Here is a 288,358-nt window from a genome sequence, read left to right on the forward strand (position 1 = left end):
AAGAACCAGACCCACTACTAGATTTTTGGGTGTCCAATATTTAATTTTCAGGGTACAAGGCCTCCAAACCAGAGCCTAGTATTCATGTTAAGTGTTCAAGTTTACACACACACAGAATGGGAGTGCTGAGAGTGGATAGTTATTAAAACACTTCTCTCATGAAGAAAACTAGTAGAAAGGGTTCTTCTCAACCATCTCCAGTTTGGGTATTTCTGTATAGTGCACATGAATGTGTCAATAGCCATCCAATGTGTCAGTGCCTTTGGAGCCTCAACCTTCCTGCTTAGTCCCCTGAGTCTGCACATTTTAAACAATAGTGAAAATGTAACAAATCCCCCGTCTTTAATGCCTATATAGTCTAAGAAAATTTCTTTCACAGTATCCCATGTAGCCATAGTGTCAGCTGTCAGAATGTTTAACTTCTGATATTTCTAGCTTCCGTGCAGTTTTTCAAACACCTAATTTCCAGGAGGCTGCTTAATGTTTCACCCCAAAAAAACCCAACAACTCATGTTTGGTACATATATAGATTTTACTGAGACAACAGTGCCACTTGTAAAGAGGCAGGGAGGAATCTTTGTTAATAAGAATTGAGAAATACTGACAAGCAGATGTGTGATCTGCACTGCAGAAAACAAGGTGGACGTCTAGAACATGATGAATCCCAGGAGTGCAAACCCGTCAGCGCTGCAGGTGGGGAGACGTCATTGCCTGCAAGGGGTGGGCCATGATTTTTACAAGATTTGACTTGTCTGGAACTAACCAGCACCTGCGCTGATGCATAGGTACATAGGAGAACAAACAGACTATGCACTTTCCCCAATCCACTAGACCTCCCTGGTTCAACATATGCCAGGATTTACCCACGTTTTGGGGCTGTTATGGACACATGGGTTTGTGAGCTGTCATTAACAAGCCCATGCAGTGAAACTAAGAAGGTGTTTCAAATCAGGAAAAACTAATTATGGCAGCAGCATTTACATTTAATTTGATTTATTGACTTTCTTACAATATATAAAAGCCAAAGTAATACAAAGAAAGTGAAGAAAAAGAAGTAAAAACCAATGGGGCTTCAGCTGCCTAAACCACACTTCTAGTGCTGCTTCAGGTGATTTGCTATAACCCACTTGGCCTCCAGTCGCTATGTCATATCTTCCAGTTCTGTGTTCTCCCATGTCTCTGCTGCCTTATGACATATAAAGTGGTCTAGACACCTATGTTTAAGCAGCTGAATTTTACGTACTCATAGAGGTTACAGAGAGACAAACAAATTGAAACAATGAAGATTTCATATCTTTATAGCCAATACAAACCCTGTTTAAACTACTAATCTGATTTCTGACACAGATAATCAACTCATAAAAGGGATGGAAAGCAAGAAGACAAAATAGTCTGTGGAAAACTGAGGAACAGTGTAATACTAAGAGCCTGCAGGCTGACATGTCAAATGAATTAGAAACATTTTCATTACAAATGGCAGTCTCTGTGATTCTGGAGCAATCTGACCTATGAGTAACTGGAAGAGCAATCACCATGCTCAGCAAGGAATAACTGATGCAGAGGTTCACTGAAACCACACACTGAACATACAAATTACCTATTTTCCCAGTTCTACTTTTTTTATCAAAGAACCTGCTGCAATTTTTCAGGTGCTACTTTGGGTAACTTCTGTAGACTCACTAAAAAAGTGTTTTCTCTGGATTAGGATGTATCCCAGATCAAAGCCTCAAATTTAGATACCATGGACATTTGTGTATTTGTGTGTGTGTGCATTCAGAACTGAAATTGCAGCTTTGCACTTCAAGAGGAAGAAAAATTGAAGTTCTCAGTGGTTTGATATTGTGGATTCTGATGCTGAAATCTGAATATTGTGGCTGGAGCTTTCATAATATATTAACTTTGATATATCCTATGTAATTTCTTTGTCTCATCTTAGGTTACAAATATATACATACTTCAAATTTAATAACAGCAGAATTTCTGTTACCATTTAATACAGAGCTGCTTTATATTTTCCTGTTTTCTCCAGCTGCTACTACTTGGGTGTGGTCATATCTCACTGCACCCTAGGCAGCATCAGGTGACTGATTTTTGCAGATCACCTTTTAATCTCATGTTTTTTCTATCTTCTTTATCATAGGAGTGGCCAAGGCTGGGAGAAAACTAATGACTGTATGTAATGGCTCATTATAGTCCTAAGCACAGGATTAAGCACTGCTTAAGAATCCTTTCCAGAGACAGGTTCATCCAGTCTCCTATTCAAAGCACACTGAAACGCCATGTGAGTTTTCCCATTAAGGTCAGAGGCTTTTGGCTTGCTCCATGAGAAAAAGAAACCTTTCAGTAGAAATTACAACTAAGTGATTACAACTTTTGGGATAAAATTAGTCTGCTATAAATGTAAGTCAGCCATAGCAATTTGCCTGGCATAGCAAAAGAAAAACATAACTCTTGTTTCTTGCATGTTTTTAACACAAAGATGTCTGTGCCAAAAGAATCTAAAGGAGCTTTACTACAGATCAGAGCATCACTTCTGATCAAAAAGGTACAGAATCCAACAAACAAGGTTCTGATTCTTCAACAGGGAAAGATCTCTGCACTCACACTCCACTGCAAGGCTCACATCTAAATTAGAAAATTAGCTGAAGTCATTAAAAAATAATTTATCATATAAAGTTTTTAAGTGTAGTAAGTGGCAGTAATTTATCTAACATACCTTTACACTTCATCCTAACTTTCTTCTCCTGCAGCATTTGAGCTGAGCTGTTCAGCAGATCTTTCTGTTGACTATATATGCTTCTAATGCAGGAGATGTATTTGTAGCAATTAAATGCAGTAATTTAGGCTAAGTACTATAATGAATATACTGGATGGAGAATGAAGATAGGGATAGAAGATAAAATATGCATCTTTTTGGTAGCTGATTCTGTTCTGAAGATGAGAAAATATATTTATCTGTGTGTTGATTAGTGGGTATTGCAGCAGTAAATCACTTCTTCATTCCATTCTGTTCCATTCAGGTCTCGTGCACTCTGGCTTGTCATTCACACAGATACGGCCTGAGGAGTGGATGAAGCAGATTTGTCATTTGTCATCTAAGAGAACCAGCAAGAAATTTAAAAAGTGACTTGTTAATATTATTTGACTGGCCAGCTCCCAATATAGCTCTTATCAGGTGCTTCCAAGTCACTCAGCAGCGTGTTCCACAGGAGATATCCACAGAAGGAGGCTGGAACGAAGGTCAGTGATAACTGGGATCAGGGCCAAACAGCGATGGAGAAGCATGGTCTCTGCACTGGTGGACCTCACCTCCCACAAGATCTTGTGATGAGAGTAAGCCCAAGAACCTATTGATTTCGGGTCCAGTGATGCCCCACCACAACCACAGAAATGCTATGGGAGTAATTTGTGAGTGAGAGCGCAGGGGCTTCCAGGGCAGAGCCTCAGAGGTTCAGGGCACAGAATGGATTTACATGCTGGCAAGGACCTTGCTTCACAGGTATTGTAGGCTGAATAAAAGCTTACACAGAAAAAGAATTGTAATAGCAGTGGGAACATGATTACAGTGAACGTTTGCAGAAAACATGAAGGATCAGCATTATAAGAATTGTATTGCCTCATTTTTTTTCTCCTGTATCCCTCTGTTAGCTCTGAGTTAATTATTTTTCTCCCAAAGAGTACCAGGCATAGCAAGGTCACCAGAATGAGGTGACAGTGCCAGAGGGCAAGTCAGCGGGGGAAAGCACCTGGAAGGAGACTGATGATGCTTGGAGGCTGATCCATTTCATGTCAATAAGAGGAGCTATTTAAATCTCCATGGGATGTGACATACAGAAGAGAGGAGGAAGCTTCACAGAAAGAGGGATTGTAAAAATTATGTAAATTTCAAAGAAAAAAAAAGAAACAAAATCAGCGAAATTCCAATACAATGCTTGAATGGCATTTGTTGAATAACTTGTGTGAGTGAGACCTGTTACCAGACATTTCAATTACAAGGAGCCATATGATATTACTGTATACAAAGTGTGACCAATCAGAGAAATCATTAGGCACCCCACCATTCAAGGGTGCCAAAAGCAGTATGCACTTCTACCCAGAGATACTTAAATAGACCCTTCCCTTACCTTCCTATTACCATCTCAGTAAAGTCATCCATGCAGCCTGCCCGTATTTGTTCAGCGGTCAGAGGGCTGTTTGGTGTAAAGGTCTTTTTCAGACCCCTTTCATTCCTCGCACTTGTTACTGCGTCTCTCAAAGCAAAGAACACAGAGCATCCCAAGAAAAGTCCTGCCTCACCTATACCCTGAAAAAGAAAAAAAAAAAGTCAGATAGGTGTAGGTTTTGAGCAAATGAGAAGAGTACATGCCATATCAGCATCAACTAAAATGCTCAAAATTCAGTCACTCGAAAAGTGTTTCATCCTTCAGTAAGGAACATTATTTTAGATTTAGTGGAAGCTAGCTTAGATCATGCCGAGTCTTCTGATGGTGGCTGCCTCCAGGGAAATAAAAAGGTTGATTTCAAATATTGGCTATTGATTTTAGAATCTTTTTGGTTCATTGTTAAACTGAAATTTAGAATAACTGGCAGATAAAATTAAAACAATCCAAACCCAGGTACAGATACAACATAGCAACAAAGCCTGAACTCATGATGATTCCCTACAGACAATCACCACTGACCTCAGTGGGCTTGGCATCTTCTCACTGGTTCTGATATAAGATTCACATTTGTTCCTTATCTCAAAGATATGTCAAACCCACCCTTATTCCATAGTTCTCTCAGTGCTGTTGTATTGAACATTTTAATTTGGACTGGATTGGGATATCACAATTGAATATCTCCTTGCTAAAATCTGAGAACCAAATGTCTTCCCCAAACATGGTGCATGAAGTCAGAATCACACCTTCTTACAGTGCATTTTAAGGTAAATATAGGAGATTAATTCACAGAAAAGGATAAAAGCTCGGTTTGAAGAGGCATATTAATACCAGCTCTCTACATCAGCTCCAAATCAGCTATGTAACTACATCACCTAGATAATTTTTTTTTCAAACACTTTTCTAATTATATATTACTGAGACAGCTTTAAATAATTTTAAAGGAACTATTTGTTCTTTAATAACTTTTGCTATAAAATATGCTTTTTCCTCCTGTCATGCTGTTTTATTTTACTGTATTCTAAAAGTGTACCTAATCCTTGAAACAGCTGGGAAAAAAAGAAGAGGAACTGAAAACTTCTATATGTTTTATATCAGAGTAATTCTCTGTTTGTTGTGGGATCTAAGAATCTGGCACTGTGATGGTTTGCTTACCTTGGATGAATAGATGGCATAAGGATTTTGGGAAGATGACAGCAGGGAAACACTAAACTGTTCTGGAATATCACAAACAGCAGGGATCTTATACTGATCTGGACCACGAGTATAGAGGACTCCTTCTGGAGAGTACTTTAATTCTTCCATTGTGTACAGTCCAATGCCTTGAACAAAGGCACCTTCGATCTTTAAATAAGAAAAGAAATAGCATTTATGTTCTCATGTTTGGTAAAATGCATAAAACTTTGGCAAGAACTGACTTGTATCACTAGCTGTTAGAAGATAATTTTCTTTCCTGTTTGCCTAATGGGATTCTTCAACATTTTGGGACTACCGTGATGGGAAAAGCTTTCACACTCCTCTCTCATTCCAGACAGAGACAAATGCTTTCATGTTGAAGTGATGAGATCTGTGGACCAGCCTGAAATGAAGAAAGGTGTTTCCCTGCTATCAGGTGGGAAGGCAAGTCAAACAGGAGAATCTGGAGACTGTAGATCACAAACAGGATTTAAGTCGCACAGATAGTGGGCATATATACATACAGGAATTACTATAGGTTAACACCATGGGTAAAATTCAAGATTCACTGACATCTGAAAACCTCTGGCACTGACTCACTTGGAACAAGTTTAAAAGTAAAGGACCTTTTAATATGATCTATGACTTATAACATTATCTAGTAAGAAATTAACTTTTTCTGAATTAATGGGGTAATCTTCACTTCAGATAAGGCTATCAGTGTAAAAGAAATAAGACAGCAGGAAATTCTTGCCACATACCTGTCCTATATCCACAGCTGGATTTATGCTGCATCCAACGTCCATAACAATGTCTGTTCTGAGGTTCTGTCAATAAAATTCAAATGCATGTTACTGAGAGAGACGCATGGAGCAGAGGCATTAAAATATAATGTGGGTTAGAGTTGGTATTCAGTGGAATAATATATGCTAAGACAGAGGCCCCTCCATGTACACAATTTCAAAGGAATTTCCAATACCACATCACAAGCAAAACAGTTTGTCTCAACTTTAATGGAAGTTTAGCCAGAGACAGTTCTGCCAGATTTTTCCCATTGCACAAGGAAATCCCCCCATAAATAAGTACAGATAGAGGGCATATGATCAGCAGCCTGTGACATTTAGCTGTCAAGATGGTCAAAAGCCTGGAAATAGAATGTTTAGCTCTGTAGTAATTTGTTTGCTGGCAAACAGGGAGAGAACAAGCGAAGAACATGTCAGCTGTCTGTCATAAACCCAAAGGTGAACCCATATGACATTAATACAGAAGTGCCAAAAGCTGGCTAACACTGCACAGCTTTCATTCTGCTCCACCTGTAATTCGCATTACACTGTTGTTATATACATATAACATATATATATAAATACACTGTTGTTATATTTACTATCATGTGAAAGCAGGTGACTTATTAATGCAAAACTTGAATGGTTGTTGGAGCATCCAGTGATACAAACAAACCTCATTCATATTATTTACAAAACTTCTATTACACTCAGTTATTACCTTGTGATCCCCTGTTAGACAGTTAATTTCAACCTCTGAACAAGCAGCTCCATAAAGAAAATATGTGAATGGCTGCCCTTCCCCTTTCTCCCAATCCATGTTTTCATTGTAACCTCTGATGGAACAAACAAAGTCCGCAAGAAGAAAATTAATGAACGTTTGCATCATAACAAAGCAGATGAGCACATGAAAGTTTGAAACTACTTCAAATGAAATCTTAAATAATAGGACAGAACCCCAACAGTTAAGCTCCATGAAAACCTACAAAGCACTAGTAGTTTAGGTTTGATGGAGCTGGTATTCACAAAAAATTTAGCAATCAAGCAAGCTATTTCAGTTCAGGAGAGTCTATAACCAGCATAATCCCAGAAAAATACTAATAAAGAAACAGTAATCAAGCACAGTATACAAATTTAACGTAATGGTTGCTGAGGTAATAGCACATAAGAGAATTCAGAAAAAAGGAGGAAAACTGGTCAGGACCAATGAAAGAATAATTTACAAGAGAAATTAAAGAGTTAAAATCACAGAAACTGCCGACAGAATGAGTCAGAGGGTTAAAACAGGAATATTGAAATAAAGGTGTAATTACTTAAAAGGGACTGGGACTAACTGAGGAGACTATAGTACTCAGGACTGATGGGGTAAAATCAGTGGACACAAGAGGACAGTGAGATGCAGTATCTCCCAACCTTGTAAGCTATGTGACCAAGGCATATTATCTGACCATATATGACTGAAAAGTCTTTGTTGAGCATATATTATACTCCATAAAACCATTATAGTATAATTCAGAGCATTGAACCATGCACTGAAAAAGGGATACACAAAATCCACATATTCAACTTCTCACATCCCATCTACCTCAGTTGGCTTTGAGATTCTTGGAACATGACTGGATAAGAACCAGATCAATACAGATTTGAGGCTCAGGGATCTGCAGATGTTTTTGGACACCATCAAATGTCAATAGCAAAGTATGACTGTTGCTCATGGCTTTGGAGATATCAACATTCCTAAAGGGCTGCATAAGCAGAAAACATACTTGAACAGACTTCACAGCAGGAAGGGACATTTTCTTTGGGCTTTTCTTGGTGTTTTAAATAAGTACGGGTTTGTGAAGTGACTCTTCAACTTGCTCCATACTGCCTGAACACTTGAAAAGTTGCTGTTGATAAATAGGTAAATAGAGGTGGAGGGAGAGAAGACAAAAGGCACGGCAGGCTAAGAGGGAGGCTTTGATTTGAATCCCACCTGAGTTATAGCACAGGAAATTTTCCTTTCTGGTTCTTTATAAACACTGTGAAAGAATTCAGAGGAAAAGAACCACGAGACTGCACTGAGAGAGAGCAGTGGGAACTGTGTTTAAGATTACTGTGTCCTACAACAGTATGCTGTTGTGAATATATCTATATCTAAGAGTATATTAGGTGGGAATTTTCTGAGCCTCAAGAAGCAAAGAGGTCAAAACGATGACTCCAAAACAGTAAGCAACCCCGCTTCCAACGTGAGCACTAAGTCTCCCCCTAGCTTTCAATTAGTGCTGAATCATGGCATCTGATTCCTGAGTTAGTTTTTAAAAAAGAAATAAATTACCATCAGCTTTCTCTTAAACTCAACCAGACATTTTAAATTCTCCTTCCTCTAAAGAGAAATAACCTTAAGGTCCAAATCTAGAATTAAATGGTTCTAATTTTCCACATGCACCTGGTTCCTAATTACAGGTGTGTGCTGGATAAATATTTTAATGCTGCCACTTGTTCTTCCTGTCATGCAACTTGGTGTGACCATGTTTGTGGGTAAAAGTGTAAATAATTTGTAGTACAACAATATTTATAGCTTATAGCAATACAGTCTCCAGTAAATAAGCTACATTCCACTTTGCACACCTACTGTTATGGGAGCAGTATCTTTCTTGATGCTTTCTGGTTTGCTGATGGCCAAATCATAGAGAAAATACGGGACAAAGTATTGTTTTGATACTTTCTGGAGAGTCCATACAGGGCTAGGCATGAATTAGCACTTAACCTCTTTCTCCACCCCCCATATATCAAAAAATTACATAAAACATAAACTGAGCCACTAGAAAGAACTATTGGTCAGGATCTTCACTTCATGGCATTGGTTATCTTCAGAAGTCAGTCCTCATCTAACCTATGCATTTTTAAGGAAGAAAAATATATTACCTGAAGTAGCCAGTAGCTGACAGACTCACACTCTGTTCAAAAGCTTCTTTAATCTGTAAAATACAGCAGTGTTTGTGATAAACCAGGGAAGGAGTCAGGAAGGAACACAGCATACATATATTTCCTTAATTTACATATATTGACATGTATTTCCTTAAAAACCTAACTGTAACAAATTGTAAAGAAAGGAAGACCAGCTGAGTTAAGGGTGTTTAGCTGCACATGGGGCCTAATACTGTAGAACTAAACCCCCTTTAGACGAGCAATCTGAATCCTTTTGGCAATACAGTAAGGAATGGACCTGTCAACAATGGTGTTCTTACAGAATCTTTATTACTGGTAATGCCATAGTCAGAAAGGGCCCTGCTGAATTTTTCTGCTCAACCTCAACAGCAACAGACCCCTTTTCATTAATTGAACAGATCTGGTTTATAAGTCACTGAGATAAAAGATCTGCATGACCTATTTGCACAAAAATGACAGTTGACAAGAGAAATGTTCTTCACAGTGTTCTTCTGCCAGTGGTAAAAATGACAGTGCGAGGTCCTAAATCTATTCCCTTTCAGTGATTCTCATCTTAGATTTACTCAGTTTGCAAGTCAATAATTTTTTTTTAAATACTTTTACTTAATTGTAATTTACTGACTTTGCAAGATATAAAACTACTTCTCTACATATATTAACATTCTTTCTTAGATCAGCTATTTCTGCGAATATTTTGGGTGTGTCTGAATTATCCAAATTAATTTGGCACCTATTAGAGGAGAACTGGATTTAATCTTTGCATACATAGTTGTCAGTTATCAAGTGACCACATGTATTTCAACATTATTTGCTGTTGCTAGGAATTACTACTGCCAAGAAAGTGTTTACATTTTTGCAGTTATTATAGTATTTAATCGCTTGAGATTAAATACCCTAGTGTACTGGATCTGTAAATGCCTCAAGGCAGGGATTGTCCTTTTCATTAGGCCACAAATTACAAGCAATACTAGATAAGAAGACATAACAAACAGGTCTTCTGTTAACATCTCAATACACAGACGACTAGATTCCTAGACATATCTTCATAAAAAGAGTTGATATTATAGCAGAAAGCTTTTAGTTAAGAAAATTTAGTTTCTAGCCCTAAAATTCTATTCCAGTTTCAAGTGGGCACCAGACAGGGGCCATTTCTACAAATAGCTTTAGCACTACTTCAGTACTACCCTACTGCAAATATAACTAAAATTATAACTAATTACATACTAGACCAATGGGAGCAAGGATTCCTGCTACCTTTTTTGCAGTTCTGTAATATACTGCATATGGGAGAGAGATGGGAGGAAGAGGTCGAGAAGGCTTCTCTTATTGATTAGGTAAAATAAAGAACAGCTATGTAGGAAAACTGACACCGTACACATATACCCTGTCAATCTTTTGGCAACAGCTTGTCTGAGCATAAGCTGGGCTGCATTATGTTATTGCACAAGCTGATATTTTTGGTATATTAAAAGCTTCTGTGCCTCCAAACATGACTTCACTGATAGCTTCCCCTTCTTTCCAACTAGGTATGATCTGGGGATTGTTTCCCATATATCTAAACCAAGCACCTACACTCCATCTGTCTGTGAAATAACCTGTTCCTGTAGTTTTTAACTTTACAATTATTAGGCTGAGCAGACTGATAGACTACAATACATATATCACAGTGTCTGCAAGCACACAAAACACATTTATAGGATTTACATGTCTTACCCAATCATTCCAAGTCCCTTTTGGGTTCTTGTTGATGATAGGCTGCAAACGTTTCAGAAGAGTTTGGCAAGCATCCTGGTGAGAGGTCAGGAGAATATACCACAAAATTAACACAGATATGTTTGGTTCTAGTCAAGATATGTTCTAGTTAGTATTTAATTAGTATATGCTTTACTGTTATCTCGGTTTGAAAAGGTATGGTAGGAGATGTTGTTTTAACTGCATAGGCACAAACCTTATGAAGGGTTAAGTTACAAGAGCTGGAATCTGCGTGAATCAGTAGATTTAGAACAAGATCAGGGTACAAGATTTGTATGGGACTAGTTAATTTGTTAGATGAAACAAGGATTTTGTCAAACATAAGCCTTTTGGGGAAAGCTCGGATCATATTCTGAAAACTCATAAGCACCATTACTGAGAAACTGTCAACAACTCGTATTTCTTCTTGGCAATCTCCAGTAGTATTATTGGTAATCTCAAACTTGTTTTCTATGGGATCACTACTGCTTAAAGTTTGGCAGGCATTAAATACCACGAGGGACAGGGTCTTTTGTTAAACTAAATACTACTTTTTACCTTCACAGCCATGCCATTGACATCTGTCCCTGCAGATCCTACTGAGGCACAGGCATTAGGAACAGTTGTTGTGCTCGTTTCACAGAAGTGAATGTATGACATAGGGATGTTCAATTCCCGACTAGCAACCTGTTTCAGGAAGAACAACATATTCTTTTCTGTTTTAGAAGCATTCTAAACACTCCAACAGTTTCCCAGTACTTGCTAGAAGTCAGTGATACCAGCAAAGATAAAGCTTTAGCAAGTCCTCTTCCAACCTTCAGTTGAAATAATTCTGCCTAGTTTGTCAGCTCAAAGAAACAGAAAAGAAAGCCAATGTTTTAGCTGTACTCAAACTCTGGATTGAGACTCTGGAGTCCGACATTTCATTCCTGATTTTGCTGCTTATGTCCTGTATGACTTAGGGCAAACTATGCAGGCCCAGATCCAAAGCTTTCACTGACTTGATAAATATCTTTACAGATCTGTCTCTCAATTATCTATTAAACAAATATGATCATAATAATATCTTCTGGACTGTATATTAATCTGAACACTGACTGTCTTTTTTTACCATGGGTTTTATCGATCAGCCCCAAAAAATCTTGTTTCTAATAAGCCTCTTCACATACCATTGGAAGAATAAAAAACAATCTGTTTTTTCTTTCTGCTGTCTCTATGACTCTTAATGAAGTCATCTTTGCTTTCTAATTCTATCAATACAAAGAAGCAGTGGCTATGCTGATAAAGAAACTGTCCTACTGGTACGCTAACTAACCAAGAAGAAAGCCTTCACACTGTCACACTTCACACTGTGTGACAGATAAAGCATAAGGTAGTATTTGTTTGGATCACCTGTTACCTGGATCATTTTTGTATGAATACCCTGCCCCATTTCAATTCCACCATGTGTCAGAAGCACAGATCCATCAGTATAAATATGAACCAGAGCAGCAGCCTAAAAAAGAAAAACAAAATCAAGATTAGACTAGTGAGAGATATGTTGTATACTGTGATGAACTGATGAATCAAAAAGGACATAGTTTTGAAGTTTATTTCAAATTATCTGTTTAATGCTTTTGAATAGAAGGCTAAATTTGGAACGCTAGTCCCTGCTTTTAATCTGTAAGGAACTTCAAAAGAAAAAGATACAAATCCTTGGAGGTCTTCTTTTTCTGTTACTAGATCCTAAAATAAATCTACATCAGGCAACAGTATCTCAATGGATCAAGAAGAAGCTGGAGGATGTCCTGCACTAGTGGCTGTACATGCAAATTGCTGCAAGTTCCATTTTTGCTGCAAGTTCCATGTTTGAGAGCCTTTGGACACAGGTTTTTCAACTGCATGGGCAGGCTCTGTCAGCATTAGACACAGGAGGAAGGTTCTGACTGAGATTTTCCTCCTGGACTCAGTTGGAAGGAGCACTGTAGACCCCGTGACTTTAGAGATAGCCAGCTTGATATGATACAAGCCAGTCAATTAATTTTCAATTGATGAAATGCTGTCTGTTCCAGAAATACTGGACACCTACATTAAGCAAAATACGAAGACCAAAAATACTGTTGTCCTTTTTTTCCTTAAACTTAGTCTTCGATGACATCAAAGGGTTAGGTCTTTAAGAACAGCATCCTGTAGCATCCCTATGTTCAGAAAGAGTAAGCTCAGTTCTATATCTAGAACGGATAACTTATCCAATGACACTTTGCCATCAGTCTTCAAAATGTTTTCATAAAAGTGTTCAACTCATCTATACCAATACTGCATCACAAGAGATAGACTAGTAGGTCTAGATAGGTACCCTAGACCAAGTAAGCAGGGTCCAAGCTGCCTGGGTCCTGAAAACCAAACAACTTTGATCTCAGCTAGAAGCTAGCGTAGCCTTCAGGGAACAACCATTAGGAGGATGATAGTTTTGCAGAAGGTGAAAGATAACACATTTTGCATCCTAAGGTAGAGTAACTGTAATCTTCTATGGATAAAAAGTTTAGCTCACTTATTCCTTAAAGAAACTAACCTGAGAAAGATAACGTGTGCCTAGTCCAATCGGAAACTTCATTGGTACAATGGCAATCCCTTTTTTCTTCCAGTAATTTTGTTTGTTAAATTCATTGACAGCTGTTTTCCTACTGTAGTATGCAGATTTCTCCATACATTCATTCCAACACCGCATTAAGTTTTGTGGATCAAGCTTTTGTTTGAAGTGTGTCTGCTCGTTCTCCTTATACATATTTATTTCCCTAATCTGAAATAATAAAATTAACAGCTATCACACAGTCCTGTTGAAGGCAGACTGACCATTTGCAGGGACTTGTAAACAACAAGAAGATTACCATATATTTTTTGAACAATTACCAGTTGGTTCAGTTTGTAAGAGCATGCTATTCATTCAACAACCAGACATTGATTAAAAAAGAGTATGAATTTTAGCACAAATTATGTTTGACTTAGAAAAGATTTGTTCAAACAGTTGAGCTAATCTAAAGGGTTTTAACTTTCCAGTTGCATAGACTTCATTTCAGGAGAGAAGACGCCTTCATTTTGTCACCTTTTCTGGTGATAAACCGGTTTTATCTGCAACTCCTGTTATCCAAGTTTCTGTCACCAGTGCTGCCTGGGGAAAGCCAAACCCTCGGAATGCTGTGTTTGATGGCAAGTTTGTTTTGCATGCATAAGCCCAGCATCTTAAGTTGGGAATCTTGTACGCATTGTCCATTTTTAATAAGGATACTTCTGCCACCTGAGGTAGGGGACAAACAGGTATAGTTAAATGTCAGAACAGTGCTTCTTTCAAATTCACATTTACATCTTCCTCACCTCATTTAAAGACCTTGAGACAATTAGCTTTAAAATTGGGTTTCTGTCAATCACTGGTAGTAAGGATTCTCTGACAGACACAAACAGACTTCATTTGTACATTTCTCAGGCAGCATATTAGTTTTCAGTTCCTTTTTGATATTCACAGAACACAGCTGATGTTACTAGTAGTTGAGTGCTGGTGAGTAGTTAAGGATGTAAAAGATATTTCATTTTGCAATTTATTTTGCTCCTACTTCAATGTGAAAAGCCACACAGAACTAAAAACAGATTAGATTTAAAGTGATAGAAGCTATGAAGGGAACTGATGAAAACATTTTGAATTATCACATCCTGTGGAAATTCACAGTTCAGATTTACTTCCAGAAAGCACCTGTACTGCAGTCTACCATGTCTTCCGGTTCTTACATTTTTCTTTTAGAGATTTCACATGACAAACACAAAAACCCAAGAAAAGGAAAAATAAAAAAAACCCCTCAAATTAGGTTCTAGGATGCAGTATCAAAATAAATAAATAAGTTTAAAAATGTTTTTATGCCTCAGGAAGAGGCCACAGGCTCTCTTCATTGTTAAGTAGATTTCTCAGAATAGCAACTTTAAGCTTGTATTCCTACTGTACCCACTGAGCTCTAAACAATAAACTTCAAAACTTTTCTGCATAGAAACAACTGAAGATAGTTTTGCTCTAATAACTATGCATATGAATAATGTCATATAATGCTACCTTTTCACTTAAGAAATATAAGTTGAAATGTTATTTGCGGAATGAAAAGAAAAAAGAGTCATATTTTGTTGTTTGGGCTTTTAAAATTATTTATTATGACCACACTTCTATGGACTTCAGAGAAAGTATGTGAATATATGAAGCTGATCAGTCTTAAGAGGGTTATTGGTAAATCAGAGTGAATACAATGTGTTGTTATAATACAACTCTTAGCTATGCCAAAGTTTCTTCCCAGAAATGTCTGTTCTAACCTTGATGCAATCACAGAGAGTTAAAATAAATTATTAATTCTTGACTGAACAATAACTAAGTTAATCGTAGATTGTTGGTATTCAGCGCCCATGCTGGAAGACCAGTCTTTATTACAACGAGCATCAAGCATCCTGGCTCTCTAGGGCCAGGTTCCCATACAATTAAGCCCTCTCTAAAGAAAGAATAAATCCCAAAATACCACCTTGGGAACACACAGGTAAGTCGTACTGGCTCAGAAATAAATGGGGACTTATTATAAGCTTTGGTAAAGCTTATAATTTTATTTCTAATAAACATATTTCTGCTTTTAGAAGTGTTGAATTATTAATGCTATACTAATAGAACCAAATGAAATCACAGAGCTAGACCACTGGTTATTGATCTAATTAATTAGGGAGCGATGTTAGAGGGTTAGGCTGTTATCACATGTGCTATTCCAGCTGCAGCTGAGTTGGGTGGAAAGGTTACTCAGCTATCTCTACCTCCAATTCTAGGTACACCAGCTTCACTGTATCATTGTAGAATTTCATCTTAAGATGGTTCTGACATGTTATCTGCATTAATGTACATGCTTTTAATAATGGAATTTTTTTCTAACCCAGGTTATTTTTCAAAACCAGGTTAGGCAGCAATAGCATGGGCAGTTACACTGACAGATTTCAGACTGCAGAAAATACCTATAGGTGGGGCAATGACAAGCAGATGATGGGCAGTAACCTCAGCAAACATTTCAGTTACAGCTAGAATAGCCTATGCAAACACAAATAGCTAGTGAGTGATATTAAAGCAAGGAACATTTTATTCTTTGAAGACCTGTAAGAAAGGAACTGAGGTATAGAGCACAATAAATGCAGACCCAGGACAGAAATGCATAGAGATAGTAACAGAATAACGATCACTATGAATTTTCTGAAGGCTAAGAAAGCCTTGTAGACATAAAGCTTTAGGCAGGCACAAATGCAGGTACTATGTAGTTTAAAAGGAATATGTTGTTAGTTGCCATGTTTATAATGGGAAAATAAGCCTGAGAAAACAGTCATGAAGTGAATATGTAGAAAAATGTCAAAAAGTAGCATAGTGCTTCACTGAACTAAATAAGGAAAGGTTAAACTACTAGGTGTAGATTTTCCAAAAACCCACAATCCCTACATCAAAAGGCTATATGATTAACAATACACGTGCAAGGGAATTTGGCCTTCATCATTTTCCAGCTAATTATTCCTCCATATTATAAGATTTGTCAGCTTATAAAATCCTTACCACTACAGATTCATCAGGGGTGCATCCTCCATTAATGTAATATTTGGCATCCAAAGCTCTGATCCTACCATCATTCATGAAGCCAACCTAGAATGATCAACAATAATCTATTTAGATTTTGGCATTCATTTATTTCTTCAGTGCTTGTATATTTTGCAAAAGAATGTAACCCACACAGTTAGAGTCATACTCACTATTACCTTCTGGGCAGCATTCACTGAAATTATAGAAGGGCAAAAGAGAAAGAAACAGTGTTCCTAGGATATTGGCTTTCCCACATGGCACCTGTGATCTGTATAGGTACAGCATATAACAAGCAACACCAGCCCATTGGGAAAGGAAGAAGCAGGGAAGCCCAGTGGCTTCCTGTGGATTTCCTGAGATGGCTGATGAGTGCGTCATCTAGGAATGTTAACTAGATAAAGTCAAATCCTGCCCTGACTGCAAGAACAGTGTCTGGCAGATGGAGCATGGCATTTGTTTCTCTTAATGAAGAAATGTTACCTTTATCTCATACCCCTCTTTTCACCTGTTGCCACTAATAGTTCCTGAATTCTCCACGTAAGCTACAGCTCATGTCCAACTTAAGGGAAGCATCTTATAAAACCTCTCTTACTTTACCTATGTAGTAGAGATGGAAGGGCAGCAGATATTGTCCTAATGGATAGTTACGACTGATGACAGTGCATGAGGAGGGAAGAGATTAGTTTCCTCCATAGGGTGTGTATTCCCATATGACACTTTCTGTGAAAAACTAGCTGCTTCTTTGTGTGAACCTAACCGTATGGACAGTAAAAAATAAACCTCTGCAGAAAAAGTCTGAGCTAGTTTGGCTTCCCATTCCCAGAAAGAAAAAGAAAGAGCTATAAAAGGAAAAGGACACAAAGAGACCACAAAAACCAATCAAACAAAAAACCTGCAGAGAGAGAAGCAGAAGCAGAGAAAAGGCTGTGCAGCAACTTTATATCTTGGTTTTCTGGCTAGTAGTTTTGTTTTAAAATTGAATTGTTTATACTCATTTTCATTAATAGAACAAATATTAACCAGTAATGCTGAAATACTTATTCACAGAAAATGGGCGGATATTTTTTCATTGAATACTTGTGGCACTCACTTTATATTTACCAATAAAAGGATGTCGGCCACCAGTGATTAACATATCATCCCCTCGGCTCAGAATAAGACGGACGGCTCTGTTGGTTCTAAATCAACAGAAGAAAAGTCAAATTTCAGTCAAAACAAGAGATGTTATTGACAAGATGGCTATTCGTCACTTATCCAGATCTAGCCATGCATATAAACATGCATTTAGATTAAACTTAACTTTAATAGGCTTAAATATATGCTTAAAGCTACATCCAGAGTTCATATTTTTTGCACTTAGAATCATGTCAGAATTTTAATTTCATCTCCTGAAAGCCAGCAAGATAACTCAGTGCAAACTTCTGAAGAAATTGTTATTTCAGTATTAAGACTGAACTGTGTAATGAGCTAATAGCAGTTAGCATTCAACCTTAAGCAAGAAATAGTTACCTCTTAGCTATTCAGAATTGTACTGACATGGGGTGCCGTGAAATAAAATCAAAGCATAGATAATAATAAAAATAGGAAAATTAGTCTACAAACGCATATACAATTTAAAATAGTTACTTTTGAAAAAATGGACATAAGATGTAAAATAAAGTCCTAACAATAAAAAAAGATTGTTTAAACTATTAAAAAAAGGAGTATTTTTAGCATGGCCTCAAAACACAGATAACATGGCCAAAAATAACCAAAAAAAGAGCAGTTTGTACAACAGTGACAGTAGTAACAAGAGAAATGCATCGCATTAACCTCTCAGATTACAAGATAATTTTGGCTAAAACAGGATGTAGCCTGATGTGCATTCTGCAGCAAATCAGCTATGCTTATAAAAGAGGTTACTATCCCCTGACAGCTAATGGCAATATTGTCCTGCCAAATTTGGAGGGTAGGGGATGGAGCTTTATGTGATAAGATTCCTAAACTAAGTAGTATCAGCAAAAACATGATACCTAATAGATTTAAGCTAATTTTTTCTGAAAGATGTTGGGGATTGAACTAGAATTACTTGTTCTTAAAAGCAGTTCCATTCATGAACTCTTCCTTCTGCATCCTGCTGTGCCAGTGAAGTTCACACCTGGGTGGTTAATGTCATGTTTTGAAGACACATACAAAGCCTTGGTAGTTGGGGACTGGTCCTTTTGAAATGCTCAATCATTTCAAGAGTATTTCTGGCTTATACTAATACCAATACACTTATACTAATACTAATTTCTTCAAGTCCCATTAATTTAGTTGAGGCTAGAGCTGCTTAACGTGAGCAGTCACAAAACAAAACAAAGAAATGCACTGAATAGTCTTACAGTCAGGATTTTATTACTTTTTGGCTAGGAACTCTGGGAAAGGAAAAAGCATTTTAGCCAAAATGCAAAACTTGTTCACCCCATTTTCTCTTCATATACCAATAAACATGTACCACACTTACTTGTTTGCTGCCACTGCAGCAACTGATGCCAGTAACCCAGCTTTCAGGAGTTTCCCACCAAAAGCTCCACCAACTCGCTTAACATGGCACATGATCCTGTTGGCTGGAACACCTAAACTTGCAGCTACCATCTCCTGTAAAACCAGTTTTAATCTTTTATGCCAACTCAAACTAAGCTTAAAAGTCATGTTCTAGAAAAGGGTTCCATAGATGTTTCTAGTTGTTTAGGGTTTTTTCTTTAATCAGATTAAAATAATTTTTCCTTTACCCTAGGTTAAAAAGCAAGAAAAAGATAGCAACAAACAGTGAATGTGAACAGTGTTCACATTTAAAATCTCTACCATGGAGACTTTAAAATGGCCATGACAGAAGTGAAGAATAATACCCTTGGATTTTATTACCTGAACAGTAAGAAGCTTTGGGTTAAGAAAAAGGGACTAGAATACAGTTTTTATTATTTTTATTACTAGGAAAATAAATTTGATTTTTAATTTTTAATTCAGATAAGACAATTTGTTTTTTAATAATCTTCTAATGTTTTGCTAGTGTCAGGAATATTCTTGCTTCAAATAATTTTCTCAAACACAAAGTTCTTCATGCTTCTTGGCTATTGCCAATACAATAATAATGGAAATGATAAAAGGAGCTGAACTGTGTTGAAATACCAGTGTTGAGTCTGAAATACTATCAGTTTCATGCACCATAGCTATTGCTATGTATACCACACACTACACCAGTGTTTGCTTTACCATTTACCATCATGAAAATGATCAGAGGGCTGGAACACCTCTCCTACGCAGAAAGGCTGAGAGAGTTGGAGTTGTTCAGCCTGCAGAAGAGAAGGCTCCAGGGAGACCTTATGGTGGCCTTTCAATACATAAAGGGGGCTTGTAAGAAACAGAAAGACTTTTTACCAAGGCCTGTACCGACAGGACAAGGGGCAATGGTTTTAAACTGAAAGAGGGTAGGTTTAGATTGGACATAAGGAAGAAATTTTTTACAGTGAGGGTGGTGAGACACTGGAACAGGTTGTCCAGAGAAGTTGTGGACACCCCATCATTGGAAGTGTTCAGGGTCAGGTTGGATGGGGCTTTGAGAAGCTTGATGTAGTGAAAGATAAGCCTGTCCATGGCATGGGGTTTGGATTAGATGATCTTTAAAGGTTCCTTCAAACACAAACCATTCTATGTTTATGATTTTGGCATGGAGCAGCAGTCTCACCTACAGCTATTAGCACTGATCAAATTAAATTCCTGGTTGATCCAAACATAGACCCACCATCAGTGAAGGAAGAGTTAGTACGTGAATTATTACAGGAGCTCGACCACTACAAACTGATGGGCCCTGACGCCATCCACCCAATGGTGTTGAGAGAGCTGGCTGACATCATTGCGAGGCCACTCTCCATCATCTTCAAGAAGTCATGGAGAATGGGGGATGTCCCAGAGGACTGGAGGAAGGCAAATGTTACCCCTATCTACAAGAATGGCTCGAGGGAGGATCCGGGTAACTATAGGCCCATCAGCCTTACTTCAATCCCAGGGAAAGTTATGGAACAAATCCTCCTGGGGGCCATCACAAGTCAAATGAAGCACGTGATTGGGAAAAGCCAACATGGCTTCACTAAGGGCAGATTGTGCTTGACAAACCTGGTGGCCTTCTATGACAGAGTGACTTGCCTGATTGACATGGGGCAGGCGTGGACATTGTCTACCTGGACTTCTCCAAGGCTTTTGATATGGATCCCCACGGCCTCCTTCTGGAGAAATTAATGCGTTATGGCCTAGACAAGTGGTCTGTGCAGTGGGTGGGAAACTGGCTGACAGGCCACACCCAAAGGGTGGTGGTAAATAGCTCTTTTTCAAAGTGGCAACCTGTCACAAGTGGCATCCCCCGGGGATCGATATTGGGCCCAACGTTATTCAACATCTTCATAAGTGATCTGGATAATGGGATCAATTGTAGCCTGGTGAATTTTGTGGATGACACCAAACTGAGTCGGGAAGTAGACACTCCAGAAAGGAGAGCTGCTCTGCAGGAAGATCTGGATAGGCTGGAAGAGTGGACTAACAAGAACCTTACGAAATTCAACAAGGACAAGTGTAAGGTCTTGCACCTGGGAAAACATGATCCGGGAGTGCAGCACAGACTGGGATCCACCTGGCTGGAGAGCAGCTCTGTGGAAAGGGACCTGGGGGTCCTGGTAGACAGGAAGCTCAAAATGAGCGAACAGTGTGCTGCTGCGGCCAAGAAGGCCAACAGGGTGCTGGGTTGCATCAAAAAGGGCATCACCAGCAGAGATAAAGAAATCATTATCCCACTCTACTCAGCGCTTGTCAGGCCACACCTGGAGTACTGCGTACAGTTCTGGTCCCCGCTATACAACAAAATGTGGACAGGCTGGAAGGGGTCCAGAGAAGGGCCACCAAGAGGATCAGAGGACTGGGAAGCCTGCCATACGAGGATAGGCTGGAAGAACAGGGTTTGTTCAGCCTTGAGAAAAGGAGGCTCAGAGGGGATCTCATCACCGTGTACCAGTACTTAAGGGGTAGCTACAAAGAAGATGGAGGTTCCCTTTTTACAAGGAGTCACATGGAGAGGACAAGGGGGAATGGATATAAATTGCTCTTGGGGAGATTCTGATTGGACATGAGAGGGAAATTTTTCACAGTGAGGGCAGTCACCCGTTGGAATAATCTCCCCAGGGAAGCGGTTGACTTTGGCACATTGGACACTTTTAAGATTCGGCTGGAGAGGATGCTGGGCCATCTTGTCTAGACTGTGCTCTTCCTAGAAAGGTTGGACTAGATGATCGCTGAGGTCTCTTCCAGCCTGTGATTCTGTGTGAAACCCTCAGCAGACTCAGACTCTGCAGGGTGCTGATTTCCTCAGTGGAAAGCTAATGGAGATGGAGACGCCTCAGAACTTCATAGGGAGGTTTTCATGCCTACAATAGTGGGGCATGAGGTACTTTGTTCAAAGGAAAATAAGGGACTTTTACTTCCTCCTTATCCTCACAGTCAGTGTTTATCAGGATTCAGCAGGACTAGAAAGCAGCTGTTGTGGATAATCCAGATGTGCAATTTCATGTTCCTACTGCTTCTAAACTCTTAAGACGGATTTGTAAACCAAACTTGAAAAAGAACGCTCTGTATTACCTGAATAATTGCTGGATGCTGTGTTGACACATACACATCCATTTCTTTATCCTCTCCTTTTGGAATGGCAAGCACACTCTGAGTCTCCATGTAAAAGTGTTCCTGTCCCCCAATGCGAATCTCTCCTGATCCAAAGAGAAAAACACAAGTGTTACTGAGGGAAAAGGGCAGAAGAAATGAACCAGGAAAGAACTAATTGCCCATTGTCATGTAAATTATGGTAATCAGCATCAAATCTTATGATGCTTCTTGTATGAAGGAGCAACTTCTAAAATAAAAACACGGATGTAACTCCTTGCAGGATTAAATTGATCTTGTTCCAGTAGCATCACCAGAACTTGGTTAATAGCAGGCAATATTGTCTACGAGTGGTGACAATATTAAATAAAACATAGATATATTAAACAAAGCATGGACATACTGGACCAGGTCAAGAAGAAGGCCACCAAGATGGTCAGGGGGCTGGACCACAGCATGTGTCATAAGAGTTTGAAAGAACTGGATTTATTCATCCATAAGAAGAAAAGGGTTAAGGGGAGATATTATTGCTCTCTACAACTATCTAATGGGAGGGTGTAGAGAAGAGTGAGCCAGACTGTTCTCAGAGATGCTCAGTGGAAGGATAAGAGGCAATGAATGTAAGAAACTCCAACTCAATGTGAGAAAAAAAAATTTCACCATGAAAGTGGTCAGACATTAGAAGAGGTGCCTGTAGAGTTTGTGGAATCTCCATCTTTGGAGGCATTCAAACCCTGACTAGACATGGCCCTTAGTAACCTGCTCAAAGTGCAGCTCCTTTAAGCAGGAGGTTGGACTAGATGACCCCCTTACAACCTAACTGTTTTGTGATTCTGTTTCAAGGACAAAGTATGCAGAAAGCTTGAATGTAGTAGCAGGACCACAAGACCACTAGGTTTAATCACACTTTCTTCCAGGTGACCAAGAGCTTTCTCAGGCCTAATGGCTAAATGGAAAAAAAGGTAGAACTGGGACTTCAAGAACAGACAGACAACCAAAAATACTGACCACAACTTCTCATCAAATGTATTCTGAAGGTTACCTTCAATGATATTATCAACTGTTTCAAATGCCTGGTCAACATCTCCGTGTTCTAATGTTCTTTTTGGCTCAAAGAATGAGTTATGTTTTATAGCTTCCTGCAGTGGAGAAAAGAGAAAGAGGGGTTTTTTTAAAAGTCTTTTAAGGGTTCTTAGCTTGTTGTGGCATTTTACTCTCAGAAGAAACACCTTTCTCTTCAGTGACTTGAACCTTCAGCTATCAAAGTCAACGAACAACTGTATTTCATCACTTTACTGTCATTGTTGATGAGTTTCTGCATTCAGTTCCAGCAATTCTTTCCCGATGTATCTTGTGTTACTGATGACAGCAGTTTCTCAAGGAAATGCACTCAGTTTATTCAACCTGCTCTTCCATCTCATTCATCTAGCGAGTGACCAAGAGATCACAGAATAAGAATGCAACCCACCATCCAAAGAGTGATACCACAAGGACTAAGTAAAAGTAGAATATATTTATTAAATATTATTTGTTTTATCTCTAATAAGACTTCATTGGAGTTTCAACTGTAATGAAATATTAGTAAAACCTGCCAGTCTTTAAAAAAAGACTACTTCTGTTTTTGTACCAGAAGGACTGTTCTGCTACACCCCACATGCATTATGGAAACAAGCTGTAAAATGAGAACCAGAACTCATGCCGCTTCCCTGCAAATGTGTCCTTAGTCCCTTACTTCCACTCACCTCATTAACCCAGCATAAGTCCATTTCCCCTATGACTCCCACATCACGTTTCTAAAATGTTCTATATCTTAACACCTAACACCTATATCCTAACACCTTTTCCCTCACATTCCCCTAACAGTTCCTATGTCTCCAGCCTAACTTTGTTGGCTTGCTAGCCTTGACAACAGATACAAAATGCTACATATAATCCAGGAGCTGATTGTTCAGCCAATATACACACCCTGATTAACTGGCAGCTGCCAAAGGAATTATAAACAATGAGTGTGCTCATTCGCTTTTCCTCACTGGGGACATTAAAAGAATTCTTTTCTACTTTCATTATTATGAAACTTGTGGGATTTTAATACCTTTAAGACTGTTGCCTATCTAGCACAAGTTGTCAAAATTATCCAAAAGGTTGAAAAATTATTTATAGGGAGACTGACGACTGTTTAATTGGATGTTCATGTTCACCTTCTTTCCTTAGAAAATCATGTTTAAAAAGCAAAAGCGTGAACGGCTTCTTCCATTAATTATACAGACAAAACAATTAAAAAGCAAGAAAAAAGAAATTATTACTACCTCAATTGTTAAGATCACTGGTTCCAGCGGTTCATATTCTATCTTCACTTTTGCAGCTGCTTGTTTGACATGAACATCTGAATCCGCAACCACAGCACAGACAACCTGACCCACACAAATCACCTGTAGAATATACATTACTTAATAGAACAGTGGATTCAAATTATTCCCATATTTGATGCTGATATTCTTCTTTCACGTAACCACTATTCATGTTTCATTTTTAGAATTTTGTTTTGACTTATGATCTTTGGATTTTTTAGATCATTCATGAAGCTAACCAATTATTAGAAATACCAGTATAACTGGGGAATCGAGGCAAATACAGTATTCAAAAATGGGTAAGTGGTTTGGGAGCCTATCTTTCAATGAAATATACTATTCCAACAACTCAGATGGTTTTGTGAGGTTTAATCTCTATTCTTTTGATTTATATATTTTTCTCTAGGCAGAATGTAATGCACATCAGCTATTTTCAAGTTGAAAAGGGAGTGGGAAAAAATAGTAAGAATTTACCCTTGTTATATGCCTAAAATGATTCCCTGACATACACATGACAGAAATTCAAGAGTCAGCAAGTAAAATTTCATTATAAAAATCTGAAGAATAGCAGTAAAAATGAAGAAAATCCATTTTAAAAAGATTGTAGCTATACCTCATTTCTTGCAAATATAATCTCCGGATCATCGGAGTAGTAAAACTCGTTTGTAGCTGGTACATCATGAGCTGTTATGACATCGAACACACCTGCTCCTTTTAGAGCCTCTGAGGTATCTATAGATCTGTTTGGGATATGGGAAGAGAGAGTGTAGTTCATTAGTTTTGCAAAGCATTGCAGAGAAGAAGGGAACACAACACAGAGGTATGTTTCTTGTACTGCCGGGATCTGCTCATAGGTTCAGACATGTCTTTTCCTTCTATCTCTGGCATGTGAAGAAGTGCAGGTAAAAGGCAATTTAAAAATTCTACTGACCTGTTTCGTTTCTAGAGAATACTCTAGATGCAACAGGGAAATCATTGGCCTGTTAGACTGCCTGAACTGCGTTGATTTAATAAATAACACTGCACAATTATGATGCTTCAATTGCAACTTTCTAAGACCTCACAGCCTACACAGATACCAAACTGATACAAATAAGGATCTAGAAATGGAGAGTTCATGTAAAGAATTATAATAAAAATGGCAAGACCAGTATAAATGGGCAATGAATGGGAATGTTTGGGTGTATAAGGATCAGAAAGGATGGCAGAAGACCTATAAGAATGGCATGTTTTCACAGCACCTAGTTTAGCAGGTCATCAAGATCCCAGCACATCTATAGGCGTCTTCTCTGGACGCCCAGATCAGAAGGCAAAGGAGAGTGAATAAATCCTACAGACTCACACGGTGATGTCAGCTACTTGATGGTACCAAAAAGAGCACATCCAAATCCAACCTATCATCACCAACCTAAGACTAAGCCAGGAAATATGACAAGGACCCTAGAGCTGTCAGTCCCAGTCCTCTCTGTCATCACAGTTAATCCTGACCAGACCGCCTGACATGGATACATGGTTTAGTGTCTGAATGCTGGGCAGGCAACTTGGATATGTGCATTTTGGTGCCTGAATGTTGTACAAACTGCTGGAATAGGTGTGTCTTGGCAGTATAAAAACATAAGTGAAAACAGTTCTTTCAAAATAAAATCCTCTTCCCATCTTGCTCTTCCATAATGCTTCATATGTGTTTTGCTACCTTGTTGCTGCAATGTTACAACACTATTTGCTACGTTTTGAACAATATTTTTTTCTTCCTAGGAGTCGAGATTTCAAAGCTGTGTTGGTAAAGCTGAGTTTCGGTGCCTGCTTGCACTGCACAGCTCAGCGCTTTGTGGAGGTACCTAGGCTAGCTCTAGGCTGGCTTATGGACCAGAAACAGTTCAGCCTTATTAGTACAGTAATATGGAGCGAGACACTCAAATCCAGAGCCTTCTACTAGAGTGACAATATTGCTTCTAGAACCTGAGCCAGTGCGGGTATCAGGTGTCCTGTTCTGTATACATATAAGTCATTAGTCTGCTCTAAATATCTCAGACAGCAATTCACAATAACACTTTCTTCAGATATATTTTGAACACTTACACAATCTTAGCATGAGCTCTGGAACTAGTGACGACAGCCAGGAAGAGCTCCCCATCCACAGAAGGAAGGTCATCAATGTAAACTGCTTCACCAGTGGCATGCTTAATTCCAGACTGGTGCATAATGGGCCGTCCTACAGGATCCTGGGGAGACTGATTTGGCTCTATGTCCTGTACAATCAAAAATGCACACACCCCACCCCCAAACAGTTAAAAAATAATAGTCATTCTATTCTTACAGTAATCAGAAAATCAGATGAAGGAACAACTGTTCATATTATCATCTTCTCATTCAATATTGAAAACAGATGTGGATGCAGGGCCTGGGGATTTTTTCAATTTCTTCTCTTAAGTTGCCTTCTGAGAGCCCTGCATAGGTTTGTCTACTTGGATTTTTTCCCTTAACTGTTTACCATCAAAGTGATACAAACAGCACTACTTTTTCAGAAGGACAGTTTCCTCCCCTACTGATTGGTCTTGTGAAGCTTTGATAATTTTCTGAATTACTCTGACAAGATTCTGCTCTGTGTTTTACCAGTGTCTGGTGTTATATTTTGAGCTATTTGCAGTGAGTCCTAGGACCTGTTTTCCTTGCTGAAAGATTACAACTCATCAGTGTAAATCAGTGAGAAAGTGTTGTTTAAATATTTCCTTCCCAATTTTATTTCCTTGCACCTATGTATTAATTTAGTGCCTTATTAACCTTGTTTTGCTAAGTCTTTCCTGAAAGTTAATTCAGTGTTACCAGTTAATTCTGCCACACCAACTAATTGTTGCCAGCTTCCAGAACACTTTTCCAATTTCTGGGTCAGTGTTCACACTAACTTTTTCCTTTTCTACATTTAGAACTAGTTAATTGCTCACAAATTAATACCTTTTTTCTTCTATATCTTCTATATTTCTACCTCCCGCACTTTCTGGCACACTGTTATTAGCCCAAGGCCAAGAACAGATATTTTTCACTTGATTGCCTACAGTTCCTCAAATGCTGTCTCAGCCCAACCATCTCAACTTTTCCACTAGCAGAATGACCAGGTATTTATTTTTCAGGATATGATTGTTTTTTTCCCCTTAAGATTAAATGCTTAATAATGTTCAGATTAAGAACTCCAGGCAAATGATAGGGACTTGCAAAAGTTAGGTAGAAATTCACGTGAAACCCAGATTTTCTGAGGTTCTAAATAATTTCTGTTGCTCAGTGCTGACCAATCTGAGTAACAAATTGTTTCCATTTCTGTTGTTTAGTCACTTCCTTGCAGCTGGGGAATAAATTGCTGAAAGGCATAAAGAACTAGTTTCTTTGATACTGGCCCCTTTTATAAGACTGCAGTGTCTTTTTTTTTTTTTAATTATGATAACTCTTAAGTTAGCCAAATATAACAACTTGAACAAATTTGAAGTATTTAAAGCTAAAATGCAATTCTAAAGAATATCTAAAAATGAAAAAAGATGTTTATCTACATTTTGTTTTAATTTTCTTGAGGTTTTAAAACACTTGAGATTTTACTTGTGTATTGAGAGTATCAAAATATCAAAATCTTTGCAAGAGTTCCCACCATGATCAAGTCACAAGGGTTAGCTCATAAAATCCAGAAGGTGTTCTTTGCTGCCCTCTACTGCTGACTTCTCCTTGAATACTCTTGCTAATATGATCAGCCAGCTATCACAAACTCCATCCTGATTCCTAAATCTACAGTAAGACATAAGAGCCCTCTGAGATCTTAAGAAAAGTGTATCTTGAGACAAGAATACCATAGTGTTAGGTATAGACTTGTGCTCTTCAATCTTTTTCATTTTCTTCTAATTTTTTTCCAGTTGGGTTGCACACTGCAATATACCAAGTTTAAGCAGTGTGACAACGGAATTTGTTCAGCACATTTATCTTTTGAGAACAGTTTAGAAGAAGTGCATACATCTGCATGAGTCTATTTTTCAGACAAGGTTTTTCTAATTGAGATGCAGTTCAAATCGACCACTAACAGACTGTTGCCTTCAGCCCTTTGGAAAATTTGTACCTGAGCTTCGCAGCAAGGGTCACGCTTGAACTGTGGCTTTTAAAAGCACAGAACAATCTTAGAATAAAATCACTTGCCTGGTATATTTGGATGCCCTGGGGCATTTTTGTTTTGAAATCTTGTAGGATGCTCCTATATTCCATAGGTATGCCAGGATAGTGGCAAGGATCCTGAAAAGGAAGTGAAGTACTACTAAAACTCACATTTTGAACACTCCAATTAAAAAAGCTAACCAACAAAATAATCAAATACAAACTCTTTATACAGGAGATTCCTTCAAGAGTCTCACAAGTTAGAAAGGCTTTAAAATAACAATTTTGAAACAGTGTAGAATTTTGGTATTTCACTAAATAATATTTTAAAATATATTGGATTCAACAAATATGCTTCTTTAAAGTAAGCAACATAAAGAAGGGATAGTCAGAAGAGCTTTGATCTGGGGTCTGATCAAAACTGGCACAGAATCACTCCTGGTAATAATAAATTACCTGGTAATGGTAATTCTGAGAAAAGAGATATTTTTCCTCATAAGAATGGAATTAAGACAAAAATAAGTGAATTACACCTAGAATGTATTGGGAAGTGAAATTTTAGAGTTTAACACCTACAGTTGCTTTCCAAAGCTTTTAATTCTATTCTATTCTGTCTGTTTATGTTTTGAACTACAGACAGATGGAGTAAAACCTCATGTATGTTTTCTTTGAGCCTGGGAGCTCTATACTGATATATTGTTGCATTAACATCGATCAATTTTTTTTTTTAAAGCCTAACGTCCATGGTAAAGATATCTGAGCATCTAAAAGTTAAATGGGCATCTTGCCATCAATCTCTTTGGGAGTTAAGTGCTTACATTCTTCTGTAGATCTCACCCCAAAGACAACATTTAGCACATTGTACAAATTGAAAGCATTAATAGATAGAAAAAACCCTTCCATTTGCTTGCAGAAAAGCAGACATGAACTATTTTACCGTTATCCTTAATGACTGCAATACTTCCAGAAAAAATCTGTAGAAGAAACTGACTACCAAAGTTTTCTTATAGTCTACTTCTTCACCACCAGCTGAGCATGGAAGAGCAATTTCTTTAAGAATTAGTCTGCAAGCTTCATCCAACATTTGTTCATTCCAGTGTCTGTCAGGAAGAATAATAGATAGAATCAGATGAGGACTCAAAAAAATAAATACAAACTGCAATAATACATTTGTACCATGGACAACAGACATAGTCCTGCTCACAATGAAGCCAAAACATTGCTTCTAATAATGGCCTGCAATTTTGAAAATGGTGTAGGTCAATGTTGCTCACAGAAGTGAGGTCCCTTAAGTCTATGAAATTGAGTACTATGCCAGGCTTTTAAAAATCAACTAATTAATAAAACCTATTACAGCTTTAAAGTGGATTTAACAGTCTTACAGATTATCACTAATCTGCAGATACTGTCCTATCTTTAAAGAAAAGATGGATAACAATATTGATGCAAACTACAGGTGCTTTCAAGGGATCTGATTACTGCTGGATAGTTGTTACATTTTCTGAAAAGGCTGTGTCCTTGAAGTATCTCAACACAGTTAATTCTCCATAGTTACACAACCCTAGATATCAAAATATACATGTTAGAATAAATATAATCATGTAAAGGAGCAAAAAATAATGAGTACTTCAACTAATTAAACAGTTACATATTAAATGGTAAAACAGTCCAGTGGGACGCCATTTAGATAAATGGTTTTATACTGCTTGATTTGCAATTTTTTCTCTCCAAACCTTGGAAAGATGCTGCAACATGGGATGGAATGTCAGGGATTAACTTCAGAGATTATTAGGATCTTGTAGATGAAGAGCTATTGAAAAGGTTGAGGCTTGACTTGTGCTCCTAAGTTTATTTGGCACATCTGAAGTTCTCAAACTTTGTATCTATTAGAGCCAAACTGAAGGACTCAAGAACACTGACACTAGGGGATTATCAAACCTACAGGATACAGCATCATTTGCCAATGCTTGGGCTCAGGTGCACAACCGATTATGTATATCTCATCCACCTGTCTCACAGCTCATAGCTCTCATTTCTCTGCATACTTCACACTGGTGTTTCACCTGTGTGCAGACTCCATAACAATCCCGAAAAGTCATCATTAAGGTTTGAGCAGATCATTCAATTGAACATACATGGCATCAGCCAGGCAAGTGGAATCTTTCTGTACTTCCATGCTCCAAGAAAGTACACCCAAGCCCTCAAAGTCCCTTCATTCAGAGATACAGAGAAGGCAGAAAAATTCTACCTTCTGATAAGTGTCCAACAGGTTTGTTTTGTACAGATTGTGGTTGAAACAGCACCTCCATAGAAAATGCTTAAGTCCTTTATTATGTCTGTACCCTCTTCAAAAAGGACTCTCATTCCAGCATTGGTTATTGGGAGAGCATTTTCCCGCCTCGGTGCTTGTCGAAATGCAGAGATATACTCTCCCTGAGCAAGATCAGACAGAAACGGGTAACCTGCAGACATGTAAGTATCTGAAAGCAGAATTTGTTATTGCACTGCATGAAGCAAGAGCATAAAAAAAAAAAAAATGAAGAGCACAAATTCAACTTCCTGAGCATTCAAGATGATACACTTCCTTCTCTTGACCTTTCAGTAGCTTTACCATCTTTGATTTTCTAGCAGCCCATACAAAATCCTCCATCATCTACACAGTTCAGATGACCTAGATTTTTTCATGGTAGATGGAAGACAGGGATATTGTGGAGTGGAGCTGCATTTATAATAAGATAAAAAGCTTAGAGGCTTCTAAGTATTGCCAAAGTTCAGTACTCAGATAATGTGACCTATAATTCTCTTATAAGATCCCATATCCACTCTTGCAAACACAATACCAGTTAAAGACTATTATTAAATTCGGCAACATTTATGGAAGCAACACACACACGTCCAATCTTATCTTATTTTAAGAAAAATCCTCAAGAGATGACAAGGCTCTTCTTGCTTGATGCCAACCATACCATAGGTAAGCAGCCTGCTTTGGTGAGGACTATGGCAGCTTGTTCAAGACCCCTTTCTGTAGGGTGTCTAGGCAATTGCTATTGCCCTCATCATTTTAGGGTAAATTTTGTCTGAATATCACTGTTTATATATCACCAGCTACCAGCTGAATTGTGGTTTTTGGCTGAAATTGGGAGATAGTATGGCACTGACAGGATCACATGTAAGGAATTCAGAAAGTGACAGGTAATAGTGTTACTTTAAACATAGGGATCACACTCCCTCCGCCCTTTATTTAATAGTCTTTAACTCTGCATAAAGCAAATCTAAACAAACTAGAAACTTACCTTCCTAGAATGGGGAATATGAACAGACACTAAGATCTCTTCTGGTGTAATGGCATTGTTACCAAGTCCATCTGCAAAAATACCACTCAAAGGAATCTGTCGCTTTCTTCCTAAAAAAAAAACAACACAAAAAATCCCAAATCCACAAACTTCTGTATAATTGTGCAATTAACATACATAGATCATATTTTAATTGGCAATAAATACCTACAGGCTTCCTGAGTAAATAATAAAAATAATAACTGCTGAGCTTAGACAGCAAATTATCAGCGGTATGCTCTATAAATACAGGTGTCTGCTCCATCTTCCATAGTATCATAACAACAGAGTCCTAAGAAAGTGCCCATTCTGTAATTTTCCCTTCTGATACTGCCACAGTGATCCCATCCCCACACCTGCCAATGTGTTCCAAATCTCTGCAGCTCCTGTCATCACTACCTTTCTTTCTAAAACAAAAAGAATAAGGAAGAAAACTGAATGGGAGAGAACTGCTCCAAAAGTACGATTTTTTTTTTTTCCCCCTGAGATTCTGAACATTCTAGGAGTCCAGAAGGGAATAAATGATATTGCCTTTTCTTTTCTCTTTTTGGTAGATTATTCTAAAAGTGACTACATTTGTCATTCTATGATATATACTATTAAAGACGGGATTTTCAAAAGGGAAGAGGACAAAATTCTGCAAGGAACCCTAAATCTGTAAGAGCCCTTTGAACACTTAAACGTCATCTATGCTGCATCGGGTTTGCCAATATCACTACACAGTTAAGCTAGCAAGCCTTCTGGAAATGCAACATTTTAACACATATAATTGATTCTATTAATTAAACAAGCTCCATAGGCTCAAGGAGTTTTGTTGGTAGACTGCAACTGTAGCAGTAACACAATTGTCAAGTAGCATTGTCATTCTGCAAGAATACAGAGGCATAAATATTTTACAGATGGAAATCCATGGTGATTCACCAGTGTGGAATTTAACCATGTGTGTTTGACAGACTAGGTCAAAGTGTATCTTTTACTAGTTGTCTGTGTCCTTTGTACTTTTCACATGCTACCTAAGGGTCCAATGCATTTTTAAAGAAATTGTTTCTTATTACTAGAAACTCTTTATCTTGCAGTAGCCCTGACCTATCCCAAGACTTTCTATAACCAGATAATCTTCTGCACCATTTTTAACAGGTTCATGTATTAAAATATCCCCTCACATTCAATGAACATTATGCTTCAAGACTGGCTGCTTTATAGCAAGATATTCAGTTCATGTTTTTCATGTTACATGTGATGAAGACACTGTAATCTGTTCATCGTAGAATATCATTTGGCATTAAAATTGCATTTGTCAAAAGTAACTAGTTTGATAGCAAAATTTTAGTAATGGAATTTTGTTTTGCTGAAGTGTGAATTTTAAAAATAACACTGTTAAGAATAACAGCACTGGCATTTCTGGATTTTTGCCTTTGCAATTCCATCCAGAATACACTTGATTTACGTACACAAAGATTATTGCCCAATCCCACCTCTGAGACTGCCAAGATCTAGGAAGGTGCATTTTCTCTTATACTGTGATCTAAGATAAATACTGAGAACTAAAAGTATTTCTGCAACCTCCTTTTCTTGAACTGTCCACTTTTCCTATGTTTCACTGACTACCATTTGGTAAATAAATATGTTAAAAACCTTTGAAAACACCTAAAACTCTCTCCCAGCAGTAAAATTCTGCCAGGTTTACAGAACGAGATATCCATCAGTGATCCTATTCATCACTCAAATAAGTAGGCACACCATTAGAATTGTTAAGAAGATGCAAATGTTCATACTTCCACTTGTCAGAACAACTCTCTGACAGGTATTTTTCCTCTCAGTGCCAAACTATGCAGGAAGAAGTCATGGAAATCCACAGCATAAGTTTTTGTGTATCTGTTCCAAGAAATCCTGGCTCAGAAACCACCCCTTAAAGAATGTGTATTTCAGGGTGTTGAGTGGAGCATTACATGGTCTGAAATGGCAGCATGCACCCTGTCTGGATCAAGGGCAAAAAGGACGTAAGCCTTCTAGAAGGGAGAGCATGCAATTCCAAGGCCACCTGATAGCTCATGTTTACCAATAATTTCATCAACCTTCCAATGGTAAGGTATTGCACAAGAAAAGAAGCAGGTAGAGGGGTGTATATGTACAGTGATGGAAGGAAACTGAGTACTTCAACTAGTGAAAATAGTAGGGAAAACGTGCTGGACTAGTGGCTCCTGTATCAGAAGTAAGTATCTGTGAGCAGTGAGAAGCCAAATTTCTCAGAGCCAGAGGGTGATTTTAAAACCAGGGCAAAGCATAAGTTACAGAAAAAAACTGCCAGGAAGGTGGGGAGGTAGTATACCACTACTCAAATTGTGAGGTTTTATGAGTGTTTATAGTAACTCCCTGCCCACAGAAGTACATGTGATCTGGTTGGTCTGAATGCTTACCCTTGACATGAGAATCTTTGATACGTTCTTTGTTTGCAAATTGCTTCTCTTGCAGATGTGATCTTGTGTGAGAGTGGGGAAAGGGTTCCTTAAGAAATGCTCACTGGTTGTTATTTCCCCTCTCCCCATATAACAGCATCCTGTACCTCTGGCACTACTACAGAGGCAGGCTATCTCCACTTACCTCTTGAAGCCAGATTGAGTATACTGTTGCTGGCTGCCAGAATAGGATTCAAGTCTGAGGTTGATTTTTTACTTATGATGTTTCCACCTAATGACTTGAAAAAAAGAAATTTATGTCATCTTTCTCCATCACCTTCACATTTGTATGTTAGGTGACAATATTACACGCAGACTAGACATAAATGTATACACACTGAAAGCTGAAAAAAGATCTATTGATAGAAAAATCTCTGCTAAAAACAGAATTTAAAATGCAAGTCTTACATGTGGCCAGGAGAATTTCACAGTTGTTACAGTTAGTTACAATTGTTATTGCAAGTAATGAACAACTTACAGCAACGTTTCTTATCTGTTCTCCACCCAGAGTTCTTAACTGCTGCAAGACAGCACGGAAAACCTTTGTCTTCTCTTCAGGGAACTCTGAGATTGCATTTGTCAAGATGTCTTTCATTAGAGAGAGGCTACAGGCAGCTCCCAGAGTTAATCCTGTAACCAAAATATTATGAAAGTGTAATGTGCACATAGGTTTAAACCCAGGCAATAAAGCAATGTTCAGACTACAGACCTAGGACCGCTCATGTGGAATACAGGCAGATATAAGAAGAGGGACCTTTACATATTAATGGCACTGTGACCTTTCATTTCAGGAGACTGAGGGTAAAATTTCATTAAATGACGGAATTGAGCTAACAGCTAACAGAATTAATTTAGGCTATTATAGTAAGTAACTAAAAGAAACCTATGCTTATCTTAAATATATCAACTGAGGTACAAAATGATTAATCTACAATAATTAATGCTGTTATGATTGAGAACAAGATTAGTTAATACATATTAGCTATGCCAGTTTAATCACAGACCTTTTTCTAGCATAGACAAGCATGCAATGTTGCTAACTCTCTCTGTGGTTCTGTATCGGTCTTTCTCTGCTATATAGCATAGCATGGTACAGAGATCACAAAGCAAATATTACATGACTTAGCACCAGAACCAGTATTACTAGAATAATTACCCTTGCACTATAATGACTAATGCAGCCCAAGAAAATATTGCTGGTCAGTTCTGCAATGTGTCATGAAGACAAAACTGTATCATGCACTGGGAGGTGGCAGCAGCCACCTTGACCTAGGAAAGAACCAGGCATGCTTAGGAACGCATTGCGCAGCACTTCACACCTTCAGCACTATGCAATGGAGCAGCACTTCCTACTGCAGAGGAATCTCCTATGTCTGAATGAAGTAAAGTCTACTGACCGTCATCCGTGCATTTCACCACATTCAGATCGGGGATCCTTGCAGGAGCAATAACAATTGGATGGAACACACCTTTAAATTTCATCTCAGGTCCTACCAGATAGGAATAGACTCAGACAAAAGACATTTTCCGTAATGACAACTCCAACATAGTGGAGAGTAAGCTTAAGGACAAAAATGCAAAAGGAATTATAAACATAGCCCCACTCCTCCCAAGAACACTGGAACTATGGCAACAGGAGCCATTCTGATTGTATACATACCAACAGTGGTGTTCCCAACCACAAGAGGTGCTTTGGGGTAGGCAGCTTTCAGATCCAGTAATTCATCTAAGCTGACAGGAGAAATCCATGTCATTCGCTCCCCATGAAAAAACAGAGTTCTTTTTGGTTGATTTTCAGCCATTCTCTGGTGGGGAAATATGGCAGATTTAAATGTTTAGACATATGGACAGGTGCAAGGTCTAATAGACAAGACTGAAAGTGAAAAGAAGTTCTTAAACAATGGCAGTTCTACTTAATCCTTCAAAATTGGACAGAAATGGGACTGTTATACTGCCTCTTTGCACAATGGAGAATTCCTAGACTGCATGGGTGAAGTGTCTTCAGTTAATTCCAATAGCTCCTAAGCAAAAAATGGAGTAATAGATCCTGCAATTGCTGAAACTATTATAAAAGCAATTAAAAAATACTTAGGGAGGTGTTTGCACACTTAGCTTGCTTGGATGTCACCAAAGACACTGGTAGCAGCATCACTTTCTAGATTAAGCATGCATATGGATATCTCTTGCTGTTCTAGCACTGTTCACTGATCACTTGGAAATAGCTTGTGAACTAGTGGTAGTAGAAATACAAGGTCAAGAATCCCTGTGCCCAAATTAACAACCTTTCTCCATTAGCAACCAGCTAGTTACAGAGGATTTCGCTTTGAATATATAGATTGACAATAATGTAAAGCAAACAGCTTTCAGTTTTTCTAGGGGAAATACCACTGTCAGTATTTAAGGATGCCTGAACTTTCCATTCCAGTGCCCTTATTTCAGCTGCTTAGATTTTTGCCATACTTTAGTCACTAGAGCTAAACACTGCGCCATCTGAGGGGCTATCTGAGGCTGACATTTTGACAGAAAAGACCAACAAAACTATTAAGCCACAAAATGGGGAAAATGCATTTTTTTACCAATGTTAAAAAGTGTTTGCCATTCAGTTTGCTGAGAAGCATTTGTATCTTCAGCTGCTGCACTGAAAACTGAGTTTAGGTTACTTCTTTTTTCTTCTCACCTAATACCTAACTCTGCAACTTCATTTTCCCAATATGATTATTTTTTTTGTATCTGAATATTCAATAAGGTCACTGGGAAAAAAAAGTAATATAATTTTGAATTTATATTAAAATGTTATGACATTTCTTCTGATAAATTACTGCTAAGCAGGGCTTCAGAATGAGTTATGAACTATGGACTACTAAGGAAAAGGCAGAGATAAATAACAGTCTGTAAGCAGCAAAAATTACCATTAGTTCTGGAGGGAATATAAGCTCCTGGGTGGGATCTAAGGGCTGGAATTCATCTGTTGAAAATAGTCTGGTGGAAACCTTAAAAAGAAAGAAAACAAGCAGAGACCAAGATTTTTCTGTCATCATTAATCCCATTTAAAAAAAAAAGCAAAATGAAAAACAAACCATGAGAGTCCCACTGAAGTCAGCAGAAAATTAGTAATTCCATTATAATTTGGATTTGGTGTTAAAAAAACATGCAGCATTTGGAGCTGCTGAGGTGAAGGAAGTGCTCGTAACAATTTCTCAAAGTTCACTGATAACACAAATGACAGTGTAGAGGCAAGCAACTGAAAGACTAACTGCATAATTCCTGCAGTCCTACTATAAGAAAGTAGCTGGTTTCATACCAACCTACAGTACTCAAAAAGCAAAGAGGTAGACCAGATATTTTTGAAAGAATATTGACTGTATCAGTCCTTCAGATTCAAGCCAGCAGTTAGGTTCCTAAGAGATCAGTGGCTACATTCAGATCATCACTGATCATTGATTTAAGGCAGTTCCAGATATGTCCTGATTTCTTGCACAGTATGGTGATCACTGTATGAGCAGAGCTGAGACTATTAATATTCCTGAACTTGAAGAACTGCTCAAATCTCAGCTCTGGAGATCCAAACTACGTTATACCAACTACCTGCCACATCATTGCCTGCTCATACAAACATACACAATCCTTAACTTGTAGAAATATCTCCAAATTTCTTGCAAGGAATAATAAAATATCTTATTTTACAAATAATATTATGTAAGGTGAATAAGGTGGAGGATAAAAATGGCGAAGTATACTGCATTTACTTTAATTACAAGAAAAAAAGCCATGCAACATTCTTTCTATAAGTTTTATATCTAAATAGGACAGGTAAAATACTTAAAACCCTACCTTTGCTTCCTTGTCAAACAAATCATCTTTGTGATCCAAGCAACACTTTCCATTTGTTTTCCTTTCACAACAAACAGATTCCTGAAGTAGGAATACTCCATTAGTGAAATATTGCTCAGAATGGCAATGAGCTGAAGCCTGCTTAAGCCAATAAGTGTCACTTTATATTTTAATAAAGTTATAGATGAAGTTTAATAATAAGCTACATTGGAAGGATTATGTGTTAAAGAAGTGATATTCAAAAACAGCTTAAAATAATCAGATGCTGAAGTCCTTAATATGAGACAATTCATACTGCGTGCAATTCTGTTGACCTTGTGAGACCACACATAGATGGTCTGCATTATTTCTTTTACCCACTGTTCAGTCTCCTGTTTCTTTCACTGTAGGCTTCTGACATATTGCATTACATGATAAATTACTAAGAACATTGATCCAAATTGCACTTTTATTTATGCTGGTACTGACTCACAGTAAAACACATGGAGTTACTTCAGATTACTTTACCTTATTTAGACCTAACTCTCTTAACAGAGGAAAGAGGTGATCTTAATGAAAATGCTGATGGTTTGTATACATATATACGCTAATAGGCACAATCTAGTATTCCTATCATCACTACTTCTTACCTTACAGAAGGTTTTACAGGCATCTAGGATCGGCCTATATCCGGTACAGCGGCATAAGTTCCCTGAAAAAAGGAAATCGGTAAGAAAAAGCTTTGTTCTAAAGCATGTGGCTTTAAAATATCATGTCTTTATACGAGGTTTGCATTTTTGAAGCTTAAGGAGAAGTGTTAGCTCTCCGAAAGACAAAAAAGATCAGTGTCACAAGACTTAGGACCCTGCAGCTCCTGAGGAAAAGGCTATTGTTTCAAGCGGAGTATGAAATACTTGAGAGCTGCACTAGGGGAATGCTGACTACACCTTAGTATGCAGGAGAATAAGAGATTGTACAATATTCTTCACACACTCAAAATGTTTTTCCCCTTCCCCCTGACTTTTTTCTAATAGTGAAGGAGGTTAGCATTATAACTCCATCTAAGTTCATCTCATAGTAACAGGAAATACCTCTGGGTCCACTGTAACTCTAGAGCACAAGGGATGACAGGCAGCTATTCTACCTGCAGTAAATGCTCACACTTTTCCTTAGTGAAGATGGTCTGCATCCCTCTACCTGATTTGACTGTTTTATTCCTACCACAAAGGGGCTCTCCTGTGAGCCTAATGACATTCTCAACTCCAGATGTAACAGGATCCCAGAGACCTTCAGATGCAGCTACTTCTCCAATATGGCATCAGTTTGCACATTTGATTTAAAGCACTTCAAAGGACACGTATGGGGGTGTTTTGAACACTGTCCCTGAAATAATCCACAGCTCCATGTTTCATTTTCCAGGAGAAAAGGATGACAGAGAATACAAAGTCTGTATGTATCCAGTAGAAGCTCTGCTAGGAAGCACCAATTGCATAGACTACATACATATGTGCGTGCATGTGTACTCATACAGACATGCACTCACATATACAAAGTATGTGAAGAAAATGGTTCAAGGACATACCTACAAATTAAAAAGTGACAATATTTACCAGCCAGAGCCTCCATCATCTGCTCTGAAGTTGGTTCTGGGTGGTTTCTTAGCAAAGTGTATATGGACATCACTATCCCAGGGGTGCAGAAACCGCACTGGGATCCATGGCACTTGGCAAGCCTTTCCTGAAATGAAACACCACAAATAGCACTCCTTCCAGTGTATATCACCATTCTAATGGACTCGCTCTTAAACAGGAGACACCATACTAAATGTTGTCTTTATAGTAAATCAGACTTTTTGAGTAAAACAATTTATGCAATCTCAAATAAGAATAATTATTTTGGTTGTGATGCCCAGGCACATCTTAATTAACCTTCAGTGGACTTCTGTCTTTTTTGCATTCATACTAAAACATCAGCTAAAGGGGTACTGTCCAAGATGTGCTGTTAGCCCAAATAGAGCACAAGCCTGATCTACTCCAACAATTCTTACATACTGTTTGATCCACCTGTCAGTATTAAAGCAAGATCCATCATGAGCCATATCTCATCAGCCTTGATCAACCAACAATCAGAAACCTATGCTGTCTTTTGTTACCATTTAGTAGAAAGAATAATCATCATGTGAAATTCCCGTGCCCTAGAAGCACTGCCACTCAAGCCAGCCCATACAATGGAAGAAATCAGTAATCCTCTTACCCGGTGATATTGTACTCTCACCTGAACTGGATGAACCCTGGTTTTTGTACTTCCAATACCTTCCACTGTGGTGACTGCCGCACCATACAAGGAGCAAATGGGAAGCAAACATGCATTTGCTGAATAATGTCTTTGGAACATAAAGGAGGATAAAGTACATTAATATTATTTTATTATAATAAAGGTGCATGAATATTATTTTGTGGTCAATCAAGACATAATTTATACTTACAAAGCAATCATCATAATAATTTGGAATGAGAAGAGAGTAAGCTTTATAGAGGGGCTCACTTACTAGCTGTGTCTCTTGTCCCCAATATAAAAACTGTATCTTTGAGGACAGTTCTGTAGAATTTATGTCTTCCTTAACACTTCAGTCTTTTCTAATTGCCCTCAATTGCACACAAGCAACCTGTCAAGTGTGTTTTGGAGGAGGAAGATGGGGAAGGCAGGGTTGGTGTAGTCATCTGCAGGAAGTAAAGAGTTACTGCTGAAAATTTGTCATCAAATTTCAGACCCAAAGGAAATTCTGATGTAAAAGAAATATTATTCTAAATAGGAACAATATACCAATATGAAAAATCCTCAGAGCTCTTCATCTTTAGCAATAAAATGTGTTGTTTTACTATAGTTGAAATGTTTCAAGTGTTCTTCTGACTGTTTTAATTTCAGTCCTTATAATAACTTTAAAGATTTTGATTTGTATTGCATTCCAATGTAATGCAATTGTCAGAAGAAACAACTGCAACATTTTTACTTTTTCCCCACCGAAAAATATTCAATTGACAATGAGATGTTACCATTTAACAATTTGACTGGAGTTTTCTCAATTTAAAAGTAATTTATTCCAATTTTTAGCCTAACAAATCTCTGGCTTTGAGTTTCAAAGTCCTCCTTTTTGTGGATGGGGTGTAGGGAGGGAGTTCAGTATTAAAAGGCTGGTAAGACTGAAACTTCTGCCTGCCCTATCTTCCTATCAGTCATATGACAGAGCTGCAGGTAGCAGCCACATTCCAGCAGTCAATACAAAGGGTGTTAGATGCATGCCTCCTAAAGAGAAAACTCCTTGCAGGATCTGTCAGCATATATGAACAAATTAAGCATTTGAGCATGATATTTCAGCAAATTTAGAACACAGCTGAATGAACAGTATTTTTAAAGCATTCTCTTTTGGATTAAAGTGACCCTTCCTTTGCATTATTTTAGTATTAAGTACAACTTTTACAACTTTGTTTTTACAGTTTTATATGTGGAAATGGTATCTACAGTCATAAAATTCTGTGTTGTTTTCAAAATTTTCTGTTAAGGTTACCGTATCTTCTTTGAAGCTGGCTCATAAGTGGATATCATCACTGTGCAGGCACCACAGCCACCTCCTCCACAGCCATACTTAGTTCCTGTAAGATGGACTGAAAATGCTGTCATTAGGGAAAAGATAAAATTAGCAGGTTTCACTTTGGTCTTTATTCTGCTCAAAAGCTTGAGGCCACCCTTTTTGCTGAACTGCTAAGGAACACAGAATTGGTTTGGTATCGTAGCACGTGTATCAGACTCCTTTCTATATTGGATTAAAATTTTCAGTGAAAATAAGATTGAAGCTAAGGAATGACATGACCAAAATCCTGTTCCCAAGAAAACAGAAAACTTGGCTCTGACTTCTTTTGGAAGAGGAGTAAGTTGGGACAGACAGAGGAAGTGAAAAATAGTTTTCCAAGTGAAAATATGAAAGGAAAAAATGTGTAATGGGCAAAATAGCTATATATCAGAAGTTCCAGTGGAACACTAAAACCAGTGCCCCAGTTTTTCGCAGAAGGCCCATTTAGAGTCAGGATATTAACCTTGCACCCCATCTGAAAGATCACATGAGAAAAGTGCTTGTTTCTATGAATTTGGAACAGTGGCCATTCTGAAGCTATGAATCAACAAACACCTAATTTAATGTTCTACAGCCACCAAAAGGAAGATGCCTCACTCCCCATTTCTTCTTCCTCTTCTGTCCTTCTTCTTCCCATTACCTGCTCCAATGCCCAAGACCTCTTGCACCAAGTCTTTTTCTTACCAGTCACTTCCATGAGTTGACTAATTAGCAACCGAGTCCCTAATCCAGTGAAAGCCTCTATTTTTCCTGGGTTAGTTTTTTGCTGGCCTCATGAGTGGAATTAATACACAGAGAGGGCTGAGGAACTCCACAGCTGGCACAAGGTGCAGGAACAGACCTGTCTACCAGGGGAATGGGATTGATGAAGGGGAAACAGGCTGCCTTCTTTTCACACCACACCATCAAAAGAAAAAAATGTTTGTCAATGTGAGGGTTAGCACTCTTCACTTACAATAAAGCTTTGAGATGTGTATTTTGATTTAAGGTCTTATCTAATTAAGCTCTACAACTTTTTCCACTGTAAAGTGCTTTACTGAGCCCTTTCACAGACATCCTAACCTGTCAGATAAAGCAAATACAGTTTAAGATACAGTTTCTTCCCTTCTTGCACTTCTATTCACTAGTTAATTTACAATGGGCCTTTCAGTTATTAACAGCAGTCTAATGTGCTGATTCCTATGGCATTTAGCCTCAAAAAAAAAAGATGGCAGGATGCTTAGAGAGGTATTATACCGTACCTTGCAACTATAAAACACATTACTGGAAGATGCTAAAGTTCTTCATGCTCACTCAGGCAATCATTTCACATTATAGAGCTTGGCAACATCAGCATAAGCTATTCCTGTCCCACATTTTCGTTCCCTGGCATTAATTTTTCTCTCTTTACCAAAGTTAGCTGTCCCCCTAGCTATGTTAACTCAACTATATATGGAGACTTGCTATGAAAAGAATCAGTTCTATTCGGCTAACAAAGTGGTCTTAGACACAGCTGGGAAGGAAGGAACACAGATACACACACACATTATGCCTGATTGTGTAACTGTGTTACAAAACTGGGCTAAAAATACAGCCACTGACTGAAGAGTATTTGGCTCAAGACACACACATCATTTAACATGGTTGTTTAAGGGATTCACAACTTTAACCTGGTAAACCCCCTTTTAATTATCATTTATGAGAACTTTGGCTGAATAAGATTTTCAATTGAGAGACTTAAGGGAACAGACAAGAAAAGGATACGTCTCTTTCGCAGATAAGACAACAGCATTTGTTCAGGATCAGCATTTTGCTCTATTATCTGCAGTAAGAAATTAAAAACAAGGTTTAACTAAGAAACCAAGGCTTTTCAGAACTCAGGGCACAGACTATGTTCCCACAAAGTCAAGAAGAGAATCCTTCTCTGGTTCCCTCTCATAGAACTACACTAATAGGAGAATTTGGGCTCCTTCTGGAAATTCCGTTTCAGACAGATATGTTTCCAGGAAAGAAGTGCCAGGGCCTCTTGCAGCTACTAAAAATAACTGCTGCTCAGTGAAAGGTCATATTGAGGGAATTTACCTTCAGCCACACTAGAAATAAAAATGCAGCAGAACTTTGCCACAATAGAAGCAGCATAGCATAAAGAATGATTTGCAGATTTTAGAGTCTCCCTAGCATTTTAACCTTCTGGGATGAACACCAGAGGAAGCCTGTAAGCCTATCAGCAGGAACCACTTTTCATCTAGGTTTGTTCATATAAACCTTCACTTGCCATAACAGACTAACAACAGAGAGCAACAGAAATGCCTACATTGTTGACTGATTACAGTATCTCTTACTCTGTTGCTTAGAATCAACTATTTCCTTCCAGTTGCATTGAATCAACAATCAATCTTAATTTTGTTCTTATTATCTCTATGTTGGTCGTATTTTGGCACCTGAGTCTTGCTAACTTTCTGTTGTGCTTCTGAAAATCGGATACCATCTGATGTCTCTTCTCTGATCCATCAAAGATGAGAAGCCAGACATGTACAAAAGAAAAACTAACTTGCTCACCAGCCAAATTTGATACCCAGCTGAAAGTCCATTTCACTCTGATGTGTTTTGCCCACCAAACGCAGCAGAGCTAGCTAAAATGGGATGTTATAATCATGTTTATCCTCCTCTGCTGCTTCTCCCCTTCTAACGGCACTTGCTGCACGCAGAAGAGTCTTAGCTAACTTAAGTAATACTTGGAGTCACATTCGCTTCTTACCCAGCACGGACGAGATGGGAAGGAATACTTCGGGAGGCTTGCATGAGGATTCGGTTATACTCCCGTGAGAAAGAAGTCTGAGGAAACCCAATCTGTGCCAACACTCTTAGGGGTTACTTCTGGAGCAGCAGCCCCCCTTTCTCAACGCTCTTTCCGGGCGACACTTACCTTCCTCCCATTCACATAGAAAATCAGCTCCTCAGCCCCTGCCGCCCCTCGCAGAGACATGGTGTCCCAGCCCCGCAGCCGGCGGCAGGCCGCGGGCAGCCGCAGCCGGAGAGCCCGCGGCCGGCAGGGGCGGGGGCGGGCCGCAGCGGGCGGCGGGGGCGGCGGCGGGGCCCGCGGGACCGAAGCGGCGCTGCGGTGCCCCGAGAAGTTACGAGTCAATTGTTCTTAACACATTTACTGGATCCTTTTACGGTATAATCGAACACTGAGGCGTACCTCACACTTTCTCTAAGGACGCGTGTGTTCCTCCAGAGCAAAAGGCCAACATTAGCGATGTGAACTGTTGTTACCTTCTAACAATACTATCCCCAAAGTAATTTTAAATTGTGATAAAATCCAGCAATGTAGTGATCATGAGCCCATCGGGAATTGTGCATAAATGTGCACTCACAAAATAATGGGCAGTAACTTCCGGGTATTATAAGCATTTGTAAGGGCTACTTGTGCAAGCAAGGGTTTACAGAACCATGATTTTTTTCCTCTTCCTGTTTAATCTAGATGTATAGAATTAATTTTAAAACAATCACAATTTTTATTACTGGTAAATTAAAGTATTAAATGTAAAAAAAAACAAAACAAAACCAAAAAAACCCACCCCACAGATTGAATAAACACGAGCAAAAGCAACTTTGGAGCTATAAAAAGAAGTTCAAATTACCTTATCCTCAGCAAAATAATCTTAATCCCTGTGACAGCTACAGATTAATTTTTAACTGGAATATCATGAGCTGTTTTTCCATCTTTTTTCCTGGCAAGAGCTAATATATCAGCTGATCTGGGAAAAGAAGCACATTTAGTGAAGATTCAACAGACAATGTAACATTATTTATGCAGTACCTGAAGTAAGCGACCATTTTTGCAGAACAGTTAAAAGAAATGCGTCCTAGAAAATAACAAAGTAAATTTTCTCTGTGCTTAGAACATCAAGTTGAGCAACAAAACCAGTAAGGATGGAGAAAACAAGCAAAGAAGGGCAGTAGCAACAATAATGTGATTTCAGAGTTATTTTAAGTAAATTCTATGCATCTTCAGGTAATTTGCTTTATCCACTGTTACTGTGAAAGATATCTATACAGAAATGGAAAAAACCAAGGCTGAAAGCCCTAGACCTTGTACTTTTATTGCAAATCACATACTTCATTTGGGACACCATACTGGTCTAGCTGGTAACACCTGAGGCTGTGTGGAACAACAGGACCTTCATTGAAAAAATAATTAAGACCATGCCCAAAAAGATTTTTTTTCTTTCTGAGAAAATGAATCATGTGCTTCTGTTCCTAGCTTTCAAACCACAGGCAATAGAGAGAAACAACTATTTAAAAAACACTGTGTTTTGCTGCAGCAGTGCCAGCACAGGGAACACAAGCTGTAAGATACTTCTTTTGGATTTCTAATGACACAGTGAGGTTGAGAAACAGTGAAAGCTAGCAAGAACATTTCAATTTAAAAATACCCAATTAATTACAAACTTCATAAAAATATACAAGAAATAATGTATAAAAATATTCTATATGTAATTCTTTTTAAAATAACATTGAATCAGTACAGAATCTCTCTTCCCAACCATTTCTGCACCTCTTCATAATGGTCTTGGGGATGTAGTGACATTCACAGCATGCTTCAGAAAGAAAAAGTCTGTTTGCTGAAACTTCTCAGACAGTAATTTTAACAACTCTGTTTTGCAATACAGATCATGTTGCCTGGGTGATAAGGTAAGTTTCATATTGGAAGAATTTTCACACTGATGGAATACTCTTTTTTCTGGTGAGGTTCTGTATGAAAACCTCTTGCTCTCCTTATTGCTGTACATTCACAATTTTGTGTGGCCTCTGGGACTGGTCACCACAGCTAGCCAAGATCTCCATTTAGAGGATAAAGGTCCTTTATGCAAACTGTCTCACTAGTGGCGTATTTAACTCTAAATTCATACATGGAATGTTCTACAGGATCTTGGGGAAGCTGCCTTGGGGCTACAGACCTTCATAAAAAACACACAACAGAAAACAGTTGTATTACTTAAATATTTGTAAATAACGCTTTTGTGCCTCTTACTGTTTATGGTTGTAGTTCAAGACTTGCATGTAGAATGAACACACCTGCAAGCTATATCCAGGTGTACATTTTGGTACGTATGACTCATTTTTATGTCAAAATACACAGCTGAAACTTTGGCAACTCACAGGAGAATGATGTAAGTTCCCTTTGTTGAACGTCATGAGATTTCTCTTGCCCCATTTCTCCGGCTTGTCCAGGTCCCTCTGAATGGCAGCACAACCATCCAGTGTTTCAGCCACTCCTCCCAGTCAACTGCAAATTTGTGTCGGTTGCGCTCTGTCCCATCACACAGGTGATGAAGGAAGATGTTAAACAATACTGGCCCCAGTATGAAACCCTAGCGAGCTCTAGTGTTTTGCCTCCAACTGGACTGTATGCCGCTGATCACAACCCTCTGGGACTGGCGGTTCAGATGGTTTTCCACCCACCTCACTGCGCACTTAACTAACCCATACTTCTTCAGCTTGTCTGTGGGATGTTATCAGAGATAATACCAAAAGCCTTACTGAAGTTGAGGTAAACAACATCTACTGGCCTCCCCTCACCCACCAAGGTAGTTGTCTCACTGTAGAAGGCTACCAGGTTAATAAAGCATGATTTCCCCTTTGTAAATCAATGCCAACTACTCCCAATCACCTTCTTGTCTTTAACATGCATGGAAACAGTTTCCAGGACTATTTTCTCCATCACCTTCCCAGGTTACAATGGGAGCTACAATGAAGTACAAAGAGTACAGTTTGGTTCGGTATTTTTAAGAATACATTATAAATTTAAGAGTATCACTTACACCTCTTAAAAACAGTATAAGACCAAAGGTCTAGCTAACCAAAGAACTGGTCTCTGAAGGTTTCAACAGCGAATGCCCTTGGAAGAAGTAAAAAAATTGGTAAAATGCATAGTAACACTTCTCCAGAATGCTCTTCCAGGCTTCAGCAATTTGCAGGTCAGGGCCATCCTGTTCCAAAAATGGTGTTTCTGGTAATTCCTCACAGATTTTAACTCCACTAATTTGTCCAATCATTTTTTAATCCCATGTAAACTAATAACATCTACTCCTGTAGTAAGGAATTCCTCAGCATAACTGCATCTGTGTGAAGAAACATCTTCTATAACCAAAAGAAGTTAACTTATTTGTATCTCATTAAAAATGAGCTATGGTTATCTTGGTTGCAAAATGAACCTGAACCTTATCCAATGTAATCTGTAAAAGTTGTGTGGGCTGTGAGCTACAGCCTGCAGCTGGCAGCATCTGCAATTCAGATAATGCCAGAAAACTGTTTGTCAGCTGACACTGCATTCTAGAATGCAGAAGTGATTAATGAGAATCCGACGGGGAAGCAGTACAAACACATGACAGCTGAATGGTATGATGTGGTTGTATTTGTCATCACACTAGCACTCTCCCAACTGGAAACTCAAGGTGTTGCTTTGTCTGGATCCTATTTACTACTGAATTTCTATTGCAGTGCTATTTTCTTTCTGGCTGCCTCTGGCACATACTCTGGACCCTAGACTTCTCTCTACTATTCGTCAAAATGAGAGTTCCTCATTCAAATTTCAGTACAATTCTGTCAAATCCAAAAGCCAACTATTAAAAAACCATGGATTGTCTCCATCTATTTCAGAACATTTATTAAGATTTTGGATGCTTGTGTCTGTTCCAACCAGCACTGAGAAATGGTTCTACACGTGGTAAATATGAAAAACTCGCATTAGAATTCCCAAAAGTGATTTATTTTTAATTCTTATTAAAACATACACTTTTCTTACAAATTAAGAAGTGCTGCAAACCCTTTGAACAGATCATAAATTACTGGCCAGAAATGCAAAACAAAAGAGTGGAGCCTAACCTGTATTTGCCTTCTTCAGTAAAGTGTCTATGTCCCTTATATAGGGGCTCCTTTCCAGGAAATTCCACTTTGGAAGACCTTTACTAAGCAAAGAACAATAAGCACCCTACACTGCTAAACATTTCTAGATATATTTTAAAATTGTACCCATTTAGAAGTATTGTTCATAAAGGCAATTCTCTTGTCGTCTTCAAATACATTTTGATTTACTTTTAAAACTTCTTTTATTTTTTACTTTATAGACTGGGGAATCCAGAAATTTTGTATCTGTAAACTGATCCCCACGCCTTAATTTGCTGTAAACAAAAGAAATAAGACATCATGTATGAATATCACCAAGCACCTATGTATCTATAATAATTATGTAATTAAAATAACAATTCCAAATGGTAAATACTCTCAATGAAAACTTGATACACTAAAGAAATTAAATGTTTGGAAAATAAATCTATCTCAATTAGCAAAGCACACATAACTACTGTTTTTCAAAACAATGCTAAAATAATAGTTGTCTTATGTGGTCTGTATCATATTAATATGTGAGTAATCATAACTTATAAGACAAAACTCAAAAATTATTTAAACCAAGAGCTTAACAGTATCCATTCAGGACAGTGTACTTGAAAATAAAATATAGGTAGGAGACAGGAATCTAAAATCTTGAGTGACATCCACATCATTTGCTGTTACTAGTTACTGTCTCTCTCCAGAAATACAGAGCGTTATCATTGTGAGATAAAAGAGGAGAATGTGTCAATAGCATAATATTACAGCATTTTAGCATCCAATTCAATTAGTAAAAGAAAAATGTTACTAATGCCTTTGCATTTCTTTTACAATCTATCTGGCATAAATATTTCCTTCATTACTTTTAGCTCCTACTTGTCCTCAGTCTCATTGTTTCAATTAATTGTTTGCTTGCTTAGAGGTAAACAAAAATATTTTGAGGGTGTATAAGAATATTGTCCTATTTTTTTTAGTTTGTGGGCTTATTTTCTTCTCCTCCCAGTGTTGCCAGAAAAGGAAGACATACTCCTTTTACACCATTGTCATAAAGTGAGTCGCTATAATCCTTTCACTCTCAGCACTATTAGTGGGAAATCTTGATACTCTCTTTACCTCATGAATATGCATTCTACTAATACACATACAACATGGCATAATTTTTCCTTAAATTAATATTATACTTAAAACCAAAACAAAAAGCCTCACAAATTTTGTGGCAAAAAATATTTTCAGAAGTTATCAACTTAAAGGTCCATTGGGATTTAGATCTATTCACGTAAGTGCAAATATATTTGTTTTCTTAATGGAAGTTTGACTTTAAAATCCTCTTCTTAAATTTTAATAGTTATTACACAATTTATGTCTTGTCTTTTAACAATCTCAGAAATCCTGTCCCACTAAATTTGTGGAGAACACTGAGAGGTAAATAACTAATTATAAAATAAATATATCTTATGATTTCTTATATTAGATACAGCTAGTTAAAGCAAAATGAGTTAATTATATAATATTAGTGCATAAATTAGCTTGCCACTTGACAATGTTACAAGGACATTATTATGGTATGGGTTTACATTTAAGTATAACATTTACAATTATCCACCTCTAAAGGGATTTATCTCATGATAAACAATAAGAATACACCATTATTTATTACTGGTATAAAATGTTATATTCTATGCTATATTTAATTTCTGAGACTTCAATACTGTTGGTGTCTGTCTTTGGCACTTGGACATCCTGCCACACTAACAGGAAATGTTTTATATCAACACTGAAGTATCTTTGTGAAAGAGATTTGTGAAAGAAATAGTTCACTGTTTATTTGGGTGTTTAATATCAAATCTTTACTGGGGATTGTTATGTACTCAAAAAAAAAAACAAACCCCAAAAGCCCTAATTTATGTATACCTACCTGTTTAGATTAGGTTCTTTGTAGCAAATAGAGCTTCTTACTCGTCTAGATGGTGCTGTGGAGTCTTCTTCTGAAGTTTTGGGCGGTTTAGGTAAAGAAGTCTGAGAGCATATACTAGTATTTGTCAGATCTTGCAAAGCCTTTCTCCCTGTGAATACAGTAGTTTATATGCCTCATTTTAAATATTTTCTGAATCATTAAGTAAACTCTCAGTTCCTAATTATTTTTAATTAGCATTTCTTAGTTTGGGTACTTTGGTTACTGCTCTTAGTCTAAAGATGCTCAACAAAAAATGGGATAGATGACCAAAGAAAATGCCACTACAGCAGCTTTCAACTTACCCAAGTCTGGGGCTGTCTGAGGTCTGCCATGGCTCTTGGGACAATTTAAGAAAGCCCAATAAGTGCTGTAACTTGCAGCTAGCTGCTTAAGACTCCCAAGAGTTATTACAGTAAAAAGAAAAAAAAATCTGCACACAGCTCATGGCCTTCAATGCAGAGGAGGGCATACATGTACAACCTGAAGACTCAACCTGTACAAGAGTTCTCTAGGACTGCATTTTCCGACTTCATTCCTGCTCGTTGAGCATACACGCATAAAATGAGCATAGCAAGGTGCGCCTCATCTTCAAACCTATATCCTACCAAACTATTTACAATGCCTTGTATTTTGAACCACTGAACATGCCCAAGAGGAATACTCCATTAAAAAAGGTAATCAGCCTTGGTAGAAGTAGTACTCTCTGTGTCAGCTTTCTGTAATCCTTTAAAACCAATTCAGAATGCTAGACTAAACAATCAATATTGAATTTGTAGACAAATCTTTTGATAACTTGGAAGAAATATTGAAATTACTATTTAGCCCACATTTCAAAAAACTTGAAAACATTTATAGACCACAGTCACTCTGAAAAGCACTAAGATTTAATGCAGACAGCAATCCAAGATTAAAGAAATAGTCTTGATCTGCATTCCTTAAAAGTTCATCCACAAGTGTACATTCCTCATTGATACAGGTCAAGTTTTAGGTTTACTGCATCCATTTAGAATGTAGTTTTTCAAAGGAACTGAATTTAAAACTCTCTTGTCTTCACTTCTTGAGTTTGAACGCTTTACCTTAAATTGTCTGTGGCAGCAAATGGATGCTATTGATCTCACAGAGGAAATTCATACACATATAGGACAAATGCTGAATTTTTTGTTGTGCCTACCTTGAGACTAACAAATTATATTACTGTATATTTACATACCTGCCAAAAAAGTGAGGGTTTTCTTTATTATAGCATCTGAATGTCTTGTACAGTCTAGCACGCACACTCTTAACTGATGGTCAAGCTGATAGTGCAAAATTACTATTTCCAGGTAGTAGAATTCTGTGCTGAGATCGAGTAAAATATCTCAGTGGGTAAGACTTATCATTTTATCAATAGTTTTCTGAAACTTGTTAAGCAGAGACATAAAGCCAGAGGTTCTTCATTGTATTTCTGCTAACTTTACTTCTAAGAATGAGACACATATTAAGGTGACTTTGGGCTGCTTCAAGCAAATCCCTCCTGATTTATGAAGGAAAAACAAAAAACATTGTCTTTTGAAGGAGTTCATTAAACCAAATGAGCGTTGCTCTTCCTTAAATGAGAGGGCTCTCCAATCATGAAAAACCTCCCAAGTCTGGCTGCCTCACAAATCAATCTTGATTTGTATTAGCTTTAAAGTGAAAGTAAACTGTTATTCTGAGTTTTTCCTAAAACTTAAGGTTACAGATCAGGTCAGCTTCTCTTTAAGCAGCAAGAGTCCTGAGACTTCTGTGACTCTGCATTATTTAGGAAAGCTGGATGCCTTTGAGTGTGAATATTTATGTTCATGTAGATCTAACTATATATGGAGACTTTAATTACAGCAGACTTTCAAGGTATATTTCTATTGACAGCTCAAGGTAGTGATCAGAAGAGCTGGCATCATCAGAAAGGATGGCATTTCCTTGCTTTCTTTTAATTCAGGATATGGATTTGGATGTAGGATGAAAAATGAACTGGTTTTTGATCTATGCTTTAATGGATGAAGATCAAATGATTAGCTTGCTTTTTATGTCAGTAGTCTCTGATACTGCTGATCACAAGGGTTTACTAATTTATCATTAAAGCTAATAAAATTATAGGAACTGAAGATGAGAAGATGCAACTGCAAATTACCATGACTAATACCTTTCACAATGGTCTAAAACTGCCAGTGTTGCTATCCTGTGGTCGTGTAAAATAGATTTTTTTTTTTTTTGGCCATTGTGTCCTAGCATTCAAATGAAGCCAAGGCAGTATTTGCTTGATAGTTTGGGATTTAAACTAATAATTTGAGCTAGGAAACTGGCTAGGTGTTGGGACATTGTCAGAGACAATGAAGTAAATATGAACTCCTTGAGAATAAATATGTTTACAAAACAGATCCCTCATGCTAGGGAATTTCAAAGCTACATTTTAAAGCATATTTGAACGTAGCATAGACATGTTAGTCATACATTCCTTTAGCTCCTTCGCAGTAATTTCACTGTCTGATAGAAGAATCTAAACCTATGTTCCAGACTACACTAAAGTTAGATTATTTTCTAACTTAATGTATCTTAACTTAAAGAAGAGGTTGCCACATGCTCATGGGCAGATTCTAGAGAAAACCTGCTCAAAGTACTTTTTTTTAGATCTAAGAATTCCTGTTGAACTAGTGTTTCTAAATAAATACAAATTAAATCTTTAAGTCCAGCTATGTTCTTCATTTATGAAGGGAACAGTGTAGTTCACACTTATTTCCCTTGTATAAAAGCTTAAGCCATTGTATCTTTTCTATGCCCAATTTCCTGAATTCCATCACATTCTTAAAAAAACTAATACAGGCTCCAACTATAACTGCTCCTCAAGAATGTAGACTACTTACATCTGCCCAACTAAATTTCATCTTAGAATATACTGAAAAGTAACAAGGATGTTAGTTATCACAATCAAAAAATATATTGTGACTGATATATGATATAGAATACAAATCATTTTAGTAATCTTCAGCCTTACCTTTTTCCATTCCTGTTTCCTCCACTTTAAGCAAGCAATAAGAGTAGGACAGTATTAAGAGAAGATACCTTACCACCATTTCAGGCACTACTTAATTCAAAATACCTTTTTTTCCCTCACCCATACACTTACCATGATAAGGTGTCAGAGTCTTTTTGTAGGTCTCTTTAGAAATATCATCCAGGTTTTGGTCTGCTTTTCCAGCATCCAGTGCTTTATTATGACCATTTTCCCCACAGATTTCAGAGTTTTCCAGTATAGAGAAGTTCATGGAAGCATTATGGTTATCAAGAGCTGGGAGCTCCACATTAGAACAAGCTTCCTGGAAAAAGCTATCTACATTTAATGGACTATTCTTAGAACATTCGACAGGTAAGAATGTTAAAAATTCTGATTTTTGAACCATAGGCTTTAGCTTGCTCATAGAGGAATCTACCTCATGAGGGACTTCCTCATTATCCAAAATATTCTGCCCCCCCTGATCAATATGCCTGAAATAATTTTCCTCTGGTCTGGTTTCAGTAATATCAGAACTAAACCTCTGTTTGCACTTTACATGATTATCAGGAGAATTACTAATGTGAGGGATTTTATCTGCCACTGATGAGGAATCTACTTTCTTTAACAAATTAGCATCATCATCAACTTGTTCTTTAGCTTGTGGTGTATTCATAGCTACACAATTCTGAGTAACTAAAGCTACTTGCATTTGCTGAGTTTCAGTTATTTCATTTCCGAGATCAGCCTCTGCATGCAAGGCATCCTTATTTTTGAATTCTTCATTTTTACAAAGTGATAACTGTGTAAGATTTTCTTTTGGTATTATACATGCTTTCCGGCTAGCCTTTGCCAATGTACGTTTTAATCTTCTGTGTGAAAAATGGCTACTCTTCTGGACATCTTTCTGACTAATTTTATGAATGCTGTGACTTTCAGTTTCTCCACTTTGTCCGTAACTACTCTCTTTGTTGTATTTTTTCTTTATAATATGCTTCTGGTCTTGTTTTCTCTTGCTGTCATGTTGGCGTATCTCTGTTTGAGGCTTTTTTGAAATATGTTCTCCATGCTGCCCACTTTCCTCTCCACAGTATTTTGCTGTGTTCATTTTAGAAGGGTTTATTTTTGGTCCACTACGTTTCTCATTTGTATGCACAAAGTCCCACTGCAAAGGCAATACATTAGAAGCGTTCTCCTGGAATGGTAAATTTTCAGCACAATAAAATTCTGGTGAGATCTTGTTAATAGATGAGTTTGAGTCTGCTTTATGTGTTTTGCTTTCCGTGTCTTCAAACGTTTCTGAGAAAGTTTCTTTATTTGTCTCCTGTTTTCTTGGACTCCTTAAGTTAACCTGGTATGTCCTTCTTGTATCTTTATCTTTACTTGGACAATTTTGTGCTTGATAACATTTGCTGGTATTTAGCAAACTCTGGTTCCTTACAGGATTTCCTGCAGGTAGCTCTTCTCTCTGACTTTGTACTAGTGGAGTTGGTGAGTCAGTAGCTTTTGAAATTTTACTACTGTCAGCCCTAGTGTGCCTTTCTTCTGAATACAGATTTGAACTGTCTTCAGTCTTGCATTTAATTTTCTCTTTATCCTTCTTAGAATATTTCACTTTTCTGAAATTTCCTAATATTTTATCAGACCTGGCATTACTATTTTTATTTTGATGTAATTTATCTTTGTCTTTCGCTGTAACTGTGAGTAGTTCACCCACATCACTGGTAGTCAACTCCATATCAGCATCATAAACAGTTTCCTCAGGCTTCATCTTGTTAGTAAAAAGCATCTTCTTAAAATCTGTCTTATTTTCATTGCTAAATTCAAGAGGTGAAAGAACAATGCGAGACAAGTTACTGGAACTTTCCTGCAAATTCATGTCATTGGTGTTGCTGCTGCTGTTGATACCATAATGAGGCAGATTATTTGAGCTACATTTTTTATCAAAATCCTTTATATTAGGTTGAGTTTCTGACTCACAAAGTACTGCATGTTTCTTCCTTTCAGTCACATTTCCACAGAATGACAATGAACTATCATTATATTGTTTTGTAAGCTCCTCAGACTGTCTTAAAGACTCTGTATTTTTGACATGAGTCAGGAAGGCACTATTGCAAGTTAGTTCTGTGCATAATTGATTTTCTGCAAAGAGAAAAATTTCAGCAGCTTGGGGAAAGAGAGCATAGAGCATAGTTATCAGAATAAGACAGATTACTGAAGGTTGGACTAGAAGCACAGAAAATTACAAACTGCAACTTTAAATGTATATTTTTTTTACTGAATACACACATTCTGTGCTTGGTCCTTAAAAGTTTAGTTAACTAGACCTAATGGAATATTTTAACAAAGTTGGACTTCTGAAATTGGGTATAAATAAAAATGTATTTTTCTATAACTTCTTCAGTTATTATTTGGTTATCTTATCAAAGTTCTATTCTGTTCACATTAATTTTATTATGTTTCAGCTGTGTTATTTCAATGAACATTTTTCTACAAGTAGTTGTCAGGACACCTCTACTTATGGGTGAGCATTCTATTTTTTATTAGTTTATTACAGTTTAGGAATCTTACTACACCTTCTGTCACCAAGTAATGAATTATTAAACTAATTTTCAGACAGGTCTGAAAAATACATCACCTGTGCAGAAATACATCATACCTCTGAAAAATAAATTTCTGTCAATGCTTGTTTCCACTGGGTCTATTTCAATTAACTTCTGATTACTTGCACCAGAAGGTAATGATAATGCAAACTTGACTTGATCTGAATGCATTTCCTTTGAGAAAATAATGGTACGCTTATAAAAATTCGGTATTTCACACACAGAAGGGCTATCTTGCTGTTTTGCATTAGCTTTTGCAGTTAAAGGAGGCTTCATGGGCAATTCTACAGATCTGAAAAGAGGAAATTTTACTGTGAAGATTTTAATGACATTTTATGCTACAACATTCAATTGTTTAAAATATTCCCTTAATAATGTATAAAAGCAGAAAACAAGAACACAAGTATGAAATCTGGTTCTATCTTAGGGGCAAATGTATTTTATGTGATAGAGAATCCTGCTTTGTGCTGGTGAGATCTTGTGAAGAAAGAAGCAAGTTATTCAAATGCAAGTTTTGTTAACCACTTTACGTATATAGACATTCCAAGCTGCAAATAGGTAATTTCTGAATTAGACGGGAAGTTGTTTCTCATTACCTCAAAAATCCCTAGGGCAATATACAAAGATTAGTTGTAAAAAATCCACACTTACCAACTTCCACATTTAATATAACCACCTACCTAGCAAACTGACAGGCACTCTTGAACTGGTGGTCATCAGCAGGGCTACTTGGACCAGATGGCAGAGGAAGAGAACTCTGAAGATTCTTTCAAAAGAACAACAGTGGGGAAGTACAAACGGTTCACTATTCTTTATATGTTTTAAGTATCAGAAATATCCACAAGAAAAAAAAATAATGAAGGGGCCAAAAAGTACTGATGAAAGGTGCATGATATTCAAACACACAAAATAATTTAGAAAAAAAATTTTGTAGCAAAACTTATAAAAATCTGTAACCTACTTGCTTCCCAAAGCAATGTGTGGACTTCTTAAATGTAGCTACAATGAATCCAAAGTGCATTATAGATATAGAAGCACAAAGCAACACTAAGCATCTGTTTAGAACAGAAAATAAAAATAATATTTTTTTAAAATTAACTGTAATTTTGCCACAACACAAGGACTAACATGGACTGTGTTTTCTGATGAAGTTTCCACATGCAAGATATTTATAGCAGCACTAAGCAAGGAAGGCAAGTAGCTTGCTCATTAGTGAAGAATACCATGTAGTGAAGTACTATGCTTTTTTTTTTAACCCCATGACTTCATCAGGGCTAACTGATATTTAACTTTTGGGTACTTTGTAAACAAGATTAAATCCTAAATTTTCAGTGCAAGCAACAGCAAAATTTAATTGATTTCACTAGACTTGGGGTTTATCCCAAGTTTTACGGAATTGGGGTAAATGTTTTAAGATGCTTATATGATTTCAACATTGCACTCATTTAGATGCTGGGAAAATATTATCCTGGAAAATGGGTTCAATATGGTAATAGTTCAAAAAACTTCTTACCTCGGAAGGACTGCTTATTTCTATTGCGGTTAAGAGGTTATCGTTCAAAAATGCTTCTATTTCTATTAGAGTTTTATTCTACATGTAAAAGAAAAAGTAATTTAAAAAATACATATTTTAAGTGGCATCTGGCTTAAGAAAAGACAAGATATAAATGTGAATCTATGTTGTAATGTCCACACACACACACTCAGTTTTCTCCTCAAACTGATTATTAATGCCATCTCAATACCCATAAAGGTGAAGCTGACCCTAAAATAGCTATGGATAGACTGATGGACAAAATATTAAGTACAAAAAAATCCCTATGAAAGATAAATCCCACTTGAATACCATGCTATCATATGATAGAACTTCACAAATCTGAAATGTACATTTTAAATCACCTTTTTAAGAAGGAATACTAAGTTTCCAAAAAAGATAAAAGCTTGGTTTAGCTGATCTAAGTTTAAATTATATTATTTGCAGCATACCAAAGAGTTTAGTTTTTGACGAAGCAGGATATTGTGAAGCTGCAGCTTTTCTACTTCCTTCTGAAGAAAAATCTTCTCATTCTTTAGCTTCCGAGAATTTTCTTTCTCCACACTCAAAGCCACAGCTAATGCTTTATTATTTTGTTTTAAAGATACTTTAAACACAGATGAGTTATCTAAAGGAGACAAAATCATATTATTTTCAACAGCTTCAATTGCAGGCCCTCTCTGCATGAACTATCACTATATAACAACATTTTTATCAGTAGGTCTCATGTAAAACTGTTTCTGCTGGCTGTCATTCTGATGACTACTCCGTCAGCTTCAAGTTCAAATTTATTTCATGCATGGATTCTGCTCCATTCTGGATTTTTAAAAAAATAAGGTTATTTTAAGAAGAAAGCATTTAAAAATTGATAGTTTCACAGGCATGAAAATGTTTCCAGATTTCTAAAATAAAAATAAAAAGTTCAAACATTTTGAGCATAAATGTGAGTTTTGACAACAGAAAAAGCTTTACATTAGAAAAATACCTTCCACTGTCCTAATGAAAACCTGCCTACTCATATCTGTTACAGAATGTTTTAGGAACTTAAGTCCTTTTTTTTCCCAGTGACACTGCATATTACTGAGATGATTTTTTTTTGCCTCACTTGAACCCGAGGTAGAGACAAGTCTGACCATACAAAAAGAAGCTAGGTTAGCTTGAAATCTGCTCCAACTGCACCTCTGTTGTCTTAAGTTATTACTTCTGTAATCTCTAATCCAAAATTTGCAAAGTCTTGTTTCTTTGCTTTGGGAAACAGGCAACAACAGTGGAACCTTGTTAATCCAAACATTGTTATTCAGCTTAGTGAATTATTTGCATTACTGCAGTGTGAAGATTTCTAAAGAACGTGAGTATTATTCAGTAACACTGTTTATTTTTCACTGAAAAATAGTGTTTTTGACATAAAGCCACAGTAAGTTCAAATATATACAAACAGCAAAAAATATGTAAATATATTATGTATATACAAACAACAAAAATTCTTGCCGCAGCAATCATAGAAAGAGAAGCAGAAGTCAACATTCACTTACCATGCTGTTTGAATGAGAGAACTCTGAAATAGTGTGTTTCACTACATGTATAGTTTCCCTACATTTTGAAGAAGATCTGAGATGTTCCATAGTTTTGCTTTTGTCAGCACGAGAAACAAAACCCAGCCATCTACCGTGACAAACCTATGTTTGAATTTAATCTTGACTTACTGGGAAAACAAAGTAACTTCTGGCAAATTATTAAATCAGCAGATTAATATTTGTAGTTTTCCTCAATTCAGTAAATGACTCAATGAAGAATTTAATATAAATCCCATTTTGAAAATGGGAACACTAGCTATTTTACTATGGCAACTATATTTTAAAAGGTCATTGATTTTACTCATTTTGGTACGTCAGGTTTTTAGATGCCCCAAATGGATATAGATGTTAGAAATGCACTTGAGTATACTCTTAAAAAAACCCTGGCATGCCAAAGACCAAGTACTGAAAATACTCAGAGAATTAAATAAACAACTTAAAATTGTGTGTTTTAACTTTCCAACTCTCCTAAAATTCTCAGCATACTACATTAATATTTTTAACAGGCAGCAATTCCTTTTGAAGTCATACATTCTAAGTACAGTAAATGGCTTCAGTTTTACTTTGACTTACTTATTAATTTAGTTTTGATTTTAGATGCTACAGAAGCATTCCGTTTTGCAGCTTGTAATGTTCCATCCCTCTTCTTCAGATGTACTTTAACAGCATCCGAGGTAAAAATGGTAGATGATTTAGCAGCTGCCTGTTTATCCATCATAAGAATGAATCTGTATACAGTTAAGAGGAATGCCCAAATAATACATGATCTTTCTCACACTTTTTAAGTTTCATTACCTCTTATCAGGACTTTTTATCTCTGAAGTTGAGAAAATTGCTTCAGTCTTTACCTTTGTTAATCAATTCAATCAGGTTAATGAGTTGTTCCTTGAGACTTAAGTCATATCACCACAGAGCAGCAAAATATTTAATAATCATGAAGGCTAAAAGGATAGCAGATTTTTTTTATCTTGCCTGTTCCCTCAAGTTATGTCTCCAAATTCGCACTTAAAAGGGAAAAACCCCAAGGTTCTATCACTTCACAATATGACCAGACCAGCTTTTGCTTTCTTAGGACATATTTTAAATTGAAGCATTTAAACGAACTGGATTATAAACGCTATAAATAACGATGGAGCGAGGCCGGCTGGCAAGCGCAGCCAGCAGAAGGAGCGGTATCCCGGCGAACACCTTCGCGGAGGCAGCCCCGCCGCCAGCCGCCCCCCTGCTCCCTCACGCCCGCAGAGGACGAGGCTTCCGCCTCGGGCCGTTGGGCGGCGGCCGTTGGGCCGGGCCCGGCGACGCGCGGCGGGAGGGCGGGCTGGTCCCCGCCCGCGCTTTGCGTTGCGTGAAGGGGTATTTAGAATTCAGACTTTGTGCTTCGTAAATCAAAGACCAAATGCATAGCCAGGCCTCAATTGTTGGACACAAACCCCACCCATATCTGCAGCTGGATTTATACCACAACCAACATCCACTGCTGTGTCTTTTTTGATGCCTTGTTGATAAAACAGGAAAGGCGCTGTTGCAGTTTTGTCACCTACGTGCAAAATCAACCATGGTAAAATAGCTGACACGTACTCTTCACATATGGCCACATACATTCATTTTCAGAAATGGGATATGCATAAGTCATTAACCTTTAATCCACAGTTCCAGTTCTTTAGTGACATTCCTGGGTGTTTTAAAAAGAAGGAGTGGGATGCATGAGAGTTTTCAACTATGTGCCTTTGCAAAACCGTTTTAAATACCAATGATTAATAATGCTGAAATTAAAAGCAAATATTAATTGTGTACACACTTGGCATCAATCCCAGTACACTGTGAGGTAGGGAGTAGGGAACTGCAGATGTTCCACCTGGCTGTCCAGAGATTTTTAGGAAGAGTTTGAGGTTTTCTCTTCAACAAGTTCCTTTAGGTTAAAAGGAGAAATCCATGCAATTCCTTCTCAGTAGAAAGTTAAATTTCTTTTTGGCTGATCTTTAGCTATTAGTAATAGATGAAATAATAAACAATTAATAGACAGTTATCAAGACAGTTATGAAAACAAAAACGATACATTTAAAAATCAATAGATAATAGCAAGTATGCATGCTGCCTGCATACTTACCAACTTGTAAAGGTAGGAGTCTTCAATGTCAGAACTTGAACAAGCCCACTTTTAGTTTGGTTTAGGTAATATTAGGACTGGAAATTGCAAGGAATTTCAATTCAATTGCAAGTATTTATTCTAGTAAAATGCTTTTCCTCAAAATCTGTTCTGAGCCCAAAAGCCCTTGCTCTTTAAGACTGCCCTCACATACATTCTCTTTCACTGGCTACATGTGCCCAGTCTTACCATTAGTTCAGGTGGACATTAGTTCCTAAATCTGATCCAGGAATCAGTAAATTTATAGTAAACAGTTTTGTGAAAATCTTAAAAGAGAGTTAATGTTTTCATTTAATTGAAGATTTAAAGAGATGTGGAAGGTTGAAATAAAAACCAGCATTAGGTTCTGTAATGCAGTAATCACCACAAAAATCTTATGTTTCCATATGCTAACATTACAATATGCTATAAAGGAATTAAAAAAATCAAAAGGAATTGCACAATAAGTATCAGTAGTAGTATTTGAAAATATATCTTTAGGAACTTATTATTTTCATAATCTGCTGTAAACAGCATCTGGAGAGTCTCTTTTCTACCTTTTCTTAACTTGTGTATGACATATGGCACAATTTCTCAGGGTGCCCCTGAAGGAGCAAAACCCTGTGCTTCTATGCAATCCCCTTAAAATACAGATTTGATCCAGCACGCCTTATATACCTTTGGTACATTTCTGCTTCCAAGGTAACTTGGAAGTGACTGTAGCCACTGTAAAACTCTGGCCAAATAAAAGAGCAAATAACGTGACATAACTTTAAAAATAGAAATCCAGTCAAATAAATCTTACCTCCTTATTCTTTCCAGAACACAGTGTTTTCCTCCAGATCCAACCATGAGTTTTTGCTTCCTCCAGTTTTACAACAGTCCCAAGTCCTGAAGGGGCAATCACCAATTTTCTTCCATTTAATGTTTATGGCAGTACTGCAGGCAATAATTATAAAACAAAACATCGAGTATTGTATTTTCACCTGTGGTCATACTTTACACTCTGCTGAGGAACTCCCACACTGTAACATTTTACATGTAAAAACCTTCAGTTAATTGCCATCCGGTCAAAGTGGGGAAGAGATTAAAGCACTGCCAAGTTTCACAGCCTATATATCTTAAATATATATTAAGAGCAGAATTCTGGTTTTTGGTCATTTGGAATCCTATGACTGGTCTTTAAACTGAAGAGAAATGAGAGGGAGTGAGGGAAAGACAGACAGACCTGTTGTAAAAACCCTAAGAGTGTGGGAAGAGTGGTGTTGAATTTGTATCTTTCTAGATACTTGCAAATCCATCTTCAAGAAAAATCATGGTTGAGGAGCTAATTTCATAGGGTCTAGCAAGGCATAAACTATGAATAAAGCACTCTCCAGTGTGTAGATGACGTAGAACAGCTTCTCCCTCTGTGGATTCTCTGATGTCCAGCAAGACTCAAGTTCATGCTATAGTTTTTCCTGAAATTATAGCATTAAGAACACATCTTCCTCTAATCACACCCTTTCAAGCACAAGCTTGATGAAAATTCATTTCTTAATATCTCTTCCCCTCTGACAATTTTGACTGGAATTAGTAAATTGAAACACAAATATAGAGGATGAGTGTGTAAGCCTGGCTTCCTTTGGAAACTAGTTAAAGAAAAACCAAAAATTCCCTGTGTTCATTTCCCAAGAACATGCAGCTCAAACGGCACTTTGCGTGTGCAGGTCGGTTATGCTGCATGCTTCTATACCAAGTACATGCTGTACTAAGCTTGAACAGTAATGATATTCCACATGGTTAAATCTGAGCTCCAAACCTTATGTATTGGTGAGACTGGGGTGTGTGGGAGGGTGTGTGTGCATGTGTATACACCTGACACCAACCCCCTCCCCAGCTGAAACCATATACATTGTTTTGGTGTCCAAATGCAAAAATACATGAAGGAACATTGTTCAGACTTTTGAGGCAAAACCAAGCCATCTTAAAGGAGAAAACAAGCATGGAAAGCTGCAGCTTCATTACGTGAATGTTTCAGAGTGAGAAAGACTAGCAGTTATAACTTAAAATACATTGTAACATTTGACAACAGTGGCCACGTTTAAGTTGCAGCTGCCGTGTATGAACTATTCCCAGTGAGTAAGGGGCAACACACAAAAAATACTAAAAATATAGTTAAACCAGAGACCATTATTCCACAAAATAGATCTATTATACTTATTTTCACTTATTTTATAGTAAGTCCAACATCCATGAATTATCAGTCTGTATTGCGTTCAGTGGCATGTTGTAACTTGTGTGCTTATTTAATTAATTAGACACCTGGCTTCTGGGTACATTTCTTTGCCAAGAACTATTCAGAGAGCACATGAGAGCGGTAGTGCTTGGCATGCCATTTCCTCTCTTGCTGCAACTGTAGCATGCTTAGTTGCTAAGAAAAATGAAACATCTGAAGCCTTTACCGTAACTTTAACTGCCATTGTAATGCAAATCGTCATTGAGATAAAAAGAAGTGAGTTCTAAGTAGTAAGTGACCACTCAGAATTACACAGTTTCAAAGAGAATTTATTCTCTCTCTACTAGGACCAGACGCAACATGATTTAGATGGTTCTTTCCTTTAATGCCCTTCATTTGGCTGAAGAGAAGTCTGAATTACAAGTCTATGGTTCTAAACGGTAACTGAAAACACAGTAGCCTATGAATATTTATGTATACTCAAAATCAAAATGTAGTAACAGACCAGAATACAGCAAGCTATGCAGCTGGAACTGTGGCTGCTCTGTGATTATTTGTTACAGATCCTTTGATTATCCCGCTCTACTCAGCACTTGTCAGGCCACACCTGGAATGCTGTGTACAGTTCTGGTCCCCGCTATACAAAAAAATGTGGACAGGCTGGAAGGGGTCCAGAGAAGGGCCACTAAGGTGATCAGAGGACTGGGAAGCCTGCCATATGAGGATAGGCTGGGAGAACTGGGTTTGTTCAGCCTTGAGAAAAGGAGGCTCAGAGGGGATCTCATCACCATGTACCAGTACTTAAGGGGTAGCTACAAAGAAGATGGAGGCTCCCTTTTCACAAGGAGTCACATGGAGAGGACAAGGGGGAATGGATATAAATTGCTCTTGGGGAGATTCTGATTGGACATGAGAGGGAAATTTTTCACAGTGAGGGCAGTCACCCATTGGAATAATCTCCCCAGGGAAGTGGTTGACTCGGCCAAGTTGGACACCTTCAAGAGTCTTCTGGACAGGGTGCTGGGCCGTCTTGTCGAGACTGCGCTCCTCCTAGAAAGGTTGGACTAGATGATCCCTGAAGACCCTTCCAACCTGGGATTCTGTGTGATTCTATGATTTGACCCTTTAACAAGTGATCTTGCAGTTGAAGTTTTAAACATGGTAACAAAACACCTCCAAAGGGAAACAGTGAGTAAAAAACCAAATACGATACAAGACAAAAAATCAATAGGAATTATAACCAAGTTAATTTGCTAAGGTAAATACAGAAAAACTATTTAAATACAATATTTCTTATATGTGCAGTGTACAGTTTACTGGCTTTTTACTGGACTTCAGATAGCAATAAAAATATACTGTTAACATTTGGGATTTAGTTATCTCTTATTATATTTTCTAAGCATATAATTGGCTTATAACCTGAGAAAGTTTGCAGAAACCTAGAGTTTGGCCCTGTTAACTTTTGTACACCACTACTAATTATTTGACAGTTGTACCCATAGGGATAGGTTCTTACTGTATGTTACGGCAAAAAAGAGATTATTGTTTATTTGCTTACAAATTAAGTGGGAACTAGACATATAAACTTTTTTTTTCATATAGCTGCATGTTAGAACCATTTTTCATGTGTGCAGAAGTTTTTATAATGACGCCAAGACAAAAGCATAATGAGGATCTAATTTTTTTTCACCTTTACATTGATTATATATGCATTTTGGTGAGCAAGCAACTCTGTGTCAGACATAAGCAATTCCTTTTAACAGGACACTGTTTCTGCAAGTCTGTAAAATGGCTGTATGAGGGTGAAGCACCTTGCCTGCATTCATCCATGCTATTTTAATGCATTAACAGTTTGCTCTAAAAATGCATGCAAGTCTGAAGCAAGAAAACACCTCCCCACCCCCCCCCCCCCCCCTTATTTCACAGGCAAGCAACAGGAAAACAAATTAAAAGCTATGATGCCTGCATTCAATATTAGGTAGAACTAAACAGACTTCTGCTGGTGCCCACAAGCTAGTGAGTTAATCTGCTCAAGGGGACAAGCAGTCATGTCAAAACAGGCCAGAAAACACCAACTGACCTGAGGCTAATTTTTTCTGCCTTTGGCCCCCATTTTAACCACAGTAGGCCTGTCCGTCTTCAGACTAGGAGCATGTACCAGCATCACATCCTTGTGAAAGCACCCGTCTCAGTGCTGTAAGTCAGGATGGGCAGCTGCATGAGAACACAGTGCCCACCACTCGGGCTTCCACCTTGGGCCAAAGCCACTGCCCTGGCTGACCAGAAAGGCTCCGAGACCACGGAGAAATAAAGCGGGAGCGTTGCGGGTTAGAAGAATAGCTCAGGCTATGATATTCTTGAGCCAACAGAACAAGCAATTCAACTAACCCACTTAGAGTAAACGTTTACTTGTAATTTAAAGAAAAAAAAAATATCAGGAAAGGTTTCTGCCTTACAGAGTACCCGAGTTTACGTGGGTCAGCTTCACTTCAGAGGACGCAGACACCCAAGCTGTGCCTGAGGGACCCCGCCCGCGTAAAACGGGGGAAGCCAGGGCAGCAGATCCATGGGGGTCCCTACGCCCGGCTGATCGGCTGTAACCGTGGGCAGAGAAGCCCGGGCGGCCGGCGGTGCCCCGAGGAGGGAGATAGCGCCGCGGGCACACAGGCCGTCCCTCGCCTTTCGCCGCGCGGCTCCGGCGCGGCCCAGCCAGCCCAGCTCTTCCTGCCGCCCGTCCGCCATTTTGCGGAGCCGAGGCGGCCCCTCAGACAGCCCAGCCTGCTCTAGGCCCGGCGCGGCGGCCCCGCTGCGGGACATGGTGGAGCAGGTAACGGGGGATGGCGGCCTCCTCCGCCCCGCGGCGGGACCCGCTGCCCGCCGGCGGCCCTGGGCGGGAAGCTGAGCCGCCCTCCCCCGCTGGCTCCCGGGGAGAGGGGGAGGGGAGCCTTCCCCTTTTTTGGCGGAGCAGCGCCCCGCGGAAGGGAGGGAGCGCCCCTGCCTGTTGCGGGGGTATCTCCCGGCCGGCTCCCCAGCCGGCTGCGAGCTCCTCGGTTGATTTTGGTGAAACAATAGCAGGTGCGGAGTGGAGTGGGAGTTAGTACCCCTCAAAGGGCGTGGTACGGGAAACCCCCACCGTTTTGGAGATTTTTGTTCTGTTTCTTGTGACAATGTTTTTGTGCCTAGACAGGGCCCCCCCTCCTCTAGGGAGCTTAAGGCAGGCACAAGTAAGAGCAGTTATTGATTGGCAATGTGGCATTAATGACGTGACAGCTTCAACAACTAGATTAAGCACCCCTAATGAAAGATAGCGTTTTAAAGAAGGCAAGTTGTTGTTAGTACAAAATTAGTGCATTTAACTATACTCAAAGCAAGATTTCCCAGAATGTCCTTCCAGCGCTCTGCTCATGCATACTGACCACATAATTCTGCTTACCTGTTTGTCTCAAAAGAGTAACCTCTGTGTTTCCTAGCAAAGTAAAATGCCATAGTTTTTTATAGTAAAGGTATAGAATATTTGGCTATTTGCACTAATATGTCTCCAGAACTGTTTTCAAAGCTGTTTTACTGTATTGTGTAACAAACATGTAAGAGCTGAGCTAATGCTTAGGCCTTGTATATAACATGTTCAGTCTTAACTGGCATTAGATTTACTTTTGTTTCTATCTGTTACAGGTTTGAATAGCTGGTAATTAACATAATCATTTGCAAATGCAATGGAAGAGGGCAAGACTGAAGACGTCCAGGGTATTCTACGACTTAATGTGCGAGGATGTTTATATACAGCCAGGCATGAGTCTTTATGCCGCTTTAAGGATTCAATGCTAGCTTCTATGTTTAGTGGACGCTTTCCTCTAAAAGTAGATGAATCAGGTAAATATGTTCAAGCTGTAAATGTGGCATTTTGATCAGGGAGCCCTGTGGCAAATACGTGCTTTTATATATATGTATACATTTTATAGTATATCTCTGTTCCCAATCTGCTGAGCACCAGCTGGCTTTTTAAATTCCAGGACATAAAACAATTATGCATGCATGACTTAATACTTATGAGTAATTAATCTGAATTCCACAAGAGTACTCATGTTTGCAAGCATACAGGTTTGTACAGTGCTTAGCCCTGCCTTCATACTTCTTCAGTATGAATACAAAAATAGCTAAAATTGAAGTTGGCAGAGTGTTTGGCATTTAACTTGGATCCTGTTTTGACACTATGTTTTTTATATATATATATATATATAGTTATGACCCTATGTTCTTCAGAGGCATCTCACTCTCTCTGTTCATTACGGGAGATCTTGGTCTGATATTTGTTTCAGAATACTTCATTACCCGGTAAAGGCTGCATTTTTCACCACCATGGCTTGATATGAAGGCTTGAATAAAACTATTATTCATCGGTCAAATTTCATACTTGTGACTTGGAAATCCTGCCAAAGTATGCCCAGTTTAAAGATATGATGGATGGAGAATAGTAATTCCTTGTTGTACACTTTTGACTATTTAAAATATCTGAAATGTTTAACATTTTTAGGGGCAGGGTTTTGCTACCATCTTTCAGTTGCAGTGAACAGCCTATTGTATACATCGGTGTATAGTTCAGACAGTTTCCATAGTGGTCCTTGAGCCCAGCAGGCAAAGGAGAGAAAAAGGAACAAAAAAGTATTTTAAAACTTGAGCAATATTCAGGGAAGGTTTGATTAGGTGTGTACTGGAGCTGATGTTACTTTTAACTGTTTTAAATTGCCTATATCCAAAACTGAAAAAAACTCTGCAATAGTGAGAAAAGACGTATCTGCAGTTAGAATTAGAAATGCATCTAGAATTAGATTTTAGCATTTTAAGTGGAATGCAGTACAGCTGAGGTTGTATGTTGGCATGGTCCTACGCAGATTAGTGATTTCACTGAAATTCCAAAGAAATGTTGGCTGCACTAAGAATTTTATCTGCAAATAATAAATATTCCAGGGAAACAAAATAGTAGTTTTAAAATAATAGAGAAAGTATATTTACTCCTCCTAAGTAAGTAAAGCTAGTACAAAAGTTTTATATAAGGGCATTACTTGATAATCTGGTAGAATGTGACAAGTCTGTTTTCACTTGCTGGAAACAGTATCTTAAATAATTTTATTTATGCTTTCAGGAGCATGTCTAATTGATCGAGATGGAAGCCTGTTTAAATATCTTTTGGATTACCTTCATGGAGAAGTTCGGATTCCCGAAGATGAACAAATTCGAATTGCACTGCAGGAGGAAGCAGATTATTTTGGCATCCCTTATCCATACAGTCTGTCTGACCATTTGGCCAATGAAATGGAGACATATTCTTTAAGGTCAAATATAGAGCTTAAAAAGGTCTTGACATTTCTTAAATTTTTAAAGATGTACTTTCTAATCCACACCACTCACTAGCACCAGATACTAAAACTACAGTATATGCTATTTAGCACTTTTTAATCAGCACGTTAAATCACTAGTAAATTCAGAGTTATATGTTAAGAAATCCTAAAGTTGATAATGCAGTCATAGCAGTTAAGGACATTGGCTTTTCCCATCATTGCAGTACAGCAACAGTTTAAATTTGAGTCTGTTTTACATGCAAGTCTGCTGTACAACTTGCATAGGAGGAATGGCATTGTTTAGTTCCCTGTTTGGCTTCAAATTTTACTTGAAATTAGGTTTGCTCCCATCAAGATGTTTGAGTATTTTTTTTTCAGTTTCACAAACTCATCCTAAAACTGGAAAGATAAAATGTACTTTGCCATTGTTTTAGAACAAGAAAGGAGAAACAAAAATTCTTATATTATTTAAAATCCTAAGGTTTGTCTATTTTAGAGTATTTCAACTTTAAAGCTAATCCTAATTAACTGATTGGAAATTAACTCATATTACCAGGTATGGCTGTGTTAGTCCTGACAGTCATCTGTGTTCTCTTAGTAAGCTAGTGTTCCATGTATTTCACATTCTCCCTTATTAATTTCCTTTAGAAAAGCATAAAACATTTCCAGGCCTTTCAGTTTTTCTTCATATTAGGGATTTGCCATGCCTTTAAGTATTTCTGTTGCCTTTCTGTGAATTTCTCCTAGTTTTATAAAATGGTCTGTTAACATCAGATAAGAAATACTGCACACATTATTCTAGATAAACTACATCCTTGATTTACTTAAAAGACCTTGCTACTACAGTTAAGAAAACTTAAATGTGAAAGCTTATTCGACCAAAAATACTGTATTCTTTTTAATATCCTGTATTTGGTGTTCTATGTTTTTTTCCAGGCTTTGTTAGATTTCTGCGATTCTTATGATTTAGTTTGTACCAAGCCTACAGTTTGGGTCCTGCACTATCTCAACACTTCTGGAGCAAGCTGTGAAAGTAAAATTATTGGTGTGTATGCCACAAGAGCTGATGGGACTGATGCAATTAATAAGGCGCTAGGAACAAAAATTCATAGTAAAAGCATTTACAAAAGGTAAGATGACTGTCAAACACATGAAAGCACTATGAAGTGAGAATGAACACTCACATATTATAATAATACCTAAATATTATTATATGTGGCATAATATAGCATTATTGTACTCTAAATCTGTGGAAGGAATCAGATTCTTTCCAGCTTTGAAAACAGCTGGGTAATACAATGGTCAGGTTAAACAAACAGAAAATTAAAACGAAGCATGGAGTACAAGAATTTGAGAGAGTACACAAAATGTAGCTAGCATGCAGTTGCTGTAAGTTCTCATTATGTTTTTGTTGCTGTTTTTAAAATGTCTCAACCATTTAAAATTGCTTTCTAATTTAGGATGATTTTTACACTAAATACAGTGAATAATCCCCTTCCAGAAAAAGTTCCAGAAATATTCACAAGTTGGTTTTGATTCATGCAGTTCTATTGCGCAGTCTTCTAAGACAGCTGAAAGAAATACTTAACACCGAAAAGAACTGAAGATGAAAGGAAATGGTTTTAATTCATTAAAGGACATGTACATCTCTACTACACTATTAATGTATTCTTATGACAGCAATTATTGGTAGACCTGTACTTCTGAGTGTCTGGAAGCAATTTGTCTTTCTCTTGGCCCCACAGTACAGTGTCAGGAGTGTACTTCACTGTGTACCTTTTGAAACGTGATTAAGAGAGAGCTTTTGATGTTTCATCGTCTTTATAATTAAGATGCTTGTTTTCCTAAATTTAGGCTGGGAACATTAGTATTTATTCCAAGAGTATTTGGATACATAGTATCAGGTATCTGTCCTTCTACTGTGTTTTCCCTTTGAATAAATGATTGAGATATAGAAGAATAGATTTTACACCATTAATCATGTTGTTCTTTTATGAACATCTGCTCTTTCATAAATACCAATTTTTAGCAATAGGTGCTCGCAGGCATGCAGATTGCAGGAGGATGGCTATTTAGAACCTCTTATACAAATGAAAATGAAATTTAAGTAACATTTTCCTTTCTACTTCACAAAATATTTACTACTAAGTCCTTATAGTTACGATTTGATAAAAAGAATGATACATTTTATCAGTGGTACATTTTTAAGGACTTAGCTAGATTTACCACATAACTGCTACCTTTAAAACAATATTTCTAGAGAAGCTGGAAATAATGTCCAATACATCTGGAGCTATTACGCAGTAGCTGAGTTGAAAAAGATGATGGATGCTTTCGATGCCTGGGAAGGGAGAGGTAGAGTATTATATTTTTTTCTTTTATTACAGTACTACTACTACTTTACAGAAAAATAAGAAGAATGTTTGCCAATTAACTATAATAGAAACTCTGCATATGTTTTCACTCATTTATTTAGTAACATGTAAAATATTCCATAGTAGTGGTTATTTGGGGGTGGGGTGGGAGAAGAGTCTTAAGGGATGTTCCAAGAAGGTGACATGAGTTGACATGAATGAACAGATGGAGCGAGAGCCACCACATGCAAGGGCCGACAGCCTGCTAGCATTGGGCACTCCGGTGGAAGCCCTAGTACATGTTGGCTGTAAGCAGTGTTCATGTCAGCACAGTTTCAAAGCTGAAATTCTACATAATAAAATACATGTATTTAGTCAGCTGTATATACATTTAGTATTGACTGTGTTCTTTCAGCTCATCAATGCAATGTCCCTTTGAAATGCAGGTGTCAGCTACTGGAGAGTGCCTCAGGGGCTGATTGAATGTTGGACTCTTGAAGAGCGCCCTTTGAAAGGCAGTTTGCATCATATGCCTCCAGTTCATAAAAGGTTTGCTGATTTGCATAGGTGGCTTAAAATAAAGCAGAAACACTGCATGATATATATATTTTTTAATAATTTTAGGTGGAATGAAATATCTATGAATGGTGAGCATTCTCTGTTTTTTCTATTTACATTTTTATAAAATGTCTTAGAGAGCTTAATTGCACTGAACTTGCTAGAAACAAATTACCTTTCTTAGGCTGCTGAAACTCTTTCCTATTCTATTCTACTTCTTCAGCCTTTAAAACATCATTTTAGAGTGGGAAGGAGTAATTTCAAAAAGTAGAGAGCAGTATTAGTTAAATGGACTGCTGAAAAAGAAATGTAACTGAAAACTTTAAATGGTGAACTGATTTTCACATTTGAGATGCCTTCTTTTTAGAAGGAATTTCTAGAATTTCTTCTTTGCAGTTTTACAGCAACACTTTTGACTACACCTCCATTCTCAATACATTACCTAAAAGCAGCCTTTGCAGGTGCAGCTATACAGTTGATCTGAGCCACCCTACAGTCGCTTTGCTGGTAGATGGAAGAGGATCCCACTGACCTTCCTTGTCCCTGGCCGCACTGTCATTTCAGCAGCAGCCACAGCGGCACATCAGCACAATGAACCAACTGAAAACTCCTATCTCCCCATTATTTTTTTTTTTTTGGATACCACATTCTCTGCTTTTCATAGCTCAGATCAGAAGGACTGTGATCTTTTCATCCCTGGATTGCCAAACAGCCTACATACATTCCTGAATGCTCCTCTACTACCATTGCCTGTTTAATCCCCCATCTGTCTGCTTTGATTTGTCTTCTCTGTTCTTCTGCACCCTCAAAAAAGCTATGTTCAGGTTTCAGCTAAAACTCCTGATGTACCACAGTGATCCTGGTGAGACCATATACTGTCTTGAAATATTGTAAGTGAACCTAGTTACTGATTATATTTTACCTATACTTCATTGCTACTATTAAAGCACCAAATCTTTGAATGTTTAAGCTTTCTTTTTTGTTTTAGTGGTTCTTTTGATCTAGCATGTGCAGTCGTTGAGAATACGTTCTCACCTTATGGCTCGGAGGAAAGCCTCCCTGGACTCATTATGTACTAGGTTATTTACAGGCTTTCTGTTTGAACAGTGTCACCAGTTTTCGAAGAGCAATAATACGAAATATTACTTTCAGATATTGTTTATTCTTTTGGTACGAATCCCTGTGGCATTTCACAGATCTTTCCAAATCCAAAATGCAAGTACCCTGAAGAATATCAGCGCTTTTGTAGTGTGTCTTCTAAGCTGTTCTTTAGTAGCTCACACAGTTCATACCCTGTTTACAGCACTGACCTGCCAGCTAAATGTTTCTTCATTCCTGACCATCAGGTCAGTTAAAGCTACAGCTTTTCTTTGTCAGCTCAAAACCTATATATATATATATAGGTTTTATGATAGATAGGTATAATCTGATTTATACGTGTTCTTTTACTACCAGCTTTTAGTAGTTTTACCCTATGTAGGAGCCAGCAGTAAAGCCATGGTTTGACAGCGTTTGTTTTGATACATTTTCAAATATGTTAACATTCTCTGAGTTTAATTTGGTCTTTGTATTCTTTCCTCTACCCCCCATCTCCCCCCAAAATTATTTTGATTTATATTTACTGATCATCCCTCTGACCTGGCCTGGCCTAGCTTTTGTTTTGTTGGGTTTCAGGTTTTCTAACGTCCCGTTCAGCTGTTTTAGTGTGACCTCAATTTCTATGGCATCATTTATTTTCTTAAGGAATTAAAATCTTCTAGGTGTCTTTGTCTTTGCCAACACTGAGAAATAGCATTTGTGTAATACTTCTAAAATGCTGTCTACTTGTACCTGTGAGAGGTGCCATGGGACTCCGTAGGCTTTCTTACATAAGTTCTTCTTGGCTTTTTTTTTTTTAAACATTTTCTCTTAAAAGATTATCCGTAATCATGTGTATTGAAAATAAATGGGGGAGGAATAAAGAACAATATCTTTCTTCTTTTCCCAAATTACATACTGTGAAACTCTGTTTTGTGTTTATGTGCAGTTGGGTGTTACATTTTTGTAGATAACTCAAAACACATCAGACTAGTATTTAGTGGATTTTGTATCTGATGGAATCTGTAGCATTTAACTACCTCCTTTCTATAACTCCTCCAGCCTTCTTTCTCGCTAACTTCCACTTAGCAGTGTGTGCACCATATCTCTCTCAGTTTTTAATGTGTAATATTACTTACACAGGTAGAAGACACTGATGGTACTATTCATATAAAGGCAAGCCTGATTGCGGTAATGAACAGTTGTGAACCGTAAATGATATTGGAACAACCCAAAATTAAAGGAACTTCAGATTTGTGGATGGCTGTCGCAGATTGTTTTGTAAGAATGTTATAAAAATAATTTATAAACATAGTTTGTTTCTTTAATTGAAGTTGTTCATTTTTACAGGCGATTAACCGACTTTACTGAAGAGGAAGACTATTTACCATGTAAAGCAGGTCCCAAGCCAATTAGATTCTCAGGTCCCTCAACAAGTACTGATATCAAAGTTAAGAATTCAGCTTCATTAAAGGTAGCTGCTGGCAACGCGTCATGTTCTGCAGTGACTCTTAAACGACCCCATCGCAAAAGTCTGACGCTGCACAAAGTAGCTTCTGAAACTGTATCCACGACATGCATGTCGGCGCCCAGCAATTCCCAGGTGCCCTGTGGAAGGCAGAGTGCTGATGACGGGGCACCATGTCAGATGACACTCAAGACAGCAGCATCTACAAAGCCCGTCAGCAATCGTGTAGTAAAGCTGAAGCGAACTCCACTTTTTCGTGTGACGCCATCTCAGCCATCATCTTCTGTATCCAGAAAAACAAGTGAACAGGACAGAGCTGCTGTTGAAATTCCTGCTACTTCTATGGTATTAAACAAGAAAGAACCAGCTGTATTAGCAGAGAGTATTAAGCTTAAGAATGATAAAGTGGATGGATAATGTTTGACTCAGCCGGGCAAACTAGGTAGCTTTGCATCATCTGGTCAAAGAAGAGATCATCGTCTCATGTGGTCGTTTATTCAAAGATTTGGTAGAAAAATTTATGATGAAGTAGTTTGTGAAAAACATAGGGAGAAGTTATTTTAAGTGAGCACTGTTTTCTGCTTTATTTCTAAATATTTCTTAGATGTTGGGAAGGGAGGAAGAAAAATGGATTAAAAAACCCCTCAAACACAGAGCATGTGCAGTCCAATAACACAGTATCTCATGTTTGTATTTCGGTTGGGCTGTACTAATACAAATGATCTTGTTAAAGGGAGTACTTGCACAGCATAAAAGCAGACCTCTTTATCAACTTTAACTAGCTAACATTAACTAGAGTTAATTTCCTTAGTTTGTATTTTAAAAGTGGTGGAAAACAGATAACAGTAAGTAGCTTTTATTAGCTACAAGTTTGCCACAAGTATGCAAAATACTGAGTACTGTGAAGATTCCTGAAGTTGAATGAATGTACTTACTGGTACTGCTGGTGAGGGTAAGTCACCATTGTGTTATTAACAGCAATGAAAGGGCCCACATATGCTTATACACAGTGCAAAAATTCAGAAATACAGGAAGGTAAGAAGCACCCCTAGCGAGTAACAAGGCAATTTTTTCCATAGACCTGCAACATACACGTAACTACTTCCCTAACAGGGTGTGACCTGCCACTGGGGTGAGCTGCTGCAGACAGCCCGTGCAGCCTTGGCGTTTTGTTTCGCACCACTGTGAGGTGTGTTTTCTGCAGCTGCAGGGAACTTCACAGGCCCTTCCGGTGTCCTTCTGCAGGTCCTTTCAAATGAGGAGGGGACGACCTCAACTCCTGTGCAGCAGAGCAGTGTTAACAGAGGTGCCCTGGCTTGAAGAAAGCTAAAAGAACCCCTCCTTCCCCTGAGCAGGATAGAGGAGATCTTGTACCAGGGTAAATTCTGAGTAATGATGCTGAAGTGAAGAGCTGCTCTATGTTTCTGTCAGCAGAGGAAAGCTGATCTGGGCTCACTGATTTTAAAAAGCCCTTTTAGTTGTTTAAATCAGTGAACGAAACCTGGCTTTGTTTTGTGCCTTTACTTGCTTACAGTTGGGTGCTGGGGTTTTTTTTTGTTGGTTTTGCTACTGTTTTTGTTTTTCCAGCACAGTAAATACAGCTGTCCCTAAATGTCGATTAGTCATATCACATTGCCAAAATGCAATGTTTCTAAATTTCTGAGACTATGAGAATTAGAGGAGGGTTCTTTAAGTAAGTGTGTTACTTTCTAGATCATTTAGAAGCCATCACATTTTCAGACTTTTCTCCTAACCACAAGGACTTGAAACTTTTGCACAAGTGAAAAACCCAAATTTTCATGTACTGATGTATTTTTAAGGAGACACTTTAGCGAGAACAGTAGTCACCATAAAGGTGACTGTAATTTTCTGCTATCGGGATGTATATTGAAGACCAGCTTACCTTTAGAATCTTTAAGCTAATGGTTTTTCTTAAAAAATAAACCCAAAGAGCAACATCTCCAAGGCTTTTCCTATCCCAACAAAATTTCACTAAAGAAAGAACAAGGCAAAAATTATGGAAAGATACTAACACAATGTAATCTCCTATTCCTTGAGCATGCAATTCATTGTTGACACTAAGTTTGTGAAATTTATTTTTCATAGTAATCTGATTGAAAAGCAGTTTTTAATACTTATCTTCTGTGTGACTTCACTATTTATTGAATAACTGAGGCACTTTACCATGCGCCTTTAAATCTTTTCACAATGCTTCCTAAAGCCGATTTTCTTCCTCTTCAACTTTGATGAATTTCGAAGGCTTCTACGAACATACAATAGCAGAATCGTAGAATCATTTAGGTTGGAAAAGACCCTTAAGATTGAGTCCAACATCACACTAAAGTTCATAAAAAGTATGGAATTTTGCACGCGTACAAGGAAAAAGCTTTGAGAATGATCCTCCAGGACTCTGACTTTGCACTAGCTCAGTGTTTGTTTAATTATTCTGGTAGCACAATATTTTTTGAGTAACATGCATGTAATTTGCCTTACAGTGGCTTTAATGAGAGTTTTCTCTTTGTCCTAGACCTACAGGCTTGTGGTTAAAAGAGGGGAAAAAAACCCCAAACAAACAAAAAACCAACTCCCTTGAATTTCAGAGATGAAATGGGAAGGTGGCTGTGGTAAGGAGGTGGAGCAAGATTGATGTTTTTTTTTGAGGGACTTGATTTTATTTATTTAATTGGATGATGTGCAAACATGGCCTTTCAGCTTATCTGGGTAGGCACTTTTTGTGTGGGTTTTTTATACCTGTGAATCTTGCTAAGTTTCTCTTAACTGAGGGACTGATATTAAACAGTTTTATAATAGCTAACCTTCATGGTGACTTTCACTACAAAAATAGCCTTGCCCTTATCTACCCAAAGCCTTTTAAAATGTGTCTGTAAAACAGAATTTCATCTTTTCTATGGGAGGCCAGTAGCTGAAAACAGATGAAACTTGCCAGTCCAAGGACGAGTCATCCCTCAACCTGGCTAACGGACTGATTTTTGAGGCCTGGAACAAGGAACAGGAATTCTGCGAGTCTGAATTACCTGCAGGTTGAAACTTCCTCAAAAGTCTATGTTCCCCAGTTTCTTGAAAGTCTGCAGTTTTCTTACCATTTCACTTGTCTAACTTGGATCACGAAGTACTGTCTGGTACTGCATTTGCACTGATAAGCTGTGATTCAGTGATTTACTGTGAAAAGTGAGCTTGGGATGCAGAGGGCCTATTATCACTAAGATGTGATTCAAATAGATGTAATTCTATCTGCGTGCTTTAGAGTATGGAGAACTCATTTGTACTTGATGTAAGCAAGCAGACGTTATTTCGTGGATAGGCATATGTTACCACTGGTCCTCAGGGAGAGCTTTCATCAGGCTTGTTTTCAGTTGAAAAGCCAAGGAAATACCAAAGCTACCTCTTTCTTTTTTTTCCTTTCAAACAGTTCCAGTTATTCCCATACCAGTTCTTCCAGAGCAGAAAAATACTCTTTTAAACCAGCTACCATTAAATTGCTTAGATAATAAATATTACGTAGTTTAAACCTTACTATGGCTAAAAAGAAACACTAACGTTACCCAGGAGTAAGCAGATTTCATTTACTTGGTTCTTACCAATCCACGAAGGACAAATTCTCACCTGATAAAAACAGGAGGCTAGTTGTGCCATCAAAAACTTGGGAGTGAAGCTGTCTGTCCCTCAGCTGCAGTTACAGACTCAAAGTGTGGTTAGAAGTAAAATTCTAAATACTCTGTGATAATAAAGTCCCACAAAAGTCTAGATTAATTCTGGGCAATAGCTTTTAATAAAAGATGTTAAGCAGTAGAAACAAATAAGGCTGACAGTACAGACCTTTGCTGCTTTCTAAGCGTTCTGGATATCTCTTCTTACAGAATTTTCTTCTTGCCAAAAGTCTGGTTGTTTATACCAGAATTGATCACTCTTGTCTGAAAATTACTTTGCAAATTCACAGGGTCACATGATCAGCTGTGTGGCCTGCCCAGAATTTGCATCAAGGATGTGGCTCTTTTCAAAATTGCCAATTTCAAAACTGCCAAAATTCCCAACCCACCCCCCTGTCTCTGGTACAACATACGCGAACATTTTCGTATAGTTTGGTTTAGTAGTTTGCCATAATAAAATAGCTGTATTGTCTCAAATTTCTGGGAAATTTCTATTACATGCTCATGTGGGTAATTGGGAGTGGTACTGGGACTTGAGACCTCTGGGTCCCGTGGTGCATCTGCTGTAGTCACAAGTATATGAACAGGAGGGATGTAGCTGATTATAAAACACTGATGCGGCCCAGTCACTGCATGGGGAGGCAGACTCAGACTAAGAACTGCCACTCATACAAGCTCAGACGAGGTGTTCTCCTACAACAACAGGGTCCAGGAAAGTGCTACAAGATCAACACTTCCCTGCCAGAACGATTAGTTTCTCTTTCAGGGTGACATTTTCAAACACATTAAGTGATTTTATTTTTTTAATGTGGTTTTTTTTCAAAACATGCCTAAATAAGTTTTCCAACTAGCTTGGCTGTGTTAAGTGACCTTCTCTTTTTGGTTTTCCAACTGCATATTTGGTCCTTTAATTTGCTGAGTTCTGCCCTTACTCCGAGCTTAATCTTACACAGAAGATAAACAGTTCCAACCTGCTTCAAAATACTGCCCTTTAAGGTGCATTTCCGCTTTTGAAAGAGTGTACAAAGTGCAGTAGGAATTCCACGTCTGTGTTTGAGTGATGCCAAGCAGCTGTATTTGCTTTGCAAATTGAGGGTGCTTTTTAAAAAAGATGGCTGGCCTGAAAGTCAAGCTGTGTCCTGCCTGTAATTCCCTCACTGACTCCCGTACAAATCCCTTTCATTAAAAGGAGTATCACACGTAGCTAGCTCTTTAATTAGAAGATTAAAAAAAGAGTTCTGTTGAAGATGGACCAAGAGCATCTGATTACTTACAAGTATTGTGAACAGTAAAACACTCCTAGCTATTGGCGGATATAATTCCAAGCACAGAGAGACATAAGAAATGAAAGATGGAGAGATACTGTTCTGACACAGCCACGCTTCAGAGCACAGCCACATAATGTAGTCAAAAACGCATACTGCAATACTAAACCACACTTGGCGTGCTAAGACTGCAATGTTCCCAGAACCAGCCCGTTCTCCAGCCCAACCAAACCCATTCTTGCATCTCTCATCAAAGAAAATGTGTCTGCACCACAGTCTGAAGAGAAATACTGTGTCTCACCTTTTAGTCCTGGGTCTGTCACATTCTGAACCTCCAATACATCAAAGGTTAGCTGGTACTGTTGGTGGTCCTGTTGTGCTGAGTTATGACTTACGTTACAGATTTTATTTATTTGCAGAAGCCTGCTTGTGAGAAGCCAACTTGGGGAATAAAACAACTTTCAATAATCCTGTCAAGTGGAGAAGCTCTAAGGAAGGAGTAAAAGTCACTATAGAGAAGTTAGTTTTTTTTTTTTCTTTTAGGAGGGGTTATAAGAAGAGACATAAATTTCACAACTTATCTAAGGACAATGTAAGAAGATTCCTGTGTAATATCTGCATGGAAATTATATTTACATCTCTTACAGAGAGGTTACAGGTCAAACTGTAAGGCAGCAGATGAATTTTGAAAAGCTACCTATCTGATGGGTGGGCACAACACAGATTCTGGAATTTCATTTCCATTTACTCAAAACATTCAGCTTAAAAGCATGGTAGATAATTAACTAGGATAGAAGCTGTGCTTGCAATCCTAAGAAAGCCAGTGTTTACCTATGCCCGTTTATTTTTCTTTCACCACTCTTCCAGATGAAGATGAGTTATTTGCCTTTTAGAATCAGGTTTTACCAATATTGACATGTGGAAAACTGCATACACATATCAAAAGAAATAAAAATTAAGCAAAATCACCCATAAGCAATGCACCTCACTCTACACTTTGAGATTATTTTTCAAGGGCTACAGAGGAAAATTAAATCAGTCACTACTAAGGAAGTGTGCAGTCAGCTAACAGAAATTAGGCAGAGGAAATCGGTAAAAAGCAATAGCAACCAATAACCTAGGAATAAACTTTTAAAGATACTCACGTGTCCTGCTCTTCCTGACCTCAGCGGGAGGTCAGTCTTACTGCTTACACCTTTCTGATTCTGACGCTTAGGCCACTAGTTTACTCAATGCCATGTCTGGATTCTGACACCTCACTATGTTAAATAATAACTTATATTAAAAGCATGCCCAGGAGGGAAGTGGCAGCTCTCATGGGAAGGTTCTGTTCCGTGCACTTGCGGCATTAGAACCTAACTAAAAGCAAAAGCCCAATCCAATGCACACTCAGCTGAAAGCCTCCCACTGATACCAGTTGAATTAAGCAAATACAGTTTGAGTAAGATCACAAAGGTTAGGCACTGCAAAGCAGCAAAAACCAGAATATTTTAGAAAGAAGATTTTAATTTTTTGGAAGAAACAGGTTTTCTGAAATACAGAATCAGAACATTAAGACTAAGTAAGATTTTTATTTTAATAGAAAACTTGGAAGGATGTAGTATCTGCTCAAATAGGTACCTCCACATTCTCCTGCATGTTGCTGTAACAAATTTATTAATCATAGCTCTCGTTATGGACAGATGGTTCCTACAGCAAAAATATAGAAAAATAATTTGGATTCAAGTCTAGAACACCTGCAACTTTTCATATGCAAAAAATAAATCCAACTAGTCATAGAAAAGTGGCTGATAAGGATGGAGAATAGGGCTGTGCATCTGAATAGCTGTGACTATATACATTCCAAACTTAAGAAATGAGCTTTTTTCCTCGGCCTCATAAAAATAGTTTGTCAATGAAAAATACCAATATGTAATACATTTAATACAATTTATACTTGAATTTAAAGATCTCAGATTATGGAATAATAAGCTAAAATGTACTGCTTTTTCAAATGTTCTTGCATATAACAATACTCTCTGTGTATACAGTGTGCATGCATGTACATGTATACATGCACAGAAAGAAAGAGGTGTATAGAGATTTGCTGAAAAATTCTACAAGATTATCTGATTTCATTGCAGACCACAGCATACAGACTTCCTGGGATCCTTCTAACACAGGCTGCTCTAAAAAACAATAATGTTGACTGGTATTACCACATATCTACAACAGGTTTTTACTATTATGAATTTCATTATCAATTTATTTTTCCAATCTAGGTTTCATTTTTCTAAGAAGTAAATGCTGCTTTGGTAAGATTCCGTACTGCCATGACAAAAGAACTGTGAACATATTGGGCAAAGCATTGAAAGTATGAATTAATTTTGATAATTAGTAAGTAATAAGGATACCAACAAGTTTTAAGCAGCAACAGATTTAAAATGACTATGTTCTGACTTATTTTCTTCACCAACAAGCATCTTGAGCAAGAAACTAAAATGAAGAGATGAAATTTCTCTGCCTGCCATCACCGTGACATTTTAAGCCACCAAAGTCACAGCTGGCACTGAAAGAACAGCGGCATCAGCAGAGACCTCCATCCTTGCAGGACATAAATTGCATTGCGACACCCGGCCAACGCTGCCTTGGAAAGGCCTGTGATCTGCGGTGTCTGGTGTATGATGCTTTCGTCGGGTCTTTTCTGAATGTGTTGGATTCTCTGTGGTCCTTGTAGTTGTGGACTGCTCTTGATTTTTCATAGCTCCTTTATTTTTAGATCTGAAGCTGTTGTGCTGCTGTCTTCTGTGTTCAGACCTGGAACCACTCTTTATATTATTTTGATCTGCCTCATTATTGGCACCTTGTGACTTAAGAGATCCATTGAACCGGATGTTTTGGTGCTGTGGGTTGAATCTTCGTCTCTGGCTGGAAGGCCCATTCTACCCAGAAAGAAATTGGATAGATTTTAGATTATGTGAACCCTTCCAACATGACAAGAAAAACAGCAATCAGAATTAACAAAAATTGCAGAATAAAATGTTCAGTGTAACTAGGAGAGTCAAAACACCATACAGTTTTAATTGTTGCCAGAGGTCCCTATTTATAACGCTTAAAAACTCAACTATGAGTAACACGCTACATCTGAGCAGCCTGGAAATACTGATGGCAGGCTCACCACTGATGGCAAGTTAAAATCTGCCATGATTCAAGAGAATACAGAAAAGGGGATGAAATACTAGACATCTCAACAGCAGCAGTTAAGAAGCACTGAAGAACTTGATACTGACTTATTTTTTCCAAAATCTCAAAAATACCTTTCCTAGGAAAGTATTGTGTAAATACTACAGTAAGACTGCAGGAAGAACAGAAATTTGCATGTAAATTAAAGTCAAGTTTAGAATCCACGTGGTGGGAGAGATGTCCACTGTGGTAGCTTACTCAGAGGAAGCTTTGATCCTTCATGGGAAGCGGCTGAATTGCTTTATTTGCATGACTGCCAGGGCAGTTGATTCCATACATGCACTGACATTACATAATGCTCCTACGTTTCTCTGCAGGCACCTACCTGAGCCTACAAAATCCAGACCAGCTTCAGTGGCGGCTTTACCTAAGCACAACAGTACAAGGACATTCTAAGGTGCTCTTACAGTGAAATAGCTACCAGTATAGCACAATACTATATGCTGTATTATTCAGCTTCTGAAATAATATGCTTTTAAACGTGGCAGGATTCCACTTTCAAAGTCTATCTAATAATCATGCTTCAACAGCACATCAACAGATCATTTGTCAAGGATCAGGAATAAATGTTTCTCCATTGTAGCATGTAGGGCAATTGGCTATTATGGAGGGTTTTTAAAAATTTTTCAGTCTATTGCCACTAGTCATTTTGGAACACCACACAGCAGTATTTGCTGGTACGCATTTCTGGTAGTTCCACTTTGTATGTTCACACTGCCTTGAAAATGAAGTTGGAAAACATATACTTGCATATTTTCGAAAATTATTAATGCAGTATACAGACTGCAAACCAGTATTTCATTTTATTTTAGCAACTTTCAATGCTGCATCTTTTTCTGAAATTTTAAAAATAATTTACTTACCTGCTTGTTTGTCAGAATTCCTTGGGAAGAAGATTCTGTAGGATTGGAAGAATGATGACTTTGTACTTTAGTGCTGGCTGTTTTATTATCAGAGTTCTTGGCATTACTAGAGGACTTTCGGGTGTGCGTATTTTGCTTGCCAGTTGTTGCATGTGAGGTCATTGAAGACAGCACTGAACTACATGGTGTTCTTGAGGAATAGTTGTTCTTTGGGTGAGAAACTATAAAAAAAATTTCTGTGTTAGCAGTTATATGATCAACATCTAAACATAAGGCTGTATTCTTACCCTGCTTACAGTTAATTCTGGTAGGATTGTTCCAGCCTTACTTTAAATAATGAAGTAAGCTAGATAAATTGGGTTGGAATTAGGCCATAGTGTTTTACTTCTGTGAAACTGCCTCACCTGAAGCACTTCTGGAAACAACAGAGTCAATGTGGTGGAACTGCGCTAAAACTGGAAGGAGCCTGGCAGAAGGGTAGGCTTTGGTAATCCAAGAAAACTTTTCAAAATTCATTGCACCTGTCGGTTTGCTGGTGAACTTTTAACCAGTTGAGCTGAACACATGTGCTGTCAGGACTGCCCCACGCGCTGCTGTCCTATCAATAATGCTCCTAGGGGGAGTCTTCAGGCAACAAAGGAAGAAACATGGGAAGGAAACGAGCGGTACGCCAGCAACTCTCTTGACTGCTTGAGGCCAAAGGAAGTAGTGCCTGCAGACACCATAGACTAAATTCGATTCCAAATTATTCTTTTATCATGGGAGGCTGAAGAGGCTTACGTTTGCTGCCTATACACAGCTACAACACAGGTAACAGCCATGAGAGCTTCCTTAGTATGTTTAAGTATTTTTTAAGAAAAAAAAAAAGTCTAGTGCATGTTGCTCATTTGTCGCTAAAGAGGTGGTTAACAAAGGTTCTTCTGTACCATGAATATCTATAAAAACTGGAACTGAATGCAGTGCACTAATTCACTTCATGTAGATCACAACAGTCAGCACCGTCAGGAACCATTATTGCTCATCTCAGTATATTCCTGCTCTGTACTTCTTAGTATTTTGAGACTGCCTGATCTCTTATTCACTTCCATGTCTGGATGTGAAGTGCACCGAACAAACCCTTGATTCCTACCTCTCTGCATTTCCACAAGCTCTTCAAGCTGCCTGCTTCTGTGCAATGGCCCCTTGTCAGTCCCAAAGACGACTCTGAAGCTATTGAAGTAAAGTTCTTGATCTTAATCTGCTGTTCTGATTTTTGTGATTATGGAATTTTCCTCTTTCCTTCTGGTGCAGATGACAAACCAGAGGCTCAGTTCAATGAGACACGTGTTGTTTTATTGAAGAGGTATTTCTATTTTTCCACTTTTTGTACAGAGAAAGATGCGGAACAATTGTATCAACTGAGCATCATCTTTTAGGTTTTTTGAGGCTCTTATTCACTTACACCAACATCAGCTATTTCCCCCACTAGGTAGAAAACCAACACAATGATCTGCACAATGAACTGAATTTTCTGTCCTAAGTTCAGTGAGCCCAGCTGTCACTGAATTCTACTGCTCTCTCTTGTCTAAAACAGACTGCTGCACATGGAAGCCCATATAAAAATCCAGGTGCTTGTCATAAAAATATATTTTTAACAAAAAAGATGTACAAGGAAGGCGTACAGCCCACTGTCAGGCATTCTTTGCACAAGTTCTGTGGTTTTGGTTATTGTTTTTGTTAAAGCCCTCAAGAGTGGCTGTTCTTAGCTATAGGCCTGGTATAATCTCTGTCTGAGGAGTATTTGCGCCTCCTAGCAAGGTATGGGGCCTCATTGTGAGATGCTCCAAAAAGAAACATCTTTTGCACTGAAGAGCTCTTATCAAAGACATGCCAACAGCATCAGTTGCTCATCTAAGGTCACTGAGGGCAGATTAGAGCTAAGTTCCTCAGACAGCCAGTGCACTGTCAGTCATCTGTAAGGTGACACTGCTTCCTGGCTAATAGCTGTTCTTTTGACTTCACTGACCTGATCTCAACAGGTCTGCATCAAACCATGCTTAAGTAATGCCCTACTGAAATGAGGTATAAATAATTACCTTGCAGAATTAACTGCAGCTGGAAGTTATTTAGGAAAGTAGTTCAATGAGTTTATAGAAAAATAGTCTATAGTTGTATCAATAGCAGCTGTGGTTATATTAGCCAGGATAATCTTTACAGAATTTCAATCTCTTAAGCTTCAGGGTATGAGATAGGGTCTATGAGGTGACAGTGAACAATTAGATGCATTACTAGGAAGCTTATGCCTTCCTTTGAAACATCCTGGGTTGGCTTCAGTGAGAAACAGGATATGGGGTTAGATGGATCTTCAAAGTGTTCTGCAAAAGCAATTCTTACGGTCTAGTGAATTGAACTGGTTACGCCTCAAAGGAGTCAGTTCTTTAGCTATGCAGTCAGAAGACTGTACTGGCAGACTGTGTGACATTTTTTTTCCCTATTTCTAGTAACTCCTTAAAAATGTTAATTATTTTTCTTCCTGAAATTGTTTTTCTTCCTCCAGGATGCACTAGTTCAGTACTGTGTTAACAGTTTTTCTCCTGAGTAGATGGTACTGATGGGATCTCATGGGACAGCAGAACATTTGGGGCAAAGCATTTACTTTTTTTAGGGAAAAAAAACATGACAGAGATGAGAAACAGGCTATCTCCTATTTTGCAACAGGGATATGATACTTGGAGCAGAAAATGAACCTGAATTTCCAAGTAGAAGGGCAGATGATTTGGAAACAGGAACATTTGGGACTACCTTTAGCTCCTGAAAAACCCACAGAATACTATTATAAAGCTGGGGAGTTACTTCCTAGCAGGAGAGATTTGAATTGGTCTCATAACATTATGCTCACACAGAGAAGTTTCCAGTTGACTAGTTGTTCATAAATTACTGAATTTTAGCGGTCCCCCATCTGACTTTTAGTTCCACTTGGAAATCCTGTTCAGATGGAAAACTCCAACTAATCTGAGCAATACCCTGGAAATCTCTGACAAAGAGGGCACTGTGCACATGCAGGTGGACTGTGCAGCACATGTACAGAGTCTAACATGCAAAGTTGACTTGTGCATGTTAGGCAAGCCTGCTGCATCCAGATATACCACTCATGTCCGGCACACACAGGCTGGCAGTACACATGCCATTCTTTCTGATGGCATTTCCTGAATAGGTATGTGGAACACTATGTTCTGAGAACTTTGGTGTGAGAAATCACCAGCACTTACTTTCTCCACAGAGCTGAATTTGGGTCTTCAGCTGTTCTGTATCGCAGGAAAATCTGGCAGACCTGCCCAGCTCTTCATCATATTTCCGTTCACTCACAAAGTGCTGCAACAATACAGACAAGTTAACAGCAATTGGCATTCTGAGCAAAAGACTATATGGATGGTATAGAAACCAATCAATGCTTATCCTAAGTTCACTTTTAAGACTCAGCAAACTCTTGACCCTGCCCTGTACACAGGGTCTCTATGCAGAACCAAGTATTTTCCCATCCTTACCAAATTACATGTCTCACAGCTCAGCAATGGGTGGATCACTCCTGCACTTGGGAAGTGGGTCATTTCATTGCAGTATAAGCACTTGATCACTGAACCTGAAGCTATCAGATTTACTTGTTAACTGGGTCTGATAAATCATACACAAACAGCAAAACTCCCCACTGCTCCACTTAAGAGGGGATAGCTTATGCTTCTCTGACAGTGTCTTGGTTCACTGCTCAGAGGTGCTATAACGCTTTAGGAAGGTATGCTTTCCCCATAGAAAGCTAGTTACCCTTTGAGCCATAGAAGGAATGCACAGCCTGGGCACATTAACCTGACAGCTCTTTCTTGGATTTATACAAATGGCTAAAATACCCAAGCAAAAGTGAATGCCTGACCTTAATTTCAGCCCTGAGTTCAGACAGTTGTGCTTCAGCCATCTGACTGGCTAGGTCCGTCAGTCTCTTCAGCTCCTCAGCTTTTTTCTGCCGAGCAGTCAGGATTTCCACTGCCAAATACCAATAGTCATTAATTAATGCTAGGAAGGTAAATTGCTCTGTAATTCATTACTCTTTGGGCATTAACACTGTACATCACATGTGAGACAAATACACACATCTCAGACCCCCAACTGCAACTGGACTTCCAGTATGCTGCTTGCATAGATTAAGTCAATCAGCATATTTAACTGAACTGATGTTGAAAAAGATCTGGAAATGGGATAGCTGTCAAAAACCAAAGTTAAACCAATCCTTCAACATTTAGAGAAACAGGGGCAGAGACATGTTGTTCTGAGTTTTCTAGTGTTTTATTTTTAAGCACAAAACCAGGGAGACTTCCATGGAGACATGGAAAGAAGCATTACACTGAGTCAACAGCCTGTTGACTTGCTATATTTTATCAATTTTGCTTTCAAGTACAGAATGTACACAGTTGCCAATTCTACAGCAAAGCAGTATTACAAAGGCGAAAGTCTTCATGAAAAAATACTAAATATTCACTGCTTCCCGCCTGGTATATATTCTATACGTAAGGAGTGAATAGTTATGTTCTTATAGGAAAAGATTAACTCTGAACCACAAAGCAGCAGTCCACTTACATGAAGGATATTAAAACATTACAACTTTGGTGGAAAATTAAATATATGCAAACTGTTACCTATGTGGTGACTCAATGTAAAAGCAACAACTGATGAATTGGCTGGTGGGATCCACAGTTATGGCAAAAAGGAAAGATAGTATATAAATGTAAAATAATAACAATCATAGTCTTTTGAGTAGAGCTTATGTCTACATGCAGGGTGAGTGGTAGTTGTTGTAAACTATCCTAAGGCCAGACTCCATTACAGCTGTGGAGACTTTAGCTGCTTTGTCTTCTTTTGCCACAAATTTCCAGAGCAGACTTGGCAAGCCACCTAACAGGCTTATACCTTGTAATGCCATTTTTAGGGGTGAGAATTAATGATATTTCACAGAGAGTTTATTTCTCAACCCATTATAATTTATTTAATCAGATGGCACCTTCTTTTGAAAGTATTACAGAATGATAGAATAGTTTAGGTTGGAAGAGACCTTTGGAGGTCATCTAGTCCACCCCCCCTGCAGTGAGCAGGAACAACTTCAACTATATCAGGTTGCTCAGAGCTCCACCCTGACCTTGAAATGTTGCCAGGGATGGGGCATCTACCACCTCCCTGGGTTACTCGTTCCAGTGTTTCACCAAGTACAGCATGGTCCAGCAGGCACAGGGGGACAGAGCTGCGGCTGTACAGCTGTGTGGGAGCAACCAAACCGTATGATAGAGAAGCAGGTGTCATACAGGGCAGGGAAGGCAGAGGGTGTCTACAGTTCTTTTAGCCCCATTGGTAAATTTGTGCCTATGCTATTACTTATGCTAAGAACAGGTGTGTATGTCTCTCTCTAGCTGATCTTTTAATTTCATTTTTGTGGAATATGGTCTACAAGTGAGTAACTTTTATCAGATTAAATGAACAGTTTACTAGTTCTTTTTGCTTTGTCCAACAGTTCTACTTTATTGCTTATTTTAGGTAATGCTAATATCGTTACTCCCCAAGGTCAGCATCCCTTTTGCTGAAGTGACTGCCCAAACCATACGATCTCACCTCATACTGGAACCTATTTCCGTGTGAGATGCCAGCCAAATACCCGTTTTGTTTTTTTTTAATTGAAATTATCATATTTGGAAATTTTCCCAGTATTGACAGTAAGAGTAAGATTACCCACTGTAAAATAGTCCTCCAATGCAGCAAAGAGATGTGAAAATAAATAATAATGTAAATCTTGGTTAGCATGTTACAGTCCTATAACAACTTCTGCCTAAAGTTCTGAAGGCACTTTACAAGCCTACAACAGCCTTGAGACAGCAGAAACTACACTGTTAAAGACAGGTACAGGGGCCATCCAGTGTCACATGTGGAGTCGGCATGAAAGCAGGGAAACGGATCCTGCCATGTGCAAATGCAGCACTTCGTGAGCCTGTAGATAAGGATTAGGTTTACTTTCCACAAAAGTTACTACTTATATCTGGCCAGGATTAATGAAGGGGTCCTATGATACCATCAGTCCCGGACGGTGGATTTTCAAAATATGTTTTTGTTTATGCAGTTAGGACTTAGATCCAGGTCTGCTGATATCAATGGGAATTTTACCATTAGTTTTCCTGGGAGTGAGTGCATGCCCTGTAGGTGACGATGGCTACCTGGTCTCTACAGGTAACCAAAAAGATACCGATATGTTTCCATCCACAACTCCCCAGAAAAACACAGAACTCCAAATCCACATCTATTTTGTGTTACTACCAGAAAAGTTAGCAGACACAATTCCAAACACAAACTAATGCCAATCTTTGCTGTAACAACCCATACCTTTTAGTTTCCATGCATATACAACTGCAAGAGACTTAGTTAGCAATGGAGGATTTAGATTATTTTTTTTTTAAGAAGAATTTAACTGGTTTACATTTGTGAACTGAGAGTTCTAAATGCAAATGAAGCATTCAAGAATGTTACATATATTTGTGACCCTCCTTGGAAGGACCTTAAATTCACAAACCAATAAAAGGATTGTATGCATACATAGCACTGATATTTTCATCTGCCAGGCAAAATATAATTCTAACAATACTTTGGTTATTCTTCGGTTTCTTGCTTAGTGTTTTTTGTTGAAACACATCCCCTTGATTACTGGGCCATGAACACCATATCTCAGCTGGGGCATAAGACAGATATTGTGGTACCCTAACACACTGCTCATCTTGCTCTTTTTCCCCCCAAACCAGAATATATATACCTTACCTTTGCAAAAAACAGAGACGACATGAAAGCCTGGAATCAGATCAACTCCCACAGATTATTATGAAAACAGATTCCAGTAAACAGCTGTTTTTTGATTTTGTTATTGTTCTAATTCATAAGCTTGATCACTATCCCTTACAGCTGTGCAAGGCCACACAATAACCTATTCCCCTAGTAATTTCCAGTGTTCTAACTCATATATATAATATAAGCAAGCAAACAGTGATTAAGAAATGGAAATGAAGTAACTGACAAACCATAGAAATAAAAAAAAGCTGATAAGTAAGCAGAAGCAATAAATAATTTAAATCTAACTTCATATGAACTTTTGGTTTACCTTAATTTCACAATATTGAAATTCTGATGTACAATCTTTATAGATAGAAACTACAGAAACTATCCTGGAACATCAAAGACTTATTTGGTTGTATATATATACAATAAAATATGCTGGAATGCTCCTAACCAAATTTATGTACTGTGTAATTTTCTGCCACAGAAAACAAATGCTTCCACGACTATTTCAAAAGTTCCCTGGGTATTTTTTTACTTACTGGCTTCTTCTTTAACTTTATCAATTTCTGCCATTAATGACACTTCTTTGTCTACGATGCTAAAAAAGGAAGAAAAAGAAAGAATAAAACCACAATTTAATCCATGCTAGGACTCTATCATGATCAGAAGCTATTATTACACAAAGGATTCAGACCTTAGTTATGGGCAGTTTTGAAATTAATAAGGCTTAAAAAATAGAAGCTGAAGAAACAACTAGGCAAACTGACTACAAAAAATTAGTGATAATCAGTGTATGCTCATTTACACAAATATCTCATTGGCTTGTCCATGTGTCTGCACAGATGTGGAATTCACTCTGATTTACCTCTTCAGCTCTGCCTAGGCACAGCAGTCCTCAAATGACTAAACAGTCTCATTCCTAATTAAGCCAGATATACCATTGCTGCTACCCAGGTTAATACAGCTTAGCTCTCAGTGCAAAGCTCTGTGGAAAGAGATCCTTCTCTTCCTTAAATAGAGATATTGCAAAATATGTCAGGGTAAACAAGAGAATGGTTTGTGATATAAATAAGCATTAATGTATCTCCACATCAGAGGTCAGCTTCCTTGCCCCCCATCTTCTCCAGGACTGGGGAGGTGTTGTTCCACTTTTACCTGGCCTTCCTAAAAGCCTTGTGTGCCTCTCCTTTTACAAATCTCTGGTGAGCCATCCCTGACAGTGTTTTGAAGCTGTCAAAGTGGAAACTGATCAAGTGGGTCTGGTAAATTGTTCACATCATCAACACAGCAACATTGTTCAGCGAAATAACACCACTGCAGAATGCTCTCCAGTGCATAGTGCTCTGGTGTACCACTCCATTTTCCCCTCACTAGATTATTCTTAGTCACGTTCATATTTAATAAACACCACCAATGTTAATTTTTGTGTTTGTGTAAGTGACTAAACTCATCAGCTGGGGGGAAATTGCAAAACATAGGTCAAACACCAGGAGTAAATCCAGGCACACACTCAAGGGAAGAGCGGAGTTCTCAACACTTTCAGTAAAATCATCCTTAAACGTAAGCTTTTGTACCCATACCCCGTGAAGACACTGAGTTTTATGTGAGCTAGCCTCCATCAGAGGGAAGACATTAACTCAACAACAAAACATTTGTCTAGAATGCCCTTAGCAAGAAGGGAAATATCCTACAGAGTTCAGTGGGCAGCAAAGACTTGCAGAGGAGAGAACTGACGGGTTGTTAACTAAAACAAGGGAAGATTAGGGAGTGGGCAGTGTGAGGAACACATGGCAGGTTACAGTGGGCTCAACCAGAAATTTACCAGCTAGAGTATGTTCAAGTGCCATGCAGCCTTCCTTGAAATCTTCCCATAAATTAACCAGGGTCATACAGGAGGTGTGCAACAGAAGTTCTGCAGAGCCCTACCCTCGGGTTTTACCAATCAACCATGCCACCCTTAGAGGAGAGGCTACTACCTTCACACTGCCTCCGAACAGCCAACAAGAAGGACAGAGGCAGGTTGGCTGATGGCACAGATGCAGCAAGACATTAAAATTGCAGCATAACATGTTTTTCTGTTTCATACATATAAACAAGACTGAAAAAATTGTTTTGGCCTGCCAGATCAATTTTGTGTGACCTACACATCAGAGGAAATGAACAGCAGGGTTTTTTACAGTAGAGCAAATCAGGTAAGAGGCATACTCTTACAATGAAATGACACACTTGTTCCACTTGGCCCTCAATATTCTCCAGGCATAAGCATTAAGCTTGGACTCCAAACAGGCAGGTGATGATTCCAGCTTGCTAATCTAAGTAGTGATAGCTTTTAAGAATTAATCTATTTTCAATTAGCTTTTAACACTACATGGTATAATAAACTTCCTTGGCTTTCACAGCAGGTGGCCGAAATGATTCTTGAAAGTTCTCACCTGTTTTTACCCTCCACAAAAAAAGATATTTTAATGGTCCTACGTATTTTTGCCTAAATTTAAAGGGTCTTCACATTTTCACTTTTGCTGTCTCTGTTACAAAAGTGCCTCCCTAGTGTACTACATATGTTATATAAACATAAACTTTTGGCTGGAAAAAATATTTGAGGAACAAGCTCACAACAACAGAGCTCATCAGAACTGTGTTTTGGCACTGTTCATTCCATGACTGTCCTCTCCCCGGTCCAACAGATCCTTGCTAAACTGCATGGCCCCTAACATTTTATTTTCATGCCAAACAAAACCACTTTTAATACCAGAATAAGAACAAGGCCATAGCAGTTCTAAATTTATCATATTTTATAGTCAGATCTCATCTGTTACTAGGCGGATTTCCACTCCTAATGTTTTAGTGTGGTCCCTGATGAACATTTCAGGAAAGTGTTTGGATGCTGTAGCTGTAGAGGCCACTACTCTGATGAATTTGAAGGAGAAAAACCACCTGAAGTACCTCCCTTGTATCTACAAACTAACATTGGGAAAACTAAAGAAAAAAATAAAAGAAAAAGTGTTTGGTGTCTTTGTCAATATGAGACTAATGTGATAAACTAAGTTTCTTTAACAGACTGATCTTCATGGGGTTGCCCTTCCCTGAAAACAACGCAGCTGTAGTAACTTATGCCAGCTGAGGACGTGGTCTCTCTCTCAATGAAAGGAAAGGAATGTACTAATTCTCATCTGGAATTTCTCAGCTTGGAAATCATGAACTACCATATGTCATGGAATAATGGGGGAAGTTAATGTTTCCTTAGGAATGTCATAGGCCAACCAGTGCTAGGAAATGCTACGTTTCTTCTTAGTTCACATAAGGGTCAATTATTAAGGAAACAGAGTAAGAATCAATTTTTTTTTACTTTCTATTCATATAAAGCACTTCAGTGCAAAACTGACAAACTCCTCCATCAAGAACTTGGCAAACTTACAAATAAACAGAAGTTACAGAAAGCTGGAAATCTGGATCAGAAAAAAAAGACGAAACACAAATACAAAGAGAACACTAAATGCTAACAGATATAGAAGGAGAAAGGACAAGAACACCATGGAAAACTCAATGGATCAAATCTTGTCTTTTGTTCCTGCTAAGATCCCACTGTTTTCACATGAAGCTCAGGGAGCCACTTAAGCTGAACAGCTTAACTCATGAGTTTAACTACTTTTAATGTATTTTCTGGAATAATGCCCTACTTGGCCTCAACAGAATGATCATGATCAGACCACAGTGCTAGCATTTTGAGAACTGCTCCAAGCTCAGCTCAGCAATGCCTCCTGGGAATGCATTTTCTTTCAATGCTTCTCAGTTTCCACTTGATACCAAAATGTTCTATCAAGCTGGTACACTCCAGTGCACAGCCTGCAGCCATTGGTGTGCTGTGGAGACCTGGATATTGGGTGCTAGAGGATCTTTCTGCACACTCATGTATCACCAGATCTGGGCTCTAGCAGAGCAAGGCACAGAATGCATTTCAGATCTACAGACACCTCAGGGAAAACATTCTGCTAACTCCTTTCTCTCTAGTTATGCTAGAGCCTTGGGTCTTCTGTAGATGTTAGGAACCAGGGTTAAAATCATAAACATGCTTCTTTAGCTGAGGTTCTGGAGAGGTCATACCTACCCTTATCAATTTATCTGATTACTCCCAGCGCTAACATTCTATCAGGCTTCAGCCATCCCTTCTCCTTCCCTCCAACATCAGCACTTAAGTATATTCCTATTGAGTATATTCCATATACCATTTGAGACTGCTGTGACAAACACACAACTCAGTACTGCCACCTCCCTTTCTCAGTGTACCTGAATCCATGCCTAATCATCAGTCTGCAGGATCCCCTGCTGTAGCAGTATTTGCCAGTTCTGCTATAAGTATTCAGGTTTTTATGATACATTTTTAATACTTACTGAAGCAAATACTGGGACTCAAATTCCCTCTCCCATTGACCAGGCTCAAGGACATATCTGAATCGAGTGAGTCTTGTACTGCATGGCTGATGCTGGAGCCAAAACAGAGTAATACTACTACCTTTTTCTTTTCTGTCTCCCCTTGCAACACCTCTCTTCTGAAAGGACTGATTCTGTTCTTCTCTTACCCCTCACTTTTTCAGGATCAGGGTCTGGGTACCAAACTCAAGCTATCAGCTTTGTATCACTGTTCACTGCAGATGAATATCTGTAGTTGGGAGCGCAAGATTCAGCACTGTTTCATTTTAATCCGGATGAAATTTTGAGGTGGGGTTCAGGAAGGAGACAATTTTTTTGAAGGAACACAGCAAGGCAAAGGCTTAATGTAGAAGACATGCAAATGGGGCCAGGACACAGCCAGTGCTTGTGCTGTAGAGATATGAGATGTAGCAGGAGAGAGAGCAGCTCTCTAGGATTCATTTTGCTGGAACAATTCTGAAGGCAAGAGCATGTGTCCTATTCCTGGTCAAATGGAGAGTACTCGTGCCTTGGACTTACGCAGGCTGGCAGAATTCACACTAGTATACAATTGGAAAAGAGCTGCAAACACCAAGCTGCAATGAGCTGCCAGCACAGCAACGATAGGGGTAAATTATACTGACAGCTGCCTCGTTTCACAGTTTCATACTCAGAACAAATTCAGAATTTGTTCTGACATTAGTGGAAACAAATTAATCTTCCTCTAGTTTACTGCATGAAATTTAGCACTTGGACAGTGAAAAAGATATTTTCAGTCAGCTGCAACACCTCAAAATCCCACTAAAATGATGAAAGTTATTAGTGCCTCTTCAGAAAAGCTGCTTCAGATTGCCAGGCTGGCTGAGTTATAGCTTTACTGATGAGAATCAGAGGGGTTCCAGATGACCAGAATCTTCTCTTTCTTCTGCCTCTTCTAGGCATTATGATAAACCTATTGTGCCTGAAGAGACGGGGAAATAAAAAGACCAATCTGACATGGGGGCAAACATGCTGACACAACTCATAAAGGTAAGCCACAGAGGTTACTGTTAAGAGTGTAATTCAAATGAGTCCTTTCAAAATGCTCTTAAGCCCCCCAAAATACCAATTTTCTCCTTAAGGTGTTTAATAAGCTTCACTCTCCCCTCAACCGACTTTATGCACAGTTTGCATATGAATGTTATTTTGGAGACTGAGGAAGACAGTCAGCTGTGGCATTCTGACTGACTGCAGCAGGGCTCTTCATTTGGAAAAGGGAAAGAGCCATTTTTTCATGGGCAGCCTCTGGGGTCTGGTTCAGTGGGTGAGATGCTGGAACACTGAGGTACAACTCAAGTCCTTTTTTCATGAAGAAAGGAGTTAGTTGTGAGACACTGCTGGAGTCTGACAGCTTAGGCTTCAAAAAATACAATACACTATTCTCCAGTGACTTTGTTCTGTCAGAGGGCTTTGGAACAGAACCCAGTAGCTCCTTAAAGTTGCACTGGTTAACAATCTGCTGACAAACTCAAGCAAGTTTGAGGGACATTAGTACTGTCACGGTCTCTGCTATAACTGAGTGGAGATTACATGCAAATTCATGGGATAGGGCTGATAATCTCAGTGTTGGTCTTTAAGCATTATGCCTTATTTCATGTACCCATATCCCTTCTAGCATGAACATATCTGACCCACTGGTGGGGTGAAAAGACAACTGATAAGAATCTCTAAGCCAGTTGTGTATTTCACAAAAGAATCCCCCCCCAATCCAAAAACCAGAACTGTCCCTGTCAAACTTTCAGCACAAACAACTAGAATGATGTGGCAAGAATGTAAACATAAAGCCCAATCACCTGTAACAGGTGACTGCAAGCTTCATAGGGGTACTGAATAGCCATACTATTTTGTAACTGGAGAAATGATACTTCAAGTTTTCTTTATATTAACAAACATGTAGGAAAAGCTGCTGTTAGATTACAAACTTTGCAATGTCTCAGAAAATTATATTCTTCCAGTATTAGCTCAATAGTATTTAAATGCTCATGATGCTTGAAGGTTGTTTTTTGATCACTGTAGTAGCATATGCACAATGTTTACACAGCAAACCAGATTACATGAATTTTCATTCTGACCACAAATACAGCCTGACAATAAGCAGAAAAACGAAAGACAGACTAAATAAATTTCACTGAAACCCTTCCCTCTGCAGTGTACCACGCTGGTGTTTTACTGAGCAGAGTTTTAACAACTGTATGAGTTGTACCATGGCTTGTTAGCATCCTGCACATTTTTACACAAATTTGTAAAGTATTTCTTTCCTATTTGAGTCTCAGTCCTGATCTGACTCCTGAGTATCTTACTGGTTTTATATATTTTAGCCTGAACACACTCTGGCAAGACCCTGTTTTTTGGAGAGGGAACTTTCCCAAAAGCATCCTGGAAAATGGCCACAAAGACAGCAGAAGGAGTCTTGCTCTTCAGTCTAACACCTGTTGAAAATTTGAGATAATTATTCCCTATGTGTGTTTAATAAGTTAGATTTCTCCTTAGTCTGACAACAATTATATCAGAAGGGATATATTCACTCTTCATCCACAATAACATGCAGAAAAGAAACAATCTACCTGCATGGCTCCAAAAAGCACATGCTTGTGTTTTACTGAGGATGACAAACACACCTAAGAACAACTGGGAGGGAAGAGGGGAGACACAAGCCCATAAAGTATGAACAACAGGCTAAGAGACAGCGTAATCCACCTTTGGATTTGACCTCTGTAATCCATCTTCGCAAGCTTAGTAAAAAATACGGGGATGAAGCAATATCTGTAAAAGACAAAGGGGCCAGAAGTAGGACATTATGTATCTCATTGAAACCTAACCCTCCCCCCCAGTTTCATGAGCTCCATCTGTTCTCTCCACTAATACACAGCAAGGGTAATCCCAAACTGCTGGAGACTGAGAGAAGAGAGCAAGAACAAGCCCCTCTCCCAAGTGCTGCACCTCTGCAGGCAAGTAGCCAGCCTGAGGCCAGAGCTGATGGATCAGGTCCTCCTAGACCCCCGGGACAGTAGGGGCAGGGCCCAGAGGCCTCAGTAAAAGCACTGGTCTTTGCAGGCACCTGCTGGGCCCAAGAAACCTGAATGATTGGGAAACCACTACTTCTCTGCACTGGCAAGGTTATGGACTGGATTGTGTGACTGATGGGCAAACAACTATCAGAACCAACTGCCAGGGGATTTGAAAATCTGTGCTTTAGAGGCATAAGGACTACCAAAGGTCAGCTGGCAGACAGACAGACAGAAAGCTAATGAGAACTGCCTGGGAACGCAGACAGAAACAGCACAGGAACTCTGTTTAGTGTAAAGCAATACCAGTCCTGCCCTTTCCAGCCATCTGCCCATGCTCTAAACTACCACATGACTAACAGAGAAAGGTAGCTCTTCATCTGGTGCCACTGACTCTGGGCTATGGGAAGCAGAAAACCATCACCTTTACAGTTTGCCAAGTAGGGGTCCCATTAAGGGGATGACCCTCTTCACTCACTGCTTTTCAACTGTGAGTTCTGGCAGTGTTGCTCACCACCCCACAACTGACTTAATACAGACACAACTATGTTCTTTTAAATGGCTTCTTCCCCCACTCAGCCACCCCTCTGCTTTGACTTCAACTTAGAAAACAGAAAAACTGCTTTATCTTCCCCAAATATAGAGTACATGCTTCCTAGTTGTTCCCTGAATGTATTTTAATATATTTTAAAATTGTTAGTATTGCCAAACTCAATTTTTCCAGCATTATGTCAAAGTCAATTTTTTTATCCAGCCTATGGTAGAGCTTTCAAGTGCTTTTTGTTCACTCAGAAAAACTGTGTTGGTTTTCATACTCTTTATAAAGCATTGGACATACCAATGTGTTTGAGATGCAAAGAGTAGAGGAGGCTTGTCTTTCTTCAGACCAGTTCTGCACGCAGTGTAATTAAACATGGCCCTTACTATTTTCCACAGACTATTTTCCATTCATGGTTGGAAGCAGACTGTATGGGCAAGTAGCAGATGTTTCTTTTTAGTTCTCTATATGACTGTGTGGATGCCCAATATGTGAAAATCATTTTCTGGCAAGAGGGGTTATGAGGCTAATTTTGTGTTCTACACATTTCACTCAGATTTCCTGGGGCTCTCTTTTTATCCCCAGGATCATTATTCAGCCTCTTGGTGGAAAAGTGAAACACAATTATGGCATATGGATTTTAACCATGGCAACAAATGTCTCAAGTGCACTCTAGTGAGAGGGGAGTTCATCTAGCTTTTCTGACCTTCCCCTGCAACTTAAGCACTATTTGGTATTCTTCTTTTCCTTGCCCTACACTACTGAGAGACATGGCTATGCTCTGACATGTTTTACATCCAAGCAATAAGTGGAGCAGCTTATGTTCTCACTCACACAGAGGTATTCCTGACAACCACACACCAAAGCTGGATGCAACAAGGAGAAATACTGGTTCAGGGAGCACTGTAAGAAGCGTCTTCCTCTTAACTTTCAGGTGCACATGGGAGTCTGAGAAACAGTGACCTTCAGCTTGCTCTGCCCAGCGCTCATAGTCTTGGGGAAAGCAACGTCATAGAAAGCCCTGCAAAAGCAGGGATGATGAAAGTGCTAGGTCACAGCAGAAGCACAATTCACATGCGACTGCAAAAGACTTCTCACAGAGTGGGGCAAAGTACCCTGCCTGGTCCAGCCCATGGCCTGTAAAATGCTCTGGTGTCTTCTGGCTTGAAAAGCACTGGATAAAAGCAAGTAATTATCACTTGTTCTGAGCATGCAGGGAATTACTCCAGTGAGCAGTAACTCCTGGGAGGCTCTTTAAGAAAGTGAGCCCACAGCAGTGTTTGTAAATAAACATCTTTCTGGGATTGTTTTTTGGCCCCATTTCATTGAAAAGTTAAATCCGGAAGCAAGCACTGCATTACTTTTTCTAAGCATTTACAGGTGTTCACAGCACACCTACTCCATAGCACTCCTTTTCTGAGATTGTGAGAGGGAGATATGCACTGTTTTGTCAGATAGGTGACTTTTTAAATAGTGGCATAGTACTGACTAAGCATGTTCAAGAGTAACTTCCCTTAATCAGTTAGGCCAAGCTGTGAAATACTGACCCAGACAGAGACATGGACTTCCACTGGCAACTATCACTCAGCAGTTTCTGCTCCTAAAAGGAAAAGTTCTTGTGAATCTTTCTGCTGAAGCTTTCAGGACATTTTAGGCCACATGTGCTATTCATTTGTCTCCATAATAATGGTTTCATATGCTACCTGGAGGTAGGAGGAAGATAACATGATGTTATCTTTGCACCTCTTCATCCTTTCTGTGATTGGTAAAATAATGGAAAGATAAAAAAAGATTATTAGAAAGTCCAAAAGGTTACTGACTCTTGAATTGTAGTTGTGATTCTGACCTTGATAGTAAATGCAAAAAGAACAACACAAGAAAGGTCTTTTATCCTATTGCCGAAGGAAGAAACAGAAAAACAAACCCAGAGAGACAAAGGAAAGTAGTACATCTTTCAGCATTCAGCTGCAACGCAAGATTAAAGCTTCTGACTTCATTTAGCTTCACTAAAACCCGTTAGGTGGTGACAGCTGTGTGTAATAGGAACCAGTTAAGCTCCCACCAAAGTTACAGTATTGAGCCCATTCAAGTATTCCCTGCAGTTCTGACCACAGACAGTGCTTAGTTGCTGTTGTATGTTTATCTGTTGTGCATCTCAACCAGTCAATACTCCAGCAGCAACTGGGAGAAGAACTGTCAAAAAGCTTTGAAATAACTATCACAAAGGAGACCAGATACCATTGTCATGCCCTTGCTTTTGGTTACTCCATAGCATTCTGGGAGCAACAGTTTAGCTGAATTGCTTCATTTTCTCTTGATAGACAAGTTGACTGTGCCACAGCAAAATTCCCATGCTCAAGGAAAGTAATAAATATGCAAGAGGCTGAGTGCTCACTTAATTACCTTATCCTCCCGCTACCAATAGTGATGCTTTGTTCAACTTCGAAGCAAGGAAACTACCATGTAAATAACAGAACCTAAACCATTCAGCCCAGGAATACAATATGCTGACTATGAGGTCTGAAGCTGCATGTAACACTGGTCCTGGTGATTTCTACCCAAATCCAGTGAATCTACAGCAGTTGTCAGCACTTTTTTTTTTTTTTTTTGTAAATTAAGCACTAAAGACAGCTCTTTCCATCATTTTCAGAGTTTAAGCCACAAGGTCATATGAAATATCCCAAAACTGTTTTAATTTTAGCAAATAAGGTGTTAAGTCATGCATTTTACTGTTTAAACTAGATTTCCCCTTCATTCATTTGGAAAATAAAACCCTAAATATTAGGCTTACCAGTAGCCCAAAGCAATGTAGCCTGCATGGAGATTTCCAATAAACACGTCCTGACATTATACTGTCCTTGTTGCAAATTTATTGTCATGCATGAAATTGCTTTGTAAGGCCTCAATATTCAGACACAGATCTGTTACATTCTAGAGTTTCTGGCAGACTCCACTCCAATAATTTAGACACTGAAGCTGGTAGGAAGTAGAGTTATATGAAGCCTATTCAGAAGTTTTCCAGGCTACTATTTTTCATCATTAAGTCTACTTGGATTTAGATACTCTTTTCCTCTATTAAGCTCACCTATTATGTAACACATTTTAGCATTAGGCAATACACTTCAGTGTGTTTCAAGCTAAAACACAAATACATGAAAAATGAAGAATTTCTGTTCTGAATTTACTAATATAGCACCTCCCCCTTCATTCTTAGATAATGACAGAGATCTAAGCCTGTTCCATGACCACAGCGACTATCAGTTAACGACTGAATTGACTGTAACCACCTGCAAACAAGATTAGACATGTAAGGGATATTATATATTTTTAAGTGACAAAAAAAATTTAATGAGAACTACACAGCAAATGAGACCCAACTACGAATTTACACAGAGAAAAGGTCTTAGCAGAAACCATAAATATTTTAAGTTTTCTAAAAATCACTCAAAACCACCTCTAAGAACTGCCAAAAAATGGTGCAAGGGGTTGATGAACTCTACTTAGTTTTTCTATACCAACAATACAATTACTGCATTTTAGTTCATAAGCAAACATCACTATGCTGGCTCCAGAGCACTCCTGACAACAATACGCAGTTCAGTACAACTGGTGATCACAATCCATATTCACTGGAGTACAGAGACAGAAACAAAGTTCTCCCTGCTAGACAGTAAGGTACAATGGCAGCTCAGCGCAACAGAATCTGCAAAATCAGCTCAGTAGCGCTTGGGCTTTCTACCCATACAGAAGCAGAGCTCCAGTGGCACTGACGTCACTTTAGATGCATCACTGAAGACAATGAATACACCACTGAAGTCCAGAGTTAACAAACTTCTACCAGTACTACAGCACTTTCATAAGATATGCTCATGAAAATACTGACAAATATTGTGGACAAGTTAAGGTTGAGTAGTTTAATATAATTTTTTTCTGTTTAGCACTGTATAATACACAGATTTTATATAACATATATGCTTAACAAAAGGCCAGGTAAAACTTTAACCAGAAAATACGTTTTTATGACAAGTATATACAAAATATGTGACATGTTACTACAGCAATTATTTCTGCTACAAATTTTCAATGGGCATAGACATACATGCTGAAGATCAGGAATAACCAAAATTATAATGGAAAAAATTTAGAAAAAAGACATAAAAGAATGAGGAAAAAGAATGAACTAGAGAAGGGAACTGGAAATTAAGTGATAGATGGGAAAGTTAGAAGAAACTATGAGGCAAAGAAAAAAAATACAATGGTGGGATAAGCAACAAAGATGATGGGAAATGAAGAGACAGTAAAGGACTGGCTTCCAAAGAAGGTAAAGATCAAAGAAGAAGTATAAAAAGAAGAGATTTAAAGAAGTTAAAAGAGACTTCAGAAAACCCCATAGACTGGATTTTTGGAAGAGCTTTCATACTCTCAGATACGCTGACACTGAACTTGATACAAAAGAACTAGGTTATGATGGATCACTTAGGGGAAAAAGAAAAAACCATAGTGAGATTTTTTCCAAAGAACTGTAGTTTTGTCCCCCTTTATCTTTATGTACATATGTAAATGTACACTTATGCATATATTACATGGTGCCATCATCACCAACCAAGAAGTATTCTTTTGATGAAACCAAATGCTGCAAACAAACAGGGTGTAAGTAGCCCCTCCCCAGCAACAATGTGGGCCCCACCAATGAAGTGGCCCCTCCCCACTAATGCGCCCCTCTTTTCTCAGGTGGTGCTGATGGATGTCTCAAGCAGATTTACCTACCAGCTGTGTAATTCTGCAAAAGCAGCTTTGATCTTCTTCACTGAATTATCCACTTCCTCTTTGATCATCATACGATATCTGGTTAGAGAAACCGTGCAACGCTGCAAGTCTTTTACTGATTTTTCAATGTTCGGGCCTAAAATAGAAAACAAAAATAGCACAAAAGTCAGAAAGCTGGTTTTGGCTTTTCTGAATGAGGGAGAAGAACTAGTTAGTTCAACCTGTTATTTGCCCAGATTAGGATCAAGTGGTTACCCACTAAATCCATAAATCCAATTTTCCATAGTCCTTCCATGGTACTCTTCAGTTTCTAAACATGTTTGCTCATATTCGTTCCCCAAATCAACGTTAAAAGAGCAATATTAATTCAAATTATTTATTTGAAATCTCATTAAATATCTTAAATAGACCATAAATTGTTCTACTAATTTTTATTATGCTGAACGTGATTCTGCTCTCACTTTACATTTTATTCCCTAGAGGCCTCAGCTGTCTGATCACTTCAGCAAACAGCAACCAGGGATCCAATTTACCTCTTTTTTTGACTGAGTCATCTGTCTTTGTTTCAGGTTGGGTTGTAGCATTGGATGATTTAACTGAGGAAGATTTTGACTTTGGCCTGCCTAGGTTACACTGGAGTTGAACTGATGACTGAAGAGACTCATGCTGTTCTACTCCATTCATAGTCTTTGGGTTTAATTCCACAGATACTCTCTGGTGTTCTCTTTCTTTATCTGCAAGAAAACATTAAGGTAGAAAACAGGGAGCTATAAGATTAAGATAGATATGAAGCCTTATTGAGCCTGTTGAGTCTGAATAACTTTATGTTTATCCACTGGAAAACCCAAGTTTTTTTTTTCCACTGGCATGCATTCTACAGAACCCTGGAAAGCAATGACAGAACAAAATGGTTTTGGTTATTAAACACCAATCTGAACACATCTATATTTCAACAGTCTAAAAAGAAAAACCCATTAAAAAAATAAACTATTCCATGCCGATATGAAAAAATAACATAGAAAGCATACTACCAATTGTAATCTTTGCCCAAGTATTAGAGAACAGAACTAGAGAGGAAGTCAGCTATGGAAAGCATGAAACTTTAATGTTGATACATATATATCTATATCTGTATCTCCTACATCTCAGACACACACAAAAAGTGTTCATCATTTACTCAGCATTTTACAAGCACTGATTAAACATTCCTACCTGAAATACTTACCTTACTACAGATTTCTATCAAAAGCAGCTGCTAAGAGGGACCAAGCAGGAAATGAAAAATGTCAAAGATTAGGCTCCTGGGTTCAACAGCTTCAGAGGGATAAGATAACAATGCCTGAGCCTGTTTGGCTGCCACAAGATGACCTGGTTTACTCCTTCCAAGACTCCAAAGGGATATCAGCATCATGACGGAGGGACAAACAGACAAAGAATGGCTATGAAAACTGACAGGAAGGGCCAGCTATTACTGCCACTGTGAATTTTAGTTAAGGAAACATGTATAGAAAAGAATTTGTTGTGCTAACTCATTTTTCTAATCTTTGTGTTCGCTTTGATGAATTAATGATAATTTGTTCTGAAGATGCTCTTTTTGCATCACTTCATTGAACTGATGTTGTGTAGTGTCTGGAAAAAGGGGCTTGTCAGATTAACAATGGGATTATAGCCAATGGAGTGGGATTAACACTGCTGGGACTCAGGGATACCACTTGGACAGCTCCAAGATATCAACTAGTGACTTCTTTGTGCCCTGGCTGGGCTCTTGGATGGGTGTAACGTACATCTTGGTATGTTTTCATGGCAATCATATAATGCCAAAGGAACAAGGAGGAACATTAGTGCCCAAATATCTAAAACAGCTTTTGCAAGCAGAAGTATCATCTTACATAAAACAGTATCTAAGAAAATAGCTAAAGAAGTTAAAGAAACCTGTGTATCTGTGAAAGCAAGAAACACCAGGTATACAGCGCTCTGAACATATCAAAGGTTCAATGCAGATTACCAGTCTCACACAGAGACTACACATAGCCTCTACGCACATGCTACTACACATGGATCTACACATAGCCAGCAACTCCGTTCCGAGATAACTGCCGTTAACTTTGTGCAACCCTGGCTGCACATCACACTAATGCAGATAGCTTTGATTCATAAAGAACATTCTTTTTATGGTCAGTTGAGGCTGGCCTTGCCAAATAACTCCAACAGACAGTTAGAAACAAGCAGTCTATCAGCCAAGATATAGAGAAAGGCCAGGGACACTGGGTTCCGTCCCCAAGATTAGATCTTGTGAAATTTGTTGTTAAAGTGCAAAATAATTATTTACTGCATTTAATTAGAAGCTTTGGTATACTTGTCAAGATAAATGACAAACTGACAGCTTTTTGCCTAAAGAAAGTAATCTAGAGCAATGGTTATACTCTAAAAACTCTTTAATCATCTTTTGTCTGCAATATACTTTGACACTATTTCTTCCAAAAATGACACACAAGCTACTTTGAAACCCAGTAGCAAGATCACCAACATAGCTAGCAAACAATACCTTAGTATGCTGCAACTGAACTTTCAAATTTGATTGACGACAATCAACACAATTAAAAATAGACCGAGAAAGTCTGCATCAAATCTCTGAAGAATTGGGCCAGCTAAGAAACACATATAACAAAATCTAGGGACAAAGTCTCTCTCAAATATTTGAAAGAGAAGTCAAAGGTTTGGGTAATAGTACCTACAAGTAAACTGCTACAGGGTTTGGTACATGGTGGCTTGGAACTTCAGCACTAGTCTAACGTGTGACCTTGGCTGTATTAACCATTAAGTATTACCAGACCTGCCAATAATAGCAGCAGCCCAAATAAACTTGTTTTGAAATCTGCTGAGCTGCCACCTGCAAAATGAGCGGTTTATCTTTTTGTAACAGCTTGCCATTCAAAACCTTTTAAATAAAGTGAACCTCAATGGATTCTTTGGCTGAAAGAAGAGAAAAACCTTTCTTGAGATATAAACAGGAAGCTTGAAGGATTCACCAAAAATCATCCTACATGAAAAACAATTTTAAAAAGTACGAAAGAGATCAGTATCTGATTTGTGTGTGGTTTTACCCAAGTTCCTGCAAAAGTAATAGCATGGCAAGACAGTATTAAATAACCTTTCAGTGCATTCATGCCCCTTCTTTATAAGGGCATGCACAGGAAGGGTAGCTGCACGTCCTTCAGATCCTGTGCTGCCAAGGACTTTAAGGAGAGTTGGAGGGTTTGTTCTGGTCATCATTTTGAAGTAATCTGGTTTATTCGGGGCCTTTTCCTCTTCAAGATATTGAGAGGGAGAGCACCTGAAATGCTCCCTAAGGCCCTCCATGATGAGGCAATTTGGCTTTCCAGGGCCTTGAATTTTGTGCTTCATTTCTCATGATCGTTCTGAACCGTGAGCTTTCTGAAGGTGATGGTGAAATGACTACAGTAACATTAATTTGACAGGAAAGGAACCAAAACAAACAAGCCAGACAAGGACAAAACAAAGGAGATTACAACACAAGGGGAGCAATATGAAATGGGTGCACTTTGGACTCGCTTCAGCACTTCAAACTGGTTTAGAACAGTTTGTGTGACTTGCTCAGAAACTACAAGGGCACAGCTGTTGGCCCCTGAGGGATTTGCATCACCCTTCTCTTCTAATTAGTGCCATTCATTTCAGCACAAATTTAACAATATGTACATAGGTGGCTTTTGACCTTAAGAAAGTAGCTATCATACTGGCTGCAAAGACGAGGATTCTAGTGCAACTGAAAATGAAGAAGAAACTCTTTCCTTCTCTGTATTAAACAAATTGCAAGGAACTTATTTTACTATGCAAAGGAAACTTTAATATTAAAGTTTCAGGTCTTCCTTCCTCTCCATTTCCTTTCCTTTCTTTTCTGCCTTTTTCTTTTATTTTCTCCTCTCTACCCTGTTTTTGAAACGGGATATGTGTAAAAGTTTATAACAAGTGCAAAGCTATGGTAATACCTCATTTGTCACTTGTAAAAGCAAAATAAAATTCTGAGGTACTTTTTGCCCTTGGTATGTACAACTCTCACATCAAAGAGAAAAAAAAGGACTCAATCCCAATGCCAGAGAAAAAGATCACTAAGAGCATGGGTAGTCTTGTGTTCAGGTCTGTTGCCCCCTAGAAAACACTCCCCGTGCATGGACAATTCAGGCTATGTACCTTTATTCATGCAGGTACTGTTTCAAAAAAAGCAACTCTAAGAAGTTTGACATGGGAGCTAGACATATATTTATACCACAAATGTTTACACCTCTCAAAATAAGTGGCAAGAATGCTTTTATTATTATGGAAATGCAGAATTTTCTGACTTATGGCAAATTCTATCTAAACTAAGTGGGAACCTTTAGCAAGGGCAGGAAGAGTATCTCTGATCCTTTGCAAAGCACCAAATTCTTAGGACAAAATTTCTTGATAAGTAGTTAATTTTTTTGGCTGGCTGCTATATGTTCCAGTGTTTTCATTTAATTGACCAGAGGCTGGCACCACCAAAGTCATCTGGAAGCAGCAGAGAATTTATTTCAGGAAAATTATCCACTGGGCACATTCCTTTAAAATGAGGTTTGAGAACTGTATTTGCAACCATGGAAAAAGGGATTTCCAAGAAAAGTTATTTTAAGGCAGTCTTCTATACTTCTTAAGACACAGGTAGGAAAGCAGAAAATACCAACAGCAGCAATAATCTCGGGCTGTCAGAAGTTTGACATGCGAAGCGCTGAAAAACCATTACCAGTACAATTAAATATGATCTTTAAAAAAGGATACTTGAAGGCAAAAGCTTTCACAGAGCCTCTCCCCCAGAACAGGTTTGTTTTAATTGATGTTGCTATAATCATAACTCTGTATCTACTACAACCCAGTGGGGAAGAGCTCTCTGTGTTACTGTCCCCCAGAGTTTCAGGATCAGTATCTAGACCCTAGCAGAATCATGTGTGTACTAAGAGGCTATTAGACTGCCTTTCCTCAAAGGCCCTCCCTTTCCTGTTAGGGAAAGCCAGCAGAGATCTACTGTGACCAGCCTATTCAGAGAAGATGTGAAAAAGAAAAAATGGACTAGTCTAGACTAGGTAATAAAGAAATACTGTAATATGCCACAAGCTCATACTGCTCAAATGACTTTGCTCCAGATGAGCGACTTTATCGCTTCTGTCACCATTTTACAGTCAAGCCATTTTCTAACCCTGCATTCTTCTGTATTTATACCTGTAATAATCTATATCAGCTGGGCCTCTAATTATAATTTGATCATTTTGCCTCTAAAAAAAAAAAAAAGACATTTTGTAAGGAAACATATTGCAAGGCAAACTGTGCCCAGATATAGATCTGCTTGCATGACTTTAATAGCTATGTGCATTATTTTGCACAAACACCTCTCCCCAAATTCTTTTTATCATTTTCAACTTCATGGCAATAAAAATACCATTATCTTTATGTAAATGAGGGCTTGGCTATTGCCAGTTAAAAAGGTGTTTTGTGTCAGATGAACTGACCTGTGGTTTCTGGACAGAGCAGCGCTGAGTCTACAAATCCTGAGCCTTTGTTCTTAAGAGAAGTGGCTTCCAGTTTCTGATTGGCAGAACCACTGCAAGAGCTGTCTTTAGAGCATCCATTCAGATGGCAGTCATATACTCCCTGGAGCTCTTGAGATGCCTTCTCAGGTCCACCACTCTTGTTTTTAGGATCTTTATTGCCTTGGTGCTGTTTAGATTTGCTTCTTTTTCTCCTATTGTTCTAAATGGAGAAATATTGCAAAAACAGACACATCACTCAGTGCAACTCATATAAACTCAAAATATAATCAGTAAATTGTCCATGCTCTTAAATGCTATACAGGTGACATCAGTGTAATGATGTTTACAGGCCATGCTGTGCTATACAGCAAAAACTAGCACTATAACTGGCTGTGACTATGCAGGATACAATTGGTTTCTAAAAGTGTTTCTGCACATGGGCTGTTTTGGGATTTGTTCTGTACTTGTCCAGGGTCTGGCTCCCACACACATGTACACACATGTGCTGTCCCAGAAATTCTCTCAGAACACTGGGCTAGAGAGATAGCAACAGATGAACAGGATTAAAGCTAATACATACATTTGCTGTCAAGTATTCTGTCTACAGGTATGAAGTCAACTATGTTAGCAAAGGCAGACAAAGTACTGGCCAAAATAAAAGTACTACATTCAACTACAAACAGGTGATAAATGGTCTGAATGCTTTGATTCTCAAGAGCAAGTTCTTACCTTCTTTTTCCCTGTCATGTTCCATTCTTTTAGAACCTGAGTTGCACTGCCTAGAGAAAGAAAAGATAACACATTTCAAGAAAAGTTCAGCTATGAAAAGAATAAATGTGTTCGAGAACAGTTTCTAGTCTCCTAGCTGGGCAGCATTTCCATTTGTTGTTGCAAATTCTTTTATGTGAGTAGAACAAAATGAGAACTGCTTTCTCCTTTTTAGTTACCTGTTTTATTTGATTACACTACATACAGTGGATGCACTACTTACAGTATTGCTTTTTATGGCCTTCATTCCACAAAGTGAAGTGAGTGCCTAATTTAAATCACTAGCATAAGCCCCAGAAAAATCAACACTCAAATCTCTTGCCTGAAAAGGGAAGCTTCTCAGCACCCTAGTATAAACACTGGGTAAACCAGATAGTCCACCCTGACTCTAGAGCTTCCACACGTTTTAAAATCCTTTGGCATTTTTATTGTGTTCTTCCTATATGTTATCTGTCATATTCAGAAGACATAAGAACATAAAAATTAAGACTCAATTAGCATCCAAAAGAGTAATTTTGTGGACTCCTGCAGAAATTCTGCATCACACAGACACAGTAAACTTAGGCCTGGCAGACAAAAATTGTTAAAATTTGTATTGAAAAATTATTAGAATTTTGTATACTTGAAATTCTGTCTGCCAGCCCTAATGAGTTGGTTAGATAAATTTATGGAACAAAGCAAGCAGAGCCTTGGTCAGACCAGCACCAGCTGCCACATTAGAAGAAAACTCTTCCGCATCTAGTTAACATCATTGGTTTTTTTTCTCCTGGGCCCTAAAGCTGATGACAGACACTCATGGTAAGCATGCAGTCTGAATCATCATCCAAACTACTATGGCAGTATCTGCCATGATAACCCTTTTAATCACAACCAGGTTAAAGGTCTTCGGCTTGAATTTAAAAATCACTTTACCATCACTGCATAATTCTAGTAAATATTAATTTATTATCCTTTCCAAATGTGTTTCATACTCAGCCATTCTTCTCACTCATTTCAGTGAACTCTTGATATTAGTATGAAGTAGTAATGCTGTTTTCAGACCATGAGTCATCAACTTGTAGTCAGCCAAAGGCATGCAAGGTTTTCAAATGTACCAAAATTATTTTTCTGTCACAATAATCCAGATCCAAGATTATCTGGTGAGTCTATCAGGCACATTAGAAAAGATGACATGTCTTGCTAACAGTGCTAAGCCTAACTTGTTAAATTGTGAAAAAAACATGTATGAAATCTATCAAAGCCATATTTTGTTTCCTAGGACATGACAACACAGACAGAAGGCTAAGAAAACTATTTTATGTATAGCTATATATATCTATATTTAGTTATACACATACATACTTATATAAATAGAATCCCCTCTCCTAAAGGTATGCTACCTTTTGGCAGATACCATGTTTCAGTATGTAGAAAAACACCCAGACATTTGCTGCCCATTTTACTCCATGCTGCTGAAAATATGCCATTTCCCTTGACAGCTTTGTTAACTGTTTTCACAGTATCGTCCAACGCTCTTTCTGTGTTGGCTGGTGTTGTCTTAGCTTTGCTTCCTTCAGCTTCCCTGTGAATACTATGCATGGTGAGGGCTATTTTAGGGATTCACCCAACTAACCCCAGTTTCCTCCTGTTGGAAATGCACTAACTGCGCAAGTCCCAAAGCCCCCACTTGAACCCACCAGTATATTTTCTTGAACACATCTACAAAGCAGCTGAACAGACCTTCTGATTATGCTTAATTGTGTAAACACTAACACAGCAAGTACAACATTTGAACTGATATGTTATTTTACTCAAATACCATACACGGAAGTAAATTTATTATAGAGATATCACCTATATGCCACTCCAGATATGAAGCAAAACAGGAGCTGGTCTCAGGAAACTAAATTTGAACTTTTCTTGATTCTGCATGCAGCACCTCTGAGAGAAGCATTAAATGGAGGTGTGCTCAGCCTTTTCACTCAGCACGGCCATCCCTGTGTTTTTCACTGCATGCGGAAATGCATTCTCTGCAATTGTGATATTTCAATCTTAGCAATTTTTGTCTTTCATATGAAAAAGATATTCAAAGTGCTAGATTAATTTTATCCACAGTGGCAGCTGAATGGACACATGTCTTTTCTCATGCTGTTTCTAGACAGTAAGAAATACTAGCTGTTTTCAGATGCTTACTTGCAAAGACTTCTGAACTCAAGGCACAATGATCAAACTGGTGAATTTCAAACAAAGATCATTTGACCTTGGGTTACAATAGCTTGCTTTTCTTCAAGACTTTGTTGCACTCTTGCAAGGCTTGCTTTTGCCCTGTTTCTTCCTCATAGCAGATGACAACGCGTGGCTATGAAAGCACTTCCCCTTTTGAGGAGCCATTGGAAACAACTCAGAGACCACAAGCAAGCAATGGCAACTTAAGACAAAATAAACTAAATGAAAGGAACTTACTGAATAATCATGGAGCAACCCTCCACTACTTTCCCCCAACATATATTACAGGAAAACAAAATTATTGTTAGCTAGATGCATTGCATTTTCCTTTCTCTGTGTGTAAACAAACTCTGATTTCCTTACATCTGTCAAAATGTGCCTATGCAGATGTTTGAATCAAAAGGCACCATTTAGATCAGATGGAAGAATTCTGATGCATTTATAAATAGTCCAGTTTGCTTAGATCTGCTTTTTGTATATTGGTAAGTAATTCCTAGTACATCATAATGCTTTTTGGCTGATACATTTTAGAAAATTAATCCAAACCCAACCAAGAACTATTCTGAAGTAAAATACATATGAAATAAGCAGCTTGGTGAGATGGCAAATCAACACTATGAGGCATTTTTAAGATACACAGAGCTTTTGAGACCACTGAACTTCTAGTATCTTTTAAGCAGCCCAAAGCTACAAAGATTTTGAAAGGATTTGCTCATGGTATGCTATTATTCCTGCAAAGGGTTCTTACAGACTTTGGTGAAAGTTCAAAATCCTTGCCATTATATATTTGTCAGAAAAGTGTTATTTAAATACAAGTGACCTTTCATGGTCTCATGATGCAAAATACAAACTCAGATCCAGATTTAGAATGGCTCAAACTTTCAATGGAGTCTTGATTCAGCCCTTATAAATGTCAAGGCTATTTACAAAATTCAGATTGAGGTTTGAATGTCAATGTATGCATCAAGTTCAGGGTTTATGGGCCTGGTTATCTGCTTCACAACTATCCCAAATTCATCTTAGTTACTGTATCTTCAACAGTGAATCTTATTCTCACGCATTTACTGTAAAGAGCATTAACTTTCATGCAGAATAAAGAAGGTCTGCAACAAGAATGGCACCAAAAACTGCAAAGTCAGATAGTACAGCCATGTCAAATTCATACTGTGAAGAAGCAAAGACAGACAGGAGGCTCAGTTATAAAAAAAATGAACTTTCTAAGCATCACAATCATCTGAATTTCAACAGAACAACAGAATGTATTTTGAGCCACTAGAGACAACAAATATTTTAGCCTGCAGTTGAATCCCTCATGCCTTAGTGAAAAAGGTACACTGTACTCACCATCCATGAAAGCTTGAACAGCCTTGTCTACATTGTTATCAAACTGCTGCAACACCAGAACTATCTCATTGTTGCTTTTGTTTGGGACAATTGATCGGATCGCATTAATCTGGAAGGAAAAAAATGGAAGACAATAATATATGGGTTTATCATACTCCTTTAGAAACAAAGTACCTCTGTGCCCATGCATGTTTATATAAATACACATTATACACAACATGCGTACAAGTATACAACAATGTATCTGTATGAAGCGATACCCATGCTCTCCCTACCTGGCCCATACAACTAATGAAAACAATTTATTCAAGAGACCAAATCATAGAACTGGTAGCCAGTAAGCCTTGAACCAAGTCCTACCCTCAATCACAGTGGGAGAACTAGTTTAACTAAACTTACAGAGTTTGGCCTTATGCTTCTTTCCTGAATGTTCCATTTGCTGCCATGCAACTTAACAAGACACACCACCTCTACAAACTTACGGAGTACACAACTACTTCAACAAGGCTGCTGCATGGCCTTGCTACATCCAAGTTATGACTGTGTCTTTTTGACATCTGGAAAACAGCCATATGAATGAAAATAGTCACAGGCTAAAAGAAAACAGTGTGATTTTTAAAAGCTCTAGTGGCTGCTCAGCACAAATTTGGTTTGCCGTTCCATATATATATGTGGCCAGGAAGCTTGTATAACAAAATCCAGAAAAAAGGACATGAGAAACGAAATGCTTCCTTCAGGAAGCTCTGCTGATGGATGAGGTGTTACACCCACAGTGATTCTGGCATGCCATGCTTCAATTTCACAGCGTTTGCTATTGCTGCATTGCCTTCAGTATCCACTTACACCAAATGGTAATTCAAAGTCCTATATTTTAAATAAAATATTCCTATTGGAATCATGTTGATGATTTACTTTCTCATGCCCATGTAATACAGCTGAAAGTAAACAGTTACATGAAACTTAATTATAGTATTGTTTTAATGCTAGATAAGGTTTACTAGGTAGTACCAAAATAAAAATACTTGGTTAAATATAATTAGCAAAACTAACACAAGCCTACAGTAGTTCTCTGAAAAAAAAACAAGAGAATTGGTGCCAAAACCAGTCTAGTTGCTCCAGATCAGCTTTGTGAGCTTCTGTGTCAAACTATCCAGCATGTATTTACTATTAGAAACTTGTTATTCCACTGCAAATGTTTATCTGGCACCCTTTGCCATCTTTCTGTGGAAATACATCCTTGATTAGGGTGTACTTTGTTTACCGCATCACAATGTCATCAGACTAATTTCTGATTATGAAGCACTGGTGGTCATTTTATTATACTGTGAAATAAATTTGTGAAAAAAAATAATATGTGAAGATAGATCTGTTTAAGGGAACTAGGCTGGCTTACATGGTGAGAATATTTGCACTACATTGTCTCAGCTGAAGAACAATCTATCTAGGTTCCCTTTACGGTGTCTCAATCAGTGGACACACCACAAGGTAATTCAGAACACTTAAATGCTCAGATTTATAACCAAAAATCCTATTTAGCTGTAGTATGTTCACCCCACTCTTCAACCACTGTTATTTCCCTGTCCTGTATACTAACGTAAGCCACGACTCAACTCAGATTCTGTTAACGCAGTGATTGAGGGCTCTGATTCATGATGCCTGCTGGACTTAGCGTCAGCACTGCAAAAGGTTGATACTTGCTTCAGCTAAATCCACACAGCATCAAACTTCCTGGAGGATGCTTTCTAGATGATCTCATCTCTTCCACTGTGTAAGGAAGGCCACTTTCTAACTTAAGCACCCAACTTTAGTACATCAACTTAGTACGATTTACTCTGCTCCTGTCCATCATCTTAGCACATATCTCTTTGCAGCTTCATATTTGCCCACAACACATTTCAAATGGCAAGTCTAGCCTTGGTTAACTCAGGCTGCAATCATAATTTGGAGGGCAGTGGAGTTAAATTGATTGTCTACTTCCCAAGGACCCTTTCCAAAGGCCTATCTAATAATTTGGCACCCTATGACTGGACAAAGCTTGCCCACAAGCTAGGACCCAACCCAACAGCTAGCTGCTTTGGAGTCTCTAGTAAACACAGGTAACTTTATGCTGGAAGTTCAGACAGGCTAGACTGTCAACTGGACCACTTGAACCAGAGGCCAGAAACTATCCAGAAAATCTGTCTGCTCAAGTGTATCTTGTCAGCTGATATGTATGTGTGGGGGGGGAAGTAACGAGCGTAGCTCCCTATGCACATCAGACATTCAAGTGAAAACCAACCCAAATCAACAGGATGTGCAGAGAAAGCCCTGGAAAAGGAAATTTTATTTATCTTCTGATTGTGGGCACAGGCACACTATTAACTGATAAAGCTACAAGTATGAACTGAGCTGGCTCCATAACAATAAAAGTTGGCAAAGACACTAGGACAGAGCAGACCACAAGCAGCAGCCCATTTTATGTTCAAGCTGGTAGTTGCCAAACATTTCCACCATGTGGATTACATCTTCACATTCTCACAAAAACTTCCCCTCTTCTTTCACAATCATGTGGATCATCTCTCTGCCTACTCAAAGTTACGTAATGTCCTTGTGGCAACTGCTTACAGGAAAAATAGTAAAAGGAAATATCTAGTGTGTTCTAACAATCTTTAAATATAAGCATGGGAATTTCATACAGCTTCTAGGTTCTTTTTTGCTATGAAAGGTCTGGAAGCCTCAGGAAGCATCTGGAAACAACAAAGTGAGGCCAAGACCACAGGATGGATCAGGCAACTCGCCACACGCTGCAGTTTGGAAACTTCTTAAAGACATTAAGAAGAACATCTGTGGGGTGGAGACCACTGACACACAAGAACTCGACCAGGCAGACTATATTTTAGCCTACAGAATCTACTGAAGACTTGATTTGCACTGTATGGTCTTTGTTAAGAAATTTTTGATTAATAGAAAAAACAGAATTAAAAGCTAAACTGTGCTTCGTCCAACTAGTTCTTTGATTAAATACAAAAAGGTTATGGAAATATTCTAGTTGTGAAGACAACCCCAAAAAAGGCAAGATTATGATCTTAGGAGGAATACTCGCCAATACAGAGAGAAGAAATTAAGCATATGACCAACACTGGACACAGTCCCATTTTAGTGGGATTATATAAAAATTTCGTTTAGGGAACATTAACATACTGCAGAGCTCAACAGTTCTACTGCCAAAACCCAACAACATCCTTTGTTGACTGTTGTACAAAATATAGATTTGTTTATCTTTCCATTTAGAAAACCAAAAAGTTAAGAAGATTCATGAAAAAATTTCTCAGGAAAAGAACATCAGCTTGCAAAGTAAAGTATCCAGAACTTAGGAAATTCCACATCAGAAGCTGGATCTTAATCTGTTTCTCTTGTATATGTATGCTATGATATCCGGGATACCTACAAGTTGTTAGTGTTTCTGCTTTCCAGATTTCTGCAGTGACTTATGTGGGATAAGATAAATGAAAACCAAAATTTGCAACCAGTAGGATATGTCAATATTAGAAAAAAGTATATAGATACACTGCTCTGTTCTGAAACATCAAAAGCAGACACAAACCCAGAATTTCAGACGAGAAATTCCAAAAGGTTTTGCTCTGAAATAAAATATTTTTTCTTAAAAATTTTTAGGAACAAAATGGAATTTTCTAGAATTTCAAGGACAGACACATCTATGTGCCAGACATCAGGTCTCCAACATATGCACTGTTTGATGCTTTCATCCAGAATACACTGGAACTGTTGTTCACAGGCAATGAAAACGTCAGCAATTTCTGGACATCCAGAATTTATTGACAAATGGCTGCAAGCCCCAAATTGTGAGCTGACACTGTATCTGGGAGGAAGACAAGGCATGTTGAGGGAGACTAGGTCACAACAGACTTTTAGCCTAGAAATGCAAATTTTGAGGTCCCCAATACTCCACCTCTTAGTCCTTTCACCCTGATTTCAAAAACATGTAGATTTCTATGAAGCTCAGGTCTGTCCACACATGCAAAACATGTCCCATGTATCTCTGGAAAGGGACACAGCGATACAAAAGAAAATGCCAGAGGGAGGGGTAGACAACCTTCCTGACAGCATAAACCTAACACAAATACACTTCTACAGCTGAAGGTCATAAGAGATGTATCACAGAGTGTGACGAACAGAGGCACAGCAAAGCTCCAGCAATGCTTGACAAATACAAGATGACAAGTGGGAGATATATTAAAGGGCTGGATGTGAACAGCCCAGGTATGCTGGCTACCCTCTGCTTCACCTGCTAGTTCAGGTGATAAACCAGCCCTTTTGCTAGTACGTTTTACACACCTCAACTGCTTACAAGTCTCCAGCTGACTGAGAGAAGTCAGTTACTTCCTAACCCACAAAACTATATAGAGCTCATTTTTATTAAGGGTATGATAGGGTGATTCCAGGTCAGGAGATAATTCCCAACTTTCTCTAAACTTACAGTCCTCAAACTCTCCAAGAAAGTCCATCTTCTCAACATGTAAGCAACAGATTATGGAACTACAATAATCCAATATTGTATGACTCCTCATCAACAAATTCCTTTTTTAAAATATTTAACATCCTAAAGGATGAAAAAAAAAAAGTAGAAGAGCCAAAGAATTGCCTCTCATGCAGTGACACTGCATTAATACCTAACAGTCTGCAGGAACAAACTCACAGCAGTCTACTTCATTAGATTTATTTCCGTGTATGTGGGAGAAAACATTTTCCTCCTACTTGCTGAAACCTGATCATAGGATGAACAACATTACCAGACAGACTACAAGGAATTCAACTATTTTAATGATTTCGTGAATCATCCTGTCTTTACCCAGTGTAGATTCCCAGTGAGTTTCTGTCATCATCTGGATGCTGGACAAACATTCTGGGACATGAAGGGAATTCAGTAACATACCTTCTGAACCACAGATAATTGTACTGTTTGTTAATGTCAGCATTAGTCGAGAAGCCTTCACTGACAGTAGTTAAATTCCTAGGCTTTCCCTCCTGTAGCCTGACCAGAAAGCACATTTCTTTGTTTACTACTAAGATGACTTGCTCAGAATTTCAGCTTACAAAAGCTACTTTAAAGCAATCACAGATCTAAAATATAAAGCTGTGATCTTGAAAACAACTGTGTATGCTCAAGAACATGGAAGGCAGAACTCACATCCACCTCCACTTAAATCCATGATCCCAGAGACCTAACTTGCAAGCATGCATTTAATTCCTGCGGACCTAACTACTCTTTTGGATAAGGCTAAAGTTAGTTCAAAGTTTAGAAGATTTTAAAACCACTTTTCTGAGCTGAAGCCTTAAGCACACACTTAGCTTGAAAAGCTTGCTCAAGCCCTGTTAAAGTTGCTACATCGAGCCAGGTTGTGCCTCATTAGGAAAAGAATTCCACAGCCATGAGGTTATTTTTATCAGTCTCTCATAAAAGTTGCTGAGGACTGCCCAGAATTGATATCAAAATTGAAAAAGGTTCCAAGTCTCCTCTGATAAGCTGGTTCTACCCCAAAATAAAATCCCCAAGGTCTGCTCAGATACACTTGACTATTTTTTCTGAGGATTACTGTTAAACTATAGGCAATCTCACTTGGGGAAAATTTTTGGCTTGCTCCCCCCAAATAAACAAATTCAGTAACAGGTTACTTCTGAGGAGCATGGCACAGAGGAGTGGAAGACACTGAAATTCTAACCTCTCATGATATCTTACTTGAAGCTTTCATGAACATCCATCTCATGAGACTTTCGAGATAAGTCAAGCTCAAAATGAAACACAGCCTGCCTGAAAAGTTGTGACAGCAGATTACCTGCTCCACACCCAGAACCAAGGTGACATTGCTGTGTATTCCTCCGAGTTCTTCAGGTTCTCTGTCAAGTTTCAAATGGTTCCCAGGCAACTGTAACAACATGGAATCAATGGTTGCCTGTTTGCTGCTCTACTCCATCTGCTCCCCCTTGGCATCATCTCAGAGAGGATGTGTCTGGTGAATAAGTAGTATATCCGGGGTTCAGAGAATTTGTTTATATATTTCTGACATAGTGACAAATTAGCCTTTGCTGAAAGCTCACGGCTGTTCTGAAACCCCTGAACACAGTTGCTCTAATCCACTTCAAGTAAGTTACTATTATGGTCATTTATTCAGTTAGAAATATTATTACTTATGCTTGGTTAGGAACACCAATGCAGATCCACCTTCGCTTTGTACTAAACATTAAGAACAAGAGATTTTCTCTATGTTGAGAGCTAAATTCATTTAGAATTATGGTGATCAACAAATACCCAGACATTTCCTTACTTCGTTTTTACGGCATGTCAGTAGCTAATCTTTATGTACACACATACACCACATATCCACTGCAATCAAGGGACAGGTACCAGTGTAGTCCACATTCAACCAGATTACACCTTCAACTGGGGTTGACCCTGTAAGAATCCTGTAAGAAGAAGGAGGGCTATCTGCAGAAGTCTGCTGGTTTCTATAATCTAGGAATTTAGCATTAGCATATGTCCTGGCTACATTAAGCAGGAAAATGTATTTTAAAAATAATTCATGGCAGAATTTTTTAAGGTTTTTGAGAACTCCTACACAAATATATTTCATAAATATATTTGACTTCACTGCATTAAGAGCCTATTTCTTACTTCTGAGACATTTTTCCAGAAGCTTTACTAACCAAGTTCATCACGAGACACTGAACAAATGTTGTTAACATCCCTTTTGGGCAAAATAACAGCTTTGATCAGGTCTGCACCTCTTTTTCCACTACATGACCTATTTATCACACTGATATCTTCAGATCATTTATCCCCAATAAGGACAAAACAAATTCTACTTGCTGCAGTAAAGTACTTTAGGCAATCATAATGGATTTATTATGTTGCCCCCATCCCCCAGATTTGTAAACTAATTAAATGGAACAGCCAGACATTTCAGGAATCCTGAAAGAACATATTAAAAAGTTTTGCTCTGTAAGATCTGTTCTGCTTGAATAATGACAGCAGTATTTAGAGACCTGAATCTATAATATCTTTAACGCAAGTTAAATGGCTCATCAGGTGACACAAGTGCATTTTGACCAACTTTGATGGTCTTTGGACTAAGTTCATCTACTTCAACAATGGGTAACGAACGGCTACAAAGGTCAACTTTAAGGAGACCTAGTGAAATCAGACTGGAAACTATCTATCTGCCTCTGTAATGTATGATTTTAAATTTATATACTGCTTCCACTCCTTCCACTATGAATCCTACTCTTTCCTTGCATGCTGACTATCACTTATGAAAACCACAGTTATGGTGTAATGTAAACAAAACTTACAATCCCCCAAAACACATTTGAATAAAATTTCATTCTTGCAGTTTATGAAAGAATCCTGCCTATCTGCCTCTACAGCTCTGACACTTAAAATGACAAATGAAAAAGTAAGACTTTCAGGAGAATTTCAGCAAAACTTCACTCCTAACAGAATCCCAAGAGGAAGATTTTAATCTGAATGAGTATTTTCCTAGTTCCAGCTGACACCAGATCTCACTTGTTCAAACATGTTTAGACACACAATTAAAACAAAACAAAACAAAACAACAACAACAACAAAAAAGGCCCAACAACAAGTCCTGAAGTTTGAACAATTCCCAATATTTCTTTGAATCAAAACCAAAATCACATGCCAGAGCTGAATGGCTATCCTGGGGAGTGCCTGATATTCACCCTTCTGTTGTTAAACTAAGAGGGTCGGATTGTTGCAGGAGACAATACATCACTTGTATTCCTCACTCCAACTGCTTCTTCTTTGGAGGCCTTGTCATTCATGATCTCAGTACCTCTTCTGGTAATGTACTAGGTTAATGCTTGAATATCTCCATTGATTTTATGAAATTATTTTGGAGTTAAGACAATGAGTTTGGCCAATTTTATCCCTTAATCCAGTGAACTTGTGCTCATATGACCTACGTATAACACTCAGCCTCTGAAAATCTTGATACTAGAAAACAAGTTCTTAGTTATACTCCATTTTCAGGCACAGATGAGTATAATCAGAGGCAAGAGGGAGAGTGGCTTAGTGAAGGAAGACTATAGTAGTAAGGATCAGGGCAGAGGTAATTATTCTGAGATCCTGACAGTAAACTTCTGCTTGTACTAGCTATGCAGGCATGTAACGACCCTTGCGGCTGCTGAAATGCAGAACTTGTGTTATTCCAGAAAATATGCATGAAAATATCATAATCAGAACAGTCCTGGCTCCCCACAAGAGTATCACAGCTGCAGGAGCCTCTGCCAACTATGGAAACTTCCATTAGCCTTCCTGACATCACAGGCCAACATTTATATAAATCTCTTGGGGGGGGGGGGGGGGGGGGGAGAAAACAGAATGTTTAATCTATTGCATTTATGAACTATTTCAGCTGAAATGCCAAGAATGAATTATGCAAGTATCAGTACTACAGTAGCATTCTCTTATGACTCAAACTAGGGGTAGGGTCTTACAGAGCCTTACAGGACTTACCGGTTCAACCCTTTCTTTGTATTTCTAGGGCATTACTGAGTAGGTTCTAAAACTACAGTTGCTTTATAGTTACTCTGTTTGTTGCTGACAGAAAGAGCCACCATACAGTGATATCTGTATATCGAGTTTTGGCATTTCTGAAGAAAGCAGCAGAGATGTAAGGCATAGTGTCTTCGAGGGTATGGAATGGCTCATCGCCCTTCCCAAGTGCCCACAGAGTATCATATTGTCCCTAGAATTTTTACATCTTGCAGCAGACCCCTCATAGATTATAAGCATCAGGACTTGAGGAAAAACTTCTTTATTTTGAGGGTGACAGAGCAGTGGAACCAGAGAGGTTGTAGAGTCTCCTCTGGAAATACTCAAAATCCACCTGGACGTAATCCTGTGCACCCTGCTCAAGCAGGGCGGGGTTGGACAAGATGATCTCCAGACACCCCTCATGACCCCTACCATTATGTGATTCTGTGACTTCACTTATTTTGTGGGACTGTGGCAGAGCCCAGAGCCTCTAGGAAGCGAGAAGATAGAAAGTGCTCACAGAATGCAGGGCACAGTTCAGAAGAGCAGCTATCAGGGAGCGACAGATACAGGGCTTTAGGTGTGCAAATACAGAATAGGAGCTGTCAGGAAGGAGTGGGGTTCCCTCCCTGACAGTTCAGGAAAAGACATGGGGTTTCTAAGGTTCTGGGACCAGGGGATGGCTGGGAAAGGGAAGCAGGTTCATCAGCTTTTCTCAGGTGAGTTTTGCCATTGGATTTAGGTGTCGATGAGGTCTGTTCTGTTTTAATCTCTCTGCAGCCAACATGAGGTCATGACAAAGTCACGAGAGATGCAGCATAAACTGTCCGGGCCTCTGCACTGCAACATGCAAGGCTGAATGTCAGACAAGTCTCATCTCAGAACACATTAGGTACATTAAGGTACATTAAAATGCATGCTCCAGAACTCCAAGGTCTCCTTTCCTCTGTGCCTTTTATGTACTTCATTCCCTGACTTAATTTTTGCATCCATCCCTTCACAGTCCATCTGTATGTCACAGTCATTGTTACTTAGAGGCATTAACTAGTCACTTATTCCAACGCAGGCTTGTGTCACTGTCTTCCCTGGAACTTCTTGGAGAAGAGGATGTGTATTATTTGTGCTTGTAAATCTCCAGCCAGGAGCCTGTCTTTTATTGCAGTCCCAGGCATGCAAGCTTTTTCTGTGATTCCCTTTTTTGCCTTTTCCCTTGTGTCCAATGAGGTTTGCTCTAGTATCAGTGATGACAGTTATGTTCTCTTGTTCATCTATTGTGTTTTTAGCACCAGTTTCTGTAGTCGTGTCCGTTTTAGATCCGAGTCACCATGTCACACCATTGTGGTTTTTCCATCAGCCAACTGCTGCTGTAATTCCCAGAGGGGCTTTGTAGGTAATCAGGCTCAAGGGTCTCAAGCTGCTTTTGTGGTGGACCTCTCGTCTTCATGGCTTCATCTGTTGGGCAGTCTCGGTTGCTAAATGGTAGTGTCCTGTCTTTTTGGCCTTCTTCAGTTTTTACATTTTCTGGAGTTTGGTTAGACTTTTTTTTTTTTCCGGAATCTCTCGTTTATTCTTGCAGGTAAAGTCAGGTCTTCTTTTAACAGCCAGGTCCCTGCGGCTCCCCCCCCCCCTTTTTTTTCCTCCAGATACCTCCACCAGTGTTTTCCCACAATGGGAGCAGAAAAGAGGGGAGTGGAGCGCCGGCTCACCCTCCTGTCTTTGCAGGGCTGACCCTGAGGAAGTGTGGTGCATGGGTTGATAGCATGAGTATATGTTATGTGGGTGCACTAATCACCTCCAGATTGTATCAGAGGGAAAGGATTTTGTGTATTGGTGTATTTGTCAAAGACACGAGTTTTGTGTGGGAGGAAGCCAGCTATCTGACTGGTTTTGGGATAAGGTAGGTTATACATGTTTTTAGGTCATACCTTATTTGCCAGATGTTTTGAACTAATTGTGTCTGATTTTCCTAGCAGCTCATGAACCAAATGCCATTAACTACTAGTCATGATCTGTTCTAAGAAATACACTACCCGACTGAAAAGTTAATTATTTGTGAACTCAGAAGTAAAAAAGCAAGTTAACTAAAAATCTGACCACTGACCTCTAGTTCAAGGCTATTTCTTTTCTCGGTCATGCTGTGGTGTGTTACATTACATCTTAATTCTCTAACACTTTTTGGGACTTTTCTGGATTGGAAAGCTACATTTATAGTAACTTCCACACATTCCTCAGGCCAAATGATTTTTTTCCTTGATATCAATCAGTCCACCTAATTGCAAAACGTAAGTTTTGAATTGCAAAACTGAAGTCAGGCCAATCTTTTCCTGCTGAATAATTTTTTGTGTCAGTTCAGGAAGAGAGTTTATCCACAGAATCATACACAAAGTTTTATTCTTTTCCTTTCCATTGACAGACTTAGAGAAGAGAATATTTCATGTGCCTGCTGCCCTGCAGGACGTGTGTAATGTGCCACAGGCACGTCTTATCATACAGTGGGAGATTACTACATTTCTCAGTTTCACATTGACTAAATATCAAGGCAATACAGAACAGTGAGGGCAGTCTTGATCCTTTCTCCTTGTGCATCTTTCATGAAGTGAATGGACCTAATCAACTTTTCACTGATACCTGGATAAACTTGAGCTCATTGACAGAATTGGATTCTGGCTTCAACATTTATCATGCTGCCTTAAAAATCTGTATCACAGCACCATATTGGGCTTAAGAAAGCTGTAAATCAAGGAACTCATTAGTCTTCTCTGAATTTCTTAAATGCAAAGCTCCATTTCTCCTCCCAAACATAAAATAGAACAAAACCTTTATAAAGACGACAATTCAGGCAAATTCTCAAAATCAACTTCTTTTAAAATACAACCCCATCATGTTATACTCCTACAGTATTCCCATTTCTCTCTCACTCTCTCCTTTTTTCCTATTCTTTGGCAGATGTCTTGGTTTCCTACTTATGTTGATGGGCAGTATCTATAGGTCTCACAGAATCACAGGTTGGAAGAGACCTCAGCGATCATCTAGTCCAACCTTTCTGGGAAGAGCAGAGTCTAGACAAGATGGCCCAGCACCCTGTCCAGACGACTCTTGAAGGTGTCTGATGTGGCCGAGTCAACCACTTCCCTGGGGAGATTATTCCAATGGGTGACTGCCCTCACTGAAAAATTTTCCTCTCGTGTCCAATCGGAATCTCCCCAAGAGCAACGTATGTCCATTCCCCCTTGTCCTCTCCATGTGACTCCTTGTAAAAAGGGAACCTCCATCTTCTTTGTAGCTACCCCTTAAGTACTGGTACACGGTGATGAGATCCCCTCTAAGCCTCCTTTTCTCAAGGCTGAACAAACCCTGTTCTTCCAGCCTATCCTCGTATGGCAGGCTTCCCAGTCCTTTGATCACCTTGGTGGCCCTTCTCTGGACCCTGTCCACAGCCTGTCCACATCCTTTTTGTATAGAGGGGACCAGAACTGTACACAGTACTCCAGGTGCGGCCTGACAAGCGCTGAGTAGAGTGGGATAATGATTTCTTTATCTCTGCTGATGATGCCCTTTTTGATGCAACCCAGCATCCTGTTGGCCTTCTTGGCTGCAGCAGCACACTGTTCGCTCATGTTGAGCTTTCTGTCCACCAGGACCCCCAGGTCCCTTTCCGCAGAGCTGCTCTCCAGCCAGGTGGATCCCAGTCTGTGCTGCACTCCTGGATTATGTTTTCCCAGGTGCATGATCTTACACTTGTCCTTGTTGAATTTCGTAAGGTTCTTGTTAGTCCACTCTTCCAGCCTATCCAGATCTTCCTGCAGAGCAGCTCTCCTTTCTGGAGTGTCTACTTCCCCACTCAATTTGGTGTCATCCACAAACTTCATCAGCCTGCTGGGAGTCACAAAACATCTCCTCACCCACCTCATGTTTGTATACTAGTTAGCGTTAGATCCTTTACTGCTCCTGAAAGGGTGGTGAGGCTCTGGCAGTAGCCAGGATATGGAGAGGGCATACTCAAGCACAAAGAACGCAGTTAAAAGCAGAGCTACTTACATAGGGGAGAAAAAGCCCTACTCTCTTCAGGCTCTGTAATGTTGAGAATTGCCTTTAAGTAGTATAGGTATGACATTTTTGGTCTGAAAAATTTCTAAAGAGTGTGTTTCTTCAAAGGTTGCATTTTGTACAGCAGCAATCATCAAAATGCTATTCTCCACAGCATCAGCATGCACAGGAATCACAAAGGAATAAGAGAATTCTATCTGACAAAACGTTGTCTCTTTGTAGAAAAGCAAAAATGCTTCTCATCAACCAAGATTAATACACTAATCCTATCAATACTTGCCTGTGTACTTAACTTCATGCATAGAGTCAAGCATATTAAAGTTAAGTATGTAAACAGTGTTTGAAGGAGCAAGGATAAATATGTATGCAAATATCATTTTGGTTTGCACTGTACTGTTACCTTAACCTACCTTTTCCTTGATATTTACAGGAGAATTGATTTCTGCCATGCCTCTTCTGGTGAGAATATTGTCTGTGAAAGGAGAAGGAAACCAAAGAGATTAATTTGAAGGTTTTAATTCAAACCTGTCAAAGCTACACCTATAAGACTAATTGTATGTGCTTACCTATAAGCATTAGAGAAACATGAGAACACAATGTCCTGCACAGCAGTGCTCAATCTTGCCAAAAGGAAAAGCTAGTCCAAATGTCATACTTTTCCTAGATTAGTCCTGCAAATACATTTGAAAAACGCCTCATAGGTATGAATCTGGATAGAAGTGGTATCGTGCTTCTCCCAGCCATGTCTTTTAGACCCTAGCCATTATTACTTGATTCCTTTTCTTTAAAGCCTCAGAGGTATACCTTAGACGAACTCAACAGATCCTGTTTTCTCATTCACCAGCAACCTCAATTTTTGCCAGAAAATTTGTCTGAAGATCCCAACTTAAAAAGCAGCTAAATGTGCCAGGAGATTAGGCTGACAAGTGCTGCATGGCTGTTTTTTTTCCCCAAAAAAACGAAATCAGAGGATTAGCCACGCAGCTCCTATTGAAACTAACAGGGTCTGCAGAGTTAAATCTCCAAGTCTGCTCTGAAAACTTGGGCAAATGAATGTAATTTGCATGTGATTAAGAACCCTTGCGATATGTTTTCTATTTCCAGTTATGTGGCTGAGTGAGAGACACTGCACCACATGAAGAGTTAACACAGGGAAGAGAGTCCAGTTGCCTAATCCTGCTTCCATCAAAACCAACTGCCTTAGACTTCCATAAGGAAGAGACTTGAATCTTCACATTTAATTTTAAGTCAAAGAATACAGCAAAGACCAAGTCAAATAGAATAAAAGCTTGGTTTGGCCACCAAATTTAACTCTATGGTACACCAGTAAGAAGGTATAGATGTACATAAATGAGAATGAAATCTTAGTTCTTTCCATGTTTTTAAGTTGAAACACTTCTTTTTGCCATTTGAGCCCTTTGCTAGGTGGACTGATATAACAGTTCCTATAATTCTTCTAAATCTCTTTTAATGCACTTAAACAATCCTCCCTTAAGTCCTGCTTTGAAACATAGCACTTCAGTGGAGTTCAAACTCCAGAAACTAAGTGCTATTACAGTATCCACTGATAGCATTTAAATCATGTTACTAATTCTTGTATGCATCCATTTTCTAATTAAAGAGGTGGGATTCAAGGAAGAACATTTTCAAAAATAACGTGACTTTGTGGTGTATGGGGAAGAGATGATAGGAAGAAAAAGGAATGCATTTTTGAGTTTTGGTCTGATGAAGAACAGACACTGAAATATGAAAACCCTCAAAAATAGGGGGCCAGAAGAAAAAGTAACCCTTTCCATTGTCAGTTATTAAAAAAAGAAGCTTGAAATGACTAAGGTTCCACCTGCCATCACTATTTTACTATACCATGCATAGATATTCTCTATTAAAACTCAAATGCCTTAAATCTGTCTTTAGTCAGCAGCTTAAGCACTTTGCCAAGACACTGAGCTGGGGTCTCACTACATCCGATAAGACTTCTTCCTGGCAAGTAGACCACTCTGAATGCCTACTGTCCACGGGTATCTCAGATCAGAAGGGTCCCCTCCCTGCCCCTCCTTAAATCAAGGATGAAACCGCTCAAATTAGTTTCTTTGTCAAACCTACCCAATGGCTAAAAGCAGAGTTATAAAATGTGTGGACAGAGCAGGCAGGAAGATCACATAGCATACGAGCTTGGGGCAGCTCCATTTCCAATATTTAGTGTGTTCCAACGACTAAAAGAAAGTGTTGAGAAACGACTGTAGTCTGTAACATTTTTAATGTACTACTAGGTTTTTGCTGTTAGCTATTTCTCATGCCAAATGGGCACAGAACATGAGATATATAGGTCATCAAATTTCCCATGCAGACTGGAAAACTTAGCTCTAAAATTACTCTAAGTCTGAAAAGTGGTAAGGGAGATGAAGAAAAGCATGCCTTCTACCTAGAGACATGAAAACTATGCTGGACTGATATTATTCTCTGTTTAATACATAATTTGTGTTAAGGAATAGTTAAAGAATTTGACTAGTTTGACTAGTTTGCCCTTATATTCACCAGCTGGCAACTTTTGTAATGTTACAGACAACTGATAGAAGCCTGCTCTCTTGCATACCTATTTAAATACACTTAATCTGATCCAACACCTTACAACAACATTAACAAAAAATAGGAAAAAAATGTTCTTGAGGCACCAACACACAGCACAGAAACAAGTACAATAAGGATTATAGCTAACAAACCCTTCTGGCCTTAAAAGTCTATTAATCTGTAAAAAACAATAAATGACAGGAAAATATCTTTGTTACCCTAAGATTTCAGGCGTTGTTCCTTCAGCATATATTTTACTAATTTTGTACCAAAACTGTACATTTTAAAACTGGATCTTGTATGAAGCAAATCAATCCCAATAATCATACTTTGTAAAAGCGCCACACCTTTCAATTTATGTTGCTTCAAAGCTACTTATGTAGCTAAGTAATTCTTCAAATATAAATTCAATTTGTTGATTACACCCTACCATAGCACTTAGCCAAATTTACTCTTTGTAGCAATGCTCTGACTCAGTTCAAAGTCAGACATAAAAACTTCATAAAACACCTTGCCAGGTTTGACTTCTTTCTTTGCTGTATGCTTCAGGTATTACTATTATAGTCTTCTGCTGCTGAACATGGCACCAATTCAGATAGCTTGCAATTGCAAGCTGTTTCAAGAAGACTTGGCAAGCCACTCAAAACATACCCTTGGTTTCCCTCTTTCTTCCTCTTTTTTGTTTTTAAAGATCAAGAACTAGGAGGACACAAGCTTTTACAAATGGACTAATTCCCCTACACTTTAGACTCTTCATTAATATGCATATTACAGCTGCCAAAGTGATGATGCTAAAACTGAGTTGGAGCTATTTTTCATTCACCTTCTCCAAGGACAGATAATTGAAATAACCTGCATAAAACACTTGCTCATTTATATAACTCAGTCCAGCACTGCTTGTTACATTAAATACAAACGATATATTAAAAGGAAAATGTCCATGTAGCACCAATTTTAAATATATCCTTTATGGCTATACTTCACAGCTAATCAATTTAATTTTCTCATTGTTAGCACAAACTGATTTATTGAATTAACTGGTATTTTTCCTCTGATGATATTTTAATCTTTGTATTGAACAATTACTGCATTTCTATTCCTGTGACAGAAGATTATAGCACATGAATAATTTTATGAACAAAATAGTCCCGTTGAAGTTTAGAAGCTTTAGCCCCAGCCTTGGATCTAAACTTGAGCTGCTACATTCTCTTCCTGAACTCTTCAGAGAAGCTTCTTTCCACTGAGCCATGGAACATCAGAATACGGCCCTCAATTGCGCCCTAAAGCCCCCTAAAGCCAGGGGAGAACAGTGCTTTGCATATCACTAACAACATGCACACAAAACACACATTTGGAGAAAATCTGTTACAGAAGATTTTCTGCAGTGGCTGAGATTAAGTTAACAGAAGCACTAAATTTATAATGCACAAAACATACTGTACATGAGAGGTTCTCAGCTTGAATGTCAGCTTACATGCTTTGTCCTTCTCCACATCTCTTGCTTGTGTTTGTGCTTCTGAAATGTCACTGCATGGCATACCAACAGGACTTCCATGAAAGAGGAGTGGAAGAAAAAAAATACTACAGAATCCCTTATGTAAATAGGTCATTAGTTTCTTATACCAATTTCCAAATGTGTGACCTGGAAAAGGAGATTACCTTCAGTTGCTTTTTACATCCTAACCTCAAATACTGATGGAAGGGTGTTATTTGTATACCCATTAAATAAGGTATATAAACAAGGCATTTTATTTGCCTTATAAAATGAAACAATTCAATACAACAAAAAGAGAAAATATTCTACAGGCATTTCAAGGAATGCTGAAGAGAAGGCTGGATTAAATTTGGTAGAATCTTACTTCTCTCCCCTACCAAATGAAGCAATTCATATTACTCTAAACGGGTTTAAGCTAACATGAAACTGAACCAGGGCAGCTAAGGTGCTGGCACATGCTCTGTCCTGCTGACCTTACTGCAAGCAATGTCCAGCAGGGCAGACAGTTAGGAACAGTCTTTAACCACTGCAGCAAAGTATGCCAGGCTCACAACTGTCACATCCTTAACTATGCGGCTGCTTGCCCAGCCCGTTCAGAAATTCACTTTCTGTCTTCAAGCAGCTCTGAAATTCCACTGTGCTCTGTGTTCAAGCTCCCAAAGAACACCTGCCACCTTTCCACTAGTACCACCTTTGGAGGTGTTCGGCTCTCAGACACCTTCCAGCTAGACAGATCTTGGGGTAAGGCTGACAAACACTCAATTTTCTATGGCACTTTGCATGGGTGGGATGGCCTGCATCTCAAGCATCAGAGAATCACAAGACCAAGTCTGTGCCCTATCCCTACTGCAAAACCTGGCAATTTCCACCTTGCATATTTAAAAACCTAGCAGACTTAGAAATCATATCTGAAAAAGAAGAAACATGCTCCCCTCCAACAAAACAAAAAAGAATCTCCTAGCAAATACACAGAAAAAGAAAGGAGTTTATGAAAATGTTGCCAGAAAGATACAGTTTGTGAAAATACCCCAGCAGTAAATTCTATCAGAGTGGAGGAGATTGTGCGTGACACCTGTTCCACCATTTCTGACATCTGAAGATACAACTTATCTTTAGCAGCAGGGAACAGAAAACTCCCCATGAAACAGCATAGAATAATCCACGTGTTGGAAAGGTTTCCCATCTCTAAGTTTATGGATGAAGTCTCCTACACGCCAAAAATGTAACATTTCCTTATCTGCCCACTGCAACTGTTTCCTTTCATAATGCTTCCCCCCACCCCAGCACAACAGGAATCCTAGGTCTAACTGACTTGACCCTTGCCATTGCTTCTCTAGTTCCTATCTGCTTCTGCAGTCATCTGCTGCACCTTGTGCTAACCCAGTCCTTCCTTTCATTGTGTTAATTTCTTTCAAATGTCCCATGACTAACCTTTTCACTATAGGTGATAGTACAGCAACACAAGGCAGAAGACAAATAGATACATGGCCCTATCACTGATAAACTTGTTATCAGCCCTACTAAGCAAGACTATACACACTTAGTCACTGAGTAAGCTTCCTCTGTTAACAGAGCAACGGGAGTTTACAATTTTGTCACTCAAATATGTTCATAAATCAGATCAGTGCTAGAATGTGGATATTTTTAATTAAGGATCATTTACACATTTCAAAATATTTCAAAATCTCCCAGCTCCAAAAAGCTAACATGCAAGGTACAGAACAACGCAATTTTAGAGCCAACTTCAAAAAATAAGAGGTAAATGCTAAGTATCTAATGAGATTGTAGCAGCCTGCACTATACTTTCATCTTCTGCTTTCTACTTCCTGTACAGTATTACATCTCATTTTTAAATGGGGTTACTATCTATGTGTATTATATTACACTGTCTTGCCTGCAGACTTCCACATGCCCTAAGGTAAAGGCAAAACCAGCAAAATCAAAGACACATGGCCTCCATTCGACATTTGACTTTATTATAAAGAGATGCTACCAGTGTATTGCAGATGAAGGCAGGGATGAACACACCTTTTCTGCTGTGGTTTTAAGTTAACATTTTTGTATCAGAAAGACTGCAAGACTGTGATTCCAAAATTCAAGTCTTTCAGAAAGGAATTCTTCTGGTCTTCACTCAGATTTTACTTAAATAGCAGAAGAAAAAAATACACTATTAGGTCAAAGGCCAAACATTAGCGTGCATATAATTATTAGTTAGAAAAATTAGTGTCCTTAGTTGTGCACAAAGTCCTGCCACCATGGCTGCAAAACTGCATTAGATTTAGACACTTGTCTTCACTATCTTGAGATTAGCAACAGGTATGATTTTCTATTTGCTGTAGTCTATTGTCTAAAGATAAACATAATAACTAAAAAATAAATGCACAAACATAACCAGTGTCAAGAGCATCTAGGACATGTTAAACAAGTGTCCACCTAGCTGTCTCTTTAGCCTTCTGTGTCAGTATAAATGAATACATTTAGTAAAAACAACGTAAAGTGTAATTAACACAGAACTGCTATTTTTCCAGTACTGTTTTTGTTTTTCTAAAGATTGTATCCAGAAATTTTACACACTATGATTTTGTATTTCCTGGTTTTCAGAAGTCTGAGATCAGCCACTTCAGCCTGGTTTAAGTGTCTCCAGGTAAATTTGACGGTATCAAGACCTTTAGTATCCTTTCCTTTAAATGCAGGCATAAATACATGTACTGGAGTGCCTATACATTCCAGAATATTCCCCATTTCCAGGGCCCAGTCCCACTACCATGCCCTGGTCATGCTTGTCTCAACCATATAACACGGTAGTTGGCTCTGCATTCTCTCTTCTGCTCAGCTCAGTTAATTCAGTCTGATTCTCTGATGGTCGCCACACTGCCTGAAACCTACTGGTTGCAGAGCCAGAAACAAGATGCAGGAAATAAAACATCTCACTGATTCCATACATAGGTCTGGATTCCTACAGAAAAGAGGCTTATATTCCCCCATTGTTTATCACCTCCTCCCTGAGGATTTCTGAAATGACTGACACTACAATCTGAGAAAGGAGATCTCAGAGATACTACAGCCTTGCAGACTGCTTGCTTGAAAACAGGTAGTAAGGCATAAAAGTTTGGAAAACAGGCAATGGTGCATCAGGAACTCAGCTATGTTATTTAACACTATACAATCCATACCTGAGAGAGCATGGACCTATCCTCTATAAACAGAAAAGGGACAGAGGTGAGAGTGGGCTATGAGAGGAAGGACAGTCCTTAGCACCTGGGTCAGCATCCTTTGAAGCCTGTCTCCTATCCTCAGATTTCTGCCAAGGGCAGAAGTGGCTCTAAGCAGGTATCACAGTAACACCGTGATGTCCAACCAGTACCACAACAAAATAGTTAAGCACCAGTAAGTCCTGTACCTCATTCTAATATGCCATGTTGCTCTTTGGTCTTGTTCTGCTCTCCTCTTCCTAAGCAGAAACAGTGCTATTAATATAACCCAGGCAGAGCCTGGGCTTACCCTCTCCTGTCAGCTAGCTCACTTCCCTCTCCCAGTCCCAGTGGATGAGCAAAGCCAGGCTACTACATATGTGGGCTCCACAAGCATCTGTGTTTTCATGCTGGAAAGAGCATGATGTGGCATGTGGTGGATCCTCAGGTCCCCCACGCACCTGGTGCTGCAGCCCCCTCTATAAGGGAGTCGGGCAGAGGGATGTTCCAGCCCTTATCAAGATCAGTTTGAGAGAGGGTCAGAAGAAAGCTACTTGACTGGCATCTTCCCCAAACTCCATTAATATTTCAACCAAAGAGCTTACAAGTATTCAGTGATATGACCATATCTTTTGATACAGATATGACAAAAGATTCTGGCTGTATTTCCTGTCATTGGTCGACAAACAACACACCCTTGTTACTACAGCAAAAAAGGCTGCTTGCAAACCCTCTTGCTGTACAGTCTTTGAATGCTCAGTCTGTCGTATGCAAGCTAAGCTCTTCTTTAACACACGTTTCAGTGTGACATCCCCAGAAGATCAGCGAGTGTCACTGTACAGCTGATGTTCATTTGTGCCAAGTGATTGACACCATGTGACAGTTACCACCAGAGTTACCATCCCAAATATGTATAAGAATCTGCTAACTTTGTAGAATATACATTGAGCTGAGAAGGAACCAAAACAGTTCCTTATATTTAGGTCATTCACACCATCCCTGCATCTGAGCAGTGGAGACCAATTAAAAAAAACCAAACAAAAATCCCTAAGAAAGTATAGATGTTGGTACCTTCAGAGTCAGCCTTTACACAGCAAATACTGTTCAAGCTTAAATACAGTGTAAGTGGCATTACACTGCAGTGAAATAAATCAAAGTTATTCTCATAGCCCCTGGCTCACAAGGGCAGAAAATTCAGGAAAACAGCCAAACACAGAGACAGCTGCAGAATATATGCCCGCATTTGCACTAATAATAAAAAAATAGATAGTAAGTGGTAACATTTTGCTGATCTTTTCTTGCACTTCTGAGCAGTTTGTTCAGGAAGTTTAACCTAATGTGCTCAATAATACCAAACATTAGAAATTACTTTTCTTTTTACTAATGCTTAAAGCTGAATTCTAAAGCCATCTCTGCCACCTCCTTGCGTTTTCCCATTGCAAAATGTGGTCCCTGTTCTTACTGTATTTGTAATGAAACAACCAAGAACTCTGCCATATGAGACACCTGAACCACAACATTCACAGAAGGCCAGCTCTGCATTAATTACAGCAAATTATTGGAATGAAGAATTGGGCCACAGAAGGTGAGACGCACGTCCTGTACAGACCAATGTATCCATGTTAGAACAAACTGGTACCAGTAGAAAGTAGATAGTCTGTATGTACCTGCCGAGGTATGTATCTCTATCTGTCTGTACAGAGGCAGGCACATTACACATACCCAGACTCCCTCATCACTCTCCCCACACTGCAACAGAATCACTGCTGAGAGCCTAGAGCCTATGTTCTGCTGGCTGGCAGTCTAGAGGAGCATCTGAAGAGCATCACTGATTCAGCATAAACTGAAGCTGTCCAAAATTCCCAGTTTTACTACATATATCTCACTAGTAGATATGAGCCCAGTTCAGAATAGCTAAATTCAGCTACATGGCCAGTAAAATGGTCCTCTCTGATATGCAGAAGGTAGGGATGGGGGATCTGGAAAGAAAACTTCAGACTGAGAAAACACACTTTCCACAGCAATGCTTGCCAAAATAAACACTACCATCTTGCTCATCCTCAAGTGCCTGAAGGAATCTTGCCAAACATACTGATGAAGAGCACTGAAATAGCACAACACAATCTACTAAAATTCTACATTTGCATGAACCCCTTGCAAAAAAAGCAAACAAAATAAAGGTTAACTTTCAGTTTTAAAAAACTAAGTATTATCTTCCAAGTCATTCTTGCCAGGGGCCCACGTCATTAAGTAATTTACATTGGCTCCTATTTCAGCTCAGAATGGCATGCCAAGACACAGTGTCAGTTAATCTGCTTCTGTGGTTGCCCAAATGTGGACTGCCAGAAGGGTATGGCATGGGCATGCTAACAGCAAAGTATGTAACGTAGTGGTATACCTTGCCTCAATCACAGCGGTTTCTCTAGACAAAGAATAGAGGGACAAAAGTCAATGTCAGGAAGTGTTTGAATTCACACTTCTTTTAGATGGTAAGCAATAAAATTATCACAAGCAATCAAACTTCTACCAGCAGACTGGTACTGTATAATTGTTACAGTAAATTCTCATTATCTTGGAATAAATCTCAAGTTCAAAGAAAGTCCTGGAGCTATGCACCTTTCAGCCTTCTTTCTATTAAGTGTTTTAAGTCCACACCATCTTTCCTTCTCAGACATCTTTGAAGAGTCAGTTTACCCTTCCTAGATGTGAAGGACTGATTCTCAGCAAATACAGGTTGGAACAACAACTTCGAATTCAAGGAGCTACATGGACTTTAACCAGCTTTTTGCTGATGCCACAGAACAGGACAGCAGAGTCCCCCACCATAGCTGCAGACATAGAAAAGAAGCCTCTGGGCAGTGGCATCTTGCACAGTCATCCGAGCTGCCCTGGCTGAGAACGCAGGGAAGCACCACATTCATGATGATGAGTTGGCAAGTTTACAGCGAGCTTGGGAAAGGGAACTTTACCAGGGCTCCAAGAGAGCTCCCTGAAGTGAAGTGCTTTTGATGAAGACTGATAAAGCCAGATACTCAACTGGAGGCAAGACAGACCTAAAGAAGTCTTAATGCAGCTAAGCTTCAAGTGACTAACGTATGTTCAAAGCAAATGTAAGCATACTTTATGAGTCAGTGAGGTTATGCATATACTTGAAGGTAAAGTATTTGATTTAAATGTGCCAGAGCAGTCTGAACCTCCCAAAACCAGACACTGAAATTAAATACAGCCTTTCATTTTCTAAGACCAAGTCACACCATACAGGTCCTTTGAAGAAGATGCATATTTTTCCTTAAACAGTATTTTAAATTATTTTTATAGATATATATATACCTGTACACAAAAATGTACATAAAAACCCTAACCAATGCTTACAAGTTCCTCAATTAAAATGACCTGATGTATACCCATGATAAACAGACACAGGCCCAGCTGTATTCCCATGTTAACATAACCCATAGAGTCACACTGGAAGCAATACCACTGACATTTTGGTATACCCAGATTTACGACAAATGCTACCATTCCTCTTCTCCTCCCCCACCTTCCTACCCCCAAGGATTTCCTATGTTAACAAAAGGTATCCTTGGAAACAACAACAAAAGCATATAAATAAGTTAACCTCTAATTACTTATTGTTCATATAGCACTTCAACCTAATTGCTATTACAAATTAAAGTAAGTAACTATTACAGTATTTACTGGACTTTGAACTACACTTTTTTAGAGAAAAAAACCAAAAATAAATTATTCTTTTCAGATGAAACCCACACTACCCAGGTACATCAAAATTAATTGTAAAACTACAGTCAATCAATGCAGACTGTGTACTGCCAAAAATACGCAAAGGCACCTTAAGCAGCCCCCTCTCCCACCCCCATCCCAATAGCCAGGAGACAATGCCAGAAAACTTTCTGCTTCTGAAGGTCAATAGCATATGATGTGTTGCCTGACATGCATGAACGAAGGCCCTTGTTTAGCCAGCCATATAAGGGGCTTTTTAAAAAAAAATCAGATTTCTTAACTTGGCAAGGGCAACCCTGATAAAGAAAGCTGTTTGACTAGCCACAGAAATGAACGCAACATGTGGACAGCAAATGGAGTGATTTTATCAACAGAATAAAAAGAAGGTATTTTGTTCATTTGTCGGGGAACATTTTCAAGAAAATAAATGTACGTTTTATTTTGAGTGTATTTTTCTCCAAGACAGGTAAGATCAGTTACACAGTACAGCACAAATACATACTCTAGAGCATTTCTCAGCTCATCTGTTTTTGCCAATTCGCTGGAGGTGATCTTTGGCATGCCACAATCCATGAACTGATAAAATCTGTGGCACATTAGACACACCTTTACTTTACATCTGTCCAGAATTTCTGCAAATTAATGTTTAGCATAGCTTTGTAGGATAAAATAACATGCTATTTGCTCCACAGAATCTAGTGTTCAAAAGCATCAAATTAAGCTCTCATTTGCAGCTACCAGCAACGCTCTACCTGTTCAAACTGTCAGTGTGATAAAGGATGCCATATCCACATTACTTGGGCAAACATGGATACAGCACATTTCAGATAAGTGGACAGAAAAACATGTTTTGTATGGGAACTTCAGAATTGCCTTAACTGCTAAATCCCTCGTCCCACTGCTGTTAATTAGCAACATTCAATAGTACTTACAAACTCCTATATATTGCATGTAGACACTACCAAAGAAATGGTGCCAGTTAACAGTTACCACACTAAGCAAGCTAAATTCTCAGTATCTCAACTGCTCTAGCCATCCTGTAAGCGGTAAGAACTGGCAGACAATAAACTGGCTCAGCTAGGAATTTTCCAATCAAACAGGGGTTTTGTTGGGGTGGATTGAGTTACTTCGTCATAACCAAAACATTTGTCAAACATCTGCTGAACAAGGTTTCTCCAAAAAATCTAATCGAATTCCCTGTGAGCTAGTTATCCTTCCCCAGAGAGCTGAAATCACAGAAAAACTTGGGATAAGAGAAGTTCAACTTACCAAAGCAGGAAGTTACTGTGACTTGTGCAGTCACAGAAGAGCTGCCCACAGTGTTTATTGTCAGGTAAGGCCCTGTATCAGTCATGCCTTTCCTTCGCTCTTCTAGAGCCACCCCAAGTAAAGGCAAAGGTGTTTCCGGAACAGCTAGTCTTATTTTAAGTGTCTGACTATATTTTCATGAAGCCGTGCACAAAGTTATCCTCTTCATTCACAAAGAACAGTTCTGGTCATCATTTGTACAGATTTCTTACTGTAGACAGAACCACACAGTCAGAATGGCCACAAATTCACATCTCCAATTTAGCCACATACTAAAATGCGCAGGACTGGCTCTGCAGGCAGCAGATGTGAGCTGTGACTAGATTCTGTGGTTAACAAAGCTCTGTTGCTGGCATCCACAGAACCAAGGATTCTGGCTGAAGAGAGCTGCCTCTACAGTTGCTCAATATTTGGACTCTCCTCTCTACCAATAAAAAAACAACAACGAAAAAATGCACCCATATATGAGAAGCAATTTACACAGGATGAGATTCATCTCCACTGCTGTCTTCCTTAAACAGGCAGAGTTCCCAATAATACTGACACAGGTAGAGTTGTTCCAAGAGCTGAACTTTATCCATCATTATTTTTCCAGGGGTTCTGCTCATTAACTGAGACCAGACAGTCTAGCCACCTTGCTCACAATCAGAACACAGCAAACAGGGAATGCTTTGGCTCTTTTTAAACTGCCTGAACTATGCAGTTGGAGAAAAAATACAAGAACTCTTTCACCACTTTATCCCCACATACACCCTGCTTTTGGACAGGGCACAAATTACTGCCCTGGTTCTCCATTCTAGCAGAACACAAGACTCCATCCTACTGCCCTTAGAGAAGGTGTTTGTTCCTCTGTTGCTGAGGATAAAGATACCTGTAATTCTTCCAACCTACTCTAAGTGCATGCTCCACAGACAGAACAAAAATGCAAGCTACCACTAGCAAAGAAAAACCACTTGCTGTCATCAGGAACCTTTACAGCATGAAACATTTCAGAACATACTGGAGGGGGGCAATTATGTCCTGTCTTCACTGTAGGCTGCTTTTTATTAATATGTTCACTCTTCCCCATCATTCAAGGAAATCTTCATTCAAATCAGCACTTCAGTATTGAAAAGACATGAGAAATTGCATAACACCTCTTACAAAGACACTAAAGTTTCAGTTTCACTGTGCTTACCACATGACCAACCAAATCCCATAATGTAATCTCTCTCCTGGAATTGGATAGCATCAACTGACAAATCCACTAAGAGATTTGAAGATGGCCACCTCAAACTCTTACATTCAAACCAGCCACACTGCTTACGCTCAAAGACTGTGATGCTTTTCATCACAAATGCTTACCCATCTTAATATTAACAGAAGTGAAAAAGGGCCAGCAGTAACAACAGAGAAGTCCAAACATCCTAAAAATAAAGAATCTCTTCAAGAACCCAAGAGTCTCCTCTAACCTCGCTGATTTCCTCAGAAAATTCTGTGAAAGCTCAACCTGCTTTCAGGTTCAGACTTCCATACTGATCAAAGCAATCAGTGAAATCTAATCTGAATTAATTCTTGAGCTCTTTGCGTCACACAGCTGCCAGTTATTTTTCATTGACAGCAGCATACATGATCAAAAATCAAGTTGTACAGGGAAGAACAGGGACACCTCCAGTAGTGATTCACTAATTTTTTTTTCTTCAGAAGCAAAATAAGATTTCATCCCTAAGTCAGATCTTTTCTTTCATTTGTTTATTTTTCAATTTCTTAGGATAATCACGTAATTCTGACTCTTAATGCTTTAATTTTGAAAGCATTTTATCTGTCCAGTCTCACGATAAATGCAGACAATTCATTTCAGAAAACTTTTAGAGTTGATTATTTTAAGGTACAAATTTACATATTTATACAGACAGTAACAAGATGCATCTATAGGTAGTTACAGAACTACCCATTTCTGAGATATTTTGCCCAGTGTGAACATCAGCCCTTCCTTCAGGATTGCTCTTGCAGGACAGAGGCAGCTTGAACATGCAGCCCCTATATTCAGAAAAGCACTTAAGTACTGCTGAATTCCATGAAACTTCAATGTTTCGAGACATTTTTCAGAGTAAAATGAACTTCACATACTTAGGGTCTTTTTGAACCATTTCAGAAAGGCCCACAGGACTAATGACAATGTCACATCTGCACATGCAAGAAAACAATTGTAATCAAGAAAACTCTTAAGATCTTACAATAGAATTTTGTTCTTCTGATGGTTTTTTTTAGTACTACATTAAAAGTAAGTAAGCATACTAATTCTGACTAGGATGGAGTTAACTTTCTTCATAGCAGCCCATATGGTGCCCTGGTTTGGATCTGTGGCTGCAACAGTGGTGATAACACACCAGTGTTTTGGCTGTTGCTGAGCAGTGCTTGCATAGTGTCAAGGCCTTCTCTGCTTCCCACTACACCCCGACAGCCAGTAGGCTGAGGGTGGGCAAGAGGCTGGGAGGGGACACAGCTGGGACAGCTGACCCAGACTGGCCAAAGGGATGGTCCACCCCACGTATTCGCATGCTCAGCAATAAAAACTGGGGTAGAGGAAGAAGGTGGGTTTTTTTGTTTCTAAGGTGGCTGTTGTTTGGATACTGGCTGGGCATCGCTCTGCCTGTGGGAGGTGGTGTGCCATCTCCTTTCCTTGGTTCTCCCTCCCACCTCCCCCAACCCCTGTCTTTTCTTCAGTTATTAAACTTGTCTTGATTTTGTTCCTCCTATTATCTCCCCCTGTCCCACTGTGGAGAGCTGGTGAGGGGAGTGAAAGAGCAGCTGCACGGCTGCTGGCCAGGGGAGACCCACCACAGCAAGTCATATAGAAAACCCATTCCAGATTGGTGTACTACACTCCTTTCAGATTCCAATGTAGAACTTGCCCCACTATTCAGTGTCTACAATATTTTATTATTTCTGTCCATATTTGTATGGCATTCTACATCCAAATATCTGAGCTGAGTATAATACTCAGCACAACTCTACAGTCTGGGGAAACATTTAGTATTATCATTTTACTGATGAGTAGAGAAGTGGAGAGACACGATAGCAAAACATTTTCAGAGTTGATTAAAAATGTTGGCCTCATTTCCAGAAAGAACATTTACATACACCAGCCATCTTTTAACAACCTAAAGGTTTTCAGAGCTGGAAAACCAGTCCTTTACAAGTCCAAGGGCTTTACTGACCTCCCTACTACTGACCCTCCAAGTACATGATCCGGTCCACAAATTTGGACCTTTACTAACAGGCCAGCAACAAATTCACTATTTTCAGAGCCACGAGACATTATTCTGATGTGCAAGACCAAGTACAGCTGAAAAACTACCATCTTTTCACTGAAATCATTGAACACTAGCACTATACTTCTGAGAAATCCCTGTGCCGTGTAACATTGCTGAGCAGGGATGAGATGCTTCCAAGGTATCTTGCTCTCTAGGTAGGCCATCTATTTCTGACTGCTCAAGGTCTGGTCAGGAACTGACCCAGTTTTGCAGTCTACAGGTTTATCTTTTTTTTTTTTTTTAATTACTATGAAGCTGTCCTTTCCCACCATCCTCTGAACATCACCTTGGACCCTATACTTAGTGTGAGATGTTTCAGAATACCATTTCAGCAGAACTTTCAGTTGCAAACCAAAATACATCTTCACACCAGTTCGAACAATTAAAAAAAGATGAGGAGAAGCAGTAGGACAATACAATATGAGCTGATCAACTTAATGACACAGAGAAAGAAGATAAAGGAGAAATTTAACTGGAGTGGTGAAGGACAGACTGCAAACAAAACAGGAACCAAAGCAGCTTTCGAGATGCTCAAATAGGCTGCACTGCCCTGGTGAAAGAAGCCCCCAGAGTTCCTGGCTTCTTGGCCCCACACTGACAGATCTACAAACAACATACCTTCCTATTTGTTATCCATCACACACATGTGCAATGTGAAAGCAGGCACACTTACCCACTAACCTGTGTCTTTGTAAGAAGTCAAAGCTACACAGTAAAGAATTTAGAAAGCACCATTTTACTAATTGTTGCATTTGTCTTTTTTTTTTCCCTGTGATCACTGTGGCATGTGGAACTATGATCAGCTTTAGCAGGATAGCTCAAGAAACCTGATGAACTCAATTGTAAAGTATAGGTTGAAAGCATGACTTACAAGTTTCTGAACTTACCCAGTCACATGCCAGTCACAACGATGAGCAGAGAGAGCTACAAAAGGTATCTTACCACTGTGAATGACTCCAGTTTCTGTTCTTATTTTTCTATCTTCTCCAATAGACTGTATCTCCTGCAAAAACAGCTGGAAGTTAAAAAGAAAGTGATTAGTTAATTTAGTTTTGATTTACTTTACTGCTCTCTTTACAGGAGACTTTTGTGAAAAAATATCCCTCATTCCCTTACTGCTTTGGTCAACATACAAGGGTGCTGATAGATGCCCTTACCAATTTTCACGGGGCTTATCTTCACCATCATGTGAGCATGCTATTGCTTGTTGTTAGCCCCATTCCTGACCAGACATACAATTAGCACAGTAAAACAAACTCATTTTAAAAATTAACTCATATTTTAAACTCAAACTAGCCACCACAGTGGGATGTGCAGAAAGATAAACCTTAAAATATCACTCTACCCATTAATGCAAAAGGGACGTAGGTGCAAGTTACAGTGACTCACCAGTTACTAGTCAAATCCCTTTCACCAGCACCAGTGCAGTTTCAGTGTGGTCATTCTCCAATAAGCAATGTTATCATCTCAAGAATACTAACTCAGCTGAAACAAAGGGAAGCCCAAAGACTGACACGAGCACTTTGCCTGCAATACAAGGCCTTTCTGATTTGCACATAAATTTCAGAGGAATTGTCCCCAAAGTTAAAGACATAGAACCACACGGACAGCTGAGTGCCTATGTCCATACACAGATGAACAGAAACTGATTTCCCAATTTCAACAGCAGAGTGGAGGGGGGAAGAAGTAATAGGTAAGTTTTGTACTTTTTTCTGCAGTTGCAAGGAGAAGGCAGTCATAAACAGGTCTATGATTTAACCATGCATGCCAGACAGGAATTATTCTTTTCTAGTTGCTACCTGAGTTGCACACTGGTCCTTGTTTGCTTTGGGTTAAGACCAGTTCAGCAGTCCCTCAGCTAACCCTAGAAGTATAACATTTCTGAACATCCTGACTGCTGAAATTAGCCTCTACTAAGCCACTATGACTGGATTGTCTTGCAGACTTATTTTTCCTTCTGTATTACAAAATACTCATTCTCTCTGAATTTTGTGACTGCTGTCCTGCTTCATCCATTTCATCCTTACTGAAACTACAAATTTTGCCAAAGCCAAAGTGAAGTTTTAGAGTGCAAAAGTCCTGCCAGAGTCACAGGTTTTATTTTAAAGCAAGGTAGAAAGCTCTTAACTGCTTCTGCACCTTAAACGGCCAGGTGTTCCCCAAAGCATTTCACTTAGCAAATACTCCCACAGGAAAGGCTCACAGCTTAGGTCCCAAAGTCCATTGCAATCTAAACACACATTTCCGCATGGCTTGCTGAGTCACAGATATGTTCAAAATCAAAGGAATGAATGGAGCAATTTAAAATGTGATGCTTCAATGATGAAATACAAATACTCACACATGTCACAGTGTTAAAAGAGCACTTCCAAGTTTTGGAATCTACACAACAGGCACAGATCCACAAGATGAATAGAAGGGCTGGAAATCTGGTGAGGGAAGCATACGCACCTCCATAACTTTGGGCAGAATACCCTAACCAAGAGCTTGGGAAGAGACCTATGCCATGTCCCTACCAGTACTTTGTTCAAGCAAGGGCAAGGCTTGGCTATTCATGCCATTCAATGGGTCACAAGGAAGGGCTGAGAATGAGGGAGATGCTGTGCATGCCTTTTGCCTAGTGAACACCTGACTAGAGACAGACAGCAACATTCCTAATAGTTACTGCATTTCTTATGCCAACATACGGACAGCTAACTCCTTCCAGTAATGTCTGTAGTCTGCAGGTGGTATTTTTAAGATTTAAACAGAACAAATTAAATCCTGCACATTACTGTACTGAGGCATCCTACCGGTTCTGCTTTTCTCCACCATGTAACGCACCATCTGCTAAACCCCAGTTTTGATCTTTTTCAACCCAAATTGTAGGAGTATTTCCTCTCCAACTTCAGTGGAAAATTAAAAACTGAAAAATCAAATAGAAAGAGTTTTACAACTTAAAAAATATTTTTTTTCTGCTCTGTGAATTCTGACCATTTTGTCCTCTTGAACTTCATGAAATATTGAAGACCAAAGTGACAGGTAATCTCAGAATCCCCTTTCTTCATGTGGTCTCAGGTATGAAATACAGTCACTGATATGGAATTATTCATGCTAGAATTATAATTCTTGTACTTTGAGGGCTGCTACTATTAAAGAATATTTTAAAAGACAAAGGAACACAAGCAAAAAAACTAAATCAAAAGGGGGTTTTTTGCATCACAAAGTAAAAAGAAAAAAAGCAGATAACCAAGACAGCTATATATCATATGTAAAATTAAAAAAGAAAGGTTTTATTGGATGTTGTAAAGGTTTGCTCTTTCTAAACAATACCACACCTATCAAGTTTGACCAGATGAGATGTAATACCTTGAAAAAAAAAAAAAAAAAAAAAAAGGATTCTTATGGGACATCCCTCCATAATTTGGTTACCTTCCCAACTCACCTTTTTGTCCTTACTCAATGTTCCATGGCATATTATCAAAGAAAACATTATGCAGGAAATAATGACTCAAGGGAGGAGAAAGGAAATCAAGAGTAAAGGTACAACACTTAAAAGGAAACTTATTACACTTCTGTATTATCAAAGAAAATACCATTGCTTAATGTCTGCGAATGTTTAAGGTAATTTCCCATCATAACGAAAGGTCATTTCTTAAAGTGATTTTTATTTTCATGCAGAAAAGATGCTGAAATAGGAAAGCATGCTATGACTCTGCAGATAAAAGTACTGACTTTAAACACAGTGGTCCATATCCCTCTGTGGCATATCTGTGGCCAGTGAAGGCCATGTGCGTGGAGATAACATGCAACACCCTCTTACAACCTTCAACCTACTGTCCCCCATGGCATGGTATGAAGAGAAAAAAAGCAGGGGTTCAGATAGCACATCCCCAAACCTCACATCAGACAGAGCTCAGTGACAAACCACTGCACCAAAACTAACATAAGCCAAAAGAAGCAGCAGGACTCAGTGCTCACCACAGCTCTACAGCCCTGGAGAACATACAAATAAACCAAGCACTTAAATCCCTCCCCATCTTGAACTCTCACCTTTTTAACAGTTCCCTAATCCTATTATTGTGACACATGACACATACGAGCACCAGACTAGATACTAAGATTAAATCTAGGTCACAACAGCTATTCATAGAGATGGGGCCTTAATGAATCTAAAGAGCAGAATCAAAGCATACCATGAGCTATATAACACTCTGGACATGAGTCCTAATCGTATATGAATAATCTTTACTCTTTGGAAGATTAAACCAAGCTCTTTGACCACTTCTCTTCTGATACCTAGCCCTGACCCTGACCTTAACCTAAGGTTTCACAACAGACCTGTCATGCAGAAGAGATCAAAAAACTAAACACTCCACTCTGCTAATTCCACTGTAGACCTATGAGCCTTCTAGAGCCTAACAGTAAACATAACCTTCAGCCCTCCATTACTGAGTACATAACCTAAACACAGTCCAAAATACAGTGTTAGGTATAGCCCGGTGACAAAGATTAGCACTGAAATTAACTGAAAGTTATTTGACTGTGTCTAAATCAGCTCTTACCTTTGTGGGAGCCAGCAGCAAAATAAAGTCCTCCAGTTCTAAACAAAAACCCCAACTTAAAGCAGAGCTATCATCCAGCACAATTCCAGATTTAAGCAGAAGCCATGAGATCCTGCCTGCAGTAGCCTGCATACAAGCAGAGAGATACTGCAGGGCTGAACATTAAACTGAACTCAAAACTACATATTCACAAGCTCAGCTAAAGACTACCATAAGGAAGAGTGTAAGACTACAGTTCTGCTAGCTTGCAGGCTCCAATGCTCACATTTAATTCTAATGCCTTTACCTGTCACTTCTACATTTAATGTTAGGAATAGTTTATTTGGGTTTTATTTTGGGCTGGGTGGTTTTTATTTTCAAAAATTAAAAGCTTTTTTTTTTTTCTGGAATCAGAGGCATGCTGAGCTGGTATGAATGCCGGTAACACAAGGATACCATGGACTATGGCTAGTTTTCATTCCAGGATATTTCCCTGGTGAAGCCACTGATGAAACTTCTAGTGTAAGAAAACAAAAGGCATAGAATCTTCTATCAAACGCTGACATGATGGAGTGCATAGGCTATTCGGAGTCTGCTGGTACACACACAAAAAGAGTGAGATTTTGGTGAGGATTTTGGACTGTTTTGGGTTTTGATTTTGGCCTAGCTAGTGAGTCAGTGTCAATCACTTCTCCAGTTACCAATGCAGTTATTTAGCACATGTAAAGCAAACCTCCGTGTCTTTGACACTTAGTCAAACCTTAAGATACTTAGTCTCAAACTTACACTAAGTAAATAAGAGGTGCTCCTTGCCTGTCAGTGCTACACTTCAACACAGTTGCAAGATTCCTGTTTTGCATCTCAGTATTCAGCCAATTAATAACAACATCCTCCAAAGCTGAATTCTGCCTGCCTTTACAACTAACCCACCATGTTCCATTTTGTGCAGTGCAGTTTCTAACTCCAGCTAGGGAATGCAGTGTTAAGGATCAGCTGGATTCAGCCTTCAGAGGACAATTTATATGGACATTTACAATGAGCATTTCTTACTACAACAAAAGATGCATATGATTATAAAGCAGCATAAGCTCCCTGACTAAAACTTTGGTATTTGCCAAAGATTTTATAGCAAAAATAAAAATCTGTTGACTTTAGGATTGGGAAACAACCAAATAAAAGTTTCAGGATTGGATCAGCTCTCATCCTATGCCAGATTTCTGTCCAGTGACACAAATGGGATAGCAATACCACAGGAGGGCAAAGGAGAGGATCCATGTTCAACACTGGTCCAAGAGGGAATTATAGTAAACGAACAACAGCTGCAATGAGGAAGAAAACCTGTAAATGCTGTGTGGTCTTGTCAAGGAGAAAAATTGTTCTTGAAGGCTCTCATAGCAGAGAGCTAGCAATGCAATCAGACATACAACTGGCACCATTTCAGATTCAGCCAGCATGAAATAGCATGATTTAAAAAACAAACCCACTCCGGTGTTTACTACAATCTATATGTCTTAAATGACTTGAATATCCAGTTGTTCTAGCCTATGAAAATCTTCCTGGTTGTGTGGGAACTTTGTGTGAGCTAGAGCATCAGGATGGGCCTCAGCCTCTATACATTTTTTTAAAACAGCTCCGCATGTAGAGTCTGTAAACAGCTTTATTCTTCTAAGAGTTCTGCCATTATTTCCATCTGTTATTCCTCCTAACTTAATGCCAGACAACATTTTCCTCCCAAAGCATTAAAGGCCTAATCCAATTCCTACTGACAGAACTGAAGCTGGAATGGACCGGTAACAGACACATACATGAGCCCCACAGCACCGGAAATTCAACACCACACAGTTAAATACCTATTATCTCACTGGATGAGAAATCTCACTCAGAAGTCCGCTGTCAGAAGAACCAGACCCACTGGAAACCCAGAATGGTTAGAGGACTGAGTTATGGGCCCCACTAAAGCACTAGGTCTCAAACAATAAGCATAAGACAACACTTAGAAGTTCTACTTCCTACAAGAATTGCTGTCTGCTTCCTGCACTTTCCATACTTCTGATAGATGGGAATAGTTTTTTCCACAGCTGGGAATGTTTTACTTAGATGTGTTTATTTTTCTTCAATCTGTGGCTGACTCACAGATATCTCCATTTATTTTAGTTTTCTCCACTCTCAGAAACAGTGAGAGGATTTATGTAACCGACTCTAGGTACACTGTTAATGACCCTAGCAGATTTATGGAAAGCTCTCTGTTCACCAAGAAACTCACCCACATGTTCCCAGAGAAGCCTTATTTTGGGAATTAACTTCATTAAAATAAACTTTTACTCATTTGTAATATATCAATGGAATGGCTATCTCTGAGTTATCTCTTTCAGCCTGAAGGTGATAAAAAAATTGATATTTTTAATTTTGCAGAATTTCTCCGTGGAATGGGGATGACAATGGAATAGCTACACAGGCACCTATGCTATATTAAGTTCTCAAAGTGTCTGTATACTTTGTTAAGATTAGTGAATTGGATTTAAGATGAGAATTTTCCCTGAAACACATGAGCCCACATGCCAAAATTATTCCCCTAAGGGCAGGAGAGGACTTCTGAAGCTACATCCAGAAATATTCACAAAATCACAGGAGATCCTCAGCCAAATTGTTATGACAGTTCTTCATTATTGTAATTACTAAAGAAAGTATTCCCTAACACATTCCAAGCTAAGCTTTACCCTTTTCCCTGCCCTAAACTGAGGATGCACATAAAGTATATCTGAAAAGGCAGTATCCCAGCTGGAGTTACCAAGACCGCCCAACGCACAAACCATTATTTGTTATTCCTTGCTCCAAGTCAGGATTCCAGCTTCTGAACTTAATGAGTTTGTGCAGAATCCTAGAAGTAGCCCAATATACTGAAAAAACATATTTAAAATAGAAAGCCTTTGTGAGTAGCCAAGTGGAATACTTGAGGGGGAAGAAAAAAAAAGATCATTAAAGAAGCTGTAGAGGATTTACAATTCTGTTTTGTTTGGATCTGTATAGTAGCCTAGCCCATAAATAGAAACCAGGTTTTTTTACATTTGCTTTGCTTTATTTGAGAGTTGTGGGAATGATGGTAACCAAGCAACACCACAAAGCTGGAAAGCCCTGGTTAAGACAATTGCTGATACCCTGATGAGCCAGGATAAGTTCAGTGCCTAGAGGAGCTATGGGATCTCCATTTTTGTACAGCTCAGGGGCCACAGGATCCTAAGAAGAATGAGAAAAAGATTTTGCACAATCTATGGACTCTCCATGCCTCTGGGTGAAAACTGCCTCCTCTGAATTGAATTCTGCTGCTACTTGGAGCCCACTGTGAGTTTTACTCACTATTTTTGCACACTGAAAGGTTAATCTGCCAGGAAAGCTTCCTCTTACTGAGGCTGGGGAACTAAAAAAAAAAAATACTGTGTTGCAGACAGCATAAGTGTTAATAAGTTAAAAATAACCTCCACAGATTTAATAGAAAATTCAGTGTGGACCCATGTAAATTTGAGTATGTTAGTTTACACAGTACATGACCTTGTAATTAATTCTAAAAGATCATCAAAAAAAGCGTAACAAAGTTCAAAAAAATATCCACAAAGTCATTTTCTGGGCAAAAACTATCCTCCCATTCGTCTCTAGCAAATCAGAACAATTAAGCATTTTACAGCTTCTACATTTAATGACAGCTGAAATAACTCATTTTCAATTAAAGTGCAATCATCTCTATTTTAAAACTGGCACATCCTCCTTGTAATCTGTCTTTGGTCTCCCAACAGAAGGACAGAAGCTTCTGAAGGAAGTAGTACTTCATATTTTGCACACTTAAGCAAAGTCAGTTGTGCTTTCACTCTGTCAAATGTTTTTTATTCAGCACTTTTAGAAAGCAATTTTTATCTGCTCCAAAACCAAAATAGGCATTTCAAGACATAATCATATTCTGCAGAAGTATGGAAATGATGCTTTTTTAAAAAAGTTAGTTATTTGCTTATCCAAATATGCAGTAGGCAGAGAAAATATGTCTGAGTGCATACACTTTCAAGCAAATGAGGGATTATTTTAGGAGACAAAGGGTAGCTACAGAACATAATGTGTGATGGATAATGCATCAAGGCTGTGGATGTTGAATTTATGCTGCAATTTAGCAGACAGCATTACAGCAGCTTAATATCAGTACCAAAAGCAACACAGTATAGCTATAGCAGACACACACTTTACACATGGAACATGCAGATATTGTGAAATCTGCAGAGTGCATTAAAAAGCTCAATCTTGAAGAACAGCTTTACAACTTCTCCTGATACTGATACCCAGTCAATATTGGTTTTACTGTGTACTACCCAATATCAGAGACTACGATAAATAAGAACTAAAATCACGAAAAACCCCCAACTGTAGACTACATCTAAAGTCGTCCCTTCAAGTTACACTTGGACACAGAGATAAGTGGGCGTCAGTGAACTTGGTCTACTGCCAACCTTACTGTGCTTGTGAAAAAAAGCCATCACACCATGAATGCGAAAAGCAGAACTTTTCATCAACACTGTCATGTCATAATGACAGTGTTGATTCTGCCTTTATAACAACGTTAAATGGACACAAAGTCCAAAGGAGGAGACAGCATCGCCTTGGGAATCGTTACTGGAAGGTAGCCCAACAGAGGGATGTACACTGTGCATCAGCCATTGGAAAAAGTATGGCACCCTGCTCAGGGAGCACCCACTCTGCCCAGCGTCTAGTACTACAGCAGCAACAGGATCCTGAAGTCTGATTTCACCTCACTCCATCCTAGTTGACCTGATCTCTGGAAAGGAGAAGGACCGAGAACTCCCAAGCCAACTATTGTCTAAGCAGCTTTACTCTCTTCTTCTTCCTGGTGCCCTAAGAGAGCTGAACACAACCACGAAGCATTTTTATAACATAGAGCTCCCGGGATGAGATATATTCCTTCTTATATAAAACTCCAATCCTTATTTCTCTCCATTGAGAATGTGGTAATACCCTCTTTTCTTGTTGCATACAAATTCTAAGAATGAGATCACAATGAACAAAATAATGAAATCAATTTACAACTGTAAATATATCTCTAGTCTCTTTTGAAGTTTTAATAGGAAGGAGGAGCACAATTACCCAGGGGATCTTGGTCAGACTCAGTCATGGGTGTAAACAAGATCTCATTCCCATGCGGTATTTCACATCACAAACGAAATCATGCAGAGCTCTTGAGCCCTGAGTCAGGTGGTTCCATGAAACACTAGTTTGTATGTCAAAGCAGCCTTTTCATGGGAATGACACACAAATAACAAAAATAATCCCCAAAGTTTTGAAGCAAACTTCTCACGCTGGAACTTACTCTTTCTTTGATGATTTAAAACATTTTGGCCTGGGCTTCAGCTGAAATACTTGTGCGGTCTTTTACTTATGAAGGAATTTGGCTAATATAAAGCAAAAATACAGCTTGGTCTTTTCTGCTAATGAGTTTGGATAAAAGTGAGTGATGATGGTACAAACCTCGAATGCCTTCAGTGAACTCAGATACACCCTCTGCTAAAGGAAGTCAGTTTGCCTCAGTTTATTGGCATAGCACCTTCTGTAGGGATCATTTATTCAGAATTCCTGTCTGTATTTATTTCCTAGGAACAAACACATATTTACTGCTGATGCTGAGCCTCAGCAACTGACTGATGACTTGGCACCTCTGCTCCAAGTACCTTTGAGATACCAAGATTAAAGTTTGTTCCAGTATTACCCACTCACCCACAAGGTAGTGTCTGCTTATTTTATGGTACACTGAGAATAGTAACATGTTACAGTTAATGACAGAAAGTTGCATAGAAAATGTTATGTGCATGCAACGTGGCCAAGCTACCATCTCTAACCCAACCTTTGCTTTGCAAACTATCAGACTTCTGTTTTAGCTTTGCAAACTCACAGTATGTAGATGTTATTTATTTTTCCATTTTATTTCCTAAAATTTGCTGCTTAAGTAAAAGAAGGGAGCGGCACAATAAAAACGAATATGGCTACACCTACCTTTGTTTCCAAGGTCTCCTGACTTTCAGAGACAGTCCTGCATGGTGTAGGTCCTGCTCACATCACCCATGAGATCAACATCATCCTTTTAACTCTAGTCCTCAGTATAATCAACTGAAGCTTTCACATGTCAGCAAATACCTTAATATCCGCCCCTGCGGATTTCAAACATGCACACTGCCAGACCACCTCATATCCACCTTGATGACCAATAAGTTAAAAAATAAAATTTATTTTAGCCTCCTTTGTACAGAACTACATCTCTTCTCCTAGGGAATTACCGAAGTCAATGAACTTGAGAAGCCATAGGAGCAACTCCTGATGTACGTTGAGGACTACAGCACATTGTAAATGTTGGCCATTAAAAGCAGAATTACAAAGTAACAAAATAAGAGTGAAACAATTACATCTTTTCACATCTTGTATATACTGAAATGCCTCATTTAACACAAACCATACTAACAGTGAACTATCAAGTCCTGAAGCATGGCTGAAAATTCACTGCTGTCACTCCTCACAGTTATTTCCTGCCAGCAGTATCAGTTTAGGGAGCGGACATACCTAAAGGACTATGAGACCCACTAGATGAGAAATGGTGTGCTGAGTGCATGCTACTATGCATGCAGAATTGACTGGAGGCTTGACATGATTTCCAGGAAAAAGCTTAGGAGAAAGAAAAAAAAGCAGACTTCTAAAATGTTAATTTAAATCCCTATTTAGAGTAGATGACTTCCAAAACATTATATGCTTTAATTACTCTTATTAACATCATTACCCTGATTGCCTTCTATGACAAGGTAACTTGCCTAGTGAATAAGGGAAAGGCTGTGGATGTTATCTAGCTGGACTTTTGCAAAGCCTTTGACACTGTCTCCCACAGCATCCTCCCAGAGAAGCTGGCAGCTCATGGCTTGGACAGGTGCACTCTTTGCTGGGTAAAAAACTGGCTGGGTGGCCAGGCCCAGAGAGCTGTGGTGAACAGAGCTAAATCCAGTTGGTGGCCGGTCACAAGCAGTGTTCCCCAGGGCTTAGTTTTTGGATCAGTCTTGTTTCATATCTTTATCAATGATCTGGATGAGGGGATTTAGTGCACTCAGTAATTTGCAGGTGACAACAAATTGGGCAAAAGTGTAGATCTGCTTGAGGGTAGGAAGGCTCTGCAGAGGCATCTGGACAGGCTGGATTGATAGGCTGAGGTCAACTGTATGAGGTTTAACAAGGCCAAGTGCCAGGTCTTGCACTTGGGTCAGAACAACACCATGCAATGCCACAGGCTTGGGGAAGAGTGGCTGGAGAGCTGCCTGGCAAAGAAGGACCTGGAGGTGTTGGCTGACAGCTGGCTGAACACGAGCCAGCAGTGTGCCCAGGTAGCCAAGGCGGCCAACAGCATCCTGGCTCATATTAGAAATAGCGTGGTCAGCTGGAGTAGGAAAGTGATTGTGGCTCTGTACTTGGCACCGGTGAGGCAGCACCTTGAATACTGTGTTCAGTTTTCGGCCCCTCACTAAAAGAAGGACACGGAGTTGCTGGAGCATGTCCAAAGAAGGGCAGCAAAGCTGGTGACGGGTCTGGAGAGCAAGTCTTATGAGGAGAGGTCAAGGGAACTGGGGTTGTTTAGTCTGGAGAAAAGGAGGCTGAGGAGAGTCTTATCGCTTACTACTACTACTACCTGAAAGGAGGTTGTAGTGAGGTGGGTGTTGGTCTCTTCTCCCAAGCTATTAGTGATAGGATGAGAGCAAATGGCCTCAAGCTGCATCAGAGGAGATTTAGATTGGATATTAGGAACAACTTCTTTACTGAAAGAGTGGTCAGGCATTGGAACAGGCTGCCCAGAGAGGTGGTGGAGTTACCATCCCTGGATGTGTGAAAAAATGTGTAAACGTGGTGCTTCAGGGCATGGTGTAGGAGACATTGTAGTGTTGGGCTGACAGTTGGACTTGATCATAGAGGTCTTTTCCAACCTTAATAATTCTATGATTCTATGATCTTTTCTAAAGAGAAAGTAAAGGGACATGAGAAGAAACATGATTTTTTCTAAGATTTTTTTTAAGGCAATACAAATACTTTTCACATGGGAAGGACATTTTATATGTGGGGGTAGTAGGTGAGAAAATTATTTTAATCTCTCATATTTTAAAAAGTGTAGCAGACAAAAGCAAACCAGCCACTCTTCATTTTATTAGGCCATTTTTTTACCCAATTCCCTACGATCATTGTCAGAACTTCCAGCATAAAGCAAGGAATAAAGAAAAAAACCTTGATGCACAACTGATCTCTCCTTCCCCACCCACAAATATAAACATGCTGCAAACACAAAACAGAAACATTAACTATCATCAAACACAGTATATAACATTAGCCTGCTAAGGAACAAATATGAACCACTCCGCCTTTCTTCAGCACTGATGCCTTATGGTTAAGTAAAAAACCTTAAAACTTTACCTATGTCTAAATATATAAATATATTGTTATTTTATATTATTTATTATTTAAAATCAAAATATTTTTAAAATACATTTTTAAAGCCTGAAGGTAGAACTAGAATATAAAGTCTGGTACTAGAATATAAAGTCCAACAGTTTACTAGAAATACCATTAACTGGTTCCTCTCACCAGCCGGGCATTTGAGTAAGAGAAGACTTCTGGAAACATAGCCTCTCCTTAGGATACTACTTTGACCTAAATTTGACTACTATGGTATCATGGGGCAGTAAGGAATAGAGCCATTGGGAAAAACAAACAAAAAACCCAACAATAAATCAAATAATAATTCAGAACCTGACCAAGGTAAAGCCCCAGCAAGGGAGCCAGGATGAGAGAGGCAATGTAGCCAGGGCTGGGCAGGACCTGCGATCCAGGTTGTTTAATAAACATTACCTAAACCAGTAGAACAGAGCACTGTTGAGTAATGTATTTTTTTCATGTTTTATATAAGAGACAAACTTAGAAACTGCCAAATCAATTCCCATACAACTAGAACGGGAATTCCAAAGAATTAATGCCCAAAGAAAAATCATTACTAAGAAACTAAAACTTATAGCAACACAGACAAGTTTCCAGAGGTTGAGGTGTTGCTTTGGCCCTACTGTTTACATACGAACTGCATCTGAAATTGAATTACAGAGCCATTTTGTAACAGTTCTGAAAGATGCACACTCTGTGTAAGCATTCTTCAGATGGCCTGTCATTGTAGTGATGAGAGGTCCAATACACTTAAGCTCCTTATGTTTCTCACAGAGGAATGCTCACATCTGTCAGTAATTACATTAATACTATCACATGGCTGTTAACACATAATGGTTAGGACTTTATTAGCAGTTCTCTTCTTGGCTTCTCCTTTCAAGGAATTATGAGAGCTCATTTACTTCACACAATTTCAGGCCAAATCTTTTACACAAATTATCAGCCTGGATTCATTAGCCACTTTGAGGCAAAAATTAACATTTTTTTTTTCATATTTTGTTTTAAAAACAACAAAAAATCCTAATCAAAAGCAAATAGACTCCGGGATGGCTCCAGGTTTCAGCCTATATTCTGAATATGGAAACAGCATCCCAAACAACCTGGGGAGACAGCTAGAAACAGGCAAGGACTGGGCCTGACTCCTCCTCCTAGGTTGATCCTGATGCAGGATGAAGCTGTGGGAGGTTAATCTGGTAGACTCTTTCAAGGAAGAAGCTACACAAAAATTTAAACCTGTCACATAAGAAAGCATAGAGTCAGACCAGAGTAAATAATACTATCTTTATCTCTGTATGTATAACAAGACAGATCATACACACACTTCTTAGACTTCCTTGTATCACATGTGCTGAAAAGCTTAAGTAGCAGAGTTCAAATAGTGCAGAATATGAGTGGCTGATACATTCCCATCCCATCGCCGCCATCCAACAGCTCTTTGGGTGTTTCCTTTAAATACACAGTTTATTTGTATACTTCTGTGTATGTGTGTGGTGTGGTTTGGGGTTTTTTTGGGGGGAGGGGGTGGGGGGGTGAGGGACATTGGTTAGTTGAGGTTTTGTTTTTGAACTTTAATCCATTAGAAGGTACTTTTCTACATTGGTATTAACATGGAGGCTTAACAATTTATGGCTTGTCTCTCAAGGAGTCCGTCTGCTGTTCAAGAGCCTATATAGTGTATCCCTATATTTTCCATTTCAATTAACAGCAGATTCCTTCCCAAAGCTCTTTCCTGTGGCCAGTTCTGCAACGTGAAAATGTCCAAAAAAGTGTAGTGTGGAACAGTCCCTGAGGTCCCTCCCAGAAAATCCTAAACTAGCAAAAGGTGAAGCCTTTTATGAAGTCTGGTACCAAATTTGTTTAAGGAAAAAACCAGCACACTCAGCAACAGTCATCCCAAACCATTCCAGCTGCCAGCTGGCACCAGTTCCAGCAGTTCCCTGTGCCTGCCATAAGGCCTGCAGCAAGAATGCAGCTCTGCAAGAGCTTTGCTCCCATACACATGTGGCACAGCACCTTCATCACACTCCTACCTTACAGCCCAAGATTTCAAAGTGAGTTATGCCCAGGTCTTTTGGCACTGCAATAAATAGCCCTTGCTACAATGCTATTTGACCATTTCCCTCTATTAAACCACTTCTGAAGAGTTGGGCTCCAACTTCACAGGCAGCTCAGTAAGGATGCTGAGCCTCATAGGCTGAGTTCAGCCCAGGATAAGCACTCTACCATGGTACCAATATCTATTTTTTGTCCTAAGTACCAGTAATCTTGATTTTTTTCTTTTTAATTTACAGAAAAGGAACCTTTAATATCAGGCTAACCTGCTCTCCAAAAGGAAGATATTTGCTTTAGTAGTGAATGATAGTTTGTGTTCTATTCAGTTTAATTAATGATTTCGTTTACATTGCTTCATTCCTTTAATATGATGCAACAATGGTAATGACTAACCTTTTTGCAGTTTAATAGACCTTGCAACTGCAAGATGATCCCTCTTCCATTTAATAAGCCCCTTGTTATAGCTTAATAAATCTGGTTTTGCTCTTTGGCAATTCTCATTAAAATGCTTTGGAAGGTACCACCGTTCACCTACAGCCTGATTTTCAGAGGACCTGACTGCACACAATTCCAGTTAGAACTTTCTGCACTCAACATCTCTGAAAATCCAACAGTAGCAAGGCAATTAGAAGCTTCCAACCTTTCCTCATCTATAGGGTAATGTGCAAAATAGTCAGGGTTGGATACAGCGTAACTTAAGAGAAGGGCATCACATGTTAAAATGCTAACTGGGGAACTTCAGCTCATTCCCATTAGTATAAAGAAAAGCAACCCATCATTCTTTGTCAAGTGATAGCAGTGCAATGGATGAATTTACGTACATGACCATCTGTTGCCCAATTAGGGAATAGCAGAGTGCCCTTCCAGACTGCCAAATGCCTGCCCTTGTTCAGAACTTCCTTGGTTTTGTAGGCTTACTCTCTTTACTACAAAATAAAATACAACACTTCACATCATAGAGTACTCTTCATCCCGACACACTCTGTGGACTGTGAACCCGCTCACAGAACTGCCAGAAGTTTCAGTACTGAGCACTACATAAACACAAGACTAGTGGAGTGAAAGGGAGCACACTGCTGCAGCCTGCTCCACAGCTGTGTCTCTCATGCTGTATTCTTGGCTAATGACATAGAGCCAAACTCCTACTCACATCAAGTGTGCTGCAAAACTTCTAATACAGAGAGAGCTCTGACAGGACCTTAGTTTGAAATATCTGTTCCCCAGAAACTAAGCTGTAGAGGACACAGACTGCCCTTATTTCAGACATGTGAAGGATTTGTGTCTCATGACGGGAAAAAATTGTGAGGTTACAGGCCATGCTGTTATGCAGACCCAATAGTACACCATTAGAATCATCTTGTATCAAAAAGCCCAGTAAACTTGATGTAAAAAAATAACTACACAACAAAACCCGAGACCAATATTAAAAACATCATAAGGCAAGATACTGATTTTACACCAGTATCACAGAAGCACAACTCCACTGATGTTGAGTATTTCCTGTCTTCAGCATGTGCCAGAAAAATTATGACATTTTCCATAGTCCCCTTTCACACAAAGATAAACACTAGAGAGTCAGAGCTGAGCTGATGTAAAGCCGATTGTCTGCTCAGCTTAAGGTTCCCCAACACATCACTAGTTGGATATTTGTTTTACTTATTTTAGGATAAAAATAATTACCACAATTAAAAAAAGTCAGTGCAGCTATCACAATCAACTCTATGCCAACCATGTTCTCTAGCTGGTGGATTGGAAGGTTTTGCAGAAGGCAATTCGGTAAAGAATCAGCATACGTGGCTCAACAAGGCACAAGAGGACAGATGTTAAACAGGTGTGTGATTTTTAACAACAGATAATAAAGGCACAACTGTTTTTATTGAGTGACAAGGAAGCAATGATAACAGGCCAAGCTCTGTACTTGTGGATTTCCGTGAGCATAAGCCCCAGGAGAATATCACTCTAAATCCATAACATACAAACTGCTGCAAGCCCATCATTTCTATCAGATCCTTAACCAAATGGCCCTAACCTGTGGAAAACCCCATCAGGGCCAGGGAAGCCCTGATCTTGTATTACCACTATACACAACAAATATTCCCTGTAATTGCCCCTTTTCACCCTCACCTCACAAACTTCCATACTCACTTGAGTACCTAAACAGACATGGACAAAAACCTGGTGCCCTCTGACTGCCAGAGCTCCTTCCAGTTCCTGGGATATTTGCTGATCTTTCTTCCTCACCAGGGCTCCTTTGAACCACTATCTTCTGCTCTCTTCACTACTAGAAGCCTCCAGGCACTCTTCTTACACAGCCACAGCAGCTGCTCTACTTCACCTGTATTTGCCTTGTACTGCAGACCTCTTCGCTTCAGGGCACCATTGGCAGATACACCTCTTGCCCTTACTCATGCTACAGCTCTGTCCATCTAATAGTACACCTGATCTTTTGACTCCTTTCTGCTGCTCTTTCCTTATGTTTCAGACCTGGCTGCCTCTCTGCTGGCAAGATGAATCATCCAACCCTTTCTGGCTTCCACTGTGTTTGTACACAACATAATTTGGCTACTGTGGAGGAAGAAACCCTCAAGTTATTTGAGGATTTTAATGAGAAGTAGGTTTGTTTCTTTCACTTTAGTAACAAAGTGGCTACAGTACATGGGAAACCTCAGGAGCTGTGGGAACAGATGGGGAAGCCTCTCTCCACCTGAGTGCTGTGCAAGCAGTCTATCTCCACACCATCCCTCTCCTCATTACTCCAGAGCAAGGACCACAAGCTCTGATCCTAACAAAGCACAACTTCATGCCAGCAGCTTGACAAACCAGCCAACTCAAAATTATTTCTAGCCAGCACTAAGTTATTATTGGAAAACAGAATTACAAGTAAGGCAACATTTCGTTCAGACCAAGTCCTAAAGATCACTAAATCAAATTCTGTACAGGCTAGTATTACTGCACAAGATAGTTACTCCCTCCATCAACACAGAAAGGAGAAGTCCCACAGCGATGAAATTTTGGGACTTACAGGTTTTTCCACTGCTAGTATAAATCACAGTCTCTGAATACATTCCCACTCCAAAGTACCACCACACCCAGACTTCACATGCAAGGCTTTTGTTGCATGTAATTTTACACAGAGAACCATACACAGCACTATAATTTAAATACTAAAAGTGGACCGTTTAAGTGTAGTGCAGAAGTGGAATCCACAAACTGGATCCATGTAGGACAGTACACACTGAAAGCTGGTTTTTTACATTACGAAAAAGTAATTGTCTGAAATGACCATTTGAGTACATGTTTGAGCTTAGATTCATCCAAAGCTCAAATACTCTTTCTTGGCAGTTGTACCTAAACCAGTAAGAAAGCCTCAAGTCCTGATCTGCCAGCATGCATCGGTCTTCAGCAGCGATAAAAGCCACATGCCACAGAGAGCACTCAGGTGAACACCCTAGCGCTGAACCTTCAGGGCAGGGTCTGCACAGGTTTCTAACAAAACCAACCAGGACCCTGAAGAGCTACAATCATTTAGAAACATCTCATAGCACAAATACTATCTTTTAGTGCTGTTCTAATTAAGATTCAAACACCCTAAGTCCTTGCATGGATTTTGCATAAGGTTGGGACAACAAACACCAGCCTACCTGCCCTGAATGTGGGGTGTTTATTTTGAAATGCTGCCAGACAGGTTGGCCATTACCAGCAGAGAAGGATAACAACTCAGTGAGACTGCACTGTCAACACAACAGCAGTAGCAGCTTCTTTAACACTAACTCAAAACAGGCCAACAACTTTCAAGGATAGTCACCTCCCAAGAAATCTGTCTCACAGGCCACTTGGCCATGCACAGCACAAACAGGTAACATAGCCCAACAACACTCAGAATATAAAACAGCATCAGTCCTCTTAGAAGCACATTTCACGGAAACATCAGGCTTAAGTTACCACTTTTTAAAAAAAAAGGAATAGAACAGACCTTCACTCAATGAACTGTAGCAGTTCACACTGCCAAAATTTGTCCCCAACACTGAGCAGCAGCACACTGGTATTCACAAACAGGTGAGGCTTCTTTGCCATTTGAACTCTTACCTTTTCAATACTTAGCAGATTAGGTTCATCAGTAATTTAAACACTGGACACAGTACACAGCCATAGGCCTTTTTTTCAGTCAGCAAACCACTAGAGAGGGTACTGAAAGGCCTATTATGAAGGCCAATCACTATCCTTTTCTTGAATGACCACATGAAAATCGGTGACTGTTCCTCAATGGACTGAAAGGGCCTTTTGTCTGAAGGAAAAGGACAAGGAGTCACAAAGTATTGCAGATTCATTTGTAACTCATGTTTTTTGAAGAAACTGTATAGCTTCAGTTAAGAGCAAACCAAGAAAAGAACAGTCTTTGAAAATGTTATGCCACAACCCTTTCCTACTATGTATATGCAGAGAATATTTTTAGATTAGTCTCTTTTGTATTACAAAAAGATGGGCAGGCATTCTATATTATTGTTTTATGAGAGAAGTTTAACACACACGCAGAGTTTTGACTTTGTTCCAAAACCCTCATCAGGGTCTGCAGCACTATTTGTCTTGTCTAAACAGAAAATCATCAGAGGCTTTTTTGGTACAAGATCTAGTACAAGTACAATCACACTGGGATTACAACTGAAAGTATTGTCACTGTTGCTTAATAACCACTTTAGTAAGTGAGCAAATTTGCCATCACCCATAAAGTATATGGCGGTCTATTCAACAAGACGACATTTTTTATATTGAGAAACCAGCATTTGGCGCTCTCATTTTGAAGTCCGTTTCTGAAGCCTCTCACAAAAAAGGGTTGATTACATCTGCTGACCACTTCTCAGAAGAAAGAAACGTTTAACTTTTCCACCCACCCCAATCATATTTTCGGTTCTCAGCTTTTACACTCAGATGCACACACCTCCAAAATGGGATTTGCATGCATGGCTTCCTGACAGAGTTTCTAAACAAGCTTTACATGGACAAACTTTCAGCAGGAAAGACAGTGGGGCTAATAAGCAAAACCAGATTTCTTCTAATCCACATCCAGAACTAGGGAATTACTACACAAAAGTCACAGCTGTCAGACTTGCCCTCTTCACCCATCTGTTCCACCCACGATCTGTGAAACTGAACAGTCAAAAAAAAAAAGTCAGTTTTCACTCTCCAGCCTCTTTCTGCATCCCAGAATTTTAATTCCTTGTGCTCCCACAACCCCTCCTGAAATGAAGCAGTATATTTTGCACACACCATTGGTCAAGGTGGCAGTTGCATTTAGCTCTCCTGACCACCCTATCAAATTACATCAGGCAAGGAGCTAGTCTTTGCTGTGTTACAAGACAGCACTACCACGGCCAAAATCTTTGCTGCGGGAATCACCCGCAATGCCACTTTCAGATATATACCAAAAATAAGAGTCCTGCCATGCCAGATACACCCCCAAGGTAACTACATACCCCACCATCTCACGCTCTGTAACACACCAGCTTATAGTCCTCAGGGCTGTAAAGAGAATCTTGCAAATGCAAAGTAGAGGTAAAACAATGCTGGACCTTCTTCTTGAAGCTCAAGGTGCTCTGAAGCAACCAGGGCAAAGGGATGCGAACTGCACAGCCCCCTGTTAACCTCAGTGAAGTTCAGGGCCAAATTCTTTGACATAATAATGCCACAGAGTGTTGCTTTCAAAAAAACTATTAGCAGGGGAAGGGGCCCAGCCTAAAATAAAGGCACTATCCTAATGAAGTTAACTATTTCACTACTGTTTCTTATTGTACACAAAGGAGAAAACTGCAAGAGAAAGCTGGTGAAGCATCTGAGGACGGAAGAAAAGGCAGGAGGAAGAAGAGAGAAACTGAAGGATTGAGACAGTGCAGAAAAACATGGAGGATGGAGAAGACAGTAGCACCAGCCATAGGTATGGGGTCGTATTTCCCCAGAGTAACATGGAAAAATCCTTAATATTAACAGTTAACTGTAGTTAACTTGTAGTTAACTATAAATTATTTTTCTTCCCTTGATCTTTGTGCAAAGCCTTACTGCTCCTGGGTCTTCTGCTCCAAATTGTTACATAGCTTTACTTTTGTCCTCTGGCACACAGTGAAATGTGGAGTTCGACCTTTCCTTTGGATGTGTAAAGCACCACACCAGATTGTTTTGAGAAAACAATTGAGGATTTTTTTTCATATTCTGCATGACTAGCATTACTTAACAGTGTCCAAAGACCTCTAAGACACAGGCCCTGAAAACACAGTAGGAAGTACAGTCCCTAGAATGACAGAGGCAATGTGTGTGGGTGAAAATGAACACAAATGTAACAGCCTGGGGGAATTAATACCAAGTACAGGTTGCCTACAACTGCTGACAGGCACAGCTTTGGTACTTCCACCATTGCTAGAAGAAAACTGAAAATATAAAATACATTGCAGGCCACTGGAATCTTGTTGTGCTTTATCTTAAAAATAGGTGCAAGCAGGTTTCTGTTCTGGACAGATATTTCCTTAAAATTTGGGAAGTGGCAGGAAGGTATCCTGACATAGCCTCATTTCCATTTCTTCAAGCAAGACACACTAGGTATGAAAAACTGATCTAGATTCAGAGCCAAACCTCCCTCAACACAGAAAGTACTTGGAGATGCTTGTGTTCAATTTTGAAGCTCACTACTATATATCAGACAAAGCAATAAGCCTCAAGCACATGTTCCTTCTCAGGCATCTGCCTGGGCATAAGGACCGTGGAAACAGGCCGTTCACTGAAGGACAACATTTTGAAGGGTACTTAATTTACTACTTCTTAGTCGCAACACCTTCTTACATAGTAAATTTCCCAGAGTTGTAACCTTACTTCCTTACATGTTTATACAGCACCTGACGCAGTACAAACCTTATCTTGATTGGTGTCTCATTACATTTAATAGATCCTACTGTTCTCATAAAGGGTCAAACTGCTTCAACTCCTGCAACACAATTAGTGGGAGAACACTCACAGCAGCATTCAGCTCCAGCAGGTCGTGATGGCGCCTCACAAAATTCATCAACCTGTTCTGACCTGGAAATCATTCCGTGTTTACACAGTTTGACTGCATTCACAGCAACAATTGTGGCAAGGGCGCAGTGTCCTGCTCGCAGCAGCCTAAAGGCTCTAGTTAGTGCCATTCAACAGTTTACCACCCAGTATTTCTTTCATGGCCAGTGCAAATGTTCCTGGTTAACCTTGACCTTCCGCATGTAGCAGTCTTTTCTACTTTCTGTTTAGAAAGCTTTTAGTTTACCTTCCTTGAATCGTCACCTTTTGGAAAATATTTTAAGTGCATTAGGAGCTTAAAAAAAAAACACAGAAGATAGATACTTTATACATACTCTGGTAATTAAAATTTAAAAGTTAACAGAAAAGAATTCCCACAGAAAATCATTAGTTGCCTTGAAGTATGTGAAACATTTGCACGTTTTTAAGCTGGAATCAACAAAATCAATCCAGGGGAATGTGACCTGGAATGAAACAGATGGATTTTCTGTGGTGCCTCTTAGCTCTCCTGAAGAAAATAAATCTGGTAGTACAAGTGATTCACATCTCAGGGCAATGAGGCTGAGGGTGGGGAAGAAGCTCACACTATTCATTTACAGTTCAACAAAGGAAGCATTGCATTCTGAAGGAGAATAAAAGAATATTGCCAGCTGCCACTGCTTATCAACGACTTGCACACCTAATGATCACGTTTTTCACGCCCAGTAAGAAAGACGACGAACGAGACGAGACATGACCTTAGCGGTCTTTTACCTCGGTGCTTATAAAACAAATCCTCAAACGGGTGGATTTGCCCAGAAACAGTAGTTAGGGCACAGCAACCCTCGCCCCTAACTTGCGGTATGTCAGTACTCGCAGCAACGTTTCACAGCCCAGGCGAAAACACACGGCAGCATTTCAGGAACAAACGTACCGCTGGCTCAGCGCGTCCGGCCACCAAGACAGACGGGGATGAACGGCGGCGCTCGGAAAGACCCAGCACCCCGTTCCCCGGGTGGGCAGTTAATCATTTATGACCAGGGCTGTTACTGAATAGCCTTGAACAGCACAGCACTGCCGAGTTTCGGCTCCGGCGGCGCCTGGGAGGCGGCGGAGCAGCGGGAGCGCGGCGGCGAGCGGCTCCCGGGCGCTGGCAGAGCCGGTCCCAGCGCACGCCGGGCGGGGTCCGAGGGGCCGACTGCGGTTCCCGCGCCACCGGGAGGGGCTCGTCCGCCTCCGCCCGGTCTCGGCGCCGGGACCCGTAAGCGTTAAAGCAGCGGGTATGGTGGCGCGCGGCACCGCGGCGACCGTCCCCCCTCCCCGGCACCCCTCGGCAGGAAACTCCCGCCGGGCCCTCCGCCCCCCCCCACAGGTGCCGCCGAGGAGAGAGGAGGGCGGCGCCTTACCTGGTAGCCGTCGGGCCACAGCGAGGCCGTGCCGCCGCAGCGGAGGAGGAGAGCGGGGAGGCAGCTGCAGACCGGCGGGGCGCGGCGGCCGGTAGCGGGTGGCGGCTGTGGCGCCGCTCGCGGGGACACGCCTCGCGCCGCGCCCCGCCCCTGCGCGCGGGCACGCGCGCCCCGCCCCAGTAACGGCCGCAACTGGCTCCGCCCACAGCAACGGCCGCGGGGCGGCGGGTGGGGGGCACGCGCGGCGTAGGAGCCAGAGGCGCGGGCCGCGGGGAGCGGGGCAGGAGTCTCCTATCGTCCCGGGCCTGTCCTGTGCTTCCCGGGTGCCGGAGGGAAAGAGTTACGGGGGGCGGAGAGCAGCCCCCGGGGCTCCCGTGGTTTACTCCTGCGGCAGGTTCATAATTCATGCGTGCTCCTCTTGCCACCTACAAATAAATGCGGTGACACCACTGGTCCTCACGTAAAGACCTAGTCAAGAACTTCTCACTAAGTGAAATGAAACGGGAAACATATATAACTGCTCGCATGCGAATCTTCCCATCTGTGAATACTTTCAGCAAACAACCAGACTAGAAAAAACTTAGCACACATTTTTCAGTAATCAATGTTTTAAAGTACTACCTAAAAGCACCAAAGAAAATACATAGTCAGGGTTGTTAACACAAAGCTAAAGGAGCAATAAACAACTATCGACTCTAAATTTAAATGCTAGAACATGGAGGTACAACCGCACACTTGAAACTAAAAAAAAAACATCAGAGCAAGTTTTCCATGAACAACTGTAATCTGGATTTACTATTGGTATTGGTGCCTTACACCATCATCAGGACTTCCCTTTACCCAAACGCATATCAGTTATTTTTGTTAGCAACGTGAGCCACAAGTGCTGGAAAATCATGGCATTTCCTCTCAAAATCATTGCATACCTCTTTTCCAGCTAACACAAAGGAGACCCTCTTGGTCATAAAGCACCTCTCCTTGAACTCCCTACTCTCCATCCAGAAAAATAACCTCTTACACCTTCAAACAGAGTTTGGAGGCAGCGCTCAATCCTTATTATTTTCAACCAAGGCTTCCAAACCCACAGCATAGAAGTTAATTCAAGGTGAGATTTATAATGAGTATGTATCTGACCCACCCTCCAAACCAGGCAGAGCTGGCAGCGTTTCCTTGTGGCAGGCAGGTGGGCTGGCAGAGAACCGCCTCAGTGTGATAGCACACAGTTCTCTGCAATGGTAGTGCCCAGGTGAGCCTTGCTGGGCAGTTTCTATTCAGTTGCAGTGGCTCCGTGGAACAAGTGTCTGTTGAATACGTGTCCACTTGCTGCAGAAAGCTGAGCTTGATTTAGTTATTCAACGTTGTGGTGAGGTCACAGGTTCAGAATTAACATTTCATTTGGAATTGTGTCTTCAAAACTATTCAGATCTTCGGTAAATGCAGGTTTATTTTAAACAACGTAACTTTGAATGTCCAGGCTCGTATTTGTGTGCTGAGAGTGCTCTTTATAGTATTGCTGCCATTTATCTGCACCCTGAGCGGTACAAATATTGCTGGGGAGTTCTGGAAACGATCCTGAAGTTCAAGAGAACGGTGCATTATATTCATAAAACAAGGGTGCCGCTGACCTTTCAGCACAAGAGAATACATGTGAATCACGGACCTGAGGCTCATCTAAAGGAACACAGTGGAAACACATAGGATGAAAGGCTCTAAAGGCTTTACAAATTATATTTGGATGGGGGAGAGCAGAGAGAAAGAGAATGTGGGAAAAAGAAGAATGAAAAAGGATCCTGCTGTTTAGCTCATGCATAAACTGTATGTGCTCAGTCAAAGGTCACTCCTTTTATTTTCTCATTAATTTAAATGATGGTAGATGGTATATGAAGAACAATCTAAAAATAAAAACAGCCAGAAATAGCTTAGGTTTTTCTGTGACAGTGTGGTGGGAAGAAAAACCTGAGCTGTAACTTCATGCCATATCTTTACTTCTGATTTTTTAAAAAGTAGTGACTTAAAGAAAGTTAATTATTTAAGATGAACAGTAAATTTACTTAGAAAAGTTAAATAAAAATTAAGTAGTCTACTTTTTATGTATTTTCCAATAAAGTTTTTGTACCCTGCGTACACTGAAATTAATTAATTCCTGGTGTGTTTTTTTTCCATCTACCACTGTTGGTGAGAAATAATATATTTGGACAGTTTTGAGGCAAGTTGTCTGGGCACTAAACACAAGTGAGGAAAATAGTAAGTACTAGGCTGAGTTGTAAACAAACAGAGAAGGAATAATGGCTTTGGGAAGCCTGCAGGTGCATGCAAAAGCTGGCACAAGAAAATTGCCATCCACAGCAACTGAAAGTAGAGGCCAGAATGGGAACATAGACAGGATCATGAATATTCTGCAGTGAGGATCATGAATGGCTGCCTCAGATGAATCTTCAAGAAACAGGAGCCCTTCATACAGAGACTGATGCAGTATCTGCCAACATTTTCTAGGGATTAAAGGGCTAACATGTAGAGGCTGATCTCCAGACGAGGTGCCATAGATTCTACATCAGTGTTGAAGGAGTTTTAGCATTACTCCACCGGCTTTTTAATTTTTTCAGCAAATGTGCAGATCTGCATTGACTCATGGTATATTTGGCTGTATGCTGAGCCTACATGTTCAAAAAGAGGACACCAGCTGCCCAGAGTTTAGTCCTCATCTTCTGTTTATGCCAAATAGCAGTATGAACCTTACGGTCAACACATGTTGCAGTGTTTGGTTCCTATGCAGAGGTTATTCACTGATCAAGGTAAAATGATAATCAACAACAATTAAATGTCCCAGATGGAATCTTCGGGATATATTAGAAGTGAGATGACCTGGTCAGAGCACTATTGCTTTTGCATTAAATCCTCCGTTCACAGTATTTCCTATACAACCGTAGTCATATTTGTGATGTGATAATCCAGAGGGATGTCATAACAGAATATTTGTAAATTCATTGTTTCTGAAGGGGAAGAACACACCACCACATATGAGTTTGTAACTTGTTCCACTTGATTGCTATTGCTTTCCTTAGGGCTATGGATGGGACAGGAACCAACTGAATGCAAAGGTCATAAAATATATCCTTATGTATCCAAATATCCTTATGTAATTGTTCTATCTCCTTGCTTCTTCAAACTCCCACAAGACTGACAGACTCCAAAGCTTTAGTTACATCAGGAACACCATGTCCTCTTGGACTGCTCTTGGCAATCAGTTTCACAGTAATACCCAAAAGCAGGTCACTGCCATTTTTCCTGGCTTACAGATAAGAGACAGCAGCACAGAAAGAAATGGTGCAAAGAACTTCCCAGATGCAGAAATGAGACACAGGTCTTCTGAGTCCTGCCCAATGCACTAGCTACAAAGGCTCACCTCCTCCTATTTGGTGAGGCCCATTGCCTCACCAAAGGGACAGGGTGCCACGTGCAGTGGCAGGACTGGAGACCAAGGAGCAGGGAGGAGAGGTATCTGGAGGGGAGCTGAGGTGTGCCTCTCTAAGTACGTATTTGTTTGTTGGCTTCAATACCAGAATCAGTTATTAAAAGTTTGTTTAATCAGCAACAAATTAAATCATTTGAAATGCCCCTGGCACAAAACTGTTTCTGGCTCGCAACAGGAGGAAATTGATTCAACACAGAAATTTGAAAATAAACTGGTACAGTCACAGCGGTCTGGCAACAGATCTGAGGGTGAAGATACAGAAAAAAGTGAATTACGTAGCTCATGTTGTACAGCAGTTGCTAATCTAGGGCATAAATGTAACGTGGCCCTTTTAAGCCAGGAGAAGGGCTGATAATAACATTTTATCCTGGCTTTTGTTAACTGCAGTTAAAAACTGCAGCGTTAATGGAAAGAAGTTCAAAGACAGGCACCAGAAGTGATTAACAGGAGTATGTCTTCAGGAGATAGATGTTTACATGCTCGGCTTAGGAGAAAGCTGCCAAGCAAAGAAAAGACAGAAGGTCCTTTCAAGGGACCTGTGTGGAGCCATAAACAGCATTACATAGAGTATTAACATGGCAAGAAAAAGAAGATTCATGATAACTAGCAAAAATTCTGCCACTCAGTCACAATGGACCAAAAACCTAGCGAGGCTGGGTTTCTACATGTTATCAGCAGAAAGCTGTATTCAACATTCAGAAAATTTTTAGAAACCAAAAAGCCCCTGCATTTGCATGTGTGATCCCAAACAAAAAAATCAAGGAAGGCAGCTTTTTTGGCTCTCAAAGCTACAGGTCAAATTCAGAAAGGATAATTCACAACCCACACATAAGTTAATGGCCATTATGTTTGCTCAGACAAAGCCTGAATTTGATTAAATGCTTATAAGCAAGCAGACTATATACTATATAAACAAAAATCTGTTTTGCAATGAGATAATTTATATCAAAGATAATTTCAACTGCTGCTCTGAGATCTCCTATTTGGTTAAAAATAAAATGTCTTCAAATGACAGTCGAAGTACAATAGCCTAAGAAAGATTTTTATTTTTACTTTAAGACTAGCAAACAGGCTGGTTAAAACCTTCACAGAAACATGCAACTGAAAAAAGAACCAGAGCATTTTCTGATTCCAGAAGCAGTGCAGCAGCGTCTTATGGTGTCTAATGTTTCAGTGTGAGTGGACTTGAGCAGGGTGGTAAACACTTAAGAATGACTGAAGTTCGAAAACAAACAAAAAGAAGCCTTGAGCTCACTCTTGTAGTAAATGGGAAAGAAGTGAGGGAAAGCTTGGCAAAAATCAGCATAATAGTAGGCTTATTGTTGAATCTGAAAGCTTCATTTTCCAACAGTGTCCCTTTTCTGGGAAGCTGCACAACCACTCTGAAAGCGCTTTCTATAGAGATGATAAATCTATGGTGGAGATTTATGCACATTCAGATTAAGTCAGGAAATCAGTAATGAAAAGGATAATTAAATAGAGAGACAAAAACCCAGAAGAAAAATTACCAAAAGCCCCCAAAACAAACACAGCTAACAATACACCATGATATATCAGGTCCTGGGATTCTGACTCTGACTTTGGCACCTATTCTTGCTCAAGCAACATACAGGGCGAGCAACCTCATCTTCTTCCTCACTGCGGTTCCCAGGACTCCAGAGAGGGGCACTCTGCATAGCAGCAGATTCTGGGCTGTAGCAGAGTGTGTGAACAGATGAGGCTTCATATCTTTGGTACTCCCATCATAGGTGTTTCTTTTTTGCACAAGCTCTTAATTCATCAATAGGTGGAAAGGCATAGGAAGAAAAAATACTCTATACTTATACATGGGATTCTTTGAGACCACAGCCTTCCTGCTCCTGCAGGGGCATCCAAAAAGGAGGGGAAAGATACAGAGACAGCTCCTAGTGACACCAGCCAATCCAAAAGAAGCCTGTGGTTGGCTGGAAGAGTTTCTGATAATGGCTTGCAGTTCCAGGATGTTGAAGCTGTGTTAATGCTCGTCTTTTGATGACTTCCACCATGCATTCAGGGTGCTGGTATGTGCTCAGCACTGGAAGAGGTACTTCCTTTAGTTAGCAGTGGTAGACTTTTGCTCTGTGGATGGACTAGACCCTGGGCTAAAAAGGCTAGTCTCACTCTTTAGATTCAGGCATCTAACTTGGGTGCCTAAGCCAGCAGCCTTGGTGCCTAGGTTGTCAGGTAAGCTATAGATGTCCCACTGACTCTACATGAGCTTTCAGCCTCATAATTACCAGAGTTAGGTGCCTGAAGTTAGACTGTGAAGAACTCCAGTGCAGGGATAACCTAAACAGTTAAGTGTTACTTGCATCATTTTCCTGCAGCACCTGCCTGTAAGGAATACTATCCTCAGTAACCCAGAGGCACTCTGCCACTCTCTGACTCCAGCAGCTTACTGCTTTATGTTCCGAAAGGGCTTGGTCCACCCCCAGAACTCCAGCAACAAAAGAACAGGGAACATCCATTAGCTGGTAGCGCTTGTAGATCGCTGTCCTCCATCTGGACTCGATACTGTGAGCAGAAAATCTGAGGTTCATAAGCTAAATGGGAGCTTTTGAACATTACAGTCTCCATTTTATAACCAGCAGACCAGTCTTTCCAGGCACAAGTAAGTAAGGTACTGTGAGACCTGGCTCTTTTGACACAGGTCACTTCTCCCCTTGCAGCTTTACAAGAAGTACAGCCAGCTTGGAGAGTTGATGGTAAAGCAAACACACTGACTGAACAAAATTTAGTGAAGAAGCCCTTCTCTCTCACATCACTGCAATTCTAAAACGTGAACTCAGTGTTGTGTCATAGTCCCATGAGAAAACTACTCCAGCTTTGAAGATAGGGTATAAAAATGCCGCAACTCTGTGAGAATCTTTAATTTGTGCTCCACAACTTTAAATTAATTCATTTATTTATTTATTAAATCTTGTCCCACTTCTCTAAAGTGGATTCATTCCTAGCGCCTGATTAATCTCATGTGGGAGCTAAGGACAGATGCAGATGAAAAAACTTGACATCTAAAAGATGTAGATCTGCTTCCAAGTTTTGCGGTGCAAGATGATCTATGGTAGAAACTATTTACCATCCTTTCTCCCACACCACTGGACAAAAAAAAAAAAGTTCCACAAAAAGTGTGGCAACTCCAATTTCTGCATAAGATTTCTGTCCTAGGTGGTGTAGAATATGGTACTTCAGCCCTTGCCCTCTTCTCCTTTCTGCTAGTAAAAATAATTTACAACAGTTTGAAGTTTTTTCCACAGGGACTAGGTGAACTTATAGGTGGCAACTTACTTTCTGCTACTACTAAGCTAGGCTCAATTCAAACAACAGTCTTGAGGTAAAAAACGCTGTATCATTTACTGATCACACAAATTAAGACAATTTCCCTTAAACACTGAATCTGATAGCAAAGTATTCCACTGCTATTTGGAGATGTATGGGAGTTACTGACATTTACATTGGTGTAATGAACAATTGTGCATAACAGGGAATGATGCAAAGTAGGGACTACAGTTGAGGGCTCTGGCTTTGCATATGGACATTACTCTGGTCTCCTTCACATCAAAGGAAGTCATCTGCACAAGATAATCCCAGCCAGAAGGAAAACAGGAAGAGCAAAAATATTCAGTGCTTTGGAGTGCGGTTTCAAAATCTAGAATTCGACATGAAACTTATCTGGGAAGTAATGTAAATAATGGAAGTGGCACATTTAAATTATTATTTAACTAGTCGAGTCAGGAGTTTGGCAGTTGTTGATACAGTGACATGTCTAACAGTATTTTTAAAAAGGGTTGGTCAACAGCCAGAAACATATAATCAAGTTGGAAAAAACAATAAATGCGAGGATTACAGTTACAGTGTTGTTACGAGCACACAGGGAATTAAAGGAAAGTAGTAAAAAATAGGTAATAATGACAGAAGAAACTAAAAGGTATCAGAAAACCAAGGAGTAACAAGGTTTGATCAACCAGCAGTATGCTTTAGAAGTACCATGAACGTAACAGAAAATATGCCAGCAGTGTGATTCAGAAATTACCAAGGTAACTTAAGGTTTAATTTGGAATGATGCCAAGCACAGATTTAGTTTGTCTCTGAAAAGACTCAAGTGTAGCTCAACACAGTAGAATCCAAATTCCGCAAAAGGAAAGTGTCTCCATGCCTCTGTGCGCTCGGAAGGCAGCACCTCCATTTAACAGCGAGAGAATCCCTGCTCAGAAGTAGCTGCATGGGAAGGCTATGTGAGAACCAAGGACTGAACGCAGCCCTCCAGCAGGACCCTACCTTATAGTAGCTGTTGAAAGTTACCCTAAAATTAAATCTGCTTTAAATAGCACTCTGGCTAAAACAAGAACAAAATCTGCCCAGGTGCAATTACTTGATTTAGTGCACAAACACAGCTTGCTACTTTCAAAGACCAGAAAGTACAGCTCATGGGCTAGGAGAAGACAGAGCTGATATTAAAAGAACAGAAGACAAAACTGTACCAGTAGAGGCTGGGGGCTGAACTACTGGAAAGTGGCTCTGTTGAGAAGGACCTGGGAGTGCTGGTGGACAACAAGCTGACCATGAGCCAACATGTGTCCTTGTGGCCAACAAGGCCAACAGTATCCTGGGATGCATTAAAAGGAGTGTGGCCAGCAGGTCAAGAGAGGTTATCCTCCCCCTCTACTCTGCCCTAATAAGACCACATTTGGAGTACTGTCTCCAGTTTTGGGCCCCCCAGTTTAAGAAGGACAGGGAACTGGTTGAGCAAGTCCAGCGGAGAGCTACAAAGATGATCAGGGGGTTGGAGCATCTCCCTTACGAGGAAAGGCTGAGAGACCTTGGGTTTGTTCAGCCTGGAGAAGAGAAGACTGAGGGGGGACTTCATCAATACCTATAAATATCTAAAGGGTGGTGTCAGGATGATGGGACTAGGCTCTTTTCATTAGTGCCCAATGACAGGACAAGGGGCAATGGGCACAAGTTGGAACACAGGAGGTTCCATCTCAATATGAGAAAAAACTTCATTGCTGTGAGGGTGCCAGGGCAGTGGCACAGGCTGCCCAGGGAGGCTGGGGAGTCTCCTTCCCTGGAGACATTCAAAACCCGCCTGGACACGTTCCTGTGCCCCTGCTCTGGGTGTGCCTGCTTAAGCAGGGGGGTTGGACAAGACGATCTCCAGAGGTCCCTTCCAACCCCTACCATTCTGTAATTCTGTGATTCTGTGAAAAAGGAACACACATATACACACACACTATAAGAGAACCACCAACTTTGGGGCCATCCTTTGTACAAGTGCCCTACTGCATGTAGCAAAATTCAGACAATAGTTCTGTAGACATGGTCTCCAAATCTTCTAGAATGTAATGAGCTTGCCCCATTTGCAATCCATTTTATTATACAAGAATATAATTCTTTATTAATTAAAATCCTTAGGCTGGCCTCAAAATTTTATGAGAAAAATATCTTTATTCTATGCCAGAGCACTTCTCCCTAAAGGATATGTAAGGAGTTAACGTACACAGATGCATATTGTTACTTATCAGCACTTCACTGCCATTACCATGACAGCGCAGCAAAGACCATTTTGTTCTGCCCCATTCCTCCCTCAGCAGAACTGCCAGTTGACTTCTAAATTCAGAATCTTAACTCAAACTAATGTTTGAGGCCAGATTTTGTGTTGTGTCCTAAAATCTTGATCTGATATGAAATTTAATGAAAAGGAAAAGTGGAACAAAAGGTTGTCCTTTTATAAGGCTAACTGAATATTAGGAGGCAATGTTGTTTGCAGTACAACATGCATAAAAAGAATCAAACAAAACTCAAAACAAGCATTTGCTGCGGTAAAATGTGCCAAAAAACTACCTGAGTCTTCTTTTGTTGCTCACAGACAAGCGCGGGAATCGGCATGTTGCTGCTACCTACAGGACATGTATGTCCAACAAGAGTGAGCATGGTACAGTGAAATGACAGTAGGTTCATCAGGGAAGTGTGTAAAAGAGTAATTGGGGAGTAAGGAGTAGTCAAAAACATGTAACATACCAGCCATTATTATAGTTCTGATTTGCATATCCAATAAATTATAAATATTAACATGACAGCTGGTGCAGAAGGAGGCTGCTAGAGCATCAGAATTGCATTTTCTGACTTACTCTGACACTTTGCACACAGGCCACATCTAAATAATAAAAAGCAGAGGGAGAGAATGCTACAGACAAATATCATAAGGAATATGACCACTTCTGAGCTGATTCAGGCTCTTTATCTAGCTCTACACAGGTCAAATAATTAAGGAATCCCTCTCACATTAAAAAATTCCTCCAATCCCAGTCACCAAAGCTGCGTGAGTAAAACTACTGGTACAAGTTCTCCCACCATTCCTGGGTAGAAACAATTAGAAGGAGGTAGAGAAGTCAGAAGAGTAAGGCTCAGTGAAACAGAACTGTGGCACGAACAGGCTGGAAAACTATTGGAATGGAAGGATGAGAAGACAGAGAGGGTGCAGGGGGAGCAGAACGCAGCAGGTCTTACTCTCCTGGAGAAGAGGTTCAGTGTGTGTGTGTGAACATCTTGAGAGATCCAGATGGTCTTCTCCACCCAACACTGCAGTTTGCTCAGGTAGGTCTTGGAAGACACAGTTACCTGAACAACCTGTTTCCTCTTTTAAAACTTGTTACATCATCAGAGTTCACCCTGCTGAGCTGACCACAAAATAACAAAGTACTTAACTGTTCCCCACATTATGTCACAAGCACTACATAAACTGTTTTGTCTACAGCAAAGTAAGGGTTAATTTCCCCACAGGAACAGAGGCAGACAGACAGAAAGAAAGCAAAGCTGCAGGCTGCAACAGTTATGCCATTTGATTCCCAGCTTTAAATAAAGCCTTTGAAGTAGAACAGGGTTTTTATGTCAAAAAAAAGCTGATTTTCAGTATGCATCATTGTTTATGGTTGCAAAAATGACTCCACTTGAACTCTAAACTGGATATTCAGTGTTGAAAAAACAGTGGAAAATTTATGTGCAGACCCCCACCATTCCCACAGCTTCCATGCTGCATCCAACACTTAACTAGCTGCAGCAGTAGTAAGTGCTACAGTTAACAGCTGACACTGTTCTGCAGGCACAGTTCAGAAACTCTACCTTGATCACTACAAACCACAAGCTGAATGGTATAGCTCCACAATTGAAAGGTCTGAATTAACTACAGAAGAAAAATAATGTACCGTATTTGTGAGCTTCACTTGTCAAAGAGATCTTCAAGAGGCACACAAGAGAATATACCATATGAGCAAATACATGCTGTAGCTGCTGAACTGGGTTTCAAAGCACTCTCCTCTCTTCTGTCTCCTACACCTGGTGAAATTAGACTACAAATATCAAGCAGAAATGCAAATAACTTTCTAAATGCCAAGTAAGTTGGCACTTACCTGAGGAAGTCTGGCAATTTTGCCAATCAAATCCATACAATCTATTCTTTTGTTAAAAACAGAAAGTTGAGGAAGAGGCATCCTTAGCAGAGCTATCAAAATGCTGAGTAATGTCCACAGAGAACAATGGGAGAACCTCATTGGGTTTTTTTTCTACTGTATAGATCTTGCTTCAGTATTTAAAAGGTTCCCCCTTGCCACCTATGAAACCTCCAGAACTTTGTAGATTTGATGGCACTTATATCTATGTCAGAATTCCCAAAGTTTTACCTTCTCCATGAGAAATGAAAGGTCTGTGTCTACTGTATACATCAATGGATGATGAAGAGGACCTCACCAAATGCCAGCTGTGTATTTGTGTTTCTGTAAGTAACAGCTGTAATTTAAGGATTGCAAAGTTGACTACATGCAATATCAAACCTTAAGTCCCAGAAGTATAGAGCTGTAATGAAACAGGCTAGGAAGCAGTTGTTAGTTTTAACTAAATTACATAAAGGAACAGCTGCATTTCCAGGAGCAAAGCCCTAAACAACAAAAGGCTTTGAAGAAAAGACAAGCCTTTACATATTTCTTCTAAAATGGCTATATGAAGGGAGGAAACACCAGATTTAGAATAAAAACTAAGGTGGAACTTAAAGGTACAGCAAAATGCAGTTCTGGTACTTTTTCCAGGGATACCAACAACTGGCTACAATCCCCTTAGTGAAGTGTTGTGATTAACAAGATAGAAAGCTACACAGTGGTCAAGTAAGATGAAATGCTGGCGGTTAGCCAAATGTGGGTTCAGGAAGGTATCATTTGTCATGCTCAGCGTTCATTGCTATTGCAAAGCTACTCTGACATCAAAACCCTGACTGTAATCCATCAAACCAATAACCACACTGAGTTGAATGGCTGAGCGATTGTGATGACACAGCTGGCTGCAGGGATGGTGCTAGGAATTAATATGTGAAGATGCTATCAGTGTGTAGAAAGCTTTGGATGAAGGGGAAAGCAGCATGGTAATTGCTAATAACCACAACACAGGAATAATATCAAAAGGGTTATTAAAAACAAACCCAATCATGTCATGCTGGTTTTTGAAGGAGAAATATTTAGGCCTGCTGCTTCCAATTTAAACAAAGGTGTGTCTACACATCTCTTCACCTGGTATGGGCAGAAAAACTCAGTTCTCTTCCCAGTCAACGTCAGTCCAGGTCCAGACTGAGCAATGTGAGTGATTTCCCCATTGCTGCCCTACACCTAGTGCTTTCACAAGAACTAAGCCTCCAGCAGCTACAGTCACAGGCTATGTTCAGGGTAGGAGTGTTCAGAGAATCAGTGTGCTGGACAATTCAAACTAACTGGAGATGGCCTTTGTGGGTGGGCAGTAGGAATACCACTGTCACACAAAATTGATTTCGCCTGGGGCCACTGCTAGCACTTTGGCTCTATCTTGCCTACTACACGGCGTGGACTGTCTGTGCAAAAGCAATCTGGCACATTTGTCTCTGTGAAAGCAGGATCCGTCTGACATTCAGCAAGATTCTGACCAAACCCTGCATAGCTTGCGCTGGTAAGTCCCCTCAGAGAAGCCTTCAGTGTGATTAAAATCCAGAAACAGTATTCCCCCCTTTGGTTTCTGCTTCCTATTGCCTTTGTCACTTTGACCCTTCCTCTCCCATCTGTGGGATTCTTGGCTTTAGTTTTCATTTTTTAAATCTAAATATAGCAGCTCCTCTTCAGCCTTTTTGTCTCTCAGCTACAACCTTGCCTGCCTTTAATGGATCTGGCATGAAATGAGGCCTAGTTTGTATTCTAATCAACTTTGGTAACTTATGCTTTTAATTAGTCCTTAATATTCCTCCAGTCTGCATGGATGGTGCATTATAAAGAACCCTTTCTATGTGTCATTGTGGTTTCAACTTGAGGAGAAAAATATTTCACAAATGGTATGGATACAAGAAATCTATGCAATTTATCATAAACCATTATGATTTTATTCTCTCCAGATGGAGTAGCAGACGTGTTAATATGTTTTTCCAATTGGAAAAGTACCATGTGATTCATTATTCCATGAGGAGCACGGGTCCGACAAGGCCCCTACTTGGGTACAACCTCTATGGGATTCTCAACATACTGTAAATTGCTGGATCTGAGTAACCCCTCTCCAAAACCACAGTGGGCCTCTGACTGCTTTGCACACAAAGATTTAACAGGTTAATTGACCAAATCATGCTCACTTCAATAGCCCCTTTGTGTTCAAGATTTGACCCACAGAAGAGCTCTGAAAGTTTAGAGCACAACATAAGTGGTAAGTATTACTGGGTCACATTTTGAGGTTCAGAATCAGTTGTTACTTAATGTTTATTCAGGCAAACTTCCATTAAAGTACAGCACTGAATCAAAACACCTCCAAATTTCACCCATTATTAATCATTTGATGTATCAATTAAATGTAATGTTCTCTGACAACTTTTACCCTTGCCTGATTAAATATCATTCCAAATAAAATATATTCTACTGTCACTTAAAAAGTGTGAATTATTGCTAGCCAACCTGCTCATCTGATAGTTGAATGAACCAAGAAGTTTCTATGAGCGTTCTTGAAACAGTCTTTCATTACAGTTACATTTATTGCCATTTTCTGACTGTTCGCATTTAACAATAATTAGAATGATCGCTCCAGAAATGAGGTCTGGAAAAACACATATCTTAAGAATATTAACTGTGCAGAAACCAGCAACTTTAAGACCTCAAAATCTTTTCCCATCATATCAGACATATAGCACTGACATTAAATATACTCACAAGTGGTTCAGAGCAGTGGAAGATTTCTTCATACTGATAAGAGTAGTGCTCTTAGTATTTCACATCTCCTACAAAATATGTTTTATTAAAGTACTTGTTTCCCACTTTTTGTTTGGAAGAGAAGAGTTAAAAGATAAGTAAGGCAGTAAAATTTTGAACCTATCATCTAAAACACTTGGCCCCTTGAAAATAATACAGAAAAACTAATGGGCCCAGTGCCATTAGTGCCACCAGGATTTCACCTTCTGTGCCCTGGCAACCTGGCAGTTTGGCATACTTGTCAGTCTCAGGGTTTTCAGATGTTATTTGCTTGGTAAAGTAAAGCACGCTCATTTCTAGAATTTAAAGATGAAGAGACTTACCTCCTGTCAGCTGAGGAAGTGACATTTCAGCCAGAAAAAGAGCACTTGAACTTTTTAACGTCAGTGGTACGGGGTCAGATACCAGGTCTGACCTCAGTGTCACATCTCTCAGAGTCACAGTCAGTAACTGACGCTTAGAAAGAGTGTGACAAGAGAGAAAGCGCACAGCACGGCTTCTCCATTAAACTTTCCCAGTTTCCAGAAATGTGCAGCTTGGGCACCTTTCTTCTGGCATGGCAGAAATTATCAGGATCGATATCTTAATCTTTCAGGGTTTGAAAAAGGGAAATACCAAATGGCACTTGAGTGTGTCACTTTATATGGGTGACAACTCCCAAAGTCCAAATAGTTGCCTGGATCAAGAACTTGCAGAACTGAAACATTAAAGTTTGAGAGACAGTGGGAGGAGGAGGACATTTTCTTAGTCTTGGCTGATTTAACTCTGAGGCTGCCAGAGTTTGAAAAAAGGCAAGTCTAAACTGCATTATGTTCTCAATACTTACAAAAGCCATCTGTACTCAAAGGTATATTCTGGAGAAACACTGGGCCAGACTCTGGAGATCTTATTCATTCTAATTCTGCAAACTTCAAAAGAACTTTAACAAGGTTTTATGTAAGCATTATAATATTTCACCCTAAGGTTAATGAAGCTCACAAGGAAAACATACTTCTGTTCAATCCTAGGAAAGGAAATAACCCAGCTTCTTGGATCAAATCTAACCCCTTTGGAGGCAACTGACTTTAGTAAGGGAGAATTTTATCCCCAGTTCCTGAACACACTAAATATATACTAATTATTGAATAATCATGTCTTGTACTGTCTCTTGGAATACAGGTTTGAGAGACCAAAAAAAGTCTGGGATTCAGAGCTTCCTGCAAAGAAGAAAATAGATGTTTTTTAAAGCCATCGGTAAAATGAGTCAGAAAAATATTGTCCTGAGTGTGAGATAGATGAAGGGGAGAAATACTTTTCTATACTTTTCTATATTAACCTAAAATTTGTATACACAGAATTAAAGGAAAATGGAAATTATTACTATTACATACTCAAATTCCAGGGAAAGAGCCAAACACATCAGGTTTGGCTTTTCATCATATGCAGGGAAGAAATATTTCATAATAATTCGCAATACATACAAAAAAATTTGTTATTTTCCCATTTTCCTCCCCTCTAAAATGTAACCTCAATATAGCAGAGGTGGTTCTAATCCAGTGCTGCTATTTATTCATGGAGAAAGCTGCTTGGAGAGGCAGTATGCTGCAAACAAACAATACAACTGAAACAGCCAAATTATGTAAATCAAATAGACAGCTGCTCTCAGCAAGACAGTATTACCCAGAGATTTCAGTGAAAGCAACTTGTATCAGTATAAAGTTCTCTCCATTTACAAAGTCCTTGTCCTGACAATCTTTTCTTTTGCTTTAACAAAAGCTGGCACTTTTGCCGTTTGCACAAAGTAGAGACATTTCCTGTTTGCTGCATAGGAACCGACGACGCAAGAAATCATGTAAGTGCCAGTCAGCTCTCCTCTCTGAAACACTGGGAAAAATACATTAAAATAACTTAGCACAGTCTAGACAGGCTCAGCACTGTCTACCTGAAAAACAGTGATACAGGCATACCCAAGAGTATGAGGTTGTCTTAGAACTGTAGTATCTTTCAAAAATAATTTGTTTACCGTTTAGTTTTTTTGAGTCTCTGCTGTGGTTCAAACACTCCCCTGATGAATAACTTTTTTTACTAGTTTAGAAAAGTCAGAAGCAACATTTTACCTAATCATATGCTGGCAAGGAGCTGGAACTTGAAGATAAGTGTAATGTATTGCAAAAATAAAAATAAAAATTGTGAGAAAGAACGGAAACACTCATTTCAGGAAAAACACAACTGAATGGGGAGGGAGGGGAGAGAAGCATCCCTGAGCTAAGCATCAAAAAATTAGAAAAAAAATTAGGAACATTAGAAAACCGGAAGTTTTATACTGTTGTTATTACTCAAACATTAACATTATTAAGAATCAGCTTTCCATGAGAGTAAAAATAGGAATAATTTTGCCTATACCATAGCATTAAAAGTCATGTTAGTGTGAGAAAAAAGAGATGGGAGGCAGAACAGACTCCCAGAACAGCCCTAGTCTATCCTGGCAGATATCTGTTAAACATTGCTGAGGGAAGTTCCTCACCCTCTTTGAATACTCCAGTGTTTCAAAGCCTGTATAGTCAGAAAATCTTTCCTCATATCAAACTTCTGTTTTCCTTGTTGTAAATTAAACTAATTATCCCATGTCCAGTGGAAGGACAACTTATCATTGTTCTTCTTAGAAGAATTTTTGTATTTTCATTTGTATCTTCACTTAGCTTTTTCTTTTTTAGACTAAGAAGTCCCTTTCCCTCGCTTTATCTTATAAGCTGTATTTTATTAACTTTCATTATTATCCCGGCTTCCCCAGGCTCAGGTTCTTTGTACAGTTCTCACAAAAACTGGTGACCTACTTTATATATGAATACCCAAAGAAGTACATGTATAAACAGCACCACAACATTAAATCAATCAAAAAAGATTACAGTTCAATATATTTATATTAACTTGTCAGTCAACAATCTCATCACTGCCAGAAGACTCACAATCCCTCCACAACAATCTTTGTCTTGTCCTGCAGTATTTTTTTCCAATTACATTTGGTGTAGGAACTTCATTTATGTCTCTTCTGTAATGTACCTTCCACATTTAAGACAATATTCAAAATCCATGCATAGTATCACTAGCAGTTTTGAATGTTAAACATTTTAAAGTTACTGGAATGTTTCATTTTCTCATAAAGGTGATGAAATCTGGAACAAATGTAAATGTTTTCTCCTCAGACAGAAGCCTAGGGAGTAGCTCAAAAGTCCTGAGCCATGGATGCCAAGGAAAGGAGAAGACATCAAAAGATGTCCTTTCCACAGATCCAACAAGTATGTGCAGTATCTTTCACCTAATGCAGATGAAGGGGGCAAATTGTACGACTAATTTCACTCCATGTGAAAACAGACCATAATAAATGTTTTTTAACCTAAAGATAGGAAAATAAATGCAGAAAAGCTGTAGGGGATATTGTAACTCACCTAAGAAGAAGGAATCAGCCATCTGTTCCAAGGCCATGAGGAACATCTGAGCAGGGAGACCTTGGCACAGTAATAGGTATAAGTGGGTCAGTGCAAGGCTGGGGTTGCTCCCACAGGCAAATAAGGGTTACAAAGGCTTCATAACACTGTGAATTAGTTAGTGAAATTGTTATCCAGCTGCTCAATCTAGTAACCTGAAAGAAATGCTGTGCAAAGATGATGATGGATGTGGGCTGTCAACTTTAATAAAAACATTGAGAAACTGACGGAATTAAGTGGGTTCCAGTCATGGGGAAATATGACAGTAAGGATAAAAGTAAGTTGCTCACAAATGCCCCAAGAAAAATACAGATGATATGCAAACGTGCAGTGACGCAAAGTCTACACCTAGACATTATACATGGCAATTTGATTAAAAAACAGACATACCTTGTCTAGTAGTAAACTGTAAATGGGGATGCAGCATAGCCCCAGAATCTCATAATAATGATTTTGACAACAGGCATAGAGCAAGTATGTTCTCTGTGCCTGCAAGTCCATGATCTGCCAAGACAGGGGCAGATGTCTGTCTTAATGGAGATAATCTGGAGATATTAGATAGATAAGAATCATAAAAGAGAGAGATTTTACAGACATTTTGGGACTGAATAAACCAAAGAGGGCTAGTAACTTTTTTTACTGGCCCTATATGAAGAGTTTTGAAGAACCTGTGAAGAGCTACCACATACACCAAGATGAAAACCAGGCTAAGTAAGGCAGATTTTGCTGGTAACATAAGGAAACAGGGGCCCCAGTGTGCTGGTGGAAAAGAGTTCAGAAATAATAACGTGACAAGTGAATAGGCCAAGAAGGCACAGCAGCAATGAAATGTGGTAAACACCTGAGGTAAACTGAGTATTTGATGTCTCTACAGTGAGAAGATGATCCCAAAGAAAATGGGAAATTGGAATTTGTGAACTGGGATATGCAAAAATAAACAAAAAAAGAAAAAAAAAAGGGGAAAAAAAGGAGTAGTATTATTTGGGGTTGTCCTGAGTCTGGCTGGGATGGGGTTAACTTTCTTCATAGCAGCCCATATGGTGCCCTGGTTTGGATCTGTGGCTGCAACAGTGGTGATAACACACCAGTGTTTTGGCTGTTGCTGAGCAGTGCTTGCATAGTGTCAAGGCCTTCTCTGCTTCCCACTACACCCCGACAGCCAGTAGGCTGAGGGTGGGCAAGAGGCTGGGAGGGGACACAGCTGGGACAGCTGACCCAGACTGGCCAAAGGGATGGTCCACCCCACGTATTCGCATGCTCAGCAATAAAAACTGAGGTAGAGGAAGAAGGTGGGGTTTTTTTGTTTCTAAGGTGGCTGTTGTTTGGATACTGGCTGGGCATCGCTCTGCCTGTGGGAGGTGGTGTGCCATCTCCCTTGTTTTGCTTGTTTTTTCCTCCATCTTTTCTTCACCTATAAAACTGTTTAACAAAACATCAATAGTTTTCTTGATTTTGTTCTTCCTATTTTCTCCCAGGTCTGAGGAGCTGGTGAGGGGACTGAATGAGCAGCTGTGTGGGTGCTTGGCTGCTAGCTGGGGTCAGATGCTGGTTAGAAGATAAGGCACTTTATTTAGTACTTTGCTTTAACAGAGCTTACCTGGCATTAAAAAGAAAAGAAAACAAAAAATTCTAACTGCAGTGTTTGCCTTTACTCCAACTACCCAGACCTGCAACCACTATTACAGGCAGAACAGAACCTGACTGGATTTTCTTCGCACAGTTCAAGAATCCTTCAATATCCACTACTGTAGTTTTAAGAGTACTCTACCTATACATATGCCTATTATAAAACCCTAAGTCATAAATGAACAAATCAAATTATTCTCCAGTTATTATTTCATTCCCCAGAAAAGCAATGAATGTATCACCCATGTAGAAGGAAATTACAAATACAGAAAGACTAATAAAATATCTCATCGACTAAGCTCATGTCCTTGAAATGCAAGCAGTAAAATTCTTTACAATGACCAAATTGGAGGAATAACATTTATAGCATGACATGGTCCAGAGCCATCAGGGACACTTTTTTAGTGATGAGAAGGAAGAAATACAGTGTTTATTCTTTAAACAGGAAAATATTTGGCAGCAAAAAGGGGAAGAAAGTATGCCAGAGCAGAAGATTTAAAGAAGGGGGGCGGGGGGGAAGGTATCACAAACTAATAAACCCTTTAAAAGATAAGAGAATGAGAAGTAATAATCTGCTTCACCATTTTTCTATATATAATAATTTCAAAGAAGTCCAAGTGAAAAGATGCAACATATTAGATTTCATTTCAGCAAATACCTTCAAGCCACTGATGTAGGTCATGTACATTTGGCACCCTAGACCAGCCCCCAGCTGCTTGCTGAATGCAGCAAATGGAGGCTGGTGTTCAGTTCTGCAGTGCATTTCACATTCAGATCGTGCATCGCCAACTCCTGAAGAAAAACCAAGTTCTCCCATTTCTAGTCTTGTTAGCTGAGCAGTTGGTTTTAATGGAGACCTGATAAAAGTGAGACTTCTTCTCATAGCCTCCAGCTGGAGGGTTCAGGAATATATAACCTCATCTTAAATAGCTTAGGTAACCTTTGATTTCACCATCTACATTTTAATGATTTTTAAATCCTGTTAATCTCTGGGACTTAAACTGATGGAACTCATTGCCAAAGGACACTATATATTATACAAAAGCATATTCATTTTAACTGGTTTAAAACAGCTGATTTCAGTCTCATCAGATAACTGTAGTTCTGTTCTTTTAGTTTATAGAGGATAAGTAAATTCTGAAAATAAGAAGATTGAAAAAACAATATAATGCAGAATTTCTTGGCACAGGAAAAAATCCTGAGTATTACACTAGACTCTGTCTAGAGAAATAGGAAAGTGTTTGCATTTGCAACCCCGTGCTCTCTTCTGGCACGCTGGATCTCAATTTCATTTCCAAGGAAGTTAGACTGCAGAGCTGACAGACTGTGTGTGCCTGGGTCTTATCCTAATTTACCCTTTTTAAGCCATTCATTATTTCTGCAGAATGGCAAAGACAAATATACAAGTGAAGTCTAATCCATCTATTCCTCAAACACCAATTTTAATGCAACAGAAGTTCTAATTGAATTAGTGGCTGACTTCTAAGTAGCCTAATGGGCACAAGTTAGAAATAATTCATACCTGTGCTAAATAAAATGGAACTTCTGGCTTGATATTGATGTATTTTCCAGGGAAACAAGGTTTATTTGGTTTGTTTTCTGACACAGTAAGCACTATATTGTTCATTTTTGACACAAAGGTGGAAGTTTTACTACTTCCCTTTACTTTCAAACGTTCCCCTCACACCTGGCTTGTCTGGCAAGGTTATAGAGGTTTTGTCTTTCAGTCTTGTTGAATTATCAGCCAAATCACAGAAGCATTTTTCTAAAACAAAGCCCTACTAAAGATAGCTTCTCTAGCAAAACTATTTTGTGCTCATATCATCTTTCCTTGCAGATCTCAATATAAATATTAGACAGAATTATTGTCCATATGTTTACTGGGATTCAGGAACACAGTGAAGAACAGGACCTGGAAATCCTCACTCACTGTCATAATTATACATTTTTAGAGAAACAGTCTGTCCTTTCACACAAATGAATATGTGATATATAGAAAACCAGGAGATATATATTTGATAGTGAGATTGTCTAAGAGAGAATAATTTTTTTAGTACACGGAAGTGATAACAGATTTAATTAGGAGACGATGCTGGAGATAACACGTTCTTGGCTGCTGGCTGGGTCAACATACATACACGTGCTTATTTTTCCACCACGCCCATTGAAAGGGTCACAGGCAGGAGATTTAACCACATCTTCCCCAGAAGATCCCCCATTAATCATGATTATCAATTCATGAGTTCACGATAAGCCTCTTTCTGTTCAACCTGCTATTTCCTCCTCCTTGTTTAGAAGTTGAATTAAAGCATCATTACTTGCATTATGCCACTTGTGACAGTATGAGCTGATTAGCTTGTAAAGTACTGATGAGTTTCGGGTTATCTTAGTAGAAAACCATGAATTATAATGGAATACGCAGATAAACTTGGAGAGGTACTTGTGATATGAACAAATGAATTTTATATAGAAAAAATATACATAATTCAAAATGAGAATATTTAATAACTTCAATCTATTAGGGATGGAAAAGATTACACTAAATGAATGATTATGCTAATTTCATATCCAAACAACTCACATAATTTCATAAACGGCCTATCTTTCTATCTTCTGGTACAGTAACTTTGTGTCACAAAGGGTCCCTCCCTTTTTCTGCATGCTCCAGCTCCTAGTGATGGACTCGCTGCATGCCTGGCTGATGGGAGAACACCATAATGCCTGTAAACATTTTGGTGGAACTGCTTACCAGTGGGTTACTTTACAGCATGCATATCCTGCATGTCAACACAGATCAAACTCAAACCAGAAAATTTTGCCTTTCATAGCTGACTGCTCTGCTCACTGAACCACTGGTGCTCTCAGGCCAGGGCACAATGGGTGGGCTAACCATAGCTCAGTGGCATATTTCCTGCAAGTCTGTTGGGTACTGAGATTTTGGAACAGAAAACAGTCATGGCACTAAATGCCTTTTCAGCAAGGGTTTTACTGTATTGCAGTACTTCACTTTGCGTTTGTGGGATGTTGGTTTTGCCTCTGCTGCAACATGGCATGTAGTGTGTAGGTGGAAAAAGAGCATCAACTTACTTTCAGCCCAACACCATGAACTCACTCTACGTTACTTTTAACTGACTAAGCAAAAATTAGTAGTTCAAAATATTCCTTTGACAAGAGAGACTGAAGCCCAGTGAAACTTCTCCGCAAAGAATTGGCTTTGGAAGAAGTCATAGGGCTTCTTCACCTGGCTGAGGTCTGCTGAGGGGAAGGCCCAATGTTGCTGCCACTTCAACTACAGTGGAGACTGCAGAATCTCATTTAAAAGGATTCAGGGCTGCTTATACAGACAAAGCTTCTTCCTTTGATGGCAGAATCACGAGTACTTTTCTTTGACTGCCAAACAACCTATCCATTGCTCACTGTTTCTCAGATTCCCACCCCACTCTTGCTTCATATATCAGTCTCAGGTTCATAGACTGCAATTTATAGTAGTGTAAGACACTTGGTGTTTGTCGTAGAATTAAATGTTATTTCCTGTGAATGTGAAATGACTTTACACTGTTGACTAATACTGATAGAACAAGCGGAAATGTTAAGCAGCTGTCCTACAATGCGAGGAGAGTGAACTAAACTGAACTTAAGGAACTACACTAAGAGGGCCAGCTCTTGTTTTCTTGAAGGATAAGCACTCTTATTTTTTTGCATGGCCTGGCAGATTAGTATGCTAGGTATGTAGAAATCCCACTAATATGAGTAGGAGAATTTAATTCTCAGCACCTTCCTTCACAGAATTTTCCCAGATATGAATATCATACTCTATTGCTAAGTATCCATTTTAGAAAACAATGATCTATTTTTTCTAATTAAGCTGAATTTAATTTTACAGGATGCGATCCAACAGTTTTTTCATGAGTCTACTCCCCTTAATAAATGGATTTACATGCTTTTGTTATTAGTATTAGGATAAGAGAATATAGCAACCTCTGAGAGAGAGTGTCAACTTGTGCAAAAGAATGCAGATGCACTGATGGTTTTGGAATGTGGTAGATTTACAGCAGCTGAACAATTAACAGTCCTCCAGCAAAACTGTTGCAAAGGTCACAGACACACATATCCAAAACAGTATCAAACAATGCTTACATTTCTGTTTTAAGCTACATTCCTCGTAGTTGCCAAACTCACAGTAATCCACATCGTATTATGTAGCGCAGTTTACTATGAATCTATTGACTATGTACACACATATGGTGTAACCTTGGTTACGTTACTACTAAATCAGTCTTTTAACTGGGCCTAAAATTAGATTACAAACTGCAGTTGAAAAATGTGTCATGAGATGGCTGGTTTACATTTACAGAAATCAGATTTGTTTTAACAGCCTTTTACAACTATAGCTCATGATGTGGAATAAGAATGTTATGCTTCTAAATGTCTTCTTCATCTATTATTTATTCTTTTTTCACTAACAACAGTTGCAGATTTCTTCTTTAAATTTGACAGAAGGTAAATTATCTTTAAAATTGTCTCACTTTCTAAGCATGTGAATGGCACTTTTTCTATGGAAAATGCTTAGTAATTTCAAATGACTATGTAGCATTATGCATACAGAAATCAATGTGTAACCTGAGGTTCTTCTTTCCCCCTCATGAGTAGAACAATTACGTCAGTTTTCAGTTTTACTGGAAAAATCTAGTACTCCATTAGAAAGTCAGTAAGAAAATTGACAGGTTAGTCACCTATAAATTGAAGTTAGTTACTTTGGGCCTGATACAAACCATGCTATTTCTTTCAGTGGACCTTGGATGACACTGTAAGCTGTGTTTAGTTTTCTACTGACTTAAAGTTATTCTCTATTTTACACAAAATTTTTTGTGTTTTTTAATGCCATTAAGTACATTGCATACAGAAACTAAAGGATTGACTTTGCAGCATCATATTGCATACAGTTGTGAAGGAGATGTTATAGAGTAATGCAGTCACATGATAAATAGTTGGGTATAATAAGTCAGCCTCCCTCTGTCAGCACAATTACTCCTGTTTCAAAGAAGAAATTCCTTCTATATTCTTATAAGTTCAAATGGATTCCTGCTAAATGCCTTCCTTTTTTACTTCCCTAAATGGGCACATATTTTTCTTGCTAAACCCACTGTCATAATATTCACAGCAGAGTGAGGAAAGTGTTTTGCATGTATGGTTTGGGGTTTTTTTAGTAAGTATTTGGTTTGAAATTCTCCTTGAAATCCCTTAAAAAACAGCAAAGGAACACTTCTTCCAAGCACAGCATCCAGAGAAAAATAAAAGTCTTGGAGTCAGAGAAAGAATGGTTCGGGCTTGATGGGCCTAATTTTTCACTGAATTCCCTTATAGTCAGAGAGATAGCCAAGAGCTCTGAAGAAGCCTCAACCTATTTTACTTAGTTACAAGGAATTCTGTGTGAGGGACAACTTAAAATAAACACACCAGAGGAAAGTACAGTGCATAAATTGGAAGGAGAAAGACAAAATAACTAAGTATGTACCAGAGTCCTACAATACTTTGGGCCTTGGTATGTAAAAGGGGCCTTTGTCCTTCAGCAAGTTTTGAGGGTTATCTGAAGGACACATTCTTCCCTGCTATTTTAAAGAATCCTATGCTAGTTATACATCCTGTTCTCAGGTCTTCAGAAGAAGCAAAATTAGTCTTAGTTTAGTCTGTTCACAACTATCCCAGAGAGGAAAGACAGTGCACATCACCTAGCAATCTTCTTTGCATAGTTCCCAGTCCAACAATGGACTCCTCTGTGCTTATCATTAAATGACATTGTCAATCAAATCCAGCATTCTTAAGCTTTATCAGTGACTCCAACTGGATTTTAACTGATCATTCTCTGTCCTTGTGCATCATTTCACTATCAACAGCACAACCCTTCAATCCAGAGGAAGGTGAATACTCGGAGGACATCAGTGTGTTAATTTCTCTTCAGTGTGCACACTAAGCAATCTAAGTAAATTCAGATACGATAAGATAAACAGGCAGGAAATGTTCATTACTGCCAGGGTACATGGTCCTAGTGAAGTGCATTCTCAGCTGTGTATGGATAATTTTTTGCACACTTCGATGGTCACTGATATGCTGTGTATACACTTGTAACATCCATGTAATGTACTTAGCATATCTCAACACACATATATCTTTTATAAGCCTTGGAAAAACAGGAATAGAAAATTAGTTAATGACCTGTACTAGGTCTCCTATTTACTCCTGTAACTCTCATTCCTTATTTTGATAGCAAAACAAGAAGAGTTCACATGACAATACTATGATGTAAGCAGCAAGGTCTGCATGTGCAGACCAGTTGTGAATTACCAGGAGAGGAACCAGACATTTCAGAAGCTTTCACAAGAACCTCACAGATGCATGGTTTATGTCCCCTGAGCATTACATAATGCATGGAATAAACCACGGTTGGGATGCAGGTCAGGCTCTGATAAATCAACACCAAATTTTTCTTGAATGTAGGCAAAGATTACGATGGGCTATTTTCTTCCCACATTACTTCCCATGTTTAGTCCATGTTACTCCTTTACAACATTTCGTGGCTTATTTTCCTCCTCATCCCTGCTCAGTGTCTTATCCATAACCTGATGTTTTTCTGCACAGTCCATCTCATGTCCTGCAATTTACACTAAAAGCTACAGCAATCACGCTAGCAATTTTTTCAGCAAAGAAGCTTCTGCCAGATCCCTGGAACCACACCAGTCAAATTATTTGACAGTCCTGGAGTGAGAGCTGGATAGCTGGAAATGTGCTCCTCAGCCTTTGGAACAGAGCTGTCATAACTCAGACCTCAGAAATCACTTACTGGTGTGATTCACTTTAATTTGAAAGCCATGCCTCCTCTGGCAGGAAGATACAAAGCCCATTCAGCTAAGCATTGAAGTTATCTTAAGGCACTAAAGATTTCTTAACAAGAATACCATCAAGAGTCTCTGACCTGTTTTCTTCAAAAATCACCAGTGAAGCAGGATTTTACAAAGCCATCCCTGCCCTGTTCAGAAACACTGGTGCTAGATATGCTTCAGCTACGCTGTACCAGGGGATCTCATGTCAGTATAACTGTCTTTCCAAATGTTTACAACAGGGTTTCAGTGTTATCAGTTAGCGATATCCTGACTGGGCAGAAACGTCAAATAAGTTACCCATTTATTTGCTTTGCAGTACCCACAATACTTGGTAAAAGATTTTAAAAAAAAACCAAACACCACAAAACAAACAAACAAAAAAACCAAACCCACCTCAGCTTTTTTCCTCATTTTTCCTTGTACACTCCACTTTTGAAGCTACATGTGCTGGTCTGTTTTCAGTTATTTAAAAAACCATTGACCACAGTACAGTATGCGACAAGTTATGGTTTATATACGTGAACATATGTGACTACATTCTTTCTCTTTATGTAAACAGTGAGCTGCGGTGTAGTCCATGACCTTTTGGGAAAAAAAAGTCACCATTGGAAAAAATTAGTTAGTAGATGACTTTATGCAATTGTGGCTACAATTCATTATGTCAAAGATGGAAAATAAAGAAAAGAGCACAGCAGTCTATCAGACCCTGCTGAGGCAAACACATGAGAATTATCACACATACATATACGCTCCTAAAGTAATCTCAGAGCCTAGCTTCTGGGAGTGGACATGGTAAATTCAAGTTAAGGCTGAATCCCTGGACAAAGTCCATCTCTGATGTAACTCACTGGAGGCCCCTGAAACCATCGGAGCCAACTAGGCAGAGCAGCCTGACAGCACAGACGGAAGATGCCTTTCTGCAGGCAGGTGCAGACAATGCTATGCAATGGCACCCCTGCCTATGGCTGGGAGCATGCCAGCACTGAAATGAAGACAGGCTTTTGAGTACCTGTGTATTGAAAAATATGTAACTATCTTCCAGTCTCTGCAGGATATTAGAGCACTGAATAAGCAGAATAAGCAAGAGCTGCAGTGGCAGGCAGCCTGAAATCCAAAATTCTTTTTTGCAACAAGGTTTAGATCAGAGGGTGAGCTCTTCTGCCAGTTTAGTCTTTGTCAGATCTTCTGCTGTCTTGCCTGGAGGTATGATTTCACCCATCAAGACGAAAGAAGGTATTTATCAAATGTTAATTCCATCATTTTTTCTCAATGCCCACCAAAAGAAAGGAGCATTATGAAGTACTTCAATATTTTTTCATAAAGAGGCTTCAGGAAAATTACATAATGTTCTAGCATACCACTTGTTCTCCATATACTCCACAGCAATGTCAAACACATGGTAGTACTTGTAGTAGAGAGGCTAACTGGGCATATGTTCAGTAACACCTTTGTATCTAGGAGATCTTTATAACACCTTTTATCCAGGAGAACCAAGATGTCAAAAAGCATGTAAATGACAGGTTAAGCCTGAGGACAATTTAACTAGCATGGGAAAGCTAGACAGAGTTATCTGGATCCAGGATGCTGGCCAAAGTATTCACTATTGTAGAACTTTCCAGATCACTGAAATTTACTTTTTTGATCAGATAATACGTGTAAGAAAACCAATCTGCTACTGCCAAATAGGAATGGGTAAGGAATGGCAGATGTTACACAGCTGAAACATCGGAGAGACACTGTCATCATGACTACCAATAATGGCAGCCCCACCCAGGCCTCTAGTTTATGTGTAAGGTGCTGTGCTTTCAAAGGCTCAATAGGAAAGGAGAAAAAAGCACAGGAAGAAAACATGAGAGAGACCTAAAGTGATTTGCCTTCAATTAGGCATCAGATGACAGATATGGGGATAGGACCTATGTCTCTGGCCTCCCAGAATACTGTCCTCTCTAGTCCACCTTTCTGTTTTCTTGAAGTAGGCTGTTGAACTTTTTTTTCCCACCTCTTCCATATGTTTCTAAAATGGAACAAAACCAGATAGTCAACAGGTAAAATTCTCAAAACTCCTGAAGTGAAGAAGGACACAAAATCCTTACCAAGGGTCTAGCTGCCTGCACAAGGAAGTTGCACATAAATTGAGAATAAATTTTCAAGTTTCCTTTGAAACTACAGAGAAGTAAGCTTGTGCCCCATCCTGACTCGTCCTGATCCCTCTCCCCCCGGCTCAGCATGCAAAATGCATGCCCTTTTGGGGAAGAAGCACATTGAAAAATCCACCCTTCAGCTTTTCTGCTTATTTCCCTGCACAAAAAAATGAGGAGATTTAAATTAAGCTGACAGTCACAAAAAAAAAGAGCTGTTGGAAATTTTACCAGGATATGTAAGCCAGGTAATACCACATCCAAAGGTTCTCATATTTTATTGGTGATAAAAGGAACACCCCCACCTCCACCCCCACCATGGAAAGACAAATGGTTGGAGACAGTTTTCAGCCAGCTGACACTCTCACCCAAGGAAAATGCTTTGATAGGGAAAACAGCTGCTAACGTGGATTTCTGCAGTGTTCATTGGACAAAGAACAGTGTCAATAGATTTGAGTGAAAAGAATTATCTTGGAATGAGAATTATACAGCTTTTCCTCTTCCCCTCATGTTTTCCTTGCAAATGTGAAGAATCAGCAGAGAGACCCACAGTTCTGGCAGTTGCACTGCGGACACCAGCTCACTGGATGGCTCCAGAGCAGCAAGCCGCTGTGGCTCAGTGGCATGCTGAAGTTCAAGTCCTTGCTCTTCTCTTCCGGGGAGGGGAACAGTTTTGCTATTGCCTTGCTAAGGCCTAGACTCTTGTCTGACAGCTATTTATATTTTGGAGGGATGTTAATTTTATCAGCAGGCTCTACAAAGAAGATAGGTGGGTGATAATGGTCAACACTAGCCCAGAGAGGGTAGACTGATTATTGTGCCTATCACCCAAGTTGTTCAATAATGTTTCACTCTGTAAACAAACAAAATCTACAGCAGCAATAAACATACACAGAATTTTCCTTGTCATACAATCTCACCCAGATACCTCAATGTTGCCATTTTAAAGAGCTGGTATGCAAATTTTCTGCACCTCACATGACAAAAAATTTGAAAGACTAACATACAAAAAAAGATGAAAATGAAACCTATAAATGTTCCAGAAAACAAGTAAATAAATAGAAACCTGACATCTGCTAACAATTGTCACTCACAGTTGCTAATTTCGAATTTGGCAGAAATTCCATTTTCAGCACTATTTTTCTGTATTTGCAGCCTTACTCATCTCTGAAGCCAAATAACTCTCTCATGTCAGTCAGCAATACTGCATGATGTGGGGTTCATTTGCTCTACCACATATTTTAAGTTTTCTGTCCAGGTAACAGGCACTCCAGCCTCCGGTTTCTGCCTTCTAGCTTGCCCACACTGTAAGTCCCCAGACACTCCCACTTTACTCACAGCTGCCTCATGTACCACTGGCTCACTTCTTGCCCACTGCCACGTGTAGGTTTATAAACTAGCAGCTCTGTCGCAAACAATCCTTGTGACCACAGTCTGCAAAGCACTGCTGTGCTAAAACAAAGCTCAGCCTTTGTTTCAGAGACAGATCCCACAGATGGCTCTGGTCCTTAGTACGATCCACCTTCAAGCTTGCTCTTGTCAGCCTCTGCAACCCAGACGTACCTGAGCGCTGCAGCTCAGCAATCCACTGAGGTCCAGAGAGAAAGACAGCAAAAGATACTGTTCCTGATTACCACGTGTATCCCAGCTTCTCAAAGAGATGAAGAGTCTGTTAAGATGACTATTAGATTCCATCAAGAGCTAACCACAAGGATACAACTTTGGTTTAGGAAATCCCTGAGCTCCAAACTGATGGAGGATGGGAGAATATCCAGGGAAGCAGTGTTCTCCCTGCCTTGCTCACCTTGTTCTCCTACTGTACTCTACTGCAATGGGCCACTAGTGCAGAGGGAAGACAGAGCAAGCCCTCACAGCAAAGGCCCATGAGATATTAAAGAGGCAATAACAGACATGACAAAATTAGCCAAAAGGCCAAGAAGAGTAATAGGTTAGACAGACATTTGGTGAGACCCAACAAAGATGCAAAAACTCTTCTGTTTTGCTCCAAGGCCTCCAGACCTTCCCTGTTAGAAAGGATAGCAGGAGATCAGGTGATGTCTTCCTATTTGCAGTGTTTGTGACTTTCTGTTTCCTGCTGAAGCTTTGCTGTCTCAAAGCAGTTCAGGGTCTGGAACTGCAGCAAGAAAACTTTATCCAGAGGGCTAAAAACCATCTGAGCTCTTTCACTGAGCAGCCAGCGTCAGCTGCAGTTGTCCATCCTGTCTTGGCTGCGTATTCTTGCAGAGTATCACTGCAGCAAGACAAACAGCCATGCCTACTGCTTCCTGCTAGCACTCAATGAACAAATTACTCTTAACTTTCATAAATTACTGAAATCCAACTTAGTTTTACTTGATGACTTTCATGATCTGTCAGTTTCTTCACTATCAACACTTCATAACGTAAAATTCACCCTGCACTTCTAGTTATTTACTTGACATTTAGAAAAGAGACACTTTTCACATGTGCAAGCTGGCTGATACTCTTTCTAAAAATCACCACCCTCTCAGCCTAGGGAGATACCTGATATCTCCATTTATACAGATTTTCTATGAAGAGTGAACGGGGGTGAGGCGTTCGACTCTGCACCTTTTCCTTTTTAACTGTGATTTGGATTGCTTTTGGCAGAATCCCTTAGTAATGGGAACGCATCAGATATTAAAAGCTAAAATAAAAAAATCAGTGAAGCCTTCAAATAAATTACAAGCACATTAAATAAAGTGCTGTCAACTCTAAAGGTCAGGCTCTGGTTTTGTGAAAATTTGCTTAATGCAATAGGAACCACATATGTAAACACTCTTCTGTTGTATGCCTTTAACTTCCAGGCGCAGAAATCCTTTTTGTCTCACATAGCTGACACACCTTAAAACACAGCAGAAGAAATACCACAAATGCAAAATAAATAAAAAACAAAAACCAAAAAACAATCAATTTGCATTTGCCAGAAGGTAATCTTAATCCTAAACTAAAGAGTAAGTTACACCCTGTAGACTGAACCATGTTAGCAACCACTGAAATCCAGGACAAGAACACAAATCAACTCTTCAGTTTGCTAGCCAGATTTTTAAGCAGATAAAAGATGTATATAACTACCCATGGGATTTTTCAAAACCACAGACAAGCTCAATTCCCATGGAAGTCAACAGGGAATAAGCACCAAATGGGATTTTCAAATGCAGTGAGGGATTTACCTGCCATTCCTAAGTGCCTGTATGTCTTTCAGACTTAAGTAAACTCCCTTGTGAAAGTTCTTCAGAAGTTACTTTGAGTTAACTCTGAACTACATTTCAGTTACAGTGCTCTGTGAAAATCGAAGTTAGTCACCACAGGAATACAGGAACTGATGATAACTGCTTCATACCAGAATCTGTACAAGTCAGGATGCTGACGTGCCTCCTGAACCAAATCCTTAACTGATGTAATCGGACTTTTCTGAGGTCTGGCTTTATATGCTTAAATCTAAAAGAATAGAACCCAAAAGGCACAAAATTTGGAATCCACATCCTAAAAACAATTTTATGTAATGTCAGGCTTGAGGGATCCATGTTCCTCTTAGTACCCACTGAAGGAGAAAGTGGAAACTAATGTTCCTTTCAGTGTTCAGCTAGCAGCAGCTTCTGCTGCAAATTAACCTTCAAACCTTGATTCTACCCAAGCACTTAGGTTTGAATTGATTTGTAAGCTGGTGTGTATTGTCTACATGCTTAAAACTGCACATGAGCTTATGTATTGCTGCATATAAACAACATGCATTCATGTTAAAAAAATTGAAAGGAGAAAATGGCAAGCCACTACTTTGTGATGGATTTATCACTTCCTTGCTTAAGCATATTGCTATGCATTTCTTAGCAGAAAGCATCTGGGGGGGGCTGGTGTTGCTCATATACAAGCACGTATGCAGGTATCCCCTATATAGGATGTGTCAGCCACTGGTCCTGTGACCAGCATCTTCGTAGAAATGGAGAGAAACTTTTCAATAGCTGTAGTTCTTCCTCTCCCACTCCTACCCTAAAATGAACTCCCTTAAACCCTCATAGTACAGCTACTACGTGCACCATAGATAAAACATTCCAGGTGCCTGAACAAAATGTAGGATTTAAAGCTCATCCTGAATCTGAACCTTTCTCACACGAAAAAAATCCTGGAGGTTTACACAATGTCCAGCCCTGCTTCATGCTGCAGCCACTTAACATTTTTCTGGGTGACACTAGCATGAGGCCAATCAGGCATTTTCCCTGGTTTTACTGAGGCTCAGTTCCTGCCAGTATGAATGCAGATTCTTTAGAACTGTTAATAAGCTCTATATATATTATATATATTATATATGAGCTCTATATTACAGTGGCACCTATGAGGACATACCGTGCCAGTTGCTATACACATAATGAGTAGGAAGGAGACAGCTTTGCCTGGAAGAACATGTGATCCTTACAGAACAACCAAACCAACAAATCTGTGCTGGGTCCAGTCCTGTTTAACATATTCGTGAATGACCTGGATGATGGGATAGAGCGTAACTTCAGCAAGTTCGCTGATGATACCAAGCTGGGAGGAGTGGCTGATACACCAGAAGGCTGTGCTGCCATCCAGCGAGACCTGGACAGGCTGGAGAGCTGGGCCCAGGGGAACCTCATGAAATTCAACAAGAGCAAGTGCAAGGTCCTGCCCCTGGGGAGGAACAGCCCCACGCACCGGTACAGGCTGGGAGCTGACCTACTGGAAAGCAGCTCTGTTGAGAAGGACCTGGGAGTGCTGGTGGACAACAAGCTGACCCTGAGCCAGCAATGTGCCCTTGTGGCCAACAAGGCCAACAGTATCCTGGGATGCATTAAAAGGAGTGTGGCCAGCAGGTCAAGAGAGGTTATCCTCCCCCTCTACATTGCCCTAATAAGACCACATTTGGAGTACTGTGTCCAGTTTTGGGCCCCCCAGTTTAAGAAGGACAGGGAACTGGTTGAGCAAGTCCAGCGGAGAGCTACAAAGATGATCAGGGGGTTGGAGCATCTCCCTTACGAGGAAAGGCTGAGAGATCTTGGGTTTGTTCAGCCTGGAGAAGAGAAGACTGAGGGGGGACTTCATCAATACCTATAAATATCTAAAGGGTGGGTGTCAGGATGATGGGACTAGGCTCTTTTCATTAGTGCCCAATGACAGGCCAAGGGGCTATGGGCACAAGTTGGAACACAGGAAGTTCCACCTCAATATGAGGAAAAATCTTCTTTACTGTGAGGGTGCCAGAGCAGTGGCACAGGCTGTGATTCTGTGAAATCTAGAAGAATGGTTATTCTCTTGAACAGATGGACCTGAGGCAAGAAAGATCAAGTAGAAGATGACCAAAATCATATAAGAAGACTCATCAAATCCAGAGCTGGCTATTCCTTGACAAGAATATTCACACCACAACTGCACAAGCTGAGCAATTACCTTTACTGATTGACTGTGTTGAAAATGTCCTAATATATGCACCTCAGGTACAGTCCCGGAAGGTGCTGCTCTGTTTGCTCAGACAGTAGTCTTTCACTAATTAAGATTAGATAAAGTTTCAGTGCCAGTCTAGAAATTAAAGCTATTATAGAAGTAAGTAAATAAATGAAATCACCACCATCACCCTGTTATCATCTTTGAAAAATATTTTTTTAAAAAGAATGATTTACCAAATACAGTAATTTAATTCAAATATCTTCTCTCCAGTCCAACTTCACCAATTGTTCCAAAGTCCTTGGTGGTTATAGGCAACAGGGGCCGCTTCCTTCACTCACAGACATCCCAGCTCCTAGTCTTTAACTGAGCCACAGGGAAGATAAATGTCCTGGACAAGCTGAAATGATCATGTGTTCAGTCAGAATCCAGGACATTTTCTGGCAATATTTGATTTTTAAAATCACAAAATAACTACAGCTTTACTTTTTTTTTGTTTTTTTTTTGTAAGCATGCTGCTATTACAAGATCTTTGAATCAGCAGGAACATGTGCATATTTTTCAAAGAGTATTTTTTTCCAGTGACTTAACATCTGAATGAATGCATCATGAAACATGGAAATGTCACTAACATTCACTCCAAGCAGAAAAGCAGCTTTGAGGGTGTCCACACACATTTCCTTCACTCCAGCTATGGTTCACTACCTTGAATACTCACTCCACCAGACTGTTTGGTCCTGGTAAACATGGGACAAATTTTCCTGGCTCCTGCACTCATTAAACCAAAGGAACACAAGTGTGTAGCTGGTGCATTTCAGAACCCCAGAAAGCATTCACAAGCTATCTTTGAAAAAGACTCTTTCATACAAGATCACAAACCAGGTTGGCACAGTAAGGAACAGAACTTTGGACTCTATAGAGCCTTTCAATAAAACAGAAAAGTGTTTTGAAGATGGAAAAATTGAATCCCCAAGAAATTCTCAAAGATGGAAGGTAGCTATGCAGCCCAGAAGTTGACTTGCAATGAAATTCTCCTTCCTACCAATACCTAATATCTGTGCCTTACCTACTTTGCACTGCTGCGTCTTTCCAAACAAAAATGTACAATTGAGGAACATTTTCATGAAGCCAAGTTTAATCTGTCAATTTCTCCCACAGGTCAAGCTAATTTTGTTCCCATCCAACTGCAGCCAGAGATCTGTTCTGCATCAAGTGTGCATTCTCCCAGACACTTCCCAGCACTCTCCCCAAAATGTCAATGGTATGCAAATGAATTCCACATGCAAATGAGCAGCTCAGTGGATGGTGACAAAAACATCCTATTATTCCAGTTCTGTGACACAAGAAAAACAAGGTACCCTCACTACATATATGTTACCTTTTATCTAAAACCTCTGTTAAACATTTAGTGGCAAGACTTACAGTAATGCACATGTCTTAGATTGTGTCCTATTCCATGAACTGACTTACTGGAAACCTGGGATTTGTTACTGTTTGGTGGCACGTAAAAGTGGCAAAATCCAGTTTCTAAAAGCAATAAAATGTTGCTGTATGGGTAAAAATGATTCAGTTTCTTCTTCCTGTGTAAAAACCTGAATAAGCTCTGTTTATTTCAGGGAATTGGAATGGCGAATGCTCCTTTCCCCTACTTGCTAAGCAGTTCAGTACTCATGGCTCCAGTAATCTCCACAGCCTTCCCCTACATTTCCACAGTCACAGGCCAGGAAAGATCTGCCTCATTCCCCCACCTCTTTCCATGTCAGACACCTGCACCATGGAAGATCAGTCATGGTCCATATACAAAGCAATTCATGACAAAGCTTTAGATACTTCATGATGTTTCACCTTACAACCTAACACTTTATGGTTTAGTTGTACCAAAAACTTATTGTACATTAGAAGCAAGAGCAGTAGCCTCAGATTCCTATCTTAATAGTTTTAACTTTCACTAGATAAATGTGAATAAAGAGGTTGCATCAAGAGAGGACAGATGCATAAGTTTTTAAAGAAAGCTACTATCAATGCCAAACTATAAAAATTTCCAAATATGAAACCACATTGCATAAGAGTTTAAAGAACTACTGGCAATTTATAGCTAGGTTCTATTCCAGAAACTTTACAGATCCTCCGTTACAATAAGTACATGTTGTACTTTAACACAGCAGCTTTACAGCACTCAGCAGTTTAATTATATAGATTCTCAGTACTCATTTCACTAGTGGCTCATTTCACAAAGTTGTACCACAGTACACTGCAAAAATTCAGATACCTTGCGTAAGCCCATGCAACAAAAAGTCGTCTTCAGTCATCAAGTCCTTGCAGGAACCAGCCATTTACTGGGTGACCCGTTAAACACAACCTGTACCCTAACAATTCCCTACTGGTTTCAATACATTGTCAGATGCATCAAACATACCAACATCTCTCACATTAGGAAAATATATAGCACTTAAAACTGAATCACTTTGGCCATAATAAAAATCTTCAACTCTAGTGTTATCAGTACCCGCGCTTCTTTTAACTAGTCCAGCAATTATCCATTATATCATTAATTTCAAAGAACAATTTTCAAGGGCAAAATTTTGCTTTTCCATCTGAATATACAATAATCACAAAAACTTTAATAATTCTTAGATGCTAATGACACCTGTTTAAAACAACCAACATTTGCTAGGTAATAGAGGTAACAGAGTTCATTGTGTTGCTGCTGCAGAAGTAGGCCACAGGCTTAGTCTTAAGTTGATCTCAGGCAGTTCCAGCTATCATAAGCTTCAAGAACAATAACTCCTGTATTTTAAGAGGTTTGTATGCAAAACGTCCTGCTAAGGTCCCACAAATCGCTGGACCATTCTTCTCATGAAAATGAATAAAAATCACACTGCATATGCCAATGCTATACTGAGAACTGGGAACATGCAGATAAAAATGTTGGTTCAAAAAGCATCAGTCTGATTTAATTTTTGCATTATTAAGAAAGATATGGTCCCAAGATGCACCTATGTAATACTATTTCAGCAAAAGCAAATATGAGGCTGATAAGATTCAATTTCAAGAAATCCCTAGCCATCATTGTCAAGGGGTTCCAGGAAATGTAGGTATTGATTTCAGAATAAAGGACTTCATGGATCAAAAAGCTTTTGCTTCCTTTACCCAGTTCTTTTCTAAGGGTTAAAGGTTAGTTTTAATGCAAGCACAAATCCACTACAGCCATAGTATCTAGCCAGAGTCCCATACCAGGGGCAGACTCACTAGAGAGGATTTGAGAAGGCTGTCCCTTCCCTCTCAGCTCCTGTCACATGGGACACATACTCCTAGGACATTTGGGGGCATGCTACAGTGACATTACAGACCTCTTTTATACCTACATCTACATCACAGCTGCATCAACCAATGTAATTATACTGGGGAAGCCGTCTGCTGGATGGACCCCTGTGGTAGTGGCCCCGCCAGTTACACCGATATGCAGTTCCTTTCCCCCAAAGAGAGTGTTTGTGTGTATCCACAACCAACAGATTCGGCTGTCTCAAGTCTCGTCAGGAGCCGAGCACCCTCCTCTTCAAAAGAATTACCCAGCTGGTATCATTGCTGTTTGATGTTTGCATTCAAGAGTGTGCCATCAAAGATAATGGTCTCAGAGACAAGTCTGAGGTATGCCAACACGCCAGGGTGCATTAAAGCATTCAACCCCATACAGCATAGTGCAGAAGCAAAGCTTCTCCCTCGGGTATGTGCAGAGCCTGGCTGTGGGCAGAGTGCTGACACTGCATGTCAGTGAGGAAAACCCACCACAGAGCAAGAGTGAAAGCACTGCGTGACCTTGGAAGAGCCTAGCATCCCTGGGGAGGTGCACATCTCCCACAGAGTGATATATTTGGAACTCTAAATACAACCTAATGTGAAGACATTATAACACATTTCTTATTTCAAGCTACCAGGAACTTGCTTGCATCTCTGAAATCTCATGGGTCTGTTCTTTTGTCAGCTTTGCAGAACGGCTAGGAGCACTTTCCTAAATTACTAGAAAACCAGTAGGAGCAAGCCAAACTAAAACAGGTTTTTGATACAGACAGCTGGTTAATCATTTGCCCATTAAATGAAACATGTAAACAAAGCTACATAGGAGAGGTTTGTTAGGGAGCATTTATCAGCTCTTCGATGTTTGTAATCTGAAAAGTTCTTTTATTCTTCCAAATCCTGTATTGATGTGAGTTTCGTTACATTCAGCTCCAGCAATATGATCCTGCAGTATAAACCAGCAGCAGTGGTTAGGGATGAAAAGAAAATTAAGAGTGGGCTCAAAGGCAGATATGTCTGTTATAAGCTTTGTCAAAAACATGCATGTCCTGACAGATGCTGTGAGTTGAGTGGTAATTACATACTGAGCTGAGATAATAGCTCAGTAAGCCTGTGTAAAGTGATCTGGTTATGCCACCTGCACATAGTCTTAACAAGCAAGTTCCTTTCTATTATTACCCCACAGAGTGGAGCTGATGATGGACTTGGACTCACTGTGGTTACTGTACTTTGACATATCTCTTTAAATTCAGTGCCTGACTTTCAGCAGGAATTCTGCTTTTTCTGTCACTTAAAAAGACCCCCACTTATTGACTTTAGGAAGCATTTAAAAACAGATAAATGTTTAGACATAATGGTCAGGACTACAGATTTTTTTTTAAATTCAGTGGCTGAACTGCAAATGTGTGTATGAGTGAGGAAGACATTTAGTAGTGGTCTATCAAGAGGATAGCTTAAAAAGATCCCACCAAATATTCAGGATCAAATAAGTAAGTTCCAGTTCATCAAAGATGAGCTTAAAATAACACATAGTTGTCATTGATGCAAGCAGTTGGAATGTGCTCTCTAAAATGTTCACTATATAGTTCAACTGTAAATTATTCTGCCTGTCCTAGCAAAGACTGCAAGGTAAGGTCCTTTTCGGATACAATGCTGACTGTGCCAGCATGACAGATGTTTCCTGTCCTATTGGCTCTGTTAATGCTTCACTCAACTTCTGTGTTTCCAACAAGCATTGGCTAACTAATAGGTTTTAATCCTTCTCATTCGTGCTATTGCCTCTACATCAGGGCAGCAGAGATACCTCCAAATTAGCTCAGAGCATTAACATTCCAGATTCTTCATCTTTGGCACAAACCCCATGCATCATATTTTCTTCTGTGAGTTTGCAGAGGTGGTTTGAAGAGGTTTTTATGTTTGACATATCATGCTTGAATCAAGACCACCCTACTTTCAGATCTTCACTATTTGCTTCAGTTTTTCCTATTTTCCACTTCCATTTTCCAAATATGCTCTTGAAATTGTCACCAGGAGGCAGGATTGAGAGAAAAAAAAAAACAAAATCAAAAAACAAAACCAATGTAACTAAGTGCTGAGCTCACTTTACCATATGTGAAATTGCAACTAGAAGCCAAGGCATTTTTTTTGTATCGTCTAATCTATTGCAGAAGATGCCAGAAAATGGAGGAGCCAAGGACTTAGCAGGTAGTGGGCCAACATATGAGCACTGAAGGCCTATTCCAGCTGTCAGCAAAAGCATTGGAAAGACTGGATCAGGGCCTAAGGTTTTTAAATCTGAAGCTGGAAGGGTCTTGCCACAAGAAGAAAAAACGGGTTCATGCTACAACATAATCAACTCTATTTCGACACTAACAGTAACCTTATTTAATTATTCCCAATGTAAACTATCTTTTTAAACAATGATTTTTAGTGCCCATGGACAAAAGCTGTGGCAAATTGAGAATATTAAAAAGCATGGAATACCTAACTCTGTGTGTGCTCATCCATCAGTTCACACAACAGACTTAATGACCATGGGCATTTCTATATGACTTGGATGGGTCCTATAATTTGGGGGGAATAGAGCTTGGATACCCCTTCCAATGCAGATTTTTACATCTCTTTATTCAGCAATACTTTTTCTAATATTATCCTGTTTGAATAAGGGGACCGACAATCACAAAAGCAATGGCACTAACCAGTAAATAAAATTACATACATGTGCATGTCCACAGGACCCAGGCCTTACCATACATCTAGAAAAATATATAACAGATTCCCATACAATGAGTTGGATTCTCATATGGCAAAAATTGGTGCAGTTTTTTATCAGAAGAGCTCATAAGGTGTTCTTTTATTCTGTTGACTCTCTCTCTAGGTAATGTTACTGCCATTTAAGATGAGTTACAAGGATACCAAAAGAGTCAATCAGCTTTGGTTTTATGTTTTTGGCAATTTAGGGAAATATGACAAGGTTGCAGACTGCTACAGCAAATAATTAAAATAAGTAAGGGGGGCAACACTGTGGTTATGAATAATGACCCGTCTATTAGAGCTATACCCACGTACTGAAATGAGGGAATGTTTTTGCTCAGTTGAATAGGGAAACTGGGAAGCAACAAGCAGAAAGGCAGATAACAGCCTAATAAGTAACAACCCAAGAAACATCAAACGACAGTAGCTCAGCCATTTTCTGTTTTCTGCAGGTTGCAGCCACAACCTGCATTTCACAGAACAAGATTCTAGAGACGAAAATCACACTGAACCTACTGCAAGGTCCTGTTGGAAAGACAGGGAGTTAAATTGTCAGCAAATGCTCTTGAGGAAAACCCTAATGGATTATGTCTCCTCAGCCAGAGGCTGGGTTAGGTACCTCAGGCCTGCATGGATCAGATAACGAGATGCACCCATTGAGGACACACACTGAGGAGAACAGTTTACATGACGCATGGGATAAATACTCTGTTCCTCTCATGCCGAGAAAGCCTCAGCTGGAATGTCCTGCTTGTTTTTTTAATTTTTTCCCCCTCTACTTTCTACTTCTTTTTTCCATCTATATACCTAGCTTTCATGTGAGTTAGAGTAGGTATTTGGGAAATCTAGTTTGGGATTCCAGATACTTCTCACCTGAAGACCATCACATAAGCTAAAATCCTGTGATATAGTCCTCATCTGAAATAGTCTAGCTTTAGCTTCCAAATATTAGATCCTAAATATTATCCTCTGCTGAACTGCGAGCTACTTAGTAATCCCTCACCCAAAGTCGTTCCTAGCTCTCAAACAATTTTTTCTTTCTACACATATTCCAAATGTCCATCAGACTTTTGAATGCATGGACACCAAAGACCCAGACAAGTTATTCATGGAATGATTTTGCTAATGCTTTTTATAACTAATGTCTCTTCCCTGCAACTACATGATGTTCCTTCCTTACACGTACAACACTCACTCTACTTCACGGAGCTGCAGAATCACGCTGGGAATGCATATGCAATTGCTCATCTAGATGGACCCTCAGTCCCTTCCAGTACTACTTAACACAGTGCTCTGAGAATTTTGATCAACACACAGACCCTGCATTTCATGGTATGATCTCCTCCTCCCCAAGGAAACCCTACAGGACAGGATAACACCTGTCCAATACCATCTTGATCCTTGCCAAATGCAAGAAAACTTAACTGAAAAAAATATTCTAGAGAAGCATTTTTCAAAAACTTCCTATTGTCACCTTTGACTACAACAGATAAGTTTTGAGACAGAAGAATGACTTCCAAGTTCATTGCAATGCTTACACATGATAACTGAATAGCTTTAGTCCAACATTCAGAAGACCACAAACCACAACTAGCCCTTTTTTGTCAAGCCATTGCAAGTGGAACACACAGCTGCTTAGTACACAGGAAAATTCTCCAGATCTTGCAGCAAAGGTGTAGGACACCTTTGTTTTGTGTAGATACAATTAAACTGTTCACAAAATCCTGTTGCCAACACAATGGAACAAAGCGCAAGAGCAGGACTTGTTACCTCTGTGCTGAGATTATCCAGTCCAGCCTCCTGTGGTCTCTGTAAAGGTACTTGTCAGGGGCTGGTGCTAATCAGCTCCTTATTTGCCCAACCAGTTGGACAGACTTTCACCTTAGCTTCTATTGTAAATGTACGGCTTTCAGTCAGCTGCTCCATCATTTGCACCACAGATATCCAATATCACCTGCAACACTCCCATCACACCATCGCACCTACAGTCTACCCCCACTGGCTACCAAGTTGCTGGTGAAAAGGTGAGAGTCACAAAAAGAAAGGTAAATTAGGAGATCCATTTGCAGACATATCATCCCTAGAGACTGCACAGCCTCTACTGCACAGTGTCAAAGGTCCTCTCCTCTTTTACTACCCAGAACTTTTTTCATAACTCAGACTTCATGCCAGGCACATCCTGCTCTGTGTGCACTGTACCAGCTCTGACCAGGTTCAGTAAGCTCTGAGCAGATGCTTGGGTAGTGAAGATCCTTGTGTGTCTTCAGGTCTCAGCACCTTGATGTCAGAAATCCCTTATCATGAACCAGTGGGTAGAAAAAACATGGGCAACACCGATGTTCCACCTCAGCAGCGGAAAAGAGTATTTCAGCCCCAGCTCTTCCTGAAGGGCTTTCCAGAGCCAGCCCTCTGGGAGTGCTCATCAGAAGTCTGACTGCAGAGCATAAGAAAGGCTTTCATTTCTCATTTTAAACTGCCACAGGTGTCTTTTTCCTCAGGTTAAGATATGGAAGGCCCACGACTCTCTAGTACCACTGTATCTAACTGCCTTTACTTCAGATTTTGCTGGGCCACGTATATGAACAATGCCAAACTACCTCCTGTCTTCCAGAAACAATTCAGTTATTTCATACCGAGTCAGATGACACAGCAACAGGCTCAGAGACAGTGAGTATTAAGTCTCATGTTTGTACATAGAAGTGTCCTTTAGGGACACATTCCTGCTCACGCTCAAAAAGCAGAAACCTGGCGCTGAACTTCAATGGGAACCAGCAGGTTACCTTCAGATCTCTCCATCAACTTGTCCCTATGTCCTGCTCCCATTCTAGCTTCCTGTGTTCCTTCTGTATTTTTCTAAATATATGTGCCAGGCTGAGGTTTAAAATGTCTCTGTGCCTTTTCTTTCCCCATCCCCTCCCCAAAATTTCAGAGAATTCATTCCCACCTGCCTCACCACATAGCTTTCTGCTTCTTGATATAGAAGCTGACCCTCTTGAGATGCACAATGCAACATCTGCAGACCTAACACAACTCGTACTTCATGTCAGCATTCAGTCACCTTAACCCATTTCTTTCTGTGCTAGTGAGGATGGATGAACTCTCAAGGTTTACACCGGAAGCCAGAGGCAGGCAGGAAGGCAGGACCCCCCACCCCTTTCCAGAGGCTGCAGGGCCTGGACTAGCTCCAGAACCAGATACACCACTACATTACCTATATGTTGTTATACAAAAAAAATAAAAGGACAGAAGCTTTCCACATGGCAAAGTGAGAGCTGGGATTCACTTCTTAGAAAGATGTAAATAAAAAGCACTAGCAGAAACCCCACACGCTGGCTGCTGCTAACACCTGTCAGCGCCACTGCTATAACATTTGTTTTGCACGTGTCCTGGCTTGGCAACCACCTGATTTACATTTTCACACTTTGTATCAGCTTTCTACACACTTGTTCTCTAGCATATTGTTCATACGTCAGATACCACTGTTGTCTTACTTTTCGGTGCTAAGTGACATAACTAGGTTACTGCACAGGACAAAACTCTTGCTCTGAAGTACACCTGCATCAAAACACAATAACCTTGAGGTAACGTATGAATTAATGACATGGCAATTTTATTTTAAAAAGCCATTAACCTGTTAATAACTATGAGCCTATTTAATTTCGAGATTTCTCCCTACTGCACTGCAATAATGAACTCTGCCTGTTTAATTAAAAATGGTAACAAGTAACTATGACTCCATGTGTCTCAACAGAATTGAACTCATTTCCAGCAGTCCTAGATTTGGCCCAGAAGCCACTGAACTCACTTGTCCCATTTTCTGAGGTGCCAAGGTAGGACAGACCTGTACCAGAACACTCTCTTTTTAATAAATGACCTTACAGTGAGCTGGCCTCCAATTACAAGTGGCCAAAACTACTCTTCCAAGGCATGTGTTTACTCACCCTGAAGGATGCAGCGGTGTAAGAATGCTTTGTATCATTTGCAGCTATGTAGGCAAGAATGATTGACTGACAAGTAGGCAATGATAATTCTGGCTAGTCTCTTAACTGAAGTTAACCTTGCTTTTCTGTGACCACTGTACATTTATCACTGAAGGAGTACCGTTAAACACTTAGGTACTTCAGCTTATTTGCAGACACTAAAAAGTATTATTTAATTGCATTATAGCAGAGAGAGAAGTAAGATAACATATTTTATATGGGACCACACTCCTCGTAGAAATTATGATCTAAACAGGCAAAAGGTAAAGGGAAACAGAGCATCCAAGAAGCAAAATGATCTATCCATAAGTCCATTGCAGATTTGTAACAGTACCCAAGTATTTTGGCGTTCGGTTCCTGTTCTACCGTGCAAGTTCATGATTTTCTCCAGAACTCTAAGTTTTACACTATGGACAGGTAGGGATGTTCAGATTTTCCAGAGGCATCTGTCCAGTTAGGTATTCCCAGGTAATATTTAAGCTGTACATGAGGTAGCAATAACTAAGTTACTATGATTGATAATGCAAGACAGGAAATATTAGCAACTGTTTGTTATGCAACAGTCCCTTTCTTAACAAGTAGCTCTTAACAGAGGAGGCTCCATATCTGCGTACGGGTGGTCAGTGGAGCAGTGCAGAGACAGAGCAGATCACAAGAGTAGCAGCTGTACACCTTGAGGGCAAGAACCCTGACAACCCCCATACACAAAGAGATGTTCAAAGGATCACTGAATAACATCCAGATGGAATCCCAGAGAATGATGTAGGCAGGCAACGTAGAAAGGTCTTCATTTGTATGAGTTTCTGCAGATCAGCTGGTTACTAGGCACTCACACATGCATCAGCAGGCAGCAAACACCTTGGCTCCACAGAGTAGCTTGATCTGAGCTTTAGGGAAGATTATGAGCCACCAACTCTGGGGAAAAGATATCACTGACCACCAAAACCAACCTTCTCCGCCAGCAGGATGGACACTCCTATCAGGGCTAGCACAGCAATTTTTCTCACGTTTCTGCCCTTGTGAATTAGGTTATTCTTGAAATTCAGAGAGCTGGCACCCCTATGAACTCACATCTCTAGCACAGGGCACAGACCAGAAGGTTTAGACGTTTGTGTGGAGTGTGTAGTAGATGTTTATAATAGATTTTGTTACTCTCTCAGCTTTGCTGTCTGAGGTAATAGCTGAGGCATTTTTTGTAGAGCAAGCAGAATAACCTCATCTAGAAGAGAAACCAGTGAGATCTTTATTGTGCCATTTTCACAAGTGATTGTCTGTGCTTGCTGCAGGTATCTTTAAAACAATGTGTAGTTATACCTCAATCATTAGCCCACTTGTTTTGTTACAGCAACAGAGCTCTAGGAATGAAAGCGTTGGCATGGGCAAGAGAAAGAGAAGCAGATGAATACACAGAGGGACACACAAGAGGGAAAAGTGAATTTGCTTTGACGAGAAGTGGAAAGAAAAGCCTGGGTCCATCAGAGGCTGCTCCCCTCCAGAGGCATAGAACCAGGAGTGCAGAACAGAAATTGGATGATATTTCACAGGCCTCACTATAGGGAAGAAATCTATAGGTGCCCTGCTAGGATGGTGTATATTAGTGGATTAACCACAGTTGATAAGTTAATACTTTATATCTTCCTCTATGACCCTGAGACCAACAGACTCTCACTTGGCTATAACTCATAGTAAAGCTTGCAACTTTCAAAAGTCTGTTAATTATTAGCAAAATCTTCTGGTAACAGTAGGGAAGTTCTGAAAATATCTTGCCTGGGGAGATAATGGAGTTATTTCAGAATAAGAAAGGCAAACTGCTGCAAACCATGATATAAGCATGTATCAGCCCAGCGTGAGGTGGGAGGGATGGCCTGTGAGACTCCGGTGTTCTCTTGGAGCCCTGTTTTCCAATGAGTCTGTCTCATATGGACCTACTTCCACAACAAACATGCAGGTTTTTTCTATACACCACCATGTACATCCCACAACCCAGCCTTCAGACAAACAAAAAAACTGACCTCAGTCACTGAATTGGTATGAGAGCACTAATTTGCAAAGCCATGTGACAAATTTTAGCTCTCGGCTACAAAGCATCTCCTGACAGCTCAAGGAGTTCTCTCTGTTTTGGGTTAGTCAGCTGATTCCTAAGGGAAATGGGAATGTAACAGTCACAATGTAGGAGTAATTTTTTGTGCATGTAGGCTCACATCCTGTCTAAGTTATAAATTTATTAGCAGATTTGAAACAAAGTTGATGGAGGAGTAGGCAATTCATAAATAATTAAGAGAAAACAGGCAGCTAGATAGAGGACACTATCTTCAGCATCTGACTGAGGGAACAGCTTTTGTTAGACATCAGAGAACACAGCATATATTAGGACATTTTCAACACAGTCAATCAGTAAAGGTAATTGCTCAGCTTGTGCAGTTGTGGTGTGAATATTCTTGTCAAGGAATAGCCAGCTCTGGATTTGATGAGTCTTCTTATATGATTTTGGTCATCTTCTACTTGATCTTTCTTGCCTCAGGTCCATCTGTTCAAGAGAATAACCATTCTTCTAGATTTCACAGAATCACAGCCTGTGCCACTGCTCTGGCACCCTCACAGCAATGAAGTTTTTCCTCATACTGAGGTGGAACTTCCTGTGTTCCAACTTGTGCCCATAGCCCCTTGGCCTGTCATTGGGCACTAATGAAAAGAGCCTAGTCCCATCATCCTGACACCCACCCTTTAGATATTTATAGGTATTGATGAAGTCCCCCCTCAGTCTTCTCTTCTCCAGGCTGAACAAACCCAAGATCTCTCAGCCTTTCCTCATATGGGAGATGCTCCAGTCCCCTGATCATCTTTGTAGCTCTCCGCTGGACTTGCTCAACCAGTTCCCTGTCCTTCTTAAACTGGGGGGCCCAAAACTGGACACAGTACTCCAGATGTGGTCTTATTAGGGCAATGTAGAGGGGGAGGATACCCTCCCTCAACCTGCTGGCCACACTCCTTTTAATGCATCCCAGGATACTGTTGGCCTTCTTGGCCACAAGGGCACATTGCTGGCTCAGGGTCAGCTTGTTGTCCACCAGCACTCCCAGGTCCTTCTCAACAGAGCTGCTTTCCAGTAGGTCAGCTCCCAGCCTGTACCGGTGCGTGGGGCTGTTCCTCCCCAGGTGCAGGACCTTGCACTTGCTCTTGTTGAATTTCATGAGGTTCCCCTCGGCCCAGCTCTCCAGCCTGTCCAGGTCTCGCTGGATGGCAGCACAGCCTTCTGGTGTATCAGCCACTCCTCCCAGCTTGGTATCATCAGCAATCTTCCTGAGGTTACACTCTATCCCATCATCCAGGTCATTCATGAAGATGTTGAACAGGACTGGACCCAGCACAGACCCCTGGGGAACACCACTAGTGACAGGCCCCCATCCAGACTCTGCTCCATTGATCATGACCCTCTGAGTTCTGTTGTTGAGCCAGATTCTGCCTTTGCAGAATCTGTGTTCTGTACTTAATGAGATGAAACTGGTCACACAGTAATGCAGGTCACTAAAGAGAACAGAAACGCTTTTTTCAGCCAGGTTTATCCCAGCCTGAGAAAGTGCATAAGCTGTGGCGTGTTTCCACTGGACACGTTTGAATCAAACATCTGTTAGGTTTTCTTTTCCAAACACCTGCTAAATCTAACATGGCCACATATTGCACACTCCTTTGCTAATTAAACTCCTGTAAGGTTGTCCCATGAATCAGTTGTTTTGTGGAAAAAGACTGTGCTTTGATGCAGATGGAGAGAGGACTGAGCACAGACAGGTAGCTGTTCACACACTGGATCAGCTGAGACTTTAAAAATATTTAGTGTCCTTTGTTGTCTACCAAAATTTCCTTTTGCCTATCTATCTGCACTGTTAACATGGAAAGTAAGTGTCAAAAAGCAGTAGGATTTTTTGTCATTTTTTATTGCTTACCTCAAAACTGAGCTGAGGTACCTAATTATTACGTAAGAGTATTTTTATGACCTGTAGAAGAACGCATAGGGAATCGGCTCTGTTTTCCTTTGAAATTACCCATCTTTATAAAAATAAATTATGGGACGATAACCTTCTCTGCTACCTGGACCACAGCTAGACCATGCTATGTTAGAAACACGGCCATATAAGCAAAATTGGTCTGATCAAAGTCGAATGGAAAACCTCACCTGTAAATCCAGACATCCACGACTCTGGGCACTCTTTCCATTACTAGCACCTTAGCACAGGATTGAATAGATGCTTGCTTTCAGGTAAAAAAAATGTATTTTGCACTAACAAAAACATATTCAAAGCACTTGGTTGTTGGGATGAAAAGGATACAGAATTGCAAAGTGAATCAGGCCACAGGGACTTTTGCTGTGGGTACCAAAATTAATGCCAAATGACATAAAATACTATCCTGCACTGAAAGTCATTTATATCACCTTACCTGACTGGTGTCTAGCATCAGTGAAGAGAAGCATGTTTGAGGGCCAAGTCAGAGCAGAAAGTTCCTCCACAGAACCCAAACTACAGTCACCTAGGCAGATGAGTTCTCAAGACTAGGTGGATGTCCCCGAGTACCATTTGGTGAGTCTGTCCAAAGATGCCCATGCTTCTGAATACAGCAATTGGACCTGAAAAAGCAGTGCCACCACAGTACCACATAGTTGCTTTGTTCATCCAATGCTACCTGTACAAATGAGAGACAGAGCCTATCCGAGTGAGGATTTTCAGTCTGACTAGACAAAAAGTAGTAAAGGAGGGAAAGGTGAATGGATCCTTGAAAGCCTTGCAGCAAGTAGCGATCAAACCATGCTTGAAGCCCACAAGAGAGCTCTCTCTTCAGTGAGAGAGAGTTCAAAAGAGGGACAATATATCATGAGCATCTAACACTAGCAAAGAGCACCACTAACTAGGTCAAGAGCAAGTAATCTATCAATGCTGTATTAGGACACTCTGTAGTAGAACTTTTATTCTGGCATACCAAGTGTCAGCACTGCAGAGAAACACCTGCCCTGGACAACAACAGTCCAGCACAGGAAATGCTGAGGAAGGAGCTAAGTGCAACCCTGTTACTGCCACAGCTGCTATGACTAGGCACACGCTGAAGAGCAGTAGGAGTTATGAGCAGATCAACAAGCACAAAGGGAAACAACATTTAGAACTGCTTTTACTGATTTTTAGGCCCATGCTTTTTACCTGGTGTCTGTGCCCTCTTTCATTTGCTGTCGCTAAGCTGGTACAGAGTGTGTCTGAGCCTTAACTGCATTCCAGCTTCAATCCTGAGGCAATGATGATACTACTTCCACTGTAAATGCCAAAGAAGCGGTAAACAAAACTTTGTTTAATATCAGAAAATCTAGGTTAATTTTCTGTTGCTCAAGAGACAGACACTAATAAAAAAGTGAGTACTTCAACTCAGAAAACCCAGTACAAACGGAAAGCGATACATGCTATTCTAGGTTCTATTTGCACAACACAATTTCTTTGGCTCCACCTACAAAGGTAGAATTAAAAAAAAAAATCCCTTATGACACACAGGGTTTACTTTGCTGACTAGCATTAGACCCATGAGGCTCTCTCCTCAGTTATCCATTAGAGCCAGGGACAAATGACAAACAGAATCAAACCATGAAAAAAATGCAGTCATTATTCTGCTTTAACCAAAGACTTCCAAGAAATGCTTATTCTTCTTGTAGTTTGCACAGAATGGATGTTTATTTAAATAACAGTGGAGCAACAGTGGAACAGCAGAAGCTCATTGGGAGGGAGAGCTTGATATTTTTGAAGATGAAAAAACCCTACAAATTCTACAGCAGTTATAGTACAATGTCTGAACACCATTGAGTGTCTCAACCACCTCGTTTCCTGTCCAATGATTTCTATCCAGCATGAGTTTTTGAACTGACAAGAAAAACCTAATTATGATATTTTGACCTCAGTGTAAGACAGTTTTTGCAGAACTAATATTATCTTGCTATTAAAAGACTTTTTTTTTTTAATAAAGATACTTCAATCTAATTATCTTAACACTGTACCAACTCTAGTATATTGACCTTTTTGCTTCCTTCAGAAATTACAGACAACGTCCATCTTGCAGGTTAATCTCCTAAATTAATGTTTCCTTGTCAAAGTGTCATGCCTTTCAATTTATATGTTGCAGCTAATCGAAATTCTTCTCAATCTGCTATGCAGATAATTTTCTAAAAGATATTTCACTGCCAGAGTACATGTCCCTCTGTTATATGGTAAACTGTACCATTCATTATTTGTGCCATCATAGTGTTTAGATGTCCCAAATGATGTTCTGCTTTTCAACTGCTAGGTGCTGTACAAACACATAGTTATCTTAGCACTTCAGAATCAATAAAGCCACATTCACTTCTAAGTGCTCTGTTGCTTGGATCTAAGCACACGTGCACACACATACACACTGAGTATTGTATGACAAGCAGAACAGTCACTCCTCAGTGTCTGGAGGGACAAGAGGCATAAAAATGCAACCACTTTATCCAAGGTCATGTAAAATTACAGAAGGAGCAGAAACTGAACCCAGATTCTTCTGATCCAGCATTGCAACTTCACAGCTAGCTCACTTTCAAGGCTTTATATTACATACATGCCACAATCCAGACTAAGAAAACCGTAAATTGAGTTGTGATAACACAGCCAGTGTTTCTTAATTACACAGTCAAAAAAAGGGAGAAAAACACAGTCCTAGTTTCCAGAATGCACTTGAAATACTTTCTTTCTAAAAGAGAGATGAAAAGACAGGGAAGACAGACAACCTGCGAATAACGCATCTTTATACACAGCTTTTTCATGTGTATGATTATAGTCAAGAGAAGGGCAGGTAGCTGACAGAATCATCCCTTTGACATCAGTGGTGGACACAGTGCAGTAAACCCAGATTCTGAAAGAAGCTCCCATGGGTGTACTGAACAAGCTACATGAAACAGCTATTTTTACATCTTTCTGAAGAAGCACAGAGGTGAATTACAAAGTACAAGGAATAATATTCCTGAAAAACAAGAGAGCTTGAATTTTAAGGACTTTGAAAAAAATTGCACAATCCTTTCAGGTAAAGTAATTCAAAAAGTTAAATGGAGAAGTTCACCTGGGATAAATTTTACTGCAGGACAGAAGCAGCAGGATTTGTTTCTACTGGAGTGGGATTCTGGTGGGAAGGGAAACTCATACAAGAAAATATTGATCTGGTCTTTTGGGGGAGTTTGAAGTGGTATAAATTGGAGATGGAAAGCTATCAGGACTGAAACAGATGATAATGAGTTATTGAAAGGAACCAGATTCAACTACATGTACTAAGCCCAGCAGCATCTTTATCTTCATGAAGCAGTCCACATCAACTAGCGTGCAATTCATCAACATCTCTGGCTTCTTCAGTGAGCTTAGGGAATTCTTGACAACATTTCTCTGAACTTCCCACTGTTCTCCAGCAACGTTACAGCCCCAAGAGATGGGTCTACTAAGGAGATGAAATCTCTGTTCATTACACTCATCATCACTGCAGTTTGTAAACACACCTTTTCATGCAAGAGATGACTTTCTTCATTACCACCTGCCTTCTCTCCATCCTCTTTCCTGGTTTATGCACCACCTACCAGTCTGCAACTCATGTGATATCAGTGCACAGAAAGTTACAGTTTGTGGTGATTTATAATCAAAGGAAATTTTTAAAATTATTTGTTTGCTGATTGGCACAGGTGAGTAATTTTTGTCAAGAAATTCTTAAGTAATGGGACTGTTGTAGTCAAACCATGTCCTTACTTACTTGTGCCAGTTTATCTGTCAATAAATGATCAATAATGAAGTTATTCCCCATTTGTCCAGAGTTAAATTAGCTACAGCTATTTTAAGTACTTCATGTTCAAATACTGCCATATTATGAAGTAGCACTATAAGATGAAAGTTACTGATATATACTCCTAATATACAGCCAACTTGAAGGACTTTTTGTGTGGAGATTTTTATAATTAATAACAGATTGTTCTCGTATTTTTATTTCAGTAAACCACAGTGCTGTTGCCAATTCATAAAGCAGCTTCAAGATCTGTTCATGCTGAAAGACATTAAGATATAAGGGCAAGAAAATATTCACTGAAGTTCAACGTCAATGATATGCCATGTGCAATATATACTGAAATGCATGAACTGTAAGTTTACCACATAAAATATTCCAGGAAGCTTCACTGGTTATGCTTGTTTAACTCCTACATACACACACAAAAAAATATATTTCCCCAAAAACAAACTTCAGATCCCTGGCAATACGATTATAAAAACCTTCAGATATTGCATGTGCCTCAATCTTCGGCCTGACTGCTATCACATGAACTTTGAGAGAAACAGGCTCTTGTTTCTAATTAGTAAGGACATAGAAGTGTTTATGTAGAATGAGAACGTAGAGAGCTTATTATGCTGAGTCCTGTTCAGAGCCAATGTGGTTTTGTCATGTGTATGTTAAAACTGACACAAGCCAAGTTTGGTTACAGTCTGGTAGAGCTTCTGCAAGTCATTTACATACCTCCAAATGCCACAATCATGAATACATACAGCTCTGTGACAATCTGAGGGTTATGTCTGAGGATGAATGAAGAAAAAGCATTCAAAAAAGAGTAAGACTATTTATGAAGGAAACCATCATGGAATTGGCTTAGACTGAATTGGGGGAAGGGTGGGAAGGGGAAAAAGAGGAAGAAGTCTGAAACAAACTTCTAAGGACTTTAGCAGAACTTCTTTTTTGCTCTCCTTATCATAAACAAAATTACTCCTGCCATGTGCTTAGTGGTGATACATTTAATTTATATTGTACAGGCATAGCTGCCTGCCCATGGAAATACATTCAGATAGATGGAAAGTGGAAATAAGTTTGCTCATCACACAGCTGCCATCACTGTCTTCATCATAACTCCCCAAGGGAAAGCTCATTTTGGGCAGAGATTCATCCCAGCACAGATCTTGTCTACTCGTGACCAAAATTCTGACTTGAGCCTGAGCTAAGTGCTTATTCCCTGTCACACACTGGGCAGGACTCCTCTTCTCAGATGTTGATTTTAATCACAAGAATTAGCCTTACTAGCAATCCCAAGTCAATCACTTCAGAGGAGCTATTATTTAGGCTTACCCAAGGGAGTCCTTTTTTGTGTTTTGCTTTGAAGTTAAGAATCTCTCACTCTTACTTTGGATCCTCTCTAAGGAGTGAGAAGAATGTCCAAAGCTGAATCTGCATTCGCACTCTCACTATGGCCAACTCCAATGAATAGTCCTGGTGGTAGAATTGCAGTTTAAGTTCTCTTGGAAAAAGCTTAGGGTGCTGGTTACCTCCATCCTGCTTTATCCATTCATACAAGATCTAGGAAGGACTAAAAGGACATGGTGTAAGTTAGGAGGAATGTGTTTCGACAAGCAGTGTGCATTATGCACTTCTTGGCTATTGCTGTCAGCCTCTTCATATTTTTTTTAATGAGCAGAAAAATTGCTTTAAATATTCAGTGCGTATTAAAAGCTGGTAACAGCCCCCTATGAAACACAGAAAAATGTGCATTCTTGGAAAGAAAATTTTCATTTGGCAAGCTACAAGTTACATTGGTATTTCTAACTTTCACATCAACAGGGACCACAAGCTGACTCCTCGCTGATGACACCTCTTGTCAGGAGAGTCAGGTGATCTCTGTACAGTTTCTACTTAGTCAAAAGTTATCAACATATTTTTAGACCTGGATTTATACAGCCTACTTTCTTCAGCTCAAAGCATTTCCCATCAAGTCCAGAGGAGGAATGTTCCAGTCAACCATAGCTAGACATGCAGCCCCGAGGTGGGCAGCAAACGTACCTTCAAACAAGCCTCAGACCTGCTCTAATTTACAGGTAGTTAGAAGTCCTGACTGGCTTGAGGATTATGTGAGCAAAAATAGCTGTGACTTCTTGCCACAAAATCTTCAGCAATTACAGCCTGGAGATCTGGCTATAAAGTCAAAGGACAACCATGATGGATGGGTTATACTGCCTTCATGCTTTTATCAAGGGACTGAAAAAGAGAAGGCATCCTTTTTGTTTCGTCTGCTCTCTATCACCTCATTAATGGCCATATTTTACTATAAGTTGAATGCCACTGAGTGTGAATGTGCATCCAGCTTTGGACATTTTTCTCACTCCTTAGAGATCTAAATCTGTCTGGGCTCAGTTTGCTGAAATGCTGCTGGGAAATAACAATGTCTGAAAGAAAAAGAGAAAAATCAACAGCAATAAAAGAAGGTTGAACCTGTACAGATGAGCAAGGATACATGATCTGAGTTAGTTTTCCTTGTTCTGCATATTAAAAAACCTGATCAATAACAAAGAGCAAATGTCAGCTATGTAGCTTAAGCCACCTAATTTCCATGGTTTATATTTTGAAGACTGAAGTATTTACGGTTTCTGTGCAAATGAAGAGTATGCTTCCATGATGGTAAAAGAATTACAGCCTATAAATAGGGTACTATCACCTTCTGCTCAAGTGCCTTCATGGTGGATTGAACTAAGTCATTTTACTTTGCACTTGTGATGGACTAGGCACACATTGGTTTAGTTTATATTTCTGATATGCAGGAGCCTTGCACAACCTAAATTCACATTCAAAGAATTTTACTTACTACCAGTGCAGCAAAAGCACTTCATAGGATCAGAGTGAAAGGCGCAGGGAGAAATCAATGCCCATACAGGTTGCTTTGGCAAGAAAAGGACACATCACAGTACAGACCTTACTCTCGTTCTTCCTAGCTTATTCTTATATGACTTCATTGCTTTCCATAGCTCTACCTGTGATTTTTGCAGATCTAAGCAGGAGTAGAAGAATGTGCAAATTGCTTGGAAACAGTCTTGAGGAGTGAAAAAAAAAAAAAAGAGTGGAATTTCTTCAAGTAGGACAAATTGCTTGCTGTGCTAAAGGCAGCCAAAGCCCCATCAAACACTTTTAACTATTCTTCTACGTAAGTACCAGCTGAGGTCACCACTGGGAGAAGCTACGATCCATCTGGAAAGAGAGGTGGCCACGAGTGGAACTGGCATGTCAGTAGGACACCGTCCTTAAAACATGGCACGTGACATGAAGAAGCTTGCACACAGCTGGCTTTGTACATGTAGGCACATGTGGGCAGACAAGGCCACACAATGTTGGAGCAGTACTATCAAACCACTCATTCTGCAAAACAACAACATTTGGGGCATATGGCCATGTGACTGAATACAGGGATGCGTCAATCATAAACCTAGAGATGCTCAATGAACTAAACAACCAAACGGTTTACATGGTAGTGAACATTGATACACACATCCAAAAATCAGCTATAACTGTTTTATCTTTATAGGACTTATTATAAGATCCAGCACCCCTATAGAAACACTTCTTATTCTGTTCACTCCCCTTCCCTGTAATTGGAGGCTTGGTAGGAATCCTAAGTGCCTTGGCTGAGAAAGGGAAAAAGGTACAGAGACTGAAATGGCAAGAACTGATCACAATTATCAGCTATGCAAAATACAGGCTTCAACTGAAAAAAAAAACCAACACAAAAAAACCCCAAACCAACACAAAAAAAACCCAAACAAAAACAAAAAATCCCAAAACAAACAAACAAACGCAAAAGCTCAACCAGCAAGTTATTTCGTGCTTTTAAAAGTGTATTTCTAGGCTCCAAAATGTACAGACTAATGATAAGCATTCAAAAAGCTTCCAGAAAGACATTGTGAGGCTGACAGAGCAGTGGAACAGGCTACCCAGGGAGGTTGTGGAGTCTCCATCCCTGGAGGTATTTAAAAGAAGGGTAGACGTGGTGCTTGAGGATATGGTTTAGTGGTGGACTTGGCAGTGATAGGTTAGCAGTTGGACTCGATGATCTTAAGGGTCTTTTCCAACCTTAATGATTCCATGATTCTATACAAGGGAGACAGAAGCTTGATTTTTTTAAACTAGTCTTTGGTCCACATCAAAGAAGTGTCCCAATTATACCCAACCTATCCATACCGTGACCCACAACCATCTGTGCTTCCTTGAAGGTGCACAAATATATCTCAAGAAGACAGATTCATTCTTGTACTCAAGGTGCAGCAAGCACTGAAAAGGAGGTGATGCCAGGGCAGAATTAGCCAAGCAATGTTTATACTCAATGTTTAGCACCTGCTAAAGATCTGGAACACTCTCGTGTTAATATTATTGGAGAAAAAGCCCACAACTAGTTTAGTAAGAGAGTCCTACAAGTTAGGAGGTGTAGCCTTAGGCAGTGCCAGGGACTACATGTGATTATTCAGATAACAACTTCCAGCTACAGCTCAATATTCTAAGCCATCTCTCCAGTGTCCCAAATGTCTCCAGGACCAAGATGATCAGTTCTGGGAGCGCATTTGCCAAATCACTTAGCACAGGTTGTGCCATAGCTGCTCTTTGCACAAAGTTTCAGCACCGACACTGGGACATGCCCACACAGCACCATCCAGCGCTCTACAGCATGACTGGAGCCAGCCAGGCCTCCTGCAGCTGCCCCAACCATGACAGCCAGCCTGGCTAACTTGCACCCATGTTTAGATTACAGATGCTACAAACAGGATGGTCAGAACTGTATCCAGAACACCTGTACTTTCCCCTTTCTAGCCCAGCCCCATAATGTGCTCCATCATCAGTCTTGAGCTCCCATTACTAACCCCTGTTTGGTTTAACCGCTTATAACAGAGATCAGAAAGGAAAAATTCCTTTTAGGGAAGATTAGTGATTTAGTGAAATCCTGCAGGGACCCAATGAAATCTGCAATAAAATAAAGTGTACCCTGGAGTTTTCAGAAGACTAGCAGTGTTTGAGAGAAAACAGGTACTCCCAAGCCATGAGTGCTCTTCTTTCTTTGCAGGGATTCAGCTCTGTGGAAGAATGCAACATTCTGATTTGTGAATCTGATCCAGTTTTTTTTAACTGGACTGCTGTCCAAAATAATGTATTAAAGAACTTCCTTGAGCCAAATTATTTTCCCTTTTTAGCTTTCTGGAAGTGGACTCTCTCCACTGACCAAATTTGTTATTTTTATTATTCACCATTTCCAAAAGTAATGAAATGTTATTCATTTAAAGGGTGGAGTGGCAGCTTTAAAGCATGATTCCTTACAACAGTGAATTTACTTTTTCATTTGCAACCGTTCAGATTCTGTGCGCAGAGCATGGGACTTTGTTCAGTTCTTAGTGCATTATTATGCAGTCATAATTAAATCAATCATTGACGTGAACCTGAAAACCTCAGAATTTTATTTTTGAAATGCTGTTCCCAACCTCAGTAGATTCAGTTTTTAGTGTGTTACAGGACATTGATTGCAAGTATGGCAGAATTCAGCCAGAAGCTTTTTAGTACGCTATTTCAGACAGAGCCTCTCATGCCTCTCTCCCCCTCGTCTTGGATTAGGCATGCTTCCTGGATGATCATTAGGCACATGTAACTAATCTCAGTCACCATCTATCAAGAACTCAAAGAATTAAGCTAGTGGGTATGCACAGACCACTTCATAAATCAGACCAGTCTCAAAGGCATTGCTTGCTGAGCAGTTCTAGAAAATATATCCTGAAGAGTTACATGTCCCATTTTAGAGCTAATGCAGCATTTACAAAACTGAACTAATGAAACTAACACCTTCACACAGTGTATCATCCAAACACAATATCAAAGAGTTAAAAAAACTGGCATATCAATTCTCTCTATATATATACTTTTTAAAAAAGAAAAAAGTCTCAAGCCATTAGCCACTTCACAGGAGCTACACAATGAAGTCCCAGATGACATAATTTCAATACCAAGCCCAGGGTCTTTGAATACAGAAGTGCAAGTCCCTACTGCCTCTATCCAGAGATCAGGGGCTTGGTCACACAAATCTGTTTAAATATCTTCTGAGTTTTCCAAGAGCACTTAGCCAGGTTTGGTACTAAAAAATTTAATAAGCAAATATCAGATTCATTCTGTGACGAAGTAGTGTGTAAGGTCCAACTTCAGGTCTCACAGCTAAAAGCTGAACTGAGTATTTATACATGTTCCTGTCTCGAGAAGATGGCAGACAGCCACACTCTATTTTCCAGCGTGGTCCAGCCCTGTAGAGTCTGAGGGTCTGAGCACATACTATTTGGTGCAAAGAAACTCTGCCTTTTGTTCTTTATTAATTTTCACAGTATGCAACATGGACAGAGATCGTACTGAAGATTAAATACATGCCAGACAACACACACTATTGAGAGAAGGGTCCTAAAAGCCCTAGTGTTCCTGGCAAAAATGTCATTCACCCACAAAATTAATATATCCAAATCCTAGTATTAACCCAGAGTCCTAGAAACCTCTAAGATGTGATCAGAACACATTTTCAGGAAATGGTCTTGCAAACTGACTCTTCCTAGTAACTTCAGAAGGCTTACCTTGTGCAAGCTCTGCCCAGTTCTGGGACAGCAGATCACATAAGGACATGCTACGTGTTTGTAGCAACACAGCTTTAAAGGACACTAATTTAATGCATCAGGGATTTATGTACCTCCAAAAAAGCCAGGACTGAAAGCAGAAAAAAGGAATGCTGGTCTGAAACACTTGGATATTTCTGAAGTCTAGACCTGCAACTCAGCCACCATTTCACTGAGAAGGGTAATATTTGCACTGCAAGTTTCATCAAGAAGAGGTAAATGATAGTTTAGTTATGCAATACAGTGTGAGAGACTGTTCTGATCTACCTGATGCCTTTAATATTGCTTCCTCTGCAGCAAACCTCCAAGACAGAAATAAACATTGTTACCGCAACCATGAAGAAAAAATACAGCAGCAATAGTTCTAGAAGCTTGGAGATCCCTTTGAAGGTCCCAAGCTACTCATGATGCAGCTGGCAGCACAGCTGCCATTACCAGCTCTGCCCTGTGCTCAGAACTGCTTGCTAAGCCAGAGCTGCTCTTCGGACTCTGCATGGTGGTGGCCTCAAGGTACTGCCAACAGACAGCCTAGCTTCTCTGTGCTGCTTACACTATGCAGACAACCAGCGTAAGACAAAGGAATCAGAGCTTCATAAACTGTATGCTTTCGTATTGAACAGGCAGAAGAGCTTGCTTTGTGCTTAAAGAATCAGGAAAATTTTATTGTTATGAAGTTACTCTGTTAACTTCAATAATCAGCCACTGTCTAGCTTATTATAAAACATAGGGAAAAAAAAAAACAGAACAAGACAGCCCTCGTCTTCAAAACATCATGTGATTTTATGTTTTTTAAAAGGCACATTGATAGAGATATAAAATACATAAACACAATCATAAGAAACTTGTTTGCTTGTACCTCCAAACCCTTCTTTGAGTTTTAAAATGGAGGACTCCTTTGTTTTGACCACATTTCCTCTGCATTTCATGAGGTAGGGGCTCCCTGCTGCTTGAGAAGGTCCCCTTTATAGAATGCTCAATGATGAGTTTGGAAAAGTTTTGATTGATAATGGCTTGCATATGGTGTTACAGAAAAGGAGTCTATTTTAAGCATCATTCTTCTCTGAGAAGGGATTTTTAAAGAGGCACCATGTGCTCCAAACTTGCTGGCACACGTTGAGCCTCCTCTCAGAGCCTGCCTCTAGAACTGGTTCCTGGCTTGTGATGAAACATACTAGTCCACCATAATCCTTACTAACATTCAGAGAGTGGTGGAAGTACCCTTCATTTCCTATGCTCGTGAGGGTTTGAGAACATGCAATTGTAACATGCCATTCTGAAGAGGATTCCTAGAAAACATTTATATGCTGTTATCAGGTATATGGATCCAGAGCAATAGACATACTTCTTCCACATAAACCCAGAGAAAGGCAAAAACACTTGGTCATTGTTCAAGCCTACTCTCCTCCCTACTGTTTGAGTTTTTAAAGTTTATTTATAATACATTATTACAAGGGAATACGAGTTTTAGTTAGAGACATTTTGAAATGCATTTGACCAAATATCAGGGGAAAAAAAGTGCATGAAACCTTTTTATTAAGATGAGTCTTTATGTCTTTCTCACTTTTCATCAAGTTCTAATCACAAAACATAATGTTAAAGGCATCACACTGCCACATATTGGCTTTCAGATAAGAAGTTCATGGTTCTGACCATAATCAAGGATTCCAGGAATTAGTCTTTCAGCAAATCACAGGCCGGAAGGACACAGTGACCTTGCCACATTTCAAGCTACATTGAGAGCTCCCTGCCAACTTATATTTTGCCTACAATTTCTAAGATTAGACAGCATTTCCTTTTCTATACAGTTGCATTGCTTTACAAAACTGTTTCTAATATTATTCACACAGAAAGGTGAAATAACCCCTATGAACTTTAGTGATTAAAAAATTTCCAAGATCAAAGTAAGATCATCCTTATCAAATTTTGTAAGAAAAGAAGTATTAATTTGTAGCCATTTATAAACAGTTTTGCATATGTCTACTGCTATGACAAGTCATTTGGAACAAAACAAAAAAAACCATGGAGAAGATGGGTTGGAGTTTTCTTTTGCTTATGAATTCTCTCAGAATTAAATATGTTTTATATAAATATATTATCAACATTGTCCATGTACAAAACTGTTCCGTGTCTTGTTGGTAACAAGATCACTAACAATTATCTGTCATCTGTGACACATCACTTGATAAAGCAAATTATAGTATTTCTGTTTCCTGAATATCGACAACTTTGCAGACGGAAGCAACATAAAGGACTTTAGAGTGGCTGGTGTGGGAAGGGAACAGTGAAACAAATTACCTTCCTTTAACCATAAACCAGGTTCTTTACTGTCACATCTGATCGGCAGAGATGTGCATACAAATAGTTAAACTTTAAAATATTATCTGAGTTACATTTTTTTCTCTATATAAGTGTATGCCGATAAGTGAGAAAATACTACAAAAAAGTTAAGGCATCTGCTTTACTTATCCCACAAGGCTTTTGACACTGTGACCAAACGTCAGAGGTTCATAAGACAATTCTTCACTGTGATGGAAAAAGATGGTGGTTATAAAAACAGCAAACTATGTTACCTATTTTTGCTTAAACTGCGTCAGAGCTTGCGTAATTTTTCCCTAATATCAGCATGAATTAATGTCCTGGTTCCAGCTGGGGTAGAGTTAACTTTCTTTCTAGTAGTTAATATGGGGCTGTGTTTTGGATTTAGTATGAGAATAATGTTGAGAGCACACCGATGTTTTAGGTGTTGCTAAGTAGTCAAGGACTTTTTCAGCTCCCCATGCTCTGCCAGGTACACAAGAAGCTGGGAGGGGGCACAGCCCAGACAGCTGACCCCAACTGACTCAAGGGATATCCCACACCATATGAGGCCATGCTCAGCATATAAAGCTAGGGGAAGGAAGGGGTGGGAGCATTCAGAGTGATGGCGTTTTGTCTTCCCAAGTAACCGTTACAAGTGATGGAGCCCTGCTTTCCTGGAGATGGCTGAACACCTGCCTGCCAATGGGAAGGAGTGAATGAATTCCTGGTTTTGCTTTGCTTCTGCATGCAGCTTTTGCTTTACCTGTTAAACTGTCTTTATCTCAACCCATGAGTTTTCTCACTTTTATGATTCTCTCCCCCATCCCACTGCAGGGGAGTGAGCAAGCGGCTGGGTGGTGCTTAGCTGCCAGCTGGGGTTAAACCATTACAGTCCTTTTTGGGGCCTAGAGGGTTCAAGATTAATGACAAATTTGATCGGAACATTCTAAATCGAATTTATAGCTGTTATTGCTATTTAGCTATTAATCAGCAGGCTGCTGTGCTTGCCGTGGGGTTTGCTTGCTTTACTGTATGTTAGAGTCCAGTGCTCGTTAGTCGCTGCTTTTTGCTTTCGCTGCTTGCTGTACTGCTTATCATCTGACTCTGTTGTGCCTGGGAACATTTGATAACAGCAATGGCCATGTGCCTGGGCTGGCAGATGGCTAGGGCATCACTACTATTTCCATGCTGCTGTACTGGACAGGCTGGAACTCCAGCATGAACATGAGGCAAAGGGGCTGTGACCTGCGATGAGTCCACATGGGAGCAGAACACTGAGAACCGCCTGTGGCCGTGGATAAGCCTATGCTGGAGCAGGTACATCTCAAAGCGTCTGTGGCCACGGTTATGTCTGTGCCGCAGCAGGTATGCCTCTGAAGGGACTGTGGCCCAGGGAAAGGTCCACACTGGAGAAGATAGACCCCGAAGCGTCTGTGGCTGTGCATAAGCCCATGCTGCAGCAGGTACACCTGGACGCATCAGTGGCTGTGTATGAGGTCATGCTGGAGCACCTCAAAATGTGTGGCCATTGATAAGACCACGACAGAGCAGGTACACCCCTGGAGGGATTGCAGCCATGGTAAAGCCATGTTGGAATAGGTTTACTTCTGAAGGGACTGTGGCTGTTGGTAAGGCCACGCTGGAGCAAGTGTATCTCTGAAGGCATTGTGGCCCATGGAGAAGGCCACGCTGGAACAGGTGTACTTCAAAGCAACTGTGGCTGTGGAAAAGTCTGTTCTGCAGTAGGTATACCCCTGGAGAGTCTGTGGCTCATAAATAAGGCTCCACTTGGAGCAGGAACACCCCTAAGGGACTTCAGTCTGTGGACTTAAGTCCAAGCCATAGCAGGTGCAAGGGGAGGAAACGACTGTGATGTTAAACCCTATGGTCTGGCCCAAAGGGACCAGTGGTGGAGATTGTGATGGATAGATCTTTAAGTTGGTGTAACCCATGATTTCAGTTTCATGCTATAGCAATTACTATAGCAGGAACCACCTGAACCAATGGAGGACAAGCCTTACAACAAGCAGTGCAAGTGCAGCAGGCTAATTAACTACAGGCTAATTCCACAAATATACAAGGCCAAAGTTATCTTTAAGGTACGGCAAAGATTATTTTGGTCCAAATTAAAACCACCTTAATTGCAATGCAAAAAAACCCCTAAAAAGTCATGTACACATCTATTCATCCAGGGTTCAATATTTTTGAAATTTCAAGTCAAAGACAGCATTGGTGCCTTCTGCCTGATTCAAAGAAATGTTTTATTAAGGAAGTTAACTTCATTGAGCTTGTCAGGCAAGTAAGCAAGCAAATGAACAAAACAACTTAGCATTGGACAGTTCATAATGCTAGCGTCATTGTTCACAACTACAGCCAATAGTGCTCCTCAGGCTTTTAAGTGATAGATGACCGTACAACATTCACAACAATAGCTTGTACTGGGAACATTAAAAGCACCACTTTAGGCAAAAACCTTGGCAGAAGGTTTACAACAGCTTTACATCATAATCCTAAGCAATTAACCATGACATTATGAAGGACAAATACCTTAGTGCCTCACTGCCAGGTCTTGTCATTTTAGAGATATTTTACATTGTAATATTTCCTCACCCTTGTGAGAGCTCTTCCTTGTCCATGAGTAAAACCTCCCTTTTCCCTTCTGAACAAGAAGGCAAATAGAATCTTTTAGGCATGTGGCACAAACATATTTTACCGATTCAAGGAATATCAAAGAGCCCACCCACAAACTCATTTTCCCTGATACTTGCAGCCACAGAAACAATGTTTACTAGAAAGGCAATTCATTTCCCAGGAAGAAAACAGGGAGTGGATAAATGCTACCACCAGGGAGCATTTAATATTCTTCATAAATAGTCAATTCAAGTTAGTGCATACAGACTCACAGAATGTAAATGTGATGCTACGGAAAAACATATGCTTTCCATATAGAAACAATAAAAACTTTCCAACACTGTCTGTCAAGATTCTCTTTCTTCTTCAGCCTGAGCCAGTTTAGTTTAATTACAGGGAGTCTTCTGGGAGAAGCATGCAAAAATGTCTGCCTGAACTGGTGCTGCATTGTTCCTTGCAGCATTTTGAAGCAGTTTCCTTTCCAATGAGCTATGCTCATTACATCCTGTGCTGCCTTGATTCTTCCAGGAAAGGTTCCCTAACCCAAGCCAGTTTGTCTGAAACATTGTTGCTCCAATCCTTGTCTCCTCTGCTTCTCTATGTGAAACACGATCACTTCAGGGAGAAGAGATGTGCCATGTCTCTTCTGACGCCCTCTATTACATCCAGACAAGGTGGGGGCCTGGCTGGAAGCGGTCAGAAGAGAGTCTGGCTTTTGCATAGCTTTAAACTTTGCATCTCAAAACCTAGGACTGCATATGACTCATAGCTTTCAGACCAACACTTCCATCCACTGTTTCTTTGTAATACCCTTCCCATAAGCATCTTAAATGGATAATGCTAAAATTAGTGCCCATAAAAGACTGTCACTGCCTTGTAGAAAAAAGTTGTGGTTTGGTTTTTGTGGTGGTTTGTTTTGTGGGTTGGTTTGTTTTTTTATTTATTTAAAGGAATGAAGGTAAGATGGCTTTTGAAGAGAGACACTGAAGAGATTTACCAACTGGACGTTCAATTGTAACTAAACCAGTCACACATGGACCTCCATGGAGATGTTTACTTACTCAGGCAGCCAGCAGCACAGCCTTGGGGTCATCAAGATAACCCCTTTCCAGATCTTCTAACAGGCACGTTAAACAATAATAACATTCTTAACAATTTGATCCCAGTTACCTTAAGCTATCTCAAATAAACCATTTTTCAGTTTGGGGCCTGCCTCTTTCAGTCAAATCTCTAGAAGCAGTAACAAATTCCAGGTAACAGGCAGGCTGAGCATTAGGAATTAATTCTTAAAAATTCCCTATATTACTTCAGAATCCTTATTAATTCCTCCAACCTTCCACAGATGTGTGTAAGTGTATATACACACATGAGTAGAGGTGAACCATACAAATTTTATTGTAGGGCAGGAACTAAACTGGCCAAGAGGATTTTCTGTTCATTGAAAAAAGTGATCCAGTTTCATTGCATAGGCTACTTTTTTGTCTAGTGAGACACATTCTCTAATGATTACAAAAATTGTCTGTAATATTCTAGATAGGAGAATACAAACTGGGTGATTTAAATATAAATGCATCCTTTTTTTCATTTGTACATATATAAAACATTTTGAGGAACAGTTCGCCATACAAGAGCATCCTCCTGCACTCTGAGCTTCATACCAGAAAAAGTAACGGGTCAGCTACTGATCTTGCTTATACTCAAGGGACTATTATGAATTCTGGCCTTTTGGAAGATGTAATTTTAGTAAGTAGTAGGGAGCTTTGTTAAAAGGTTTATATATATATTTACATATATGTATATTTATACACACACACACATATAATGGGAGTACTGAGAGACTGTCAGTGTTCCCAGTGCATTCAAATTCTCCTGGGTTGGGAGGATTAGAAATGCTTTCCCTTCCAAAATAGGACTCAAGAAAGCACATAGGGTAAACTCCTTATAGTACTTTAAAACCTCCCTTAACCAGAAAGGTGGAAAATTTTAAGCCTTCGGAAACAGCAGCTAGTAGAATTGCATTTAAATTGCTTTGACTTACAAAATACAGTTTCGCGAAGAAAGCCACCACCTCCTTAAAGTAAGGTATATGCCACTTACAAAAAGGTAAAAGAGGATCTCAAATGCCAACACACAGATGAAAAGACCTAAGGCCCTTTTTTTTTGTTTTGTTTTCGCAGGCACAGCTGGTCAACTAGCTCATGCTTATGTATCATCTCTACCTACAAACATGAGTAAGCACTGTTATTGGCGCCAGTGATTGTTATCATGCCTCGCATGGATCCTAAACTCTTATTTCCTACAAGCATGTGAACTGGGGACAGTCTCGGTGGCACTGGAAGGTACACACTCCTAGTCTTCAACGACACAGAGAAAAGCTTCAAGAAAAGAGATGCCTTTAATGAGCATACAGGCTCAGAAAGCCAGAATAAAGCAAACTAAAAGCAGTCATATCTCAGAGTTTAGTTTGTTTTACAATTAAGTTTTACAAATATTAAGCCACTACCGTCATTTTCGACCGCTTGTGGTAAGCAATATTGTATCAGAACAATAACAGCAAAAAACTAAGGGGGAACATTAGTATGTAACACCAGGACACCAACAACTATGCAGATGATGGTCTGACATAAGATTCATTTGGGGGCACTGGTTCAACTGCACAAGGGAGAGCTGCTGCTGAAAGAAGGCACAACCCTGCAACCCAGTATTGTAGGGCTGATCACATGCAGAGGTGGAATATAAATGATTTCTCACACTTCCACAAAGCTCACAACTACCAGACCAGGCTGATATCTGAGCCAGGAACCCAATGAGTTCTAGGCAGTCTGTAATCCTTTGGGAGCCAAGTCTAGGACACTTTTAAAACCAGGAAAGAAGGAACCGAGGGAATAGGTAGCCAAGATGGAGAAAGGAGAGAAGTAAGCCTTTTTTTGCCCACAATTACATTGTTTGCAGTGTGGAGCACTTGGGATCATTGGGCTGACTGCTAACATATGAGGATCCCAGGGAGCAACAGCACATGCTGCAGCAGTACTCTTTACTCATGAGGGCGAGCGTGGTCAGTTTTTATCACTACTGGCTATTTTCTCTTTTCTTTAAGAGAGCTACAAGAAGCAGGAAGTACCTTCTACTTTCCTTTTCTACTGTTTTGGGAACAGTTAATGAGAAGTCTGAGTCAGAGCTTACAAATAAGGTGAAGCTTTAAAGGTAAGCTAACAAATACACGAGACAGCTTGCAAGAGAATGAGAGCTGTTTCTTTTATTTTGGCAAGTGGTACAGTACACAATTTGATTGCTGAACCAAAATACCCTGTGTTGCACTGTAATTCAAGCTCTGCCTCTTTTCATCAATATCCTGCACATGCCTCCTCCCCCAACCCCACCATCTTGACTGCCAGGACTGACTTGACTTTGGCCCTCTGCATATCCCAGAGGACTGTCAAATAGGAAAGAGAATTATAATGTAGAAAAATAATCCACTGATACTTAATTCTTAAATCAATATTAGAATAGGAAGCTTTAGTCTGCTATACAGGTCAGGGAAGTATTCGAAGCACAAACATCGGGCAGTTTGATTCATGGAGAGGGCTGGCTCAGGGAGCTCTACTGCTCTGATGGAGGCAGCACACAGCTGCTCTGGGCAGCCAGGCTGTCCCCCACATAACCCCCCATAATAGCTGCCACAGAGGGTATTTTACTGCTCTAAGACCATGCTAGGGTAGAACAGGTCTGGTTTCATGCAAAACTGGGCTTTGGACGGCTGCACTCAGGGAAGAGAGGGAAGTCATTGCTCCTGCTCTGTGACAAAGCAACACGCCCAGTAATACTCAAGAACATCTTCCAAGTAGTTCTTAAGAAAAACTTACCAAACTGGGAAACTGAGGCACAGATCTATAAAAGGAATGTAAAACTGGAATTATGAAGTCTGCAACATGACAGGCACTCTGGTCGTAAATGGGGGGGGGGAACCCACCCAAAAATCCAAACACAAAACAAAAACCCCCAAACAACCAAAAAACCAAATTCCCTAGAAATCCACAACACGTAAAATGCAAGAGTAAAACTATGCAATCCATGGTACTTCTACAGGACATTTGGTAGGACTGGTGCTAGTACACTCAGCAGCACCGTATATTGTTGAGTGCCCAGGCTCCTCAGTGAATCACAGCCTATTCTGAAGCATGCTAAAATCAAAGGGAGTCATTTATAAGACTTAATAGGTTGAGTCATGTCTTATGACTTCAGCAGTGCAACTGCCTAATACCATTCACTCAGTCAATGAAAAACCCTAGGTACTCAGGCCTTCAGAAAAATAGAGCCATCAGGCCTGAAACAAGCAAAATGCATGCTTTAAAAGAACATGCTAATGAAGCACAAACACTGGAGGTAGACCGTGACCTGACAGAAACTGTGCTAGGATGAGACTGGAGAATTGTGTTCTCTCCTCAGCTCAGCAAGGGAACCTGGATATTCAAGACCTCCTCCACCCACCCCTCCTTTCCATCTGTAAATGAACATATTAAATAAAATGTTCTGAAACCTGCATGCAAAACAGTTTTTTTATTCCTCAGTGATTTATAGGCCAATGGTTGGCTTATAGGGCACGCATACGTTAACATTTCTCTAGGTATACAACACATTTTTAGGTTTCTGTACCTTATACTCATTACAAATACACTGAGGGGTTAGTGCATAATATGCACCGTTAAACCACTGGTTGTGAGCTGGTTAAACAGCCATAAATCCAGGAAAATATGAAGCAGTGCAGCAAGCATAAAGGACAGTTGTTCTGAGAACTAAGTTGAACCCAGAACTAAGCATGAAGGTGAGCAAAATGGAAACAATAAACACCAGGATTATTTTGCCAGCATGTCATATATCTACACATGCCTTCTGACCCCTCTAAGGACTCCCGCACACAGCTCTACAGTGCATAGTTTAAGAATTTTGGCAGACTCATCCCAGTATAACATTAATCGTGCAGTAGCTTGCACAGTGTCTGAAGAAATTCTATGCAGCACAGTCCACCCTTGCCTGGGAAGAATTACAAATCCATCTCTCTCCTCAGTACTCTTTTACCAGGGACAATACCCCTGATTCACAAAATTACTTTCCTTCCACGTTTACTTGGTGTTGCTCTTGTCTGCACTGGTGGAAATCACCATTAAGAATACTAGAATGGAATAAGGCATTGAGAATAATGGGATGGAAGCTATAAAGTGATAGTAACCATGCTACATCTAAATCACCTGAACACATACAGTGTTTCCTATTTAGGAGCCACACATTCAAATATCCACTGAAAATACAGTCCTTCTGGACAATTTCTAAGGGAAAGAAAAAACAAAAGAGGAGAAAGTGTGGAAAACAGAAGCTAAAACTCAAAGCTAGAGCTGTTTCACAAACTAAGGAGCGTAAGAAATTAATCTAAGCTGCTAACAGCAGACTGTAGGACTAATGTGCAACTATTTGATGCATACCAGAGAACCTTGAATGAGAAAAGGCATGTGAATAAAATATGATTTAATAAAATAATTCATGCTGAAGTGACAGGATTTTAATTATGTGCAACTTCAGCCCTGTGAATATACAGCAGGAAGCACCTCAGGCATTTAGGGCCCTGATGACAGAAGTTACTAAGTTATTCAGTGATTTACTTTATGAAATATCATGTTGGATGCAGCATTTGGGGAAAAATAAATGTGGTCTTAATCAATAATCAGGACTACTAGTTTAAGAACACCTTAAGCGACAACGTCAAGCCAACTTCCCTCAGACACCTGTATCTTCCAAATTGCTGTGGAGTCAGTAAAGACACACTGCAATAGTGCTGTCAGGACTTCACACAGAAATGCAGCAGAAACATGGGCAAGGAAAATGGAAATATATGAAAGTGCATACGTGGATTTCAAACCAGTCTTGTTCAGAGCTAAGTTGGGAATACGGAGAGCTAACACACTTGGGAGAGGGATGTATATCTGGATAAAAGCTCCAAAATAGTTCCCAAATCATTCAGGAAAAAAGCAAGAATGGTAAAACAATTACATATGGTGCTGTTCACAAAGAAAACAGGAAACATAGTCCACTAGGGAGAAATATAGAAGACTACTAAAACAGGCAGCCTGTTGTGAATGCAAACAAGAAACTAAGAGAGATGCAAAAGGGATTCAAAACTCCCCCACAATAGCTCTTACAAACCACAAAGTCCAGCAAACCAGCAAGCAACACCATATATCTAATTGAATCCTTTTAAAATCCTCTTTACTTTGTAGCTCATTCTACACCCAAATGGTACAGGAAGGGTTCTTTAAGTAGATGTCTAGTGAAAGTTCAAGAAAAATTCTAGCGATAAGGAAAGATCATGTAAATGTAAGTTACAGGGGCACTGTCTTAGTAAAGCAGCACAGAAGCTAAAGCAAACAATTAAGCCTTTTGTGCTCAAACAATTCCCTGGATTAGTGCTTGAATGGACACAGAAATTTTGCATATCAAATAAACAGTATTGAGAGTTAGGATATCGATTTACATAAGAAGAATATGACTAGAGACCTGTGCAGGAAGGGGCATGCACTGCCGCATGGTACCCTGGTCAATTTTCAGAATCACTTGCATCCAGACAGGCCTTGACTTCAAGTGACACAGCTATGCCTGTCCCAGCAGAGACATGCAGACAAGCAGCAAGATAAGAGCTCAAGAAAACCTGAGAACAGGAAACTAATGCTGGCCTTCCTCTGGCATTTTTTGAATATCTGATTCAGCAAACTTTTTATTTTTATTAGCTTTGGACACAATCTTTGAAATAGATTTTTTTTTTTCTGGGCACAGGATGAAAGAAATCATTGGTTAATGCACCATAAAGAAAGCAAAAGGAACAAGAAAGAAGGGACAAACATACTGAATATAGCAGAAGCACTAGGAACACACAGATTTAAAAACAAAGTGAAAAGACACTATGGTGGTAAATGCGTCATTGGACAAAAAAAAACAAAACAAGCCAATACCCCCCACCCCCCCAAAAACCAACCAACCCAAAGAACAAAATCCTTACTGGTCACACACAGGATCAGAAACAATGCTAGGGAGAAATCTCAAGTACTCTTTGCTACTATGCTTAAGAGCAGAAATGAGATCTTGCAAACCAAGCTTGAGGATATATAAACAGAAGTATGAAATTAGGAAATTATTCCAGCACCAGATAGATACAGCAGGCTCATCTGCAGTAGTGTGCTCAGCTCTGGTTAGGCTATTAGAGGCACTGAATTGTTTGAGAAAAGACATCAAATGATTCTGAGACTCCAACGAGCTTACACTATCTGCGAACAAGTATCACCAGCTAACCTCCTGAATTAGCTGCTGTACAAATGCTAGATCTGCAAGAAGGTTAGGAAAAAAGGTTGTGTGAAAGTAAGTAAGCAGAAAAGCAAGAAGGCTATTTGACTGCAGGCTGAATATATCAGACAGTCTCATGAGAAGGCACTGACTGCTGCTAAAAAGAAGTAACCTGGGGTGTTGCAAATGAAGGCTTCAGCAGATGTACCTTCACATTTTGAAGTTTTCTGAGGACTTTCCTCACAACAGAGGGAAGTCACTGTAAATCCTCTAGACCTAGTTTCTTTCTAATAAATGCAGATTCTCCTCTATTATCATATAACCAAGACAAATTCTATTGCCTACTAGGTTGCCAATATGCTAGTGGAAAGCAGCATTTCTTGTAGGATTCTGAGGCCGTGTCCTGACAAGAGCAAGTACAACACTGAAATTTCTGAGGAAAATTAATATTCACCTACCTTTTAGCAGAGACGAGCAGCTAGAGAACAACATCCAGTCAGAACACTGACCCTCTCACAATATTTTTGTTTTGCTCATTTTTTTAAAACTTACTTCCATTTCAGAGTTGTTACAGCTTCTGCTCTGAAGAGGCAGGAACACAGCTTCCTCTTTATATGAATCTTGCATTACAATCCACCTTTGATCCCCTTCCTCTCTCTACTTCTGCTATTATGATTTCACAGATTTTTCCAGAAAGAGCCACTAGATCACTTGAGCAGATCTTCAGTATAATGCAGGCACTAACTTTCACCTCAGCCAAAACCCATACACTTCAGTGAAATGAAAGCAAGAGATTGAACTGTATGCTGCAGGAGACCCTGCAGCACGAGCTGTACTCAGTAACACTGTACTGGCAAAAAACTGGGCACAATACACACAGATGAATCCACCAGGAAATGACAGCCTCCACTGCAGAGAAAGAGAGCGAACCTTATCAATCCAGCATTCAAAAAAAACCTCCTTTCCAACCCAGAATCTGGAAGTATATGAAACATGTAAGAATGACTGACCGGATAAAGAATCCACTTTTCCCTTAGGTGTCTATACTACCTCCCAGCAACGCTTTCTTCAGCCCTGACTGGCTGCTGCTGTTTAGGAGAGAATAAAAAACAATACGAGCAAACAAAAACCACCACAGAGTAGTGTGAATGATAATAGAAGAAGCCCACCCTTACAGCAGAAATCCCACTACCTAAGAATTTATTACAATTACTGTTTTATTGCAGCTGAAGGCTGTCGATTCGCTTCTGAAACTTTTAAGTAGATACACAATCTAATAGTTTATAACCTAAGACACAATGAGTCTACCATCTTTACATGTACTTATGCAAGTGTTTTGCTATCCTCTTAGACAGAGGGCTGGAACCTTACGGCAAAAGGGAAATCACACAATTTAGTTCTCTCACCAGTGAGCTGTACCATGCGTTCATAGGCGCAGATTGAACTACAACAGCAGGAATGATGCCTTCTGAAATCACTTCTCAGCAGAAGTCCATACAGAATTCTGTGTATTAATAATCGAAATCCTAATCTATACCAAGAAGCAGTACGCACTGCACCCAGAGGATCAGTGATTTCTCTATTGCTCTGCCTTATGAAAAATACCTTATCGCAAAGAAAAAAAAAAAAAGGTCACTAATGACACTAATGACAAAAATGTAGAACAGGCTAACAGCTGATTCCGCTATAGGGGGTTAAGCCTAAGGTAGACCTAAGGAACAGTCACCCCACTGGTAATTAAAAAGCACAAAGTGCCTGACTGAGCTCAGTACAGATTTTAATAATATATGTACTTTGAACACATATGAAATGAAAGATTTCAGGCAGTTGCCAATCCAACGTGGATCTCTTCATGTTTTAATTTCCACCCCAATCAAGCCAGAAGCTATTAGATGCTCATCTGTTTAATGGTCAATGCTTTGCATGACATGAGTTACAGACTACACAAATTCATTTTCATTAGGTTGCTCTTCACTTTATATTGCAGTCTCTCAACCTTGTTCCCTCTGAAAGTATATATATAAAATCCCCCAAACCGTTATTTATATTTACCAGTTCTCAGGTTATAATACACACATTACAAAAAATAACATCACAAGCAATGACCTTGTTTGGCTGTACTGCAGATAAGAAGTTTGAAGGTCCTCAAACAGTGCACCACCAGCAGCAAGCACAGAAAGTGATGTCTGACAGATCCACGGGCTTTAACAAGGCTACCCACATACTCAAATTGCACCACTGAAGCTTTAGTCTCCAGACTTGGCAGCTGGTACTTAAGTTATGGATGCTGCACTTGCCAAGTGGTTCCAGGAAGTTCAGAAGAGAAGGATTATCAAGGCATTTCCCTCCCCTCCCTTTTTCATTCGTGATTTCTACGGATGTGCCAGCTGCTAATTAGTGTAAGGCAGAGACAGCCTCTATCTGGCTCTGATTATCACAGCTTTACCTGGGCTGCCTCTCCCATGTCTCCCTAATCAGATTGTGAAATCTTTGCAAACTTAAGGCTGGGCTTCAGTTCTACTCTTGGAAACTTAGATCCTTCCCTCACACACAAATCAGAGTAGAAATATAGCTTGTTACATAAAAGGTTACTGTCAACTGCAAAATATAATTTAGAGGAACTTTCAAGTCACCACTTGTTTCCCTATCTCGCCAGATCTCCCATGTCCTTGAGGCAAAGGGCTGCATCTTTGGCGAAATGCCATCTCCTCTGCCAGGTGCAACAGGAGCAAATCAGGGATAGAAGGTTTCCAGTGCCAAAAAGGCAGGTTCAACCATGTGGACAACCTTGTCCTAACAGCCTGACACTACTGTGATCTGACCTTACTTGCCACATGCACTTGGCTTGCTTTGTTCTCCTCCTTTCCCTCGTAGGTCCTGAGCACTACAGTACCAAGCTCACTGTCAAGAGTCCTGTTCTGTGACAGCAGAGTAAGGAGGATATGGTACACAAAAGAAACTACAGCATATCTAATTTTAGTTCACCTCTATTTCCAACAGAATAACTTCAAAGGCAGCAAAAAAGTTGCACTCAGTCTGCTCCCATTAAAGGCTATGACAGTTTTCCCATCAACTTCAATAGGAGGACTTTATATAAGGAAAAACATATGTCATTGAATTCAGACAAAATACTTTTAAGAGAGAGTTGTGTCAAGCGGGTTGGGGGGGTGGGGTGTCACAGTGCTGTAGATGTAGAGTGACTTACTCAACCTCCATCCTATTTGGCAGGACCGTAAAAACCCAAAAGAATAGCACATCAATAACAGAAAAAAATGGTAGAAAGCGGTAAACCCCTATGACTTACTGCGGTCAGTACTCATTGTGCAACTCCATTTGGCCCAGCTGCCTTTCCCTTACTACAATTAAAGCACAGCTATGTAGGCAATGCTTTTTTTTTTTTCCTAATAGCCAAGCACCTTTTCCTGTGCACAGTCCAGTGCTTAGAGACCAGCTGCCACATCCATGCATCAATCCTGTTACACACACTTTTATCCCACCTCATGTAAGCTGGGAGTCACCATGTGACTACAGCCTGTGAGGGATCTCAAAGGCCCCCACCTGCAGCCGGTGTTTTTGCACATGGGGCAAAAAACAAGTTTAACCACACAACTGAAAAGAGAAGCACAGGACTTGTGAAGTTCTGAAGGAGTATAATCGCTATTGTGACAAACAATATGACTTTTACTACAAAACAGCTTTCCAGCCACAAGACCTGAAAATAATTAACTAAATATAACCTGAAGTGAAGGTAGGGTCAAGCTTGAACATGTCTTAAAAACTGGAGAAAACTGAATGTGGCCCCCAAATTAACCAGGCAATGCTGGGACCGAAGGGAAAGGAACCACAATCAACACGACAAACATGCTTTAAAATGTGAATACAGAACTACAGTTTGCTACTGTCAGACACTAAGGTGCCTGTGTGAATTCAGATATACAACTCCTCTTTCCCATATTAAGAACACTGTTAAATTGCCACTTTAAAATGGGTAGGCACTGCAGAGAGAACACAAGACACTATCGTTGACTCAATGAAAGCCAGTAAGAGTATCAAGATTTTTTAATAAGAAAAGCCTATATTATATAAATAGCACTTAAATGAGAATCAATGCCTCTACCATTTTAGTCTTTATCCCTTACACTCATTAATGTCAGTCACTTCCCAGCCACAATAGCTTTGTGACCAAGGCCATCTACTGGTGAGTGGGGTGTGCAAATTAATGGGGTTTTTGTTGGCCAGATTTAATTAGTGCTTGTCAAGATTTAGACACGTGCATTGAAATTGTGCCAGGCAGCTGTTTACAGTTGAGCAGTGTCAGTAATTAGTAAACATGAACACAGTTTCGGATGAACAAATAAATAAATAAAGGCTTCCCAAACTCCACATGAACCTTAAGAAACATGATTTCGCCCATGGGAGAAGAACGTGGTACTTTGAATCTTCAAACCCAGTTCAAGCATAGCCCAGACACCTTGTGACCTCACTGTTCTGTGTAACATGACTCAGAAATGTCAGCATTTCTAATAGAGATATGAATTTTACCCTAAAAATTACTACCAGAGCTGGTAACATTATTTTCAAGAATTACTGGGGTCCGAATGAATAAGTCTGCAGGCTAAAACCGCAAATATTTTAGATCAGTATGTATGGGGATTTACAGGCTGTACACCGTAATTACAACTGTACTTGTCCTCCTGACTTAAAGCAACAGAAATGGAAGTCAGGCAAGGAAATGGAAGGGAAATAATAAAGCACACCCAAATCCTTACACACTGTGATTTCTAAGGTGATGTCAGGGACAAATCAGCGATAGAATTTAGAAGCACCAGCATGCTGACACAGAGATCCTCACGTTGTTCTAGTGTTCCCTGTTTAGCATCAATACTCCTAAATCATGAGACGTTTCTAATAAAACACTTCCTTTAGCTCTTTTTCAAAATGCATTAACACTTAAGTTCATGTTATGATTTTTAGAGCAAGGTGTCTGAATGGCAGCACTGGAAATCCCTGAATTACAAAACAATATTCTCTTCCCTCTTTGCCTTTAAGTCTTAGATCAGGATGAAGCAAACTTAACTCCTTTTTCCATGAGAGTTTGGGGCAACCTTTATAGTATATATAGAAATGTATTCACTAGGAGAGAGCTTGAAGGCACTAAATTCATCCCTTACCTTAGATAACAGGAGGTTGGGGTAGATATATTTGGCTGGCAACATAGAAACCAGAAGTTCATGTTTTGCCTGAACAAGCAACATGGAAGCAAAGTATCTCCACAAGAGAAAATGTGGATGCCATAAGATGACAAACACCCTTTATTGACACTCACTTCAGCTGATTAATTGCTGTAATCATCAGACTTATGACACAGAATTTATGGATGGCAGGTAAAAAGGAGGCAAAGCTTCCTGTAAACTTCAATGCCCTCTTCTTGAAGGTGTACATTTGTCCATTCCTTCCAAGCTGGGTTTGGGGTTGTTTTGTGGGTCTTTTTCTTTGGGTGGGGGCTATTTCTGAAGCCTATATTAGACTGTAAATCCAGTTTAATTACACCAGTTTCATTCACTGTGGAAGCAAATAACTTTCCAGTACAGTAAGCTTCATAATTTATTAGCCTTTCCGACTTATTTTTGGTACAGTAAGGACATGGGTAGTTCTGCATCTGATGGAGATTTGTAGTCTCCAGGATAATTTTTAAAATTAAGATTAGAGGGGAAAAAACCCTAAACAACTAACAGCCACTTCCCCCCCCAACCCACAAGACAAACACAACTTTGAAAGAATAAAAATAGTGCATGCAAATTTCCAGTGACAACTCTTTTTTTCAGCAAAACCATGTTATCATCAATTTAGAGCATGTTCATATCAAGTCAATTTTATACTTGTTTTATACTTTTTATATATGCTTTGTATTTTATACAAAACAGAAAACTTTTTTCATTATTAGTTATATAGAAGGGTCTACTCTGCCTTTGCTTCCAAAAATGGAGCACTCCCTAGTAAAAGGGCAATCCCTCATCAGTCATGACAGAGATTCCTACTTTGATATATCCAATCAAACAAAAAAAGATACTGATAAAGTAACCCAAATTAAAAACTAAGATATACCAGCATTTCTAGGTAGACCTCTGTTCATTGTGAAAGACCTCACTTCAATGTGAAAGCAGACACTCCTGAATATAAAGGTGGCTTCACTGGCTTTTGTCTTCTTTTGCTCTATAATAATGACTTCTAAGTGCATCTGCACACTTCACTAGTGTTCTACTTGTTTCTCCTGTTACTATGTTAAATATGGCTGACTGCAGCTTCTTGCAGCACATCCTTCAGTAGCCAAACTAGACATGCTACCATTTAGCATCACTCCAGCAAATGGCCCACAGAGTAATAAATATTTTTTCGCTTTGCCTCAAACTCTTCCAGACTGACTGCATACAAAATGGCTATATATAATTTTAAATACAGAATTTTGCTTCTCCCCTGAAGACAAGGCTCTCTTCCAGAGGACGAATCACCGATTCTCCATTATAAGGCCAGGCTGCTGCTGCTAAGGCAGAGCAAAATACGATAACTGTTTTGGCAAGATTTCACATAAAAATTTGTTGATAAGCTTTCAACTTAATGATTTAAACTAATGATTCTCATTAAATCACTGCATCAAAAGAGCTGAACTACAGAAAATTTACTTTTTACTTTTCAACTACAACTACTGTGAATCACAGTAATACTTACTTTACACTTTAAAAATACTGCATGAATCTCTACAGCATGCCTGGGTAGAAAGTTAGCTTTATCTCTGAAGTTGAGATAGGGGATTAAAAACCTGTTATGATGATCTCCTGTTGATCTGCATATAAAAAGCTCAAGTTACTTACCCCAGGGATCTCACGTTCCAGAAACAGAGATAATCTGAGAATTGGGAAATTGCTAAATTGCAACATCTATTTTTAATGATTTTTTCATTTCTTCAATAAGCACTTCAGAGGACTTAATTTAGTTTCACTGTTGGGTCCTCTTTTAAATTCATGTTTTCGATTTATTTTTCTTTCATAAACCTCTAAACTTGGAATTGCCTGTATGTTATTGAATTGAAAGGAATGTTGTTTTTATTTTTCAAAATATATATGTATACATCTTTGATCCATTTCCCAGTGCAATGCTAAAAGCTTTTTCTTACTCCAATCTTGTACCAAATACTGATAATGGCTCTAACCTTCTTAATCTCAAATATATTCAAAAGCGAGATTACCTCAAAATGAACTGCTGAGGCTAGACAATTTAAGAAGTCCATCTACCCGTATTTCATCTTGCATACTATTCAGTTATATATTGTACGGTCCCTAGGGAAAAAAGAAACATATGAAAATAACTCAGAAGGGCCACCAGCCATGAAAGTGTTGTTTATCTTCTAGTAGTACCATTCCTTCTCAGAATGTAGGAAGTCGACATACCTGTAATACTGGCTTGCGTGAAACAGCGCTGTGTAAATGCCTTAGATGAGCATTAGTACTAATTAAACTTGTACTAGCCTGTTCCAGGGAAAAGGCTTTATTGTAACGCATATTGTGAATTTCAGGAACAATTCTGGGAAATCAAACATACAAAATTCATCCCTCTTTTGGAGGAGAAAGCAGGAAAGGAAGAGAGACCAAAAAAAGCCCAGTTTGTTATAGCAGAACATTTACAACAATACATAAAAAGACTGCAGAAGGCATTTATTCTAATAGCCTTGGATGCTCAATCCGTGTAATTGTCCAGTCTGGTTTTGCTCCTTCTGTAAATTCCCTTTGGAACCTGGAAAGACAGTAAGTGAAGAGTCGTTAAAATTTAGTAGCTCTTTTAGGATCACCCACAGGAAATCATGAAGAAATATTTTATTTCAAAGTTACTCCTGTAAAAGCTCGTTAGACTCTGATGCTTATGCCCCAAAATGGAAGATCAAACTTATTTCTATAGTAAGATATGAAATGCATGGACTTCAGAGTGCTTTGGTTCAAAACCTACAGATAGGATTAAGCAGCAACAGCAAGACCCTGATATCAAGAAAGCATCCAGTTTTCATAGCAGTAACTATGAATACAGCTTTGTGGCAGATCTTCACCTCTAAATAACAGGTTTCATTTAATGGGATGGTAACTGTATTGTAAAGGGAAATCACATGCTACGCATCCTACCTGCAAATTTTCATTTTTACTCAACTGTACTTCAAAAGACAATATATTTTCATAAAAACATTGAAGATCAAGCTAACAGTAATACTGAATCTCCCTGAAAGAAATTTCTGCAGTTGTTGATAGGAAAATGAAAGCATCCATCCCTATTTTCAAAGAATCTTCCTTTTGTTGTCATTAATGCCTTCCTCCTAAGCACATCAGTTCTGACTGCTTGTCACCTAAAGGGAAGTCTGAGCTTCAAGCTGAGTATTCAAGCTCCCAACCTGCAAACTGGGGACAAGAGCAGTTTAATCTCATTGCTTTGCAATTACATGCAGATCCACTCCTGGAAATTGTCTTCTCCAGACACCCAAATACTTAACACTAGGCTTCCAAGGCCTGTAGTATCTTTGCCCATTTCAGCTTAGGTTAGCACTGTAAATAGCAGAAGAAACATTTACTTGCAAAGATCTTTTTGATGAGGATTAGGAACAGGTATTTAGGGCTTTAAGGGGAGGCTCTTGAGGTTAATGGAGCCTCAGAAGCCTCCAACTCTACAAAAGATGCTGAATTCGGCTAAGTGATGGACCCACAAAAATCCATCCAGGCAAAAAGCACTGGTGTCCTCAGTGTGTTTCCTTTGTTTCAGAGCTCCTGATCACCTAGACCCCATAGTCTCTCCATTTCAAACGTGGGCATAAAAGTCATTAATGATATTGCATTTCTCTCACAAAAATCCACACTTTTTCCTACTTCTGAGAATGTTATTTTCAGTACGTTTTGCTAACTATGCAGATATTTCTGCACTGCTTTGAGATCAGTTAAGTAATACAGATCTTACAAGCTTTTCTATGAAAATCCATCTAGCTAACGTGTGCATTGAGGGCTTGGATCAGAGTGGCATGAATTATCTGAACACCAGGTGATACCTGCTTTGTTCTGCCTTTCTGCAGAAAGCATTTTGGTAAAGAATTTCCTCTTTCATGAGCTACTTTTTCAGTTAATTGCTGCTATGACTTTTGTGTGGGAAGAGAGAAGTCAACAGCACCACACTTCACTGCTTGGCTTGACTGCACTGCTGTTACTTGTGCTACAAGAAATGGGAAACAAGGACTGATACTGGCCTATTTCCTGAAAGCTGTCGCAGAATAGGAAATGATCAGAAACCTCATTCAGTGCTTCAACTGTTGCTTTTCTTGACAGAGAAAGAATTCCCATTAATCTCAACTCAGAAGCAAGGTAATAACATAATGACTTTAAGGTATATTTTAAAAATTTGGCCTAGAATAAAAACTAGAAAGGTGGATGAGAACTGAGATTAGAATCATGGTAAATTAAAACATACCAAGTTCTGCACCGGCACAGTGTGAATGCTTTCAGTTGCCAAACTGCTTTCCACACAGCTAGCCCATGTACATGAAGGGTGGGGGGAAGAGGACATGTAAACTTACTCATAGTTTGCTGTTAAAAGATGTCTTTTTTCTTTTGTGCTTTCATCTCCAAACACAATCTGGAAAACTTTGGTTTCACCTGGTACTTCATCAGGTAGGTTAGCACCATTCAGATACCAGAAACGCATCAGAATACTAACAAACTTCCTTCCTGTTGGAAATAAATCAAAGCAAAAGGTAGACCTCATTTTTCTCAATGGCCAAATACTCCTAATTGCTATCTAGCATATATTCTAGTGAGACCCTAGAAGAGCAGTTGCCTTCAGCCATAAAGAATGCAAGATAGACTAACAAACAATAAAGCTATTTAAAGCCATATTCGTGCTGTTTAGCAACAATAAAAATACACTCTGTAAAAAGGTATGTATTTTATCATGAGTGTTGTGTGACACTACATAATTGAACAGCATGAAGAAACGCTGGTTACAAGGTCTAAAGCCAACTACTGATGCTACAAAAGTACGTAGAGTAGTTGAAACTCCAGAGCAAACTAAGAAGAAAAAAACCTTCCTATCCTCAAAGTAGGAAAAAACCTCACTGGCTCTGACAATTTGAAATGCTCATTGGAAGACCCATGGTTAAACTATAAACCATCTCAACTGTGTCCGATAGTGAACTGAGCACATAATGGCAGTATTTAACCAGCTCAAACAAGAAAAACTTGTTTGAGCTCATCATTAGCTTATTAAAAAAAAAAAAAAGAAGTCCTAGAACAAAGTATATTCCATGAAAGCTGAATAGAAGTGAAGACAGCAGAATTTATGTAATTATCCAGCCTTCACTATTCTTCTTGGAAGATACATTTTCATTGCTGAAGCAACAGCTTTCTGCATATAGGAGAATAATTGTTTTTGAGTGGTTTGAGATTGCTCAGGACTAATAATGTAAAAATCTAAAATTACAGAAGAGAAGGAATGAGCAAGACCTAAACAGAAGTCCAAATAGTACCTTATTTACAATAACCTCTCAGGTTCTAGATGAACTAGAAACAATAAAACAAGGAATGAGAAACAGTACTCAAAAAAACACATCTGTAAGGAGGATGCCTGCTTAGTAGCAAAACCAGGAAACAAGGCTGCCCATTGCTGAAATCTTTTAGAATTCTAAACATACCATCATCATCATAGTAAATGCGAACATCTCCTTCTGTTGTGTACATGATTGCATCAATGTCAGCTGCTAAAGCATCCCTGTGGTTGTCAGGGAGCAAAGAAATCTTTTCCTTCAGCACCTGAAGTACCTAAATTCAGAAAAACTGTCAGTTTTTCATTAGGAAATTGAAGTAACAATCTTTTCTGCTGCAGTTAATAAAATGAACTATACCGCTAAAACATCCATACAACATATTCAACAGCAGAAGTGAAAAAGCACTGGGAAGTTTGAGCACTTCCAAACCCTAATTCAGCGACATTAAAGACAACCCATCTAATGGTCAAACCAATGAAAACAAAGTGTTTTCAAAAATGTTTAGAAAAAGCTACTATCAAAACAGAAGTTGCAAAGCAAGGCATGTAAGCCCAGAAATGACCAGTTAAGCTTGCGTCCACAATCATACTTAGACTCCTACACTCTGCCTTCTCACTGCTGATTTCTCACTATGTGTATATTCCTTAGCTTTTGATTAAATTATTTCTCAGTTACCTTTCATTAATTTCATTGAAAATCAGTTCCATTACCACTAAGTTTACCTTTGTCATTTTGTGATCCACATTCTCATTAAAAAAGTTCAAACACTTGCAAATCAGAAAAGACTGAAAAAATCATTGCTCTGGGACTTAAGTACCATACTGCATTCACATCCATGGTATTTGAGTGCCCTAAGACCGACATAGTTGTGTTAAGTAGAAAAAGGGTGTGTTACACAAACTGAACAGAAGCACCACCTCAAACTCCACATGAGAAAGACATGTCACAAGGAAGGATGAAGCTGTACAGTGCTTATTTTTAGCTCATACGCAGTTTTTGGCCTAACTTGAGTTGCCACACTTTAATAACAAACAAATCCAGAGGCCACATGGAAGCAGGAGATCTTCACTAGAAGACGTTGGTTTCTAGTACATTTTGCCAGTATAAAATTCACTGGCCAAAGAAACAACAAAGTCGTATGGTATCACAGCCTCACCCACTACATGCTCGGGTTACATGAGGTCTCTGGATCAATGTTAACGTGATCACCTGAAGAATTTAAGATGAGCAGAGGAAGAGGAGATGCTCTTTCAAAACAACTGTAAGAAACAAACTCACATTTTATTGCTATCTCTCCTCAGAGGGAGGAGGCAAGATTGTCCATTGGGGATGCACTAGAACAGCACCAAAATTTCTGCTGCAAAGGCATGGGTGGCAATAGGGCAGGCCAAGCCGACAGCCAGTAAGAAGGCAGACATAGACCTGAAGTATCTCCTCCACTTGACTCTGATGCATCTGCTACCTCCGTCCCCTGGGAAGGCCAAGACAACTTCAGCAATTAAAAATTCATAAAAACACAGAATACACAGCACTGATGTTTAACCAGCCAGCTCAGCCATATTCCTAAGACCATGACAGAAGACCTTTTGGCCTTCCAGACAAAACCAGTAACGGCTGTATGATCTCCTCGGGGGGTGGGAATGTATTAGTGCAGCAGGGATAAGCACAAACCAGTTTCTTTCTTCATCAGAATTCTGGTGCACAGACTGAAAGCGTCAGCTATCTGCCTACACCAGCAGAAGTATGCAATTCTGCCTGCCATCCTGAACCCACCACCTTTGAATCCCTTCGCAACAGGTCCTTACGCTCAATTGCAAGAATTTGGAGGTTTTTGTTTTGTTCTGTTTTTTAAATACAGTAACTTTAAATTAAACTTCATGCCTTGAAACTAAACATAAAAAAGCTGCAGGACAAACAATTGCCCTGTTTTGCATTTGTGCTGGTTTTGGCTGAGAAGGGGTTAATTCTCCTCAGTGTGGGGGTCGGCTACCTTTCCAGCTTCCCGCGCTCTGCCGCGTGGCGGGGGGGGCTGGGAGGGGCAGGGCCATGGTGGGGGCGGCTGACCCCGACTGGCCAATGGCAGGTTCATTCCATACCATGTGACACCATGACCAATATATTGAGGTGGGGGCAGTGGCAGCGAGGGCGGAGGCGGCGCGGTGTCGGGTCAGCGGGCGGCGCGCGGCTGCGGCGCGGGCAGTTTGTTCCGGCGGTTCGTTCCCCCTCTCCCCTCCCTTCCCCCCTCCCCCGGGGCTTTGCGCCTCTCGTTGTTCTCCTTTACATTGCATTTCTACTGTTGTTTTCTTTTAATTCTCGTTGTTCTCCTTTACATTGCATTTCTACTGTTGTTTTCTTTTAATTTTAATTATTAAACTGTTCTTATCCCAACCCACGAGCGTTACCCCCCTGATTGTCTCCCCCATCTACCGGTGGGGCAGTGAGCGAGCGACTGTGTGGGGCTGAGCTGCCGCTAAACCACGACAGTCTTTTTGGCGCCCAACGTGGGGCTCGAGGGTTGGAGATAACAACAGCTGCTGGTCACAGCACCATGTTGTCCTTTTTGCAGTTGGTGTTACAGATTGGTGTTGGTTTGTTGAGTCTGCTGTGTTCTGCTGTGATCAGTAACGTTTTGCCTACAAGATTTGTTATACAAACACTCGTTTTCAGCTTTATCTGGTATTTGGGGTTTTTGCTGAAACCGTTACTGTACTTTGGATACCACCTTGTTGAGGCAATTAGCAATTATACCTCCTCCTCTGAGAGATTTTATATGGAGGAAATACAGAATAATACCTTTGCAACTTTGTTCTATGATGTCTGTGCCTTTGTTACAACAACGTCTTTGTATCTTGAACATCCTTGGGTGGTTAAGGTGCACTTATTGTTAGTTTTTGGGCAGGTTGTTTTGGTTTTGACTAAGCAACTTAAGAATATCACCCAGAAATCTGCCCCGAGGCTTGATAGTTACGAGTGGCAGGGCATGTGGGATAGCATGGGCAAATACCTAGGGCAGTGGGCACCCCCAGTGTTTTGGAGTTTCACCCCTGAACAAGTGCAGAATCCTAAAAAACTAGTAGAATATTTGGAGAAAGTATGTTGTTACGCTGGGAACTCCAGAGAGACACAGATAACTGCAACATGCTGGGGTCTGGCCCATGCATACCGAGCCCTGCTCAACAGCATTCAGTGCCCCCAGGGGGAAGAGAATGTCTCTGGATTGAAATGCAAAGTGACTGGCGCTGTAGACAATCCAGCCCGGACGACAGGCACTGCAGCCACTCAAACCCCCACAACAAGTACCAGAGCTAGCTCAGAAAATAAACCCGTACCAGTATCAGTTGCCCCCATACACAAGACAAAATATTGGAAGCGGACATCAACTCGTTTAGAACGGGATGATGAAGAACCAGGGCCATCGCGGGGAGAGGAGGGAGAAGTAATAAATGAAATAGAGACCACCCGATCCCTGTCCTTAAGCGAGTTGCGAGATATGCGAAAAGATTATAGCCGTCGTTCAGGTGAGCACATTGTCACCTGGCTGCTCCGATGCTGGGATAATGGGGCCAGTAGCCTGGAACTAGAGGGAAAAGAAGCCAAACAATTGGGATCCCTTTCTGGGGAAGGGGGCGTTGACAAAGCAATAGGAAAAAAGCCACAAGCCCTCAGCCTCTGGAGGCGACTCCTGTCTGGAGTGAAGGAAAGGTATCCCTTTAAAGAAGATGTTACATATCGCCCAGGAAAATGGACAACTATGGAGAAAGGCATCCAGTATCTAAGGGAATTAGCTGTGTTTGAGGTGATTTATGGTGACCTGGATGATCAACGGTCATCCAAAGATCCAGATGAAGCCGAGTGCACACGACCCATGTGGCGGAAGTTTGTACGGAGCGCACCATCTTCGCATGCAAACTCATTGGCAGTGATGTCCTGGAAAGATGACGAGACACCAACGGTGGCAGAGGTGATAGATAGACTCCGAGATTACGACACAAATATCTCTTCCTCGCTTGTCTCTGCTGTGGAGAAACTATCCCAAGAGGTCCAGCAACTCAAAGAAGATCTGTCCTACTCCCCACCTCGACAGAGCAGTGTCTCAGCTGTTAGGAATAAGCGTCCTTTGGCTCAAAGAAGGGGATACACACCACGGGCCACCCTATGGTTCTACCTGCGTGACCACGGAGAGGACATGATGAGGTGGGATGGCAAGCCTACCTCGACCCTACAGGCACGAGTGCATGAACTGCAAGGAAGAACAGTCACTCAGGGGGGCTCTTCCAGGAAAGCTGCTGCTCCAATTTCCAGTGAACAAGTCCCCAGACAGAGGAGTAGAAGCGCAGATTTTATTTCTAAGTGTAATAGAGGGACTCCTGATTCACATTTGCAGGAAGTGAGTTGTGACTGCCATGATCAGGACTAGAGGGGCCCTGCCTCCAGCCGGGTGGAGGAAAGGGATAACCGGGCTTACTGGACTGTGTGGATCCGATGGCCTGGCACGTCCGACCCACAGGAGTATAAAGCTTTAGTGGACACCGGCGCACAGTGCACCTTAATGCCATCGAACTATATAGGGGCAGAACCCATCAGCATTGCTGGAGTGACAGGGGGATCCCAAGAGCTAACTGTATTGGAGGCCGAAGTGAGCCTAACTGGCAATGAGTGGCAGAAGCACCCCATTGTGACTGGCCCAGAGGCTCCGTGCATCCTTGGCATAGACTACCTCAGGAAAGGGTATTTCAAGGACCCAAAAGGTTACAAGTGGGCTTTTGGTGTAGCTGCCTTGGAGACGGAGGAAACTGAACAGCTGTCTACCTTGCCTGGTCTCTCAAAGGACCCTTCTGTGGTGGGGTTGCTGAAGGTCAAAGAACAACAGGTGCCAATCGCCACCACAACAGTGCACCGGCGGCAATATCGCACCAACAGAGACTCTCTGATCCCCATCCATAAACTCATTCACCAACTGAGGAGCCAAGGAGTCATCAGTAAGACCCACTCACCCTTTAACAGTCCCATATGGCCAGTCCGGAAGTCCAATGGAGAGTGGAGACTAACAGTAGACTATCGTGGCCTGAATGAAGTCACTCCACCGTTGAGTGCTGCCGTGCCAGACATGCTAGAACTTCAATACGAACTGGAGTCAAAGGCGGCCAAGTGGTATGCCACAATTGATATTGCTAATGCATTCTTCTCAATCCCTCTGGCAGCAGAGTGCAGGCCACAGTTTGCTTTCACATGGAGGGGCGTCCAGTATACCTGGAATCGACTGCCCCAGGGGTGGAAACACAGTCCTACCATTTGCCATGGACTGATTCAGACTGTACTGGAACAGGGAGAAGCTCCAGAACACCTTCAGTACATTGATGACATCATTGTGTGGGGCAGCACAGCGGAAGAAGTTTTTGAGAAAGGAGAGAAAATAGTCCAAATCCTTCTGAAAGCTGGTTTTGCCATAAAACAAAGTAAGGTGAAGGGACCTGCACGAGAAATCCAGTTCTTAGGAATCAAATGGCAAGATGGTCGTCGTCATATTCCAATGGATGTGATCAACAAAATAGCAGCCATGTCTCCACCAACTAGCAAAAAGGAAACACAAGCTTTCTTGGGCGTTGTGGGTTTTTGGAGAATGCATATTCCAAATTACAGTCTGATTGTAAGCCCTCTCTATCAAGTGACCCGGAAAAAGAATGATTTCAAATGGGGCCCTGAGCAACGACAAGCCTTTGAACAGATTAAACGAGAAATAGTCCATGCAGTAGCTCTTGGGCCAGTCCGGGCAGGACAGGATGTAAAAAATGTGCTCTACACTGCAGCCGGGGAGAATGGCCCTACCTGGAGCCTCTGGCAGAAAGCACCAGGGGAGACCCGGGGTCGACCCCTAGGGTTTTGGAGTCGGGGATACAGAGGGTCCGAAGCCCGCTATACTCCAACTGAAAAAGAGATATTGGCAGCATATGAAGGGGTTCGAGCTGCTTCAGAAGTGGTTGGTACTGAAGCACAGTTGCTCCTGGCACCCCGACTGCCAGTGCTGGGCTGGATGTTCAAAGGAAACATCCCCTCTACACACCATGCAACTGATGCTACGTGGAGTAAATGGGTTGCACTGATCACCCAGCGGGCTCGAGTAGGAAACCCCAGTCGCCCAGGAATCTTGGAAGTGATTATGGACTGGCCAGAAGGCAAAGATTTTGGATTATCACCAGAGGAGGAGGTGACACGTGCTGAAGAAGCCCCACTGTATAACCAACTGCCAGAAAATGAGAAGCAATACGCCCTGTTCACTGATGGGTCCTGTCGCCTTGTGGGAAAGCACCGGAGATGGAAGGCTGCTGTATGGAGTCCTACACGACAAGTAGCAGAAACTGCTGAAGGAGAAGGTGAATCGAGCCAGTTTGCAGAGGTAAAGGCCATCCAGCTGGCCTTAGACATCGCTGAACGGGAAAAGTGGCCAGTGCTCTATCTCTATACTGACTCCTGGATGGTGGCAAATGCCTTGTGGGGCTGGCTGCAGCAATGGAAGCAAAGCAACTGGCAGCGCAGAGGCAAACCCATCTGGGCTGCCGCACTGTGGCAAGATATTGCTGCCCGGGTAGAGAACCTGGTTGTAAAGGTACGTCATGTGGATGCTCACGTCCCCAAGAGTCGGGCCACTGAAGAACATCGGAACAACCAGCAGGTGGATCAGGCTGCCAAGATTGAAGTGGCTGAGGTGGATCTGGACTGGCAGCATAAGGGTGAACTATTTCTAGCTCGGTGGGCCCATGACACCTCAGGTCATCAAGGGAGAGATGCAACATACAGGTGGGCTCGTGATCGAGGGGTGGACTTGACCATGGATATTATTGCACAGGTTATCCACGAATGTGACACATGCGCTGCAATCAAGCAAGCGAAGCGGGTAAAGCCTCTGTGGTATGGGGGACGATGGCTGAAATATAACTATGGGGAGGCCTGGCAAATTGACTATATCACACTCCCACAGACCCGCCAAGGCAAGCGCCATGTGCTTACAATGGTAGAAACAACGACTGGCTGGCTGGAAACATATCCTGTCCCCCACGCCACTGCCCGGAACACTATCCTGGGCCTTGAGAAACAAGTCCTGTGGCGACATGGCACCCCAGAGAGAATTGAGTCAGACAACGGGACTCATTTCCGAAATAGCCTCATAGACACCTGGGCCAAAGAGCATGGCATTGAGTGGGTGTATCACATCCCCTATCACGCACCAGCCTCTGGGAAAATTGAACGGTACAATGGACTGTTAAAAACTACACTGAGAGCAATGGGGGGTGGAACATTCAAGCACTGGGATACACATTTAGCAAAAGCCACGTGGTTAGTCAACACGAGGGGATCTGCCAACCGAGCTGGCCCTGCCCAGTCAGAATCCTTACGTACTGTGGAAGGGGATAGAGTCCCTGTAGTGCACACAAAAAGTATGCTGGGCAAAACAGTCTGGGTTCTTCCTGCCTCCGGCAAAGGCAAACCCATTCGTGGGATTGCTTTTGCTCGAGGACCTGGGTGCACTTGGTGGGTGATGCGGGAGGATGGAGAAATCCGATGTGTGCCTCAAGGGGATTTGATTTTGGGTGAAAACAGTCAATGAACTGCATGGCACAATGTGAACTGCTATATAATACTGTGTGTCACCTCTGTGTTGTACCAATGATATCAGAGTACGAGCCTCCCAACCCATGGAAGATCAACTATGAAACAAGCTGTGCAGCAGTGATGGAACGATGACTGACTCGGTATGCAGCGACCCAGCGCCACACACCATCTCTCCCACCCGGAAAGACTGATACAACAGATGGAGCCCAGAGTCATGGACTGGATGAACTCAATGGACATTTTTAATGGATATTGTACAGGGAAGGTCCATGAACTAAGGGAATGATGTCTGTGTATTATGTTAAAGGATGGGAAGGGGAGGGGTGGTGGTTGGTATGGTTGTATTGCATCATATGGGACCTGGGCATGGTGTAAATGGTATGGAATAAGGGGTGGAGAATGTGCTGGTTTTGGCTGAGAAGGGGTTAATTCTCCTCAGTGTGGGGGTCGGCTACCTTTCCAGCTTCCCGCGCTCTGCCGCGTGGCGGGGGGGGCTGGGAGGGGCAGGGCCATGGTGGGGGCGGCTGACCCCGACTGGCCAATGGCAGGTTCATTCCATACCATGTGACACCATGACCAATATATTGAGGTGGGGGCAGTGGCAGCGAGGGCGGAGGCGGCGCGGTGTCGGGTCAGCGGGCGGCGCGCGGCTGCGGCGCGGGCAGTTTGTTCCGGCGGTTCGTTCCCCCTCTCCCCTCCCTTCCCCCCTCCCCCGGGGCTTTGCGCCTCTCGTTGTTCTCCTTTACATTGCATTTCTACTGTTGTTTTCTTTTAATTCTCGTTGTTCTCCTTTACATTGCATTTCTACTGTTGTTTTCTTTTAATTTTAATTATTAAACTGTTCTTATCCCAACCCACGAGCGTTACCCCCCTGATTGTCTCCCCCATCTACCGGTGGGGCAGTGAGCGAGCGACTGTGTGGGGCTGAGCTGCCGCTAAACCACGACAGCATTACACTGTTTTTCCCAAATTAAACTAATCTGGCAGTATTTGTAGAAAATGGAAGGCTGAATGCATGTTGCTTCATCATAGAAAATCAATTGCTAGAATAAAAGATGGAAAGCATTTACCTCTGCTGATACAAGTTCCTCCAGCAGGTCAAGTTTATGCTGAGACAGCAGCTTTGAAACCACAGAAAAGGCCTACCAAAACAACAAAAAAAAGGAGAAATACATGAACAAATAACACTAGGCTGGCTTATTTTTCAGACAAATCCATCATTATATGACAAGCTACCCAAATACTCAATGATTTCAGATTTAAATGTTTGTAGAGTATATCACCATTTAGATGGACGCCCTCCAGCATTAAAAAAATTATTCCATAAACCAATAAAAACATCAGGTTTCTTTTCAGGATCTTATTTAAAGCATCAAACCTTTTGGTAACAGGCAAGTGAATGCACAGCTTACTCAAAAAAGGCATTACAGCAATCTATGTAAGGTAGTTTTACTCTCTTTTTGATAATTCAAATAGTCTTTGTCTTTCCCTGTAAATATATTGTTCCTCTTCCCCTTTCCCAGCTCACCTCCTAGTTTCAGTCAAAACTGAAGCTCCAGTTTACAAAATTTCTTTACAAATCTGGTTTAGTCTCTGAGCTTCAGGAAACTCAGCTCCCCTTTCCCCCTTCAATTCTGCAGGTATAGTTACATACAATAACACCTCTACATATTCACATAGTGTACTTGTGAAATGCTGACAGAATGTATAGGATTTTACACCAAGTAAAAACAGAGTCTCCTGAATTGTTCTTAAGCATTTTAACATTCTGTCCCGTACCACTGGCGTGTTGTTTAGGGCTGGGGTTTTTTGTTTAAATGAAATATAACAACTGAAGTTTCACAGCGGGTAACTATAATGTTTACACGATTAACTCCTGAGAGCAGCACATTCTGCTGACAAAGCTGACCGGGTTCATAAATCTGGAGAAACAGATATATGCGGCAGCTCCGTGCCCGCCTAAGCTTTGTCATTTTAGGAAAACCAGCAGAGAGGCGACAGGTTTTCCCTTGAAGCCTCCAAAGCATCTGGCAGCACCCCTCTCCGGGCCGCTCTGCCTCCCCGCGGCGCCGCACCGAGCCCCGCCGCCCGCCCGGCGCTCACCTGCTTGGCCCCACGCGTGAACTCCTCGACGCTGAACTCCTGGTCGAAGTAGAGGCGGATGAGGAGGTAATAGAAGCGAGTGCGGAGCCAGGCGAGGGGGCTGGTGATCCTCACCACCACCACCCGCCGCTGCGGACCCTCGTCCTCCGGACCCTGACCGCCGGTGCTGGCGAACCGGGCGGCAGGCCGCAGCGGGCGGAGCCCGCCCGGAGGCAGGGCCCAGGTGGCGGCGGCGGCGGCGGCAGATAGTGTGGGGAGAAGCGGAGGGACCCGGGCCGCCACCGGCCCCGCGAACGCGCGCGCGAGCCACCGGCCGCGGCCCGGAGCCGCGCGTAGCGCCATGATGATGTCCGCTCTGCCGGCCCCCGCCGCGCCCGCTCCGGCGTGAAACAGAGCGGACGACGACGGTTCCCCCACCGCGGCAGGGCGTCCTCCGGAGGCGGTGGAGGTCCGGGCCACCGGCGGTTCTGGGTCGCGCTGGCTCGGAGGAGCGCGCGGTGTTCCCCAGGACCCCCGCTCCCAGGGCTAGCCCTAGGCCGTTGCTTAGCGGGAGGGCGCGGGGAACGTTTCTGCGCGAGCTCTTCTTTCCGTGGGGGGGAGCGGCGGCAGACGGACGCGTGTCAGCGGCGCGGCGGCCATGGCGCGGCGGGAGCAGCCGGTGGTGTCGGTGTCGCGGTTGGCCGGGGTGACGCGGGAGCGGTTCCTACGAGAGATCTACCCCCAGGTACGGCTCCGCTTCCTCGCCTGGGCGCAGCCGAGCGCGGAGGGCGGGGCTGGAGGGCCGCGGCGGGCCGCTGGGCGCAGGCCGGGTGCTGCGGGCGGGGCCGCCGCTGGAGCGGGCCGCGGCCGCGCGGGCAGATCTCTGCGGGCAGATCTCCGCTGAGCTGCCGAGATGCTGTGGCAGCTGATCGCGCTGGCAGCTCACTTTGCTCTGACAGTGGCTAAAAAAAGCATGATTGCTGTTCTTCTTGCTTTGTCGCCAGTGCTCCTTTTTTTCTCCAAGGTCCCGATTCAAAGCCAAAGCATCTTTCTGCTGATTTATTTTTTGTGCACTGGATCAAAGCCGTTTGTGGTTATCAGCACCAAGGAGCCTTAATATAGGTGGAAAGAGCTGCTTTCACGAGCATATAGCACCACCAGAGCTCCCAGCCTGCACCTTAACTGTATGGTCTTTTGTTTGTTTTCTGCTAATCTCTGGCCAGAACGACTAAAGCTATTCCTTTGCCTGGCTTAATGGCGCCAGCACAAAGTGAGTCCTAGAATTGTCTTTGCCTCTCTGTATTCTTCTTCCTCCTGCTAGGAAAGAGCATGTAGATAGAGAAGCAGTCCCACGATTTACTGTGTTTTGTTTCAACGCTCAGCATTCTGATTCACTTTGTTCATTTGTGAACAGATCAGTTGTGACTTTGTGTAGCGGCTCCCAGCATTCAACTGACTTTTTTGCGTGTTTGAAAAACTAATTTTTTTTTTTCTGCTGGATGCTGTGGTTATTTCACCATTGAATTTGTTCTGTTCCTTAGAGAAAGCCAGTAGTGCTGAAAGCAATGGAACTGGGCACTTGCACAACCAAATGGACAGTAGATTACTTGAGCCAAGCCGAAGGATCCAAAGAAGTAAAGATTCATGTTTCTGCAGTGCCACAGATGGACTTCCTCAGTAAGAACTTTGTGTATAGGTACTTCATTCCAAGGCCTCTTTGTATTTTAAAGGCACGTGCTTGTAACTTGCAGGCATACTTTGCATCTGTTTGAAGCTGAGGGTGAGAGTATGAAGATACTTTGTGAAAACTTCAAATTAAGTATCAAAGTGCTGTCCTTGATTTATTCCACAAATATCTCAACACCCTGAATAAATACTTATAGGGTGGAAGGAGGGGCCAAACAGGGCCTTAAAAGTGATGGCGTGAAGAAGTGTTATAAAGGTACTTTCACAGAGCACTCTTCTAGGAAATTTAAGTCTGGCATTTGCTGGCATTAATAAAAAATAAATTAAAAAAAACCCCACACCCCAAAATCGTTGATACTGATGATACGCTATTTTTTTCTAATTATATGGTTATAAGTATATATATGTTTATATATATTATATATATGTTACTGAATAGTGCTAGTTTCTGACTTGCCATGTGTCTGAACCTCTTTGAATGCTGGCATGTGGCAGGCATGCTTGCTATTCCACTCTAGAGGGATGTTACTGATTAAAACCAAGCTCCTTCCAAAGTTAGCACGTGCAGTTCTCGGAATGTTCAAACTACTGGATACCACACGTTTCACCAGCTCTTTAGTCATGATGTGGGTCACATAAACTCTTGATCCCCTCTGAAGTTCTTCTCATGTAGCTGCCAAAACATTTCGTCAGAGTTCATCTAATCTCAGTCATTGTGTTGCTCTTCAAGGGTAAATGCCTTTATTTTAATTGTCGTTTGTTTTCCCCAAGAGGGAACAAGATGTGTTCAGACTGTTATACCTTTAAGAAGGCAGAAGCTTATGCTGTAAGTGTAAGCAAGCTATAAGTCTCTATGAGTGGAGCCTGTTGCTCAGGGGAAAAAAACACGTTATAATCATGCTATATTCTGCTCACTGCATAACGAACTTTTGAATCTTTGAAATTAGGTCATACTTGAATGACTTTGTCATATCTCCTTTTCTCTGCTCTATTTTGCTTCTTTTTATAACACCTCTTACTGCAGGTTCACATACAGTTGATCCGGCATGCTGGTTTTAGCAGGTTTGTAGACAGTCATGCGAAGGTGCTCTGATGGTGCTTCATTATAGCAGGTGTTAGGACTTTCACCTACTTCACTTGGAATTCAGGAGGCTTTTGCCCTTTCCTCAGCAAGCCCCTCATTCTAATATGAAGGTAGAATAAGTAGAACTGAAAGACCAGAAACACTGAGGACTTCACATGCAGTTCCATGATTTTAAACTGATGCATGCAAGTAGTACTGCAGTCCTGTTGTAAGTTGCATGCTCCTACCCTGTCTTTGCGTTGGTTCTGGAACTCATTCAGCCACGCTGTGATGTGCTGCAGAAATCTGAATGTTTTTCTGCTGTTTTAGCTTTGCTAGCAGGTTCACCATGAGGTCAGATGTGTGCCAGTGCTAGCATAAGAGAGGAGATGGGATGACCAGGGTAGACAGCAAGGGCAGAGCTGTGGCAGCACCAGCATGCATCACTTTAAGCTGTTGTGGAGCTGTGGTCTCACCTTCTTCAGTAGAAAATGTAAACGGGTGTGATAAAACAGTTCAGCTGAAGTCAGAGGGTTGGTTTTTGTTTGTTTATTTTTCTGTTGGCTTCAGTGGTTGTTGTATTTGACTATTACAAACAAGCCTAAAGCATATAGAGAAGTGGTCTAAGTACTGTCAGATGCAGGTCACATTATGGTAGAAGGGATAACAGAATCACAAAAAAAATTTGCTTGAGGGTAGTTTCTTTTTAGCCCTGGCTAGTTGGTGGTTGCTCTGAAATTTGATGTTTACATGCAATATATTCGTTATACAGTGACACTTAATGAGTTGAGATGGTGAGTTGAATCATCATAACATTGAATTCATAACATAATGTTCATGACAATGAATACATGTCCTATTACTACTTATGCTTAGTTTGCCATTCAGTTATGAACTGATGCCAAAATCTGTAATGCTTACGAAAACCTCGCATTATTTAAATAAATATCTAACACTTTTATTGACTTCAGAGGGACAGGCTCTAACACCCAGTGATTCTTTTTTAATCTTCTGAAGTTGTGTTTAATAAATTAAAGGAAAACTGTAAAGAAACACTTGAAAATAACAAGATTCCTGTGTTTTGCTCAGCTGAGGTAGCTCGTATATAAAAAAAGTCAAGATAACTGAAATAAATTTTATAGATATACAAATGAAGATAGGTATCTGTTTTAATTCACAAACTCATAGCAGAAAATGCAGATATAAACATATGTACATGTAGTTTTCCTGATGCTGAGCTTTTCTGCAAATTTATAAAAATTGACAGTAAACAAGCCTAAAAATGACACACCATTAGAGAAATAGTCTAAGCAGGTACTGTCAGGCATTGGCCACAGTTTGAGTCTGTTTTGACTGGGAGGAAATTTCTTGCGCTGTGACTCAAACCATTCAGACCTCTTAAGCTCAAGAAGGGATCTTATCGAAGTGAATAAATAGCTGATGGAGGGAGTAAAGAAGATGGAGCTGGAGTCTTCTCAGTGGTTCATAGTGACAGAACAAATTGCAATGGCACAAGTTGAAATACAGGAAATTCTGTTAAACTATTTTTAAAAAAACCCCTCTTCTACAGCGAAGGTGGCCAAACACTGGAACAGGTTGCCCAGAGAGGTTATGGAGTCTTCATCCCTGGAGATATGCAAAACCCAACTGGACGCTGTCCTGGGCAATCTGCTGTAGTTGACCCTGCTCTTGGCAAGGGGGCTGAACTCCAGAGGTGCCTTCCAGCCTCAGCAATTACATGATTCTGTTTGGACATATATTGGGAACAATTTACTAAAGCAGAGAGGTTTGTAAATGCAGGATTTCTATCTTGGTAGAACTCTTCAAACATCCACTGCAAACATTGATTAGTCACCATGTTTAAAAAAAATAAAAGTGGCATATTGCATCTTCAGTTATACTAGATACGGTAAGAGAGCTTATGATTTTAAACCTGGCATTTAGACCATGTGTTGATGACATTGATTCATTGTATAAATTATAAATATTTAAATTTCAGAACTCTGCCTTTTGATGTGTTTGTACGAAGAGCAGCTGAAGTCAAACACAAGGAGTATTTTCTTTCTGAGGTAATTTCCTTAGTGTCACAGTTTCTTCTGTCAGTTTTTTTGCCAGTATGTGGAGGGGAAAATGATGAATTGTAATTTAAAGCCTTACTCCAGTAAAGCACTTGATCTTAGATTGAACTGTTTTGTGTGGCTTGGAGCCAAGGGAAAAAAATGTGGGCAGAAGTAAAAGTTGTTTTGTGTCTGTACAGTGTGGTTAACTTCAGTCATCCTGTTTCTGTTAACCAAAACTGCTTACATGAGCAAAATTTTCAGCATAAAATTTAGAAATCAAACCTTGCTTTAGAATAACAACTGTATCATTCATGCGTTTTGCAAGAAAATGTCATGAAGGTATTTCAGAGTCTGATTACATCTGCTATCAAAATACAGATTTATTGTAACTTAATTTGTGAGTAGCAAATGTGTGGCTACCTTTACGTATCGGTGGTTGAACTAGGGATTTTTTAGTTAACTGTGATTAGGAAGCAGTTTTGAATGCAGACATGCTCTTCACCTTTTATGCTACATAGGACATTGTAAGTTTTGAAGCCAGTTGAAATATATTCCTGTATCAGTGTTCTGAAGAACTTAAAGCAAATTCAGATTTTAATTTGAACCTGTTCAGTAACAGCAATGCTGGAGCAGTTGACAAGTCTCCCCCTACTTTACTCTTCTAGTCTCAGTTAACATTTTTTCCCATTTCTTGAGATGAACAGCAGGGAGCAGTAGAGGAAAGGCAGTATAGCAAAGTAGCTGAATTTGTAAATGCCATTTATTTGTTCCGTATTTTAATGAAGCCCTGCATTAGCTTAATGAGAAAATACACACTTTTTGTTTAAGTGTGTTTGTAATTCTTAATAAAAACCCAAAGCAATTCTTTTCTTGTGTTCTCTTCAGGATGAAAAGTACTATTTGCGATCAGTGGGTGAAGATGCTAGGAAGGTAAGTTACTTGAGATTACAGTTCTAATATTGTAAAGTTGCAGTTTAGGAATATTTTAAGAAGCCTATTGTCATCCACTGGCTGTGTGGTACAGTCATACAACTTGTTTATGGTCACTTGGCCTGTGAATCTGGCTGGATTTAGGTCAGAATATTTAATCTTAAGTATCTGAAATAATTGCTGTTATACAAGAGTTTAGCTGATCACTGAAGAGTACATTCCTCACCTCCCATTCTTTAGCTTTTGTTGTAAACGAATATAAAAGGATTCCTGATGATCTCTTGCTACTTCAGTGTGATTTCTAGCAGCCAGGGTTCAAAGCAGCTCTCTGGCTGTTCTTATGAATATCGTTGACCAAGTCAGTGCTGAAAGGCTGACCAGGCAAAAAGCATTGCTATTTTCAGCTATTCACCAATGCTGAAGTTCCAGCCCTGTGTTTCATGTGATAGGAAATGATAGTGAAGTGCTCCCTTATTTTAATGTGCATATATGGTTCTCTAAGGGTTATGTCCTTTTTGTTTCAGGATATTGCAGATATCAGAAAGCAGTTTCCTATTTTGGCAGAAGATGTTCAGATTCCAGAGTATTTTGAGAAGGAACAGTTTTTCTCTAGTGTCTTCCGCATCAGCTCAGCTGGATTACAGTTATGGACCCATTATGATGTAGGTAATATATGTGTTTAGCATAAAATGTTGCAGATGGCATATAGAGTTGAGATATTAAGGTGAAAACCTCTGACAAGGATCAGTTAATGACAAACTTCACATATTTTGAAATAGTGAAATGAATCACGTTCAGTGGTACAGTGAATTTTAAATAGATGTATTATGCGGGCATACTATCTTACTGGTTTTATGTCCAGTTCCATACTTGTAAGATTAAATGATGTGTGAATTTTTTCTCCTTTTTTTTTTTTACTGTTTTGAGTTTCAGTTAAAAATCTGATACACAGTAACTTTCAACATTTTCATCTTCAAGATTACCTTAATTTTTTATTATAATGGCCAGATTGTTGGCAATTGTACAATGATTGTGGTGGTCTGTTGCTGCAGTGCAGTAGATTCCAAATAAGATTGTCTTCTAACATTGTGCAGTGTAATTCTGAATAAATTTATTTATAAGAAAAAGTTTTTTGCATTATAATTAGGAAAAAGAATCCTTTATCAATAGAAAGTCAGCAAAATGAGGTAGGAGTAACACTGAAAAAGAAAAGGAATCCCAAATATGTTTTATAATATATTTTGCTGGTTTATATGTCTAGAGTATGGTATGTCTTTGTGTTTTAAGATGGAAGAACTTGATTTCTATTTAAGGAAAAACACAAAGTTGTTGGAAAGCAGTATTGTGTTTCCAGGTATCCTATTTGTCAAGAATGTGCAGCTAAGGGGATAAAGTAACTCACATTCTTGAGTTTTTTAGATTAACTATATGTGGAAGCTCTTTTAGCTAATTCTTAAAATATGAAGGTCTTAATAGTTCCCTCTTTCAAGCTAATGATATTTTAGATTATTTGCAGGCTACGTATTAGTTCTTAACTCTTGGCTGACATCTCTCTTACTATGCTTATTCCAGGTAATGGATAACTTCTTAATCCAAGTAACAGGGAAAAAACGAGTTGTTTTGTATAGTCCTCGAGATGCACCGTATTTGTATTTATCAGGTATGCATGTCATCTAGTTCAGAGTTTGGTGATCATAGTTGCCTTTCCAGCTCACAAGCGTTGCACTGTGGAAAAAAAGTCACTAACAGACAGCTTGATGTAAAAGAAGTCATTTAGTCCCTTAACTCTGATCCTGTTTGTTTTAGTCAAAGCTAAGCATTTTGGTTGGGCACGTTTAGAAAGTTGCAAAGGAGCACAGCAGCTTTCTGTCTGGTTCTTGCTTCAGCACCTAACTGTGGAGGAGTACAGTGTTCTGTCTGGATTCAAACTGGTGTTTTAAATGTCAGGGAAAGTGTCTTCTAGTGTTAATAAGGTGGGAACAGAAGAAATATACACAACAGGAGAACATGTCTCTTCAGTAAATGAGGTTTGCCTGGTTTTTAGAAGAGCTACAGAACAATAAACCAGTATTAAATTTGATTCACAAACTGCATTTCCAGCAATGTGATAATGCTTTGTTACTGTTGGAAGTATAGGAGTGTTTATTCATTATTCTGAAAACTTCCCTAGGAACTAAGTCACAGGTGCTGGATGTGGATAACCCAGACTTAGAGAAATATCCCCTTTTTGTGAAAGCCAAGCGCTATCAATGTTTTCTGGAAGCAGGAGATGTGTTATTTATTCCAGGTAAGTTACAAATAGTTCCTGACCATACTGTGTTTATTTTAAACAGTTTTGTTTGCGATTTCTCATTTCTATGGATGGCAAGAGGTTACTAAAGCATTTCTGTGTTATAAGTTGGAGCATCTGAAGACACTGGCAAAACTTGTCTACTTCTCCCAACTGTACTAATTAGCCTAATAAAAGGTATTACTATATCTACCTACAGATCTTACCTTCCCTCAAGATTACACAGAATGCTTCTGAATTTGTGTCTTAATAGATTAGCATTATACACAACTTGTGAATTCCTAAACTACTTCAGTGACCTGAGTTTTCTGAAGACAGAATTTGAGTGAAGTACCATTTCTGTTCTTCTGTAGCTCTGGCACTTAAGAACCATGAAGCACGTGATTTGATGGAATTTCGGGTGGTACTGTTACTCCTATTGAACCACTCCTGCTTGTTATTAATTTTTTATTTTAACTCATCATGAACTTGTGGCAGATACCTATTCTGTTGCTTTTAATATTATCTGGGCAATATAAACAGGCCAGTAAACGAGAAGGCAGTAGGTTTTTAGGAAGTTTTAAAATAGATTCTCGGCCTTGGACTCGTTACTTAATTTTGAACATTTGTGTTTCTTTCTAAAGAAACTTTTGGCTACGGTTAGTGAAAGGTATGACACACTGTTGCTAATGTCCGCATACATAATTTCTGTTTTGTTCTATGCAGTACAGATACTAGTTTGTCTTTGCCAGTATAAGTGCTGGTCCAAACTTAAGACACACTTGGCACTCTTAAAAATGACAGGGTAGTATAGCTATTTTTGAGTACAAAGAATGGTGCTAGCTTTGTCAGCATTCTGGAATGCGTATCACTGAAAAAACGGTACGTTCTTTGACAAACGTGTGTTTATTATGGAGAAGGTAGCAGCAGCCCCTCTTAGTAACCTGAAAGAAACTTCATGTTCATTTCTCAGAATAAGCTTTTCTATGTCTTCAGCACATACAAGCAACTAAGCTGCAATAAGTACGGCATTCAGTCTTTTGGCTTAAAATTGAAATAGGGTAAATACACCATATTAAACTTATTTTTAAAATGTACTCAATGAGGCAAAGATGTCTTTGCTTCCTTATCACAGCCATGATGATTCAACTGAAAAGACTCATGACTTTACTATGAAGAGATAAGCAACTTGCATGGGTGACCTGGCTGATGCTGGCGGTTTACATTAGTGCTTGGACAATCTGTGCAAGGTTAGGGACTAAATCTATGAAAACAGATACCTGGAATCAGAGTAGACATGAGTGAGGTGAACAGAGAAGTTGTTTATTTTAATCTTAGACATGCTTATCATTTGCTTGCATTTGAGTATCTCTTTATACTTCAGCAATTGTTACTTCTGTGTGAAGTTATGGATCGACATAAATGTCTTGAAGAACTTCTTAAATTTGGTACAATGCGATATATTCAGGGATGAGTAAACAAAAAATACAGAAGCTGAGGCTTCTTCTCAACTAGATTTAGTTTCGGCAATTCTGACAATTGTTATGAGTCATGTGGAAATTTCAGATAATTTTCATTTTAGACACTGTTCTTTCTACAGCTCTGTGGTTCCACAATGTAATTTCTGAGGAATTTGGAGTGGCACTGAATGTCTTTTGGAAGCACCTTCCTGCCGAGTCCTATGATAAGAGTGACACTTATGGAAATAAAGATCCCATGGCAGCCTCTAGAGCTATACAGATCTTGGACAGGGCCTTGAAAACACTTGAAGAACTACCCGAGGAATACAGAGACTTTTATGCTCGGAGAATGGTGTTACGCATACAAGAAAAAGCCTATCGGAATGATTATGGATAAAATAACATTGCAATTCATCAAGCTTCTATGAAAATAGAAAACTTTATGTTAATATAGAAACTGTCCATGTGCACATATATACACTTTCCGTAAGACTAATAAAAACTATGTTGATAAACTTTGTTATAGATGAATGTTTATGTTGTGGTTCAGCCTCAGCTGGCAACTAAACACCACGCAGCCGCTCACTCACTGCCCGCCACCGCTGTGGGATGGGGAAGAGAATCGGAAGAGCAAAAGAACTTGTGGGTTGAGATAAGCACAGTTTAATAACTACAATAAAATAATAACTATAATAATGATTATGATAATGACAATAATGTTAATAGAATAAAATGGAAAAGAAAGGGAAAGAAAGAAAAAAAAGGAAAAAAACCCACAGAAACATGAAGGATACAGCCGCTCATCACCCGCTGACTGACGCTGCCCGTCCCTGAGCTGCGATTGCTACCTCCTTCCCCCGGCCAGCTCCTCCCAGTTAACATACTGGGCATGATGTTACATGATATGGAATATCCCTTTGGTCAGTTTGAATCCGCTCTCTTAGCTGTGCCCCCTCCCCTCCCAGCTTCTTGTGCACCCAGCAGAGCATGGGAAGCTGGAAGAGTCCTTGACTAGTACAAGCGCTACCCAGCAACAGCCAAAACATCTGTGTGTTATCTCAACATTTTTTTCATGCTAAGTTCAAAGCACAGCACTATGCCAGCTAGAGTGAAGAAAATAACTCTATCCCAGCTAAAACCTTGTAGATTTTTTTTCCTTGCTTTTCATCGTGTGCAGTAAGTGCAGACTGCTTGATCTGGAGATGGTCTCTCTTCTACAATGAGGCATACAATTGCAGTGCCTGCACTTATAACTCTCTTTTTTTGGAGTGTTGTACTTACTTAAATTTGTCTGAACAAAAGTTTTTATATCTGGGCTGGGCTGACAGCATGCTTAGAAGTAACTGCACGTTTTCCTGAATGCTACCTCATTTACTAAAGTTTAGGAAAGCCGTAGTGGTTTCTGAGGACGCCCAAGAAAGCCATTGCTGGTGGTTGTAATGGTTATGGTTTCTTTTTGAGCAATAGCCTGGTAGTAAGCGTGGGGAGTTTCTGCTTTTGTGGTGAAACTGAGAGGGGGGCGTGGGAAAAAAGCAAAAGGTAACTATGCAAGGTTAAGCTTAGAATTGTGCAGCAGCTTGACCACAAGGTGAATTACTTACGCCTTTCCTAGCTGAATAAGCTATTGTGCAGTAAACCCTGTGTCACTGCCCTGGTGCAGTCAGGCAGCATTGCTGTTTCTGCAGCTGTGAAACACTTGCAACTAATGTGCCCACAAATCCATCCTGCTACAGTCCTAGAATCTGAAATTTAAGTTCGTAGTTCTGGTGTAGATGTAGAATCTATTGGGAGCAGTGTTTGAGATGCATTATGTTACCATATGAAAGGGGGCTGCATCACACCTTTTGGAAGGGAGCTTCTTGTAGAGGCGTTGTAGATAGCTACTTTTCAGCAGATAGCAGTGCTTAGAAAGATTAGGTGAAATAAAGATGGGCATCTCACAAAAAAGGTAGGTTGTGATTGTCCCTCTGATGTTATTAATTGTGTTGTTTGGGGAACAGAGCGCTTATCTGACTTAGGTCGGTCTGTTACTTCTAGCAGTTTTTGATAACACTAACTTCTCAGAAGCTCTTAGACTAAATAGATATGTAATGTTATTAAAGTGCTGGAAGAAACTTTCTCCAGAAGAGCAGGAGATTGCAACACTGTGCAGATTGTTCTTCTAAACCTGTTCTTCTTGGCAGTTCAATACAGTGAAAATAGTCTGCTACCATGTGAATGGGCGCCCAGCCATCTTAATGAATAGGCATGAATGGAACCAGCCAAGCAGTTCTGATGGGCGTCATTGTACGTTCTGAGGGTAGCATTTAAATTTGGGATCACAAACAGGTCTTCCAAAATTTTTGTTCAAAAACAAACAAGGATTGCTTGTACATACTGCTGAGACAGAAACTCTGTGTCTGCTAGGCTGGGGAAGCCTCTTGTCTGTTGGACTGGTAATGTCAAGGGCCCCATCTGAACTTCAGAGGTGTACAGAGTCTATTCTTTGAGTGTTAGGTCTGAATGGGGAGGCTCAGAGAGCCTGCAGGGCTAGAAAAAGCTGTGTTCCAGCATTGCGCCTGCACAGCTATCTCTTAACTCTAACCATCAGCAATTTCTCAATATACTAGCACAGAGAAGTAGTGTACCGATCCTCATTCTGCCTTTTCTTGATTCGCCATTCCCCCAAAAAAGTGCTAGCTTGGGGTCAGCAGGCCCCCTCAACACTCAAGTATAAATAAGGAAAGCTTTGTGGAGCAGCAATCAGTGTATGAGTGATCTGCTTATGTCTTGGCTTGTGAAAAGTGCCTGCTGTCCTTCAGCAGGAGGCTAAGAGTCATTTGGGGCTCTTGGAAAGAGAAGAAAGTAAAAGGAGGAAAATCCTGTAGGTCAAATGCATTCACTGCTGTGCCACCTAATGTTGATACTAAGATTTTCAATAATACTTACTTCATAGTATGTATGTAAAAAGCTTAAATAAGATCTGTCAGGCCACAAGTGCTCAGAATGCTATTTTGAATATTTTTCAATCCCCTTTTTTATTTTGTAAGGGAGGCTATTAAACTATTAATCTAAACACCTTAGGTGAAATGAAACCCTTGCATCCCTCAGTTGCAGTTGTTAGTGCTGAGGTAGCCCAGCAGGAAAGCTGCAATAACTCACTTGTTTAGGCTGGCATGAAGTTTGGGTTGGAAAGCGTGTATTTGACTGGAAAGAGAGGGTCATGCTGAATCACATGTGTGCCAAGTGCTATAGCAAGTGCAGCTATTTTTTCTTCACACTACCAACTTTAAAATGAAGCCTTTATTTTATTTTTATAGGTCAGCAAATGAGGTTATCCCACCCTGATCAGCTGGTGGATAACCCAGTCCTGCTCATGCTTCTCTTCCAGTGTTCTGTGAGAAATCTCTGCATGATAGTGTGGGATTTTTTTACCCTCCCCATGATCCCTTTGGTTTTTACATCTCTAAGACTGTCACAGTAAACCCCACCAGATGTGATGTAAGTGCATATTCAAGAAAGATCAACAGAAACTGTTCTATGCAGATCAGCGGGAAGACCAGCACAGTAATTGTTCTGTCAGGACACCCTTTTCTCCCTTTGAATCAGTTTCTTCAATTTCTTATTTAGTAACATCTATAAAACAGTCCTGAAATGCTATAAAAGAAGAAACCAAGCCGTTTAAAAATGTATTTTCTTAGTTTGAGCATAATGAGACTAGTAATAAAAATCTTGACGTTACTGTGTTAAAAAAAAATTACTTGGTGCTTTCTAACCACTGTGCCGCCTGGTGTGAAACAAGCAGCGAAGTGATGAATGAATGGTGAACGCATTAAAGGAATAACTTCCAGGTAACATAGGGAGATACAAAGAAATGGAGCCACTGCCATTTTGTGCAAGTTTGTCCTTTAGAGAACTAAAGCAAAATGGGATCATGCCACAATAAAACAGATGAAGTTGTGGTAAATAGTAGTAGAAAAATAAACACTGGCCATCTTAAGCATTTAAAACAGCCACTTCAAACAGTGAAGTGTTCATTATTTCCTTCAACAGAGGAGTTAGGTGATGCAGAGTGCCCGGGACTGAAAGATAAGTTATTTAAATATAGACAGTATATAAAACCAGCAGTTTAAACCTGGCCTACCCCACACTTTGAATTACTCTAAAAATTTGATGACTGAGGCTTTCAAGATTTAAGTTCATTGCAAATCAACACCTGGAAAGAATTATTTATTCTTGGTCATATGAAATACAAAGGTCAACAAATAATTTCAGAAGATAAATGCTTTATACATTTTTCTTAATGTGGCTGCTGTGGAAAGAATCAAGTGAAAAAACTAACATCAAAATATTCTCTTGTCAAACCATTAAACAGGTCACTAAAACTCTGCCTATCATGTAAGTGCTGAAGATCTGATGTACCTAACTTCAGAATGTTTCTCTCTCCAGGAGCTACACAGGGTCTAGGTTCTTAATACAAGTGTCAAGTTAAATGCCTAATGTGAAAGGGTTTGACTTGATCATGAAGGATCAGAAATATATTTGCAATCCTTTTTAAATATGCAGGATGAAACTATTTGCCTCATTTGTGCGTTAGACCCACAACAGGACTTGACTAAGATGAGGATGGTTTTACCATAGTAGAAGTTACATTGCAGATAGTGTGATCCAAATACGCATTACATCACAACTTAAAAAAAATTCCTGTACAGACTTGATTCTTTTTAGCTCTGGCCAAAATATATCCTTCCGAACCTAAGACATTTAGATGTTTCCATGCAGACAACACAGATGTTGAAGATACACGTTCTGAGACAGTAACTTTTACACGGGATTCTCTGTAAGTTAGTGTCACACAATAACCAAAGATTCCAAAGTTACTAGAAGGACAGATGACAGTAAAGTTGCATGTGAAGATTTCCTGTTTTGGTTTGGGTCAGACTCTAGGAGTGGAGATAGATTGAGCTCTGCATGTGGTCATTCCTGAGCGCAATGATCTCTTTTAAGTGGCGATTCCTGAGAGGAACAAGGGCAGATCACTTCCTTTCCAATTGTTCAGATCTGTTCCTAGTCAACATTTTTAAGAGCAGATTGAAAACATTAAAAGAACTGCTCAACCATGTAAAGTGTGCAGCTCCACATCCAATGCTATGTTTGTACAAAAATGCTCAGGAGCTATTGCTTGCAATAACAACGCAGGTCACAGTAACGGACAATTTTTGCTGTACATGAATTGCTTACAACTTCCATCACAAAAAAAATCAATGCATTTCTCACGATGGGAACGAGAAAGAAGAGCTATACAGATAGCCTGTAATGGATGCAATAGCTTTATCTGACACCCAGGCTTGGGAGTATTGCTTAGAGGGCAAACTCTGGTGTGGGAGATGTGAAGAGCCTTGTTCTGCACTTCAGCATTGGTATGTCTCCAGAGGGTTTTCTGTGTCTTGCAGCAGTGCTTTCTTTAGAAACAGCTCAGCTCTGAAGTGCCAAGTTTAACAAAGAAAACTAACAATCATGCCTGCAAGTGCTCTCTGAAAGCTTACTAAAGGAAGGAAAATTTGTTCTGAACCTTGAAGTAATGGCATTTTGCTCCTTTTCAAGAGCATGAGATGTTTATACACATGAATGAAAAACAGATAAGAATATATTTTTCCCTTTTGTTCTACCAGGTGCTTTTCTGGTCATTTGCTTAAGTAGAATTCAGCGCTTCTTGGGTCACTTGGAAACATGTAATGAAGCCCTCATGACAGGAAAGGACGACAAAGCCATCGCTACTTTATAACTCGCTCTACTCTACGTGCAAAATGAATGCCTGAATCAGTTTTATTGTGGTGTCTACAATGATGTGGAACAGCTAATCCTGTGCAAGTGTTTTTTTTGTCAGCAGGAGTGAATTATGCTGTTAATACCGATAGCATGAATTTAGTCAGAATCAGTATGTCTGGCATTGCGAGAAGCAGCACCTGTCTCTGCCACAGAGATGTTCTATGATAGTGGACTACTTGCTTAATGACTTCATGTCATTTTAATCGAGTTAAGAACAGTCACCTTGCATCTGAACAGAGTTAAGAGATCAGCAAGACCAACAGAAAGCCAGCCTTGCAAGGCCTTAGGGTCTCCATCAGCAACATTTAAATGTGTCTAAATTTTCATCAGGTTATGAGCACCAAAAGTAAATATTTTTTTCTTTCATCTACCATCTTTTTAAAAAATGAAATGAGATTTCAATATAAGGTTAAAAAGATTTTGAAGAAGTAACTCAGAAGGTGATTTGAAGAGACTGTCTCTTGTGGATTGCAGCCTGAGACATCCGCCTTTGCTTTTGTATTCCATAGGGACAACAGACACACAATTCATGTTTGTGGATTCTGCTTGGCAGTGATGTACATAAAATAGTGGCTCGCAAACAGAGCACACACACTCCGAAGTTTTTACTGTTCTTTAACTTCTCTCTTATGTTAACTAGTAAGACCCCATGTAGTTTAAAATAAGCATTCAAGGTAAATGGATGAGTATACTTTAACCTCAGTGCTCAACTTTCAGACAACAAATATTGTTTATCTGGAGAGAGAGTGAAGTAACTATTAGCTTAGGAAAGACAGCATTGTAAAAAGCACCATAAGAGGGAGGTAAAAACAGGTGACATTTTCTTTCTGCAAATAGATCAAAACAGACCTGTTGGGAAAACTTGAGCACATGATCATGCACAATCATTTTTATCTGCGAATACCCACAGCTGTAACATCCTAACTCCTGAACTGACTTTGCAGTCTTAGTTAAAATAATTTCTATGAATATTTCATTACATAGCACTCCTGTTAGTTATCTCAATCAGCAACAATGTTAATTCAGTAAGATAGAATAGCTCACGATAAAGTGCTTGTGCTACCATAAGGGAGGCAGCAGGATGTTATCAATGGGAGGACAGAAAAGATTGCTCCTTTCAGCAATGCGTTAAGATTTGGACCCTTAATCACCTTCCAAATTAGGGGCTGATACTAATTTACGCAGTAGCATTTACAGAGGTGTGATTAAATTAGTCCTAGATAGGAAGAAGGCTACCCAAGTTTCTAGTATTTAAGATGCACACAAAATAAAATCATTTAAGTCATACAGAATCTGGACAATTTCACAGAACAGAACCCTGTTTTAAAGGAATTTAACAGGCATAGCTTAGAACATTTTAGCATTTCTCACAATCTGGAGAATATCTTGTCTACTGTACAAGAAACAAGTTTGTAATATAAAGAATACCAGATATTACATCCTACATTGTACTAAGTACTGTGTAATGTTGCTCACTCCATTGAAAAACAGAAACGTCTTGAACTAAACCAGTGTTAGTAAGGACAAGAATCACTAACTTTAGGCATTGACATCTAAGCTTAATAAAAACCACTTTACAGTTAATGTTGAAAAGCAGGCATATACAAACTACAGCCCATAACTCAGAAATGTTCACACCCTTGAGTATTTCGCGCCAGCTTTCCCATGTATGCAAGATGCCAGTAAGCTGTTTTAGCATTACAGATGCTGACTACACAAATACAACGCCTGCCTTGAAGAAAAGCTATCAAATAAATCTGTTTTTTTTTAAAACTAGGTCTTCACAAACACCTGATAAAGCTTAATCCACAAAACTTAACTGCACATTCCTTTTTTAATGGTTTTACATTCACATCAAAGTGGTTTCACCCACCAGAAATAGTTTATTTTCTACATGTTTGCAAAACTTATTTTGAGCATGCATTGTAGTGAATGACAGAGGCACATTCCAGCAGAGTACTACAACTGTTCAGAGAATGAAAACCAACTGGTCTTCCCTCCACAACATGAAGTCTCAAAACAAGATCAATTTTACAACAAAGTGCTTATTCTTCAAATTAATACAGCAACACTTGAGCCTATTTTATTTAATAGTTATTGTAAGCAGCCTACATCAAACAGGTTAATATTAGTTTCATACAAGAGCCATCCAGAAACTTCTGAAGACAATGTCACTATTTTACTGTTTCCAAAAGCTTGCAACAACTTACTCCTGCTGTTTCAGCTGGCACAGAATTGTTTAGAAATTGGTCTGTGATCTGCACTGCTATTGGATAGGTCAAGTTTTAGCATACTCAAGTTAGCCTGGTCAGTCTGAAACTGAAATGAGAGGGAGCAAGATTAGTGGGGTGTTTGGGGTTTTCTGTTGTTTATTTTTTAAAATTTTACTTTATAATAAAAGATATTTCAAGCAATTTGTAGGCTTTCTATTAAAAACACTATTAGGTGACCCATATTTCCTTTACAGAAAAAAGTCCTCACATATGGTGCAACTGCTATCAAAAGGACCGAAAAAGGGCAACAGCCTTCCTTGGAACACATAAGCAAATTGTTGTAAGCCCATTAAGAAGGTAATCAATAAACAGGGTTGAACAAAGTCTCCAAGAAACATTTTTTTTAAAAAAGCTGATGGAACTAGATTTCAGATTCTTTTTATAAAAAGTTAGAATTAGTTTGCATTGTTGCACTGTTTCTCCATCATTAAAATAGCTTATATCCCCTTTTGATCAACTAGATACGTTAGTCTAACTATTACCAGCAACAGAGTTCCCATCCACATTTTAAGGTGCATACTGTATGCATAATCCCACTGCCCTTAATATTTTGAGTATTACAAAAATTTTCTTAAGAGTTCAAGACACTTTTCTCATTCTTCAGCGATCACCAACATGTGGACAACCTCTGCAAGAGTTGTGAAAATACTGTCTCCAGTGAACCTTGTAAGTTTTAATGATGCCAATAGAAGAAAGATGACCCAGGACTTGCCCTCCACAGTGTAAGAACCACAGGAAGCAAGAAGCAGGGAGATGTTGCTAAGGCATCAAACATAGGAACACAGTTGAATAAAATGCCTTTTTTTCAGAACTAAGCCACATTGTGTAATCTCCAGTGTTCTGCTAACTTGCTTCTGTATTCCTATACTTCAAGGAAATCCAAAACCATTTAAAGCTACTGGTTCACTGTTAATAGCTGCACTTGTCTTTAAGAGTGATTCTAAGATTTATTTATGGATAAATGGAAAAAGTTAGTTACAACAGTAGAAAAGTTCCACTAATACCCTCAGTTGTCCATCTTTCAGTAATTCTGAAAAACATTCAGGTTTGGGGCCTGAACTAGATTACATCTTTTGTATCCGATTTGCCCAGCTTTATTTTTAGAGGTTCCCCCCCCACCCTCACCCCGTAGGAAAAATTAGGCTCTGAAAATTGGTTTTGGGTGGCTCTAGAAGCAACTACTGCAATGCATTTAAAGGAGATAATACTTCTGAAAACGGAAGCATTTTGAAACAGCTACAGTCAACATAGTCTAAAAATTTTTATGCAACTTGTAATACGTTATGGACTTATGGCTCAACTTAGATCAACATCAATGCAGCAATTATCAGGAAAAACCTCACCAGTCCAAGTCAGGGATAAAGACACCTCTTGACTTGAAAATACAGATATTACTGCTGGTCCTTACAGAAGTTAGTCAAAGCAATGGCAAGATGTGTTGAAACTACACCCTCATCAACATTCTTGGTCACTTAACATAGCTATGTCAAAATTTTCAAGTCCCCAGGTGAAATGGCTATTCACTAGCAGATACTACATAATGAATTAATGAAACTTTATAGCCACAGAAAGGGCAAGGCGCACATAAGGAAGAAAAATGGATTGGCACTATTATTCCAAAGGTAAGTATTTGTGACTTTGTTTCAATTAGGAGAAATATTACAAAAATGGAAGATTTAATTAACTAATTAAAACAATTTTCACCGAAATACATAAATAAGATTGTTCTAGCAATCATAATTTTCCTTAAGCCAAAAAACTAATGTTCTATCTGTTATTGTCAAAGACCAAAGCTTTTAACCCTGGAAGCTACTAAACTGAAGTATCCAGATGTTTCAAAATCTTGAGTACTGTACTTTAAACTCCCATTAAAGGCAGTACATGATGCTAGACATCCAGGACTAAAAATTTTGCCAACAGGTTGACAATAAATGTTCACATTTAACAAAAAACCATGTACAGGATAGTTCTTCATAACACTTTTTTCCAGGAATCAAATGACAACAGCTTTTTTAGGTATGGGGTCCCAATCCTCCTCCTTAAGCTACCAAAATTTAGATAGAGTATCTATCAGCAACACAGGACTGATTTAGTCTTCTCTTCAGAAAGCATCTGCTCAAAGTTGTAAATCTAGATGACAACATTTACAGTGTCAAAAGTGCTTTCACAATTAATATACTATTCAGATACATACAGTCTCAGAATACTTCATGAACTCTGAAATGGTTATCTAAGGAGGGAACGTCATCAGCAAAATGTAGTTGATCATTTATATCCACACCAAAATCTTCAAGTATCTGGACAAATTTCTCATGCTCTCTCCCAATCCATGACCTCATTGTGTCAAAGACTTGGTATGGCGTAACATGAGCATGAACTTCAATTCCTGTCTGTGCAAGTTCTTTCAGCACTTCAGGGTAAGTAACCCAAGTATTGCTTCCTCCTGAGTGACCACCATCCAACCAGTAAATTGCTTTTATGTTTTTTAAGAAGGCATCTGTATTCTTGTCTTTTTTAGCTTCCTTCAGCTCATAAAGCAGCTGGTTCAAAACCACACAACCTTTACTGAAGCCAATCAAAGTGAACGACACTGCACCTACAGCAGACGGTATAATGACGTTCATAGCAGAATTATTAGAGCATTCACAGTCTCTCTCTCCTTCTGTGGATGAGCAGCCATTTGTTGCAGGAACAGACTGTGGCTGTATTTTACAAGCAGCTATTTTTGCATCTTTGCCGACACCATGCACAATTTTCTGGGACAGCAGAATATTCTGAGAGAGTTTGAATGCATTAACTAGCAACGCATGGAGATGCCTGAAAGCTCCAAAGTCAGTGCTGTGCTCTGGTGCTCCAAACATGTTGCTCGCCACAAAGTTGTCATAACAGCTGAATTTGTGCAGGTGCATTCGAGAACACTTTACAACCCAAATAAAGCTATTAGGGAACCGGCGAGCAAGTATGGTAGCAACGTTTTCAAAACTCCAGTGCTCCCACTGAAAGTTTTCTGGGTGGCAAGACATGATGTCATGATAGTTCTGAAAATTAAAACAAAAAACAAACATAAAAGATGCATTACTACATTGTGAAACTACTTCAGCTCTGCCTAGTGTACTTATTAGAAAGGACCATAACTAACAGAGAAGCAAGCGTTAAGGAGGTACTCACTTGCTAGGCTTCCATAACAAGAAACACATTAAAGAAACTGGCATATTTAGATTTACTTATTCTATTTTAATATTTTTACCACACGTTTTTAATACCCCCAAAATGAACACAGTGAGAATAAGCATATGGAATTATTCATAATTTTTGTTGACTTCACTCCAAGAGAAGATTAAGGTACTATTCAACTTAGTATGACGCAGAATACATAATTTGACTGTATTATTTCCATCTGCAGAAATACCGGTTATCTTATTACAGACAAACAACAGACTTGAAACTTCACAATAAATTTTCTGTTTTTTATACAGGGGAAAAAAAACCCTCTCATTCAGCTGTAGGGAGTCTTTAATTCCCTGTGTTCACATCCCTCCAGGGCAAAGGTGGAAAAAAATTAAACCCCAAGTCATGAATGATCCTCACCTCTGAATTCATAATGGCAGAGAATCCTAATTAGCTTATTTTCCTAAGAAATAATAAAGCCATACCCAGGAATGGTAGTCAAAAACTTGGGGTTTTTTTAGGGCATTCCAATCCTTAAAATGAAAAATCCACCATGTTCTGCATCTTTACAGAAGGAGAAAGCCTTTTCTCAGAACAAAACGACACTACCCCTGCTTTTGAGAAGTAACGCCTTTTGAGAGTAGCTGTCCACCCAGAGTATGTCACGTTACAGAGGTCGGCCACACGTTTAGGGACAGCACTTCAGAGTCCCGCTTTGCAGCTGCCCGTCAACTCGGGGACGGCGCGTGCCGCCTTCGGGAGACGCTGCGGGAGCGCCGGCGCCCGTGACACACCGGCAGGCCGCTGCTGGCCGTCTGCGCACCTGCACGGCGGCGCGGGGCCAAGCCTGCCGAGGACAACTTGCCACCTTAGGATCTGATCGTCTCCCTTCCACTGAGACGCTCTGATACGACTTCAGATACCGCCGTCACCGCCAGGAATGTCACTCTCGGGCGGCACGACAGAAGACGACTCCCCCTCCGCCGCTGCCTCACCTCAGGGCTCAAGCACGGCCCACTCCCGCTCCGTTCACCCGACGGCGGCGGGCAGGCAGCGCGCAGGAGATGCTTCCCGCCGGGCAGAGCTCCGACTGGCCGCGGCGGGATCCCCGCCCCCAGGCCCCTCCGCCGCCTGCCGCTCCCTCCCGCCATTGCTGGCGGCCCTCGCCCCGCCGTACCTGCACGTCCCCGGGGAAGTAGACGACGTGATGCTGCGGCGGGGCCGGGCCGCGCGGGGCCGGCGGCAGCAGCAGCAGCAGCTCGTTGGCCCGCTGCGGCTCCGCGCCCGGCACCTCAGGCAGCCGCAGCCAGGGCGGGCTCAGCCGCGCTGAGGAGAAGCCCGCACCGCCGCCGCTCGCAGGCCCCGCGGCGCAGGCGGCCGGCGCCCCGCAGAGGCTCATGCTCTTGCCCAGGCAGAGGGCGGCGGGGGCGACGAGCCCCCGCAGCAGCGAGGTGGCGGCCAGCAGGCAGCGCCTGCTCATGGGAACCCCGGCGGCCGCCTTCCCTCCCGCCCGTTCGGGCCCCGGCCGCGCACCGCGCCTGCGCGCCGCCCCCGCCTACCGGCGCCGCCCGCGGCCCCCTCCACGGACCCGGCAGGGGGCGGTGCACGTGCGCGCCGCGTCTAACGGCTGCCCACCTCGGCGCTGACGTCACCGAAGCCTTTAAAATGAGCGTGGCGGGAAGCAGGGCGTTGCTAGGCTGGCGTCGCGCAGCCGGCGGCGTTCTCCCTCGGGGCGCCCCTCACAGACGCCTGGTGCTTTCTCTCAGTGCTGTTCTGGGTGCCCGTGCTCCCCCGCTGGGGTCGGGCGCTGGTCTGTTCCCGGGTGCCACCAGGCTCTTCTCCCCTCAGGCTGTATGGTGCCCAGGTGAGCCTCTGCCTCATCCTGCCCTTGCTAAAGCAAAGTTGAGCTGGCAGTGCCCAGCTGGTGTTCTGTCAGTGCTGCCTTAGCTTGAAAAAAGTGCTGGGCTGATAAACCTTGAGGAAAGGCAGGCCAGTAGGTACCTCTGAATTACACAGCGTGACTGTAGAAGGCCTCCTGCAGTGCAGTAAAACCCCAGATTGTGTTGCTGTAGAACAGCTACAGCACTAGGGTATCTTATAATCCACATAGAGCAGTTAATTTCAAAACAAAGTAGTACATGGATTTAGTTATTTTCTAAGGGTGTTGGCTGAATTCTTTTTAAAAGCAGTGTGCTTTTAAAATATGCTTACTTTGGTTATAGTAGTACTCTTAGATCAGAGGAAAAGCTTTCATGTGTACAGTTGTGAGAAACTCTTCATTTTACATGGCAAGCAAAGCAAGGAAACAGACCTTTCCTTTTTTCTTAAGTATTCCTACTTGGTTTCTCTAGAATTTTCCTATTTCATCTGTTCATTCATTTGTTCTATTTTCATAGTCTAGTTAAAAAGGCTTGAATGCAAACCTGGGAAACTACCAGATACCAAGTCTCACCAATTGAGTCAGTTGTGCAAGAAAGCAGAGTTAATTGAACAGTAGTTGCATGATCAAGTGGCTTGGATCAAACTATTAACTGCTTATCTTATTGGAAAATTCAACAAATGAAAAGGAAGTATGGTGATATTAAGGTTATTTGTCATTACAGCAAGCTAGTAACAAGCAGAGTACTTTGAAGTGGCTTGTTTTCTAAGTATAAATTCTGGCCTGTGTGTTTTTGTGCAGCCTACTCATAGAGATTCAGTTTGAGCAATTATGTGTTTGTGGTCTACTCAACACACTTGTATTTTTCATGGGTATGTCCTTGGGCTTATGCAAGCTCAACAGTTCTTTCTTCCCGTATTCTAAAGCTCATCCAAAGCCTCTTCCAGAAAGCAGACCTTGTAATTGCAATCCACATACAACCTCAGAAGAACATTGCATTGTGATGTACACTTTGAGATTTCATTGTTTATTTTATGTAAGCAATACATATTTTTCTTTATTGCAGAAATCAGAACACGGTCGATGCCTGGTCCTCTTGGTGAAGAGGGTAAGATATTTTAAAGGGTGTTTTTTCACTTTGTGTGTTTATAGGGATAACGGGCTAATAAAAGTTTTTGGTGTCTTCTCTGTTTTATAGATGTTTTTTAATTTGAACTGCTTATTTTTAAAGTTAACATTACTATTTCTTGTATGAAAATTATCTCTGATATGGTTAGAGCTTTTTTCTCAAAGCCTGAAAGAAAAAAAAAATCCAACTTTTTGCTCACCAGCAGATGGTGCTGTGCGGCATAGTTTGAAACATCTATCAGAACAGCCATCCAATTATAATTGCTTTCATGTCTTGGGAGCCTGATGTTAGAGGTGCATTTCAGCAATGCTTTCCTTTGTTTAGCAGCTGATTAATATAGACCATATTTCTAATACCTTTACAGTAGAACTAGTGGTCAGTTCCAAAGTCTGTCTTTGGAACTGGAATTCCTCTGGGAATTCCTGCCTGTGCTCCCAGGAGTTTAAAACTCTGAACAATTTAAAACCATAGAGTGGCAGAGGCTGGAGATGGTCTAGACCAACCTACCTGCCCAAAATAGGGTCAGCTCGAGCAGGTTGCTCAGGACCATGTCTAGCTGGGCTTTTGAATATCCTGTTCCAGTGTTCGATCACCCTGAGAGGAAGAAAGGTGTTTGTTGATGGTTAAACACTTTCCGGTATTTCAGCTTGTGCCCGTTGCTTTGTGTCCTGTCACGGGACACCACTGAGAAGAATCTAGCTCTCTTCTCTTGTCTTTACTCACCGAGTCAGGTGCTTGTACACATTGATAACATCCCCCTGAGCTTTCTCTTTTCTAGGCTAAACGGTCCCAGCTTTCAACCTCTCCTTGTATAACAGATGTTTCTGTCTCTTAATAATGTTGGCAGCTTTTCATTGGACTTGTGCCACTATGTCCATGTCTCTCTCACAGTGGAAAGTGCAGAACTGGATACAGCACTGGCGATGCCACATCTGAGTAGAGGGGAGGCACCACCTCTCTTAACTTGCTGGTGAAGCTTTTTCTAACACAGCCCAGGATGCTGTTTGCTGCCTTTGCCACAAGGGCACATCGCATGCTGTGTATTTATCACTTATATGGCATATTTAGGATTTTCCTGTAGCATATATCATCTAGGAAGTCTCAATGTTTAATCTGTTCCCGTAGCCAGCAGGATAACAGACTCCAAATACCTGCTTTGAAGAGTGGGTTTTTGGACCTAAATATATATATATATATCAGTATAGTTGAGACCCACAAAATAAGTCAAGTATAAGAACTTAGGATGCTTTCTGATGGAATTACAGGCTATGTTTAAAAAAAAGGTAGAAATGGATACCTGAACTATCTCCTAAAGGTAGGCACATAAGCCAGTAGTTTGGGTTTTTTTCTGAAAGGAGTTGAGCTATCTAACATGCCACCTGTATGTTTTAGAGATCAAACTATGAAGAAGATCCAAATCTGTCTGTCACATACTCAGATACTTGGCTTGACTACCTGGAGGAGCAGTAGTAAAGTTGGATAATAAAGACATCAAGTAAATGTTTGCAACTGTGGGACTCTACTTCACCATTGCTTCTGCAAAAGGCTGTGGTGTAGCATTGCCTGCAGGAACGTGGGGCTGTACTGGAGTTAGTGGGGCTCTGTGTGAAAGGAAGACTCATTTAGGAAAAAAGTTAGGGTCAAGGTTCCTAAAAGTCTTGAGGGACTTGGGTTTGTTAGGAGTGCAACTTATTGTGCCTAGGGCCAGCTAGAAATATTTGGGTGTTCACTTTGGAATCTCCCCAAGCAAATCCTTTCTCCTTCTGGTTTGAGTTTTTGGGGTATAGTTGTAGAATGTTTTTTAGATTTTTCTCTATGAGCATGCCCTAAGGCTAAAATCTTAGTGGAAACTCTCACAATGCCTCTGCTAATGAAGTGAATTTAAGGAAAAAATCTCTAGCTCCCTCCATACAACTGTGTGTTTCTCTTCATGCAGGCAGATTTTCTTAAGCCAATTTTGAGCAGTTCTGGTCCATGCCAACACTAAAAGGTTTAATCAGAAGAGCTAATGAAACCTTGTCACTTCTGTTCCCTATTAGGTACTGTGCTAAGGAAATAATAGTTAAGACCTGCTAAATGTATAAGAATAAGAAAAAACACGAGTGATCTGCTTTTCTCATATGAAGGGATATTTTAAAAGAATTGCCCACAAAAGTATGTGGTGTGGTTTAACCCCAGCTGGCAGCTAAGCACAACCCAGCTGCTTGCTCACTCCCCCCCAGTGGGATGGGGGAGAGAATTGGAAGGGTAAAAGTGAAAAAACTTGTGGGTTGAGATAAAGACAGTTTAATAGGTAAAGCAAAAGCTGTGCACGCAAGCAGAGAAAAACAAGGCATTCATTCACTACTTCCATCAGCAGGCAGGTGTTCAGCCACCTCCAGAAAAGCAGGGCTCCATCACGTGTAATGTTGATTTGGGAAGACAAACACCATCACTCTGAATGTCCTCCCTTCTTCCTTCCCCCAGCTTTTTATTGCTGAGCATGATGTCATATGGTGTGGAATATCCCTTGGGTCAGGTGGGGTCAGCTGTCCCGGCTGTGCCCCCTTCCAGCTTCTTGTACACCCCCAATCTACTTGCTGGTGGGGTGAGAAGCAGAAAAAGCTTTGGCTCTGTGTAAGCACTGCTCAGCAATAACAAAAACATCTCTGAATTATCAATGCTGTTTTCAACACAAATCCAAAATGTAGCCCCATACTAACTACTATGGAGGAAATTAATTCTATCCCAGCCAAAACCAATATAATGGGAGAGCATGAAAATTAGTCCATATCTTAGCCAGAATTCAGATATGCACAACTGCCAAAACAATGAAGTAGGATCTCTTTTGGTTATAGGAAATAATGGTATACATAACCTGTTGCTCCCACTTAAAATAGAAAGCACTGACCTATTCATACTTTCAAAAAGGTACAAGAAATCTTCCACAGCGTACTGTAAATTTTTATGGCAGAATGATTGCTCTGAGTTTGTTTCTAATCTTTGTCATGTGGCTATTGCAATAGGTAAGCAGATTCAACAAACTTGAGGGAACCATCCCTTTCAAATATCACCCAATGTAGGCATGAAATACTACATTGTGAGGGCCTTTGTCAGCCTGCACATTTGTCCTGTTCTCTGTGATACTTCATTCCTCCATTCTTCTGTTTTCTTATTCTTTACAAGTTTTTGCTTGCTATATTTTCTGTCATTGCAGAAGGAAAGACCTTTTCTTTTCATGTTCTCTTCTTACCACATTTGGTCATCTTTGCCTACAACAGCCCTCCCTGTTTTCACGTACTGAATCAGTCATGAGCTAACCACTGAGTTGCTAGCCTGTCCTGTATGCCTGTGCAGTTCACTGCTCACTTTTGCTGCCTAAACTGTAGGTTGGACAGGGAGGTAAAGTGTATAGTGTTTCTCCATGACTCAGCAGAAGTCTACCCATGTATCTCAGGGAGTTTGGCAGAAAGAATACGTATCATGGTTGATTAGTAGTGATGAAAGACTTGCATATCAAAATTTATTCCCCTGGAGAGAAGTAATGGCTTATTCACCATTTCAGTCTCTCTGAGCTCCCATACAGACCTTTGTGGCTGCCTGCAGAGTGGTTAATTAGTTTCATCAGAGGCAACTATACCTGCAGTTTCTAAGTAGAAAGGGTACTGCTGCAAAAGTAATCTTTATTTACAATCAAAGTACTTTTTCTGGAGTCAGCTGTTTCATTGCCTTTATAGCTCATATATGAATCCTGTTCTTTCATTCAGAGTGTATGCAAACAGCACAGAATGTAATATCATTCTGGTTGTATGTATTTTCTCAGACCAGGAAAATATGTTGTACTTCATTTTAATCATACTGTTTAAATTAAAGCATTTTGATAGATACTTCACCAAAATTCTAGGTGAAGAACAACTGTCTGGTGATGTGACAATATTATCTTTAGCCAAGTATCTAGTATTTATGAATTTTTACTTGTTCATATGTAGCAACTGAAATATTTCATGGTACTTCAGAGATCTTCAGAAAAACATGCTTCTTGCCCAAGTAATGTGCATATATACATATTTGCATATCTGTGTATTATATTTTATATCTGAATTTCCTTTTAAACATTTTTCAGCTGTCTATGCATTCAAATTGCTGGTTTGCATTTTGGCAGAGGATTGGAATAGCTGTGAAAACACCTGTTAAATACTGATAGGAAACTCTTTTGCAGTTGCTATGCAGCTGTGTCTTTCACTATTAAGAGAATGTGCCAGGCCTGGCTCATCATTCTTTCAGGTATACTAACACTTAAAGGACTGAGTTACCTGCCTCTGTGGTGAGTGTGCACAGAGGAATTCCCAGCAGCTACACAGTGATGAATGGCTATGTCTTGACTCATAGTTTTATTAGCTTATTAGTGGCAACAGTTCAAATGAAATTACAGCTATTATGCTCCACTATAAGTACGAAACAACTTCTGCTGAAATTCCTACTGGCAGCTCTGCCTGCCGGCATCCATCTTTTGTGTGTCTATGGACATTCAGGAGAGCATACGGTAGAATTAATTCCTCTCTCGGCAATGTACTGAGTTGTGTGAAAGTGAGAATAAAAGATTTTCAGCATGAAAAATAGATCCATGTTCTTCTTCTGTCATCTGTGTGGAGAAGCTACTAAAATAACAGGATATGTGATCTCATTTCTGTTTTTTTTTTCACTGTTGAAAAAATTAGGGTGTATAAAGAATAAAGAACTACTGCTACTGTTTAAAACACCTTTTTCTCTTGTGCTGTTATTCTGTGGAAATTGGTTTTGTTTAATCATGCAGTCTGTCTACCTGTCAATCCTTTCCAATGTCCCTATTGGCCACTTTCAATGAAGAGTAAGAGTTGCAAAGCAAATACTCTGGGAGTGTTGGGAAAACAGCTGAATGAATAGATGAGGATGACTGAAGCGAATGCCCCTAGCAAAGGAAAGTTGGGGAGAATTCAGCCTTTACAGCGTGTTTGAAAGCAATAGGCTGAAAATTCAGTATGCATTGGCTTTGCATACTGGAGCCAGCATGTGCTACACTGTCTGTTATAAATCAATATAAATTGGGAAATCTCTTTGGGATTTAAAAGAACACACAGTGGCCCAGGAAGTGGAATAGAAGGGGATTTTCTTGCTAAAAAAAATGGACCAAAGCTCAGCCCCCTAACCATTTCTGCAGTCTGAGGTTTGTCTGGCAGTGAAATTAGGAAATTTTGGCTTGTGTATGCTTGTATTTCAATTTCCCTTCTCATTCTTGTCCTTAGAATATTCTGGCTTTGTGGATGGGTACTGCAATGTATTCAACATGAGACTAACTTCTGCCATCCAATTTATTAACTTTGCTGCATGCACAAAAATGAGGTCAGAATTTGGCCTCAGATGGTATCTTTGCACCATGGGTTTCAGGAATTTATACCACATCCTCTGCTCTAGTTTTTCTTTCCAATAGTGGTCTGAGACACTGCTTGCATGGTACATTACACGGATAGGAAGGAAATAGGTCGTCAACTTGAAATTAGTTTTTTTGTCAGAGAACAATATTTGCTTAGGTGGAGCACTGCAAAGGCATAGGACTCTGTGGTAGTTCATTTATTTATGGGATGCTGATCTAAAACGGTATTATTCAAGTGGGATATGTTTACATGAAATGAGGGACAGATTCAGCTGTGTGACTTCTAGTGCGTATAGATTCTTCAGCTTCCAGTAATATTCTCCAATAGTTAATGACAATGGAAAGTATGCAACAGGCAACACCGGTGAATGTACAGTATCAGGCTTCTAAAGGCAATTCTTTATTCCTCTTAATGCAAATAATCCTGTTGCAGTCAGTGCATAACTTGGATGAGGAATATCCCTTTTATTTGCAAATAAACTTGGAAGATTTCAGCACATGTAATATAGATACTTTAAATAAAGGTATCTCTCATTACTTAATTATCATTCAAAGTATTTAAGCACATGCTTCTGTTCTGCATTATGTCTTTAAGTACAGGCAGAAAGTTATTTATACACTTGTGTGATATGAAGATTTGAGGTTTTTGCTATTTGCTACATACTTGAAATCTTGAATTTTTATCTTCCCCTAGGGCAGAAATGTAGTCAGGTAGCAATGCTAAATACATCTCCAGATTATGTCTGTAACAGTCCGTTTTAATCAAAGCAACTCCTGTAGATGTGTTAGGTAAGAAGATATCTCTTTTTTTTTATGTTCCTAAATCCCTTTTAACCCTTGTCCCAAAAGAAACTTCTGTCTGACTAGAAGAAAGATGAGGCTTATTTCCCACTTGTCTGATGTATCTGCCATTGGTTTTCACTTTTTCCATTTGTAGACCTTTGCTATTGCAAGTACCATTATTGAATTCAGACATACTGATGATAGGTTTACTTTTTTTCATATCTTTCTTGGATGCCTTTGACATTGTTGACATTTATTTACAGATCTGACTGGAGTTCTACTGAGTAAATCAGGAGTTAGGAGTCCCTTTTGTGATAATTTTCTAAGAAATGTTAAACACATGGTTTTTAATCAAAGTGGTTACTACTTAATGATAACATTAAACTACCAGCAGAAGGTAGCTATCTAATTCATATGTAGGATTTGAATGCTACCAGTGAGGTGAAAAGACAGTCATCTACTAAAAAGGCACCGCTCTATCAGGTGCTTTTAATCCACCAAGAATTTTACTTAGATAATGGAAATAACTGTAAGTATAAGAATGCTTGCATCTTAGTAGGACTGAGAGTGATACTTTCATAAAGCTAGAAATGAAAAAAAATAGTTTTGATGTTATATGGGCATTAGTTATTTAAATATTCAATAGACTGATATTTTACTACGGTCTTTAGTGTCAACATCAAAACAGCTCTTCTATTCAAAAAGAGCCAGAAATTTTTTTCTTACACTAAAATAGACACATGCAGGATGGTGACATAACTGTTCTCAAATGCATATGATTTTTTAAAAATTAGTCAGGTCTAATATTAAAATGGCACAAAGCCAGTCAGTGGAATTGAGGTTTCTCCTTGCAGAGGATGCTTTTGTTATGGCAGCAGTATAAAACTTTTACCCTTACTATTCATTTCTTCTTGTTGAAGTACTTGAGATTTGCAGCTCACATAAGTGGTTTTTTTGTCATACCAACTCAAAGTTACTTTTTAAATTCTTCTGTTTGATAAACAAGAAAGACTTGCCTTTTCTTTTTCTTTAAAAAGCATTGTTTAGATATTTGACATGCACAAGCATGGGATATTGATAATAAAGCAATATGTGCATGCCAAGAACCATCAAACATTAACATTCTAACATTCAGTGCTCAAATAAAATAAACTGTTACTGAGTTTTCTTCAATACCAAAACCAGCAGCATAAAATGTTAATTGTGTTCTGAAAAGGTTTTATTTCCCTCCAAAATTTTTTGCATGAATTTCCTAATATATTACAGGCTTTCTTGAAATAAGAACTTGTAAATCTCTTTAAAACCTCTTATCTGAGATCAGGTTGGAGGAAAAATATCAAGTTATTGATGTGTTTCCCAAATGTGGATTCATGTGGAATCCATTGCCTTGACTTAAAATGCTTCTTTCCCCTATCCTAGTACTTCACAAACTCTGCATTATCTCACTCTTATGTTGGAATTATAATTCCTCTTTTGTGGAGCAACTAGACCTTTCCTTCAAACAAAAAGTCACTGAACTCATTACCCAAATATCCAAAGTTAAGGGCACCATTTTGCAAAGCAGTAGTTTCAAATGAGTTAAATTCACTTTAGCAAAAGCCAGATGTTTCTAGCATCTTTGTCTGTGGAGAGTCTTTAGTCCTCAGTCAAGAAAACTCTGAGGTAAGACACTCTGCTGTCTGCTAAAACTTTGACTTAGTTACTGGAACAGTGATGAAGCACTGGTTGAATGGTGTACAGTTTTAGCATTGAGATTCTGATGTGTTACTGGTCTGATACATTTTTGGTTAATTAGGCTTATATAGTTGTCCTGGTTTCAGCTGGGATAGAGTTAAATTTCTTCATAGTAGATCATATGGGGCTATGTTTTGGATTTTTGCTGGAAACAGTGGTGATAATGGGGAGATATTTTGGCTGTTGCTAAGTAGTGTTTACGCTGGTCAAGGACTTTTTCAGCTCCCCATGCTCTGCTGGGTGCACAGAAGCTGGGAGGGGACACAGCCAGGACAGCTGACCCAAACCGACCCAAGGGATACTCCATACCATATGACGTCATGATCAGTATATAAAGTTGGGGAAGAAAAAGGAAGGGGGGGACATTTGGAGTAATGGCATTTGTCTTCCCAAGTAACTGTTACGTGTGATGGAGCCCTGCTTTCCTGGGGATGGCTGAACACCTGCCTGCCCATGGGAAGTAGTGAATGAATGCCTTGTTTTGCTTTGCTTCCACTCGCAGCTTTTGCTTTACCTATTAAACTGCCTTTATCTCAAACCATGAGCTGCCTCACTTTTACTCTTCCGATTCTCTTCCCCGTCCCACCAGGCGGGAGTGAGCGAGCGGCTGTGTGGTGCTTGGTTGCTGAATGGGGCTAAACCACGACAATAGTTAAATCTAAAAGTTGTTTGCTGTAAAATAAAGGAATTTAATTTTCTTTTATCCTTTTTCTTCCTTCCCCTTTCTTTGACCCATTTTTCTTTGGTTTTTCTTTTACCTTCTTTCTTCTGATGTAGTTGAGCATCTGATTGTCCTAGGAACTAGTGTGTTTCTTGGGCAGGCTGGCAAGTGAAGTCTCATTTGAAGAAAAGAGGTGTTTTTTTAAGGAAGGATTTCAACTCACTGGTACTGTAACCTGATCTAGCAATTCTGTCTTCCTTATTAAGACTTCCTCTTATGTCCAAGAGGTAGGAACTGCAACACTTTATTCCATTAATTCAGTGTAGTCAATGTTCACAGCCTAATGTGAAGGCAATTAGTCTATGGAGTAACTCCCACTGAGTTCAGTGAGGCTTTTGAGCATGCTTGCTGAAAGACTTCTAATTCCTTTTGTAAGATTGCCATTCAGACAGTGACAGAAGTGATGAGGTCCATTAGTCTTCATAATTAAATAAAACAGTTTGACTTTGTAGTGAAATCTAAACAGATTATGCTGACAGCAATTAAAACTACAGGAGAGAGACTTAAAAAGTCTTGGTTTCTAGGAGGAAGGTGAGGAGGGGAGTACATGGTCTGAGTTATGACAAATAGCTTATTTAATAGCTGTTGAGCCATTATAGAAAAAATGAAAAACATCTTCCATATGTTTCATATGAGAGCAGGCAGGCATCACTCCTTGCTTTGCAAGTAAATCTGCTTAGAATTGAAAATTGTTGTTCAAGACTGGCATTTATCATTATTTTCTCAGCCAGCACCTCCTGAGAAGAAAACATTGAAAGAGAAGCTTATCTAAGCATTTAAGTTATTTTCCCCATGGTCATGTACAAATATGCAGAGAATTTGGCTAAACTATTGCTGTTGGTTCTGTTTTTATTTTATTTTAGATTTCTATGCGAATCTACTAATTCATAATTTCATCCTGAATACTTTATGGAAAATAGAGCTATGCTTTCTCCCAAAGAGGGTGAAAATCTGTGCTACAAGGCACACCACTTAAAAATCATGCAGAAGGTTCTTTTTTTATATTAGAATGTAACCATAAGCAAACTTTTGTCTGGAACAGATTTAATTAACTGTCATTAGAACTTTAGATACATGACAAAAAAGTAAAATCAGTAGTGTTCCTCATTCTAGATCTGAGGCATTCAATGAATGTCTGTTAAACTG

General features: G+C 39.9%; 7 protein-coding genes across 25 annotated transcripts; 2 read left to right on the forward strand and 5 right to left on the reverse strand.

Annotated features, from left to right (window-relative positions):
- Positions 1-976: 976 nt before the first annotated feature.
- AOX1 (aldehyde oxidase 1) lies at positions 977-44,955 on the reverse strand. Of its 12 annotated transcripts, none has more exons than XM_064451911.1 (35): positions 44,657-44,801; positions 43,495-43,552; positions 41,689-41,785; positions 40,398-40,506; positions 39,734-39,860; positions 38,774-38,835; positions 38,145-38,225; positions 37,223-37,303; positions 35,974-36,118; positions 35,711-35,803; positions 34,792-34,943; positions 34,459-34,552; positions 31,819-31,928; positions 30,774-30,958; positions 29,463-29,625; positions 28,571-28,663; positions 26,480-26,649; positions 25,014-25,140; positions 24,359-24,481; positions 23,095-23,191; positions 22,035-22,159; positions 18,877-19,010; positions 17,482-17,569; positions 16,368-16,454; positions 13,863-14,054; positions 13,332-13,559; positions 12,180-12,275; positions 11,339-11,467; positions 10,763-10,837; positions 9,026-9,078; positions 6,840-6,954; positions 6,098-6,163; positions 5,316-5,504; positions 4,136-4,303; positions 977-3,059 (listed from the first exon to the last, which is right to left on the reverse strand). In XM_064451911.1, exons 1-35 carry the CDS (start codon positions 44,714-44,716, stop codon positions 3,045-3,047), a joined length of 3,987 nt encoding a protein of 1,328 aa, XP_064307981.1. In that variant the 5' UTR covers positions 44,717-44,801; the 3' UTR covers positions 977-3,044. The 12 variants fall into 12 exon arrangements, with proteins under 12 accessions (XP_064307981.1, XP_064307980.1, XP_064307979.1 ...); XM_064451910.1 differs by having other exon boundaries at positions 4,125-4,303; positions 44,657-44,800; XM_064451909.1 differs by lacking the exon at positions 977-3,059 and adding an exon at positions 3,070-3,229.
- Positions 44,956-48,483: 3,528 nt separating this feature from the next.
- On the reverse strand, positions 48,484-66,219 carry SGO2 (shugoshin 2). Its single transcript, XM_064451923.1, has 10 exons — positions 66,099-66,219; positions 61,407-62,363; positions 59,873-61,282; positions 58,178-58,353; positions 57,705-57,782; positions 56,872-56,957; positions 56,248-56,483; positions 53,724-55,730; positions 50,543-50,690; positions 48,484-48,917 (listed from the first exon to the last, which is right to left on the reverse strand). The coding sequence occupies exons 3-10, from the start codon at positions 60,015-60,017 to the stop codon at positions 48,812-48,814; spliced, it is 2,982 nt and encodes a 993-aa protein (XP_064307993.1). The 5' UTR covers positions 60,018-61,282; positions 61,407-62,363; positions 66,099-66,219; the 3' UTR covers positions 48,484-48,811.
- A 121-nt stretch (positions 66,220-66,340) lies between these two features.
- On the forward strand, positions 66,341-78,580 carry KCTD18 (potassium channel tetramerization domain containing 18). 3 transcript variants are annotated; one of them, XM_064451928.1, is made up of 8 exons: positions 66,341-66,469; positions 67,315-67,512; positions 68,783-68,994; positions 69,915-70,108; positions 71,239-71,333; positions 71,779-71,881; positions 72,715-72,780; positions 74,318-78,580. In XM_064451928.1, exons 2-8 carry the CDS (start codon positions 67,356-67,358, stop codon positions 74,850-74,852), a joined length of 1,362 nt encoding a protein of 453 aa, XP_064307998.1. In that variant the 5' UTR covers positions 66,341-66,469; positions 67,315-67,355; the 3' UTR covers positions 74,853-78,580. The 3 variants fall into 3 exon arrangements, with proteins under 3 accessions (XP_064307998.1, XP_064308000.1, XP_064307999.1); XM_064451929.1 differs by lacking the exon at positions 66,341-66,469 and adding an exon at positions 66,609-66,717; XM_064451930.1 differs by lacking the exon at positions 72,715-72,780.
- A 2,274-nt stretch (positions 78,581-80,854) lies between these two features.
- On the reverse strand, positions 80,855-164,756 carry SPATS2L (spermatogenesis associated serine rich 2 like). 5 transcript variants are annotated; one of them, XM_064451924.1, is made up of 13 exons: positions 164,619-164,756; positions 142,061-142,133; positions 125,930-125,991; positions 112,919-113,027; positions 109,331-109,380; positions 108,581-108,821; positions 103,577-103,777; positions 103,044-103,179; positions 90,827-90,885; positions 87,358-87,467; positions 86,702-86,804; positions 83,454-83,674; positions 80,855-82,289 (listed from the first exon to the last, which is right to left on the reverse strand). In XM_064451924.1, exons 3-13 carry the CDS (start codon positions 125,966-125,968, stop codon positions 81,891-81,893), a joined length of 1,668 nt encoding a protein of 555 aa, XP_064307994.1. In that variant the 5' UTR covers positions 125,969-125,991; positions 142,061-142,133; positions 164,619-164,756; the 3' UTR covers positions 80,855-81,890. The 5 variants fall into 5 exon arrangements, with proteins under 5 accessions (XP_064307994.1, XP_064307995.1, XP_064307997.1 ...); XM_064451925.1 differs by having other exon boundaries at positions 142,006-142,133; XM_064451927.1 differs by lacking the exon at positions 164,619-164,756 and adding an exon at positions 164,147-164,230.
- A 77,376-nt stretch (positions 164,757-242,132) lies between these two features.
- Positions 242,133-255,363, reverse strand: MAIP1 (matrix AAA peptidase interacting protein 1). Its single transcript, XM_064451934.1, has 5 exons — positions 254,882-255,363; positions 253,849-253,920; positions 245,318-245,444; positions 244,205-244,355; positions 242,133-242,394 (listed from the first exon to the last, which is right to left on the reverse strand). The coding sequence occupies exons 1-5, from the start codon at positions 255,221-255,223 to the stop codon at positions 242,316-242,318; spliced, it is 771 nt and encodes a 256-aa protein (XP_064308004.1). The 5' UTR covers positions 255,224-255,363; the 3' UTR covers positions 242,133-242,315.
- Positions 255,364-255,487: 124 nt separating this feature from the next.
- TYW5 (tRNA-yW synthesizing protein 5) lies at positions 255,488-264,843 on the forward strand. Of its 2 annotated transcripts, XM_064451932.1 has the most exons (8): positions 255,488-255,605; positions 256,402-256,556; positions 259,609-259,678; positions 260,555-260,599; positions 261,124-261,261; positions 262,172-262,259; positions 262,770-262,886; positions 264,469-264,843. In XM_064451932.1, exons 1-8 carry the CDS (start codon positions 255,519-255,521, stop codon positions 264,723-264,725), a joined length of 957 nt encoding a protein of 318 aa, XP_064308002.1. In that variant the 5' UTR covers positions 255,488-255,518; the 3' UTR covers positions 264,726-264,843. The 2 variants fall into 2 exon arrangements, with proteins under 2 accessions (XP_064308002.1, XP_064308003.1); XM_064451933.1 differs by lacking the exon at positions 262,770-262,886.
- A 3,678-nt stretch (positions 264,844-268,521) lies between these two features.
- On the reverse strand, positions 268,522-277,147 carry C5H2orf69 (chromosome 5 C2orf69 homolog). The gene is made up of 2 exons (XM_064451931.1): positions 276,755-277,147; positions 268,522-275,447 (listed from the first exon to the last, which is right to left on the reverse strand). Exons 1-2 carry the CDS (start codon positions 277,055-277,057, stop codon positions 274,608-274,610), a joined length of 1,143 nt encoding a protein of 380 aa, XP_064308001.1. The 5' UTR covers positions 277,058-277,147; the 3' UTR covers positions 268,522-274,607.
- Between the last annotated feature and the right edge of the window lie 11,211 nt (positions 277,148-288,358).

The sequence above is a fragment of the Phalacrocorax carbo genome, chromosome 5, assembly GCF_963921805.1.
Source record: "Phalacrocorax carbo chromosome 5, bPhaCar2.1, whole genome shotgun sequence".
In the NCBI taxonomy this organism is placed as follows: Eukaryota; Metazoa; Chordata; class Aves; order Suliformes; family Phalacrocoracidae; genus Phalacrocorax; species Phalacrocorax carbo.

What these genes read in the sequence shown, in the direction of transcription:
- SPATS2L (XM_064451924.1), bottom strand. Translation starts at nt 125,968, where the DNA reads ATGGCAGAAATCAATTCTCCTGTAAATATCAAGGAAAAG. An exon ending in TGACTCAGTCAAAAAAAGAG is followed by an intron (nt 103,180 to 103,576) that starts GTAAATTGGATC and finishes TTTCTATTTTAG; the next exon opens with GCCCGAACATTGAAAAATCA. An exon ending in AACTCAGGGCTGAAATTAAG is followed by an intron (nt 86,805 to 87,357) that starts GTCAGGCATTCA and finishes GTATTGTTGCAG; the next exon opens with CACTTTGTGAGTGAACGGAA.
- KCTD18 (XM_064451928.1), top strand. Translation starts at nt 67,356, where the DNA reads ATGGAAGAGGGCAAGACTGAAGACGTCCAGGGTATTCTACGACTTAAT. An exon ending in AGTAAAAGCATTTACAAAAG is followed by an intron (nt 70,109 to 71,238) that starts GTAAGATGACTG and finishes CAATATTTCTAG; the next exon opens with AGAAGCTGGAAATAATGTCC. An exon ending in ATGCCTCCAGTTCATAAAAG is followed by an intron (nt 71,882 to 72,714) that starts GTTTGCTGATTT and finishes AGCTATGTTCAG; the next exon opens with GTTTCAGCTAAAACTCCTGA.
- MAIP1 (XM_064451934.1), bottom strand. Translation starts at nt 255,223, where the DNA reads ATGGCGCTACGCGCGGCTCCGGGCCGCGGCCGGTGGCTCGCGCGCGCG. An exon ending in TCACGCGTGGGGCCAAGCAG is followed by an intron (nt 253,921 to 254,881) that starts GTGAGCGCCGGG and finishes TTGTTTTGGTAG; the next exon opens with GCCTTTTCTGTGGTTTCAAA. An exon ending in AGGAACTTGTATCAGCAGAG is followed by an intron (nt 245,445 to 253,848) that starts GTAAATGCTTTC and finishes TTCTGAATTTAG; the next exon opens with GTACTTCAGGTGCTGAAGGA.
- AOX1 (XM_064451921.1), bottom strand. Translation starts at nt 44,716, where the DNA reads ATGTCTCTGCGAGGGGCGGCAGGGGCTGAGGAGCTGATTTTCTATGTG. An exon ending in TATTCCCTCCAGAACTAATG is followed by an intron (nt 36,119 to 37,222) that starts GTAATTTTTGCT and finishes TTTCCCCACCAG; the next exon opens with AGAATGGCTGAAAATCAACC. An exon ending in GCACACGTTATCTTTCTCAG is followed by an intron (nt 12,276 to 13,331) that starts GTTAGTTTCTTT and finishes TTTCTTTTTTAG; the next exon opens with GCTGCTGCTCTGGTTCATAT.
- SGO2 (XM_064451923.1), bottom strand. Translation starts at nt 60,017, where the DNA reads ATGATGGATAAACAGGCAGCTGCTAAATCATCTACCATTTTTACCTCG. An exon ending in AGTGCCTGTCAGTTTGCTAG is followed by an intron (nt 56,484 to 56,871) that starts GTAGGTGGTTAT and finishes TCCTCTTTTCAG; the next exon opens with ATCTGTAGAATTGCCCATGA. An exon ending in GACTCTGACACCTTATCATG is followed by an intron (nt 50,691 to 53,723) that starts GTAAGTGTATGG and finishes CTGTATTCACAG; the next exon opens with GGAGAAAGGCTTTGCAAGAT.
- C5H2orf69 (XM_064451931.1), bottom strand. Translation starts at nt 277,057, where the DNA reads ATGAGCAGGCGCTGCCTGCTGGCCGCCACCTCGCTGCTGCGGGGGCTC. An exon ending in ACTTCCCCGGGGACGTGCAG is followed by an intron (nt 275,448 to 276,754) that starts GTACGGCGGGGC and finishes TTTAATTTTCAG; the next exon opens with AACTATCATGACATCATGTC.
- TYW5 (XM_064451932.1), top strand. Translation starts at nt 255,519, where the DNA reads ATGGCGCGGCGGGAGCAGCCGGTGGTGTCGGTGTCGCGGTTGGCCGGG. An exon ending in AGTAAGAACTTTGTGTATAG is followed by an intron (nt 256,557 to 259,608) that starts GTACTTCATTCC and finishes TTTAAATTTCAG; the next exon opens with AACTCTGCCTTTTGATGTGT. An exon ending in AGGAGTATTTTCTTTCTGAG is followed by an intron (nt 259,679 to 260,554) that starts GTAATTTCCTTA and finishes TGTTCTCTTCAG; the next exon opens with GATGAAAAGTACTATTTGCG.